Raw genomic sequence first — 274,058 nt, forward strand, 5'->3', positions numbered from 1 at the left:
CGCGTGCAGAGCGCCCTGGCCGCTCAACTTCGGCTCGGGCCGACCCCCCCCTTTCTCCTCCTCCTCCCCCTCCCCTCCCCCGACCCCCCCCCGTCCAGTCGGCGGAGGGGCGGAGGCGGCATCAGTATGCGCAGCGCCGCGCCCGCTCATCACCATGTGAAAGGCAGCCGCGCCGGCGGCGCCTGCTGCTTCTGCACCCGCTCCAGCGAGAGCGCAGCGCAGCCGGGGCTCGCCGGGGCGGACGCGCCTTCGCCGGCCGGCCGGCCCGCCTCCCTTCCCCTTCCTCGTGCGCGCCTGGCCGGCTCGCCCCCCTCGATCGCCCGCTCTATGGCGGAGCCTCCCCGCCGGGCCGCCCCGAGGCCGCGCTGGACGGGCAGATCCCGGCGGGGGCGTCCCGGGCGCGGGGAGGAGAAGGAGGAGGCGGGCGCCGCCGCCGCCGCCGCTTCTTCTGCTTGTGCTGCCATCATGCGCGCCCGGTGAGTGAGACGCGGGGAGCCCGGCGCGCCCCGACGAGCCCCCGGCGGCCCCGGAGCGGAGCACGTGCGCGCCGGGCGCGTTGGGGTGGGGTCGTCGGGGAAAGTTTGGGGGCGGATGGGGAGGGGGGATCCGAGGGCGCTTGAGCGGGAGGCGAGGTGTTTGGGGGACCCCCCATCCCCCCGAAGGTGAGGGTTCAGGGACGAAGAGGGGAAAAGTTTTGGGGGCCCCGTAGAGCAACGTGGGTTTTTTGGGGGGGAGGGTGAGAAGATTGGGGGAGAAAGGGGGCGAGGTGGCGCAGGAAAGCTTTTCTGAAGGCTCCTTTTGGGGGAGCCCCTAGACGGGGTTTGGGGTGGGGAGCAGAAAGACAGTTGTGAAAAAAGTGGGACGGAGGCGCGAAGTTGGGACTGGGTGGAGGATCTAGAAGGGGACGGGACCCCACAGGGTCATCCAGCTCAACCCCCTGCAATGCAGGAAGCCAGGGGGTTTCGATGGAGGCTGCCTGAAAGTGGGTGCACCCACTTTTTTACATGGGGGGTGGTGATGGAGGGAGTGGTGAGGCTACCCTGAAGCTGTGACCTGGCTCGTCTGAATTGCCTGGAGCAGCGGTGATGTCTCAGATAATGGCTGGGAGAGAGAAGCACATATAGGGAGGGAGCACAAAGTTCCTAGTGGGGGTGGATGTCTCCCTGAAGGGGGGGGGCACGCTTGATGAGAGGTTCCTGGGGTCATGTGACTTGCATTAGGCACTGGGTGGGTACCCATAGATGGGTCAAGCTGTTGTGAAGGAATGTCTGATGTCTCCTTCCCTTGGTTTGTCTGGGGATGCGGAGTCAAAGCCTTTGGGAGTCTGGCCTCCTTGCACTGCCCCGGAGCTGGATGGTGGCGCTTGGCTGCTTCCTGGCTGCTTTGCCGGGACCCTCTGTCCCTTGGCAGAGATGCTCCCTGCCCTGGATTATGTGGGGTCCTCCTTCCATTTCCCCCAGTGTGGGGTGTCCCCCCCATCTAACCCTCCTCTTCCATCTGGTGCTTTCCCTGTGCCCAACTTCCGATAAGATTTAGGCTTGGAGGGGTGGGGTGAGTTCCCCACTTCAGAAGAAGCAAGGCCACCCCCATAATTCTTGCTTGAACCCCATAATCCAGTGTGGTGGGTGACTTAACAGGAGCTTTTTACAGGATCCAGCCAAAGCGAGAAAGGTAAGTGAGAAGTTTGCTTCCTGTAAATTCTGGCCTGGGATGTTCCTCTCCCCTTATCTTTCTGGGGTGCCAAAGAGCAAACTGCGGGCGTCTTGTCTGGTGACTTCTGTCTTTGCCCAGAGTGCGCTCCATGGTCCCAGCCTTGCTTTGTGCCAAACTTGAGGGCTTTTTTTTTCTGTGGGGAGGAGGGGGGGGAACAATTGTTGCTTGTTTTTGCTCCACCAGACGCAAAAGATGGGCATGAGCAAATAAATAAATCGACTCACCGCTGAACTAGGCAGTCACCCTGGTGAAATCTGAATCAGCCAAGAAGTGCATCGCCTGCCCCCAATTTGGCCCTTGACGTTCTGAATCATGGCCACTGTTTTCTATGATACCTTTTCTGCACTGAGCCAAGAACTGGTCAATTTTGTGAAAGAGGATCTGGGGCTGAAACTCCACATTCCCAGCATTGCTGGCTGCCTTCCTCCCCTCTCAGCTGCAGGTGTCTTGAGTGTAGTGAGCAGGGAGGGAAAAGGCACTCCGCGCATGTTCAGAGGTTGCAGCCTCCGTTTACCGCAACTTTGCCCGTCCAACAGCTGATGGCATAAAGCAGGTTTGCAGGTCTTGAGTGCTGGGGTCAAGAATTGCAAAGCTCAAGGCTGGACAGGGGTCTTGGCTGATTTGGTTGGATCCTCACGAAAGAAGATGTTGTCCTGACAGGGTTTCCTGCTGTGGAAAGGGATGCTTTCGGGTTTTTTGCTTAGGGCAGAAGCAAAACGAGGGAACTCAGACTTTGCAGTGTGTGCATTTGTTCCTGAGATCCAAAGGCGACTTTCTGGAAAACTGTGCTCCAGGTTTAGCTGGGCTTTTGTGGAAGGAACGCAGGCGTCAAAAGGTCTTTGGGTTGCAGAGCTTCAGAATCCGGTTGCATGCATGCATGGGCGTCTTGTGTGGAGCTTCTGCCAAAACCTGCATGTTGAGGGCTTTGGATAGCTCAGGGATAACTAAAACCAGAGCAGAAAGCTCTTGAGAGTCGCCTTCAGCCTCCTGGCTATCATTTTCAGGGACAGGTGTGTGTCCCTTCCTCGCTTCCACACCTTTAACTGGGCTTGTGAAACAGCCACGTATTGGACTGCTTTTTGGCCAGCTAATATTACTTCTGGCCAAGAATGTAGGAAGCTGCCTGTTGGTCCACTTAACTCAGTGGTTCAGCCAGGAGTCTTTTCCAGCCATGAATTGAACCCAGGACCTTTTGCATGCTCCCGGGTGGGGTGGGGAGGAGGGGAAAGCCTCCCCATGTTTCTACCAGGCCTTCAGATGTGCTAGAAGTGATGGCCGGTGTGTTTGATGGCGGATGGTCCAGCCTTGTGTGCTACACTTCCCTTTGAGTCTGGGCTGCCAGCAGGAAACTCTCTTGTAAATAAAATGCTCTTTTATTTTAGTAGCTAGCAGAACTTTTCTTCCACCCTGCCCCCCCCCAATTTTTGATTAAAACCGCAAAAAGTAAATGGTTTGTATTCTTTAAAAAAATAAATCAATCTCCCCCTTTCTTACTTGCCAGGTTTAAAAGGAAAGGGTTTGCCGTTTCTGGCAAAGTGTGCTCTGTGCCGCTGAGCCCCCTGCCAGTTTTTGTTGGGGTGGGGGAATCGGCGCAGGTTGTCTCAGGGTCAGAATGAAGGCAGGCTCAGAGGTAGAGCATCTTGCTTGCATGGAGAAGGTCTCTGGTTCAGTCCCCAGCAGGTGAGACCAGGAAAGGTCTCTTTTCTAGTTGCAACCCTGGAGAGCAGCTGCCAGTCCGTGTAGGCAGCACTGAGCTAGGTGGACCCAAGTCTGTGGGGCAGTTTCTAAGAGCCAGATATGGTTGAAGAGATGCTTTGCTTGCACATGTCTTCCTGCCAATGAAACAGGTTGGGCAGGCTTCCTGAAATCACACCAAAACCTTCCTAGCCTGCTTTCAAATCCCCTCCGGTTTCAGGGCACAGGAAGGGAGACCCTCACATCCCTGAGTTCTCTGAGATGAAAGCTGCATCTGAGTTGTGGGGCACAGTGGCCCCAGGAAGAAGCCAAATGCATCCGAATACTTTGAGGGGCTCTGTGTGGAACAAATGGTTCCTTTGGAATGAATGGGAGATCCTTGTCCTTCAGGGGCTTTGCTTCCTTGCCGCTGCTGTCAGAGATGGTGGCGTGAATGATTTTGGTAGAGTGCAACCCAGCGTTTCCTAATCCCCGTTTCTCAGCTGGGTGTCTTCTCTGCCACTTGGGGCGTGTTTCTGGGCAAAAGGGCATTTATTTCCCTTTCATTTTCTGCTGAATTTCTCTCTCTGAGTGAAAGTCTTTCTGCAATTAAAGCACCACCAGATCCCTGCATAAGAGGGAGTTGGCAGGCAGCAGGTACGACATGACTTGACCCCTGATTTGGAGGGGGAGAGTAGATTGAAGAGAAACAGGGAGAAGAGATGCAATGGAGTGTCCTGGAAGAAGGCATGGCTGGCTGGGCAGCAACACACTGCGCTGCAGGGCCCGCTTGTTTATTTCTTTCCATCAAATCCTGGTTTTATACCACAACTCTTTTTCAAGCCTTGCATGTGCTTTCAAAACCGCTTGGGCTTTCTTTAATTTCCTGTGTTGTTTGAACAGCCCCCCCCCAAGTTTCTCTGCCGCGTTTGGGACAGTCTCTCTGGAGGTCTGGCCCCAAACATTTCATTGCTCCATCAGCTGTGAGCGTTTGCAGGGGTGCTTTTCAGATCCCTCTCAGTGTTACAGAGGATGCGACCGACTGAGCACGTTCCACTAATTGCACTCTCCGTTCTCTGTGGCTTTGCAAGGGACGATGGGGTGTGTGCACCCCAGGAATTGTGCTTTGCTTCTCTGCACCCCCAACAAATCTTGTCTCGCTTTAGCGATAGCCCTGGCGTTGCTCATAAACCTGGTCTTGTGGCTGCTTAAAATGTTTGCCGCTAGGAATGCGATATCGGCGTTTCAAAGAAAGCTTTCCTTCTAGCTCTTTTTGCTACTTTATCTCTTCTCAGGGTTTTTTTTTGGTGCAGTGAAGCGCTGCCGTGCCAATAATCTTTAAGCTGCCTACCCACCTGAATTCCCCTTTGGAAACTAATTTGTGTGCCCTTCTCCTCTTCCTCTGCGCCCTCTGCGGGGGGATCTCTCCCCAGTTGCAGGCTGCCTTTTCTCCTCCTCGTCCTAGTTAGTCACTTTCACCCCTTTTGTTGTCATGGCTGTCGCTGGCGCACCAAACAGATACACCTTTCCAAAAAACAACACCCCGCCTTCCTGGCCTGAAAGTTTCAGGCGTGCACAAGTCCTTGATGTAGTGGGTCTCCCTCCTCTCTCCCCCACCCAAAAAACCACCCCGCCTTCTGCTCCAAAGTCTCCTGGCGCCCCAGCCCTTTCCATGCCATCCTCAACATGCAAAGGTGTTTAACCAGCAGGCCTGCGAGGGCATTGGTATGCGCGGTGCGCAGCGTCTATTGATGATCTCGATTTTATATGCGCGAGAGGTGTGGGTTTTGTATTGGTATGTGTGAGAGGGTGCTGGTGCAGTTGTGCGTGCTTCTGGATCGGTATGCGTGGGCACTCACGCATCGAATGCGGGGAGGGGGAGGAGAAAGGAGAGGATTGGGGGGGGTGCCCCCCCTCCGGAGGCTGCCTGGCAGAGCCGACTCTATGCTGATGCTTGAAAAAGAGCCACTTTTTGCTCCTGCTTTCTTGAATTCCCAGCCACTGCAGATAATACTTATTTTCAGCTTTCCCAATGGACTGTTCTGCACAGCCAGGCTGAACTGGGCAGCCTTCCTCCTCCTCTGGCAAATTGCACCCCAGGGCGAGAAGTTTATTTGGCTCAGTCCAAAGGGGCTTGGATGTCGCGAGTCTCTTCTTGGTTAGGTTGTCGCTTTCAAACCGAGGTTGTTGTTGTTGTTTAGTCGTGTCCGACTCTTCGTGACCCCGTGGACCAGAGCACGCCAGGCACTCCTGTCTTCCACTGCCTCCCGCAGTTTGGTCAAACTCATGCTGGTAGCTTCAAGAACACTGTCCCACCATCTCGTCCTCTGGCGTCCCCTTCTCCTTGTGCCCTCCATCTTTCCCAACAACAGGGTCTTTTCCAGGGAGTCTTCTCTTCTCATGAGGTGGCCAAAGTCTTGGAGCCTCAGCTTCAGGATCTGTCCTTCCAGTGAGCACTCAGGGCTGATTTCCTTAAGAATGGATCGGTTTGATCTTCTTGCAGTCCATGGGACTCTCAAGAGTCTCCTCCAGCACCAGAATTCAAAAGCATCAGTTCTTCGGCGATCAGCCTTCTTGATGGTCCAGCTCTCACTTCCATACATCACTACTGGGAAAAACATAGCTTTGACTATACGGACCTTTGTTTGGAAACCGAGGTTAGCTGAGGTTAAGCAGAATGAGGATGCGCAATCTGTTTAAACCAGGCCTTGGCAACCAGGCGCCCTGCAGACAGTTTGGACTACAACTCTCACAGCTGGGTCCCCGGCCAATCATTACGGTACACTGCCTCTGGTGTACTGTCCTGGAACAAACTGTCTGCGAACAAACACCGGCTCCCTCGGCCAATAAAGTGAGATGAGCGCTGCAACCCCAGAGTTGGGCATGACTGGACCTGATGGCCAGGGGTCCCTTTACCTTTATGTTCCCAAAACGGAATGTCAGGGCACTTTTTAAAAAAACTATAGAATTTATTATTATTATTATTATTATTATTATTATTATTATTATTATTATTATTTTCATTTCTATACCGCTTTGTATTTTAAAGAAAACACCTCAAACCGGGTTACAGCACATTGAAACATCAAACAAACCAATCCAGAATAAAACTAATTAAAGCTTTCAGGAAAATATTTCAGATCCTTCTCTCAGTGACACTTCGCTTCCCCCGCATTTAATGACTTACTTGGTTTCTAGAGCTGCCCTTTAGCAGAAGGACTCTAGGAAGGCAGTGTAGTGGTCAGGGTTGAAATCCCCACCCAGCCATGAAGTTCGCTGGGTGACCTTGGACCAGTCACAGCCTCTTAACCTTCCTTATAGGGTACTACTTTGTAGAAACAGATGGAATATAAATGCAGCAAATAAGCTCTTTCTGCTTAACTGCTTCAGAAAGCTGGAGGGGCCAGCCGGATGGAGATGTCAGTCGCCAAATTAGCATCCAGAGATCGCAATTTGATCCGCGCCGGTCTCAAAATGTGCCTGGCTCATTTCTAACAGTGCATCTGGTTGGCAAAAGCAAAATTTCATTTCTGAAATAAATACACGTTGGGCGGAGGTCTCTGTGATCCTTTCGTAGTCCTGCTGGGACAGAGGTCTCTGCCTGATATGTAAGGGGGAGCAGGGCAGGTGGCAGTTTTCAAGCGGTGAGGGTAAGGCCCTCTGTGCATGCCCAGAGGTACAGTTCCGAAAGTACGAGGCCTGGGATCCTGTGGCCCTCCAGATCTTTGGCCAAACTCCAGTTCCTGTAATTCCTGATGGTTGGCCAATGGTGGCTGGAGCCATTGGGAGTCCAACAGCATTTGGAGAGTGCAGGATCCCGACCCCTGCAATATATTATTACTTTGGACTGCCTGGACGTTTTGTTCACTCTTGCCCAGCCATACAGGTAGACGCTTGCAAGGGAAACTGGGAAAAAGAGGTGACTTCTCGTGTTGGTAGTACCACTTTTTTGTTATTCAAAGTACTTGGCAATCCTTCGCTTTTTCACCCCTGATATCCTGGAGGACCATCCATGCCCTGGTTAACTCTAGGCCTGGCTACTGCCCAATGCTCCACATGGGGCTGCCCTTGAAGATAGTTCAGAAACTACAATGGAGAAGAGGAAACCCACTAATATATTTAGATGTATTTTTACAGTGGGGAAACTGAGCTTGAGAGCTAGTGACTTAGCCAAGGCTGACTCCACAGGATAGATTTGAACTCGGGTCTCATAGAATCATAGAATCATAGAGTTGGAAGAGACCACAAGGGCCGTCGAGTCCAACCCCCTGCCAAGCAGGAAACACCATCAGAGCACTCCTGACATATGGTTGTCAAGCCTCTGCTTAAAGACCTCCAAAGGAGGAGACTCCACCACACTCCTTGGCAGCAAATTCCACTGTCGAACAGCTCTTACTGTCAGGAAGTTCTTCCTAATGTTTAGGTGGAATCTTCTTTCTTGTAGTTTGGATCCATTGCTCCGTGTCCGCTTCTCTGGAGCAGCAGAAAACAACCTTTCTCCCTCCTCTATGTGACATCCTTTTATATATTTGAACATGGCTATCATATCACCCCTTAGCCTCCTCTTCTCCAGGCTAAACATGCCCAGCTCCCTTAGCCGTTCCTCATAAGGCATCGTTTCCAGGCCTTTGACCATTTTGGTTGCCCTCCTCTGGACACGTTCCAGTTTGTCAGTGTCCTTCTTGAACTGTGGTGCCCAGAACTGGACACAGTACTCCAGGTGAGGTCTGACCAGAGCAGAATACAGTGGCACTATTACTTCCCTTGATCTAGATGCTATACTCCTATTGATGCAGCCCAGAATTGCATTGGCTTTTTTATGTGCGATGTGCTTGATTTATTTATATTTTATTTTTAGGAAGGTCTCCTTCTCTCTGAGTTTTTACTGCCAGCTCTGTGGATTTTTAATTATAACTCCAGCAAAGGGAGTCAGCGATAATTGAGCTAAATTTGTGTCATAGTTTATGCTAATAATTTTTTTTTGCAATTAGTGGCTTTTTAGCAAGATTCTTCTCTCAAGCTCAGCTTCTTGCTGCTCGGAGAGTTTGTCAGCCCTGCAGTTTTCCATTCTTCCCTCTGTGCCGCTTTCTCCCACCCTAGTAATGCAAACTTGTTTTCTTGCAGAGAGCTCTCCGTACAAGTGGAGAGCTATTTCAGGGCCCCTTTCCTGCATCCCAAAAGGCAGATTTCTCTCTCTCCCCCCCCCCCGCCCCCCCCCCAGTGTCATACGATCTTTCTATATGTCTCTTTCCCTAAATTAATGTGAGTGTAAATATGTATACTTTCAAAAAATTGACTGTATAGGCAGCTCAGCAGTATAACTCTCTCTGAGCTGTTTCACAGCAAGGAGCAGAATAGCGAATCCAAAATTCAAGGCACGACTGGGGCAGGATTAAATTCGCTGCTTCTCCAGCTTCAGCTGAGGGCTAGCGCATCTCATGCCCGGCTTGTACACTTATGGGGTGGCCAGGCGAGAAGAGGGTGCTACACTAGGGGGGGTCTCCTTTGGCCTGATCCAAGGTAAAGGGACCCCTGACCGTTAGGTCCTGTCGTGTACAGGGTCAGGTTTAAGATGCTGGTTTTAACCTTGAAAGCCTTTTACGGCCTAGGACCCTATACTTACGGGACTGCCTCTCCTGGTATGCCCCATGGAGGACCTTATAGTCTGCAAATAATATCATCTTGGAGGTCCTGGGCCTCGGGGAGGTTAAACTGGCCTCAACCAGGGCCAATGCCTTTTTGGCTTTGGCCCCAGCCTGGTGGAATGCACTATTGCAGGAGACAAGGGCCCTGCGGGACTTGACATCCTTCCGCAGGGCCTGCAAGATGGAGCTGTTTTGTCTGGCCTTTGGTTCCGGCCCAGTTTGACCCCTCTCTATGGGACCCTGTAAGTTACCTCTTTGGCCCTTTCTCGGCTCATGTGGCACCAACATGGATAGCTGGCCCTAAGGTTCCCGACCCCTATGGTTGTAAATCATGGGCGGTCATTTAATTTTATCCTGATTCTAATTTTAAAGCTGTATTTTAATCAATTGTTTGATTGTGTTTTAATGTATTTGATGTTAGCCGCCCTGAGACCGGTCTTGCCCAGGGAGGGCGGGGTATAAATAAAAATTTACTTACCTATATGGAGTCCATTGTGTTGTCCTCCCGCAGTTCCACAGGTGTCAGCCAGGTGCCCCAGACATCTCTACCATCGCACTGCTTGCTTCCCAGCCACTCGCATTCTGAGGTAGACTGCTTCTGAATCGGCAGGTTCCATCTGGAGCATTATAGCTTATCGCCATCCACAGACCCCCTGCTCCATGAATTTGCTGAATCCGTCATCCACCATCAGATTCTGTGAAACATGATTAGGGAACCTTGAGCAGCGTGGCCCTCCAGGCTTCTCTATGTGGCCCTTGGAACCTTCCCTAGGACCCACCCTTTCACTGGTCCTGTTTCGCACCCCAACTGCTTTTGCCTGGCTGTACTGTGTCTTTGAACTCTGCTCTAGTCTCGATGGAAGCCAGAGAGGCGAGTGCGAGTGTCTGTAAAAACTAGCCTACCTTCTAAGTGCAAAAACCAAATTCATGGCCCCACCCACTTTTGCTTCCATGTGGCCCCTAGGGAGAGGAATGGGGCCCTTGGGTGAAAAACGGTTCCCCAATCTGGCATTAAAATTTGTGCCCCAAGTTTGGTTGATTTGCAGCCTGGAGTAGCTCACAGCTATTTCCTGCTGCGATATAAGCGCATTGCATGGGGGTTGGGCTAGATGACCTTTGGTGTCCCTTCCAAGAATGTGGCCCGGGAGTTTGGACAAAGGCAGCAGTGGGTGTTCACCCGTAGCCACCCCGAGGAGCTGGGGGAAAAAGCCCATCATGGAAGCCAGAGGCTGTTGCCATGCAGAGCCAAGTCAGATGAGGCGGCAGAGTTTTTCCTCTGCAAAGCGTTTTTGCAAACAAATCACAGCAGTTTCCGCCGCAATCCACGCTGTTCAGAGAAGGGCTGGGATGTACGAAGCCCCGTACGGCAGGTGCAATGTTGGGGGGTGCCAGAAAAGTAAGTGTCACAGGGCAGGTTCTGAAACAGGTAGAAAAATTCCCGGCATTTCAGTTGACTAGCCGGTGCATGTGTTGCTGGAAAAATAATAATAATAATAATAATAATAATAATAACAATAACAACAACAACAACAACAACAACAATAATAATTTTTATTTATACCCCGCCCTCCCCAGCCAAGGCTGGGCTCAGAGCGGCTTACAAGCAATAATAAAAACAAGTTGAATGATTACAACTTAAAAACAAAATTAAAATACAACATTAAAATATTGAAACATTAAAATATTAAAATGTAGCCTCATCACAGGAGGAGAAATATTGAAACCAATCCCCCCATTTTTGAAATCATGGCACAGGGCACTTTTTTATGACAATTGGAGTAAACGTGCTGCCAGTCACTTTCGGGAGATATTTTCCTTTCCAGTTCTGGATGACTGTTAATGCACCAGGACAAAAACATTTTCGTGTTTGCCCTTCGCTCTCAGACTTTGCCATTTGATTGGCTCAGGGGGGGGGCGAGGGCCCTGCAAGGCGGTTGAACTCCAACTCCCATCAGTCAGTGTGGCCAATGCTCAGGGACTATGGGATCGTAGAATTGTAGAGTCGGAAGGGGCCCCCTGGGGGTCATCTAGTCCAGCCCCCAGCAATGCCAGGGGAGTTGTTGTCCAGCAGCATCTAAATGGTTCCTTACCTCTGGACAGAAGCGTTTGTTGATTGGTCTGCTGATTGAGACTTGCAGATCGAATTTAACGTTTATGGGCATGTGGACTAGAAACTTGAGTGCTCTTTTTTGGCACTGATTTTTTAAAAAAATATTTTTTATTGAATGGTTTTATGTTTCAGAAAACAATACAGCCATACTACCACAAAATATAATTAAGAAATAAAAATTACATACATCGATATTTAGTTTGTTATTTGTTATTTACCGTCTTATTTCCTCCCAAACATTGCATACAACAACAACACATATGTGCAGACACCCACACACCCACACCCACACAGAAAATGATAATAATGAAAGTAAATATTTTTCCCCCTTTTATCTTCCAAAATCTTTTCTTCAACTTCGACTTCCTGTCAAGTCCCTTTGCATATGTTTTATCTTACATTTGAATGTACAGAAAACAATAAACCTTTCTATATATTTTTTCAAATACATTCTGAAAACATAATAATTCCTTAATTGTAGTCCACCTCCTTTTATTTCCTTTATCACTCGAATGCTAGCACGGAGTCAAAACTATTATTGTATTTTTGAACATATTTTTTATAAACATCCCATTTTCCCGCTAATTTTTGCTTTGAGTTTCCTCTGAGTTTACTAGTCAGTTGCGCCGTCTCCACCAATTCCTGTAATTTGATTTGCCAATCTGTTGTTTTTGGAGTTTTGGCACTGATTTTGAAAAGATTCTGGATCTTGCACTGGGCATTCCATTCTTCTCTTTTGGGCTGGTGTGTGTGAGTGTGTGAGAGAGAATATACATAGCACTGGATACAGTTTTGGCTCCAAGTGATTGCAGTGTGAAAACAGCATTCACAGGAGGAAGTAAAAAGATCTGCATATTCCAGAGATGCTGAATTTGGTGTTGGCTTTTCCTCGTGCTTAGATTTAGTTGCTCAAAATGTGCTTTGAGGGAGGCTTCGATAACTAAAAAACCCCCCAACAAAACTTTGCTGAGCAGCAGATCAAGTGTACAGCCTACCAGCGGTATGACTTATAATTCTCTAACAAGGAGAATTTTAATATTTCATATACAGGCTGGGGCCTGAGACCTGCGGGTACAGGGCAGTATACAAATTTAACAGACAGGTGCAGATTTCAGTCGTCAGCCTGGTATCTAGAGATCTTGCCATTGAACCCGCACCAGTTGCAAAACTCTCCTGGCGCCTGGGGAATTTTGAACACTGGGGAGAAGAAAGGCAAGACCCCCCCCCCATTGTAATCCCAATTTCCCTCTTTTTCCAGAAGGTTGTGGCCTTCCCTAACGGAAACCAGCCATCGGAGGACGCGTTGAGGCTGCCCCGAAATCGGATGGTTCCGGGGTTGAGATGGCAGCCCTGTACGGCAGCGAGGTGAAATGCGTCAGCGTGGAATGGGATTTCCTGCAAGGCTTATTAGTGAAGAACCAGCCGGTGCCTTGGTAAGAGGCCTCCATTTATTGCCTCCCTTCTTGGGCGTAATATTTCGTAGCCGCTGTGCCATGGATTACAGAGATCTTGAGTTCAAGTCTTTGCTCGGTCATGAAGCTGCTCACTCTCGCAGCCCTAGCCAACCTGGACTAATTTAGCCAGCTAGCCCTGGTGATCACCTAATGTTTATTGGATGGATTTCCCCCCCTAAATTGATTTTTGAATTCTGAATTTATTGTTACGCACGTTTTATACGGTGTTTTGTGCTGTTTTTTGTTGCATCAATTCATAGCTGTCAACGTTTTCCTTTTTTAAAGGGAAATTCCCTTATTCCAAATAGGATTCCTCGCAAGAAAAGGGAAAAGTTAACAGCTATGCATCAATTAAGTGTTTTAAATTTGATGTTAGCCACCCTGAGCCCGGTTTTCTGAACCGGGAAGGTCGGGGTATAAATAAAAAAATATTATTATTATTATTATTATTATTATTATTATTATTATTATTATTATTATTATTATCTTGCAGGGTTGCTTGGAGGCAGGGCCGTCTTATCCATAGGTGCTAGGGGTGTGGGGCACCTGGGCTCTCAGGCGCACCAGGCCGAGAGTCCGGGGCCTGAGAGTTGAGTCCGGCCGGGGAAGAGCCCGTCTGCCCGTCAGAGCGCTGTGGCGGGCTCTTCTGCTGTGGGCAGCTCTGTGCCGCGAGTTCGGGGCCAACCGAGCCAGCGAGACGCTGAGGTGGCCGGCCGGCTCTGCCCTCCTGCGACTGGGCAACCTGGGGGGGGGGGGCGCTGGGCGGATTTTGTACCCGGCCTCACATATGCTTAATGCAGCCCCGCTTGGAGGGTTAGCTGGGGCAAACACCCAACATGAGCCACCCTGAACTCCTTAGAGAGCAGTCTTTGCCGTCCAGGCGTCCTGGACTACAACTCCCATCAGACCCTGCAAGCCCTCAGTTCCTTCTGTCCATTTTGTGGTGCTCCCTTGTGCTAAAAAAATGAGCCAAACGCGGCAGTCTCATGTCGAGCAATGAGGATTATGGACGCATGGCTTGACTGTGTGTGACAGGCCAAACCTACACCATGCATTTAAAGCTCAGACTTGGCTCCTCCCCAAGGAATCCTGGGAGCTGTAGTTTGCTGAGGGTTGTCTGGGGAGCCCCTATTCCCCTCACAGAACTAACATTCCCAGAGTGGTTTTACAATCCATCCCTCCTCCCAAGGAACTCTGGGAATTGTCGCTCTCTGAGGAGAATACAGGCGTCCCCTAACAACTCTCAATGCTCTTGTCAAGCTACACTTCCCAGAATCCTTTGCGGGAAGCCATGTTTGTTTAAAGAGGCACCAAAGTGCTTTAAATGTGTGGTGCAGGTCAGGGTGGATTTGATTGAAATCAAATCGATTTAAATCATGATTTAAATCACTAGTCAGTAAGACTTAAATGTCTTTTTTTACAGAAAGACTCATTCTTGCTGGTATAATCTTAATACAGTGGACCCTCTGGATCTGAATGTAATTCGTTCCAGGGGTTCGTACGTACCCCGAAAAATCCACAAGTAGAGGCGCCACTTCTGTGCATGCGCATGGCGCAATAGAGCTCTTCTGCACATGCGTGAGGCGTGCAGAGTGCTTTTGTGCATGCGCGCGCAGCAAAACTCGGAAGAATACACTTCTGGATTTGCCACGTTCGCAACATGAAAGTTACGTTACCCTGAGGGTCCACTGTATTTACAACCAGATGAAGGTTTCATTTTTGGAATAATAAATTTTCAGAGTAGTTTTTACAGTTATATAAAAAAATGACTGATTTGGTTATACCATTAGAAATACATTGACAGATAATTATGAAATTATTGTGAGGTTTAATAAGTTAACTGTTTATATTTGGACAACCTTTCTGGTGTACTTTATTGGAAGGAGAAAAATAATCTTTTCCTTAATAACAATTTAAACAATTTGTTTAACTAAAACCATAACGTTATAGCATATGTATCCATGTTTGTTAACTGATGTGGTTAAACATTTTTTTAAAAAACAACAACAACCTTAGGCTGAGTTTTAGCACACATGAAAAACTTAAAACAAATCCTTATTTCCTGATGGATAGCCTTTGGACTATAATGTAACTTAAATAGAAAACTATCTTTAGAAAGATTTCCCCACTTTATTTTAAAAATCCAATTTAAATAAAAATGTTTTTCCTTTTTTAAAAAAAAACAACAACAACCATTGATTTTTATCCACCCTGGTACAGGTATCTCCTCTGAGACATTTCATACAATATAACCACCATCTTTCTCTTAGTATTTTGAACAGGAACCTCTGAGGAAAAGTGGGGGCTGGGAGAAACAAATGGAAACCCTTTTGCGCTTTTTGCAGAAGCGAGATTCCTGCATTGCAGTGGGGTGGACTGGATGACCACCGGGGTCCCTTCCAACTCTACCCTATGAGTTTTAAGTGTACCTTGTCGGCCTTTTCTGCCGATCACGGCTGGTCCTGCCGCTCCGTGAGCGGTTAAATGGCCGGCAAAGGCTTTCTATCCTGTCGGTTGGCATTTGGTCAGGGCAGGCCCGTATCTCTCTCCTGTTCAGGAGGCTGGTGGTTATAATAACAATTTAATAATAATTTATTATTTATACCCTGCCCATCTGGCTGAGTTTCCCCAGCTACTCTGGGCGGCTCCCAATTGAGTGTTAAAAACAATACAGCATTAAATATTAAAAACTTCCCTAAACAGGGCTGCCTTCAGATGTCTTAATAATATTTTTGTGGCTGTTATGATCCGTATTTTGTGTTTTTATACCGGAAGCCGCCCTGTGATCTTCGGGTGAAGGGGGTGGTAGATAAATTTAATAAATAAAAATACAGTCATACCGCAGGTTACAGATGCTTCAGGTTGCGTTTTTTTGGGTTATGGACCTGCCGAAACCCGGATGTACTGGAATGGGTTACTTCCAGGTTTCGCACATGTGCAGAAGCGCTAAATTGCGCTTTGCGCATGCGCAGAAGTGCCGAATCGCAACCCGCTCGTGTGCAGAGGTGCCGCTGCAGGTTGTGAACGTGCCTCCCACACGGATCACGTTCACAACCTGAACATCCACTGTAATAACAATGGTGGTTTTTCCGCAGCCTCCAAGCCCTGCGCAAGGAGAAGTCCCGAAACGCTGCACGCTCTCGCCGGGGCAAGGAGAACTTTGAGTTCTACGAACTGGCCAAGATGCTGCCGCTGCCCGGAGCCATCACCAGCCAGCTGGACAAGGCCTCCATCGTCCGGCTCACCATCAGTTACCTCAAGATGCGTGACTTTGCCAACCACGGAGACCCGCCCTGGAGCCTGCGGGCAGAAGGGCCTTCCCCGCCTGGCAAAGGTGGGTGGCAGATGCGTGTGGAATTGTCCATGGGCCATGAGGGACGGCGACTTGGTTTGCTTTTTTAGCTGTAAGAGTGGCAATGACCATCGCTGCCTCTGGAAGGAAGCTGGAGCGAAAGGTTAAGGACTCCCCCTTGTTTAGATCCTAAGACGTTGCCCCCTACTAGGGCAAAAGGCATTGAGGGCTGCCGTACGTCCAGAATTTCCCAGACATAGCTGGGTTTTGGCCCTCATAAACAGCATCCCGGGTGGAATTCACTGAAATGTAAAGGGAAATCTGGGTTTATGGCAACCCATGCCGTAAGTGTAGATTTTGGCGAATCTTCTTAAAAATTGTTTAAAGCTTCAGCAACAACTTTGGCAAAACAACAACAAAGCTCAACAACTTGTGTGTGTGTGTAAATATATAAATACACACACACACACTGTAAATATATAAATACATACATACATGCACACACACACATACACACTGCTTTTTTCCTAAAAAAATGTTTAAGGGTACTCTCATTTTCCTACCCATATTGAAATACTGCCCCTCAATAAGGCCCAACTTATATTCACAAAATGTTTAGGGGTGTGCATCCCTCTATAAAAAAAGCAGTGTGTGTGTGTGTATTTTTTTTATTAAGTTTTGTTTTACAATTTAAAATACTTATTTTACATCAGTGACTCCCCTTCTTCTCTTTCCACGGTTCATTTTACAAATCATAAATCCCTGCATATTTTACAAAAAAACCCTATACCGTTCAGTATTCCATTATTCATAGAATCATAGAATCATAGAGTTGGAAGAGACCACAAGGGCCATCGAGTCCAACCCCCTGCCAAGCAGGAAACACCATCAGAGCACTCCTGACATATGGTTGTCAAGCCTCTGCTTAAAGACCTCCAAAGGAGGAGACTCCACCACACTCCTTGGCAGCAAATTCCACTGTCAAACAGCTCTTACTGTCAGGAAGTTCTTCCTAATGTTTAGGTGGAATCTTCTTTCTTGTAGTTTGGATCCATTGCTCCGTGTCCGCTTCTCTGGAGCAGCAGAAAACAACCTTTCTCCCTCCTCTATGTGACATCCTTTTATATATTTGAACATGGCTATCATATCACCCCTTAGCCTCCTCTTCTCCAGGCTAAACATGCCCAGCTCCCTTAGCCGTTCCTCATAAGGCATCGTTTCCAGGCCTTTGACCATTTTGGTTGCCCTCCTCTGGACACGTTCCAGTTTGTCAGTGTCCTTCTTGAACTGTGGTGCCCAGAACTGGACACAGTACTCCAGGTGAGGTCTGACCAGAGCAGAATACAGTGGCACTATTACTTCCCTTGATCTAGATGCTATACTCCTATTGATGCAGCCCAGAATTGCATTGGCTTTTTTAGCTGCCGCGTCACACTGTTGGCTCATGTCAAGTTTGTGGTCAACCAAGACTCCTAGATCCTTTTCACATGTACTGCTCTCAAGCCAGGTGTCACCCATCTTGTATTTGTGCCTCTCATTTTTTTTGCCCAAGTGCAATACTTTACATTTCTCCCTGTTAAAATTCATCTTGTTTGTTTTGGCCCAGTTCTCTAATCTGTCAAGGTCGTTTTGAAGTGTGATCCTGTCCTCTGGGGTGTTAGCCACCCCTCCCAGTTTGGTGTCATCTGCAAATTTTATCAGGATGCCCTTGAGTCCATCATCCAAGTCGTTGATAAAGATGTTGAATAAGACCGGGCCCAAGACAGAACCCTGTGGCACCCCACTAGTCACTCTTATTGCATCCATCAAAACTTGTTTACACTGTTGAATTTATCTCAATGCTTCCAGCGCTCAACAACTTTTGGGTCCAGATTTTCACTGTTTGGAATATGGCAACCCTATAGTACAGTCTACTTTGACTGGCAGTGACTCTCTGGGACTGCTGGTTAGAGGAAGGTCTTTTCCATCACATGCTACCTGAGATCCCTTTACCTGGAATTTGAAGCTGGGGACTTCTGCATGCTCTGCGGCTGAGTTGCAGGTCGTCCCCTCCTCTCGGTCTCTCGCAAGACCGACGTCCTTCTTGGCGACCCCTTCCCATGACACAATTAAATCTCGTCTCCCCCAGAGCCTGTCCATTTCCTCCTCCTCGTCCTCCTCCTATCCCCTTATCCCTAATTCCTCGCAGAAAAGGCCAGGGCGCCGTTTCATTCCAACACACCCATGCGCTCACGCACGCACCGCACAAAGGCGCTTGCCCAGATAAAATAGCATTGATTAGCCATGCAATAAATCACCATTTAAATAATGCAGCTTCAAAGTGTGTAATTAAATAAATTAACTGCCTTGGAAGAATACAGGCTTGCAGCAATTTCTGATTACTATCATTACCCGCGGGGTAATTATCAGCCAAATAACGAGTGTTCCATGAAATAGGGATAAACATCTGCCTATTGTTTGGAGAGGCTTGGGCGAGGTGCTGTCCGTTTCTCCCCCTCTTCCTGCACCCCCTTTGCCTCTTCCCCCCCCCTCAAAAAGCAAATTCCAGCACTGAGAAAGGGGCACTTTGCTGTTGAGCCGAACTCTGCACCCCACTCCTAAGCACCCTGTTTGCAAGAGGAGCCAAAATCTCTGCAGAGTGAATTCTGTTAATGATCAGCTAGGAAAAATGAGTGCCGAGAACTTTATAAAACTATGGAAGGGCTTTCCCCCATTGTTCTGCTGCAGCTGTGTCCTGGAAGAGGGTTTAAAAATAGAGTGGTGTTGGAGGGCGAAAGCGGGGTCAGAACAGAGAATTAGGATGCCTGAGTGCTTAATTTATGGGCAGAGTGTGCTGCGTGAGTTAGCTTTTTACAATGAGGACTAGTGGCGTAGTATGTGGAAAGCAGAGTGGAAATTGATGTTTGGGCCCTGAACTGTGGGGAGGGTAATACTAGTAGCTGGGAGTGGCAGCTTTCATCCAATGAAATTGGATTCAGGGTGGGCAGAAGGAAATATTGGTCATACAACAATGCACAATTATCTTGTGGAACTCACTGCTTCAAGATGTGGGTGATGACCTCTACCTTACATGCCATTTTTATTTTCAAAGGTTTCGGCTAATTCTTTTAAGAGGGAAAGGACTGCTACCTTAGATGTCCTTTTTAAAGGTTTAGGCCATTTCTTTTAAGAGGGAAAGTCTATTGGCCACTCTGAGATAGCTCCGTGAAGCCTCCAGCTTTGGGAATAGCATATCTCTGAATATCAGGTTTGGATCCACAGGGGAGAGCTGTTGCCTTCACGCCTTGCCTGGGGAACCTGTATCCCCCCCAGAGATGTTGCTGGACTAGAACTCCACCAGCACCAGCCAGCATGGCTGGGAGTTAGAGCCCAACATTGCATTGCAGGGGGTTGGACTAGATGACCCTCAGGTCCCTTCCAACAGTAAAGGTACCCCTGCCCGTACGGGCCAGTCGTGTCTGACTCTAGGGTTGCGTGCTCATCTCGCTCTAGAGGCCGTGAGCCGGCGCCGTCCGAAGACACTTCTGGGTTATGTGGCCAGCGTGACAAAGCTGCAGCAGGCGAGCCAGCACCAGCGCAGCACACGGAAACGCCGTTTACCTTCCCGCTATTAAGCGGTCCCTATTTATCTACTTGCACTTAGGGGTGCTTTCGAACTGCTAGGTGGGCAGGAGCTGGGACCGAACGGCGGGAGCTCACCCCGCCGCGGGGATTCGAACCGCCGACCATACGATCGGCAAGTCCTAGGCACTGAGGTTTTACCCACGGCGCCACCCGCGTCCCTCCCAACAGTACGGTTCTGTAATTCTAACATAACTGTTACAGGTTCCTTTTTTCTGGAACTTTGGGTGCAACTCAGCTTGCAAAAGAGGGGTTAAGACAGGTAGAGTTTGGGACCTCCAGATCCCCAGATTATCTCTGTTTCTTTAACCTCTTGCACTGACCTGTCTGGCTGATGTTAGACTGATAGCTCTTAGGTTGCATCCTGTTTTACAACTTCCTCCTCCTCCAACTTCTCTTGGAGTTGACCAAGCAAAAGCTAATTAATCTGATTTAATTAATTAATCAGATCTGGCGAGAGGGGTGGGGAGGTGGAGTGGGAAATCTGTTTTTAAAGAAGGCACTTAACAAAAACTGCAGCTTCCTTTTTCCAAGGTACTGCCGGCTGCTACAATATCATAGGAATATAACAAGCTGCCGTATACAGAGTCAGACCTCTAGCTCAGTATTCTCTGCAGCAACTCTCCAGGGTTTCAGGAAAGTGCAAATGTCCTGTTTGCCCCTGTCCCTGGGAGGATTGTGTCTCTCTGAGCCTCAGTGTTCCCCGGCTGTAAAATGGGACTTCATGCTTACCAGTGTTTGCAGAACTTTCCCATTTCATAAAACTGAATCTCACGGCCCCTTTCTTTCTCACCTGCAAAACATAAATATTAATTGGGTTCTTTGATGCAAATCTGTTGGCAGGTTTTCTAATTTTCTGCAAGGATCTCTGATCTTAGTCAATTGGGTGAAGATCCACCCTGGCTACAGGACAGCCAAGTGTTTAGACTTAAGAGGGGCCAGGGAGGAAGGGTAATGGGTTCGATTCCTGATCCCTGAGTCAGCCATTTTGTGCTTGGTCCTTCACCTTCCGCCCCCCATTATTTTGTACTTCACTTGGCTCTGATTGGCGGGTGCTAACCCAATACATTTTGCTGCCTAAGGTGGAGCAGAAAACATGCCCCGCAAGTGTCCCAGGAAAAAACAGGACATCCCGTTTTCTCATGCCAGAGTATGGCTGCCCTTTAGGGTGCTGTGATTTTGCACTGAGATCTCACAGGAAGACATGTGGGTGTGCAGAAAATGGTCCGTCCCATTTTCTGCTTCTCCTACTCAAATTGCAAATTGATGTACAGTGGTACCTCGGGTTAAGTACTTAATTCGTTCCGGAGGTCCATACTTAACCTGAAACTGTTCTTAACCTGAAGCACCACTTTAGCTAATGGGGCCTCCTGCTGCTGCCGCGCCGCCGGAGCATGATTTCTGTTCTCATCCTGAAGCAAAGTTCTTAACCTGAAGTACTGTTTCTAGGTTAGCGGAGTCTGTAACCTGAAGCGTATGTAACCTGAAGTGTATGTAACCTGAGGTACCACTGTATTTTTCGCTCCATAAGACACACCTGACCATAAGACGCACCTAGCTTTTAGGGGAGGAAAGGGGGAAAGGCCTGTTTTAGGGGGAATCAGCTCAAAGTTGTGTAGCTTCTTTTGCAAAGGGGGGAAACCCCGTTTTTTGAGGATCAGCTCAAAGTTGTTGAGCTTACCTTGCAAAGGGAAACAAATCCTGTTTTTATGGGGTTCAACTCACAGTTCTGCAGCTTCTTTAGGAAAGGAAAGGGAGCCATTTCTGCAGTTTCCAGACAGATAATCTAATCAGCCAGTCACATGTCGCTGGGGAAACAAACAGGCTCCGTCTGCAGAACATTCAACAATGGAAGCTGGGGCAAGGGGGCAGGGCCAGAAAGGGAGCCAGCGATTGACCACACATTCGCTCCATAAGACGCACACATTTCCCCTTACTTTTTAGGAGGAGAAAAGTGCGTCTTATGGAGCGAAAAATACAGAGGTGCGTCTTATGGAGTGAAAAATACAGTTTAAGGCTGGCTGAGTTACTTTGACACTTGAGGTAGAAAATCTGCCCAAGTAACTTATCCTGGGAGTGAAAATGCCAGAACCGTTAGATACATAACGATTTGCAGCTACGCCATACATTTAACACACTATGATTCCACATTAAACAGTCGTAGCTTCCCCCCAGAGAGGCCTGGGAGCTGTAGTTTGCAACGGGTGCTGAGAGTTGCTAGCAGACCCCGCTGTCCTCTCACAGAGCTGCAATTCCCAGAATGATTGATCCTTCTTCCCAGGGAATTCTGGGAATTTTAGCTCTGGGAGGGGAATGGTGGTGGCGGGGTCTCCTTACAGCACTGTTAAGAAACCACATTTCCCAGAATTCTTTGCAGGCAGCCTTGGTAGAACACTACAGTGGTACCTCAGGTTAAGTACTTAATTCGCTCTGGAGGTCTGTTCTTAACCTGAAACTGTTCTTAACCTGAAGCACAACTTTAGCTAATGGGGCCTCCTGCTGCTGCTGTGCCGCCAGAGCACGATTTCTGTTCTCATCCTGAAGCAAAGTTCTTAACCTGAAGCACTATTTCTGGGTTAGCGGAGTCTGTGTCCTGAAGCGTATGTAACCTGAAGCGTATGTAATTGTGCTGGTTCTGAGTGGACCTTGGAGTTTTAGAGGAACAAAAAGAACGCAATTCCCGGAAGCCTGAATTTCACCCGTCCTCAAATAACAACCCGTAAAACTCTTAACCACTTGCAAATGTCGCCTCTGGGCAGAACCCAGGAATCCTGACTTGCAGCACCTTGCCTGACGGGCAAATTATTCTCTCTCTCTCTTCTCCCCCCCCCCCAAAACAACCCCCATCCGCAAAAGAGGCTGTTGGCCAGCGATTTCCCCTGTACTAATTACCATCTTTGACCCGGGGCCAATTTCCTAATCAATCGCATTAGCGCAATTAGCAGCAGTTTTTAATGCCGCCAGCAAAGATCTTCCCGGGGCTTAGCCAGGGAAAAATATTAAGGTCATGTTGATTAATCAATCAGCGGTTTATTAAAACATCTGGAGGGAGACCAATTGTTTAAATTGGCCCTAATTTGACAAGTAAAATGGAGCCTGATTTTTCAGTTCTCTCCCCCCCCCCCGCCCCCCAGTCACCCAGTGTGGAAGAAATGGGATGAAGGAAGGGGTGTGGGGGAAAATGAGAGAGGGGAACCAGGAGGGTTTGGAAGTTCTGCTTGAATATTTCTTGTAAATCCCTGGATGTCTTGCTACGATCCGGAGGTATGTGGGTTTTGCAAAATAAATAAAAAGAGTGTTTGGAAGCTCCTTCATAGCTGTCAACTTTCAGATTTGAAAATGAGGGATCAGTAGCCTCACCTGTCCCGGGGACAGTCTACGGGGTATCTAACAATCCGGGATAGCAGTGGGAAGCAGCGGGAAATGGCACTGGAGTAAGGGAATTTCCTGCAAAAAAAGGGAAGGTTGACAGCTATGAGCTCCTTCCTTGTCCCTCGCGTGAGATCAGGCTCCGAATTAAAGTTTGCTCCATCTAGGTGACAGAGTTGTGGAGCATCACCAAACATGAAGGAACAGCCAGGAATTTCATTCTGATTTATCCAGAATGCAGCCTGCAGGATATTTTGTTTGGAGCAAGCAGGTCACATCACATTAGGCCAGTCCTTGCCCAGCTGCCCTGCCTCCAATTCAGTTTCTGGGTTTAGTTCAAGGAGCTCCCTTTTAACCGTTAACGCCCTGCCTAAAAGGAGCTGTAGTTTGCAGAGGGTGCCGAGAGTCGTTAGGAGCTGCAGTTCCCAGAGGGAAGAAGGATTCAACCGCTCTGGGAATTGTAGCTCTGGGAGAGGGGAATGGGGTGTGTGTGTTTCCCAAGACCTCTCAGCACCCTTAATTAACTACAGTGGTACCTTGGTTCTCAAACGCCTTGGTACTCAAACAACTTGGAACCGAAACATTGCAAACCCGGAAGTGAGTGTTCCGGTTTGCGAACCTTTTTCGGAAGCCGAACGTGCTCCGTTTTGAGTGTTATGCTTCCGATTTGAGTGCCGCACATCCGTTTTAAGTGTTACGCTGAGGTCTGTCTGTTTTTGCTATTTATTTTGCGTTTTTGTTTTTGCGGCTCTTTTTTGTTTTGTTTCTGCGACTGTGTGGAACCCGGTTCAACTACTGATTGATTGATTGATTGTGTGACTGCAGCGCGTTGTTTATTGCTTCCATTTTATGGATCAGTGGTCTCGTTAGATAGTAAAATCCATGTTAAATTGCTGTTTTGGGGGTTGTTTTTTAAAGTCTGGAACAGATTAATCCATTTTGCATTACTTTCTATGGGAAAGCGCACCTTGGTTTTGGAACGCTTTGGTTTTAGAACGGACTTCTGGAATGGATTAAGTTTGAGAACCAAGGTACCGCTGCAGAGGTCCTATAATTCTTTGGGGGGGGGGGAAGCTGTGGCTGTTTAGAGTGGAATCACAGTGCTTTAACATTTGTGGTGCTTTATGTAGCCAGAGAGACTGTCCTGAGCAGCAACCCCTGACAGATGACGCCCAAGGGAATGTAGCCCCTGATGGAAGCAAAAATCCCCGTCTCCAATCGGTATACAGAAAGGGTGTCTCCTGCACAGAATCAAAAAAGAGAGACACGATCTAAGAGCTACCCAGGGGCATCATTTATTATTATTTTTTAAAAGATATTTATTAAAGTTTTCACAAATAAAACAAGGAATAATCATAACCAAAAAAAATGCATACAAAAACAGAAAAACCACAGAACATACATCAAAAAAAGAAAAAACACTCAATCACATAACAAAAGAAGAAAAAAAATTAAGAACCAACTCAATTTTCTCATTTTTTCAAAATTCTCATTCGCTTATTTCTTTGACCTCCTCGCGCCTCCCTCTCCTGTATTCCCAGTCATAACATTGGTTCAGCATATCCTTACCCCTTTTTCATTATAACATTTAGGTTGGTTTTCATCGAATTTACAACTTTATACCTTAACTAATTGTCCTACCATTTTTTCTTACTCTTACTGATCTTATTACCAAGTCCACTTAGGTCCATTCCAACATCATTTTAACATTCGTTAATTTTACAGTGTTTCTGTAAATAGTCTTTAAATTTCTTCCATTCTTCTTCCACCGACTCTTCTCCCTGGTCTCGGATTCTGCCAGTTATTTCCGCCAACTCCATGTAGTCCATCACTTTCATCTGCCATTCTTCCAGAGTGCACCCAGGGGCATCATTTAGTTGCCTATCCTTATGTTCAAAGGTTTTCTGATTTTTCAGTCACAATAGTTTCATAGAATTATAGATTTTGAAGGGGACCTAAAGGGTCATCCAATCCAACCCCCTGAAATGCATGTACATAAATTTGTTTTTTGAATGGTCTTGCAGATTTCAGCTCCTCTTTTGTCTACAGCTCCTTTTGCACACCATTAGCGATCTCTTTCATTAAGCCCTTCGCAAATCTTCCAAATGAACGACCACGTAAGGGGGAGACGGGTTTGACAGCTTGAAAATGTTTATTTCTTCCTTGCAACGGGGAAACTTTCGCCTGTACTTTGCCTGAATGTGGGTCAGACGATCGGGAACTGGAGAAAACTGCCCTTGGCTGGCCCAGTTTTAACTGCTGGTGGCCGACTCCCTGTTCTTAAATCGTTGCATTTTGCAGTTGCATTCTTATTTTCGTCATGCATTCTCATTTTAATAGCACCATCGCTGCATGCATGACAATGTGCCCGGCAGTGCGAATGGAGGGAGAGTCCTTTCCCAGAAGAGCTTGAAACAGAAAGAGTTGGGGAAGGAGGGGAGAGGCGAAAGAACACAACAGCTGGATATGGGCAAATCCAGTGGGGCTGCTGTTTGACAGCCCATGCAGCTGGCCTCTCTTCCCAGCCTCTTCGGGACCCCGGATAAAAGTCCTTCTCCTGACCCAGGGGCATTTTCTCCACCTTCTCCCTCTGCCTGTACTGGAGAAGGGTTTGTCTCAGTGACAGGACACCTGCTTTGCATGCAGAAGGTCCTTGGCAGCGTCTCCAGGCAGGGCTGGGAAACGCCCCCTGCCTGAAACCATGGAGAGCGGCTGCTGCCAGTCATTGCGGGCAACATTGAGGTCTGTGGAAGCAGCTCCCTGCGTTTCCATTTCCCATTACCATATTTTTTGCTCTATAAGACGCACCAGACCACAAGACGCACCTAGTTTTTGGAGGAGGAAACGAGAAAAAAAATATTATGAATCTCAGAAGCCAGAACAGCCGGAGGGATCACTGCTCAGCGAAAGCAGCAATCCCTCTGGCTATTCTGGCTTCTGGGATAGCTGCGCAGCCTGCATTCGCTCCATAAGACGCACACACATTTCCCCTTACTTTTTAGGAGGGAAAAGATGAGTCTTATAGAGCAAAAAATACGGTACCTCCCATGCGTGCGACTTTTCCTTCTCAAGCGTTGCTGCCCTCGGTCACGTTCTGGATGGGGCGGTGGGAGTGTCTGTGCTCCCACCAAAGAGGGACAAATTAACAAGGGGGTAATAATAATAGTAATAATAAAATAAAATAAAAAAATATTTATATCCCACCGAAACCGGGCTCAGAGCAGCCAACAACAATAAAAGCAACACAGTTCACATAAAATCACAATCAGTCAATTGAAATGCATTCTAAAATCAATTCATTCTAAAATCAATTCAGAATCAAATTAATGGCAACCATTGGGCTAGAGTTCTGCGAGGATTACCAAAGGAGGGTGTCAGACTGTGCCTTGGCCAAAGGCCTGGTGGAACAGCTCCGTCTTGCAGGCCCTGCGGAAAGATGTCATGTCCCGCAGGGCCCTAGTCTCTTGTGACAGAGCGTTCCACCAGATCGGGGCCACGGCCGAAAAAGCCCTGGCTCTGGTTGAGGCCAGCCTAACCTCCCTGTGGCCTGGGACCTCCGAGATGTTTTTGTTTGAAGACCGTAAGGTCCTCCGTGGGACATACCAGGAGAGGCAGTCCCGTGGGCACGAGGGTCCTAGGCCGTATAGGGCTTTAAAGGTTAAAACCAGCACCTTAAACCTGACCCTGTACTCCACCGGGAGCCAGTGCAGCTGGTATAGCAGCGGGTGAATGTGATCCCGTGGCGAGGACCCTGTAAGGAGTCTCGCCGCGGCATTCTGTAAGGCTATTGGTGAGGCTCTGGTACCACGGTTGGAGGCGGCAAAGGGGAGAGTTGATCTTGTGATCAGGTCTTGCTTGTGTTCTTCCCATGGGAAGCATCTCTTTGGCCACTGTGAGAACAGGATGCTGGCCTGGAAGGTCCATTTGTCATATCCAGCAGACTCTCCTTATTATCTCAGACAGATTTCCTCCAGCAAGGTGCTTCGTACGTCCTTGCTCTCTTCCCCAGTAAGCAGACCATGGCCGTGGGTGTGAGAGACAGACAGAGAGAGATGGATGGACCTGGGTGCGTGACGATTTAGGCACCCGGCGTTTGCCATCAAGTCCCTTGGCTGAACGCCCTGTCCTCTCGCTTCTCAATGGGTACCGAATCGCCCTCAGCCTGGCGGAGAGCCAGGGGCCAGCCCCAAACTCAGTTGCTGAAGCCCAGCCTTAGCACGACTCCTGTCTCTTCCACCCCCAACCAGCCCGGTGGAGGGAGGGAGGTGGAAGAATGTCTGGTGCCTCAGTTTCCCCCCTTGCAAAAGTGACTCGCCCACGCTTGGCCGCCATCCATGGTTTCACCACCCCCGGGCCACTCAATCTAATTGACCCAGATTGCCTCGTGTTGGCTGGATGTGTGGAGACCCCCTTGTCCCCGGCTGGTGTTTGAGTCAGCGGAAGACGGGGTACATTTGGCTTGCAATGTAGAAGCAAGAGAACAGGCAAGGGCTGGCTGGAGTGCAGATGATGGGAACAAAGTGAGCATAAGTTTAGCGCCACCTGTCTTGCCCTAATGCCCCCTTCTTCTTCTTTTATACATTTTAATTGGTTTTTTTAACATATCATTTCCAACAGTCATATAACATAACTTCTTATCTTATACAATGTTTTAGACTTCCATCAACACCTCTGATGATTTTTCGTTCTTATCACTTACTCTGCATTTCTTAATTTCTCTATTACTCTTAATTCTTATTAACTAATAATTCCCTCACAGTCTTTCTTGCAATATTTCAAATAATCCTCCTTACAAAACTTCTTGCAGTCCTACTAGCGTAATCTGTTCATTACAATTACTTTTCAAATAGTTCATATATTTACTCCAGTCTTCTAAGAATCTCTGATCCCGCAGGTTTCGAATCCTCCCTGTTAATTTATCTAATTCTGCATAGTCCATCAATTTCATCCTCCATTCTGCTTTCGTCGGTAATTCTTCTTGCTTCCATTTTTGTGCCTAATGCCTCCTTCTTGGGCTGCTGGTGTTGGTGGCTGGCGACCGTGATGCCTTATTTTAATCCTGGTCATCCTCTAAGGAGCTTGGAGAACTTTGTTCTTATATTCTCACACCAACCCTGCCATGTTGGCTAAGGTGAGAGACAAGTGACTGGTGCAAGGGCATGCATTGAGCTTCACGACTGAGGACAGATTTGAACCCAAGTCTCTCCAGTACTAGTTGGGCACTCTGCCCACAACACGGTGCTGCCCTTGCTTGGCCTGTTTCTCTGCCGCAGCTTCGCACTGCAGCTTCTCTCCTTCTCAGTATTAGCTCCCCACCTGTCAAATGGGGGATACGGACCTACCTGGCCAGGCTGTTGTAAGGTTTGCTGAGGGTGCATGGAAAAGGTTTCACAGCTGTGTATAAAGACTAAGCAAGCGCTTACGACTTTGCATCTGGTCTTGCCTGGAGATGATGTTTAGTCGTTCAGTTGTGTCCGACTCTTCGTGACCCCATGGACCAGAGCATCCCAGACACTCCTGTCTTCCACTTCCTCCCGCAGTTTGGTCAATCTCATGTTCATAGCTTCGAGAACACTGTCCAACCATCTCGTCCTCTGTTGTCCCCTTCTCCTTGCGCCCTCCATCTTTCCCAACATCAGGGTCTTTTCCAGGGAGTCTTCTCTTCTCATGAGGTGGCCAAAGTAGTGGAGCCTCAGCTTCAGGATCTGTCCTTCCAGTGAGCACTCAGGGCTGATTTCCCTAAGAATGGAGAGGTTTGATCTTCTTGCAGTCCATGGGACTCTCAAGAGTCTCCTCCAGCACCAGAATTCAAAATATCCCTGGAGATATTTTCCAGTCATTCCCTGGAGGCATTTTCCACAGCGAGCCCCAGAGTTCCAGGAACTGATCTTGGGATCTTTTGGCCAGGCAGCGCAGAATATTATTTCCTCCTTTCTTCCCCCTACTGTCACCCTCCCACCTCTAAATTATGAGGCATCGGTTAGACCCCTTCCCAGCTAACTTTGCCAGCAAGGAGCCAAGAGACGGGTTTGCTCTTTGCCTTTCAGCTGCAGCTAATTCTCCCGCTGCTCCGACTGCGCAAAAGGGGGTTTGCAGCTGCTCGGCCGTAATCCGCTGCGATTCCACTGGCTTTATTCTCCCACATAATTACACACTTGGGGGAAGAATTCAGTGATTGCTCCAGCTCTGGACGACTCTCTTTTTTTGTGACTCCAATAATCCCGCCAGATTTTGACATTAACCCCCTCGCGGCTTCTGCTTCTTCTTCTTTTTTGAAAGGGAGAGGGACCGCTTCTCCCCCCCTTGCACTTTTGCCGGAAGAAGGGAGACTCTGCTGGATTAGGAAAGGATAATATTCCGTGCCCTCCAAAATGTTTGGCGGTTATAGAAGTGTGTGCAGGATTCGGCCTGCAGGCAGCCTCCGTTTTTCTGGGTCTGTTGTTTGCAATGAAAGATGCTCTCAGCCCTCATGGGTACAGTGGTACCTCGGGTTACAGACGCTTCAGGTTACAGACTTTGCTAACCCAGAAATAGTACCTCGGGTTAAGAACTTTACCTCAGGATGAGAACAGAAATGGCGCGGTGGCAGCAGGAGGTCCCATTAGTTAAAGTGGTACCTCAGGTTTGGAACAGTTTCAGACTAAGAACAGAGCTCCAGAACGAATTAAGTTCTTAACCCGAGGTACCACTTTTCCAGGTAGAAAAGTACCACTTTTACAAGGAGAAACCTGCAAGTGTGCAGGCAGCTGACCTCTGAAAACTGAGGGGTAGGAGCTGAGCAGGTTTTAAAGTAATCAAGGATGGATTTGGGGCCTTGCTTCTCTAGAGAGCCAGAGTAGTGTAGTGGTTAAGAACGGTAGACTCGTAATCTGGGGAACCGGGTTTGCTTCCCCGCTCCTCCACATGCAGCTGCTGGGTGACCTTGGGCCAGTCACACTTCTCTGAAGTCTCTCAGCCCCACTCACCTCACAGAGTGTTTGTTGTGGGGGAGGAAAGGAAAGGAGAATGTTAGCCGCTTTGAGACTCCTTAAAGGGAGTGAAAGGCGGGATATCAAATCCAAACTCTTCTTCCCCACCCGCAAGTAGAATAAATCATGCCAGATGAATAGTAATGGGAGCAAATGTGATATATAAATGTGATATACATGGATATTGGTCTTATACTGAATCAGACCATCTGGCTCAATATTGTCTGCACTGACCGCCAGCCGTTCTCCAGTGGTTAAGGCAGGGATGTCTCCCAGTCCTATCTAGAGGTGCTGCCGCATTTGAACCCGAGGCATTCCGCATGCAAGCTTCTACCACCGAAATCCAACCCTTCCCCACAGGAGTTCCAGCTTGGCCCCTCGACTGTGGGTGCCCGGGGGCCGTGGGTGCCATGCAACATGCATGGCCCTGGCGCCAAAAATTGTGGGTGCCCGGCCCCTTCATGGGGAATTTTGTGGGTGCTCAGAGCCCCAGGGAGCCGGCACCTATGCTTCCCCATTTGAAATTGAAAAGCTACTTGATTATAGCTGGGACCTCCAGAGCAGGCACAGGCAAACTCTGCCCTCCAGATGTTTTGGGACTACAACTCCCGTGATCCCTAGCTAACAGGACCAGTGGTCAGGGAGGATGGGAATTGTAGTCCCAAAAAACATCTGGAGGGCTGAGTTTGCCTGTGCCTGCTCCAGAGTGTGGCCTGCCATAGAATGAGGTCCATTTCTGAACCAAGAAAGCTTAACTTTTGGAAAAGGCGGGGGGGGGGGAGGGTAAGTGACTTCTTTTTCTCAAGAAGGGCATTTTTTTTAAAAAAAAAATTATGGTCCTCAAAACAGGTGTTCCCTTAATTTTTCAGATTTCATTTTTTTTCATCCATGAGAGCTTTTATGAGGATTGCCAAGCAGAGTTTGCCCATCAGTACAAATGAGAAAAGATATGCAGATGTGCCTAATTTTTACAGAGTGCAAAAATTAGTTTTGGCTTTACACAGATTCCGCCCCCCCTCCAAAAAAAACCCCCTTGCATTTTAGATAGCAGTGTAACCCAGAATGGTAGTAAGGAACTGGCAAAAATCTACCATGGATTAAAAGCAGTGTCAATCAGGATATGATGGGTCAAAGCAACAACTGCTTAACAATATTTTGGCAGCTTGAGTGGAGATTGAAAGGCAGGGGCTCTTAATTTTGTTGGGTTTTCTTCAGGTTTCCACCTTGAATCTGGTGATCTTTAGCTTCTTCAGAATCTGTGGCTTCTTAAACATACCGCTCTTTTGAAGCAAGCTCCTTGTCCTCGTGGGGGTATGAAAGCCTCCACTAAGTCAGGGGGTTAAGAGCTCCCAGTACGTTTCCGAGCACAATTCAAAGTGTTGGTGCTGACCTTTAAAAGGCCTTGTCTCGGTTACTCTCATTGTTCAGTGGACACTGAGCTCCAGCTCCAAGGGCTTTCTGGCGGTTCCACACTGCAAGAAGTGAAGTTACAGGGAACCAGGCAGAGGGCCTTCTTGGTGGTGGCGCCCTCCCTGTGGAACACCCTCCCACCAGATGACAAGGAGATAAACAACTACCTGACTTGTATAAGACATCTGAAGGCCGCCCTGTCTAGGGAAGTTGTTAATGTTCAATGTTTTATTGTCTTTTTATATCTGTTGGAAGCTGCCCAAAGCATCTGGAACAACCCAATCGGGTACTGTTGTTGTTGTTGTTGTTGGCCTCCAATCAGGTTCCACTATCCCTACACCAACTGCTACTCCTGGGTTACCTTTCCTCTTGATGCCAGAGGAACGATCTTGCAAAATATTTGCTTTGATTTAGTTAGCACAGCCGTCCTGCTACTTCCATCTGCAGTAGCTTCCTCAAGAAAACTCTGGGTTTTGTAACAGGAGGGGAGTCCATTGTTAAAATTGTGTGTGTCTTTTCTAATCAGAGTTGGAGAACTGGATTCACTGTATACTTTTCTCTCTGATTGGGCCTGCCCTTTGCCATAAGGTCCCAGGGTGGGTTGCAACAAGGTGAAAACACAATATTTAAATCGGTGGAAACAATTTACAATCAGAAGGTGGGGGGAAATTATATCTTGGGTGTCAAAGGCCAGTACGGTGAGATGGAAATAACAAATTCAAATAAGCAGCTGCAGAAGGTAACAAATGGAACAGGAGTTTCCAGCTACCTCTTGTTTAAGAACTCAAATGAAACAGTTTTAACGCATATGGGATGGGAGATGCCTCTTGTGAGGTGACTCAACAGCTTGGGTGCCACCACTAAAGAGGCCCCATCCCTGGTACCTGTCTGTCTGACCTGCCAAAGCAAGAGCAGGGCCTTTGGTGATGATCTCAGAAAGCAGGTAGGCTCATATGAGAAAGGAGGTGTTTGTTTGCTTATTTATTTTTTATTAAATTTGTTAGTTGCTTTGTCTTGCCCAGGGCAAACCAAAGCAGCAAACAAACAAGCATTTTTTTTAAAAACCCACTTTGATGCTTTGAAGGCAAGAGGAAAGAGAAATAGTGTAAAAACATCCACTTCTGAAAGGCCACAGATAGTCGAAGGCCAAAGGCTTGGTTATAGAGGAAGGTTTTTGCCTGGCCCTTAAAAAATATATGTAATGAAGGTACCAGGCAAACCTCCCTAAGGAGAGCATTCCACAAATAGGGAGCCACTGCAGAAAAGTCCCTGTTCTCGTGTTGCTGCCTTCCTGACCTCTCGTGAAGGGGGCACACAAGGAAGGGCATCTGGGTCAGTTGATAGGGAGGGGGTGGTCCTTGAGGTGTTGGGGTCCTGAGCTGTTTTATACGTCAAAACCAGCACTTTGAATTTGGCCCGGAAACTAATTGGTGGAGCTCAGCAAATAGAGACTCAGCTTCTAAATGGCTGTGGGGCAGGAATCTGGCTGCCTTAGAACAACCCTTTACTCTGGTTCCCTTAGAACAACCCTTTACTCCTGATAAGGAAAATTCCGGGTTAAGAGACTACTCAACAGCCCGGCTCGCCAGGGTACAGGTCCCCCACGGGTCCATGTGGTCAGTAAAAGAAGGAAATTCCAGCCAAGTACCGTATTTTTTGCTCCATAAGATGCAATTAGTTTTTAGAGGAGGAAAACAAGGAAAGAAATATTCGGAATGAAACAGTGGATGTATGATTTTTGTGGTTCATGCTGTGGCCACAGACATGTGATTTGACAGTTGAGTTTGGGGTAGCCGAATCCAAAAATCCTGAGAATCCATGTGGATCCGTGCTTTGTAACCAGGTTTTTGCGCCATTGCATGATCTGCTTTTCGCCCCTGGGCAATTTGGCTTCAGGGACCATGCATTCGCTCCATAAGACGCATAGACATATCCCCTCACATTTTAGGAAGAAAAAAGTGTGTCTTATGGAGCGAAAAATACGGTAATTTGGAGCAAAACAGCAGTCAGTAGACTTAGATCCTTTATTGTTGCGCAACAGGTTCAAACTTCCCACAATATCCCAGAATACAGTTCGTACAGCATCATTGATACATCATCTTTCGTGTTCTCACGCTTGAGGGATTGTGGCAGGAGGTGGCAGGGCCTTTTTCCAAGGGCAAAACGGCATTGGAATGGAGGAACTTGGCAAAGGGGTTGATATGATATGATTTATAAAGCTAGGTATCTTCCCTGAGCTGTCGAGTCAAAAGGATACATTCAGGCATAATATTTGTAACATTTAACAGCTTTAAGGATGTGCCCCCTGCCCTATAATTTCTGTAACACTCCCCTCCATAGAAGTGAATGGTGACCGTTCTCTCCTGCGTGCCATTTGCTCCCCTGAAAGTCAGCAAAAAGTCCAGGATGTGAACAGGCAGGCCTTGCGCTGTTAGGTCTTAGGCATAGCAAAATAAATTCATTTAAATAGAGCTTCCTCCTGCCGTTGAATGGAGGGAGGGGAAAAATAACATGTTTTAAGAGATTAAGAACCATTGTTCAGTGGAGGGTGAAATATTATGATTATTGCACGTTGACAGGACAAAATTACTGTGTGGATGGCGGTTGTGATGGTGCTTGCATGTGCTGTCCACCCCCCCCCCATCTTCCTCCCCCGCTGTGGGCCTTGTTTTTGCACAATGCACACCGCGGAATCAGTTCTTCGGTTGCTGTTTTCGTTCAGGTGCGGCTGTGGGCTGCCTTTGGGCTGCTGCTGCGCTAACACTGGAGCACATGGGCGCTGCATCGAATTCCTTAATTTATTTGGAAAAAAGTAAGATCCTAGACCTCAGTGTGGCCACATGGAGATTCAGGAAAGTCATTTCTGCACTGGGCTCCATCATTAACCCGCTTCCCCCCACCAAACTCGGAAGCTGCGAAAGTAAAGGGGGAAATAAAACCCCCAAAGGCAGTGCAAGAATTTAGGATAGAGATAAAGCTCAGGTATGAGGAACCTCTGGCTATCCACAGATGCGGCTGGATTCTGTCACTTCGACCATTTCTCAAGAACTCCCAAAACTTCATATTGAAGCCCAACTAGTCTTGTTTGCACCTTTTCCTACATGACCACCATCCCCTTCCTTTGCAGAGGGCTTTATCAAGAGCATAGGCTCTGATGAAATTAACAAATTCACTTTTTTTAAAAGGACAAAATGCATGGAAGCCAATGTTTCGCTGTGGAGAGAGGGATGAATCCAAGTTACGTTTGGAGTGACACCGAGAACAAGTTGAGATCTGCCCACCCTCTCCTGCTACCTTAGAGGGAGCAAAGTTTCCTTTCTTTTCAAAAACTGGTTGTCCATTCTTTATGGCTTGCTGATGAGCTTTGTTTCTGAGTGCCTCGGCAGCGTCGATGGTTTCAAACTTCCACTTGCCAGCATCTCTCCACATTTCACACACTGAGGAACTGGCATGCAGTTTCTTCCTCAGTCCCAGTGAACCCCTCTTTCCATGCATTGCTGGTCAAATTTTTCATGTCCTTTTAGCCGTGGTGTCCTCTTTGCTTTCTGGTTTTTTTTAAATTACTTTTTTATTCAAAATTAAAACAAAACATATTATCCAGAAACATATCGTCCTTATTTCCCCCTCCCCCATTTTTCCTCCCTCCCCCCACAGAACTCACCCACCCCCCGACTTCCCTCAATTCCAGTCTTTCATTTCTCTAAAAATGCTGTTTCCTGCATGTTACACAGTTGTATAGCTCCTCAAACTATTTAGCTGATAAAAAGTTTGTGAATGTTTATTCAAACCCAGCCAGTTCGCTTTGTTGCATCTTCAAATACTTTGTAAAGGGTTCCCATTCATCTTTAAAGTCACAGTTATCCTTATCCCGTAGCTTGTATGTCAGTTTTGCCAGTTCTGCATAGTCCATCAATTTTTCTTGCCATGATTCTTTAGTTGGGGTTTCTTCAGTCTTCCATCCTCTTTGCTTTCTGGATTTCCCCTGCTCTTTAGTGAACCCTGTTTTTGACAGTGAGCAAGGGGAAACAAAGTAAGAATCACCATTATATTTTGTGTTAGGTAAAGGTAAAGGTACCCCTGCCCGTATGGGCCAGTCGTGTCCGACTCTAGGGTTGTGCGCCCATCTCACTTAAGAGGCCGGGAGCCAGCGCTGTCCGAAGACACTTCCGGGTCACATGGCCAGCGTGACATCGCTGCTCTGGCAAGCCAGAGCCGCACACGGAAACGCCGTTTACCTTCCCGCTATAAAGCGGTACCTATTTATCTACTTGCACTTTAAGGGTGCTTTCGAACTGCTAGGTTGGCAGGAGCTGGGACCGAAAGACGGGAGCTCACCCCGCCGCGGGGATTCGAACCGCCGACCATGTGATCAGCAAGTCCTAGGCGCTGAGGTTTTACCCACAGCGCCACCCGCGTCCCTCTCTATTTTGTGTTGTCTTACACTAAAAAGCACCGATGGCATCCAAAACGATTCAACTCTCCCTCGTTTTCTCCGCCTCCTTCCTTCCTCTGTCATCTTTTTTTTTTTAAAGATATTTATTAAAATTTTCAATTTTTTATGCAAACAAAAAACAAACAAAAAAATTAAAAAGACATATAGTTCATAATACTTAATTTTCAATAACATATTTCTCTGACCTCCTCATACCTCCCCTTCTTGTATTCCAATTCAAATTATTTGTTCAGCAAATCCTTAACTCAAAGCATTACAGCTTATAAAAACACCTTATCCTTCCTCTGTCATCTGCTGGTACCTTTCTCTCACCCTCCCTTCCTGCCCTTTTTGTCCTCTGTCCTCTAGTCTTTGCTTTTCTCTCTCCTAAATTTCTGCCTTCTCTTTCTCTCCCCTTTCTCTTTTGCCCCTCTCTTCCTTTCCTCAACTTCTTTCTCAGCGCTCCATCAGCCTTCTTCTTCTCCACCAGCCCTTCTTCTTCCACCTTCTCACATATTTCCATCCTTCCTTCCATGCACCTACCTTATTCCAGCTGTTGCTGCTGCTGCCTTTTCTAGAGGCCTTTGCAGCCGTTCCACCCCGCTCACGACAGAAACAGCTGCGATGCCCTCTCTGCCCTCCTTCCTGCGCTGAAAACCTGCCCCGAGTTCAGCATTCTCCCCTCATAGCTCTCCAGAACAGGAGCTTCAAAAAAGCAAAGTGGGTCTGGAGTGATATTCTGAAAAAGGAGTGTGTCAAACAGGGACTGCTTGTGGCATCAGGAGTTGGCAACCCGTGCAGAGAGACCTGGAAATGGCTCCTGCTCTTTGCCTCCAGACCCTCCATCAGGCACCCCCAAACTCGGCCCTCCAGCTGTTTTGGGACTACAGCTCCCATCATCCCTAGCTAACAGGACCAGTGGTCAGGGGTGATGGGAATTGTAGTCCCAAAACAGCTGAGTTTGGGGGTGCCTGCCCTAGATTCAGGGAGAAGTTGATGTGGCATCCCTGCTCCCTCCAAGTCTCACATCTTGCAGACTCTTACGGCAACTTCCTGAGCCCCTTCCCTACCGCCGCCTTCAGCCATGAGGGTATCCAAGCTATCCCACCGCAATGGACATTTCAGCATTCTAGTCCTCAGTGTACTTCCATTCATTCATTTTGTTCAGCATACTTTCACTTCATTCATAGAGAGCCGGTGTTGGTGCAGCAGTTAGAGGACCAGACCTGGAGCCGGGAGACCAGGGTTCAAATCCCCACCCCCTGCCCCCAAACTTGGGCATGAAGCTCACTGGCTGAGACCTTGTGCCAGTCACTGCCTCTCAGCCCAGCCTACCTCACAGGGCTGTTTTGGGGAATAAACATGGAGAAGGGGGAGGAGAAATAGGTACCACCACCTTGAGCTCCTTGGAGAGAAAATTGGGAGATAAATGCAATGAAGAGAAGTCTCAAAAGCCATAGAAATAGATTGTAAAATGGACAGAGTGCCCCTGCTCCATAGAAAGCTCTCTCAGCAGAGGCATAGCCATAGGATAAAAAGGTAAAGGTAAAGGGACCCCTGACCATTAGGTCCAGTCGTGACCGACTCTGGGGTTGCGACGCTCATCTCACTTTACTGGCTGAGGGAGCCAGTGTACAGCTTCTGGGTCATGTGGCCAGCATGACTAAGCCGCTTCTGGAGAACCAGAGCAGCGCACGGAAACGCCGTTTACCTTCCCGCCGGAGCGGTACCTATTTATCTCCTTGCACTTTGACGTGCTTTGGAACTGCTAGGTTGGCAGGAGCAGGGACTGACAATGGGAGCTCACCCCGTTGCGGGGATTCGAACCGCCAACCTTCTGATCTGTAAGTCCTAGGCTCTGTGGTTTAACCCACAGCACCACCCACATCCCTTAGCTGCAGGATAGAATAATAATAATAATAATAATAATAATAATAATAATAATTGTTATTGTTATTGATAATAATATCCCGCCCATCTTGCTGGGTTGCCCTAGTCACACTGGGTGGCTTCCAACAAGCATAAAAATAAATAATAAAACATTAAACGTAACAATCTGATCCAATATAAAAAGTCACAATAACTTTAAAACAAACAGCTTACATCAAATAAAGCAATACTTAATAATCCACTGGAATCCAAAAATAAACAGTAAAATTAAACACCAGCTAATAATAATTAAACAGTTTACACCTATCAATTACAATAAAGAATTACTCATCTATAATCAATAAAAATAACAGCAAATCGCAATGCACAAAACGTACAGAACCATGAAAAAGGATAAAATTGAGAAATGAGGACACACAACTTATAAAATTATTTTTTTAGAAACTATCCCTGAGCTCCTCTCTTCACAGCTGCTGCTGCTGCTGCTGTTCTCAAAGTCATGGTCTGGGAAAGGCTCCCGGGACTGGGGGCTGGAGTAAAGGAAGTGGGAAACGCCACTGCCTCCATGAAGTCTCTCCCCCCCCCCCCCCAGTTCTAGTATTCAGAAATGTGTTATTGGAAAAAGGCCTATGCCTTTCTCCTGCCGTAGTAGTGACTTACTACATTCATATTCCGCCTTCCAAGGAGCTCAAGGCTGTGTACAGTGGTACCTCAGGTTACATACGCTTTGGGTTACAGACGCTTCAGGTTACAGACTCCGCTAACCCAGAATTAGTACCTCGGGATTAAGAATTTAGCTTCAGGATGAGAACAGAAATCATGCGGCAGCAGGAGGCCCCATTAGCTAAAGTGGTGCTTCAGGTTAAGAACAGTTTCAGGTTAAGTACGGACCTCCGGAACGAATTAAGTATGGGACGGACCATTTTCTGCACACCCACATGTCTTCCTGTGAGATCTCAGTGCAAAATCACAGCACCCTAAAGGGCAGCCATGCGGTGGCGGCAGGAGGCCCCATTAGCTAAAGTGGTACCTCAGGTTAAGAACAGTTTCAGGTTAAGAACGGACCTCCGGAACAAATGAAGTACTTAACCCGAGGTACAACTGTACGTGGTTCTCCACCCTCCCCATTTCATCCTGTGAGGGAGGTTAGGCTGAGAGACACTGACTGGCCCAAGGTCACCCAGTGAGCTACATGGCCGAGTGGGGATTTGAACCCTGCTCTCCCTGGTCCTAGTCCAGGGGTCAGCAAACTTTTTCAACAGGGGGCCAGTCCACTGTCCCTCAGACCTTGTGGGGGGCCGGACTATATTTTGAAAGGAAAAAATGAACAAATCCCTATGCCCCACAAATAACCCAGAGATGCATTTTAAATAAAAGCACACATTCTATTCATGTAAAAACACACTGATTCCTGGACCGTCCGCAGGCCGGATTTAGAAGACGGTTGGGCCGGATCCGGCCCCCGGGCCTTATTTTGCCTACCCCTGTCCTAGTCTGACACCCTAACCATTACACCACCTTGGCTCTGACCACATGGCAGCCCTCGTGGAAGCTGATCAAATTAGGGTGCCTGGTCAACAGCTTTTTGCGGTCTGTTTGTGGGTCCCAGCCCGCTAGTTGGAGACCTTTGACCTGATGTGCTGGCTTTTTCCTTCCACCTGTAGAGTCGGCTGTCTTGCTCCCTTGCCGATTCACACCGTGTATTGATCACATTTCAAACCCGGGTCGTCCCAGTCCAAGTTCACCACGCCAGCAGCTTCCACTGTCTCTCTGCCTTTGCCTTTCAGAGGTTTCCGCCAATAATAATCAAATAATATAAGCTGCTTGTGTTTTCTGGGCAGCCTGTGGTTGCCATTTCCCCCTGCTTTATGGCTTTAAAAGCTGGCGATGTTGCAATCGTGTGTGTTGGGGGGGTGTATTTCTGTCCCCCTCCCCATATATTCCTCTTTCACTCTCCCCCCACCACACTGTACCCTTCTTTTCCCCGTAATCCTAGCAGCTTTCTAATTCTTACATTAAATGCTTTTAATTATAGGAGCATTCTGTCTGACCCGCGGGGTTATTTCAAGAGAGAAAAATGAAGGAATTAAAGAAAATGACAGAGCAAATTGCGGCAATTAGCGGTGCTGGTATTGTTCCGAGTGTCTGTCAAGGGAGTTCTCTGTTTGTTAGTTACAAGTAAATTCGTACAGATAACGGAGAAAGCCATTATAAATGCCATCTCCGAGGCTGCCTGGCGCTGCAGCTATTTTTCCTTTTTTTAAAAAAAAAAAAGAGGGAGAGAGAGAGAGAGAGAGATTTTCTTTGTAAAAATAATATTTCTCCTTGTAAAAATACTATTTCTCCTTGAAAGTGAGCTCTGAAAGAGAATTGGTTTCTTTTCCTGCCCTCCTTTTGCCCCAGTAAGTCCAGGATCATGGTTTTGTGGGTCTGCGTCTGCCTAGTCAAGCATCACACTGAAAGAGCCTTAGAGATGCAATGGGTGACCATTTGAGTTTGGGGGGCAAGATTTCACCCAGGGCTTAACCCCACAGCCTGCTTGCCATGGTTGAGGGCAAGCTGGGCGCTAGAGCCCTTTCCTTACACACAGAAACCCTCCCATGTCCATTTTCCCGGCACCTGCAGTTAAAAGGATGAGGTAGGCAGCAAGCATAGGGACGCAGGTAGTGCTGTGGGTTAACCACTGAGCCTAGGACTTGCCGATCAGAAGGCTGGCGGTTCGAATCCCTGCGACGGGGTGAGCTCCTGTTGCTCAGTCCCTGCTCCTGCCAACCTAGCAGTTCGAAAGCACGTCAAGTGCAAGTAGATAAATAGGTACCACTCTGGCGGGAAGGTAAACGGCATTTCCGTGCGCTGCTCTGGTTCACCAGAAGCAGCTTAGTCATGCTGGCCACATGACCCGGAAGCTGTACGCTGGCTCCCTCGGCCAGTAAAGCGAGATGAGCGCCGCAACCCCAGAGTCGGCCACGACTGGACCTAATGGTCAGGGGTCCCTTTACCTTTACCTTTAGGCAGCAATAGGGATGTCTATTTCCTGCCAGAGACCACGGGGGGGGGGGCTGCTGCCAGCCAGAGCAGAGCCCACTAAGCTCAGCAGAATAACGGCGTGACTCCCTGCAAGGCAGCTTCACGTGTATGTATGAAAACCAGGCGTATAATTAGAATTTTACTGAAGCCAAGTGGTGTCTCTGAGCATTTGAAGAATCGTAGAATTGGAAGGGCCCACGGGGGCCAATCTAGTCCAACCCCCTGCAATGCAGGAATATTTTGCCCAACGCAGGATTCGAACCCACGACCTTGAGAGTAAGCTCTCATTCTGTACCAACTGTGCAACTGAGGAATTGCGGGGGTGGGTGTGTGTGTGCTGAGCTCCAAACCCTCATTTCCAAAAGCTTATATAGAATGCCAATTTATACAGTGTCAAACTGTTGGTTTATTTTGCTCAGTATTGTCAACACTGGCTGGCAGCAGCTCAGGCAGGGGTTTATTCCTAGCTCCACCTGGAATTTGAACCTGGCACCTTCTGTGTGCAAAACACATGTTCTGCTACAGACTCACAGCCTTTCCGTTTCGTCTGTGCCCCTTTCAAGCAAAGCCACCTGCCCACAGGCGGGTGTTGTTTTTCCGTAGTGTTTGCTGAGCTGGGGCAAGACTGTGGCACCGGGTGCAAATGATCCCCTTGCCACAGAAGTCTGGAAGCTCAAATCTGTTTCCCACAGCCAATTATGCAGTGGCATCCCATTGACGGATGGGATAGAAGATTAGGGCAGAATTGCAAAATGGAACTTTCTCCGATTTTTAAGTTGTCGTAACCAGCGCTGCGGGACGCAGGTGGCGCTGTGGGTTAAACCACAGAGCCTAGGACTTGCCGATCAGGTCGGCGGTTCGAATCCCTGTGACGGGGTGAGCTCCCGTTGCTCGGTCCCTGCTCCTGCCAACCTAGCAGTTCGGAAGCACGTCAAAGTGCAAGTAGATAAATAGGTACCACTCCGGCGGAAAGGTAAACGGCGTTTCCATGCGCTGCTCTGGTTCGCCAGAAGCGGCTTAGTCATGCTGGCCACATGACCCAGAAGCTGTACGCTGGCTCCCTCAGCCAATATAGCGAGATGAGCTTCGCAACCCCAGAGTCGGTCACGACTGGACCTAATGGTCAGGGGTCCCTTTACCTTTACCTTTAACCAGCGCTGGGACTTTGCTGGCGAAGGGCAGGTAATAAATTTAATGATCATTAATTAATATGACAGACAAGAGTTGGGCAGACCCATTGACACTAACAGGAGAGGGGGCTCAGCATTTTGCCCTGTTCTGTCCCCCCCCCATTGACTTCAACAGGGCTGGCACAGGAAGATTCCCTGGTGGGCCCTGGGTGGGCCCAGGGTTAATTGGCAGGTTGGCTCTACAGTTCTGTGATCCGAGGTGCCATTTTGCTACTCCACCTCAAAGCACCAAACGATCCGGTTTCTGCCCAGGCAAACTCCCGGCGGATTTTTTTGAACCCCTCCCCACCTGCGTCAAAACACTCCAGGATGGGGGCAGAAATTCAGAAAGGTGGCGATTGGAGGATGAAATTGATGGACTATGCAGAACTAGACAAACTAACAGGAAGAATTCAAAACCGGTGGGACCAGAGATTCGCAGAAGATTGGTGTAAATTTACGGACTATTTGAAAAGTAATTGTGATGACCAAATTACACTTGTAGGTTTGCAAGAAGTTTTGTGAGGTGAATAATTTGAATTATTGCGGAATTGGATAAAAAGGAAGATGTTAGTTAAGATAATTAAAGGCAATATGAATTTAAGAAATGCAGAAGAAATGATAAAAATGGGGGATCATCAGAGGGGCTGATGGAAGTCCAAAAAGATTGTATAAGGTGTGAAATTTTGTGGTATGTATGACAATTAATATGTTCAAAAATTAATAAAAATTATTTTTAAAAAAAGGAATTCAGAAAGGTGGCGGAACGGAAGCCATCTTTTTTGGGTACAGATTTTTCTAAGGGCCTCTCCTCTTGGCATCTCACAGTTGGGTGTCCTCGTCCGCAAGTCACCCTCCCCAACCCCCCTCTCTTTCGGCCCCTGAGCCAGGGAACTTCGCTGCAAGGGAGTGAAGGGGCTGAAAGGAAGGTTAAGCTGGGGTCTTGTGAGCTTTTCAGCTTTGCTGGGGAGCAGTGAATGCGGAGCTGATAAGTATTCTAATCCCATCTCCCAGGAATGTGCGGAGCACAATGGCAGGTCCTCGCTCTCCCCTCCAGACTTCCCCCTCCACACCCCCAGGGCTCTGTCCTTGTCTTCCCCCAGAGTGAGTGCCTGATCCTTGCTTGTGTGCGCTCACAACCCCACATTGGGGTTTGTGCAAACATCAATGTGCACAGATTTGCACATGCATGTAAAGAGAGGCGATGTGGTTGACAGGCTCGGTTTGTTGTTGTTTTGTATGTCCCTGGATAAAATTGTCCCGGAATTGAGATGCAAATGCCACTCTTAAATAACAGCTTTTGTTTTGCCAAATTACTTGGTAAATCTCTTTTTGTAAAAGTTCTCTGTCTGAGGCTTCTCTCCTCTTCTTCAAATTTCGCTTCTACCTTTAAATTACTTCTGGAAAAGAATCCCAACATTTCTGCCCCCCCCCTTTCTTCTTCTTTTTTTTGGTAATGTTCGGGGCTTAAGAATTTGCTCTTTGGTGACCAGAAGAAGCTGTGGGGAGCAGGGTCTCTGCAGCTGACCTCTAACCCCCTGGTTCAGTCGCTTGAGATGCTTTCTTGCCTTTGAGCAAGATGGATGAGGTTTAGGATTGACATGCTTATATACAGACCTTAAAACACTTGACGGCTGATGGTCTACAAGCCTTCCTCAAGCACTGGCTGGGCTGCTGTGATGTCACAGCATGCACACGCTTGTCACTGCTGAACAAAGGGTATGCCTTAGAAAAATGAGGAGGTCGATGTGTGGGAAAGATTATCTTTGCACTGCATTTATTTATTGTGGGGACAGGTGGGGAGACTGAAACTTTGGTTGTCAGTCCCTGATCATTATCCCCTGAACTTAAGAAATATAAGATGAAAGAGAGCTTCTTCTTCTTCTTCTTCTTCTTCTTCTCCTCCTCCTCCTCCTCCTCCTCCTCCACCTCCTCCTCCTCCTCTTCCTTTTTTTGGAAGTGGCTTCCTGACCTCAGAGATGTGGGAGTGGGATCAAGACGCAGCAAGGGAATCTGTTTATGTTCAGAAGTACATTTTCCTTTGCAAACTTAAGCAGGAAGTAGCTGGTTTCCTGTGGATTAAACCAGGGGTCGGCAACCTAAGGCCTGTGGGCCGGATGCGGCCCAATCACCTTCTCAATCCGGCCCGCGGACGGTCTGGGAATCAGCGTGTTTTTACATGAGTAGAATGTGTGCTTTTATTTAAAACACATCTCTGGGTTATTTGTGGGGCATAGGGATTCGTTCATATTTTTTCTCAAAATATAGTCTGGCCCACAACATGGTCTGAGGGATGGTGGACCGGCCCACGGCTGAAAAAGGTTGCTGACCCCTGGATTGAACTCTCTCAGGGCAAATCTCTCGCTGATAAGAGAGATCTTCAGTTCTGCAATTCCAGCTTTAGGGGGGTGGGTAAGCTCTGTGCTGGAGCCAAACCTGCAATACGTGTTGCAATTATTGTTGGGGTCCAAGAAGGATCTCCCAGGGCTGGCAAATTCCACGCTCCCCCCAAGCTGTAACTTTGCAAGTTCTCAGCCTCTTGAATCCCTGCCCTCCTGGTCACTCCACGAGTCTCAATGCCATGGCACCAGCAGCGTCTCCCTAGGAAGTGTGGAGATCAGGGGGCCAAATACTGGGTGGTGGGGTGTCCAAAGTGTGACCTCTCTGATAGCGGGTTCCTTCTCTCTCTCTTTTTGACAGCTGCTGGCCGGAGGAATATGAACACCCTGCTAACAGAGCTCTTTGAACAGCACTTAGGGGGCCACATTCTACAGGTGAGTATGGCTCACAGGACCTGCCCGTCTCTTATTGGTCTGAATCTATTTGGCAATTATCTGCAGGATCTGATTTCTTTCCGCAGGGCCTGTAAGACAGAGTTGTTCCGCCTGGCCTTTGGCTTAGAATCAACTTGATCCCCTTCCCCACTTTCCCTTTTCCTTTCTCCTTCTGTGATGGAACTCCTATTTGGGGACTTCCCTGGCTTTTTTCTGGCCCACGTAGGACCAGTTTGGATAGCTGGCCTTGGTGAAGATTTGACGTTTTCATCCCCCGAAAAAGTTTTGGATTTGAGTGTCTACTGAAATGAGGCTGCATTTTAATGTTGTATTTTAATCTTGTTTTTAAGTTGTATTTTAATCAATTGTTTTTATGCCTGGTGTTAGCCGCCCTGAGCACAGTCTTGGCTGGGGAGGTCGGGGTATAAATAAAATTTATTATTATTATTATTATTAATTATTGTGAAGAGCCAATGAAGTCCAGATTCTGTCTGATCTCCCTCGCTTCACCTGAAAGATTCTTCTCCTTCAATCTCTGGGCAGGCTCCGCCCCATTCCTGAGCCACCATATTGCACTGAAATTCCACTAGTGCATTTATTTGTGTGTTTTTTTCACTTTTTATGCATTGGTATGCTGGCGTTCAATAATTTTTATTTTTTTTGGTCAAACGTATTTTGCAGAAAATCCTTGAGGCATCCAATTTTGAAAATACTGTATTTTTTTGCTCTATAAGACTCACTTTTCCCCTCCTAAAAAGTAAGGGGAAATGTGTGTGCGTCTTAGGGAGCGAATGCAGGCTGCGCAGCTATCCCAGAAGCCAGAACAGCGAGGGATTGCTGATTTCACTGCGCAGCGATCCCTCTTGCTGTTCTGGCTTCTGAGATTCAGAATATATTTTTTCTTGTTTTCCTCCTCCAAAAACTAGGTGCGTCTTGTGGTCTGGTGCGTCTTATAGAGAGAAAAATACGGTAGTTTGCTCGTGCTACTTTTGGGAGAAGGGAGGGAAGTGAGCTTGCTTGCACAGTTCTTCCCTCTTTGTGGAGTTTTGTGGCCAGGCAGAAGCAAGCCAGTTTCCCCCTCCATTCGATACGATACGATAATCTTTACTGTCATTGTCCCATACAGAACAACGAAATTTAAAAAATCTACATCAGACATTCAAAACCAACAAGCCTGCTATCCCAGCCTGGTTGACCCCTTAAAAACTCTGATATCCCATAATTAAATACAGTATACTCCCACAGAGACTACATTACACTGCGTTTAAAACCAAAATCGCATTTGGATAGAAACTGTTTCTCAGGCGGCTAGTCCTGGTCTTTATAACCCTGTACCTTCTTCCAGAAGGCAGAAGCTGAAAGAGATCATTTCCGGGGTGCGCACTATCCTGCGCTATCTCTGCAGCTTTCTTATAGCACCTGGAAGCATAGATTTGATCCGAGGTGGGAAGAGTGCACCCAATTATTCTCTCCGCAGTCTTTACAACCCTGGACAGCATTGTTTTTTCTCTGACCGTGCAGCTCCCAAACCACACACAGAGACCATAAATTAATACACTCTCCACAGTACAATGGTAAAATGCCATCAACAGGTCCTTTGAGACATTATTTTTCTGGAGGATTTTCGGAAAATATAACCACTTCTGTGCTCTCTTCATCAGGTCTTTACTGTGTTCTCCCCAGGTTAGGTCATCTCTCATCTCCATTCCCAGAAATCGAAACACCGAGACCCGTTCCACACACTTCCTCTCAATAATGAGTGGCTGAATATTCATGCCACCTATTGTTACAGCAGAATATTTCTGGTGCAGGGAGCTGTGCCGTTTTGGTTTCCTTGTTAGGAGTTTATGGGTCTAAAACTCAACTTCTTACACCATGTCGCACAAGGCTTGGAGCCAGGGATGGGATGCCTGGGACCCTACAGATTCCATCTCCCATCAGCCTCAGCCAGCATGACCAATGGTCAGGGGTGAGGCAAGCTGAGGTCTAGCAACCTCTGGAAGCTCACAGTTTCTGGCTCAGAGAAGGAGTCTACCGCAAAGCTAAGCAGGAATGTTCATTATCTCTTCCTGGGAAGAATAGAAAGCTCCTGATTTCCACAGTGACCCAGGCAAGTCTAGCGCCACCCAGTGGCTGAGCAGTGCCACGACGCTATCCATGCATCTTGCGAGTCTTGACATTTTGAGGGCAGGCACCGGTGAAGCCGACGGATCGGGCTAATTATTTCTTGAGAGCGCTCATTACTGCTGTCTCCTGGGGCTGTGGGCTAATTATCAGAAGTGGCATATGGTAATATTTTAAACAGCAATTTATCAATCCCCAGCCGATGGCTGCCCTTGTTGCACAGCCTGGCTCGTGACAGCTGAGGCGAAGTGTGTGAGCAGGGGAACAGACCCTGCAGTACATCTGTGCCCCACAAGCCCACGGACATGAAGGATCTGGGAGACTTGCCCCGTCACGTTTCCAACAGGTCCCCCCAAATCTGGATGTGGTTTAATCTGTAGCTTTTAAAATCAGAGTCCAGTCCTGTGCTACGTAAATGGTGTTTGCTCATTTCATCTTCCTAACATCCCTGCAAAGTAGGCTAGACAGAGAGAGAGAGAGAGAGAAACTTGCTCAGAGAAGTCCCATTCAAATTAATGCACCGTAGTCACGTTCATTCATTTGACTTGGTCTCCTCACAGTACGGCTAGTGTTAGATACAGCCTCACCTGGTAGCCACAGATCCACACTGGAAGAAATATTTATTTGTTTTTTCACACTACCGGAAAACTTTGCTAGGGAAACTATTGAAGGACTAAGACACTCTGGGAGAAAATCAAGTTGGGCACTCCCTGCTGATGCACGTAATCAATTAAATGCAATTCGTTTACTTTAATTACTGGCTATTTGCAAGCCTTTACCTTATAGGGCAGATCGGGTACTCTGCTAGCCTCTTTGGTGTGGCTGGCAGCGGTCAGGATTTGGCCTTCCTTCTACCTTCTGCTACCTCAGCTAGTCACGCAGTTTCACTTCATTTTAAAGCCCTTTCAATAGAGGCATGTTCTTGCCCATTCTCCTCAAGGAGCTGTCAGAAAGAGAGAGAGAGAGAGAGAAAGAAAGAAAGAGAAAGAATCTGGTTTCCCCCTCAATGTTTCCAAACGCTGCCCATCAAAACTTGGCAGTGAAGATGATGATGATGATGATGATGATGATTTATATACCACCCATCTGGCTGGGTCTCCCCAGCCACTCTGGGTGGCTCCCAACAGAATGTTAAAAACACAATAAAAGATTAAAAACTTCCCTAAACAGGGCTGCCTTCAGATGTCTTCTAAAAGCCAGATAGTTGTTTATTTCCTTGACATCTGATGGGAGGGTGGGTGCCACCACCGAGAAGGCCTGATCCTTTTTCTTCCCAGGGGTCCCTCTCTTTCCAGAGATCCCCAGCCTAGGCCACCTCCCCATTAGATTCCAGCTTGCCTGTCCAGCCCCCTTCTCTTTACCTGCCCCACCCTGCTTAAAACGACCACCCAGCTTTTAAAACCCTGCCATTTATCTTGGGAGGGGAAAGGCTGGAGGCAGTTCGGCAGGCAGCTGTTGACCCAGGGCTTGTCTGCACCATAGCCTGAGAGCAGCCTGCCATCATTGCTCTGCATTTGACTCACTGATTGGGATAAACTTGGGACTGGCAGGGGGTGTGGTGTGTGTGTGTGTGTGTGTGTGTGTGTGTGTGTGTGTATTAGGAGAGGACTTTGCTTTGCTCTTTTTGCAAAAGAGGCTATGGGATTCAACCCAAGGTTTAAATTAAGCCAGGATGACACTTCCCTCTTAATTTACATTTTCATCTTTCCAAAATTCTAACATTGCAACGTGTTCATTGGTTGTTGTTTTTTGAGCCTCGTCAGAACGGGTATTCCCCACCCCCCACTCCAGGTGAGAGGTAAAAAGGCAAACGGCCTCTGAGGATATACAGAGTACTTTTTCCAGAGTTGGAAGGAGAGGCTCCTTTTCCCTCGGCCTCTGTTTCAAATCAACCATAGCTAGGGGTGTAAGGAAAGCACTGATTTATGATCCACTCTGCATTTGTTGCTGCCCTGCTTCCGGGGCGGGGGAATGTTGTTTGCCTTGCTGTCCTCTGTGGTGGAACTTCGCATAATTAACTACATGCTTAATGATGTTTTCATTACGTTATCTCCCCCCCCCGCCCCAATTCATGTCCGTGCAAAGGAAGCAGAATGCAAATGAGGTGGAAGGGAGAGTGATCAGTTGCGTATCTTTTGAGGACTGAAAACAACAGTGACTACAGATCTTATTTGCCAGGTGCATTTTTGTTCTGGACACGGGACTAATAAGTGGATCTTGGCCATTTCCACATCCCTAGCTGTTACCTCCCAGGCTGAGAGTTTCATCTCCTGCTCCAGCCACAAATCGGTGAAGTGTGGCCTGCAATTAACTCATTTCTGAAGGCAACAAATTGTCTTGCGCAGGAGTAGGCAACCTAAGGCCCGGGGGGCCAGATACGGCCCAATCGCCTTCTCAATCCAGCCCGCGGACGGCTTGGGAATCAGCGTGTTTTTACATGAGTAGAAGGTGTCCTTTTATTTAAAATGCATCTCTGGGTTATTTGTGGGGCATAGGAATTCGTTCATTCCCCCCCCCCCAAATATAGTCTGGCCCACCACATGGTCTGAGGGACAGTGGACCAGCCCTCGGCTGAAAAAGGTTGCAGACCCCTAGTCTTGCTGGATCAGCTCTAAGACCTGTGCGGTGCAAGCTCTTTTTTCCAACAGGGGGAGCCCAATTGCTGCAGGAGATCACCAGCAGGGCATGAAGGCAACAGCCTACTGCTGCTGGCTGCCTTCCTGTAATTAACACAAGAACCTGTATCATAACGAGGTTGCTCTGCTTCTGCCTGGGAAGCTGCTTTACACTGAGTCAGGTCCTTGGTATGTCTAGTTCAGCCTTGCCCACACTGACTTTCGGCATCTCTCCAGGGCTTCAGAGAGGGCTTTCTCCCAAGCCCTACCTGGTAGGGAACCTGGGGGGGGGGGGAACCTTGCTGCATGGAAAGCTGATGCTGTACTTCCCTTCTCCTGGCTTGAAACAGAGCTCAGAACAACACACACATCTTCCTCTCACTTTTGTACACCACTTCTCGCTGGCATCCGTCTGTCTCGAGAGACAATGGAGTGTGCCTCCGGGGGTGGGTTTGCAGACCAGAGTGACCTCCCTGGGGGGACAAGCCTGGGCAGTGTGTATGGGGGTCCTGGGCTGCCCAGATGACATGACCCCCCCTTGGCCCCCCCCAATGTGGTCCATAGGAAATCAGAGCAAGACGTTTGGCATCATCTTGGCTGCAGCTGTTGCCGGAAGGAGGCATTCAAGGTGCCACCAAAAACCCCTTTTGGACTCCATTCCGGATTTGTGTAGGGTTCACTCCCGAGCCTTTTCTTCTCTCAAAGATATCTCTCAAGGCAGTGGAAGTTTATGATCAGAGTTTTCTGTCCCCTGGATGGACTCCCTTCCCAGGTGGATGAGCCCCATCTGCCCCATACTCCCCTCTTCTACAGAATGTGCAGAAACCACCTTCTTGACTGCTAGACCCCATACACCACACTTTGTTGTTGTCGTTTAGTCGTGTCTGACTCTTCGTGACCCCATGGGGCACGCCAGGCACTCCTGTCTTCCACTGCCTCCCGCAGTTTGGTCAAACTCTTGTTGGTAGCTTCAAGAACACTGTCCAACCATCTCGTCCTTTGTCGTCCCCTTCTCCTTGTGCCCTCCATCTTTCCCAACATCAGGGTCTTTTCCAGGGAGTCTTCTCTTCTCATGAGGTGGCCAAAGTATTGGAGCCTCAGCTTCAGGATCTGTCCTTCCAGTGAGCACTCTGGGCTGTTTACCTTCAGAATGGATAGGTTTGATCTTCTTGCAGTCCATCGGACTCTCAAGAGTCTCCTCCAGCACCAGAATTCAAAAGCATCAGTTCTTTGGCGATCAGCCTTCATTATGGTCCAGCTCTCACTTGCATACATCACTACTGGGAAAACCATGGCTTTAACTATACAGACCTTTTTCGCCAAGTGATGTCTCTGCTTTTTATTTTTTCCTGCTTTTTCTCCTTTTTCTTTATCAATGACTTGGATGATGGACTCAAGGGCATCCTGATCAAATTTGCAGATGACACCAAACTGGGAGGGGTGGCTAACACCCCAGAGGACAGGATCACACTTCAAAACGACCTTGACAGATTAGAGAACTGGGCCAAAACAAACAAGATGAATTTTAACAGGGAGAAATGTAAAGTATTGCACTTGGGCAAAAAAAATGAGAGGCACAAATACAAGATGGGTGACACCTGGCTTGAGAGCAGTACATGTGAAAAGGATCTAGGAGTCTTGGTTGACCACAAACTTGACATGAGCCAACAGTGTGACGCGGCAGCTAAAAAAGCCAATGCAATTCTGGGCTGCATCAATAGGAGTATAGCATCTAGATCAAGGGAAGTAATAGTGCCACTGTATTCTGCTCTGGTCAGACCTCACCTGGAGTACTGTGTCCAGTTCTGGGCACCACAGTTCAAGAAGGACACTGACAAACTGGAACGTGTCCAGAGGAGGGCAACCAAAATGGTCAAAGGCCTGGAAACGATGCCTTATGAGGAACGGCTAAGGGAGCTGGGCATGTTTAGCCTGGAGAAGAGGAGGTTAAGGGGTGATATGATAGCCATGTTCAAATATATAAAAGGATGTCACATAGAGGAGGGAGAAAGGTTGTTTTCTGCTGCTCCAGAGAAGCGGACACGGAGCAATGGATCCAAACTACAAGAAAGAAGATTCCACCTAAACATTAGGAAGAACTTCCTGACAGTAAGAGCTGTTAGACAGTGGAATTTGCTGCCAAGGAGTGTGGTGGAGTCTCCTTCTTTGGAGGTCTTTAAGCAGAGGCTTGACAACCATATGTCAGGAGTGCTCTGATGGTGTTTCCTGCTTGGCAGGGGGTTGGAATCGATGGCCCTTGTGGTCTCTTCCAAGTCTATGATTCTATGATTCTATGATTCCTTCATGGATCACTGCCTTGCCGTGGAGAAGGGGCTTGAATAACTAAGAGAAGCTATGAACTATGCCGTGCAGGGCCACCCAAGTTGGACAGGTCATAGTGGAGAGTTTTGACCAAATGTGATCCACCTGGAGCAGGAACCGGCAAGCCACTACAGTATCCCTGCCAAGAAAACTCCATGGACAAAGACAACAGGCATACACCACACTAGACGTCTCTATTTCTGGGCGTAGTGCATTGGCCTGACAACACACTTTTCCTGGGTTGCTGATTCAAAGGGAACCTAATTTTGCCCGCGGCCAGAGCAGGTGCGAAGAGGCAGGAGCGAAAAGGCGAGCAAGCTGGATCAATTGAGTTAGAGGATTCTGTGCAGAGGGGGAACGGAGGTGTTAACCTCGTTTGGCTCCTTGGCCAGGTGTGGCGGCTTCCTTTCTACAGCCCACTGTCTCCAGCTTGAGGGCTTGGTTTTTTTTGTGTGTGTGAGAGACTAATTCGGGTTTATTTGGAGGCAATCTGATTTGGTCGCTGGTGTGCGTGAGGAGGGGGCTACGTATAGGGAGGGTGAGGGGGATGCAGATGTTGTGCCAACAGCTGGCTGACAGAAAGCACTGCTGTGGGGGGCAGTCCTCCATGTGCAACCTCGGAGGGAGCGCCATAGCTCCTCTCAGGGTAGTGGAAGCCGGTTGCTGGACTCTGCTTTTATACGAACAAGGCTAATCCTCCCCCTTTTGGACTCTTTCCTTCCTCTGCCAGCACTGTTGTTGCCAGAACGATTTGTTTGTTGCTCTGACCATGGGATACAGGCCCATGAATCCCTCTCCTGGCTTCCTGACCGCTCTCGGATCCGGCAACAAGCCCCTTTGTCCTTCCCTCCCATGTGACGCTGTAGAAATCCCGTGGAACGATGCACAGAATGGAGAAAAGCGAATGTGGAAAAGTTTATCTCACTCTCTCGCAACTCCCACAACTTGTGGACATGTGAATGTTGGGAAGATTCAGGAGAGATAAAAGAAAGCCTTCACACCAGCGCAGAGTCAGAGCATGGAACTTGCTCTCGAGAGAAGTAGTAGTAATAATAATAATAATAATAATAATAATAATAATAATAATAATACCTTCACCTTCCCCAGCTAAGACCGGGCTCAGGGCGGCTAACACCAGGCATAAAAACAATTGATTAAAATACAACTGAAAAACAAGATTAAAACACAACATTAAAATGCAGCCTCATTTCAGTAGAAACTCAAATCAAAAACTTTTGGGGGATGAAAACGTCAAATCTTCACCAAGGCCAGCTATCCAGACTGGTCCTACGTGGGCCAGAAAAAAGCCAAGGAAGTCCCCAAAGAGGAGTTCCATCACAGAAGGAGAAAGGAAAAGGGAAAGTGGGGAAGGGGATCAAGTTGATTCTAAGCCAAAGGCCGGGCGGAACAACTCTGTCTTACAGGCCCTGCAGAAAGAAATCAGATCCTGTAGCAATCAGAAATCAGAAGTAGCAACGGCCACCAGCTTGGATGGCTTCAGAAGAGGATTGGAGAAATTCACAGAGGAGAATAAGACTGTCGATGGCTGGGAGCCACAAACAGTGAGCCTCTGCTTCCATGTTCGGAGGCAGCAATAATTCTGAATCCTAGTTTCTGGAAACCACAGAAGAGGGTTCTTGCGCTCAGATCCCACAGGCATCTAGTTGGCCGCTGTGAGAACAGGATGGACTCGATGGTCCATGGGCCTGATCCAGCAGGTTTCTTCTTATCTTCCTACATTCCAGGACCACCATGGGCTTGACCCACCGATCTTTCTGCTCCTGTATCCTTTCCCCCTTGCTGCTTCCTTGTTGCCTCCTCAAAACACCTGCCTAGAATCCATCAAGACTTCCTCCCAGAGCTAGCAAGCTGCATTGCTCAGCTGGTGAGCTGGCCTGCAGGTCCTTGCCTGCTCGGCCTCTTAGAGCACCCCATCCGCTGCTTCTCCCTGTGCCTCGGAGCCCTTTGTGTTCATGGAGACAGGGACCGCTCTGGCTCTGGGTCCTGTGCACTGGTCCCCATCCCCTCGTCATTCTCCATCACCCCGTGAGTAGCTTCCTACACCAACCTTCCCCGTCTCCCAGCTTGCCCCCTTGTGCCCCAAGTCCCAGCTACACCCCTCTCCCAGATCCTCTTTCTCCTTCCTGTTGTCCTGCCAGTTCATGACACAAATGAAGCTTCTCAGTGGTTTGTCCTTTAAGGATTTGCCAGGGCCCAGAGCCTGGGAGAGAGAGAGAGAGAGATTTCTGTGCTCTCAGACTCTGCTGAGCAAGTTGCCTGTTTGGAGCTGTCCGTGGTCCTGCAGCTCCTCACCTGCTGGATGGGGAAATGGTGCTTCAGGAGACCTCTCCTCTCAGCTCCTCCAAACCCTTCCTTGAAGCCCCTCTTTCCTGTGAAGTCTTTGGCACAATCCCTCCATCCTCAGGCCTGGGGGCTCTTGGGTGCTTTGGCCTGCAGCTTCCATCTGCCCCAGCCGGCATGAGCCGTGGCTCAGGGACCTTGCACGCCGTTTGATCCCTGGTAGGTAAAAGTAAAAAGATAAAGGTAAAAAGTAAAGTCCAGGCAAAGGCGACTCTGGGGTTGCGGCGCTCATCTCGCTTTCAGGCCGAGGGAGCCGGCGTTTGTCCACAGACAGCTTTCCAGGTCATGTGGCCAGCAGGACTAAACCGTTTCTGGTGCAACGGAAACCAGAGTGCACGGAAATGCTGTTTACCTTCCCGCCGGAGTGGTACCTATTTATCTACTTGCACTGGTGTGCTTTCGAACTGCTAGGTTGGCAGGAGCCGGGACAGAGCAATGGGAGCGCACCATGGTTACACGGATTCTCCAGGTGACGCTGCCAGCCAGGTTCATGCCCCAAACCCCAGAGAGACACTGCTATCAGCCAGTGCAGGCAGTAGAGAGCAAGACAGAACCCAGTGGTCTTTACCCATTATGCCAATAAAGTCTGAATTAATGAATATATGTACCTGTAGTGCAGCCTGTTTGCTCAGAAGTGCTGCGGGGAGGTTGGTTCACTGATGTGTGGGGCAGGGGACCCACAGAGGGCTCCTTCGCCCAGTGAGGGGCCCCCAGAACCTGCAGCTTACACTGCTGCTCTCTCTCTCTCTCTCTCTCAAACTGCTCTTCCCCTGCTTCTGCTACTTTTACTACCTGCGCCAAGCATGTTTTTCTTGATGTGCATGTGCTGAAAATCTGGCAAAATGAAATCTAGGGATTGATCCAGGCATACCTCTCTTCCTCACTGTTTGCAGCCCACCCCCACCCCCCGCAGAGACGTTCCCGTCATGTGGTGTCAACCATTTAATTGCCACAGCAATGACCTCCGGCCGGCACATCGAAACCACTTGATGATGATAAAAAAAGCAATTTTATCTGTCAGCAGTAATTAACGTGCTGGAACGTTAACGTGGCTGTCGGTTCCATTCATCTCCTGCTATTTCTTTCTCTCTCTCCCCTCTCTCCCTTCCTCTACCCCTCCCCACCACCCGGGCTCCTTCGTGGGGGAAACGTCGTAATTGTGCAAATATATCCCGTTGGTATAAAGAGGCATTGTTGCTGCAGGGCAGACAGAGGGTGAGAGATTGGGGGGGGGGGCTAAGAAGAGCCCCCATGCCCCAGGACAGGGATTCTGGTAGTGCAAGCTCCAGAATTTTTATTTTTGGGGAGGAGGCTCATAGAATCGTTGAATTGTAGAGCTGGGAGGGACGGCAATGGTCATCTAGTCCAACCCCTGCAGCAGTAATAATAATAATAATAATAATAATAATAATAATAATAATAATAATAATATATTATTTGTACCCCGCCCATCTGGCTGGGTCTCCCCAGCCACTCTGGGCAGCTTCCAACAAAGATTAAAAATACATTAAAATGTCACACATTAAAAGCTTCCCTACACAGGGCTGCCTTCAGGTGTCTTCTAAAAGTCTGGTGGTTGTTTTTCTCTTTGACATCTGGTGGGAGAGCTTTCCACAGGGCGGGAGCCACCACCGAGAAGGCCCTCTGCCTGGTTCCCTGTAACTTGGCTTCTCGCAGGGAGGGAACCGCAAGAAGGCCCTCGGCGCTGGACCTCAGTGTTCGTGCTGAATGATGGGGTTGGAGACGCTCCTTCAGGTATACTAAGCAGAAATCTCAGCTAAAGCAAGACACTCAGCTAAAGCATCCATGACAGATGTCCATCCAACCCCTGCTTAGAAAACCTCTGAGGAAGGAGAGTCCACAACCTCCAGTGGGGGACTGTTCCACTGTCTCCTTCAGCTCTCACTGTCAAAAAGCTCCTCCTGACGTTTAGTTGGAATCTCCTTCCTTGTAACTCAAAGCCATGAGTTCGAGTTCTACCCTCCAGAACAGCAGAAAACAAGCTTGCTCCATCTTCCACGTGAGATATTTGAAGATGGCTATCACAACGCGGGTGGCGCTGTGGGTTGAACCACAGAGCCTAGGGCTTGCCGATCGAAAGGTCGGCGGTTCGAATCCCCGCGGCGGGGTGAGCTCCCGTTGCTCGGTCCCAGCGCCTGCCAACCTAGCAGTTCGAAAGCACCTCAAAGTGCAAGTAGATAAATAGGTACCGCTTTCTAGCGGGAAGGTAAACGGCATTTCCGTGTGCGGCGCTGGCTCTCCAGAGCAGCTTCGTCATGCTGGCCACGTGACCCGGAAGTGTCTCCGGACAGCGCTGGCTCCCGGCCTCTTGAGTGAGATGGGCGCACAACCCTAGAGTCTGGGAAGACTGGCCCTTTACCTTTACCTTTATCACATCTCCTCTCCTTTCCAGGCTAAACATACCCAGCTCCCTCAACCGCTCCTCCTAAGGCTTGGTTTCCAGACCTTTGATCATCTTTGTCACCTTCCATTGCACACACCCCATATTGCCAATGTCCTCCTCATATTGTGGTGCCCAGAACTGGACACAGGAGTCCTGGTGGGGTCTGAGCAAGGCAGAATAGAGGAAGACAAAGCTACTTGATTACGGGACAAGACACTGTCTGTGGCTCACTTCATCTGAGAGATGCCGACTGTGAAAGCACATCTGACTTATTTTGGGTGTGAAGCAATATTGGGAGTCTGAATTTTGCACCAGGGTAACCCACCCCAGTTGGAAAACCCCCTTTCTCCACGGCTCCAAAGATTTCATTAGGCACTGCTGATTCATCCTCTAGCTTATCCTGGCAATAGTATGGACTAGAAATTTTGCCGAACTTCTGCTTGTTTAAAATTCCTTTCAGAGTGAAACTACATTTCAAAGGCAAATGTGTTGTGCCCTAAAAGACCCCCCCCCGGTCTATTTTGAATGAGAAGTTTCTTCAGGAACAGGCAATCTAGGGTGGAGAAGCAAAGTGGGGTGCTTAACTTCTTCCTGTGCAAATGGCGATGACTCCCCATTTCCAGCTTTTTAAATGCGTGCTTGTGAGGGTAAATCATCATCAATCTTTATTATGGTCCAGAGACCCAACAAATCATTACAAAGCAATACACAATTCCTACAGCCTACCTCCAGGTTAAACAAGCATTTTGTTCAGAATATAGGGATTATTTGTTCTTGCAACCACCGATAAAAACTTTGCCACTGCTAATGTTCTAGCATTTGTCCGGTATCAATAGGAACCTGACATAGTGAGCCTCTGATTTTCCTGGGAAAGTACCAGCAAGGGTAGTATCAGTTCAGCCCTGGCTTGCTCATATTTTGCACAATGCAACAAAATATGTTTTATGGAATCGATGTCTTGAGGGCAAATAATGTCTTTTGAACCGGGGGGGGGGGGGCGGGAGAAGCAGCTGATTTTGAGTTTAGGGCAAAGAAGGTGAGGAAAGGGTTACATGAGCCACTTCCATGCTTCAAATCCGTTTCCCCACCATACTCCACATCCCCCTGGGACCAGTACACAAGTTGTCATATAACATGTCCTTTGGCCCTGGGAGTGGCGACGGCTTTGGCCCCCATCCCTCTTTCCAGCCCTGGGCATTGTTGCAGCCACAGAGGGGGCAGGTTAACATTCATCCCTCCTTACAGGGATTTATCACCCGGACTTTGCAAAACGAAAGGAGGGCAAACTCACCGTTGCGCCCCCAAAGTCCTCCCCTTGGAGCTCGCAGAGTCGTTTCTGCCCAACTGCCCTGGGACCGGTTTCGTAAACTGCTTCAAACGTTGCCTTAGGAGAGGACATCATCATCCAGCTTTAAAGGGATTTGGCCGGGGACCCGAAAACTGGGCATTTTTTGGCGTTTGCTGAGATTTGCCATGGCGAGATTCAAAGGGGACGTCTGAGGCTTCCGTCCTGTGTCTCCTTGGGGAGCAGCTTCCTGTTTTCTGGAACAGTTTGGAGTGGGGGGTGAAAAAGCAAAGGGGGAAAAAACTTTTGGCTGTGGCTCTTCTCCCCTCCCCCTCTCGGCCTTATTCGGCTTTCTTCCCTGGATGAACCTTGAAGAGGTTGCGCTCTCTCTGTGTGTCTGGTCTTTGCTCATCACAAATATTCAGGGCTTTCTTGCTCCTTATTTTGCAGAGAGGGTTTGCTGCCTTGTCTCCTCTTTGCCCAGGGAATTTCCAGATGTTCCTGCACTTTTAAACAGCTGCTTCTAGGTGCCTCTTTAGGCGCTGTGCAGATCTTAAATCCACACGGAGGTGCATAAAATTTATGCTCAATTTGGAGAAAGCGGAAAGGAACTTGTCCTCCGGAGAGCCAGTGTGGTGTAGTGGTTAAGAGCAGTAGTCTCACAATCTGGCGAACCGGGTTCACGTCTCCGCTCCTCCACATGCAGCTGCTGGGTGACCTTGGGCCAGTCACACTTCTCTGAAGTCTCTCAGCCCCACTCACCTCACAGAGTGTTTGTTGTGGGGGAGGAAGGGAAAGGAGAATGTTAGCCGCTTTGAGACTCCTGAAGGGGAGTGAAAGGTGGGATATCAAATCCAAACTCCTCTTCTTCTTCTTCTTCTTCTTCTTCTTCTTCTTCTTCCTCTTCCTCTTCCTCTTCCTCTTCCTCTTCCTCTTCCTCTTCCTCTTCCTCTTCTTCTTCCTTGTCACAGTAAAACACTGCAACGCACAACAAAGCTGAATGCTGTAAGCTTCAGGGCAGGCAAAATAAGTTACTGTATTTTTTGCTCTAGAAGACTCACTTTTTCCCTCCTAAAAAGTAAGGGGAAATGTGTGTGCGTCTTATGGAGCGAATGCAGGCTGCGCAGCTATCCCAGAAGCCAGAACAGCAAGAGGGATCGCTGCTTTCACTGCGCAGCGATCCCTCTTGCTGTTCTGGCTTCTGGGATTCAGAATATTTTTTTTCTTGTTTTCCTCCAAAAATTAGGTGCATCTTGTGGTCTGGTGCATCTTATAGAGCGAAAAAGACGGTATTTCTTTGCACGGCGCAGGGTTAATTCGCTCCCCCAGGAGGTAAAGATCGCCACCAACTCTAGGTAGCTTTAATAGCAAAGTAGACAAATCTAGTTAGGGAGGAATAACATCAACGTTTACATGCACTTTCAAATCTGTTTCTGAGGCCAGAGGACCCTGTTGGGATGCAAGGTGTACTCTGAGCTTTAAAAGAAAAATACGCCCACAAAAGCTCTCTGTCAAAACTCTGTGTCAAGGTAACCCAAACCCTGACCAGAGAGAGACTAGGTTCTGTGACCCTGTGGGAACAAAGCAAATTTGCAAGGCTTTCTCATTATTTATTTTCATTTATCAAATAGGTCCTCTGTTCTTGGCTCTGTAGATCTCAAGGCTGCTCACAGTATGAAAATGCAAAATAAAAAACACAGACAAAATGCATAATAAAAACAAGAACAAACAAACAAAAGGACCCTCCCAACAAACACATTTAACAGGATATAGGATGTTAGCCAAAGACCTGGCTGAAGAGGAACATTTTCACCTGGGGCCTAAAGGCGTATAATGAAGGCGCCAGGCAAAGTTTATCTAATTCTGCATAGTCCATCAATTTCATCCTCCATTCTTCTTTCGTCGGTAATTCTTCTTGCTTCCATGAACGCACAACAGTATTTTAACTGTTAGATGCAGATACTGCTGCGTTTTTATTGTACTGAACCTTTTGGAACCTCGACTATATGCCAGTAAAGGTTTGAGATGGGTTGGTTGACATAGAGTTGGAAGGAACCACAAGAGTCATCTAGTCTAACCTCCTTGGGCAATGCAAGAATCTTTTTGCCCAACGTGGGGCTTGAACCCACGACCCGGAGGGTAAGGGTCTTATGCTATACTGACAACTGCTGTTCTTACTCTTCCGAGCCTGCCTTCGCTACGATGAGGTTTAGGAATGCCTTTTTGCTCAAAACGAACCCTAATATTCTTAGGAAGTCTTAATTCCAGGACCGCTTTGGGTGACTTTTTGTCCATTGGTATTGACTTGGCTCTAGTCTTGATGTTGCCCAGCTCTTGCAAGCAGCTATTTTGTGGGGTACTTCTTCTGTAGCAAATAGCGTTCCCGGGGTGTTGCCATGCCGCCCGTTTTGGCAGAAGCGACAAAGAGCCTTGAGGCACCTTAACAACGGGCGCATTTATTGTAGTTTAACAAGCTTCCGTGAACGAGAGTCCACTTCATCACATGCAGATTGGTGTCTGACTTCATCTTTGGGGGGTGAAGCCTGGGAGTCAGGAGTGGGAGAGGGAAATCCACTCAGAAACAGCCCATGACGTCCCTACTAACCTGGTGCTAGAGGAGTCACTAACTCAATGGTGGAGCGCATATCTTTGCAGGAGGTTGCAGGTTCAGTCCTCATGAAAAGCAATCTGTGGTGCATGGGAAAGTTGTGGAAGAGGCCTGCGCCTGGAGAGTCGCTGCTGGCCAGAGCAGGCCAAGCCTAGCTATATATGGGCCAATGGTTTGTCTCTGTGCAAGGCAACAGCTTAACTTCATAGCCTGCCATTGCCAGGTTTTCTGCACATACCTTATTTTTCCGTGTATAACACGCCCCCCTACTTGTTGATCTTTTTTGGGGGAGGATTGCCCGGACCTTTTCCGGGGGGGGAGGGGGGATGCAGTAAATCACTAACCCAATGGATAAAGGTAAAGGGACCCCTGACCATTAGGTCCAGTCGTGACCGACTCTGGGGTTGAGGCGCTCATCTTGCTTTATTGGCCAAGGGAGCCGGCGTACAGCTTCCAGGTCATCTGGCGAACCAGAGCAGTGTACGGAAACGCCGTTTACCTTCCCGCCAGAGTGGTACCTATTTATCTACTTGCACTTGACGGCTTTCGAACTGCTAGGTTGGCAGGAGCAGGGACCGAGCAACGGGAGCTCACCCTGTCGCGGGTATTCGAACCACCGACCTTCTGATCGGCAAGTCCTAGGCTCTGTGGTTTAACCCACAGCGCCACCCGCGTCCAGTGGATAGGTGCTGACAATCACTCGCATCGCAGAAGCCAAAAAGCATCTGCCCAATCGCCAGCAGTGGCCGACAATTGCACGCACAATTGCCGCGGCACCACCCAATACAAATCAGTCTTTGCTGCAGCCACCAATCGCCAGCCAAATCGCCTATGACAATCTGAAGCTTGTGGCAGTCACATGTCCTCACTACCCACGCTCTGTGTATAAGACAACCCCCATTTTTAAACACTATTTTGGAGTAAAAAAAAAACCCTCGTCTTATACACAGAAAAGTACGGTACGTCTTTAATATGGGCTGCCAGCCAATCTGAAGGTGCTTCCTGTTTTAAATTAATTTATCCCCGCCTGCCACCCCCATTTTGCTTACTTGAGCTGAACTTAAATATGTTTGCATATTTGCAGTGTTCAAAATCCCCCAGGGCGTCAGGTGCGTTTTGCTACTGGTGCGGGTCCAATTGGGGATGCGTGGAGATTTCTGGGTGCCAGGCTGATCACCGCAGTTTAAAAACCTCTTCCTTAGTCCATGTTGTTGTTGTTTAGTTGTTTAGTCATGTCCCACTCTTCGTGACCCCCTGGACCAGAGCACACCAGGCACTCCTGTCTTCCACTGCCTCCCGCAGTTTGGTCAGACTCACGTTTGTAGCTTCGAGAACACTGTCCCACCATCTCGTCCTCTGTCATCCCTTCTCCTTGTGCCCTCCATCTTTCCCAACATCAGGGTCTTTTCCAGGGAGTCTTCTCTTCTCATGAGGTGGCCAAAGTCTTGGAGCCTCAGCTTCAGGATCTGTCCTTCCAGTGAGCACTCAGGGCGGATTTCCTTCACATGTCATGGAAATGGAACTGGTATTAAAGTTAATACCAGTTCCTTTTCCATGGCGTGTGTCTCTGCTCCTTGCATACAGGGACAAGTGAATTGTTGTCAGAGCAAGCAGCGGTCAAGCTATATGTAGCAGAGATCATAGAATTGTAAAATGGTAGCTTTGGAAGGGACCCTGAGAACTATCTAGTCCAAACCCCTTGCAAGTAGACATTCCTTTGTGGCGACCGCAACCTAGGTTTAAGGTGCTGTTTGGAGGCTGGCTTCTATTGCTGAGTTTCTAACACTGTTTGCATGCTGCAAAATCATCCCTGGAGGAGGAGAGAGACCCGTCCCCATCTTTAAATGCGAGGCAGATAACAGTTTATATATTTTTTTTAAAAAAAAGAAGGAAGGAAGGAAGGAAGGAAGGAAGAGGCCTTCTGCAATTTTTTGTTCTCCATCCAGCTTGGAAGCTGGCGAGATCCAGTCTCACCCATTAATTAATCAGTGGGCTCATTTTAAGCTACAGTTAATATCTGCGCTGATCAATCGTTTTAAAGCTACCCTATTTTTAGTGCATTGGGTTGCTTCCCTGGATCTGTTTGGACACTAAACCAAATTTGTTGTTGTTGTTGTTTAGTCGTTTAGTCGTGTCCGACTCTTCGTGACCCCATGCACCAGAGCATGCCAGGCACTCCTGTCTTCCACTGCCTCCCGCAGTTTGGTCAAACTCATGCTGGTAGCTTCGAGAACACTATCCAACCATCTCGTCCTCTGTCGCCCCCTTCTCCTTGTGCCCTCCATCTTTCCCAGCATCAGGGTCTTTTCCAGGGAGTCTTCTCTTCTCATGAGGTGGCCAAAGTACTGGAGCCTCAGCTTCAGGATCTGTCCTTCCAGTGAGCACTCAGGGCTGATTTCCTTCAGAATGGAGAGGTTTGATATTCTTGCAGTCCATGGGACTCTCAAGAGTCTCCTCCAGCACCATAATTCAAAAGCATCAATTCTTTGGCGATCAGCCTTCTTTATGGTCCAGCTCTCACTTCCATACATCACTACTGGGAAAACCATGGCTTAAACTATACAGACCTTTGTTGTCAAGGTGACATCTCTACTTCTCAAGATGCCTGTCATTGCCCTTCTCCCAAGAAGCAGGCGTCTTTTAATTTCGTGGCTGCTGTCACCATCTGCAGTGATCTAAACCAAATTAGGAACTGGATTTACCAAGGTTTGATTTGGGGTAGAGTTTCTAGTCCCTATGACGTAATGCCCTGGGAGTTTTGCAGCAAGGTTTTATGCTGTGAACCACCCTGTGATCTTTGGATGAAGGGCGGAATACAAATCTAATAAATAAAATAATAATACTAATTTGGGAATCTTCCCTACACCTGGACCAGCTGTGTTGGTGTGACACATAACTTTCTTTCCACCTTCCCCCCCCCTGCTTGGCAAAAGCAGCAGCCTGTATTCTTTGGAGTGGGGGGTGGGGAAACACATCTATATAATATAAATGTTGTTTCTGTGTTCTCTCTCTCTCCACAGTCTCTGGATGGGTTTGTGTTTGCACTGAACCAGGAGGGAAAATTCCTTTACATCTCCGAGACGGTGTCTATTTACCTTGGGCTCTCGCAGGTAGGAGCTGTGTGAGCTGTGTGCTAAAACGTGAATAATACATGCACAGACTGGAAATAAAAGAGGGGGGGGAACCCCACTCATGCGGCCAGATGTATAGCTCATGAGTATTATGCAGCCGGGTGGGGGTTGCGCTGGGAACAGGCAAGATTATTCTCTGCGGCGTTTGCAAGGTGGAGAATCTACAGGCTCCCAAATACTTTGCGGGCTGCAGCCAGATACCGTTGGGCAGCTGGAACGGGCAGGAATGGTTGCAGCCAACCCATAATTTGCTTACTATGGTATTCTCTAAGCATGCATAGCTGGAAGCTTCTGCAGACTTCTGCTGCCATTTTAACAGGGAGAGCGCGAGAGCGCGCATGTGTCTAGTCCTCATGAGGGCAGTCCTTTTTGCCCATGCATAAAGGAAGTTGACTTGTTTAGCTTAGGAGGTTGAGACCAGACGTGCTAAAGCAGCCTTTGTCAACCTGGTGCCCTCCAGCTGTTTTGGACGGCAATTCTCATCCGCCCCAGCCAGCACAGTTGCGCTCAGAAACATCTGGCGGCCAGAGATCTAGGACTCCACAAGTGATTCTGGGAGAGGGAACAGGATTGGGCAAGAGCCCCCCAAAATGGACATAAAACGCTGCTGAAACATGTGCAATGAATAAGAATGCAACTTTAATCTGACAAAAAAAAAAGTATACATACAAATAAAATTTCTAAAATGCAGTGAGATATGATCTCAGCTACCCAGAATGACGCCTAAAGGCAGGTGCATGGGAAAGTGTGGGATAACGCTTGCTCTGATGCAGCAGCAGTTTAACTCTCCGCTTGCAAAGAAATCAGAATGATGGCTCATTAAATAGCCAGTGTAGCGGATCTCCCTGCAAACCAATCTGGATGAATGCTCAACAAATTGGGCGGTTTGGAAACACCCTTAGTTTCGCAAGGATAATAATAATAATAATAATAATAATAATAATAATAATAATAATTTATTTCTACCCCGCCCATCTGGCTGGGTTTCCCCAGCCACTCTGGGCGGCTTCCAACAAAGATTAAAAATGCAATAAAACACCAGCCATTAAAAACTTCCCTAAACAGGGCTGCCTTCAGATGTATGTCTGTGATCCCTGTAAGGGACAGCCGCATATTCCTTGCATTGCAGGGGGTTGGACTAGATGGCATTCAGGGTTCCCTTCCAACACTATAGTTCTATGATCCATGAGAATGTGGTGCATTGGGGACACTCTCTTTCTCCCTTAAATTGGGCTGCCTTCGTGTGCTCAAGCTCCAGAGTGCGAGCTTCCAGGTTCCGCAGGATGTTTCCTTGGGCTTGGCTGCACGAGAGACTTCTGAGCCGAAGGCTTCGCCCGGCCCCAACGTCACCCTTTGCTTCCTGGCGTGGTGTGCTCTCCACATGCTTTTCAGCGTTCCGGGTCCCACCTCCCAACAGAGAACATCGCTCCCCTTCCTGGCCTGCCGATTTCCAGGCCCCCCCCAATAAACACTTCACAGTCCTTGCCGCATGAATAATTAATCGTGGTAATTATCTCTGCTACAAACGATGCAATTTAAACATGCTTTGTCTGATAATTGATGATCGGCCTTCCTTCTGAGCTGCGATTGATGGGTTGCAGCTAGCAGAGAGGGAGAAGAGAAGAGCGTCGTCGTCGTCCCCCCGCCATATCCCACCACGCGCATGTTTTCCAGGAGACCTTGGGAGGAGGAAGTCGGGAGCAAATTGCAAACCCCAGATTCCACACACCCCTTTTGCATCTTCCCTGCAAAGCACCCTGGAAAAGGTGCTTTGCCCTAAGGGAAGGGAGCTCTTAACCCTATTTGTACCCTCAAAAACATCTGCCTGCCATTGCCCGAACTCCCACTGTTGTCCCAGGTGCCACCCTGCTTGCTGAGCGACCTCGCAGCAGTAAGCAATTTTTGATTTTTGCATTATCCTAAATTGCAGGTTTTTTTGGGGGGGTGGCAAGCTGATGCCAACAAAGGTCCGTATAGTTAAAGCCATGGTTTTCCCAGTAGTGATGTATGGAAGGGAGAGCTGGACCATAAAGAAGGCTGATTGCCAAAGAATTGATGCTTTTGAATTATGGTGCTGGAGGAGACTCTTGAGAGTCCCATGGTCTGCAAGAAGATCAAACGCATGCATTCTGAAGGAAAACAGCCCTGAGTGCTCACTGGAAGGACAGATCCTGAAGCTGAGGGTCCAATACTTTGGCCACCTCATGAGAAGAGAAGACTCCCTGGGAAAGACCCTGATGTTGGGAAAGATGGAGGGCGCAAGGAGAAGGGGATGACAGAGGACGAGATGGTTGGACAGTGTTCTCGAAGCTACCAGCATGAGTTTGACCAAACTGCGGGAGGCAGTGGAAGACAGGAGTGGCTGGCGTGCTCTGGTCCATGGGGTCACGAAGAGTCGGACACGACTAAACAACTAAACAACAACAACAACAACAACAACAACAACAACAAGATGATTCCACTCAGTGTCATTTACGCGTTTGTTTATTTTGTTTGACCCTTCGGCCGAAAAGGACCCCGCACCTCCCACAGCTTGCAGTCTGAAAATACGTGGCACGAAAGGAAAAGGCGATGAGGAGGGAGGAGGGGAGAAAGCAAAGCTTGGCTCTTCGAGTTTCAAATCTCTTGTAGCAAGCAGCTGAGAAGGGAACTGTGCGCCCGGGGAGCTGACAGCGAAAGGAGCCGGTTTGTGAGCACTGTCGATGGCACGACCCTGCTTCCCTGCTCTACTTCTGCTCCGCAGCTTGATGGGGCGGTGGCTGCGAGTGAGAGTTGGGACAGAGACGAAAGGTTGCAACCAAGTCTTCACTCCCCCCCTCTAGCCTCTTGTGAAGGAATCATCCATAAAAGCAACCGAAGAGCTGCAGATTGGTAAAGCGAATCGTAAAACCACCATGGCCATTTCTCCTGAGAGACAAGCCCCGTTTCCTGCGCACGAAAGTCGCTCAGCGCTCAACATAACACCCCGCAAGCTTTCCCTCTTCTTTTTAAGCTTTCTTATTTTTCATTTTCACCTTGACAACAAGGCAAGAATGTGAAAGCAGGGGGCTGACGGCGGGATTTGAATATCAGCAGAGGGGAACGTGCTCCGGCCCCGACCAATCAATAGCGCCAATTCCGCTCCGCGCAGTGCCGAACGAGACCTCTTTTGCCTTTCAACTTTCCATTTCCCCTTAAGCAATTAGAGCTCCCCCCCCAGCAGAGAGCCCTGTTGTTAGGAGGTGTCATTCGGCTGGCGCCGGGCCCAGGAACGGCAGTTTGTGCAGCGTGAGTGACAGCTGCCTCGTTCCATCAGCACATCTCCCTTTCAGAGGAGGAGAAAGAGGATGCTGGCAAACGATTCCTCTTATTCCCGAGGATTCCAGCTATGCAGGAAGGGAAACTGAGGCAGAGAAGGGGGAGGGCGCCTCGAGCAAAGAAGACCCTAGGGGAAAACTGGCTTGAGTGACACCCACCTCCCAGAATTGACTTCTGAACCCCGCTGGTTTGCCACAAACACAACTCAGGTGCTGGAATTTAGGCGGCCGCGTTCCAGCCCCCAGAATCCTTTGCTCTTACCCGCCAGGAACCAAACTCTTCAAATAAGAGTTTTGAATGGAGGCCAAGAGCTTGCAGCGCCGTTCGGACTCCATGCTGGCTGCAAAACGGTGTGGGCATCTTTTCTCCGGAAAATGGAGGCAACTGGGTCAGAATCAGGCCTTATCTGCCCCCGTGCAGAGAAGGGTGGCAGAACGAAAGCCCATGTGCACAGGGCGTATTCCTGTTTTGGTCCTGGGAATACTCTACTGGGAAGATCTTGAGAGACCCTGCAAGCCAAAACACACCTCCTGATTGTCTGGAATTCAGGATTTTTTCAGTGTACACGGAATAATTATGGGGAAGCCGTTGTAAATAACGAATCTTGAGTCTGGTTCATCCCCACCCACTCCTTCTTTCTTCGGGTGGCTTCCTTCCTGTGCTTTCCTTCTCCCCCCCCCCCCTGCAATCTGGTTGGGGTGTGCCTGAGAACAGCTGTGGGGCGGGGGGGGGCGGGGAGAGACAAGGCGACTGCTCCGCTTTTCAAGCTGATTTTTGCTCCCCGAGGCCCCCACTTACAAACTGGGCACTTTCAACCTATTCTCTTGCAAAGATTCCAGACTGGAGCGAACCCCGGGCAAGGAGAAGGCAGCCTTTGATATAGCATTAAATTGTGATGGAGAAGACCTTGCCGGAGGCCGTAGGAGAAAGGCAGAGGGGACTGGGGGGGGGAGGGGAGGGTGAGAGGAAAAGAAGACAGGTACTGTGTGTGTGTGTGTGTGTGTGTGTGTGTGTGTGTGTGTGTGTGTGTAGAAGGAAGGTGACTCTTGCATCCCACACTAAATTTCATCAGGACTCTACTGGGCAGCTTCTTCTCATACTGGATCTGGAATGGAGTCGGTTCGCCTGGGTCTCGTGCATCCCTGAATTCTTCTCCCCTCTTCAAACAGGAGCTTGAAATGCACTGGAAACGCCTCTCCATCATCTCTGTGCCCCCCTTGAACCCCACCCACTCTTCCCCCCAAATTCCTGCCTTTCTCAGCCTTTATATTTAAAAGCAAACAAGCCAACACCACAGCTTTAAGGCTGAGCCTGGCCAACGTGGTCCTTCAGCTCCTTGGGGCCGGCCCAACCGTTAGGCAGTGGGAGGCGGCCGCTTCAGGCAGCAGTTGCCTGGTTGAAGGCGTTGGAGGGAACAGAGTTGTGTGCGGCGCAAGGTTCTTTCTGCATCTCTTAAGCTACCCTGCTGCCCTCGGGTGCAGAAGAGGACGCTTGGCAGAGTTGAAGTAAGAGGCATCTCCCAGCCCGGTCGGATTCTGCACACAGAAGAGGGAGTGTGTGTGTGTGATCTGGGCATTTGCCTCTGGCAGCAAAACGTCTTGGCCCAGCCATTTGCTCTCTGGCCCTCAACCCATCAGCTCATTCAAGACAACGCAAGCAGGATGTGATGGTTGGATGCATTGCCTGTTTTTCCCTCCATTGACAATCTAAACTTTGGCGGTCTTCCTGCTGTGGAGAGGCATCCTTAAGAACATAAGAAGCGCCTCCAGGATCAGGCCAACGAGTCCAGCACCCTGTTCTCGCACCGGCCAACCAGATGCCTCTGGGAAACCCTTCAAGCAGGATTCGAACACAAGATCCCTCTTCCCTCCTGCGACGGGCTTTCAGAACCATTGCCGCCTTCAACCATGGCGGTTCCCTCCCTGCGAGAAGTGAGGTTACGGGGAACCAGACAGAGGGCCTTCTCGGTAGTGGCACCCGCCCTGTGGAACGCCCTCCCATCAGATGCGAAGGAAATTAGCAGCTATCTTCTCTTTAAAAGACATCCAAAGGCAGCCCTGTTTAGGGAAGTTTTTAAATTTTAATGCTGTATTGTTTTTAAGACTTGATTGGGAGCCGCCCAGAGTGGCTGGGGAAACTCAGCCAGATGGGCGGGATATAAATAATAAATACCGTATTTTTCACTCTATAGGGTGCACTTGCCCATAGGGCGCACCTAGTTTTGGGGGGGGGATAAAAAAAAATATTTCCTCCCCCCAGGCGCAGGGCTGGGGCAGGGGAAGCCCGAGCTTCCCCCGACCCCAGGCCCCAGAACAGGCTGCTCTCCGCAAGCCTTGGGAGCCCGGAGGGAACTCCCACTGCGCTCCGAAGGCTTGCGGATAGCTTCCTGAAGCCTGGAGAGCGAGAGGGGTTGGTGCGCACTGACCCCTCTCGCTTTCCAGGCTTCAGCGAAAGCCTGCATTCACTCCATAGGACGCAAACACATTTCCCCTTCATTTTTGGAGGGGGAAAAGTGCATCCTATAGAGCGAAAAATATGGTAATAATTATTATTATTATTATTATTATTATTATTATTATTATTATTATTATTAGCAGAGCACCCCTGTTGTGGCTAGTAGCCCTTGGGGAAGACGGTGCCAGGTGCTGTACAGAATTGAGCAGCCAGGCCAGAGGTGTGTTGCTAACAAGCCCCGGCTCTTAAGAGGTCTTTGACCCTGCAGGAGGGGGCAGCAAATATATTTCCTTTCCTCCCGTCTGCTTTCCGTGTCCCCCCCATTACCCGCCGCCCCCTCCTCCTCCTTCCTCTCCTCTTTCAATCAAATTGCCCTTTGCTGGTGCATCTTTAATGAGGAGCAGCTCTTTTCGAATGCACCTGACCCTGCCGATACCTCGGCATTATTATTTATTGATCCCTTTCTCCTGTCCGCCCCCCCCCCCCCAATTCATTACGATGTGGGGAACGTTAACCTGAAGTGCTGACCTTTAGTATTCAAATCAGGCAGTGCGGTTCCCTGGCTGCCTGCATGCTGATGAGGTGCTGTTGGGTCGGCAGGCAGGGTGGCTCGGAGGTCACGGAGGTGGGGGCCTACCTTTTTATTTTATTTTATTCCTGGGGAGAGGGTGGCGGCTAACAGAGAGGGCTGGGTTGTGTGCTCCTAGCTGCCTTTGCGGGGGGGGGGGGGCTTTCGGGCAGCAGCCGAACACAGCTGCCGCTTCTCGATGTTTGCGCAGCGTAGGCCCCTTCTGCATGCAGATGTGCCGGCACACCCAGATTCCCCCAAAATCTAGGGTGGAGCCAGAAAACAAGGGACGTCACACCGGGCAGGAAGGCTGCAGCTTGATTGCCGAGTGTGTTGAGGAATAATAATAATAATAATAATTTTTATTTACCGTATTTTTTGCTCTATAAGTCTCACTTTTTCCCTCCTAAAAAGTAAGGGGAAATGTGTGTGCGTCTTATGGAGCGAATGCAGGCTGCACAGCTATCCCAGAAGCCAGAACAGCAAGAGGGATTTCTGCTTTCACTGCGCAGCGATCCCTCTTGCTGTTCTGGCTTCTGAGATTCAGAATATTTTTTTTCTTGGTTTCCTCCTCCAAAACCTAGGTGCGTCTTATGGTCTGGTGCGTCTTACAGAGCGAAAAATACGGTATATCCTGCCCTCCCCAGCCAAAGCCGGGCTCAGAGCGGCTAGCAACAATAAAAGTAACACAGTTCACATAAAATCACAATCAATTAATTAAAATACATTCTAAAATCAATTCAGAATCAAATTAATGGCAACCATTGGGCTAGAGTTCTGTGAGGATTACCAAAGGAGGGGGTCAGGCTGTGCCTTGGCCAAAGGCCAGGCGGAACAGCTCTGTCTTGCAGGCCCTGCAGAAAGATGTCAAGTCCCGCAGGGCCCTGGTCTCTTGTGACAGACCGTCTGACCAGATTGGGGCCACAGCCGAAAATGCCCTGGCTCTGGTTGAGGCCAGCCTAACCTCCCTGTGGCCTGGGACCTCCGAGATGTTTTTGTTTGAAGACCGTAAGGTTCTCCGTGGGACATACCAGGAGAGGCGGTCCTGTAGGTACGAGGGTCCTAGGCCGTATAGGGCTGGTCAAAACCAGCACCTTAAATCTGATCCTGTACTCCACCGGGAACCAGTGCAGCTGGTATAGCACCAGGTGAATGTGATCCTGTGGCAAGGAGTCTCGCTGCGGCATTCTGTACCCGCTGGAGTTTCTGGGTCAGTCTCAAGGGCAGCCCCACGTAGAGTGAGTTACAATGCCTGGAGACTGAACCCCACCCCCAACGCTGGATCCTTTTTTAAAGGTAGAAAAGTATCTCGTTAGTGTGCAGACGGTCTAATCGCCAGTGGCACCACTGGCAGGCTAAACGATCAGGTAGCGGCAGGTGATGGGAGGAACCTCTTTTCTCTGAGAGCCTGGAAAAGCAGCTGCCAGTCAGGCTGGACAGCTCTGGTCTAGACGGGCCATTGGTCTAATATTGGAGGCAGCAACTTCACATTGCAACCCAGAGCAGTTACAGGTAGACAGCCGTGTTGTTCTGCCAAACAAAAACAAAACAAAACAAAATAAAATAATTCCCACAACCACTTCAAATTGGGTGATGATCTGTTCCCCTGCAGCAATGGGCACCTGCATGGCTCCACAGTATGCCAACATCTTCATGGCAGATTTAGAACGTTTCCTAAACTCCTACCCACTCAAACCTCTCTTGTACCTGCGATACATTGATGGTGTTTTTATCATCTGGACCCATGGTCAACAGACCCTGGACACTTTCCACCAGACATTCAATGACTTTCACCCTACCATCAACCTAACAATGAACCAATCTATGCAAGAAATACATTTTTTGGACACTACTATAAAAATACAGGACGGGCGTAGAGACACCACCTTATACCGTAAACCAACTGGCCGACAAACGTATCTACATGCTTCTAGCTACCATCCCAAACATACCGAACAATCCATTGTATATAGCCAGGCTCTACGTTACAGCCGCATCTGTTCACTCTAAGGTGCTACTGGAAGGATTTTATTTTATTTTATTTGTTTTGTTTCAACCCAGAGCAGTGAGTCTGCTCTTCTCTTTAAAAAGATAAAATAAAGGCAAATGAGATTCTGCAGGAAGAAAATTCTGGGCATGCATGAATGTGCATGCTCCTCCTTCTCATTATTGTTAATGAGTTTTTGCCCCTCCTGTTCTGCATAATTTATTTTTAGTGCATTGTATCGCCCTGTTTCTTCTGCTCCCGGGAAGAAGGCAAAGGACTACCAGGAATGTATACCCCTTTAAATATAATACAAATAACTAAGCAGGGCGTTGGAGTCCCCACCTTGGCCCCTGAAAACCTCCTTCATCCGCACCTCTGGTTTTTGCTGAGCGTTGCCCTCGTACTTTCAAGCCATGAGGACTAGAAACTTGCCTTCTTTACAAAACAAAAAGCGAAAGCTGGGGTTCTCTGGAGGCTGAATCCTAAAGCCAGTGCTGCTTTCAGTGCTGAATTCCCACGCTCCCCGGAACTGCAGTGCTTCTACGAAAATCCAAGAGGATCTATTGCACTAGGTGAGAGGGATTTGTGTAAACTTGCTATGTTAACCTTCAGTGTTTAAATCAGGGTGGTCCAGCTTTTCATATCAAGTGGGCCGCGAGAATACTTCGGCACAGAACACTGCTTTGTTGCACAGGAGTGGGGAGCGAGGCCAAAATTGAGGGCACCTTCCCCCTGCCCCAGCCCTCCTGCTGCCTTCCCAAAGCCAGATAAGTAAGCAAGTGCCCCCCCTTTTGAGAAGGAGGCACAAATAATAATAATAATTTATTATTTATACCCCATCCATCCGGCTGGGTTTCCCCAGCCACTCTGGGCGGCTTCCAACAAAGTATTGAAATACAGTAGTCTGTTAAACATTAAAAGCTTCCCTACACAGGTCTGCCTTCGGATGTCTTCTAAAAGTCCGGTAGTTGTTCATCTCCTTGACATCTGGTGGGAGGGCATTCCACAAGGCGGGTGCCACCACCGAGAAGGCCCTCTGCCTGGTTCCCTGTAACTTGGCTTCTCGCAGTGAGGGAACCGCCAGAAGGCCCTCTGCGCTGGACCTCAGTGTCCGGGCAGAACGATGGAGGTGGAGACGCTCCTTCAGGTGTACTGGACTGAGGCTTTAAAGATCTGACAGGTTCCTAAAGCCTCCCTTTTCCCTCCCAGACCTGGCAAAGCAATAACTATGTTTTGGGAAGGAGGAAGACGGACCCCAGGACCCTGCCAGAGTCCTCACGCCTCCTTCCCAAAGCCCAGCGCCACGTTTACCTGGCTGTGCAATGGCAGCACGGAGGGCTGGGGTGGTGGGCTGCCCAATGTTGCCCAGGGCCGCTGAAAAAGGCCTCAAGGGCCACATGTTGGACCACCCTGATGTTGATCAATCTGTGTAAGGAATAAGAAGGGGGTCAGAATGCTTGGAATCCCGAAAGATCCTGCTCCTGTTCCTGACACAGCCAGGTGTTCCTTGTCTTCCAGGTGGAGCTGACGGGGAGCAGCATCTTTGATTACGTCCACCCTGGAGACCACCCTGAGGTCGCTGAGCAGCTGGGCCTGAAGCCTCCCTCGGAGACGTCTCACTCGACGCGCCCAAAAGCGCCCACCCTGGCCACTGCCACCTCCTCTTCTGGGCTGACGGAGACCTCTGAATCTGGTATGCCTTCTGGGTAACAGCAAGAGGGGAGAGGGCTCTTGTGCTTGGATCCTGCTCGTGGGTTCCCCATAAGGGGTGTCTGCTTGGCCACTGCAAAAACAGGATACTGGACTCGACAGGCCACCAGCCTGACCCAGCAGGTTATTCTTACTTTCTCACATACCCACGCTTCAAGCACGCCGGGAAATGGGCGTATTGCAAGCATGGAAGCTGTGTGTGGTTGCTCAGGTCATGGGGAACAGGCACTTGGCGCATGCTCAGAGGCGCCCTCTCGCCTCCAGGGCTAGAGCAAAGCCATCTGTTTCAAGGGGGAGACCACTCATGGCTCCGAGGAACAGCGACAGGGAATTTCGTTTGATGTTTCTGGCTCTCATCAGAGGTTTCTTGGCTGAGAGCCATGATGACTGAAGCCAGTTTAATGTCCAGTGTAGACTAGCATCTATAAATGAATTAAAACTTGGTCCCGAACCAGCCTACCCCCACCAGATTCTCTCTTTTTGTCAGCTTTCTCAGCCCATCACCCAGTCTCCTCCTCTTCCATTGTTGTTTGTTGTTGTTTAGTCGTGTCCAACTCTTCGTGACCCCATGGACCAGAGCACGCCAGGCACTCCTGTCTTCCACTGCCTCCCGCAGTTTGGTCAAACTCATGTTCGTAGCTTCGAGAACACTGTCCAACCATCTCATCCTCTGTCGCCCCCTTCTCCTTGTGCCCTCAATCTTTCCCAACATCAGGGTCTTTTCCAGGGAGTGTTCTCTTCTCATGAGGTGGCCAAAGTCTTGGAGCCTCAGCTTCAGGATCTGTCCTTCCAGTGAGCACTCAGGGCTGATTTCCTTCAGAATGGATAGGTTTGATCTTCTTGCAGTCCATGACCTCTCAAGAGTCTCTTCTATAATACTGGCTATATAGTATTTCACCTTCATTAGCTCAGCAATCTTTACAGCACCCCGGCGAGGTAGACCACCCCTGCAGTCTCGACATTGCAGATTGGGCCGCTGAGGCTAAAAACATGCCTATGACCAGGGCTGTCTTAAGCATATGCGGCGCCCGGGTGCAAAGATCCGCCCGGTGCCCCCCCCCCAGGTTGCACAGGTTGCTGATGCCTCAGCAGCAACAGGGAAGCGGCGGCGGCAGCAGAGCAAGGCCGGGCGCCTGGGTGGTGGATTGGCAAGCAGAGCCCAGCGCAACAACAGTCGAGCCCAAGGTGGTGGTGTTGGCGACTGAGCAAAACCGGGTGTGTGCTGGGCGGGCCTTTCGATGGCCCGCCAATCCCAGGTGTGCAGGAGGGTATAGCTGGCCGGCTGCCTCAGCGCCTCACTCGCCGACAGCAGAAGAGCTGCCGCGCTCCGACGGGCTCGGCTCGGCAGCGGCTGTCGGCTTTTCCCAACCCCTGGACTCCAAATCTCTGCCCCGGACTGAGAGCCCGGCGTCCGTGTGCCCCGCACCCCTAGCAGCTATGGGTAAGATTGCCCTGCCTATGACCGAGTGAATTTGTGGCCATGGCAATGGTTGTGTGCTGGTCCCAGGGGGTTATCGTGCGGCGTGGTCTGAGTCCAGTCCGTGGTCGATGGTGTGGTATGGAGGCTGTCCGTCAAGGCTGATGCGGGGTCCAAGGCAAGGAGCCGGATGTAGTCAGGAACTCTGGCAGAAGAGCAGGACAGGATGCCGGCAGCAACAGGTTACCAACAATGTTGCTCCCGCAACCTGGGACTGGGCTGGCTGGCTTTCATCTGCCCCGACGCATAGGGTGGTCCCAGTCCACAGGTGACTCGCCTCTCCTGGCCTGGAGGTGCGCACTCCTCCTGCAGGAACTTAGTTCCCTCTGCCTCTCTGACCTGAGCCTCTGCAGCTCAGGAGAGGCTTGAGGGTTACTGAACCCAGAGGCAACCCCAGCTTCCTCTGACGGGGCTGAGAGTGGAGCACCTGCAGGCAATGGGTCCTCGATCACCTCCGGAGCCAGAACAGATTCAGCTGGTGTCTGCTCCTGAGGATCCGGCACAGGTGAGGACCCTTCAGGGTCAAGCCCCAGCCCCGGCTCAGCTGGTTCTGGAGGCGGGGAATCCTGTGCAGGCTGGGATTCCTCAGGTTCAGCCTCTGAGTCCGATTCCCAGGCCATCACAGGTTGAACCCGGAGTATTCCAGCTCAGGCTCAAACGTCATCGCATGCAGTTGTGTGGGTTTGCGGCCCCCGTGGGGTTTCTCCCGAGGAAAACGCTCGTGGGAAGCTGGAATCGTGAATCAATCTGGCCTGCAAAGGCAGCCAGGAAGCCTCTTTCAGAACACTATTTTCTCTTGCAGACAGAGGGGAAGAGACCTGGGTTCATAATTGGAGCACAATGACCCCCCTCTACTCCCTTCACCGTGGACGCCTCCAGCTCTAACCACTGGCCAGCATTTCCCTCCCCAGGGAGTTGGTGGGAAATAAATCTTTTGAAGAAAGGGGGAGGGGAATCCCAGGTAGCCGACACAATTAATTTTTAAAGCTACGTGTCTATTTATCTAGTACCAATTTATTTTTGACGGCAGACAGAAACGCAGGCACAGAATTTTCTCACAGGCCTCTGCTCTTCCAAACAGTGGAGCTCACTCCTTTTCCCCGAATCTGGAAGAGAAACCATGCAATGGTCATAGCTCAGTGCTAGAGCGTCTGTGATGTGGGCAGAAGGCCATAGGTTCAAACCCCGGTGTCTCTAGGTAGGGCCGGGAAAGATTCCTGCCTGAAACCCTGGAGAGGTTCTGCCGGTCAATGTTAGACCAAGGGCTGCCAATTCCAAGCCCTCCAGATGTGTTGGACTACAATTCCTAGCATCCCCAGCCATGGGTCATGCTGGCAGCGTCTGATGTGAGTTGTAGTTCAAAACTCCTGGAGATTGCCAGGTTGGGGGCAAGCCAGAGCAGACAACACCGACCTGGGTGAACAAATGACTCTGGCGCCATTCATGCTGTAAATTTAAAACGCTATGATTCAGCTCTAAGCAGACGTGGCTTTCGCCAAAGAATCTTCGGAACTGTTGCCTGTTAAGGCTTAACCCTGTTTCCCCTCCTACAGTTCCCAGATTGGCTTACAATCAATCCCTCCTCCCAGGGAACTCTGGGAATTGTAGTTCTGGGAGAGGAGCAGGGGGGTCTCCTAACAGTTCTCAGTGCCCTGAACAAACTACAACTCCCAGGATTCTCCGGGGGAAGCCGTGACTGCTCAAAGGGGAATCGTAGAGTCACAAAATTGTAGAGGGACCACTAGGATCATCTTTTGCCCAACATGGGGCTCGAACCCACAAGATGAAGAGTCTCACGCTCATGCTTGGACTACTGAAATGCGCTCTATGTGGGGCTACCTTTGAAGGTGACCCGGAAACTACAACTAATCCAGAATGTGGCAGCTAGACTGGTGACTGGGAGCGGCCGCCGGGATCGTATAACACCGGTCTTGAAAGACCTACATTGGCTCCCAGTACGTTTCCGAGCACAATTCAAAGTGTTGGTGTTGACCTTTAAAGCCCTAAACGGCCTCGGCCCAGTATATCTGAAGGAGCATCTCCACCTCCATCGTTCTGCCCAGAACGGTCCAGCTCCGAGGGCCTTCTGGCGGTTCCCTCACTGCAAGAAGCCAAGTTACAGGGAACTAGGCAGAGGGCCTTCTTGGTAGTGGCGCCCGCCCTGTGGAACGCCCTCCCACCAGATGTCAAAGAGAAAAACAATTACCAAACTTTTAGAAGACATCTAAATGCCGTTTAGGGAAGCTTTTAATGTTTAATACGTTATTGTATTTTAGTGTTTTATTGGAAGCCGCCCAGAGTGGCTGGGGAAACCCAGCCAGATGGGCGGGGTATAAATAATAAATTATTATTATTATTATTATTATTATTATTATTATTATTATTATTATTCCAACTGAGCTATCGCAGTGCTTTAAAGGTATGGTATGGATGCAGCCTTGGTACAAGGCATCTTTCTCTGTTTTTCCTGTGCTGCTTTGATCCTGTTTCACCCTTGCTTGGCTGCAAGCGCCATTGGGCCGATGGGACGTTGCTGCCCAGGATCAGGCGCCGAGTCTCCAGTAGCTCTTCCTGCTGCTTCTTTGCAAGCTGACCTGGCAGGTCAGAGGCTGCCACCGGGTGCCCAGTTTGCCCTCTGCCCCCACCCACTTGCAGATCCGCGAAGGACACCGAGGGAGAGAGAAAGATGAGTGAAGCGGAATCTCAAGTGTCCTCCTTTCTCGTTTGGCATCCGCCCGCTCAGCTTTTATCCAGGGAACTTGTGAAAGATTTATACCGAGCTGGAAAGTAAAAGAGAATACGAGATCAGCGTTCTGCCCCAGAGTGTGTTCTCATAAGAATGTGGGGGGAGGAAAGGGGGGGATCAGATATGGGGTCTGTCTCATCCAGCAGTCTTGTTCTCAACATGGCCTGGCTAGCTAGATTCCTCTAGGACAGCTTTCACCCCAGCACACCCCACCTCCAGCTGTTTTGGACTACAGATCCCATGTGGCTGTGTAACTCTGGGAGCTGCTGGGAATTGTCCAAAACAGCCAAAAGGGCTGACCATTTTATAAACGCGAGAAGCAGGGATCCCCACAACTGGGAGAAGGAAAACGAAAGGGAGTGCTGGTTGCTCAGGTAAAACATTTCTTCTAGACCTGATGTCCTATGTAGGGTGTTGGAGCTGCAGGATGCTAAAATTAAATATATACTTGGTCAGGGTCCCCCCCCCATTAAAAAGCTAAGCCAGGAACCAGCTCCTCATGTGGCAGGCAGTTCCATAGGTTAAATTGTGCTTGGATGGGAGTTGTGGTCCAAAACAGGTTGATGAAGGCTGATCTGTGAGTCCTGATTGCAGCCTCCTGTGGTTTCTTGTTTTGTTACAGTTGGGTTAGGTTAGGGTTCCTTTGTTTACTTCACTACATTTGTATCCCACCTTCTTCCTCCAAGGAGCTGAAGGTGGTATATATAATTCTCCCCCTCCTCATTTAATTCCCACAACAACCTGCTGAGGTAGGCTGGGTGGAGAGGTAGTGACTAGCTGAGCTTCGTGGCTGTGCAATCCACATTTTGGTTTTTATGACCTTCAATAGTTCGATGTAGACAGCATCTTAAAAAGCAGAGACATCACCTTGCCAACAAAGGTCTGTATAGTTAAAGCCATGGTTTTCCCAGTAGTGATGTATTGAAGTGAGAGCTGGATCATAAAGAAGGCTGATTGCCGAAGAATTGATGCTTTTGAATGATGGTGCTGGAGGAGACTCTTGAGAGTCCCATGGACTGCAAGAAGATCAAACTGATCCATTCTGAGGGAAATCAGCCCTGAGTGCTCACTGGAAGGACAGATCCTGAAGCTGAGGCTCCAATACTTTGGCCACCTCATGAGAAGAGAAGACTCCCTGGAAAAGACCCTGATGTTGGGGAAGATGGAGGGCACAAGGAGAAGGGGACGACAGAGGACGAGGTGGTTGGACAGTGTTCTCGAAGCTACCAGCATGAGTTTGACCAAACTGCGAGAGGCAGTGGAAGACAGGGGGGCCTAGTGTGCTCTGGTCCATGGGGTCACGAAGAGTCGGACACGACTAAATGACTAAACAACAACAACAATCTGATGTAGCTCTTGGCCACGTCACTGTTCCTCACACAAATTCCAGAGCATCTATGAAGGAGTTAAGTCGAGCTGGTCCCAACACGGATTCTGCTTTCATCCCTTCATTGCATCCCTACTCTCTGCTTTTGGCCTTCAACCAGTTTCTGAGTCATATAAGGATCTCTTTCTTACCCAATAACTGCCAAGTTCGCTCAAGAGCCTTTGATGAGCTTTTGGGACGTTCAGATATAGAAGATTGTTTCCAGCTAAGTTCTGCTCAAAGTAGACCCGTGAAATTAATCTACGTTAGTCATGCCCATTAATTTCAGTGGGTCTGAGTATGACTAGCATCTGATTCAACCTCTCATGTCTACCAGATCACCCCAGCCATGTGTTTTTTGAGACACACAAACAATTACAAAAGGCTAGAGTGAGGCAGGAGCGCCCATTGCTGAAACCGTGCTGATTCTTCCTCAACATGGCTTGTTCTTCCATGTACTTAAAAATACTAGCTTTAATAATGGTCCCTGCAAATTTACCTAGCAGAAAAAAATAAGGTGGTGTGTCTGTAATAGCAAATGCCCACCACATTCCTTAATGCTTAGGTTACCTTCCACTCCTCTGGGAAGAAGAAATCTGATTTTTAACGTTGAATATTTATGTTAAAAGATCAGCAGTTTTGCATTTGAGTTCTTTAAGGGCTCTTGGGTGAATGCCATCTGGCTCTGACTTCTTGTTAGTTTGTAATCTGTCAATTAGCTCTTAAAGTTCACCCTTTGTCACCTCTATTTGACATAGCTCTGCAAACGCTTCTCTTCACACCCACACCCCGCATGAAAACAGTAGCCCAGATATGGACATCTTCCACGGGGAAGGCCAGCGTACAAATACAATGCGCCGTTCTTCTTCAAAACTCTCCATTCTATGGAAAGTCATCTAAAGATCTTCTGGCTCCCTGGTTTCCTTTTCCTAATGTGTCCAAACTTAGCAAAACTTTTGCTTCTTAAAAGGAAGTCAGCTCACCATTTATGGTGTCCTTGACACGGCTGTTTAACCACGCTGGCATCCTCCTGGACATTTCCGCAGGGTTATTGTATAGGTAAAAGGTAAAGGGACCCCTGACCATTAGGTCCAGTCGTGGACGACTCTGGGGTTGTGGCGCTCATCTCGCTTTACTGGCTGAGGGAGCCGGCATACAGCTTCTGGGTCATGTGGCCAGCGTGACGAAGCCGCTTCTGGTGAACCAGAGCAGCGCACGGAAACGCCGTTTACCTTCCCGCCGGAGTGGTACCTATTTATCTACTTGCGCTTCGTGCTTTTGAACTGCTAGGTTGGCAGGAGGAGGGACTGAGCAACGGGAGCTCACCCCGTCGCGGGGATTCGAACCGCCGACCTTCTGATCGGCAAGCCCTAGGCTGTGTGGTTTAGCCCGCAGCACCACCTGCATCCCTCTACTGTATAGGTACGAATCCTGCTTGCTGGTTGGCCATTGTGAGGACAAGATGCTGGACTATGTGAGCCATTGGCTTGGTCCAACAGGCTCTGCTTATGTTCTTGGAACATCTCCTAATATAGAAGGTGTGACCCTTGCCTGTCTCTGTATCTTAGATCCAGCCAGCTCCCATCCTGCTGAGGGCGACGTTTTGGACCGCTCCTTTTTCATCCGTCTGAAATCCACCCTGACCAAGAGAGGGCTTCACGTGAAAACTTCCGGTTACAAGGTAAAATGAGGCCCTATCCGGCTGTGGGTCTTCTTCCTCTTGAAGGTGTGGGGAGGCACTGTCGAAAGCCTGCCTTGTGGTGGTGGGGGGAGTGGAAGTGCAGAATTCCCAATGTGCATCTGAAAACAGCAGCAAAGAATCAAGTCGCTAGTCCTTAAGGTATGACCTTGTATAGGCAATCTCAAAAGCAGTGTTCCTAGAAATCAGGCCTGGGGCTTTCATGTTTGCCTCCTGCCGCACAGCTAACAGGCGCTGAGGAATGCACGCAGAATAAAATCCTGCAGGGTGCAAGGAGAGGTGCAGATGTGTGCGTGTTCTTTGTAGGTTGCAGAATTCTGCTTTTCTCGATGCAGAATGTGGTTCGCCTTTGCACAAAAACGTATAACGTTTTTCCCATTTGCAAAAAAAAAAGCAGTTGCGCAGAATACATAAGCCGCCACGTAGAACCAAAGTGGCGGTTGTGGCTGGACCAGGATTTAAATGAAACAAAATGAGGTAGGATTCCTGCTGCTGGCATGTGACAATAGAATCAGAGAATTGTAGAGTTGGGAGGGACCATGAAGATCATCCAGTGCAACCCCCTGCAATGCAGGGATCACCCAAAGTGGGACTTGAACCCACAACCCTGAGATGAAGAGTCATGTTGGATCAGACCAAAGGCCCGTTTACTCCAGTGTCCCACGTTTTCCCACAGGGACCACCCAGAAGCTCTCAAGCAGGGCATGAAGGCAGCAGCCCTTCCTCCCTTTCATCCCCAAGCACCAGCATAGTGCCTTGTGGCACTGAGTTCCACAAGCAAAACTTTCACGCTTTTGTGAAGAAGTGTTCTTTCGCATTCACTGAATCTAATGCTGAGATTCACTCAGCAATTCCAGGCTCTTAATATTACGGAAGGGAGGGAAAACAAGCCTTTCTCCATGCCCGTTGTACGGTTACAGCCAACAAAGTTCTGCTCAGAGAGTAGACACACTAAAATGGGTCTACTCATAACCCAAGCTAGTTATGTTCAATGGGTCTACTCTCCCTAATGTTGGATACAACCCATAATTTTCATGACTTCCCATATCCAAGTTGCCCCCCAGCTCCTAAACGGAAATACTTGATCCTTTCCTTGCAAAATTCCCCCAATAGCTCCATGGATTGAGTCCCTCCTTTTCTGAAATCTATTTTGTCGTTCCAAGTACAGGCCACCACCAAAGGGGGGAGCACCAAAGGAAATCATAGAATCATAGAGCTGGAATAGACCACAAGGGCCATCGAGTCCAACCCCCTGCCAAGCAGGAAACACCATCAGAGCACTCCTGACATATGGTTGTCAAGCCTCTGCTTAAAGACCTCCAAAGAAGGAGACTCCACCACACTCCTTGGCAGCAAATTCCACTGTCAAACAGCTCTTACTGTCAGGAAGTTCTTCCTAATGTTTAGGTGGAATCTTCTTTCCTGCATCATCCCTTTGGGGGGGTTGGCGTTTTGGGGGTGGAATGCTGGCACAGGCCAGCAGCCTTCTGGTAAGATTGATGTTTTTAAGGGAAATGGGGATGCTTTAAATTGTTGTTTAATTAAACGTACATTGGTGCCTTGGTTTAAGAATAGCTTAGTTTATGAACAACGTGGATTAAGAACGCTGCAAAAAGTGTTTTGGTTTGTGAACTTTGCCTTGGAATAAGAACATGTTTTGCTTCCTGTTGAGTGTGTTCCATTTGTAAATTGAGTCCCCACCGCTATGGAAAAGCACGCCTTGGTTTAAGAACACTTTGGTTTAAGAACGGACTTCCGGAACGGATTAAGTTTGTAAACCAAGGTACCACTGTATTTTAATTAGTTTGTACAGTCATACCTCGGGTTACAGCCGCTTCAGGTTGCGTTTTTTCGGGTTGCGGACTGCCGAAACCCGGAAGCACCGGAATGGGTTACTTCCGGGTTTCAGAAGCGCTAAATCGTGCTTTGCGCATGTGCAGAAGTGCTGAATCGCAACCCGCTAATGCACAGACACGGGTTGTGAACGCTGCGGGTTGCGAACGTGCATCCCGCACGGATCATGTTCGCAACCTGAGTGTCCACTATATTCATTAGTATTAATGGATTTAAGTATTTTTATTAAGTGTTTTTTATATTGTAATTTTATGTTGATTTTCCAAATTTTATTCCAATTATCCCAATTATTTCCAGATTAATACTTTGTTTAAATTACTTCCTATGTGTCATTCTTGATAATGATGATGATGATGGTGATGATGATGTTAATAATAATAATAATAATAATAATAATAATAATAATAATATGATGATGATGATGATGAGGGGTAGGCAAACTAAGGCCTGGGGGCCAGATCCGGCCCAGTCGCCTTCTAAATCCAGCCTGCAGACGGTCCAGGAATCAGCGTGTTTTTACATGAGTAGAATGTGTCCTTTTATTTAAAATGCATCTCTGGGTTATTTGTGGGGCATAGGAATTTGTTCATCCCCCCCCCAAAAAAAATAGTCTGGCCCCCCACAAGGTCTGAGGGACAGTGGACTGGCCCCCTGCTGAAAACGTTTGCTGACCCTTGATGATGATGATGATAAGGTTCTCCTGTCTGTGCCCCCTCCCTCAAACCCTCTTCTCCTGCTCTCCCTCGCCCCCTGCAGGTGATCCACGTCACGGGCCGCCTCCGCCCCCGGCTGCCGTCCTTCTCCCACGCCCACTCCCTGCTGGGCCGCGTGATGGGGCTGGTGGCGCTGGCCCACACCCTGCCCCCTTCCACGCTCAGCGAGGTGCGCATCGAGTGCCACATGTTTGTCTTCCGGGTCAACATGGACTTGCAGATCGTGTACTGTGAGAGCAGGTGGGTTGCCAGAGCCCTCTGGGCTGCTTTGTGCCATACCCGGGGAACGTGGGCATCTGTTGGCAGAGATGGCTAAAAAAGTCACAGCGCCCGAGTGAGTTGGAAATTGAAGTTATGCGCACAGCACTTCAAAGGATAGTGGCTTTCTGTTGTCTTTATTTCTCCTGTCCCCCTTGGTTTCTGCTATTGACTTTGGATTTGCTGCTCCTGTCCCCCAGCCACCCCCATATTGTATCTGAGCCAAAGTCCACATAATTGATCCTATATCCTCCCCCTGCCTCCTGCCCACGCTCCTTCTGTTGCTTCCCTCTGCCTGGTTTGGATTGTAAGCTCCTTGGGGCAGGGCTCTGTCACACCTCTTTCTTGTAAGGTGCTGTACGCACAGATGGCCCCGTATGAATAAATGGATCTCCTGCTCAAGCCCTTCCATAATCTGCCTTCCTTTTTCCTCTCTCTTCCCCTGACACCCCCCCACCCCAGGATCAGCGATTATATGGACTTGACCCCCTCGGAGCTCGTGGGCAAAAGCTGCTACCAGTTCATTCACGGCGAGGATGTGGAGGGAATCCGGCAAAGTCACCTGGACTGTATGTTGGCTTCGTAATGGTGTTAACAGTGATAGTCTTTTTGTTTTAGAGCATCCTGTGCACGTTCCTGGGATGTGCCAGAGCTCCCATCTAGTCCAGGGCATTCCCTCCGAGAGCTAGGATTCCTGGCACCCTTAGCAAACTACAGATCCCAGGATTCGGGGCAGGGGAGTCCATGTATTTTAAATACAGGCAGCCTTTGGCAAGTCCACAAGCAGAAGCCAATAATAACAACAACAACAACAACAACAACAAAAATAAAATAAAAATAAAATAAAATTATTTATACCCCGCCCTCCCCGGGCTCAGGGCGGCTAACACCAGTAAAAATTACAGTAAAAACATAATGGGGGGGGGAACCAATTTAAAATACAGGTTAAAATGCAATTTACAATGCAGCCTCATTTTAAAAGTAGCCCATAGATCAAACCCATAAGGGGAGGGAAACATAAGGGTCAGACTGAGTCCAAACCAAAGGCCAGGTGGAACAGCTCTGTCTTGCAGGCCCTGCAGAAAGATGTCAAGTCCCACAGGGCCCTGGTCTCTTGTGACAGAGCGTTCCACCAAGTCGGGGCCAGTACTGAAAAGGCCCTGGCCCTAGCTGAGACCAATCTAACCACCTTGTGACTTGGGACCTCCAAAATGTTGTCATTTGTGGACCTTTTTCCCCTTGGATTCCCCAGGGACTGGTATTCGGAGGCTTTGGCTGCTTTGGGAAACAGAGTCCTGGGCTAGACTGGCCTTTGGTCTGGTCCGCCAGGGCTCCGCTTAGAATCATAGAGTTGGAAGGGACTGCATCTAACCCTCTGTAATGCAGGGATCTTTTGTGCAATGTGGGGCTCAAACCCTTCAAGCCTCAGATTAAGAGTCTCGTGCTCTTTCGGCTGACTTTTTATGTTGTTCTAGAACATGGCTGACTTCCGGAGGCGGCGCCATCGGTAATGGCGGAATCCCTCTGATTGTGAGGGACTAGCTCTTCAGAAATCGGGTCCTGCTGCTGCGGTGAAGCGGGGACCCTGTCGAAACCACAGGCAGGAGAAGCCTGTGGTCGTGGGATTCGGCGGGCACCTTTTGCGCCCCCCCGATCAGCAAAGGAGCCCGGTAACGGGCTCCAGAAACGTAGCGGGGTGTCTGGCGCGGTGCTGTGAGTCAACTGCTACTTCTGTTGAGCGAAGCCGCGCAGCTGTTACCGGAGAGCGCCGACCTTTTTCCTGCAAAAATTTGGCTACAGAACAACAACCCGTGAATAGGTCAAATATAAAGACCGGACTATAAAAGAAATAATAAGAGGAATTTGGACCGAAGCGGTAAGGCGCAATCAGGAAGTCCGCCTTCCGTTTTTGTAGATAGATCAAAGGCAAAGACTGTATCTGCTAAGTTCGTGGAAACAGTGCTTTAAAGGATTTTAAATCTGACATCTGTACCAAAGACTCCCTCCCAGAGGTACAGAAGAGGGAGGGAAGATTGGAAGAGACTTTTCTCGTTGTTTTAAAAAGTTTTAAAAGGAACAAGACCACCACTTAATGCCCGGAAACGGATTGCCAGGTTAATGGGACTGCTATAGTGTTAAGCGCACCTTTTTAGGACTTTGTTACAGATTGACAGTTAACTTTGCAAGAAAGATAACTTTGTAAGAAAGATACTTGGAATTTGAAGGTTTTCCCTATTGATACTGTTGCTATTTATTAAAGGGGGAATTGCAGAAGTTAGAAAAGTGAACTTTTGGTTACAAACTTTAATTGTTACTGTGTCCCCCGAGAGGACTTATGAGACTGTTACAATTGGCTACTGGGGACTTTCCACTTTTTTTTTTTTTTTTTAATTTAATATTTATTAGGATTTTCAAAAAACACACAACAAACAAGAACAAGAAATAAACAAAACAAAAGAGAAAAAAACAAACACAAAAATACAAAATATTCAAAACTAAACAACAATAAAAACACATAAAAGTTTCTGATACTTATTGTTCTTAACCTTATTTCTCAGACCTCCTCACACCTCCCCTTCTTGTATTCCCATTTAAATTGTCAGTTCAGCAAGTCCTTAACTTATTTCTTTACCTTAACTTATACATTTATTCTAACTTACTATTGTTTTACTTTCCTTCTTTTTTCCATTTCCTCCATTTATTTTTAACAATCTTATTTTCAATTAATTTAAAAAGAAAAAACCAATTTTACCTTATTAAAAACACACATCCATACTTATACCCCATTAATTATTCTTAAACCTTTTTCCTGAAGTCGACCGACATTTCCCTTCCACGATTTGCCCAATTTCCTTACCATTAACTAAATTATAAAAAACAAATTATCCTTATACACCCTTTGGATTCCCAACCTCCGCCCACCCTTTTCCCGGTTCCAGACCCCAACCAATGTCCATCAGTCTTTATGTTATTTATTTAGCCTGGAGATCTCACGTCCGAGGCCCTTATATCTCTCTCAGTTCCTTTCCGCCGGTCTCTTTGATGGTCCTTAATGTTAAGCCCCAAGTCTCGGAGGGGCTCCGGCCCAACAGAATCCATGTTGCTTCCAGCCAGTCCTCCATACTTAAAAGCAAAGCCTATGGGGTGCTCCAACTCTTGTTTCAAATTTCTTACAGATCCAAATGTCCCCAAAGCTCCAGCTTTCACCTTCAACCAATTTGTAATCCTCAGGTCTTCAGGTCTCCTCCCGAGGAGATCTTTCCATTTTCCAGATTCCCATTCAGACCAGGCTTTCCACATCCAATTTTTATTATCCTTTTTTGTCATCATGTCAGGCCTCATGTTGTAACTCTCCTTTAACTCCTGCAAATCTCCTGCTCCTCCTTCATTTTCTTCAAAAACAACACATTGCTCCATCGTTTCTACGCTTTCAGTTTCATTTATTTGTTCAGTTAAATAGGCTTCCTGTTTCAAGTCCTTATCAGGCTCCAAGCTGTTGTTTACTGTCCAGTGTAGTAATGATACGTTTGTAGACAAAGCATTGTATTCATCTTTCAAGTTTCCCAAGAGAACGAAAACTCTGTCTAGTTCTGCTTGGAATTTACATACTCCAGTCATTTTTGTAGTGTAATGTCCTTATTCCCCCTCTAGGGGGATTTTAGTTCCTTAATGTTCCTTTCAGCTCAAAACCAAAAGTCCAGTTATTTTGTATCAGCCCTCCTTGTTTTTAACAAAGTTGTACCAAATAAACCAGCAGAAACAGCAGAAACAATGTTTTCTTTTTCCAGCTGACAGCTAGCTGACTAACAGCTCACTTGACAGCTGTCAAAATCTTCCATACACCAGGCTTTCTCATAGGGCGTTCCCGGGTCTGGGGGGGGGGTAAAATTTCAGTCCCCAAGTTCTTTTTATCCTCCAGTAAATCTTCTTATAGTGTCAAAACCGTGAAATCAAAATCTTTTCATTAAAAAAAACAAGAAGCAAATTCTTTCGACCTTAGCTGCTCAGTCCTTTGCTTTAAATTGTTTACAAAGAGGGGGGGGTGACTTCCTTTTTAGCCCCTTCCCGCTCGTTCCAAATCCAGAATTAAAATTTTTTATAAAGTCCCAATCTCCGTATTACTCACGGGTTTATATTTTAGAGTCCAGTCGATCTTGGAAGAAGTTGGCGCTCTCTGTCTATGGCTTGCGGCTTCACTCCGTAGGCGAGGGAGTACTCTCAGCACCACGCCTCACCCTGCCTCCGTTCCGAAGCCTTTAAAAAGGCTCCGTCGCAGATTGGGGGGGCGCAAATGGTGCCCGCCGAGTCTCTGTGTTCACAGGCATCCGCGCCTGTGATTTTAAGGGTCCCCGCTTCGCCGCAGCGGCCAGACCCAGACACTACGGAGCCGATTCCCTCCGGAGCTCGGAGGGAATCCGCCATTAAACAATGGCGCCAACCCGGAAGTCCCTGGGGACTTTCCACTTTTAACTGGCTGGGGAAATTTCCATTGCTAAACAAATTCAGACCGTGGGACTGACCTTGGACCTTAGATAAAGTGTTATGGCAAGTCAGCCGCAAGAAAGAGCAACAAGATCGGCTAAAACCAGACTGCAGCAGCAGCGAAGAGCATCGGCATCTGGCCCTTCTGCCCCATCAGAGGAAGATCTAGGTCAACAAGGATTTAAAGGAGTGACTTCGGAAGAAGGCTCAATTGCTTCGACATTAGAGAAGATTCTTGGATCTTTGGAAAAAGTAAGTAAGCAACTTGACCAAAACACTTTAAGTATTAACAATTTGGGGCAGAAGGTAAACTTAAATACAGATTCTATTGAGAAAAACACAGATTCTATTGAAAAACTGCTGCAGGAAGCTGCTTCAAATCGTAAGACAGCTGAAGAGGCGAAGGAAATAGCAGTGGCTGTAAAGGAAGAGATACCACCAATACACAGAAGATTGGACGATCACAAATCTTTGCTGTCTATGATTGAATTAAGAGATAAACAGGCAAATCTGAGGATCAGGGCAGTACCGGAACTTGAGAAAGGAAGCTTGAGTGATTTCCTTAGGCAGGAATTTACAAAATTTGGGGGGCTAGATACAGATAAGCCAGACTTCAAGATAGTAAGTGCCTTCAGACTTGGAAGAGGAGGGAGGAAGAACAGGGTGAGAGACTGTTTGATCTCCCTCCAATCGAAAGAGGAGAGAGATAAAATACTGAATTTGCACTTTCAGAAGACTCTTGAAATAGGGGACGCAAGTGTCGAGATTTTTAAAGACATCCCAAAATATCTTTTGGAATTGAGGTCTAACTACGGAGACCTGGTGGCCCTGCTGAGAGGAAACGGAATTATATTTAGGTGGGAATTCCCCCAAGGCCTATCCTTTACCTTCAAAGGGAAAAAGGTCAAAATAAGAACAGTGGAAGATAAAGAGAAATTTTTGAGAGACCACGAAGAGGATCTGCAAAAAGGGACAGAAAAAGAGCCAGGAGCATTAAGACTGAGAGCTCAAGATATCGTACTACCATCTTTGGGATTGGGCAAGTTAGAGAAAGTGATTCCACCGTCAGACGAAGAACAACTGTTGGGAGCAGTTGGAGGAAAGTAAAACAAATACATCATGTCTCTGCAACTATTAAGTTGGAATATTCATGGTTTTAACTCCCCGGAAAAAAGGAGGAAGGTATTTCATATTCTGAAAAAGGAACAATTGGACTTGATTTGTTTACAGGAAACACACGTGATACGGCTACACAGGAAAGTCTTGATAAATAAAAGATTGGGCCAAGAATTTATTTCATCGGACAAAGTCAAAAAGAGAGGAGTTCTAATTTATGCAAAAGAGAGCCTATCACCGAAATTTATTTTTAAGGATGAACAAGGAAGACTTTTGGCAATTGAAATTCAAACACAAGGAGAAAAAAATTTGATAGTAGGAGTTTACGCACCAAATGAGGGGAAATTGGAATTTTTTAAGAAGCTGCCTGAGACATTGCTGGACTATATGGACTATAACATTATCATGATGGGAGATATGAACGGGGTGGTATCCACAAACATGGACAAGTCACACAGACAGGTAGTCACAAATGATGGCAGACTACCAAAAACTTTTTTTGAAATGACTGACAATATGGAGTTGATTGATATTTGGAGAGTGAAGAACCCCTTGGGTAGAGAGGGAACCTTCTTCTCTGAGGCCAAAATGACATGGACAAGAATTGACCAAATTTGGATAACTAGAGGACTGGCACCTAAGACTCGAAAAGTGGAAATTTGCCCTAAAATTTGCTCCGACCATAACGCTGTGAAAATGGAGATGAAATTAACACCAACCGGTTCCTTCAGATGGAGGATGAATGACACCTTGTTTAGAGATCAAGAGGTTATAAAAAAGGCCCAAAAAACCTTGAGAGACTATTTTGAGATAAACATGAACATCACTACTGAAAAAAAGAGTAATATGGGACGCAAGTAAAGCAGTTATGAGGGGGTTTCTAATTCAACAGAATGCAATTAAGAAGAGAACCCAAAATGAAAAAAAGACAAAATTTTAGAAAAAATAAAAGAGGGCGAGAAGAAACTGAGAGCGAAACCCAAGTCACAAGAGATTCTGAGAGAAATAAAGTTATATCAAGTGCAATATATGAAAATGATGAATCAGGAAATAGAATGGAAAATTAAACAGATGAGACAAAGGACATTTGAGTCGGCTAATAAATGTGGAAAGTTGTTAGCTTGGCAAATGAAGAAAAGACAAAAGCTTAACACTATTACTAATTTGGAGATAGAAGGGAAAAGTATCCAGAATCCAGTGGAAATTAGGAAATGCTTCCACAGATATTTTAAACAGTTATACACACAAGGGCCACAGAAAGAGTTTGATATAGACCAATTCTTGAAAACAAATGGACTGCAGAAAATCTCTCAAGAAAACAAGTTAATGCTGAATTACAAGATCACAGCACAAGAGGTGGAAGGTGCCATACAGAATATGCAATTGGGCAAGTCTCCAGGGCCGGACGGAATAACTGCAAAATACTACAGAACTTTGAAGGACTGGGTAATTCAACCATTGAAGGAGGTTTGCAATGAAATTATGGAGGGGGGGAAAGCGCCTGAGTCGTGGAAGGAAGCTTACATTACACTTATACCGAAAAGTGAATCTGAAAAGACACAACTTAAGAACTACCGACCCATATCCCTGTTGAATGTGGATTACAAAATTTTTGCTGACATATTGGCCAAAAGGTTAAAAAAAGTATTAGTGGAAGAGATACATAAAGACCAAGCTGGCTTTCTCCCGGGTAGACACTTGTCTGACAATACAAGGAATATTATTAATATTTTGGAGAAGTTGCAAGTGAACATTAACACTAAAGCAGTTCTAATCTTTGTTGATGCGGAGAAAGCCTTCAACAACATTTCTTGGAGCTTCATGAAGAAAAATCTTCAGGGGATGGGGGTCGGTCAAGGGTTTGAAAACGGTATAGGTGCAATTTATTCAGAACAAAAAGCTAAGTTAATAGTTAACAATGTGGTGACAGAAGAATTTAAGATAGAGAAAGGGACACGACAAGGCTGCCCAATTTCCCCACTGCTTTTTATTTCAGTCCTGGAGGTTTTGCTAAACATGATCAGAAGGGACCGTTTGATTAAAGGTATACAGGTCGGAGCTAAACAATATAAATTGAAAGCTTTTGCAGATGACCTGGTATTGACGCTACAGGAGCCAGAATCTAGTGTTAAAAGAGCTTTAGAATTGATCCAAGAATTTGGTCAAGTGGCAGGATTTAAGCTGAACAAGTCAAAAACCAAAGTCCTTGAGAAAAACTTAACATCGATAGAGAAAGAAAGGTTTCAGAAGGAGACAGGGTTAACACTGGCAAAGAAAGTAAAATATTTGGGGGTTAACATGACTGCTAAAAATTTAAATTTAATTAAAGACAATTATGAGAAATGTTGGTCAGAAGTGAAAAAAGATCTAGAAATATGGTCAAATTTGAAGCTTTCCTTGTTAGGCCGAATTGCTGCTATAAAGATGGATGTATTGCCAAGAATGTTGTTTTTGTTCCAATCATTACAAATTTTGGACAAAATGGACTTTTTCAAGAAGTGGCAGAAAGATATTTCCAGATTTGTCTGGCAGGGCAAGAAGCCCAGAATAAAATTTAAAATATTAACTGATGCAAAGGAAAGAGGTGGATTTGCCCTGCCAGACCTTAAACTTTACTATGAATCAGCAGCATTTTGCTGGCTGAAAGAATGGCTGCTTCTTGAGAACACGGACATTTTGGATTTGGAAGGTTTTAATAATGTGTTTGGGTGGCATGCATATTTGTGGTATGACAAGGTTAAAGCTCATAAAGCATTTAAAAATCATATTGTCAGAAAAGCATTGTTTAATGTCTGGATAAGATATAAAGACTTACTTGAAAACAAAACCCCAAGATGGTTGTCACCAATGGAAGCAAAGGCTCAGAAAAAGCTCAATATGGAGGCCAAATGGCCAAAATATTGGGAAATTTTGGAACAGGAAGGAGATAAATTGAAATTGCAGAGTTTTGAGAAATTAAAAGATAAAGTGCGAGACTGGCTACATTATTATCAAATAAGGGAAGCTTATAATTTGGACAAAAAAATCGGCTTCCAGGTGGAGAAATCGAAATTGGAAACAAAATTGTTAGATCCAAAAACAAAGATGCTTTCAAGAATGTATAACTTGCTGTTGAAATGGAATACTCAGGATGAAACGGTTAAATCTGCTATGATTAAATGGGCACAGGATGTTGGACATAACATTATGTTTGCTGACTGGGAATGGTTGTGGACCACTGGTATGAAATTTACGGCTTGTAATGCCCTAAGAGAGAATATTATGAAAATGATATACAGGTGGTACATGACACCAGTCAAGCTAGCAAAAATCTACCATCTGCCCGACAATAAATGTTGGAAATGTAAAGAAAATGAAGGTACATTTTTTCATCTTTGGTGGACGTGCCCAAGGATAAAGGCTTTCTGGGAAATGATATATAATGAATTGAAAAAGGTATTTAAATATACCTTCTTGAAGAAACCAGAGGCCTTTCTTCTGGGCATAGTCGGCCAACAAGTGTTAAAGAAGGATAGAACTTTTTTTATGTATGCCACAACAGCAGCAAGAATACTCATCGCAAAGTACTGGAAGACACAAGATTTACCCACTCTGGAAGAATGGCAGATGAAAGTAATGGACTATATGGAGCTGGCGGAAATGACTGGCAGAATCCGTGACCAGGAGAAGAGTCGGTGGAAGAAGATTGGAAGAAGTTTAAAGACTACTTGCAGAAACATTGTAAAATTAATGAATGTTAAAATGATGCTGGACTGGACCTAAGTGGGCTTGGTAATAAGATTAGTAAGAATATGCAAAGATAGTTTGATAATGAGTGAAAGTATAAAGATGCAATTTGTTGAAATAGGACTTCTGGGTTAGCGCCATCGACTAATGGCGGATTCCCTCCGAGCTCCGGAGGGAATCGGCTCCGCAGGATTTGGGTCTTGCCGCTGCGGCGACGCGGGGACCCTCAGAAATCACAGGCGCTGAAGCCTGTGAACCTGGTGACTCGGCGGGCACCATTTTCACCCCCCCAACCCGCGAAGGAGCCTTTTTAAAGGCTTCGGAACGGGGGACGGGGTGAGCGGCGCGGTGCTGAGAGTCGACTGCTTCTCCTGCGGAGTGAAGCCGCATGCCATGGTCGGAGAGCGCTGACTTCTTCTTGTGAACAATTGGACTTTAAAAGCAACAACCCATGAGTAGTACGGAAATTGGATTTGCAAAGAAAAAATTTTTTTGAATTAGGCACGATCGGGGAAGGCGCAAACAGGAAGTCCGTCTCCCCGTCTTGTAAATAATTTAAAGCAAGGACTAGTTAACTAAGGTCGAGAGAACTTCTTCTTTATTGGGTAAAAGACATTAATTTCACGATTTGGCAGTATAAGTAACTTTACTGGAGGATAAGAGCTAATTTTAAGAGCTGAAGTGCCACCCCCCCGGACCCGGGAGTGATCCGCGAGAGAGCCTGTTGAGGAGATATAGAAGAGTTTGACAGCTGTCAAATTAGCTGTCAAGAAGGAAAAAGAGAACTTTGTTTCTGCTGTCTCTGCTAGATATATTTGTTACAATTTGGTTATATTTTGTTGAAAACAAGGAAGAACTGATACAAACTAACTTGATTTTTGGATTTGAACTGGAAGGAAGATTAACCAAAATCCCTCTAGAGGAGGTTTTGGGACATTACAAGAATGGCTGAAGGAGGAAAAATTCAAGCTAAATTGGACAGAGTTTTTCTTCTCTTGGGAATGTTACAAGGCCAAATTGATGTTTTGGCTACAAATGTTGCAACTCTGGACTTAACAGTAAACAAATTCATTGAATTTGATAAGGATTTGACTCAGGAAGTTCATGCAGCTGGACAAGAAGAGAAACTTGAGAGATTTGAGAGTGTGGAGAAAGAGATATATGTTGTTTCTGAGGAAAAGGAAGGAGGAGATGTAATGTTGCAGATGACAAAGGAGAGCCAGAGGCCTGACATGATGGTTACAAAGGAAAATAAGTACTGGATGATGAAAATCTGGTCTGAATTGGAGATTAAAGAATGGAGAGATCTCCTTATGTGGAGATCTGAAGACCTATGGATTACAAATTTGATTAAGGTGGAAGTTGGAGCTTTCGGGACATTTGGACTTAAAAGGAGTAAGAAACAAGATTCGGGCTCCACTTTTAAGTATGGAGGTCTGGCTGGAAGAAACATGGACCCTACTGGGACAGAGCTTCTCCGAGATCTGGTGTTTAATATTAAGGACTACCAAAAAAACCGGCAGAGAGGAATTGAGAGAGAATTAAGAGCCTCGGACGTGAGGTCTCCAGGCTGATAGTAGACTAAGACTGATGGACATTTGTTGGGGATCGAAACCGGGAAAGGGGTGGGGTGGAGGAAGGCTCAGAGCCAGGGTGGGGTGGGATGACAATGAGAGGGAGAAGAGGGAGCAGACTGGAATGAATAGGTGTTGAATCCTGGATAGGCAATAGCATTTAGTGAGCAGGAAGAGTCTGTGACAGAGAGCAGTTCAGAAGCAGAGGCTGGAGAGGAGAAGGGGCCAAGAGGCAGAGATGAGTCAGACTGGTGAAGGAGCCAGGGGGTCTCCCCCATTTCTGCAACCAGCTGCCCTCCTCCCTGGTCTCCCAAAACCAGGAGAGGTATGAAGAGGGAGGATAGTGTCAGACAAGGTGTCAGAGTCTCAGTTTGCTTGGGAAGGACCTGAGAGAGCAGGAGACTTAGAGAGCTGTGGGAAGGCGGGGCTCGTCAGTCCTCACAACTGTCTCATTGGGGCAAGATCATAGAATCATAGAGTTGGAAGAGACCACAAGGGCCATCGAGTCCAACCCCCTGCCAAGCAGGAAACACCATCAGAGCACTCCTGACATATGGTTGTCAAGCCTCTGCTGAAAGACCTCCAAAGAAGAAGACTCCACCACACTCCTTGGCAGCAAATTCCACTGTCAAACAGCTCTTACTGTCAGGAAGTTCTTCCTAATGTTTAGGTGGAATCTTCTTTCTTGTAGTTTGGATCCATTGCTCCGTGTCCGCTCCTCTGGAGCAGCAGAAAACAACCTTTCTCCCTCCTCTATATCACATCCTTTTATATATTTGAACATGGCTATCATATCACCCCTTAACCTCCTCTTCTCCAGGCTAAACATGCCCAGCTCCCTTAGCCGTTCCTCATAAGGCATCGTTTCCAGGCCTTTGACCATTTTGGTTGCCCTCCTCTGGACATGTTCCAGTTTGTCAGTGTCCTTCTTGAACTGTGGTGCCCAGAACTGGACACAGTACTCCAGGTGAGGTCTGACCAGAGCAGAATACAGTGGCACTATTACTTCCCTTGACCTAGATGCTATACTCCTATTGATGCAGCCCAGAATTGCATTGGCTTTTTTAGCTGCCGCGTCACACTGTTGGCTCATGTCAAGTTTGTGGTCAACCAAGACTCCTAGATCCTTTTCACATGTACTGCTCTCAAGCCAGGTGTCACCCATCTCGCATTAGCCAATGGCCATAGCAACAATAAAACATTACAGTATACGCAGAAAGGGAAATTTGATATAAGAGCACAATTTAAAGTCCTGAATCAGCAGTCGATTAGTGGCCCTTATTCTGATTGCCCCTGCTATGGACCTAGCAACCTTTGCTGTTATCTGCTCATATTGATCTGATAGAAGAAAGGGCATTGTGGCAGTGGTTGAGCGCCCTGGGATGGTTAGTACGAGTGGGGTGATGATCTCGTTCCTCAGGTCTTTGTAGAGAGCGCAAGACAGGAGGACGTGTGCCGCTGTTTCGGTGCTACCATCTCCACAGGGGCAAAGACGTTTCTCAGGCGGGATCTTTTGGAATCGACCCTCAAGTACCGCAGATGGCAAAACATCCAGTCTTGCAAGTGTAAAAGCACGTCTGTATTTTGGGATAATAAGTTTGTGCAGACATGGGGCCAGAGAATCAAAATGGAGAGGTGGAAAATGAACACACCAAGGGCAGAATTTCCTTATAGTGGCCAGGTTGTTCTGATGCTCGATATCTTTCAGACGTTGACCAATTAGACTGTTTGCTTTAGTAGGGCCCATAGTGAATAGGTGTTGTGGGGACAGGCCACAAGGGTGAAGTTTTTGATAGATGGTTTGAAGCCAGGCACTTTTACAGGAGTCTTGAAGTACTAAGGTTAGTAAACCGGGTGTGTGTGTGTGTGAGAGAGAGAGAGAGAGAGTTTAAGCGGAGCCAGAAGTTAAGAGTTCTTTGCCAAGTCCGTACTTCTACTGAAGGGAGACTTGTTTGCTGGACTACAGCTTCCATCGTCCCTTGCTGTTGGCCATGCTGGCTGGGACTGATGGGTGTCGGAGTCTAGCATCAACTGGAGGGCAATGGGTGCCCCCCATTACAGACCAAAGGGGTCACTGTTTCGGCCAAAGCAATCTCTATCAGCCACCCCTGCCTTCTCCTGATCTGTTTTCAGTCAAGATTCCTGCCTCATAGCGGGTTGAACTAGATGACCCTCGGGGTCCCTTCCAACTCCACAGTTCTAAGATTCTTCTCCTACCCTGGCACCTCTTCAGCTCTGCTGCCTATGAAAAGCAGATTGTCCCAAGGACCAGTTTTATGCAGTCAGCAGAATCAAGCAGTAAAGCTCTTCCCGGACTGTACTACCTTCCGACAAAGTGGGGGGGGCTGTTGAATTTTTGATTGGTCCCCTCCATTTAAAAACAACAACCCTCCTTGCATTTAACAAATGTGTTGTGAAAGAGTAAAGAATTTCAGCCAAACTCAAGGCTTGCTCTCTACCCAGCTTGCAACCTTCCCTGGTGACCTGAAGTGGTACAGTCCGGGCAAGTCTTCGCCACTGTTCCTCAGCACTTTGGGGTATACACAGTTAATGTTTTTCTTCTTAAAACTGTTGTTAACGGCTGTTGCCTCCCCTTCCTCCTCTCCTCCTCCTCTAGTGTTAAACAAGGGGCAGGTGGTGACCCAGTATTACCGCTGGCTGCAGAAGAACGGGGGCTTCGTGTGGGTCCAGTCGTGCGCCACCATCTCGGTCAATGTCAAGAACCCCACCGAGAAGAACATGGTCTGGGTGAACTACATCCTCAGGTGAGGCGTCCCGTCTTGATTTGTGCAAAGTTCAGAGCAAACGGGGGCATATTTTTTAATAGCTTGCCACCGCCGCAGAATTCCCAACACCAGGGGTTGCCATCAGTGCATCCCAGTCAAGGTTGAGGTTGAATCCTGACAAGACAGAAGTACTGTTTTTAGGGGACAGGAGGCGGGCGGGTGTGGAGGACTCCCTGTTCCTGAATGGGGTAACTGTGCCCCTGAAGGACCAGGTGCGCAGCCTGGGAGTCATTTTGGACTCACAGCTGTCCATGGAGGCGCAGGTCAGTTCTGTGTCCAGGGCAGCTGTTTACCAGCTCCATCTGGTATGCAGGCTGAGACCCTCCCTGCCTGCAGACTGTCTCGCCAGAGTGGTGCATGCTCTGGTTATCTCCCGCTTGGACTGCTGCAATGCGCTCTACATGGGGCTACCTGGACATTATTTTTATTTTTTAAATATTTTGCTGGAAGCTGCTCAGAGTGGCTGGGGCGACCCAGTCAGTGCCAGGAGCTCGTCCTACTCTCGAGTAGGACCCTGGCAGAGACACATGTCTGACTGGCATGTTCTCTCCCTCCCGGTCGATCGTTTGGGAGCTTCAAAAGCTTTCTTCAGCCTGAACATCACAGCAACCGATGTTCAGACACCGGCACACTTAGGGATCCGCAGAATCTTCGCAGCTTGCGTAACAGACCTCAGCAGCTCAGCATTTTGGCTAATCTACTTTATTTACATATAAACACACATGGAGCACTGCAACATGGCTCCCTCTCTCTCTAGCATCAGACAGCAAAGAGAAAAAACAAAGGACAATAGTCCCACTTCACGGAACACAGTAACACAAACAGCCTGTTTCCGTCACTTCCCACTTTGTGGAGTCAAAACATACACCGTCATGTGAAAGACAACAATCCCATGACTGCAATCATGGAGCAGGAATTCTAACAGTCAGATGGGCGGCATATATATAATAAAAATATTTATTACTATTTATTTATCTTGCTCAAGCCCCCACCATCTCCCTCCCAAAAAACAACAGTCCCAAAGCTGACAGTGAGCATGTGTGCAAGTGGTTATTCTGCAAGAACGCAGGCTATTCTTGAAGCAGCCCTCCTCTCACCGGTGTGGCAAAAGTTAGGTACTCAGAGGGACCCTTAGGATCTCAGGAAGCAGCCTTACGCAGAGTAATGCCATTGGTCCATCAAGCTCAGTACAGAAACTGAGCGCACAAGGGAGTTTTTCAAATGGGCATTGGATGTTCAGGGTGCCTGGCTGCCTTTTTAAATCTAGATTTTTCAAAGGTTCAGTCCCTGAGGTCTCAAGTGGCAAAAGTTCATCAAGAGCTTCTACCACACTCAGCCCTTTGGATCCCGAGTCCTTTACTGCTCCTCAAATCAAGACCACCCCCATCTCTGTTGCCCCAGGTGCAACATTTAAAATCTACTTAAGAACTACCAAATATTCTCTGCTGAAGTCTTTTTTCTCCCTCTTCCCAGCCTGCCACGCTTGCCCACCCTTCCAAACAGATAAAAGAGATCTGTGAATGGCTACTGCAGATGGTTATTAATGACTACTTTCCCCCTTTCCCTCCCGATAAAGCAAAGGGAAGCATTATTATGCTAATCCCGCAAGCAATTGCCGATGGTAATGTATGATTTGTAAGGGTGATTAGTATTTTAGTTAATTAGTGCTGTAATTAGAGGCTAATTAACTTTCTTGCAGCCTCCCTGCAAACTTGCTTGCTTCCCTCTCCGCTGACACCGCCCCGCCAAAACCAACACCACTTTGCAAAGCAGGACAGGGCGGGATTGTTCCTTGGACAGGACAGGGGAGGAAAAAATGCCCGGGCTGGAAGGCTCTGTGTTCGAGGAACAGCAAAGTGGTGTGTTGAGCTGGAACACACCATTTGTAAGTTACGGGGAGGACAGTTTGGCAGTTTCGGGGAGGGAAAGCAGCTGAACTTAGCGGGTGGCGCTGACCCCCAGATTTTGTCTCCTCAATTATATGGCGATGCAGCATCATTCAGAAAGACCCCTGGGAGCAGGGAATGGTGCCTGAGAGTAGCACAAGCATTGCAGCACCAAGGTTGGCCATGGAAAAAAGTGAGCACTGGTGTCAGACATAAACTCTCTCTCACTCCCTAGAGCCAAAAGCCCCAGATACGTTTGGACTGTCATATTCACTGGCCACGTCCCTCTTTATTTCACATGCCCCTGACATCCCAAATGGGTCCTGGGGCTCCGGGGAAGAACGATGCCTGGGTTCTGAATGCATCGGCTGCCCTGTGACGATAACTTGCTTTTGGGGGGAGGGACTCTTAACTTGAACTGGTTCCAGCTTTGCTCGCTTGACAATAAAACCCCCAACCCTGCTGTTTTTGGTATGTGTGCATGTAGGGTGTTTTTTTTTTAAACAAACACACACACCCCCAATCCACAAGGGAGAGTTTGTGATTTCAATCTGTCCTTGTTTGTTCTTGGACAATGAAGCGCCAATGGTCCCTCTGCTGTGGCGGCGGCTGTTCCGCTGATTCTAGCCTGCAGGTGGCTGGATGTGTCAGCTCTTATTCAAGTTGGCTTTCTTCAGTCCCCTTCTGGTTTGCAAGAGGATGGGAGGAGGGAGTTGCAGCGCTTATTTTAATCCCTGGCCTCTCAGCATTGCCACATGGCTGCTAAGCAGGGAGACTGGATCTCTCTCTCTGTCTTGGCTTCCTTGCTGCCACCAAGCGGCCGCGCTTACGAGATCCAGCTACGATCCTTCACCATGCAAATTCCCCAGCGCCATTTCAAAGGCCTCCTCTTGAGGGAGGGGTGGTGCAGAGCAGGGCCCCAGAGGTGGAAATGGTAGGGAATGTGTACGGGAGAGAGAATTACATAGGTACTTCCTTTGCATCCTGGCACAAATTCTGCTGCCTTCTGTATCCCGGCCACCACTGGAGGTGTCCCACTCTGAAGTTCTTTATACTGCTTTCTGGTGATCCCCCAAGCTGTTGTGGGCGGAATGGAAAAACAGACCCTCCTTCAAGGCATCTCCTGGGCCCGGCCTTTGGCTTAACCCCGGCGAAACATCCGAAACCCCAGCATCGCCTCTGAACCTCGCAAAGTGCCTTCCAGGGGAACGGGCCTCCCTTGGCAAGACAAAGATATATCTTGAAGCTTTGGAACGACCCTCACATGTGCATTTCTTTAATCTTCTCCTTCCCTTTTTTTCCTTGTTTCACTTTTAACCCTTTCCAGCAAGCCGGAGTGTAAGAACACCGTGCTGGACATATTCCAGCTGCCTGGGATCCCTGCAAGACAGACGGAGGCCGTTGAGGTGGGGCCAGAATTCAAAGGTGAATAAAATGAAGCCTTGGACAGGGAGGGGAGGTTAGTTTGCCAAGCAGACGAGCTCTGTGCATTGCTAGCAGAAGAGATTTTGGCAAACAGGTGTGGGCTGTCTCTTTCGGCAGAGCTCTTAGGTTCTTGCCTGCTGATAAACATAGCAAACCTACTATTTCCCCTTTAAAAATCAAAGGGCCCCCTTTGCTATTTACCAGTGTGCTTTTTTTAAAGAGAGTCCTGGTGCAGGCGCTGCCTTCGCTCTTCTCAGCCCCTTTGTGAACTGCTGCAGGCAGGTTGCTGGCAGGCAGGAGGCGTTTTGTTTCTCTGGCCCCAATTCAAGGTGCTGTTTTAAGCTTTCAGGGGCTTGGGACCCTGGGGGAACTGAAGGGTTGCCTCCTTCTGCGTGTTCCTGCCCTGCATGCTCCAGTCATCTTCTCACACCAGAGAGCCCTCAGCCCCATGAAGCACAGTGGACACTACCTTTAAAGCCCTAAACGGCCTCAGTCCTGAAGGAGCGTCTCCACCCCCATCGTTCAGCCCGGAGACTAAGGTCCAGCGCCGAGGGCCTTCTGGTTGTTCCCTCACTGTGAGATGTGAGGTTGCAGGGAACCAGGCAGAGGGCCTTCTCGGTGGTGGCACCCGCCCTGTGGAACGCCCTCCCACCAGATGTCAAAGAGAAAAACAACTACCAGACTTTTAGAAGACATCTGAAGGCAGCCTTGTTTAGGGAAGCTTTTTATGTTTAATAGATTATTATATTTTAATATTCTGGTGGAAGCCGCCCAGAGTGGCTGGGGAAACCCAGCCAGATGGGCAGGGTATAAATAATAAATATTATTATTATTATTATTATTATTATTATTATTATTATGCCACACTTCATCTGTCCCAAGGCGGTTCACAGCTTAAAAACAAAATGCATAATAAAAACAAGAACAAAATAAACCAATAACCACCCTCCCCCCCCAAACAAATTTAAAAGGAGCTGTCAGAGGCTCAGGAGCAGAAGAGCAGGGGAGAGAGCAAATAGAGAGCGGAGGAGAGGAATCAGAGGGGAGCGTAGGGGAATATGACAGTGACCCGAGAGATTCCATGAGCTTCTCCAGCGAATCAGAAGATTCCCAGAAGGGGGCGCCTATGGTAAGGGCAAGGGGGGTCCCAGGGGGGACGCTCCATAAACAAGGGACCAGAGGGGACTCCCAAGGGAGCAGCGGAGGATCAGGACCAGTTCCCCCACCAGAGCACAGTGGGGGGGAAGAGTCACATGAGTCAGGACCAGCTTCTCCTCCAGCGGGGAGAGAAGATGAGTCAGGGGTAACCACGCCCCCATCGGGAAGTGGGGAAACGGAGGGAAAGCCAGGTCCAGCTAGCCTCCCCGAAAGAGGGAGCAGTGACACAAGTGTAACGGTCAGAAGGAAAGTGGGAGGCTGCGCGCGCGCGCCAAGTTCAAATGTGGAGGAGCGCGGGACAGCAGAAAACCCGGATTGGGAGCCAGGTCCTAAAGCCCGAAGGAGGGAGGGGGAAGAGTCAGGGGACTCAGCGTCAGAGGAGTCTAGGAAGGGTGAGACTCCGACTAGCAGGAGGGCCCAGAGAAGGAAGGAACAGAGGAAGAGGTGGAGTAAGGCTAGAATCTTAAACTGGTGTCAGGGGGGAGGAGATTCAGATGGGACTTCGACGGTCTAAGGTATAGACGTAGCGTTGCGCGCTGCGCGTCTGGAAATGAAACTGAACTTCAATAAAGACTTTTTTACTTGAGGAAGAAGCAGCGTTGGTCTTGTGTGAGCTGGGACCTTGGGCAGCGCTGACAGGAGCTGAAAAAGATTCTCCACCCTGCTGCTTGGTGGCTCACCACGTCACCCAGTTGTGGGCACTGCACTGTTATAATTGGCTAGTGAAAATGTGGCTGTTCAGAAAGACTCTCTGCTGATTCACCTTTAACGTCCCAGTTTCAGGGGATGTTTTGTATATTGTTATGGGGGCTTGGCCTTAAGATTTTTGATGGGGGTTGCTGCATTTATTGTTATTATTATTAGCCACCTTTAAAAATACATAAAGGGATAAATGAAATTACATGGAGGATGTGCAACCTTATTGAGTAGGTTTCCCCCCTCTCCAAGGCGGAAATTCTGCCATGCCGGCTTTTGAGTTCCCGCTGTGCCCAAATCCACTTCAAGGCTTTCCGGCGTGGCTTTGCCCTGTGGTGGCGATTATTAGCTGTGCTGCTGGCAGGAAGCTGCTCTGAAGCGAGGTCTAAACTCTCCCCCAGGTCTTCTGCGGAGAGAAATTTTGCTGGGCAAAATAAATCTGTCCAACTCCCGGCCGTGGGAAGATGCTTAGCTCCCTGCTGCCTCGCTCAGTTGATTTCCCCCCCTCCTGTCTCCCCACCTGATTTCCCTTTCAGAGAGCAGCCTTGCCAAAGAGAGCAGCCATGGAAGGAAGCTTTACTCCCCCAGCAAACCCGGCTCCCTAGCCGAGGGCTACCCCCGGAGCGCGGCAGAGGCCGGTGCCCGATGCCGCCTGGCAGAGACCGATTCCAGCGGCCCGGAAACGAGCTACCGGGAGGAGGAGCTGTCAGACGGAGGCGGCGGGAGCGACACCGAGGGACCGCCCAGCAAGCACATCAAGCTGGAGTTCCAGCCAGAGAGCCCCTCGCGGGAGGCAAAGGAAGCCAGCTCCGAGGAGTCAGACAGCGGCAGCGAATCTGAGCTGGGCCTCCTCCCACAGCAGAGGGCGTCCCTGGCGAGGAAAGCCAACGGCTGCAAGGCCGGGGGGCGGAGGAGCGCAGGGCCCGGCCGCCCAGAGTTTGCCTCCGTCATCCAGACTCAGAAGAGCTCCGTTCTGAAAGCCACCCCAGCCCCTAACATTAAATCTGAGCAGCCCCCCGGTGCCAAGGGAGCCCCCTGGACCTGTCCTGCCGCCCACAAGGGCAGCCCTTACACTGTGAACAAAGCACTTAGCTTAGAGAAGCCCTCTCTGCGGCCCGCCTCTTCTCACCTGTACGTCTCCATCCCGGACTCTGTGCTCACCCCGCCCGAGATGGAGAGCGGCGCCCCCAAAGGGCCTTTCGGCACCTCTCCCCGGACCGTCCCGGCGGCCTCCTCTTCGGCGGACACTCTCTCGCCCCCGCTCTCGGGCTCCCCGTGCGAGGAGAGGGCCACGTCCACGCCCTTCACGCCGCTCCTCTACCCCGCCGACATGGAGGTGCTGCAGCGGTTCCACGCAGGCAACGTGGTTGTGCCGCTGGTGCACCAGCTGGGCGGCCCGCATGCCGGCACATCCGGCTCGCAGGGCCTTTACGCCACCAGCACCATCCGGTACGCCCCTGCCGACATGACGCTCGGCATGCAAAGCAACGTGCTGCCGCCTTCCCACCCCATCAACCTCATGGACATCGGTGGCGCCGAGGCCAAGACGCCCCGGGAACTTATGTACCACCACCTGCAGCGGTTGAACATGGTTGCGCCCTTCGGGAACTCGGCCAGCTTGGCCCAGATTTCAGGGGGAGCCTTTGCCGCGACGGACTCCTTGTTTTCCACGCTGCCCTTCTCGATGGCCGGCAGCGGGGTCCACGGTGCCTCGGCTTTGGAACGCAAGGAGGACTGAGTCTGTGGCCAAACTCTGTGCCGGGCAGAGCCATCGATAAAAGGTCCTGTGTGCCCCTTTTAGAGGAAAGCTCAGTGCCAACTTCCCTGCCGCCGGGGGAAGAAATCTTTGTTCTCTAACCAATCCCTGCGTGTCTCATCTTTTCATAGCACCCCTTTCTAAACCTCTGGCAAATTAGTAGCGTGACCATCTCCTCGGCAGTCTTGTGTTCCACTCTTGCTCCTTGCCTGGCCACCCAGTTAGAAACTGCTGTTCTGGTTGCGGAACGAATTCAGGAGTTAGCCCAGTGCAAATGCGGAGTTCGGGAGTTTAACCCAGGGCAAAGTCGGTGCAACTTTCCTGGGAAAGATGAAAGAGGTATTCTACATTCGTTCTCGTCTGTCTTCCTGCTGCTACAAGTTGACTTCCTTCCTCCACCATACTTGCTGGGGACTTTGGGGTGGGCTTTTTTTGTATGTATGGGGGTTATGTTTAGGCCCTGCAGGTTTTTCTGTTGAGAGGACCACCTGCCTGCTAGCCAAGGCGAGTGTAACTCGGAAGAAACCTGCAATGAAGAGCAGGGTGTCACCACCCCCGACTCAATCCCCCAATGTGATTACATCAGTGTCATCACTTTTGCTTCTGTTCTGTCCACACTGCACTATCCCTTACAGCAAGCAATTGCTCAAAAGTCCGGCTCCGAATTATAAACAAGAAATCCAGGTGTGGCAGGTATATCTGAGTGAATCAACCCTTTGGGCACTCCTCTTACCTCGTACAGCCTCACCTTCGTCACGCTTCCCCCTTCTGCAGATAATGGATTAATAGCTTACAGTGGTGCCTCGCAAGACGAAATTAATTCGTTCCGCAAGTTTTTTCTTCTTGCGAGTTTTTTGTCTTGCGAAGCACGGTTTCCCATAGGAATGCATTGAAAATCAATCAATGCGTTCCTATGGAAACCGCCTTCAGACCAGGTCCGGGGACAGTCTGTCCCCCGACCTCTTCTGAAGGCTGGGGGGGGGACAAGGGCTTTTCTTCCCACCGCCAGCCTTCAGAAGGCTGTTCTGAAGGCTGGTGTGGGAAGAAAGCCCTTCTCCCCACCTCCCGCCCCGCAAGCTCCGGGGACAGGAGGGCTTTGCTGCCGCTGTCCCGGCTGTCCCTGCCGCTGTCCCGCTGTCCCTGCCGCTGTCCTTTTGACTTCTCTGCTGCCCCGGGGCGATCTTAAAATGCTGGCGGGCGGCAGCGAAGCCTTCGCTGCTGACCCCCAGCATTTTAAAAGCCCCCGGGACAGCGGAGGTCTTCTGAAGGCAGGCGGTGGGCGAAACTCTTTGCTCCCCCCCGCCTGCCTTCAAAAGCCGTCCGGGATAGCGGAGAAACGCGCTGCGCTTCTCTGCTATCTCGGGAAGGCAGGCGGGGGGAGCAAAGACTTTTGCCCCCCGCCGGCCTTCAGAAGAGGTCCAGGACCTCTTCTGAAGGCCGGCGGTGGGCGAAAGTCTTTGCTCCTGACGGCCAGCATTTTAAAAGCGGTCCGGGATAGCGGGAAAGCGCAGCGCGCTTCCCTGCTATCCCGGACCGCTTTTAAAATGCTGGCGGTGGGCAGCAAAGCCTTTCGGCCCCCGCTGGCCTTCCTGGACCTCTTCTGAAGGCCGCAGGGGGGCGAAAGGCTTTGCTCCCCACCGCCAGCATTTAAAAGAGGTCCCCGGAGATTTCCCTATGGGCTTTCTTCTTGCGAAGCAAGCCCATAGGGAAATTCGTCTTGCGGAACGACTCAAAAACGGAAAGCACCACTGTATATGTTTTCTGTGTGCTCAGATCAAAGGGGAAAGAGATTACTAAAGCTGTCTTAACTGCCCTGCTGCCAAGGGTTCTGCCACCAGCTTAACAGTCTTAAGTGAAATGTGGGTGCCAACAGGTGACGGCTAATTTCCCAGTGGTTAAAACTTCTGAAAGTGAAGGAAGATGCAGTGTGGGTGAACCAGTAATTCAGCATGGACAGTCCTAAACAGTTGACAGGGTGCCGATTCTGCTCTTCTAATTACCCGGTGTTAAGACTTCTCATCCGCCCATTTGTCTACCAGTGGCTGTTGTAGCAAAATGGAAATTCTGTGTGCAGAGGCAGTCTACCAGAGTGACAGATTTGGGGTGGGGTAGATTGGGAGAACCATCACCACCAGGCCGTTCCTAGAAGGTTCTGCCTGGCCACTATTGGGAGGTGGGGGAAATGGTGGACAAGATGCACCTCTTTGATGGTCCAATCCTGCAAGGTTGCTTGTTCCTCTCATCACTGTGCAAACACAGCTGTTGCTTTGATCCTGTACTCAGTAGAAAAAAGCTTCCACCATTGAGACCCCTTGGGACATGAAAAGGACCTTTTCCATCAAGAGCCCAAAATGCAGGCCAGAAAAGGGATGGAAACAGGTAGGTCGTCATCGTATGTGATGACAGCACTTAAAAAGGTTTAAAAAATGTTACGCCATAACTTTTAGCACTTATTCAGAATAAAGACTACTTGTACAGTTCGGTGGGAAAGGGTGGGTGGGGGGAAAACCCACAGCGAGACAGTAGCACTTGGATGATGTGGTATTTTTCTGTGTAACTCATCGCTAAAGATCTGTGTATGTGTGCGCGTTTTTTTCTTTTATTAACCTACGGTTCTCGTTGGATAGATGAATGTAGTTTCCACTGTTCACTTGTTCTTGACATTTTGCTGCTTCTTTTGGCGATCTGGGGTTTCAGAGAAAATGAAAATAAATGGGACTCTGTTCCTGCCTAAAAAGATTTCAGAAGGCGCAACCATTTTTCCTGGCAGGCTTAAGAGCAGTAAGATCTTGTCGTAATAATGCCTGTGTGTATCCTCATTCTGAGTTAATTAACAAAAGGATCCCCCACACACACACACCAAAGAGAAATACAAACATATTTGCAAGTACTTGGAATAACAATGTGATGATTTTTTAGGGCGCACACACCAGCCTGAACACGCATGATTCCTCTGCAGTCTAGTCTCCCCTGAAATGTTTGTTATTTGGATCAAAAATTCCAAAGTGTGTTTTCTCAAATTTGCTAGTGACAGGATAGCTCAGTCGGTAGAGCACGAGACTCTTAATCTCAGGGTTGTGGGTTCGAGCCCCACCTTGGGCAAAAAGATTCCTGCATTGCAGGGGGCTGTTGGACTAGATGACTATTGTGATCCCTTCCAATTTTACAGTTCTGTGATTCTGTGATAGAAGCAGAAGTAGTTGCCAAGTGCCATCAAGGACAGGTGTGAAATTCAAAGCAGCCTTGGCAAATTGTGAGCAACTACCTAAAACGAAAAGGAAATTTGGCGCTGCTAAAGCACAAGGAAAGGTCTCAATACTGTTGAGAAAAGTGACTGCCTTCCTCATTGCCAGCTCAAACATTCAAATAGGACAAGAGCTACTGTGCACAGGGTCACGAAAGTGTATAAGGTGAAACATGACAGAGCTGGATAGGTAGACTTTTCCCTCCCACCAGAATACTAGGAGTTGGGGCCATCCGGTGAAGCTGAATGTTGGAAGATTCAAGAAAGGACTTCTTCACACAGCACATAAACTGTGAAAGCAGTTCCCCCCAGAGGTAGTGACAGCCACGTACTTGGATGGCTTTAAAAGAGACTTTTTAGCAATTCATGGAGGATAAGGCTGCCAGTGCCTGTTAGCCACAAGGGCTCTGTTGTTGGAGGCAGGGTGCTTCTGAGTTGCTGGGACACACAAATGGGAGAAGTGCTGCTGTGCTCGGGTCCTGCTTCATTTTCCACAGGCATCTGGTTGCCCCCAGGGAGAGCAGGCTGTAGACTAGATGGGCCTTTGGCTTGATACAACATGGTTTTTCTTATGTACCCAGAGGGGGGATGAAGTCCAATCACAGCCCTTCCCATCTACGTCAGCTGCATGCTGTGCATCCACGTCTGGAGGGAAGAGCTCTCATCTTCCCTATTATAAGTGCATGACAAAGCCCCTGCCTATAGGAGCAGCACAGCTCAAATGAGGCTCAACAGGGGAAGGCCTGCAAACACACAGCTCTATCTAGAGCTGCCACTTGGGTTTGTGGGTGCCCTATTGGCACTTCTGGTAGAAACATTGCTGGGAGCAGTGTTCCAAGCGAGGCTTGGCGGTAGTTCTAGCTTCTCTCAGTGCTCCAGAATGCTCAATGTAGTGCCTCTCCAGGACATGCTGGGAAATGCCAACTGGTGGCTTGTAGACGCAGCTGCTTGGCATTGTGGGGAGGGGGGGTGGCTAGGGCAGGCATTCGTGGTGGTGGTGGTGGGCCCTGGCAGCTTCAATGAGCTACAATGTGAAGAGTAGGATTGTGCCAACCTATATAGCAGGGATGCCACGGGACTTCTGGGTTCCATGCCTCGAGGGTCCCACCTTATCTCAAGAACCACCCTCACACCTTGATGTGAAAAGTGTGGGAAGCTATGAAGGGAGAAGATGGCCTTAGGTGCCAGCTGGCAGAATCGATGAAATCGCTTTTGTACGTACCCTGTTTTCCCGAAAATAAGACAGTGTCTTATATTAATTTTTGCTCCCAAAGATGCACGAGGTCTTATTTTCAGGGGATGTCTTATTTTTCCATGAAGAAGAATATGGTACACATTTATTGTCTAATTGTGAGTCAGCCAGACTCCATCAGGGCAGAGCAAGCAGCAGCAGGCGGCAGCTTGTCCTGGCGGTGGCACGGGCTCTCTGATTTAAAGAGACCTCGCACTGCCTGAACAGCTCCGGCTGCGCTGCAGCCCATCAGTGAGCTGCACGGCGGCACCTGCCGCTACGGTCCAGAGGCGTCAGACACCTTACTGTAGCTTCTGGGGCCTTATATTCTGGGAGGCCTTATGTTCGGGGGAGCTCTTATTTTGGGGGGTGCCTTATATTACAGCGAGAGGCAAAACTGCAAGTAGGTCTTATTTTGGGGGGATGTCTTACTTTCGGGAAACAGGGTAGAAGTTAGTCTCCCCAGCTAAAACCAAGAGCTGCGTGCCCGGCTGCTATCGGAGGAAAGAGCGTGAGCAGTTTTTTGTCACCAGGTTAAAAAAAAAAAGTAGGAGATTTGGTTTTGGTGTCTTTAATACAAATGTCAACTGATTTGGACAGGTGGCGCAAAGAAGGCATGGGCCAGTGGCAGAAGAGATACACCTGATATGTGAGGAGCAGGAGGACTGGGGAGCTTAAGCAACACTGGGAAAGCAGGGCCAGGCTTTACAGGAGATGCCAAGAGAGCAGGACATTTCTTACAATATCTTTAGCTGATAAATATCAGCTAGCATATCAATTAACTGGTTGAAGCGGGGGGGGGGGGGGCGCAGAGCAGAGCAAGACCAACTTCAACAGAATGCTTACGTGCCAGAGACCCCAGTTCAGCAAGAGTGCGTGCTGCTGGCTCAGCAGAGCGTCCTCTGAACAATCCCTTTCTTTGTCGTTGCCGGTGACCTGATTTTTGCTACTGTCACTTTCCCAGAGCCCATCTGGAAAACCTGAAATAAATACAAAGCAGCCAACACATCCGCTTGTCTCTTGTTTGCAAGGAAGCCGCCTCTCCTTGCCCTTCGGCCCAAAAGGCAGAAGGATTCAAACATGCCGGGTGGGGTGGCCTTAAAAGCTGCAGTCCACAGAATACCGTCGCGTGTCTGCACAAGCCAACTGGGCCTTCACTTATCCGACTTCCCGTCCTCCTTTTTCTTGTCCTGGCACTTGTCATTGGGGTCGTCCTGGATGATCTCCACCTCCAAGCGCCCAATGTAGAGGGAGATGGCGCACAGCCAGAACAGTGCCACAGTGGTGACTGCGGCACAGTTCAGGAGAGCCGTGGAAAAGGACAGCATCATGGTGCGACGGAGGAGGAAGAGGCTGACGAGGTAGGAGGCGCTGCCGTACGAGACGCAGATTCCACCCAGGATGAAGAAACCTGCAAGGAGATACAAAAGTCAGCATAGGGGCAGTACAAAGCAGTGAATATGCCTGCCTATACAACTCAACAGCCTTCTACTGAAACAAAAAAAACCTATGCGTGTCTAGATGGGCTTATACTGGAGGGGAGAAATCCCTTATTAATTCTTATGTACAGTGGTACCTCGGGTTAAGAACTTAATTCGTTCTGGAGGTCCATTTTTAACCTGAAACTGTTCTTAACCTGAGGTACCACTTTAGCTAATGGGGCCTCCTGCCGCCGCCGCGCAATTTCTGTTCTCATCCTGAAGCAAAGTTCTTAACCCAAGGTACTATTTCTGGGTTAGCGTAGTCTGTAACCTGAGGTTACCACTGTATTCTTTATAAATTCACACCTTCAAGCTGACATTAAAAAGGTAACATGAAATTTTATTAGACCGACTAAGTTTGAGCTAGGAGCACACATGCCTTCAAGACGAGCCAAGCTATTCATGGGCTGAAAAAACAAACCATTGGTGAAAAGTTCTACATGACTCTAAAGCCTGCATAGGTCTCTTTTAATCTTGCCTACCTCCTGTCTCTGAATTAATATGGTTACCCATCCCTACTGAGTTTCTCTATTCACCAGAAGTGGCACAGGCTCAGAAAAGAAAGTATTTAATTTGTTCCTCTAAATCTGGAGGTTATTTGATACACAAAGAGACCCACTCCAAGTCTCCTGCTGTAGTGGTGGAGGGCAAGATCCCATTGGGACAGGGAATCTGGTGTGAAAAGCCTGGGGAGGTGAAAGGGATTCAGTTGGAATGTTTGACATGCACACTGTCTTGCAGAGGTAATATCCTATTTCCAGCATGATGAACCCAAAAAAGAAACCATGCCTACTCCACTGGCTCCTCAAAGATAAAAACTTGATCATAATTATTCCTCACCACCACCCCTTCATACCTGTACAACTATGTCATTTCTCAAAACCACAAATGCTGTTTATAAACCAGGAACACCAACACAACTAATTGTAGCTCAGTTTCAAGTATGAGGATCCACTGCCCCACTGTGGCATAAATGAGAAACACTGTTTTGGAACCAGTTGACAGATTTAAGACTCAGCAGTGACTAAATCCTTTTCAGGCAGCCCTCAATATCCCAACAATACAGTGGTACCTCAGGTTAAGTACCGTATTTTTTGCTCTATAAGACTCACTTTTTCCCTCCTAAAAAGTAAGGGGAAATGTGTGTGCGTCTTATGGAGCGAATGCAGGCTGTGCAGCTATCCCAGAAGCCAGAACAGCAAGAGGGATTGCTTCTTTCACTGCGCAGCGATCCCTCTTGCTGTTCTGGCTTCTGAGATTCAGAATATTTTTTTTCTTGTTTTCCTCCTCCAAAAACTAGGTGCGTCTTGTGGTCTGGTGTGTCTTATAGAGCAAAAAATACGGTACTTAATCCGGAGATCCATTCTTAACCTGAAGCACCACTTTAGCTAATGGGGCCTCCTGCTGCTGCCACACCGCTGGAGCAAGATTTCTGTTCTCATCCTGAAGCAAAGTTCTTAACCTGAAGCACTATTTCTGGGTTAGCAGAGTCTGTATCCTGAAGCGTATGTAACCTGAAGCGTATGTAACACGAGGTACCACTGTATTGACTTTGCTGTGTAACTGCTACTCTCTCCCCCACCCACCCCACACATATATAGTGTCTGAGAGAGTGGGATCTTTACCAAAGCTGGTGCAATTCAAGAGGATGCTGTACCTAAAACTGGTTTTCTACTTGTGCGCCTAATTTCTGCATTGCATATAGAAGAGGATACGTTAAAACAAACTTGTCCATAGTTGCAGATTGCCCCCTTCACTGTGCAGCCACAGGGAATGCTGGACACATGACAAGTCTTTACTCTTTTTGCCTTCTCAGAGCCCATCCAGCGACCTCTCTCTCCTGACTGCATTGAGGTGAAAGAGGTGACAATACTGTAAAGAAACCCGGTATCTGGAGAAAAGCCAATTAACAAAATGCAGCTTATCCGCAGGACTATGGCTTGTTTTTAGGAAAAGCTATTTGCATTTGGAAGATGGCGGAATTATGCAAGCTCACAGGTCACTGCAATCTGCATAATTATCAGTGTGCTGAATTTCCTTTAAAATGGGGAAGGAGGGGCGAGGGAGGGAGAACCACTTTAAGGGGCCAAGTGTATGTTCTGGTGCCCTAGCCTCTGGGGAAAGGAACAAGTGCTACTCTTTGCAGCATCAGTCTTGACTGCTAGCCTGGCTGCAAGTCTGGTGTGCTGGGGGGGGCAAGTAAATGGGGAAAGAATTGAGATATTGTTATCCAGTTGGGTAGGTGGACATACAAAAATGGAGCGAAGAGGACAGAGAAGCACCTGCTGGCACAGCCTGGTGCTTAGGGAGCAGAAGGCCAGAATCTCACAAAGGACTTCTGCTGGGCCCCTGTAATGTAGATTTCTTATAAGCAAGCAAGAATGCCGTTCAGAGTAGGGAAACTTGTGACCTCCAGGTGTCATTGGGCTCCAGCCCCCATCAGCTAGTGTGGTGACTGGGAGTGGCCGCCGGGACCACATAACACCAGTCCAGAGAGAACTGCATTGGCTCCCAGTACGTTTCCGAGCCCAATTCAAAGTGTTGGTGCTGACCTTGAAAGCCCTAAACAGCCTCAGTCCTGTATACCTGAAGGAGCATCTCCACCCCCATCGTTCAGCCCGGACACTGAGATCCAGCGCTGAAGGCCTTCTGGCAGTTCCTTCATTGCGAGAAGTGAGGTTACAGGGAACCAGACAGAGGGCCTTCTCGGTAGTGGCGCCCGCCCTGTGGAACACCCTCCCATCAGATGTCAAGGAAATAAGCAGCTATCTTATCTTTAAAAGACACCTGAGGGCAGCCCTGTTTAGGGAAGTTTTTAATATTTAGTGTTGTATTGTTTTTAACACTCAATTGGGAGCCGCCCAGAGTGGCTGGGGAAACTCAGCCAGATGGACGGGGTATTAATAATAATAATAATAATAATAATAATAATAGTAATAATATCATCATCAATGGTCAACTGTTATAGTCGCAGTCCAGCAATGCTGGAAGGGCGACAGGTTCCCCAGTCCTGATGCAGTCAAACCCTGCCTCCTCTTGTCTCCTTCCCTGCTTTATTTCACAGACTTCAGGGCACATCAATTTCAACTTTCCGTTTTATTCAGGCATAAAGAGTTCAAGTCGCCCATTTCATAGAACAAACCCTCTGCTTCTCCTTCCTCTCTGCACACCTGCTACCCCTTCCTGGGCATTCCATGTGGGCAAAGGGAATACACCTGCAACTCGGTGGATCCTCAGCCTCTAACTGCCACTGCTGGCCTTGAGCTTTTAAAGTCGGCTACTTCTCCCCACCCAGCTTTTTCCTAGGGACAAGCAAACTGTCCAAGGTCGCTGAAACAGTCCCTGTCTGACTTTCAAGGCTGTAGAATCGTTTGCTCTTCTGGGTGCCGTTTACAGAAGATGACATCACAAGAGCTATTAGTGTCTGAAATGTCAATTGAGACTTATTAAGGTTCCTCTTGTCTTTTGACTCACTTATTCAGAGAAGCTCTTTCTGGCTCTAACCATCAATTAGCTCTTCCAAATGTTGGAAGAATGACTGCCCCAGTCGTAGACAGTACAGTGTCTACAGACAAATGTTGCACAAGGTGCATCTCAAGTAGGTTCCCCCTCGGACAACCCAGCTCTCCGTAAGTCATTTGCTACACAGCAACAGCCTAGAAGAACAACCCGCTCTTTTCCGGTTTGCAAAGTCTTCTCAATCCAGTCACTTTAAAGCCATTTTGACTCCCCACCTGCAGCCGGGCAAATAAACAGGTCTGTTTTGCAAATGGGCAAAACAGGCTGTGATGCCAGTGTCCACTTCCTGAGCTCCAGGGTTACAGCTGCGGTGTGTCACCAGCGATATACCGGGACGTTGAAAAAAGCTGTGTTGGCCCCAGCCGGTGGGATGCCAGGTGAAACTGCTGCAGCTCTCGTTGTGGGAGCTGAGGCACTTTCACCCCAGTGCCTCGTGGGCTGCGGCGGGTGGGGGGCTCCGTAAAATTGCTTGACAGCAGCACGCTCCTCAGCCATGCAGTTTAAAGAAGCGGAGGAAGGAACAAGCTGAAAGGGCACCCCACCGATTCAGCTTGATTCTCCCTATGTCGGGGCTGAGTGCGATGGTGGTTTCACCAGCGGTATATTGTTGGTGAAGCTGCCACAGCTTGAGTCCCTCTGCCTCTAGCTCCCAGCTAGTTTGTTTCTCCCTCAGCATGCTGGGGGCAAAGGGACTCGAGTGATACAGTGGGATGCGGTGATACAGTGGTACCTCAGGTTAAGTACTTAATTCGTTCCAGAGGTCCGTACTTAACCTGAAACTGTTCTTAACCTGAAGCACCACTTTAGCTAATGGGGCCTGCTGCTGCTGCCGTGCCGCTGGAGCACGATTTCTGTTCTCAACCTGAAGCAAAGTACTTAACTCGAGGTAATATTTCTGGGTTAGCGGAGTCTGTAACCTGAAGCGTATGTAACCTGAGGTACCACTGTAGTTTCACCAGCAATATACTGCTGAGTGAAGCTATCATTGCGGCATGCCCCCATATACTGGTCCTGGGCAATATATCGATATATCACCCAGGCCTACTCTCCTGCTACATATGCAAACTATACAGCTTGTGGTTGCGTCCTTTGTCTGAAGAGAAGAGGGGCAGAAGACCAGAGGCTAGGTACCTTCTATTTCATCAGTTGTATTGGAAGACCTTGACCAAGTCTCAGAAAATGACCCATGGGGATCCACCCTTAGTGTTAGAGCCAGTGTGGTGTAGTGGTTAAGAGCGGTGGTCTCGTAATCTGGTGAACCGGGTTCGCGTCTCCGCTCCTCCACATGCAGCTGCTGGGTGACCTTGGGCTAGTCACACTTCTCTGAAGTCTCTCAGCCCCACTCACCTCACAGAGTGTTTGTTGTGGGGGAGGAAGGGAAAGGAGAATGTTAGCCGCTTTGAGACTCCTTCAGGTAGTGATAAAGTGGGATGTCAAATCCAAACTCTTCTTCTTAATTATCCTTACCACGGCCCTGAAAGGCAGGCCTCTAATTTATTCTCATATTACCAGTGATCAGTGTTAGAAACTCAGACATATAATCTAATCGCCAAATGGCACTTTAAACCTGGGCTGCAGTCACCATAATGGAATATCGAGGTTATGTTCCCTCCCCTCCACTCCATGGTATAATGATATTAGTCTTATTCTGATTCTTATACCACTTTATATCATAGAATCATAGAATCATAGAGTTGGAAGAGACCACAAGGGCCATCGAGTCCAACCCCCTGCCAAGCAGGAAACACCATCAGAGCACTCGTGACATATGGTTGTCAAGCCTCTGCTGAAAGACCTCCAAAGAAGGAGACTCCACCACACTCCTTGGCAGCAAATTCCACTGTCTAACAGCTCTTACTGTCAGGAAGTTCTTCCTAATGTTTAGGTGGAATCTTCTTTCTTCTAGTTTGGATCCATTGCTCTGTGTCCGCTTCTCTGGAGCAGCAGAAAACAACCTTTCTCCCTCCTCTATATGACATCCTTTTGTATATTTGAACATGGCTATCATATCACCCCTTAACCTCCTCTTCTCCAGGCTAAACATGCCCAGCTCCCTTAGCCGTTCCTCATAAGGCATCGTTTCCAGGCCTTTGACCATTTTGGTTGCCCTCCTGGACACGTTCCAGTTTGTCAGTGTCCTTCTTGAACTGTGGCGCCCAGAACTGGACACAGTACTCCAGGTGAGGTCTGACCAGAGCAGAATACAGTGGCACTATTACTTCCCTTGATCTAGATGCTATACTCCTATTGATGCAGCCCAGAATTGCATTGGTTTTTTTAGCTGCCGCGTCACACTGTTGGCTCATGTCAAGTTTGTGGTCAACCAAGACTCCTAGATCCTTTTCACATGTAGTGCTTTCAAGCCAGGTGTCACCCATCTTGTATTTGTGCCTCTCATTTTTTTTGCCCAAGTGCAATACTTTACATTTCTCCCTGTTAAAGTTCATCTTGTTTGTTTTGGCCCAGTTCTCTATTTTAAAGAACAAATCTCCAAGTGGTTTACAACACATTAAAACATCAAATAAAACAACACAGAATAAAATGAATTCAAGCTACAAGGGAAATATTTCAGATCTTTCTCTCCGTGACATTTTGCTTTCCTCAGTGGCCAACCTGGCATCCACAAATCTCCATGTGGTCCCAAATGGATCTACGCTAATCATAAAATGTGCCTGGCTAATTTCGCACACTGCCAGTGATGTTTGAAAAATGAATTGAATTAGAAAAGTGTCCTGTGCAAATTGGGGAAATTTTCCGATACCCTTGACTGGAGAGTGATGTAATTCAGCATATATCACCTGTATTTAGTAAACAAGGCTAAAAGCGTTCAAACCGTCAAGCTTGCCTAATACTGTGGTTACAGTGGGCATCCGTTTGTTGTTACTAACCATCCTATGAATCAACATTTTTTCCGCTCCACATCACTGCACACTGCAGATGAGGCAATTGTATGGCCTGTATGAACCCACGATGCAAGTTTCTGATCCAAAGGATAAATGAATCAGAGCCATGTAAGCTGACTTTGTGGCTTCTCACTTCTCCCTAAGGAAAGGGTGTTGGCCTGTTGACACAGGTAACCCCTTCTATGATTGTTATCCTCTTAGAAGAATGATGCCAACAACATTTTGATGGAATGATTCCTTTATCTATGGCAGCAAACTAAGATCTGCCAATATCCTGTCACCCCACCCTGAGTATCGACTTGCTTGTTACCTACCATAAGCTGCTTCGCGCCCCATGTCGCTCTGAACGTAAGAAATCACTCCAACGCCAGTAGCCAGCAAGCCATTCCGAAACCAGGAGAGGAACCCTGGAGGGAAAGGAGGAAGGGAATAAGAACCATTTCCTCTGTGTTGAAGCAGACATGGTTTCATCAGATTAAATCAACACATATTAATAATGCTAATAGTACACCCTACACATATCTACTTAGAAGTAAGCCCCACTGAGACATATTCCCAGGTAAGCCTGTAAAATATGATAGTCCAGTGCTACTGTTAATAAACATAACTGTCACCTTACTTTACAGAATTGGTTGTTACAAGGATTAACTAGGACAATACAGTGGTACCTTGGTTCCCGAACTCAATCTGTTCTGGAAGTCCGTTCGATTTCCAAAACGTTCACAAACCAATGTGTGGCTTCTGATTGGCCCGGAAACAATGCCGACAGCCAAAACGGACGTTCGGCTTCCAAAAAACGTTTCGCAAACCGGAACACATACTTCCGGGTTTGCGGCATTTGGGAGCTGACTTGTTTGGGAGCCAAGCCGTTCAGGAACCAAGGTACCACTGTATTCATGAAGCGTTCTGAACACTCAAAAACAGATAGAAAAGTGCTGCTGTTGTTTCAGTTCTGAGTATCTTTAAATGTTCTTAGCTGTTAACGCTTTAGTTGGTTTTTATGTTATTCTTCGTGATATTGTTTGTAAGGATGACTTGAGACCATTGTGCCACAGCTTGCCTGGCTCCTCCCTCTCTGCCCACTGAGAGGGAAGAGGGAGGGAGGAGCAGGCACTTCGGTGGGCAGCTCCCCACTGCAAGCAACTGCGGGAGCAAGGTGGGTTGAAAGGCAGTGGAAACAGCCATGGTGATTTAATGAGCATTCACGTTTCAAAGGAAGGCTTTGTTTGTTCCTACTCCATGTGTGCCACCCCTCGATGCCAACAATGCCAGGGTGGTTTACAGCAGAAGAAAAGTGGGTTAAGAAAGAAGAGCCCGATGAGCTGCCAAACACCGAGCAGTAGTCCAGTTTGGGTGTTTCCTCTACAACAGCAACCATCACCACTCAAGAATCATATTGAACATTATTCTCTTGGAGCGAATTGGTTTTATTGAAGAATTTTTAATGGTATGTTAGAATATTACTTAAACCACTCTGAAAGGTCTGGCTGAAAAGTGGCATATAAACATCTTAAATACTTGAAAGAATGCAAGATTAAAGGTAAAAGGTACCCCTGACCATTAGGTCCAGTCGTGACCAACTCTGGGGTTGCGGCGCTCATCTCGCTTTACTGGCCGAGGGAGCAGGAGTACAGCTTCCGGGTCATGTGGCCAGCATGACTAAGCCGCTTCTGGAGGCGAACCAGAGCAGCGCACGGAAACGCCCTTTACCTTCCCGCCGGAGTGGTACCTATTTATTTACCTGCACTTGACGTGCTTTCTAACTGCTAGGTTGGCAGGAGCAGGGACCAAGCAATGGGAGCTCACCCCATTGCGGGGATTCGAACCGCCAACCTTCTGATTGGCAAGTCCTAGGCTCTGTGGTTTAACCCACAGCACCACCCAGGTCCCAATGCAAGATTACAGCATCAACAAAATCTGAAGCTGTAGCTAGAAACAGCATAATGATAAAAGTACTTAAATACCCTGAACAATACTGTAATGAAGTCTTAGCTATGGGGCAGGCAAAGAAACAAACCACCAAACAGGTGCCAGTGGAAGGCCCCAGGTTCAGTCCTGAGACCTACAATTAAAAGGGTGAAGAAGCAGGTGGTGCAGAGAGATCCCTTGGCGAGAAGGTGCCATTCAAGAAAACTGACCATTCAGAGCTACAACAGCCAATGGTCTAAGCCAGGAAAAGGCACGTCCTATGTACTGAAAGGGTAAGGGTTGGTGGGAGTTAGTCCTACAATGTCTGAAAGACCACAGGTTCTGCATCCCTGTTCTAAATCATGTTCCACATAAGAGGATCTTTGATATTTAGTTAAAATCACTAGGCAATGCTTCAATTGACTGTTTTGCCTAGTACTGTACATAAAATCAGTCACGAACTTTGCTGATATAAAGCTAGCTATGCTTCTCTTCACAAATGATGTCTGACTAAAGAAGATAATGCAGACCTCCAGATGTTGTTCCAACTACAACTCCCATCAGCGCTGACCACTGTCCATGCTGGCTGTGGACCAACATTTGAAGGGCCACAGGTACCCCACACCTGGCATGAAACAGACTGAGGTAACACCAAAGTTTAATGTTTTCAAAAGTGGGGATTAGCCATTGCTGCTGCTTCCTAGAATCCTACTTATAGGTTGACACCTGATCTAGCCTGCAGTCTTGCATCTTCTGACTAAGTCTATACGCAGACCTCAACGTACAGTGTACAGTGGTACCTCGGGTTAAGTACTTAATTCGTTCCGGAGTTCCGTTCTTAACCTGAAACTGTTCTTAACCTGAAGCACCACTTTAGCTAATGGGCCCCCCCGCTGCCACCGCACCGCCGGAGCACGATTTCTGTTCTCATCCTGAAGCAAACTTCTTAACCCGAGGTACTATTTCTGGCTTAGCGGAGTCTGTAACCTGAAGCATATGTAACACAAGATACCACTGTAATGTGCTGTTTGTGGGGCTACCTTTTGAAGACTACCTTCCAACCAGCAGTTTGGAAACTGCTGTTAGGACAGAATTGTTTCTACAGGGAGGCGGGCGTTTCTGATCCCTTTCAACTCTGCATTGTGCACCACCTACCCCAGGCATAGACAAAGTCTGGCCCTCCAGATGTTTGGGACTACAATTCCCATCATCCCTAGCTAACAGGACCAGTAGTCAGGGATGATGGGAACTGTAGTCCCAAACATCTGGAGGGCCGGAGTTTGCCTATACCTGACGAAGAGCTCTGCCGAACTCTTAACCTTGCACATTGATAAAGGTACTGCCTAATAGCATATATATACATATAATATTGTTGGGGGATATTAAAGTTAAACATGCAATGTAAAATATCTAACATAAGGAGTTATTTTTAAAAGCAGGCTCCTAAGAGGTGACCCTTGGCCCACATTAAGCCTCCCTGTTCCCGCCCTGGAACGTCTTTATCGGTCTACTTCCTGCAACAGACCTTGAGCCCCGCCCCTTCAGAAGCCCCGCCCACGTCGGCCCTCCGCAGGCCCCGCCCCTCCCCGCGCGCGCCTCAGCCCCCCCACCCGCCGCCCCTCCCTCACCGGTCTCGTGAGCTTTCCTGAGGAGCCAGGCGTCTGCCTTGTCCAGCTCCGAGACGACGGGAGGTCCCGGGCCCCGCCCAGAGCTGGGCCTCGCCGCCCTCCCTTTCCACGGCCAGGCCTCTCCCCTCAACAGGCCGCCGGCCCCTCTCGCCCGCGCCATGGCCCGGCTCCACCAGCCCCCGCTCAGCGCCATGGCGGCGGCCTCGGGAAAGGCTCAAGACTAAGGAGCCGGTGTGCGGAGAGACCGCCCCTGTCAGGCGCGGAAGGCGGGGCTGGTGCTGATAGGCCGCGTGGGCTGCCGCTCCTCGGCAGCACCGCCCCTCCGCCGGGAGATTTCGAGAGGGATTGGCCGAGGCGCATGTCGTTGTGAAGTGAGGCGGATACGTTGCTTATCAGGATAGGTCCTTCGTGATTCTACGGGGTACCTTCATCCTTCTGATTGGTCTCCCGAGAGCATTCTGGGAGATGCAATCGCTTTCCTCAGCTCTGGGCTGCCCCGTTGCATGCTGGGGATTGTAGTCTCTACCTCAGGAGAGCCAAGTACAGTACGTTACACTGTACAGAGAGAGAAAAGCGGTTGAGTGACAGAAAACGTCTCCATGGTTCCAGTTTTAGGACCGAGGAAAGCTTCGCTTGTGTGACTGACGAGCGGAAGGAAGGAAAAAGACGTTTTAAGTTCAAAGCTCCGCTCAATCTGCCATATGAAAATTTGAACAGTGAGCTAAGAGTTCAGGCCTGTCATAAACTGCTCGCTTCCAGCTCCGAGACCCATGTTCAGTGTGGACCATCTTACAGTGATATGACAGGGCTGCCATAAACCACAAAGATAATATCTGTAGTATTGGACCGCACTGCAGGGTTGTCATAAACCCTACTAGGCTCCCAGTGCCCCATTTCTCCTGAGCCATGGACACCAACGCCCTCAACTCTCTGCAATTTATTTATGACAGGAAGTGTTAGCAGGTGAGCATTCGCTTGAGGTCACCAGTCTGTGTGGCAAATATTGCCCTGCTTGGAGTAAAACCTCAAGTGTACCATATACAGTGGTACCTCAGATTACAGATGCTTCAGGTTACAGACTCCGCTAACCCAGAAATAGTACCTCGGGTTAAGAACTTTGCTTCAGGATGAGAACAGAAATCGCGCGGTGGCAGTGGGAGGCCCCATTAGCTAAAGTGGTGCTTCAGGTTAAGAACAGATTCAGGTTAAGAACCGACCTCCAGAACGAATTAAATTCTTAACCCGAGGTACCACTGTAGATGTATTTGGGCTCCATTCAAAGGCCCCACTTCCTCCTTAACACCAAATACCTTTTTTGCTCCCCGTTTCCTGTCCCTCCAGAGAGCCAGGGTCCCTTTCTCTTCTACATTGGGGAAGAAAACCTAAATTGTGTCTCCATTAAAAAATAATAAATCATAGAGTTTCAAATATAAAAGGTAAAGGTACCCAGGCCCGTACGGGCCAGTCTTGACAGACTCTAGGGTTGTGCGCCCATCTCACTCAAGAGGCCGGGGGCCACCGCTGTCCGGAGACACTTCCGGGTCATGTGGCCAGCGTGACATCGCTGCTCTGGCGAGCCAGAGCCGCACACGGAAACGCCGTTTACCTTCCCGCTAGTAAGCGGTCCCTATTTATCTACTTGCACCCGGGGGTGCTTTCGAACTGCTAGGTTGGCAGGCGCTGGGACCGAACAACGGGAGCGCACCCCACCGCGGGGATTCGAACCGCCGACCTTTCGATCGGCAAGCCCTAGGCGCTGAGGCTTTTACCCACAGCGCCACCCGCGTCAGGGCAGTTTCAAATATAAATGGTACCAATTTGCAGAGTTTCACACATTATTTTTACAGGTGCCCCACTTCCCGAAATGGCAAGAGGTTTCAGGGGTGCTGCTTTCCTGGAAGGAGAGATCACTGGATGCTTATGTGAGTTTGCAATGTTTGTATTTATGCACAATTATACAAGATGAGCACAGGAAGAGGCAAACAGCACAGTGTTCTTTCCCACAGTAAATTTACTACCTCACAATCAAATTCCTTGGATCCAGCACTCCCCAAGATATAATCACCCAACTTGCGAGAAGTGAGGTTACAGGGAACCAGGCAGAGGGCCTTCTCGGTAGTGGTGCCCACCCTGTGGAACACCCTCCCTTCAAGGCAATAAGCAACTATCTTACTTTTAAAAGACATCTGAAGGCAGCCCTGTTTAGGGAAGTTTTTAATGTTTAATGCTGTATTGTGTTTTTAATATTCAGTTGGGAGCCGCCCAGAGTGGCTGGGGAAAACCCAGCCAGATGGGAGGAGTATAAATAATAAATTATTAATATTATTTCTTTTCCTTCTTTTTCTCTCTGTGTCTCTCTGCCTCTCCCAAAATGCTTCTGTTGTCCTCTGCACACACAGATCTTGAGCCTCACCCATAGGTGCTGGATAGGGGTGAAGCAGTCAGAAAAGGCATGTGTAATCTCTTTTGAAATGATTTTCATATTCCCACGATTTCTATTAAACTAGAGCCTGCCCTATCATTTGGCCGAGTGAGGCAACTGCTTCAGGTGGCAGGTGCTGCGGGTGGGAGTAAAGCAGGGGCAGCCCCTCCAGCTCTTCCTGTCAGTTGGAGGGCAGCTTTGTGTGCCATATGCCTTCCTCTGCACTCACTAAGTTAGCCTGCTGCCCTTGGATGCAGTGAAGAATGCTGACCCATTGCCAGAGCTGAAGTCAGATTTAACTGCCAGAATATATACATGGGAATGGGGTGAGGGGTGGGGATCTTATAGGCAGTGCTTTGTTTCTGCAAAAAACAGGTGCCAGTACTCTCTGGGCACAAATTTTCCCTGAGGCCAGGAGAAACAATTACATGTTAAACAAATGCATGTTCTACTGAAACTTCATTATGATCTTGGTATATAGTTATTACATGGTGCATGATAATGACATGCGGCAATACCACAACTTTTTCTGCACTCTCAGTACCTGACTCTGCATGCTTATTTTCACCACAGGGTCATACCATCTGACATTCTGCTGGGACACAGGCTTGCACCTCCTACCTCAATTCTGGGAAGTATTTGCGCAGCTTAGAGAAGGAGGCATGATGCTTTGAGGGGGTCCAAGAGCCATCCTGCCACCTTCCTAAAGCCCTCCCAGCTTTGGAAACGAGGCAGCAGGGCTCCAGGATCCTGTCAGAGCCTTACGCCTCCTTCCCTAAGCTCAGAAAAACGTTTGCCCAGCTTAGGGAAGGAGGCGCAATGTTCTGACAGGTCCGAGAGCCTCCCTGTCTCCTCCCCCCCAAAAAAGGTGGTGGAACTGTGTTCTGGCATGTTCAGCACTGCTAATAACCTGCTTCAAACATCAAAATGTATTGGGCTGGGTCCAGATATCAATTCTAGCCCATAACGCTCTTTTACTAATCCTGGAAATCAGAGAGCAAATTCACCAACATTATGTTCCATGACATTTATAGTTAAATATAAATACTTCAATACACACACACACACACCAGCACTTGTTGGTTTATTTAATAAAATTTATATACCACTTTATTGTATTGACGCTTTGAAGGTGCTTACAAGAAATATTAAAATTATCGTAAACAACAGTTAAAAACAATAATTAAAATGAACTAAAAGATTAACAGTAAAATAAATTAAAATACATCAACATCTACATATCTAGGTAGGCTTGCCTATACAAAAACACAGGTGCTGAAATGTTGCCTTTACTATAACTACATAAATCTCAACAGAAAGTGATCTGACCATGACAAGGTGCTGTTGTCAATATCTCCCACTTTCAGAACACCCTCCTCCTGCCCAGTTGAGAAGAGCCCAGGACGGCAAACAAATAAAAATTAAAATATCCAAAAATACCCAATACAAATACCCCAATACAAATGCAGACTGGAAAATAGCTTATTGACAAGAGGGTCTTCAGGTAGGTCCCGAAAAGACAACAGACCCCCTAATTTTCACAGTGTTTCATTTTCCAGTGATACACATGCAGCAGTGCCATTTCAGGGTTTGGTGGGGGAGATTCCCATCTGAGTTTCAAGCTCTGCCATTTCGATATATTAACTACTGATTTAAAACAATGCATGTTGAAAGTATTTGTCTTGTTGCTTTTTAATGCCTTCTTTGACAGCCTCCTGTGTAAGAAACACAGAGATAGGAGCATTTGAGATATAATGATGTGAGAGTTGACTTAACACCCTAATTGGAAAACCAGTATTGATCCAGGGTTGTTAAAATTGTCTACCAAATGTCTAACTAGTATTGGTTGAGGTTTAATTTCTGGGTCATGGATATTGGTGGTTCTGGGGTATTTTTGTGTTTGGTTCTTTTAACTAGGGCTTTTTTCAGCCCTGGAACTCACTAGAACTCAGTTCTGATACCTCTCAGGTAGGCGCCATTGCCATTCTAAGAGAACAAGGGAGGTGTTCATGATGAGTTCCAGCACCTCTTTTTCTAGAAAAATAGCACTGCTTTTAACCCTTTTGAGAAATGATAAGTGGTAGAGTCCTTCGAATCTCTAAGCTCAGCCTTCCTCAGCCTGGTGCCCTCCAGATGTCTTGGACTACAAGTCCCATCAGCCTTGACCAGCACAACTGCAGAAGGCTGTCTCACACCTGTAGCCATATGCATTTTCAAACTGTTTGGGTTGTGGCTTGCTGTTGTGACACTGTTCTTGATTTCATTTCATTTTTTTCATTTTACTTTTAATTTGTATACCGCCTTTCTATATTAGTATACACAAGGCTGTTTACAAGCTGAAGGAACAACAAAATATACAACAAAGATCACACACACCTTATATCAATTTGATCCAATACAAAAAAGTAATCATAAAAATATATCTTTAAAATAAACAATTTATATCAAATAAAGTAACATTCAGTAGTCCATTACATATACAATAACATTATGTATCAGCAAATAATAATTAAACAGAAATTCACTCTCAACAATTACAATAAATAATTACTAAACTATAATCAGTAAAAGTAACAGCAATTCACAATGAATAAAATACCACAATACATACAAAACCTTGTAAAAGGATCAAGTTGAGAAACAAAGGCACACAACTTACAAAGTTATTTAAAAAAAATATTTCTGAACTCATCTTCTGTCATCTCAGATGTTTCTGCTTTTCTTAAAGTCACGGTCTGGGAAAGACTGGAGGGTGGGGCAAGGCAGGTGGGAAAAGCCATTGTCTGATGGTCAGCACAAAGTCTCTCACCCCTCATAATTCTTCCTTCAGAAACAGCTCCTTTATGAAGGAGACTCCTAGGGCTGGGGCGTCGGGCAAGGCGGGTGGGAAAAGCCTTTGACTGATGCCCAGCACAAAGTCTCTCCCCCCTCATAATTCTTCCTCTGAAAACACCTCCCATATGAAGGAGACTTCTAGGGCTGGGGCGTCGGGCAAGGCGGGTGGGAAAAGCCATTGCCTCATGGCCAGCACAGAGTCTTTCCCCCCTCACATTTCTTCCTCTCAGAACAGCTTCCTTATGAAGAATACTCCTAGAGGTGGGGCGTCGGGCAAGGCGGGTGGGAACAGCCATTGCCTGATTGCCAGCACAAAGTCTTTCTCCCCTCAATGGATGGTGACTTGCTGCCTTTTCGTCTACTGTTTCTTTCTCTGCTTTTTCTTCCTCTGCTGTTATGCTGTTCAGGCCCCGTAGCAACTCAAACGGCCTTTTCAAAGAGAGATCCAAACTGATCAGGTAATTTGCCAAATATCTGGCCCACTTTGCTGTGATATGGGACCTGGTGACCAGGAAGCTTCTGAACAGATCTGGATCTCCATCAAGTTCCAGAAGTTTTTGGATATCATTCTTAATCTTAGCCAATGCTGGCTCATGGTCATCATAAATCTCCAGTAATGTTTTGCCATCTTCCTCTGTTTCCCTCCATAGCAGATTTCTTCCTTGTCTATCTGCTTCCCTCCTCTGGCTTTCCTCAAGCTTTCTTCGGTATCGGGCATCATCCAAACATTGCAAAATCCAGCTCAGGCGGCAAGGCCAGCCGTTGGAAAGAACAACCCAGTCTATCACCTCTCTGATGTCAATTTTTTCCTCATATTTCCAAGGAGCCTTCGATTCCATCTTGGTGATGGACAAGATGGTCAGGACTGTGTTCACCACCCTCTTCAGTTGCGCAGAATTCCCTGGAATGTATTCATTATTCATCAGGTGCTTACAAATACTTAACTTTTCGCTACAGCTGGGGTCTTCTAAACCTACCACCGTGATCTTGATGTTGTTTTCTTCACAAGAGCATGCAGCTGGATTCTCATAATCCACCTTCAGGATCTCATTAAACAGCCTTAATTTGTCCTTGGGAGTCATATGCGGCAGGGAAAAGGGCAAGGACACAATTCGGTTTAAGTACAAGTAGCCATTTGTGTTTTTCTTTTCTTTCTGAATACAGTTCACAAGGATGCTTGGATCGGCAGCCAAGATGGAGATAAATGGGGCATCTTTGTTGGAAAGAAGTATGTTTATGGCATCCAGAACACTCACCACTTTGTCCTGAGTGCATCTGTCCAAATTGATGATCTTCAGGACCACCAGGATCTTTCGATTCTCTATCCATCCCAGGAACTGGAGGAAATTCGCTATGGTTTCCACTTCTTCTTTCACAAAGTTCATGAAGCCCATCTTGGCACTGAGGGTGTTTCTGTCAATTTCTATCTGAAGCTTCTTTTTCAGTGTGTAGTAGAACTTTGTCATTACGTGTATGAAAGGAGCGATAAACAGAATAGCCCCTACTAAAGCAGTGGATCCAAAGAGCGACTTTAAGTTATCATCCTTTATCAACATGCTAACTGCTAGTAAAATAAGAATCAAACCTATTATAATAGGAATGAAGAACTTCCCCCATCCTTTAAAAACCCATTTCCTTCTCTTAGTTTTTTTCAGAGATTGCCCATCAAGGATCATAAATGTTGTAAAAAGTGCTTTGTTTTTTCCTTCGATTCCATCAAGCAGCGCTGTAAGAATGCCAGCCCAGATGTGGTCACATCCCACATACTCCCAGGCATCGAAATGGATGAAGATGTACTGGGTACCTTTGTATTCTTCTGAACCAGAAGCAGGGTAACATAGAATCATATGCCAAATGAGTGAAAACAGGGAATACTTTCTTCCACCTTCCTCTCCCTCCGTGGGCATGTGGCCTGTAAAAGAAAGCAGAAGCACACCATTTATATTAATCTGTACCCGTTATTACTTAATATTGATTTCTCCTGGCCCCAGTTTATTCCACACTCCTTACATTTTGTCTCCTTATCTGGGCTTTCTTTTCCCATGGGAATTGGCGGTACTTACTTTCAATTTCATCTAAGAGTCTTCTTTTGTTTCTTCCCCATGGTGCATAGAATCCCACTGTCACTGGCGGGTCAATCTCTTGTAGAGTCTTTGCCAGGGCTTTGCAGTAAAGGGCTTCGTGGGTTTCAACTGTGCAATCACAATCCATTTTACAGGAAAGAAAGCAAAAAGATATTATTTTTTAAAAAACCAGGTGGATAGTAGCTGCAGTCAGCACCTCCTATTGCAACCACAGGCGTGAAATAAAGAGGCACGCCACAGGAGAAGTTAAAGGCAGGCTTGGGTGATAAGGGTTTTGCCTTTTAGCAAGCCCAAATTGTTGCACCCACATGCATGACAAGGATCTGAGAAGTGTGCTGCAGCAGCACAGGGTCAAACCATGTTGGCAAGAGGCAATCCCACCTCATACAACGCCTACCCATCCAATGCTCAGAGAAGAAGAGAAGAAGAAGAGTTTGGATTTGATATCCCGCCTTTCACTCCCCTTCAGGAGTCTCAAAGCAGCTAACATTCTCCTTTCCCTTCCTCCCCCACAACAAACACTCGGTGAGGTGAGTGGGGCTGAGAGACTTCAGAGAAGTTTGACTGGCCCAAGGTCACCCAGCAGCTGCATGTGGAGGAGCGGAGACGCGAACCCGGTTCCCCAGATTACGAGACTACCGCTCTTAACCACTACACCACACTGGCTCTCAGAGACTGAACCCAAACTGAGCAGTTTTCTACACCCTCTGACTGACCCAAAACACCATGCTGTGCACACCAGTAAGCACTGTGAGATGCACGTGAGGTGGAACTATAACCAATGTGGGCCCTTAGATGGCCTAACATAAGGCTGGAAAGCTCCAAATGTCAAGTCCACCATGGCCTGTATATCCTTGCTGCCAAAACCCAAAGTGCCAGCAGTAGTATATGCAGCAGCAGTGCAAAAGGATTGTGCACCAGAACAGGTCACATCCATCCCCAGCCATGTCAAGGCACGATTTGTAACAGCCCCAAACTGCTATTTAATGAGGAACTTCCCATCATGGTGATGAAACAGTGGATTGGCAGAAGGCAGAAGGCTGACTTCATGTCGCACTTACCTATGAAAACACCTTGGGCGACAACAGTGAACCATGATGATTCCGCTATCAAAGCAAAAGTAGCAATCTGAACAAAGGTGATCAGGGAGGGGCATCATTAACCGCCTGCCCCTTGTGCTGAGACCACTGCTGAATGAGATGGGGTTGAACCTCCTGCTTCAGGGGCCACAGGGAAGATGTAGCACTGACTGCCTTAAGCATGAAACTAAAGCAGCCTGGCTACAGGCTCATACCACCACTGTTGCCACACGTGATTTCTCTTTCCTCCACAAGACTTCCTCAGAGGCGCACATACCATAAAGATCTGAAGAAACCAAGAGGGAGGTGGGATGGGCCTAAATAGCCCCCTGCTCTGCTTAGCTCACTCTGTGCCAACATGCAATAGCACAGTAATTTGTGGGTAAAGGCACATCGTCAATAAATAAATAAATAATTTTTTATTTATATCCCGCCCTCCCCAGCTGAAGCCGGGCTCAGAGCAGCTAACAACAGTAAAATAATACAGCATGGCCCATTCCTGAAGTGGCCACAAAGGCCCACTGCTACCAGAACCCTGTGGACCGAGCAGCTGAGAGGGGAAAGTGCAGAAAACTGATTTAGTAATAATGATGCACCTTCATGGTCTCTCATCAGTGCTTGGTGCTCTGGGTCATTCATCTCTGTTGCAAAGCGTCTCAACTTCAGCAGCTGCCCAACTCTGTCAAAAAAGAAATACATAGAATAAATACATTTTTGGGCAGGACACTAGCTTAAAGGAAGAGTAAGTGGTGGTGGGCCGCCATACTGCTTAAATCACACTGGGATGCTGGCAATTCCCACCATACATAGATGTCTCCCCATTAATCTCCAGGCTCAGTTAAAAGATGCTGGTTAAAGCCAGGATACTTAAGCATTATCTGTATAGCTCAGTGGGTAAGAGCATGGTGCCAAGCTTGCAGGCTTGATCCCTGTACGGGACAGCTACATATTCCTGCTATTGCAGGGGGTTGGACTAGATGATCCTCAAGGTCCCTTCCAACTCTAAAGTTCTATGATTCTATTATCTCATCGGCATTTATGATCCTGACTGTCCCCTGTGGTCATTGGGTGAGGTGCAACTGAGAACTAGTAGCACCCTGGTAATGCAGCACCCAGATCAGCCTTTCCTAATCTGTGTCCTTCCAGATGTTTTGTAGTACAACTCCCATTAGCCACAGACATGATGGTCATGCTGGATAGAAATCCTTGGATATGGTCTGAAGATCCATGAGGCTAAAGCCAAGCTAGACAACGTAGGAATTCTCTTGGCTTGGGACTGTGCTGCATTCCCTGATCCATAACATTTATGCAGGTGCATAAATCATCTCTAGATAAGCAAGTTAATCCCACCCTCTTCTTTTTTGCCTTAGAAAAGAATGCACCTTACCTGGAAAAAAAACCAACACGAGCATGGACTTGTTTGGATCCTTCACCTGAAGGCTTGCCACAGATTTAGTGGAGCTTGAATAACCCCAGACACTGACTCTTGGCTCTGAATCTCACAGACTATATATTAAATGGGATGTGGCTAACCATGACACAATATGAGCAGTGGCTTTCAACATAATGAAAGGAAACTCGGATTACACCAGCTTGCTTGGTGAGAAGTTTGCTTGGCTGTAGATTCACAGAAAGTAAACAATTATCAGTTCATAAAAGCCAGTAATTTATTGTTGTCACCATAGGTCTTAATAAAAGTAACCATCATACAGAAATGAAATAGATTTCTTAGGATAGTTATGTAACATTAGTAATATCTTGGTAAGGTGTAGCTTTTCTTCACAAAAGCAAAATAAGCTACTTTTTCAGTAATCACCCTATGATTTGTGGTAGAATCAAAGTATTTGTTTCTTTATTTGCCCAGTGGCAGACCAATGAGAAAGTGACTTGGATTTTGGTTGCTTGAAAACAGAATAGAAAATGAGGGTTATGTTCAACCTCTTCAAACCTACAAATACAGCATCTCTGAGCAGAGAGAACCTTCCTCAACAGACTACTGTACTGTGGTACCTCAGGTTAAGAACTTAATTTGTTCTGGAGGTTTGTTCTTAACCTGAAACTGTTCTTAACCTGAGGTACCACTTTAGCTAATGGGGCCTCCATCTGCCGCCACGCCACCACCGCGCGATTTCTGTTCCTGAAGCAAAGTTCTTAACCTGAGGTAATATTTCTGGGTTAGCGGAGCCTGTAACCTGAAGCATCTGTAACCTGAAGGGTCTGTAACCCGAGGTACCACTGTAATGTGCTGTTTATGGGGCTACCTTTTGAAGATTACCTCCCAAACAGTTTGTTTGGAAACTGCTGTTGGTGCAGAATACAGCAGCTAGATTGCTGCTAACTAGCACCTTGCACTGAGAAACTGTTGCCCCCTTGTTCAAGAACTGCACTGGTTTCCCCGAGTGCAGTTCAGAGCTGATGTTTCCCTTCAAAGCTCTACATGGCTTGGGATCTGTCTTGTAGGAACGTCTTCCCCTCATATTAAACTGCCCTTGTCTTGTGATCCTCTTTGCAGGTCTTCCTCCAGGTGTCCTCACCAACTGAGGGAAGGGTCTGACTCTGATCACAACCGAGAAGAACTAATATGTGGGTGCCACCCCATTTATTGAACACTTTCTCACCTTTGGAGTGTGGCATGAAGGACTTTTGACTTTTAATACAGTACTCATTTTGGTCTCTGGTTTATAAAGCTGCTATTGATTATCCTATTAGCATTTCGTTAATGTGTTATTAGTGAATAGGAATTTCACCCTGCATTAGGAGAGTCACTCATCACTTGAATTGACAGGAAGCAGGTGCATGAGTTTCTTGCTCATACTAAAATTAAGGAACAAGCTATTGCACAGCTAACCGCACTAGAGGTAGTGATCTTGGCAACCAGGGAAAGGAACAAATGCATTGTTTTTGTCCTTTATAACTGGTAATCCTTCCTTCTTCGCATTTTCCTCGAGGTAGGGATATGAGTCTTTTCCGAGGAACTCTTAAGTCTGAAAAGATGACGCTTACCTCATGAGTTCTACTCTCTAAGGAAAGGGTCTGTTTCTTGGCTAAGTGTTAATGACATAATGAGTCAAATATCACTCATGAAGACTTGGCACAAGAATGAAATTCCAATGCTGAGAATGTGTGTGTATGAATTCCCAGCAGAGCTGTTTAGAGTGGTAAACCGGCTGGTCCAGATCGGGGTGGTATCATTGACAGTCAATAGCTTGCTGGGAGAGACCTGTGAATCACTTTTAGGGTAAAATCATCTGAACCCATGCTGAACTTGATGCCACAATGGTTTCAGGTTTATTGAAAGTCTCTGGAGCATCAGGGAATTACAGGTGTGAACAGGATCCTTGCACAGTGAGGCCATAGCTACCACTTTGAAGAGGGTCTTCCCAGCCTCCAGAGGTTTTTGAGAACTACTGTCCGCTCTCTAATATTCCTTTCCTCAGCAAGATGATCAAGAGGGTGGTGGCCGCCCAGCCGCAGGTATGCCTGTAGGAAGTTGATTATCTAGCTCCATCCCAGTCTGGTTTCAGACCTAGTTCTGGTAGCAAATCAGTCTTGGTCACTCTGACTGATGACCTCTCTTGGGAGAGAGACAAAGGGAATGCAACCCTGAAGGTACTGTACTGCAATGGTTTCATTCCTACCTGCAGGGTTAGTACCAGGAAGTAGTACTAGGCGATTGTTGCTTGGCTCCATGGCTTTTGGACTGTGGAGTCCCGGAGGGTCCATTATGTCTCCTTTCAATTTAACATCTATATGAAACCATTGGGAGCAGTTGTTTGGGGATTTGGAGTGTGGTGTCAACTGTATGCTGAAGACACGCAGCTCTTATCTCTCCATTCCATCAGAAGGAGGCAGTGATGAACTGGATGGGAGCCAGTAAAATGAGGCTGAATCCTGATGAGACGGAAGTGATTTGGGTGAATGATTCTCCTATCCAGAAACTAGGTACACATCCTGTTCTGCAAGGGATTAAACTTCCTTGAAGGACCAGGTTTGCAAATTGTCTCAGGAGCCCTTAAAGCTAGGAGTGGTTTATAGGTAAAGTAAAGGTAAAGGTACCCCTGCCCGTACGGGCCAGTCTTGACAGACTCTGGGGTTGTGAGCCCATCTCACTCAAGAGGCCGGGGGCCAGCGCTGTCCGGAGACACTTCCGGGTCACGTGGCCAGCGTGACAAAGCTGCATCTGGTGAGCCAGCGCAGCACACGGAAACGCCGTTTACCTTCCCGCCAGTAAGCGGTCCCTATTTATCTACATGCACCCGGGGGTGCTTTCGAACTGCTAGGTTGGCAGGCGCTGGGACCGAGCAGCGGGAGCGCACCCCGCCGCGGGGATTCAAACCGCCGACCTTTCGATCGGCAAGCCCTAGGCGCTGAGGCTTTTACCCACAGCGCCATACAAAAGTCTTAAAGATTGTTATGGACTGGCTGGATGCAGATGAGTGGTGAGAGGCAGCAGCTGGGGAACCCCCAAAGGAGGAAGGCTCAGAGCCAGGGTGGGGTGGGATGACAATGAGAGGGAGAAGAGGGAGCAGACTGGAAGGAATAGGTGTTGGATCCTGGAGAGGCAATAGCATTTAGTGAGCAGGAAGAGTCTGTGACAGAGAGCAGTTCAGAAGCAGAGGCTGGAGAGGAGAAGGGGCCAAGAGGCAGAGATGAGTCAGACTGGTGAAGGAGCCAGGGGGTCTCCCCCATTTCTGCAACCAGCTGCCCTCCTCCCTGGTCTCCCAAAACCAGGAGAGGTATGAAGAGGGAGGATAGTGTCAGACAAGGTGTCAAAGTCTCAGTTTGCTTGGGAAGGACCTGAGAGAGCAGGAGACTTAGAGAGCTGTGGGAAGGCGGGGCTCGTCAGTCCTCACAACTGTCTCATTGGGGCAAGATCGACTGGGAAGAGTTGCTGTGCTCACTGGGCCTGGCCTCCTGAGCTGTTTTGTTTTTTGAATAAAGAGAGTTAACTTCACTGACACTGTGCGAGTTATTGCTGACTTGCTCCCGACAACCACTCTGACAAGTATCAATAAAAATTATGTAATAAAGCGATTGAACCAAGCTCCAAGAGAATAAAAAAAAATTGTGTACAGCTGCATCTCCCCACCACTGGCCTACTTAGTGCAAGATGGTTCTTGAGTAGTCCTGTGGGCAGTGCAAGAGGGGTAACACCCCAGCTGGACCACTGGGAGATGATGGCCAGCTCTTCCCCCCTTTTTTGCTGTAATCTTTTTGCTGTAATCTGTAATCTTTTTTGCTGTAATCCACCCTGGAAATACTTGCACTGAAGGGGTGGCATATAAAGTATAGGAACAAACAACTCCTTCCTATAAAATTCTAATTCTAGTTAGGTCACTGTGGCTGTTCCCTCTGCCTTTCATCCCACCTCACTCCCGCATTTGCTGGCACTTGGGTGGTCAGCTGCGTACTACTCACTCCCTTCGTCATAGGTCTCATTGGTCTCCAGGAGCAGAGAGGAAGGAGCTAGATGAAGCAGCTGTGGCTCAGGCAAGCTATTACACATTTTTCTTGACTCATCCTGGCAAATAACCCCGTAAGGCAGGCTGATAATCATCTCTTTATTTCATAACAACAGTAGCGTTTCAGTGTTCAAAGCACTTCATTTATTGCCTTGGTTCTTCCTTAGAAACACCCCTGTGAGACTGACCAATATCTGTGTTTCTATTATTATTTATTGAATACCGAAATAGTATGGGGTGATGGAAGTTGTGGTACAACATCTGGAGGGCCACAGGTTCTGCATCCTCCACCAGGACCAGGGCCTTTTCAGTGATGGCTCCGACCTGGTGGAATGCTCTGTCCCATGAGACTAGGGCCCTACAGGATTTAATCTCCTTTCTCTGGGCCTGTAAGACAGAGCTATCCTGCCTGGCCTTTAATTTGAATTCAGCCTGATCTTTTATTTCCCTTCTCTTCTCTTCCTTCCCCCTCCCCTTTTATGAAGATGACCCACTCTGGGACCCCACAACTAATTCTCTCCGGGCTTCCTCGCTGGCCCAAGTAGGACTAATTCAGCCAGCTAGTCCAATCTAATGTTTATTGGATGGATTTCCCCCAAATTGATTTTTGAACTTTGAATTTTATTGTTATTCATGCTTTCTACTGTATTTTATGTTGCTTCTATGTTGTATTACAATTAAGTGTTTTAAATTTGTTGTTAGCCACCCTGAGCCTGGTTTTCTGAACCGGGAAGGGCGGGGTATAAATAAAAAATTATTATCATCATCATCATCATCATCATCATCTCTATTCTAAACTGGATTCCACGGTAAGATGGACTGTGTTCTTTAGCTAACAATCACTAAGTAACACTATACAATTTGGCTGCAATTGACTGTTTCACCCTCCATACACCACCTAAATCTAATTACTAGCTTTGGTGATGTAGACATCTGTTCTCCTCTTTACAACTGCTTTCTGCCTAAAGGAGATGTGTTTCATTTAAGGCAGGGAAGAGGCGCCTGTGACCCTGTTGCTGGATGACAGCTCCCATCATCCTTGACCATTCATTGTGCTGCCTGTGGACTCTTGGGGGTTGAGAGTCTAACAGCATCTGGGGGGGCACAGTTTCCCCAAACCTGGCTTAATACGTGAGACAGATCTGGGTAACAGCAAGGCTTAACGTTTTGAAATATGGGAGTCAGCCATTGCTGCTTTTATGCCAGGTATAAGCTGCTGCCTGATCTAATCTGCAATCTCCATCTTCAAATTGAGTCTGTATCCAGACCTCAAGAGTTCAGCATCCAGCCTAGTTGTTTCTGGGGGCAGGGGGGGCTGGGTCTGATCCCTTCCAACCCTGCTTGTGTACTATCAACCCTGATGAAGAGATTTGCAGAACTCAAAACCTTGCACATCATTTTGCAACATTTTTGACGGTCCCAATTAAGTTATTGCCCAATGGCCTAATTTTGGGGGGGAGGGGGGTATTAAAGTTTAAAATTGTATTCTTTGTTTTTGTTTTGATTCAGAAAGCACAGTTCTGGGATATATACAGTCTCTTTGCTAAGGTTGCTACCATTTGATACGAGGTAAATATGGTGGGGGTGGGTACTGATTTGAAACAGTTAACTCTACGTTTATACGGTTGGGGCACTATTTTGAATGATGTAAAGTTTTAAAGGAAATTTCTTTTCCTTTAATTTCTTAAGGAAATTTCCTTTAATTTCTTAAGGAAATCATCCCTGAATGCTCACTGGAAGGACAGATCGTGAAGCTGAGGCTCCAATACTTTGGCCACCTCATGAGAAGAGAAGACTTCCTGGAAAAGACCCTGATGTTGGGAAAGATGGAGGGCACAAGGAGAAGGGGACGACAGAGGACGGGATGGTTGGACAGTGTTCTCGAAGCTACCAGCATGAGTTTGACCAAACTGCGGGAGGCAGTGGAAGACAGGAGTGCCTGGCCTGCTCTCGTCCATGGAGTCACGAAGAGTCGAACAGGACTAAACAACAACAAAAGTTTTAAATGCTATAAAAAGGGAGAAAACGGGTGTGCTTGTACTTACAAGAAACCCACCATAAAGAGGCCCGCCAATTGTTTGCTTAAACATCAAGGGCACAGTGTGCAATTCACCTCTCCAGGTTCATCCAAATCACTAGGAGGCATGGGGCTCCAGCAGATGACGGCAGTTGTCTCATCTTTTTTAAAGAATTATTGCAGGGTCACCTGTGCTTCAATTTACAACCCTAATTCAGGTCAACAGCCATTTGACAGCCTTTAAGCTTTTATAAGCCAGGATGGGCAAGGATCAAGGAGATAGATGGTTGGTTTCACTCGTCCAAGCAGCCTGTCCACATCCTCGGACGTAACAGATTGGAATTGACCCCACGCAACTTGACTAGACAGGACTCTAGCACTCTCCTGCCCCGGCCCTGCTCCCACAGTGGAGTCTACCTCTTCCCAATTCTGAGCGACTTTATCTGCAAAAAAACTTTGCAAAATCATTGCAGGAGATCATGTGGTTCCACTAAATTGCGAACCACCTGAAAGAGTCTCCTGGTGCTGTTTTCTGCAGATGCAATAGAGGCGATGAAGAAAGTCTTTGCCATCACTACCACTACTTGGTAGGCTCAACATTGAGCTTTAACCCATGTCCGGTCAGCTTCAGAATGAGTTATCCGCCACTGGCGCTCTAGCCTTCTCAGCAATTGTTTCATTGCCCTTAGATCTGTGGAAAACCACGGGGCTATCCGGGCTCCATGCAATCAGAGAGAGCGCTTCAGAGCCAAACAGTCAATGTTGTTGTTTAGTCATTTAGTCGTGTCCGACTCTTCGTGACCCCATGGACCAGAGCATGCCAGGCACTCCTGTCTTCCACTGCCTCCTGCAGTTTGGTCAAACTCATGCTGGTAGCTTCGAGAACACTCCACATTCCAGCGGGCCACCAGGAATCAGCTGAAAGGCCATCAACATGGGATAAAACATCCCCTACCACTCTCTGGAAACCATTTGGATCCATTAAGTGGCAGGGGCGGACCATCCGAATCGGTCTCACCTCCCTGCAGAGGGGAAGGGTCGTGGAGAAGTCCAGTTGCACCAGAAAGTGATCTGACCATGGCACTTCTTTAGTTTCGCTTTTACTTAGTGTCAGATCACCAACATCCATAGAGGTAAACACCAGGTCCAAGGCATGTCTGCAGCTATGAGTTGGGCCAGACTTATTCAGGGGCAGCCCCATGGAGGCCATGCTTTCCACGAAGTCCCGAGCGGCCGCTTGTAAGGTCGTGTCGGCATGGATGTTAAAATCTCCTAGGACAACCAAAACTACGTGTCTCCAGGAGAATATCCGCCACAACCTGAAGCAGCTCGGGCAGGGAATCCTTGGTGCAGCGGGGAGGTCGGTACACCAAAAGGAATCCTATACTGCCCCTATTGCCCAACTTCCAGAACATGCAATCAGAGAACTTGGTCTTCCCAACAGGACGCCTGGTGCAAACTAATGACTTCCTAAAAATCACTGCAACCCCCCCCTCCCCGCCCACATGACCTGGGTTGCTGTGCATAAGAGAAACTTGGTGGACAAGCAGCAGCTTTACCTTTTACTGGGCTTAAACGTTTTGAGGAACATGCTTTAGTGGACACCTGGCGCCACCTACAGCATGGAGAGCATAATCACACATTTTCCTCTCCTAGGCATGCTGTTCACACAAGAATCTATTTTATACTGATTTCCTCCAGTCTGGTGTCGAGGGTGGAAATAGCAGAGAGAGGTCCAAGGAGGCATCTGACCACGCCATGCTTAAAGTGCTGCTGTGAAGAGATGATTCACACCCCACATAGACTCTATTAACTAAATGAGTTCATTGTGAAAGAAAATATATATGGAGGCTTTATTTAAACTTTACATAGGGGACAATATGCACCTGCAATTTAAGCATCTTATTGGCCAGCTTTTATTAGCATCATGGCTTGTAATAGCTGCATACTGAAATTTATTTGAAATTTACCGTATTTTTCTGTGTATAAGACGCCCCCATGTATAAGAAGCCCCCTGCTTTTGGGGACCCCAAATTTAGAAAATGAGCATATGCACTATCCGTGTATAAGATGCCCCCAGATTTTTGACCTTCTTTTAAAGTAAAACAAAACAAAACACTAGTCTTATACACGGAAAAGTACGGTATATAGGTTGTGACATTGACCACATGGTATTAAAAAGACTGGCAATTGGTGCTGATAGAAAAATTAACTACTAAACTAAAAATATCAAGGAGAATGAAACAAAAAAACCCATGTTGGTTGGATTGGCATATATTTATTAAGTATAGCGCAAAATAGAATGTAGGACATCCTCCACATTCTTTCTTTTTTCTTTTTTCACTTCCTGTAGTTTTTTGGTTTCACACATTGGTGTTATAGGTTCCACACTCCAAATAGCAATAAATGTCAGGGGCGGTGTTTTTCTGGGTTCAGCTCCAACAGGAAGGATAAATCACTGGAGACTGATGGCAGTTGGTAATATTTGGATATATTTACAAAAATACAAGTTGGGCATAGGTGAAAGCAAACAGCATAATATTCCAGCCCACAGCAAATCAACTGCCTGACATCAAATCAAGTATTCCCAATATATATTTCTCCCGCTTTCGTTCACTCTGGTTTCCATCCTTAAACATATAGCCCTGAATATATTTGAATGGATTATAGAATTATAGGTTTACTTGAGAAGAAGTTTGGTTCATACCTCACCATTTCCCACCAGCCCGATATAAAGTAGCATCTTGAGCCAGGATTCTGTTTTACCCAATTCTTAGTATATTTAACATGTTTTTAGCTGTTATTGATGTTTTAAATATTTTTATTTTTATAGTTTTGCAGCTTTGTTGTTTGTCACCCTAGGGCCTTTGGGAGGAATGGTAGGATAGAAATTTAATGAATAATTGGAATAAATAGAAACACAAATATCAGCCAACCTCTGCAAGGAGGAACCAAGACAATAAAGAAATGCTTTGAACTCTGAAATACTATTGTTATTATTAAAGAATGATACATAAAGATACATTTTTATTGACACAAGAGTTTTTTTTATGTAAGCTACACTGAGGATTGCCTGAAAAGTGTTAATAAAAACCTTAAATAAATCAATGAAAGATAAAAATGCAGAATAATAGCAACAATACAATCTCAAGAAACAGATAGCAGCATAACAATAAAAGATAAAATAAGTTAAATATTAAAGTTGACCAGATCTTTCCAAACTGTGTCGTGACACATCAGTGCGTCGGCCACAGTATGTAGGTGTGTCGTGTGAACGCTCCCCACGTTCCTCCCGGGGCTGGAAAGGGGTTAGTTTAACCTCTGGTTTGCTAGTAAAACTGAATTACTGTGTTGCGAAATGATGCATGTCTAAAAAGCATGTCACCAACCTGAAAAGTTTGGAAATCTCTGAAGTAGACTCTTGGAGGCCAGGAGTCCAAAAGCATCTAGAAGGCCACAGGTTCAAAGCCTAATGCTTTCAGAAATAGGTATCTACCTCTGCTGCTTCCCCCAAAATCCTAGTTATAACCTAATACCTGACCTAGTCAGCAGTCTCCCTCTTCACACTGAGTCCATATGCAGACCTCCAGGCTTCAACATCCAGCCTGTTTTGGGGTGGGTTTCTCCTCCCTTCCAATCCTGCTTTGAGTCTGTTCTGTAAGATACAGAGCAAAAGGTGCTTTTGGGAAGAAATGCTAAGAGAGCAGACATCGCGTCCTAACTGGCAAACCAGGATTGTTCCAAAGTTGTTAAATGTTTCTACCAAATGGCAAACTAGTATTAGTTGAGGTTATGTTTGTGGTTCATGGATATTGGTGGTTTTGAGGTCATTTAGTGTTTTGTTCCTGTACTCTTTTAAGTACAGGAAACCCACAACTTACGCACATTTAATTTGTGTATATTCAGCTTTACAGTCTGGCAAAAATAAATTTAAAAAGCGGGTCAAAAGAGGGCAGGATTCTGGGGGGGAAATGGCTTTGGTCATCCCACAATATGCAATTTTGGCTTTATTTGTGAACTGTGGTAACCCCCTAGTAATTGTGGATTTACAGTAATTATAAGAGGCAAAGATCAAATCACTTAGCTCAGCCTAGTACCATCTAGATACAACTTCCATCGGTCTGTCTAGCACAGCTTAGGAGGACTGTCTTGGCTGCTAAGCATATGTGTTTTCAAACTGTTGGGATTTTGATTTCTTGTGACACTCAATGGATGGTGACTTGTTTCTTTCTCTGCTGTTATGCTGTTCAGGCCCCGTAGCAACTCAAATGGCCTTTTCAAAGAGAAATCCAAACTGACCAGGTAATTTGCCAAATATCTCGCCCACTTTGCTGTGATCTGGGACCTGGTGGCCAAGAAGTTTCTGAAAAGATCAGGATCACCATCCAGTTCCAGAAGTTTTTGGATATCATTCTTAATCTTAGCCAGTGCTGGCTCATTGTCATTGTAAATCTCCAGTAATGTTTTGCCATCTCCCTCTTCTTCCCTCCATAGTCGGCTTCCGTCTTTTCTATCTGCTTCCTCCTTCTGGTTTTCCTCAAGCTTTCTTTGCTGTCTGGCATCTTCCTCACATTGCAAAATCCAGCTCAGGCGGCAAGGCCAGCAGTTGGAAAGAACAACCCAGTCTATCAGTTCTTCAATGCTGATTCTTTCCTCATATTTCCAGGGAGCCTCTGATTCCAGCTTGGTGATGGACAAGATGGTCAGGACTGTGTTCACCACCCTCTTCAGTTGCGCAGAATTCCCTGGGATGTATTCGTTATTCATCAAGTGCTTACAGATAATTAACTTTTCGCTACAGCTGGGGTCTTCTAAGCCTACCACCGTGATCTTGATGTTGCTTTCCTCGTAAGAGCACGCATGATAATCCACCTTCAGAATCTCATTGACCAGCCTTAATTTGTCCTTGGGAGTCATCTGCGGCAGGGAGAAGGGCAAGGACACAATTCGGTCTAAGTACAAGTAGCCATTCGTGTGTTTCTTTTCTCTTTGAATACATTCCACAAGGATGCTTGGATCGGCAGCCAAGATGGAGATAAATGGGGCATCTTTGTTGGAAAGAAGTATGTTTATGGCATCAAGAACATCCACCACTTTGTCCTGAGTGCATCTGTCCAAATTGATGATCTTCAGGACCACCCGGATCTCTCGCTTCTCTATCCATCCCAGGAACTGGAGGAAATTAGCTATGGTTTCCACTAATTCTTTCACAAAATGCATGAAGCCCAGCTTGGCACTGAGGGTGTTTCTGTCAATTTCTGTCTGAAGCTTCTTTTTCAGTGTGAAGTAGAACTTGGTCATTACATGTATGAAAGGAGTGATAAACAGAATAGCCCCTACTAAAGCAGTGGATCCATAGCGCGAATCGAATTTACCTTCCTTTATCAACATGCTAGCTGCTGTTAAAAGAAGACTCAAACCTGTTATAACAGGAATGAAGAGTTTCCCCCATCCTTTAAAAACCCATTTCTTTCTCTTTGTTTTTTTCAGAGATTGCCCATCAAGGATCATAAAAGTTGTAAAAAGTGCTTTGTTCTTCCCTTCGATTCCGTCAAGCAGCGCTGTAAGAAGGCCAGCCCAGATGTGGTCACATCCCACATACTCCCAGGCATCGAAATGGATGAAGATGTACCGGGTACCTTTGAGTTCTTCAGAACCGGAAGCAGGGTAACAAAAAATCATACGCCAAATGAGTGAAAGCAGGGAATACTTTCCCCCACTTTTCTCCCCCTCTGTGGGCATGTGGCCTGTAAAAGAAAGTGGGAAGCACAACATTTGTACCAATCTGTACTCATCATCACAGTTGGGATGAGTCTGCTGCAGTCCACAGCTGGTGGGGGGTAGGTCGGTCATTTTCTGGTCATTACTTAGGAACATAGGAAACTGCCTTATACTGAATCAGACCATTGGTCTATATAGTAGTAGTAGTAGTAGTAGTAGTAGTAGTAATAATAATAATAATAATAATAATAATAATAATAATAATAATAATAATAATAATTTATTTGTACCCCGCCCATCTGGCTGGGTTTCCCCAGCCACTCTGGGCGGCTTCCAACAAAGATTAAAAATACATTAAAATGTCACACACTAAAAGCTTCCCTGAACAGGGCTGCCTTCAGATGTCTTCTAAATGTCAGGTAGTTGTTTGTCTCTTTGACATCTGATGGGAGGGCGTTCCACAGGGCGGGCACCACTACCGAGAAAGCCCTCTGCCTGGTTCCCTGTAGCTTTGCTTCTCACAATGAAGGAACTGCCCAAAGGCCCTCGGTGCTGGACCTCAGCATCTGGGAAGAACAATGGAGGTGGAGACGGTCCTTCAGGTATACTGGACCAAGGCCGTTTAGGTCAACACCAACACTTTGAATTGTGCTTGGAAACGTACTGGGAGCCAATGTAGGTCTTTCAAGACCAGTGTTATGTGGTCTCGCCAGCCACTCCCAGTCACCAGTCTAGCTGCCGCATTCTGGATATATAGCTCCATATCTACCTGCACTGATAGTCATTAGCTCCCCAGTGGTTTTCTGGCAGGGGATATTCCCAGCCCTAACTGGAGATGCTGGAGATTGATCCTTAATAATAGAAATCTACTGGCTCACAAGCTGGTTTGGAACAGGAGACCACTTCCTCTTTAATCTGTCCTTTTATTTGGTCTGTATCTAGACTATGTGCTTTAGCGGGGCATCACAAAACTCCGGATACCAGTTTGGTGTGGGTATGGAGACACAGCAGTGTAAAAGAATGTGGAGTTAGTAGTTAGTTTGTTCGACTGGGACCTGTGAGAAGAAAGTGCAAATCATAGGTCAGCCATGAAGCTCACTGGGCCAATCACTGCTTCTCAGCCCAAGCCATCTCACAGGTTTGTTTTGATACAAGGCGAGCTCCGTGGAGGAAAAATAGGGTATACACATTATTATAAACAAATTACTAGAAGTATGCCTTAAAAATAATTGTGCGTTGAGTACTTAATCTGGCGTTCTCCTGGCCCTGAGTCACTGAGCTTCCCTGATGCAGGATTTCTTTGCAAGAAAGATCCCATGCCTTGCCAGTTAACTTCACACCCCTTACCTTCTGCATCCCTCTCTGGGAGATTTAAATGCAGCTTTGATTATTCTTTTTCGAGTCAATGGTACTTACTTTCAATTTCATCTAGGAGCCTTCTTTTGCTTCTCCCCCATGGTGCGTAGAATCCCATTGTCACTGGTGGGTCGATATTTTGCAGAGACTTTGCCAGGGCTTTGCAGTAAACGGCTTCATGGGTTTCAACTGTACAATTATAACCCATTTTACAGGAAAAAAGAAAGCAGAAAAAATTATTATCTTAAAAACCAGGTGGTTAGTAGTTGCAGCAACAAAGGGAATTTAAGTAGGCACATCCTATGGCAACCATAGGCATGAAATAAAGAGGAGTTCAAGGCAGGCTTGGGCGACAAGGGCTTTGCCCTTTAGCAACCTCAAATTGTGGTACCCACATGAACGACCAGGATCTGAAAAGGATGCTGCAGAAGCACAGGGTCAAATTATGTGGGCAGGAGGCAATCCCACCTCATACAACGCCTGCCCATCTAATGCACTGAAGCGCAGTGACTGAGACTGAACTACATTCAGTGAGCGGTTTTGTACACCCTCTGACTGACCAAAGGACCATGCTGTAGACCAGTGGTGTCCAAACTTTTTTCAAAGAGGGCCAGATTTGATGAAGTGAAGGGCCGTGGGGGCTGACCAAAGGGCCAACCCAAGTTGTTGAGTATTTTGGGGATTGAAAAATTGGGTTGGAGTTGTTGAGGTTTTTAAATAAGGAAATAAACTGATCGGCGGGCCAGATTAGGCCCCCGAAACGGACTTTGGACATGTCTGCTGTAGACACCAATAAACACTGTGAGATGCATGTCAGGTGGAACTATAACCAATGTGGGCCCTTAAATGGCCTAACATAGGGCTGGAAAACTCCAAAAGTCAAGTCCGCCATATATCCTCGCTAACAAAACCCAAATTGCTAGCAGTAGATTCAGTGCAAAAAAGAAACTTTACCAAACCAGGACACATCCATCCCCAGCCATGTGAAGCCATGATTTGTAATAGCCCCTAACTGCTATTTAATGAGGAATTGTCCATCATGGTGACCAAACAGTGGACTGGCAGAAGGCTGACTTAATGACACATTTACCCCTGAAAGCACCTGGGCTGCGACAGTAAACCATGACATTTCTGCTATCAGTGGAAGAGAAGCAAAATCAACAAAGGTGATCAAAGAGTGCACCATTGACCACTTTTGCACAGACAGCATAAAGATTTGAAGATGCCAAGAGGGGAGCGGAATGGGCAGATGTGGCCCCCTGCTCAGTTCCACCCATTCTGCACCAAAATGCAGTAGGACGATTTGTAGGCAACGGCATTCCGGGACCCATTCCTGGAGTGATCAGAAAGGGCCATCGCTGCCAGAGCCCTCTGGGTCTGGCAGCTGAGAGGGAAAACTGATGTAATAATAATGGCGCACCTGGATGGTCCCTCATCAGTGCTTGGTGCTCTGGATCACTCATCTTTGTGGCTGGCGAACTTCAGCAGCTGTCAAAAAAATACATAGCGTGAGTGTCTTTGGGCACTGATTTGCTTGGAAGGCTACTTTGAAGATAGTGTGGAAAGTGGTGGGCTGTGCACAGTCAATTCCTGACAGTAAGAGCAGAACTTCTGACAGTAAGAGCTGTTCGACAGTGGAACTTGCTGCCAAGGAGTGTGGTGGAGTCTCCTTCTTTGGAGGTCTTTAAGCAGAGGCTTGACAACCATATGTCAGGAGTGCTCTGATGGTGTTTCCTGCTTGGCAGGGGGTTGGACTCGGTGGCCCTTGTGGTCTCTTCCAACTCTATGATTCTATGATTCTAATTCACGCTGGGCTGCTGACAAGTCCCACCATCCCAACACATCTCCCCGGTCCTGCAGGCTCAGTTAAAGGGTGCTGGTTAAAGCCTGGATACTTGAATAACTATCTCTCCAGCATTTATGTGCATGAGTGTCTGAGGGTGGTTGGAGGATAGGTAAAGGGACCCCTGACCATTAGGTCCAGTCATGGCCGACTCTGGGGTTGCGGCACTCATCTCGCTTTATTGGCTGAGGGAGCCAGCGTACAGCTTCCAGGTCATGTGGCCAGCATGACTAAGCTGCTTCTGGCGAACCAGAGCAGTGCAGGGAAACGCCGTTTACCTTCCCGCCAGAGCGGTACCTACTATTTATCTACTTGCACTTTGACGTGCTTTCGAACTGCTAGGTTGGCAGGAGAGCTCACCCCGTCGCGGGGATTCAAACTGCCGACCTTCAGATCGGCAAGTCCTAGGCTCCACAGCACCACCCGCATCCAAGGTTGGAGGATAGATGGCAGTTAATGGATTGAGGTTGAATCCTGACAAGTACTGTTTTGGGGGGATATGGGGCGGGTGGGTGTGGGGGACTCCTTGGTCCTGAATGAGGTAACTATGCCCCTGGGAGTCATTTTGGGCTCGCAGCTGTAAATGGAGGCACAGGTCAACTCTGGGTCCAGGGCAGCTCCATCTGGTACACCGGCTGAGAGCCTACCTGCCTGCAGACTGTCTCACTAGAGAGGTGAGTTATCTCCCGCTTGGACTACTGCAATGGGCTCTTTGTGGGGCTACCTTTGAAGATGACTCGGAAATTACAACTAATTCAGAATGCAGCAGCTAGACTGGTGACTGGGAATGGTCATGCTGGATAGAAGTCCTAGGGTATACTCTGAAGATACAGGAGACCACCACCTTGCTAAAGCTGAGCTGGACAATATAGGACTTCTCAGTGCACATGCTTAGGATGTGCTGCATTTCCTAAAGATGTGGAAGGTGAACCTAAAATTTACAGATGGTATCTTATTGAAAGAGAATTATATGAAAATGATGTATAGATGGTATATAACACCAGAGAAAGTGATCAAAATGTATAAAAAGGGATCAAAAACCTGTTGGAAATGTAAAGAAAAAGATGGGACATTCTATCATATGTGGTGGGAATGCAAAAAGATTAGAAATTATTGGGAAATGATATATAATGAATTGAAAAAAAATGTTTAAAAAGACTTTTGTTAAGAAACCAGAAGCATTCCTTCTAGGAATTTTAGACCAAGATGTAAAAAAAGAAAACTGGAAATTATTTATGTATGCAACAACAGCGGCAAGAATTTTATTAGCACAAACTTGGAAGACAGAAGAAATACCAAGGAAAGAACAATGCCAAGGGAAACTTATGGAATATGCAGAACTGGCAAAACTAACAGAAAAATTACATGAAAAGGACAACAAAGACTTTAAAAGAGAATGAGAACCATTTATAACATATATGAAGAGGCAACATAAAGAAATGGACTCATTGGCAGGGTTTGAGTAAACAATCACAACTGTATACAACAAAAAATAAGTATATGTATTGAGAAAATTTTGGGGAAACAATACGCAGGGTGAACAATATGGAAATAAAACAAAACGGGAGTATGAGGGAAGTCCAGGGGAGGAGGGTTGTAATATGAAAAATTGTGAAAGATATATTGTTAGAAGAAGTATACATGGAAAAATCAAATAAAATTATTTATCTCAGGATGTGCTCCATTTTCTGATCCTGAACATCTATCTGGGTGCATAAATCATACCCAGATAAGAAAGTCAATCCCTGCCTCCCTTCTTTTTACTCATTAAAAACACTTGCCTGGTAAAAATCCAATGTGAGCGTGGACTGAACTTGCCTGGATTCTTCAGCTGAAATACATGCCACAGAATTAGTAGAGCAGCAGTAACCCCAGACACTGACTCTTGGCTCAGAATCTTGCCGAATATATATTGAATGGGATGTGGCTAATCATGACACCATATGAGCCATATCTTTGCATCACAATGATGGGAAGTAAGTTTACGTGAACCCAATTTGCTTGGTAATAAGTTAACAGAAAGTAAACCACTATCACGTCATAAGTCAATAATTTAATTATCATCACCATAGGTCTTAACAAAAGTCAGCATCGTGCATGGATGAAAAAAATTACTTAGAATAGCTCAAGAACATTAGTTACATCCTGGTAAGATGTATCTTTCCTTAAACCAAGTGAATTAAGCTACTTTTTCTTTTTAAAATCAAATTAAGGTACTTTTTCAATAATTACCCTGTTAGTTGCTGCAAGCAAAAGTTTGTTGTTTTCTTTATTTCTCCTATGGTAGACCAATGAGAAATTGACTCAGGTACTTAGATTTTGGTTACTTGAAAACAGAACAGAAAATGAGGGGTATGTTCAACCTCTTCAGCCCTACAAATACAGCATATCTGAGCAGTTGAAACTTTCCACAACTGATGGCTGTAATGTGCTGTTTATGGGGCTACCTTTTGAAGAAGACTGTTTGGAAACTGCCGTCAGTACAGAATACAGCAGCTAGATTGCTGCTAACTGGCACCGTGCATTGAGAAACTGTTGATGATATTCCAAAAGACAAAACTAAATTTTTCTTATATGTGACGTCTGCAGCAAGAATCCTGGTGGTAAGTATTGGAAAGGGAATCAGTTACCCACTAGGGGAGAATGGTTATGTAAGCTTTCAGAGTATTTAGAATTAGCCAAATTGACAGATATAATAAGACAAAAACCAAAAAGTGAAGTGAAAAAGGAATGGGAGTGTTTAAATGAATACCTTAAAAGTCAAGGTTCGAGGACAGAAATCTGGCTGAGTCTGGAATAACCTTGTGAAGTGAAACGATAAGAAAGGGATTTATATCTACCATAGATGCTAGGATAGAGATGATCAGAAAGACAGGAAGACAGGAAGACACAATGAGAGGTAAAGGAGGTGTTGTGGGATTGGTGGAAGTCAATGTTTGTTTTTCCCTTTAGTGTTTATATTATTAACTTGTAAGATATGGATTTGATTTTTTTGTATGTTGGTTTTTGTGTTTTGTGTATTGTTATTTTTCGATATTTTTTTGTGTTGTTGTTGTGTGGAAAATACTAATAAAATTTAAATTATAAAAAAGAGAGAGAAAAACTGTTGCCCCCATGTTTAAGAACTTCATTGCCTTCTGTCCTGTTCCCAAGTACAATTCAGAGCTGCTGTTTACCTTTAAGGCTTTAAGGCTTGGGAAGTGAGAACCTGTAGAAATGTCTTCGCCCAAACCAAACTGTCCATGACTTTTGTGAAGGCCTTCCTCCAGGTGTCCTCGCCAACTGAGAGAAGGGGTTGACCACAACAAAGAAGGACTTATGTGTTGTTGGTGCCACCACCCCAGTTACTGAACCCTTTTTCCTGGAAAGCTCACCCATAGTGGCACCAAGAAGAGCTTTTAATATACAATATACCTAAATGTTTGGACTCCTTTTGGTATCTGGTTTACGCTGCTGCTATTATTATTACATTAACTTTTTTTGTTAATGATGGACCTGTAACTGAACAAGAATTTCACTCTGCATTAGGAGATTCTCCATTCACTTGGATTCACTGGAAACAGGTGCACGATTTTCTTGCTCCTACCAAAAGGAACAAGGATTTCTCATGAAATCTTACAGCTAAAAAGCTGGCACTTACCTAAACAATTCTGCATTGCTTCTAAGGAAAAGACATATTTTGTTGACTTCATTGTATGAATGATGTGAGTGAGTCAAATATCCCTCGAAAGACTTGGTGCAAGAATGAAACTCCAAAACAGAGAGAGAGAGAGAGAGAGAGAGAGAGAGAGAGAGAGAGAGAAGGAATATGAATCACCCAGCAGAATTGCTTAGAGTGGTAAACCATCTGCGGCAGACCCGTGTGGTATCATTGACAATGGACCAGTCAATATCCTGCTGTGACTCACTTTTAAGGACAGAATCACCCGAACCCATGCTGAACCTGATGCTGCAATTGTTTCAGGTTTATTGAAAGTCTCTGGAGCATCTACTGGGCATTGTTGGGCGTGATATAAATAGAAAGGAATGTAAGCTTTTTTTATATGCAATAACAGCAGCAAGAATATTACTGGCCCAAAAATGGAAGCAAGAAGAATTACCGACGATTGAAGAATGGAGGATGAAGTTAATGGACTATGCAGAACTAGATAAATTAACAGGAAGGATTCGAAACCGGTGGGACCAGAAATTCACAGAAGACTGGAGTAAATTTACTGACTATTTGAAAAGTATTTGTGAAGACCAGAGGACGTTTGTAGGTTTGCAAGAAGTTTTGTGAGGAGTATTATTGGAATTATTGCAAAAATGTATAAGAGGAAGGATGATTTGTTAAAAGATTTAAAGGCAATATAAAGTTAAGAAATGCATATGAAGTGGTTAAAACGGTGGATCATCAGAGGTGCTGATGGAAATCTAAAAAGATTGTAAATGTGATAAGTTTTGTGGTTTACTTTATAATTTATATGTTAAAATTAATAAAAATTATTTATATATATATATGTGTGTGTGTGTGTGTGTGTGTGTGTATTCACTGATGCTCCAGAGACTTTCATATATATATATATACATATATATATATATATGAAAGTCTCTGGAGCATCAGTGAATTATACCTTGTGGAATCCATTTCAGGTACTGCAACCCAAAGATATGGATAGGATGCCTATGGTGGTGAAGGTCAGCAATGTGCCCTCTAGATCCCTGTCCATCATAGCTATAAAAACTAGGAGGAGGGGATTGATTGGATGGGTCCAGGCAGTGCTCAGTTCCTCACTACAGGAGAGAGTTCTGTCCAATGCTTTGAAACAAGCAGTGGTGTCCGTCTGTCCCCTCCTAAAGGGATCCAGAGGTTTGGGAAAACGTCAGCCCATTCTCTCTTATTTCTTTCCTTGGCAAGGTGGTGGCCAACCAGCTGCATCTCTTTCTGGAGGAAGGTGATTATCCGGATCCATTCCAGTTTGGTTTCAAACCCATTTCTGGCTTCAAAACAGCCTTGGTCAGTCAAGATTAAGGGGAATGCAACCCTGTTGGTTCTTCTTGTTGACCATAGTGTTCTTCCGGAGCAACTCAGAGGTGGGGGCACTCTACCACAGTGCTTCTACTCCTACCTGCAGGGTCACTACTAGAAAATACTGCTAGGATATTGCTGCTTGGCTCCATGATTTTGGGGCTGTGGGGTCCTGCAAGAGTCCATTCTGTCTCCTATGTTATTTAACTTCTATTTGAAGTCTTGGGAGCTCTCATCTGGGGATTTGGAGGGTGATGTACCGTAATCAGTATGCTGATGACACTCAGCACTATCCATTCCATCAGACCCAGGAGAGACCATGAAGGTGTTGGACAGGGGTCTGGATGCACTGAATGGGGGCCAGTAAATTTGATAAGGTGCAAGTGCTGTGGGTGGGTGGTTCACATGTCTGTGAATTCAGTATACATCCAGTTCTGAGAGGGATTGCACTTCCTTGAAGGACCAAGTTTGTAGTTGGGCAGTTTTCCTGGATTCCAACTTCTCACTGGAGTCCCAAGTAGTTTCTGTGGCTAGGAATGCTTGTGCCCAGCTAAGCCTGGTTCACCGGCTATAGCCATTCCTGGCCTTGGAGAGTTTGGCCTCAGTTGTCCACACTGTAGTGGCCTCCTGCTTGGACTGCTTGGATGGGGGTCTCCACCCCCATCATTCAGCCCAGGCACTGAGGTCCAGCACTGAGGGCCTTCTGGCGGTTCCCTCGCTGCGAGAAGTGAGGTTACAGGGAACCAGGCAGAGGGCCTTCTCGGTAGTGGCGCCCGCCCTGTGGAACGCCCTCCCAGCAGATGTCAAGGCAATAAACAACTATTTTACTTTTAAAAGACAACTGAAGGCCCTGTTTAGGGAAGTTTTTAATGTCTGGTGCTGGATTGTTTTTAATAATCAGTTGGAAGCCGCCCAGGGTGGTTGGGGAAACCCAGCCAGATGGGCGGGGTATAAATAATAAATTATTATTATTATTATTATTATTATTATTATTATTATTATTATTATTATCATCATCATCATCATCATCATCATCATCATTACTGTTGTGCACTCTATGTGGGTTTGCCCTTCTTGTTGTCACTGCCATGGGCCACCTGGCTGTTGCCGATCCATGACAGGGCCTTTTCAGTGGAATGCCTTCCCTAGCCTGACTCAATCATTATTACCTTTCAGGAAGAATTTGAAAACATTCCTGTTTACCCAGGCATTTGGTGACTGAAGAATACTGTTCCTGGCAACCTTGAGATTATTGGAAGGAAGCAGGTCTTTATCATTCAGCACCAACTCTGCTACCTCCTAAGTGCCGCAACAGCACATCCAGTTGGCCCAGCCTTTTTTGCCTTGGGAAGTCATGCTCAGGCGACAATTCCTGTTGTTTGTTTGGCCAATAGCACTGTCTGATTAGGGCCAATGAGGTGAGAATAGTCACCAGGTGTTATCTCATTGCTGTGCCACAGACAATAACCCTCGAATCACGGTTCCTTCCTTATTTCAGGTGACAGCTGAGGAAGAAGCAACAAAGCAGCTGCCACACTCCAGGATCTTCAACTCTGGCTGCTAAGGAGACAAGAGCTGCTTGGAGGGCAAGGGTGAGTTTTCTTAAGCAGCTGGGGCAGCAACAGCAGGCAGAATCTGCAGCAGGTCAGAGCTATGGCTGGGACGGTGGACACAGCAGTTTAAAGTGGGTTTGGCCCATCCTGTATGTATGTGTTGTCTTCATTCAAATGACAGCCTACACAATCTCTCTGTTTACCGTATTTTTCGCTCGATAACACGCACCTGACCATAACACGCACATAGTTTTTAGAGGAGGAAAACAAGAAAAAAAAATTCTGAATGAAACAGTGGATGTATCATTTTTGTGCTTCATGCTGCGGCCACAGACATGTGATGTGACGGTGAGTTTGGGGTAGCCCAATGCAAAGATCCTGAGGATCCATGTGGATCCATGCTTTGTAACCACGTTTTTGTACCATTGCAGCCCCAGGCAACAGTGGGTGCGTGATTTTTTTGGTGCAGGCTGTAGCCATGGACATGCTATGTGATCTGATGGTGAATTTGGGGTGACCCAATGCAAAGATCCTGAGGATCCATGTGGATCCGTGCTTTGTAACCATGTTTTTGCACCATTGCAGCCCTGTTTTTGCATCAGATCATTGCTATGTGATCTGATGGTGAATTTGGGGTGACTCAATGCAAAGATCCTGAGGATCCATGTGGATCCGTGATTGGAACCACGTTTTAAGTAGGGAGGGAAGGAAAAACATAGAAGCGACAAGGAGCACCGAGAGGGGTGTGCAGAGAAGCAGCTGGCTAAGAATGCAGGAGAGGGGTTTTACCAGAGGGAGGAAAGGAAGGCAAAAGTCCCCCCCCCACAAGCCAGCCAGCTCTCTCTCTCTCCCCCCCCCCCAACCTGCATGTTGCCTTCGAGTCCCAGACGCACGGAGAGGAATTAGAAGGAAGGAAGCTCTGCTTTCCACTCTGCTTGCCTGGAGGGGAGGGGTTTTCTCTGCTCTTTGTTCCGTTTGAGCAAACACAGTAAGGAAACAGAAGCGGGTGGGCAGTAAGACCCTGAGGCAGAATGCAGGAAAGCAGCAGCTTCCTCCTTTCCTCCCTTCTCCGGACGATTTGATATTTGCCTGATTTTTGCCTTCACTCGCGCTTGTCAGCTCCAGGGACTACACATTCGCTCAATAACACGCACAGACATTTCCCCTTACTTTTTAGGAGAAAAAATCTGCGTGTAATAGAGGGAAAAATACAGTAATTCAGCTCTTCCTGATCTGGGGATAATGCAGGGGGGGGGGGAGGAATCCAGCATATGGGTGGGCCCTGGTGATATCATTAAGCATGATGCTTTATTCATTAACCACATTTGCTGAGAGCATGAAAACTGTTCCTTTTGGAAGGAAGCACTGTCCAGACTGTTACGGAAGGGGGGGGGGCATGTCTTCTTCACCTTCTTCTTCGCTACAATATATCCATTTATTCCCAATTGTCAATGTCAAAAGGGACTAAAATCTATAAAATCCATAGAAAATCAACGTGCCAATTTGCTCAATTTCTCTAGGACTCCATGACACCTCCCCTGTCCTCCATAATCCCTCAAGTAAGGTGTCAAGACCCTAATCCTGTCAAATCACTCTGCCAAGCCTTTCCTCCGGGCAATGCCAGGTGGCAGACTATGCATACATGGACCATTGTCTTCCCATCACCGGCACTCAGGAAGCGCTTATCTGCGCATATCTCCAGCTCTGCATATTCCCCCCTCCCTCCTCCATATGTTAATCCGGTGTAACCCAACCTCTCCTTAATGTATTCTTGATGTAACTGGGATGTATTTTGCACTGTATTCTGGGACATGGAGGGAGTTTCAAAAGTTCATGTCACCCCTTTCTCGCTGTTCAATCTCGTCTTGAACCTGTTGCGCAATAAACTTGGATCTTCTGCAGTTTGCTCCTGTGCCCGGCTGAGCTCATTTTCTTCCGCAGGGACCCGCGGACTTAGTCCGACGAGCTGGGTGGCAGAGTAGCCCCGCACCCAGATTTTAGCCGTAACAAGACCCATAAGTGATCATTCAAAATTTTATTTGCAGAACTTTCTTCAAAACCATAACAAAAGCATCAAAGATACATCCCAAATATCCAAGCAATGTCTTGTGCAATTCAGCACAGGCTCAGCGTCATATAAATAACTTTAACTTATAATCAGAGCTGACAAACGTATCTCTCTCTTCCACTCAGGCTCTATTGAAGGGGTCAGCAAACTTTTTCAGCAGGGGGCCAGTCCAATGTCTCTCAGACCTTGTGGGGGGCGGGACTATATTTTTTTTGGGGGGGGGGGAATGGTCTTCGAAGTACAGAAGTTCTTCGAAGGAAAGTGGTGTTGGCATGTCCCACTGGGCACTGAGAGAGTCCAACTCTCCAAGCACTTTCTCTTCCCCTCTGTTGTGTTCTGTCTCCTGCACCTTTTCACAAATACATGCTGAGTAAAACCCAAACATTGCTTGAGAACTGGAACTTGGAACCAACTGGTGCAAAGTAAATATATACCACCTTATTTTATTTCCATCACACAAAGCGAAGCATGTGTTTCTTCAAAGTGTAGAATCTGTGTTGCTTTGAGGTGGGAGGAGTTCCTAAATGATTTGGGTTGCAACCCTAAGAAGAAAATCCTAGTGAACTCTGCAGGACTTCTCAGTAAACATGCTTAAGTTTGTGCTCTAATCCCTGAGCTGGAGCATCTGTCTAGGTACATAAATCATCTCCAGATAAGAACGTTGACCTCCTATCTTCTTTTAATCCCTTAAAAAATCACTACTTACCTGGTAAAAAGTCAGTGTGAGGATGGACTAAACCTGTCTGGAGCCTTCCAATGAAAGCTATATCTAAGCAGAGCAGCTATAACACCAGATACCAAATTTTGACTCAGGTGGTTGCAGAATATATACCATATGGGGTGTGGCTAATCATGATACAATCTGAGCAATGGTTTTGCTAGGAAGTTCGGATTACTTTCACCAAGGAGAGAACAGATCTTGGAGTAAGCTGTGGGGCAAGTTTCCCTATAAAAGCATCTCAGACCGCATTAAGGAATCAATGCTGAAGAGAATGCAGAAATGGTAACCCCAGTTAAACTTTCACATATGCATAAACATACTTCATCTAGGTGCTGGCAGGGGTGTGGCAGCTATAGGCACTTGTGGTGGAAAATTTGGGGGAGCAAGTGTTTAATGAGATAAGAAAAATTACTCAACAGCATATCACGAAGTCTCCAGAGGTTGCATTATCAAATCTCTATTTAAATGAGAATCAGGACTTGATGGATAAATCACAAATGGCATTTCTCTCAGTGGCAACACGTGTGGTTATAATCACGTTCTGGAAGGACTTAGATGGTGTGAACTTGAATACCTGGCAAGAGGAGCAAAGCACAAAGATACCTTTGCAGGAGAATGGCGGACCTTTATTTCATTTACAAATTCTCCAGAAAACCAAAGACCAGTTCCGAAAGTTTATGAAGAGCTCGTCGCCCACTCAATAAAAACACATTTTACAAATGCTTACTGTTACAAGTTGTGGTGTATGGGAATGCAAGTTTCCATAATGTATTTTTGGAACTACATTATATTTTTGGAAATACATGAAAATGAAGGTGAAAGGAAGATTGCTGCTAACTGGCACTGTGCACAGAGAAATAATTGCCCTGGCATTTAAGAATTGCACTGCTTGCAGCCTGTTCAGGTCAGAGCTGTTGTTTACCTTTAAATCTTTACCTCACCTGAGTACTTGTAGGAATGTCTTCTCCCAACTAACTGTCCACATCCCGTGATGGTCTTGGGAGGCCTTCCTCCAGGTCTCTTCTCCAACGAAGGGAAGGTGGCTACAGTGGCGTAGGAAGGGGGGGTGCGGGTCGCCCTGGGTGTCATCGCTGATGGGGGCGGGGTGAGAAAATGGCGATGGGCTATGTGAGTCTGTGGCATTTTTAACTGTCAGGTTAATTCAGAGAAGCAATCAGCCCAAAATGAATGCCTAACAGCAACAAACTGTATTGCTGGAATCAATCAAGAGCAAAGGCATAGCTGGCAGGGGGACACTGGGTGCCACACCAGGGGGGGGGGCATCACAGCGGGCACTGGCGGAGGAAGCGGACTGCCCCCGGCACCACTATTCCAGTAGGGTGCCATTGCGGCAGCCCCCCCTGGACACGCGCTGTGCCCCCCCCCACGCGCCAGGCACCCCCGCTGGCGGCGTGCCACACACCCAGAACACACGCCATGTCCCTGCGGATGGTGTAGAATGTGTGCTTTTCTTTAAAATGCATCTCTGGGTAATTTGTGGGGCCTGCCTGGTGTTTTTACATGAGCAGAATGTGTGCTTTTCTTTAAAATGCATCTCCGGCAACCCATCTGGTGCAAAACACCTTGCTCTGCTTTCCTTTGGACCCCATCAGTGAGACTGAGAGGGGAGTCTTGTTGTCTGGGCAGCCCAGGACCAGGGCCGTCTTACCCATAGAGGCTAGTGCCAAGTTCTGGAGGGCGCCAGGGAAGAGGCGGAGGCTGGACGCAGCACCTCCCAGAATCAGCTCACCAACCTTGCCCACCTCCACCATGCAGCGCCGAAGCAGCGCCGCGCCTGGAGCCTCCATCTGCCATGGCCACCGCGGCAGGGGGGCGCCGCTTCCACCCTCCATCCTTTCCCTGCTGGAGGAGCCGCCCTCCAGCCACTGCCCGCCCCGCCGGCAGCACCGTCCTCTTTTTAAAACTCTGGAAAATGGGGTGGGGGCACGCCGGAGGGAGCTTTGCACTATGGCGCTGGGTATGCTTAAGACGGCCCTGCCCAGGACCTCCATCCACACTGCCCAGACTTGTGCCCCAGGGAGGTTACTTCAGTGCTGCTAGCACAGCAGTTTGACTTCACCCAGTGGTGGACCTTGTGGTCTCAAATTTCGGGGGCACCCTATGTGATGCCAAAATTATGTAGGCTTAAGAAGGCTGATCGCCGAAGAATTGATGCTTTTGAATTATGGTGCTGGAGGAGACTCTTGAGTCCCATGGACTGCAAGAAAATCAAACCTATCCATTCTGAAGGAAATCAGCCCTGAGTGCTCACTGGAAGGACAGATCCTGAAGCTGAGGCTCCAATACTTTGGCCACCTCATGAGAAGAGAAGACTCCCTGGAAAAGACCCTGATGTTGGGAAAGATGGAGGGCACAAGGAGAAGGGGATGACAGAGGACGAGATGGTTGGACAGTGTTCTCGAAGCTACCAGCATGAGTTTGACCAAACTGCAGGGGGCAGTGGAAGACAGGAGTGCCTGACATGCTCTGGTCCATGAGGTCACGAAGAGTCGGACACGACTAAATGACTAAATAACAACAACCCCCACCTTTCTCCTTTCATTCTACATCATAGTTGCAGTGCCCCTTGCAGAGACTCCAAGGCTCCACGCCCGGTGTGACAAAACTGGTTACGCTGCCCTAAACCTGCCTCTGCTTCACCCACAGAGGCACACTCCATTGTCTCTCAAGACTGACGGATGCCAACAACACAAATTCAGGAACATGCTATTGCGCAGCATTTGAGCATGCGATCTTGGCAGCCAGGGATTGTATATGCCCTGGATAGTTGGTACGCCTGCTCTGGCATAATCCTTCGGGGACAGGAGTAGGCTTTTATCAGGAAATCTTACATCTGAAAAGTTGGCACATACCTAATCAATTCCGCCTTGCTTCTAAGGAAAAGCCCTGCCTTCTTTGCAAGGTGTAAATGCTGTTAGTGAGCCAAATAGCTGGTGCTTCACTGGGGCTATTTCAAGAAGCTCAGTGGGTGTGTAATAGGCAGGAAGATGCAAAGTAGGCAGTTATTGTCTTGAAGTGTCCTGCCCACCGACTGTCTCGCCAGAGTGGTGCATGCTCTAGTTATCTCCTGCTTGGATTACTGCAATTAAAAGTTCAAATTTTTCTAATAATCCCAGAAGTCAGAAGGAAATGGAAGCATTTGTGGCTGCTATATTTGGCTTACGCAACCAGTGCTTTCATATAGACCTGTGGTTCCCAGCGTGGGGCATACACTCCACAGGGGGGCAATTTGCTTTTGGGGTGCGTGATTTGAGAATGAGTTATTAACAGTTAACGGCCTTTTAGGCTTCCTAAATTATATACAGGGGTGGGGTGGGAATCAGGATTTTAGGGATGCTTAGGTGGGGCACGGCCAAAAAAAGGTTGGGAACCACTGATGATGATGATGATGATAATAATAATAATAATAATAATAATAATAATAATAATAATAATAATAATATATTTATACCCCGCTCATCCAGCTGGGTTTCCCCAGCCACTCTGGGCGGCTTCCAACAGAATATTAAAATACAATAGTCTATTAAACATTAAAAGCTTCCCTAAACAGGGCTGCCTTCAGATGTCTTCTAAAAGTCTGGTAGTTGTTTTTCTCTTTGACATCTGGTGGGAGGGCGTTCCACAGGGAGGGCGCCACTACCGAGAAGGCCCTCTGCCTGGTTTCCTGTAACTTGGCTTCTCGCAGCGAGGGAACCGCCAGAAGGCCCTCGGCACTGGACTTCAGTGTCCGGGCAGAACGATGGGGGTGGAGACGCACCTTCAGATATACTGGACTGAGGCCATTTCGGGCTTTAAAGGTCAGCACCAACACTTTGAATTGTGCTCGGAAATGTACTGGGAGCCAAAGTAGGTCTTTTAGGAACGGTGTTATGTGATATCGGCGGCCGCTCCCAGTCACTAATCTAGCTGCTGCATTCTGGATTAGTTGCGGTTTCTGGGTCATCTTCAAAGGTAGCCCCACATAGAGCGCCGTTTAGGGCTTTAAAGGTCAGCACCAACACTTAGAATTGTGCTCAGAAATGAATCATGCCAGGCAGCAAAACATTAGGTAGTCTTCGTATCCTTTCTGGCTATGCTGTTTTACGATTTTATTCGGCTGATCGATGTGTAACATTCCTGCAGCCCTTCCCAGAAGGAAGTTCTGATATGTATATTTATTGGATGAAAGCAGCTGATAAAACAGCAGGAATACAAAGGAACAGGCAATTGACTCCAAGTAGATGGGAGTTTTTCCTATGGCAATTTTCCTCCAGGCGTATGAGTGGGCGTTTCTCGTGAAATCTTACATATGAAAAGCTGCAACTACATAAACAATCCTTACCAGTTTGGAAGGACATTATTTTGGGTGGCAACACATACATGCTGTCAGTGAGCCTAATATTCCTAACAAAGACACCAGTCTTAACCTCTCTGCACCACGTAAACAGTAAACAACACATTCTGCATTCTCATGTGCTGTGTTCACTTTCAGTTTCACCCACGTCCTCCTTCAGGTGCCATCCTCTTCTTCAGCCTGGGAACACACTGAAGCTGGGATCGACGGTATGTACAGAAAGATTTCAATAAGATCACAAGATGTAGGTCACAACATTATGATGGAAGATTGGGAAAAATTATGAAAAACTGATTTAAAATTTACAGATTGTTTCCTATTGAAGGAGAATTACATGAAGATGATGTACAGATGGTACACAACACCAGTGCAGTTAGGGAAAATGTACAAAACTAGTTCAAATATATGCTGGAAGTGTAAGGAAAAGGAAGGGACATTTTATCATATGTGGTGGGATTGTAATGTTATTTTAAAAAATTTGGGAAATGATATGCAATGAATTGAAGAAAATGTTCCATTTAACATTTGTTAAAAACCCCGAGGCATTTTTGTTGGGGATTGTAGGGAAAGACCTGCCAAAAAAGCTGAAAAACATCTTCATGTATGCGACAACGGCCGCGAGAGTTCTGGTAGCACTAGGATGGAAGACGGAAGAAATCCCAACTAAAGAATCATGCCAAGAAAAATTGACGGACTATGCAGAACTGGCAAAACTGACATATAAGCTACGGGACAAGGATAACTGTGACTTTAAGGATGAATGGGAACCCTTTACAAAGTATCTGAAGACGCAACAAAGCAAACTGGACTCCTTGGCAGGTTTTGAATAAACATTCACAAACTGATAATAATCAGCTAAATAGTTTGAGGATCTGTACAACTTTGTAACATGCAGAAAACAGCATTCTCAGAGAAACCAAAGACTGGAACGGAGGGAAGTTGGGGTGTGTGGGGGGGATGGGGGTTAAACAAGGTTGATATGTTTTTGGATAATACGTCTTGTTTTAATTTTGAATAAAAAAATGTTTAAAAAAGAAAAAGATTTCAATATGATATGCAGCAAGATCACCTCTCAGGCAGGAGTTCAGTTACAAGGGCTCTGTATACACACAAAAAGGCGCACTCTCAAACTCTTGAAACCACACACAGAGGTGGATCTACTGTAAAACTAATGAAGCTTCAGGGCCTTCAGTCCTGGAGGGGCCCCAGTAGCAAATTTAGTCCACATTAGTTAAAACGTTGGGGTCTAGTATGACTCAAATTGATTAATTTTTTGTTGTATATATTTCAAAAATCCCAAAGTTTGAGAGTTAGTAGCACAGATGTTGTAAAGGTGGAATGTTGCAGTGAGTTGGCTATGTACCGGTAATTCTTTCCCCTTTTTAACAAATTTCCTATATTTTATATCCCTCCCCTCAATGTATGGATTTCCCGTGTGGCTTAAAGTGGAAGAAACATGGAGGAGAAGTACACCATTATTATTATTATTACTATTATTTATTAAATGTGTATACCGTTGTATATATCAAGATCACAGGGCAGTACACAACATAAAAATACAAAATGAAACACAAAATACCGTATATAACCAAACAAAAACAAACCAATAACACCCACACCCACAAACAAACATGTTAGTCAGCCAAAGACCTGGTAATAGAGAAATATTTTTACTGGCGCTTAAAGATATGTAAGGAAGGCGCCAAGCGAGCCTCACTGGGGAGACCATTGTACAAACGGGGAGCCACCGCAGTAAAGACCCTGTTCTGGCGTTGCTGCCCTCTGGAGGCCTTGCAGAGGAAGAAGGGCTTCAGATGATTGCAGGTGGTCCTTGAGATATTTCGGTTGAGTGATAGAAAACATCACCAAAATTCCAGTTTTAATTTTAGGACCCGCCCTCCCTCTCTTGGGAGGAAAGCTCTGTCTGCCACCTGGCCTGGCCTGCGCTCTCCAAGCCAGCCTGCTGCTCTCAGATGAAGTGAGAGTTAGTGGCAGTGAGTTTTTCTACGTCAAAATTTGCTGGGATGCACCTCCCTCAGAAGACCCACCACGAAAGAGGCTATCTTTCGGCTTTTTTGAGGGAGGGGGTCTCCTCGCGAGCCAGAGTCAGCCTCTGTCAGGCTCCATTTACAGGGCTTCCACCTCCATCACACGGGTGGGGGGCTGCCTCTTCCTCCTGGGAGAAATATGTGACCCACGTGTGTGAAGGCAAAGGTGGAGGCAGCCCTGCAACGGAGCATGTCAGAGCCCATTGATTCTCAGAATAGCATCCACAGACCTATTCCAATACACATAAATTTTTATTTATACTCCACCCTTCCTGTTTCAGAAAACCGGGCTCAGGGCGGCTAACGACAAATTTAAAACACTTAATTGATGAAAAAAAAGAAGAAGCACAAAATACAGTATAAAACGTGAATAACAAAAAATTCAGAATTCAAAAATGAATTTAAGGGGGAAATCCATCCAATAAACATTAGATGGCCACCAGGTCTAGCTGGCTAAATTTGTCCTATTTGGGCCAGCGAGGAGACCAGGGGAGAATTAGCTGTGGGATCCCAGAGCGGGTAATCTTCATAAAAAGGGGAGGGGGAGAGAAGGAAGGGAAATAAAAGATCAGGCTGAATTCAAATTAAAGGCCAGGCGGAATAGCTCTGTCTTACAGGCCCTGCGGAAGAAGGTTAAATCCTGCAGGGCCCTGGTCTCATGGGACAGAGCATTCCACCAGGTCGGAGCCATCACTGAGAAGGCCCTGGCCCTGGTGGAGGATAATCTGACTTCCTTAGGGCCCAAGACCTCTAAACTATGATTATTCATAGACCTTAAGGTCCTCTGCGGGGCAGACCAGGAGAGGCGGTCCATTGGTCTTGATTCCATTCTCAGGGTCTGATACACAGTCTTTACACATCAGTATTAATTAAACACCTCAAACCCATTACAGTACCTCCTATCTAATACACACAGACTGTCTCAGAACACATCCCAGTTATAGCGTACAAGTTCTAATAAATCAGGCTTCCTCAACCTCGGCCTCCAGTTGTTTTGGGATTACAATTCCCATCATCCCTGACCACTGGTCCTGCTAGCTAGGGATCATGGGAGTTGTAGGCCAAAAACATTGGGAGGGCCAAGGTTGAGGAAGCCTGTAATAAATGCTAATATCTACTAAACCCAAACATTTAGTGCCATACATCCTTTACCTTACGCTATGTGACATTTCTATTTAAATGTAGGTTGTTTAATTTCTCAGTTTAATTTGTTTCACAGAATTTATATACCCCTTGATTGTAGTAAAACCTCGAAGCTGTTTACAAGTAATGTTAAAATGATCAATAAGCAACGTTCAAAAGCCATTCAAATTAACAGGAAAAGAACAGAAAAGACATCAGAATCTATGTGCCTGGATGGGCTTACCTCAACAAAAATGTTTTAAGCAAGTGCCAAAAACCTGCCATAAGTAGCAATAGTTTGTAGCCAAAAGAAAGCATGTCAAACTATGGTTTGCCCAGATGCAAACTGCTGCTGTTACTACACCTTAATGAAGACGGTGGTGGTGGCGATTTAATTTATATCCCACCTTCCTCTCAAAGGAGCCCAGACCAACAAATACATAAGGGATAAAACCTCTGAACACAACCAGTGTGGTGTGGTGGTTAGAGGGTTGGACTATGCTTCCATTTTGAGTGTTGCACTTCCGATTTGAGTGTTATGTTATGCTTCCATTTTGAGTGTTACGCTTCCGATTTGAGTGCCACACTCCCATTTTGAGTGCCACACTTCTGTTTTGAGTGTTACACTAAGGTTTGTCTGTTTTTGCTATTTATTTTGCATTTTTGTTTTGTGGCTTTTTTGTTTTGTTTTTGTGACTGTGTTCAGCTACTGATTGATTGATTGTGTGACTGCAGTACATTGTTTATTGCTTTCATTTTATGGATCAGTGGTCTCATCAGATAGTAACATTCATGTTAAATTGCTGTTTTAGGAATTGTTTTTAAAAGTCTGGAACGGATTAATCCATTTTGCATTCCTTTCTATGGGAAAGTGCGCCTTGGTTTTGGAATGCTTTGGTTTTGGAACGGACTTCTGGAATGGATTAAGTTTGAGAACCAAGGTATTGATAATGTATTGATAATGAATCCTAAGAATCACTGTCTGGTTAATGCAAATAAAATCTTTTGGGTGGTCATTCATTTCTCCACAAACCTCCACTGGTACTTTTTTCAAAGACTGGTGACTATTTATGCCAGCTCTTGTTGTCGTTCCTCACTTTTCCGTATGTTCCTCCGACCTCGGAGCAACTCAAATGGCCTTTTCAAAGAGTAATCCAAATTGAGCAGAAGGTTTGCAAAAAAACTGACCTTCTCTGCTGTGAAACGCCTCTCCTTGTTGACCAAGAAGCTCGTGAAAAGATCAGGATCTCCATCAAGTTCCAGGAGGCTTTGTATATTATCTTTCGCAGTATACTCAGCCAATTCTGACTCGTGGTCTTTGTAAATTTGCAGTAACGTTTTCTCAGCTTGCATCCCTTGTTGGTGTCTCCTGCCATTGCCCTGCCTCACATTTGGGTTTGCTGCCTGGCTTTCCTCAAGTTTTCTTTGCTGTCGATTATCTTCCTCACACTGCAAAATCCAGCTCAGGCGGCAAGGCCAACAGTTGGCAAGAACAACCCAGTCTATCGCCTCTTTTATTTTTTCTCTATGTTCGGCTTCAGTCTCCGATGTCGCCTTGGTCATGGAACAGATGGTCAGGACTGTGTTCTGCACCCTTTTCAGTTGGGCAGAATTCCCTGGGATGTACCTGTGATTCTTCAATTGATCACGGATAAATATAATTTCCTTATTGTTGACTTCTTCATCCTTAGGGGTCATTCTTGGTAGGGAGAAGGGCAAGGACACAATTCGGTTTAAGTACAAGTAGCCATTCATGTTTTTATTTTTTTGGATACATTCCACAAGGATGCTTGTATCGGCAGCCAAGATGGAGATAAATGGGGCATCCTTGTCGGAAAGAAGTATATTGATGGCGTCCAGAACACCCACCACTTTGTCCTGAGTGCACTTGTCCAAATTGGTGATCTTCAGGACCACCCGGATCTCTCGCTTCTCTATCCATCCCAGGAACTGGAGGAACTTTGTGATTGTTTTCACCTCTTCCTTCACAACGTGCATGAAGCCCAGCTGGGCACTGAGAGCCTTTTTGTCCATTTCTGTCAGAAGTTCCTTTTTCAATGTGAAGTAGAAGTTTTTACAAGCAAGTATTAAAGGAGAAATCAACGTAAGACTCCCTGCTATAGCCACGAATCCGAAGATCTCCTGGAACGCATCTTTCATTAGGTTGCTGCATGCCGCTAAAAGAATAAGCAAACCTGATACAATGGGAATGACGAGCCCCCTCCTTCCTTTAAAAAACCATTTCCTTTTCTCACCTTTCTCCATAGCTTTGCAACCAGAGGCCCTAAAAAGGCTAAAATGAAACTTATTCTTTCCTTCAATTTCATCAAGCAGCGTAGTAACAAGGCCAGCCCAGATATGGTCACAGCCTACAAACTCCCAGGCATCAAAATCGATGAAGGTGTACCGGATAGAATCGACTTCTTGCGTGCTGTGACTTTTGATATCTTTGGAACCGGGAACCGGGTAACAAAAAATCATGCGCAAAGCCAGCCAAAGTTGAGAACACATTCCTCCATTTCTCCATCCGCACTTCCTGTTACTTTCCCCCTCTGTAACATAAAGGAAGAAGCACAACATTTGTACCAGCGCAACATTTGCTGCAGGTCAGAGGACCAGGAGGGCCTTTTTGTGGTCATCCCTTAGGAACATATCAAGCTGCCTTATATTGAATCAGATCATTGGCCTATGTAGCTCAGTATTGTCTACACTGACTGGCAGCAGCTCTCCAGCATTTCAGGCAGGGGACATTCCTAGCCCTACCTGGAGATACCAGGGATTAAACCAATATTGACAATATTCAAATTTAGGAACCGAATGGACTTTATCTCCTGACCATCCATTGGACTTTAATTTCTCTTGATATGTTCTGTTTGCATGGTGTGTTGGTCTATGGAATTACACTTTGTGAGATATTACAGGTTGAATTGTGTTTGAAATAGGAGTTACATAGTCAAAAACAGCCTGTTACATTGTGTGTGTTGTTACCAGGATTGTATTTAGGTCACCTAAGGTTTAGTAGTGTCTTGCATGTGCTTAATAATAATACAGTGATACCTCAGGTTACATACGCTTCAGGTTACATACGCTTCAGGTTACACACTCCGCTAACCCAGAAATAGTGTTTCAGGTTAAGAACTTTGCTTCAGGATGTGAACAGAAATCATGCTCCGGCGGCGCGGCGGCAGCAGGAGGCCCCATTAGCTAAAGTGGTGCTTCAGGTTAAGAACAGTTTCAGGTTAAGTACAGACCTCCGGAACGAATTAAGTACTTAACGTGAGGTACCACTGTAGTGTGCTGGTCAGGGGCAGCAAAATGGGAGGGTGCCCCTGCTGAAGCCTCACTTACTAGGATCACCTGATTGCAGTTTCTGGGTTCCAGTGGGATCTTGTGAGAGGTCTCGCGGGAACCCAGAGACCACTGCTATTTCTTGCTTCTCCGACAGGAGCACCACGCCTTGGAATTCTTCCACCCAAGGTGGCTGCCTCCTTCTGCTGGCTAACAAGCTGGTTTGGGACGGGAGCACATTATATTTAATCTACACTGTTTTATTTTGTCTATATTTAGATTGCGTACGTGTGTGGCCCATAAGCGTAATGCTGGTGGTCAACAAAAGAGGTTTAAAGACTGTCTCAAGGCAAATCTACAAAAATGTAGTATAAACACTGACAACAGGGAAACACTGGCCTGCAAGAGCTTCAGTTGGAGAACAGCCTTTAGCAAAGGTGTCATGGGCTTTGAAGACACTTGAACTCAGGACGCAAGGGAGAAACGTGCTAAGAGGAAGGAACAGCTTGGCAAATCCACACCATGATCAACTCCCGCCCGGAAACCAATGTCCCCACTGTGGAAGGACGTGTGGATCCAGAATTGGCCTCCACAGTCACTTACGGACTCCTTGTTAAAACCATGTTTATGGAAGTCAATCTTCCTCGGCTACAAGGGATCGAAGAAGAAGAAGAAGAAGAAGAAGAAGAAGAAGAAGAAGAAGAAGAAGAAGACAGGTGACTATGCTACTTTTAGAAATTATTTTTGCTTCTGCGTACTAAATATTGCATTTACCTGGCACCAAACATTTGGCTTCCTGGGTGCCAAATCGTCAAAAAGAGGAAAGGGCCTGTGTTTTGCCAATTCACAGGAGATTCTTAATGTCCGGGTCATTGGGTCAAAAGAGTCTTGTACTGCCGAGGTTTGGACTAGATGACTCCTGTGGTATTTCCAACTCTACAGTTCTATGAGTCTATGATTTTATGGTTCCACGCTCCTTACATCCTGCCTCCTCCCTCTCTGGGCTTTTTTCATGTGGCTTTGATGGTTGTCATGGGAACTGGTGGTACTTACTTTTCATTTCAATTTCAATTTTATCTAAGAGTTGTCTTTTTCTTCGCCCCCACGGCGCGTAGAATCCCACCGTCACTGGTACCGTGACATATCTTAGAGTGTTTGCCAGGGCTTTACAGTAAATGTCTTCATTGATTTCACCTGTAGAATTGTCTTTTCCTAGAAGAAATAAAGCAAAGAAGTTACTAATTTTTAACCTATGTCCCCACCCTATGTGGAAGGACTTGTGGATCCAGAATTGGCCTCCACAGGCATTTACAGACTCACTTTTAAAACTGTGTTTATGAAAGACAATCTTACGCAGCTACAAGTGATCGCCAAAGGATAAGAGTGATTTGGTATGTTTTTCATTCAGAAAACATCTCATTGTCAAAGGCAAGAGGCTAAATCAGGGGTCAGCAAACTTTTTCAGCAGGGGGCCGGTCCACTGTCCCTCAGACCTTCTGGGGGGGGGCGGACTATATTTTGGGGGGAAAATGAATGAATTCCTATACCCCACAAATAACCCAGAGGTACATTTTAAATAAAAGCACACATTCTACTCATGTAAAAACACATTGATTCCTGGACCGCCTGTGGGCCGGATTTAGAAAGTGATTGGGCTGGATCCGGCCCACGGGCCTTAGTTTGCCTACCCATGGGCTAAGTAGTCCTCTAACACTAGGGACACCTCACCTCAGGTAGATGAATAGAATCACTCTGAAGAGCTGCAAGGGCAGGTTGGATTTCCCTTTTTGTCCATTAAGGCGCTGGGCCAACACTGACAACACCAACATCAAGGCATGCCTGGATGACAGGGCCAGGGGCCTGGCCTTTTAGCAACCTCAAACAGCCCCCGCTCAACTCTGCCCCCTCTGCACCCATGAGACATGCAATGCCGTGGATTGTGGGTAAACTCACGCCAGGAACTATTCCTGAAATCTGGGCAACAGATGTTGGTCATATTATAGGCATGGAAGCATGGGAATGATTGTGGAATATAGATATGAAATTTACAGCATCTTACGGTTTAAGAGAAAATTATATGAAAATGATATATTGTTGGTATCTAACACCGAGTAAACTGGCAAAAATGTATCAATCTAAATCAAACAAGTGTTGGAAATGTAAAGAGAAAGAAGGTGGTGGTCTTGTAGTAAGGTTAAAGCTTAATGGGAAATGATATATAATGAATTGAAAAGGATGTTCAAAATAAGTTTTGTAAAAAAGAAGAAGAAGAAGCTTTTCTTTTGGGAATTTAGGGATAGAACTACCTAAATTGTATAGAAATTTATTTATGCGTGCTACTACAGCAGCAAGAATGCTACTGAAAGAAGCAGAAGTCCCGGCAAAGGAAGAATGGATACAAAAAATTATGGAATATGCAGCAATGGCGAAACTTACTGGAAGAATAAGAAATCAAAATAACAAACTTTTTATAAAAGAATGGAAACGGTTGATTGAATATTTACAGATAAATTGCAAACAGATAAAAACATTGCCAGGATTATTGTAATAACCTGCAGTTTCATAAGAGTATTTATTTAAAGTAGATAATTAAATGAGCAAATTGAATGAATCTGGATATGCAGAAGATATTAAAAAATAAATTTAAGGAACCGCAGAAAGAGAGGGAAGGAAGTCAAACTTTGAAATGTTCAATTGATTGTAAAACTAATAATAATAATAATAATAATAATAATAATAAATTTATGTATTTCTACCCTGCCCATCTGGCTGGGTTTCCCCAGCCACTCTGGGCAGCTTCCAGCAAAATATTACAATACAATAATTCATCATATATTAAAAGCTTCCCTAAACAGGGCTGCCAAAAGTCAGATAGTTGAATAATAATAATTTATTATTAATTAAATGTATAAACATGAAAAAATATAAATAAAAACTTTATTTTAAAAAAGGAACTATTCCTGAAATGGCCACAAAGGCCCACTTCTTCCAGAGCCCCATGACCCCAGCACCCGAGCAGAAAAAGCACAGAAAATTGATTTAGTAATAACGGCACACCTGGATGGTCTTCCAGCAGTGATTGACGCTCCTTGTCACTCATTTTTGCGCCCAAAAACCTCACCTTCAGCAGCTGCTCAACTCCCCTTTTTACCCGCTCTGGGATCCCACAGCTAATTCTCTCCTGGTCTCCTCGCTGGCCCAAATAGGACTAATTTAGCCAGCTAGCCCTGGTGATCATCTAATGCTTATTGAATGGATTTCCCCCCTAAATGGATTTTTGATTTTTGAATTTATTGTTATTCACGTTTTATACTGTACTTTATGCTGTTTTTTGTTGCATCAATTAAGTGAATTAAATTTGTTGTTAGCCGCCCTGAGCCCGGTTTTCTGAACCGGGAAGGGCGAGGTATAAATAAAATTATTATTATTATTATTATTATTATTATTATTATTATTATTATTATTATTACAAAGGCCCACTTCCACCAGAATTTCCACCAGCAGCTGAACAGAAAAGGCACAGGAAACTGATTCAGTAATAATGGCACACCTGAATGGTCTTCCAGCAGTTCTTGGCTCTCCACATCACTCATGTCTGTGGCCAGAAGTCTCAATTTCAGCTGCTGCTCAACTCTGTCAAGTAAATACATTGAATGAATAGACCTCCCTCGTGGGTTGGCCTCCAATTTGTCCGGAAGGTTGCTTTGAAGAAAGGGTAGACAGTGGTGGTCTTCACATACCCCCTTCCTCAAACTGGGCTGCCTACAGGTACCAGCACTCCCCACTCCCCTCACATTCTCCTTTCTGAGTCTGCAGTGGCAGAGTGCGGTGAGCAAATGGTTGCAAATCCCTAGACAGGAGGGAACAATCGGAAGAAGAGAAAATGGAGACGATTCATAGCCTCCCTGCTCCAAGCAGGGCTGCCTTCAAGGGTGCTTTCAGGACGTAGACATACTATCACAGGGCCATTCAGCTTCCACAAAGGAGTGGTTGGCAACGGGTTTTTAAAAAATTATAAAACAAGGAGGATCTGCAGGTTGGCATTCAGAAAAGGCAGAAAATCAGCAGCGTTATTCACTGAGAGAAGAGGAGATAATATTTAACTTAAAATCATAGAATTGTGGACTTGGAAGGGAAACCCCTCCCCTTGTCCAAACCCTCTGCAATGCAGGAATCTCACCTAAAGCTTATGTGACAGACATCCAAGCTTTGCTTAAAAGCCTGCAATGAAGGAACTTGCCAAACTTCTTATAGCCAGACATTCTTATAGTCAGACAGCTGTTAAGGCACAGGAAGGAAAGTAGTCTTGGTATATCCCACTGGGCACTGAGAGGATCCAACTCTCCAAGCACTTTCTCTTCCCCTCTCTGTTGTGCTCTGTCTCCTGCACATTTTCACAATATATGCTGAGTAAAACCCAAACATCACTTGAGAACTGGAACTTTGAACCAGCTGGTGCAAAGTAAATACAGTGGTACCTCGGGTTAAGTACCGGTACTTAATTCGTTCTGGAGGTTTGTTCTTAACCTGAAACTGATCTTAAATTGAGGTTCCACTTTAGCTAATGGAGCCTCCCGCTGCCGCCGCCACGCGATTTCTGTTCTCATCCTGAAGCAAAGTTCTTAACCCAAGGTACTGTTTCTGGGTTAGCAGAGTCTGTAACCTGAAGCGTCTGTAACCTGAACAATCTCCCATCCAACCTACAGAATCAAAAACATGTTGCTTCGAAGTGTGGTTTGAGATGGGAGATGTTCCTAAACAATTTGGGTTGCAACCCTAAGAAAAAAATCCTAGTGAACTCTGCAGGACTTCTCAATAAACATGCTTAAGTTTGTGCTCTAGTCCCTGAGCTGGAGCATCTATCTAGGTACATAAATCATCTTCAGATAAGGACGTTGACCTCCCCTCTTCTTTTAATCCCTTAAAAAATCACTACTTACCTGGTAAAAAGTCAGCGTGAGCATGGACTGAACCTGTCTGGAGCCTTCCAATGAAAGATATATCTAAGCAGAGCAGCTATAACACCAGATACCAAATTTTGGCTCCGGTGGTTGCAGAATATATACCATATGGGGTGTGGCTAATCGTGATACAATCTGAGCAATGGCTTTGCATCATAATGTTAGGAAGTTCGGATTACTTTCACCAAGGAGAGAACAGGTCTTGGAGTAAGCAGTTTCCCTATAAAAGCATCTCAGACTGCATTAAGGGACCCATGTTGAAGATAATGCAGAAACTGTACTTACGGTAACCCCAGTTCAACTTTCACAGATGCATAAACATACTAGGTGCTGGGGTGGGGTGGGGGACAAAGGCAGCTATAGGCACAAAAATTACTCATCAGCATATCACAAAGTCTCTGGAGCTTGTGTTATCTAATCTGCATTTAAATGAGAATCAGGACTTGATGGATAAACCACAAATGGAATTTCTCTTAGTGGCAACACGTGTGGTTATAATCACGTTCTGGAAGGGCTTAGAAGGTGTGAACTTGAATACCTGGCAAGAGGAACAAAGCACAAAGATACCTTTGCAGGAGAATGGCAGAGCTTTATTTCATTTACAAATTCTCCAGAAAACCAAAGACCAGCTTGCTGCTCACCCCATGTTTTACAGACACATATGGTTATAAGTAGGACGTGGGTAGTGCTGTGGGGTAAACCACAGAGCCCAGGGCTTGCCGATCAGAAGGTCGGTTCAAATCCCCGCTGACAGGGTGAGCTCCCGTTGCTCGGTCCCTGCTCCTGCCAACCTAGCAGTTCAAAAGCACCTCAAAGTGCAAGTAGATAAATAGGTACCACTTCAGCGGGAAGGTAAACGGCATTTCTGTGTGCTGCTCTGGTTCGCCAGAAGTGGCTTAGTCATGCTGGCCACATGACCCAGAAGCTCTCTGCCGGCTCCCTCGGCCAATAAAGCGAGATGAGCGCCGCAACCCCAGAGTCGGTCACGACTGGACCTAATGGTCAGGGGTCCCTTTTTTTTAATAAGATATTTATTAAAGTTTTAAAGATTTATATAGAATAGAAAAAACAAAAGAAAAAACAAAACCAGCAAAAAAAACATACAAAACACATACAACAACAAGTATAATTTCAATCCCCTATATTCATAAAACTTACTTTCCCGACCTCCTCATACCCCCCCTTTCTGTATTCCAATCTCTAATTAGTTCAATTCAGCAAATCCTTCCCCTAATTTCTATATAATTTTTGACCTTTCTTTTCTTAATTACATAATCATTACAGCTAAAAACCACTTAATTTCAAAATCAACATCGTTCTAACATTCAATAATTTTACAATGTTTCTTAAGATAGTCCTTAAATTTCTTCCAATCTTCTTCCACCGTCTCTTTTCCCTGGTCTCGGATTCTGCCGGTCATTTCTGCCAGTCCCATATAATCTATTACCTTCATCTGCCATTCTTCCACAGTGGGTAGATCTTCTGTCTTCCAATACTTTGCGATGAGTATTCTTGCTGCTGTTGTAGCATACATAAAAAATGTTCTGTCCTTCTTTGACACCAACTGGCCGACCATACCCAGGAGAAAGGCCTCTGGTTTCTTCAAAAAGGTATATTTAAATACCTTTTTCATTTCATTATAAATCACTTCCCAGAAAGCCTTAATCCTTGGGCATGTCCACCAAAGGTGAAAGAATGTACCTTCAGTCTCTTTACATTTCCAACAGTATGTAATGCCTTTTAAAGCATGTAATGCCTTAAAAGAAAATATTATGAAAATGATTTATAGGTGGTACATGACCCCAGTCAAGCTCGCAAAAATTTACCACTTGCCTGATAATAAGTGTTGGAAATGTAAAGAGACCAAAGAGACAGGGGTCCCTTTACCTTTACCTTATGGTTATAAGTTGTGGTGTATGTATGGCAATGCATGTTTTCATAATGCATTTTTGGAAATGCATTAATTTTTTTAAAAAATACCTGAAAATTAAAAGATTGCTGCTAACTGGCACAATGCACAGAGAAGCAATTGTCCCAGTGTTTAAGAACTGCGCAGTACCTCTTGTGGGGGACACATTGTGCTCCTGGGGTAGTTTGTCCACTCTTGGTCTCCACTCTGCCCTCAGTTCTGATGTTTGACTCCTAAAAGCTGTCAGCATTCGACAGTGGCCACACCCGGGGAACCCTCTTGTGTGGGAAGCCATTGGTAGGAACTTCTCCTGCTGGTGAAGACAGGTTCTGGCAGATGGAGTGGATGTGAGCAACAGTGGGTCCAACCGTCAAGGAGAAGAAATGGAGTAAACTCTTCACAAATCCGGCCTGGAGTCCCTGAGATGGTAGGATGGCTCCTTGTAAACCTCCTTACGGCAACTCCTGCAGCTAAGCTGGTGCCAAACATCTTGCTCTGCTTTCCTTTGGACCCCATCAGTGAGACTGAGAGGGGAGTCTTGTTGTCTGGGCAGCCCATGACCTCCAACCACACTGCCCGGAGTCCCTGAGATGGTAGGATGGCTCCTTGTAAACCTCCTTACGGCAACTCCTGCAGCTAAGCTGGTGCCAAACATCTTGCTCTGCTTTCCTTTGGACCCCATCAGTGAGACTGAGAGGGGAGTCTTGTTGTCTGGGCAGCCCATGACCTCCAACCACACTGCCCAGACTTGTGCCCAGCGGTTTGACTTCACCCAGTGGCGGACCTTGTGGTCTCAAATTTCAGGGGCACCCTATGTGATGTCAAAATTAGCCACCACCACCACCTATCTCCTTCCATTCTACATCATAGTTGCAACGCCTCTTGCAGCGCTTCCAAGGCTCTTGGTATGTGTCCTGTATATGCCCTCTCTGGCTTATTGCCCGGGGAGAGGAGTAGGCTTTTCTCAGGAAATCATACATCTGAACAGTTGGCACTTACCTAAACTATTCCCCTCTGCTTCTAAGGAAGAGCCCTGCCTTCTTTGTAAATACTATTACTAGGCCAAATAACTAGTGCTTCACTGGAACTTCTTCAACAGGTGTATGAAATATAATAGGCAGGAAGGTGAAAAGTTCTACAATTCTATGATTCTATGTAAGAAGAGCAGAACAATTCCAGACAAGGTCATACCCCGAGTGCTACATCAGCAGGGGCATAGGAAAGGGGAGCCATGTTGGGATACTGCCAAGGAGACAAAGTCCATCATAGCCCTCAAGCCAGCTGCCAGACGATCCATCGATCTCCCGTAGACACGCAGTATCAGCAATCAGCAACACGAAGCCTCAAGAATAGATTGCCACATTCTTAGGCTGGTGCACACTCTATCAGCAGAATTCACACAGCAAAAGATGCACAGCAGGAGAGCATATTTACAGTTTATTTAGCGTTGGTCAGAACAAAGAAAAACATGACCGCCTGCATCGGTATGCTTAGGCACTCAGGCAAGAAAGGAGAAACGAAAGCAACTGAAAACATAAACATCCTGTGAACAGGAAATACGCAGACTCTGTGACTCACAAAGCCTGTGTTACGAAAAAGGAGCAATGCAGCTGCGAGCTCCAGATGGCTGGAAAGCCAAACAGGATGTTGACGTTATGGGACTGTACTGTGGGAACAGGGGACGGTCTATTCAGTGCACTGAGCACCGGATGTTAGCTCAGAGTGTCACATGACCCTGTACTGGAAGTACATGGGTGGAGTTATTCTCTCTCTGCAGTTGGTGATGAGAGAGTGCAGTCACGTTTTCTCTGTACTGCTGGAACGACAGAAATAAAGGCATGTAAATACATTTCTGTCTGTCTCTCTCCCCTCCCTGGGAATGGGAGGGGTGAAGTGGTGTGTTCTTCTTCACGTTGAGAAGAATCGCCGATTGAGACCTCGCCTTTGTCTTGCCGGGAGTCGCTGACAGGGAGGTCAACAAGGTTTCAAGCCGGGCACCTGGAGGGTGGCCAATTCCTCTGACTTTTGGCTTGAAAAACCAACAGCCTGCTCCCTTTTAAGGTGGAACGGAAATATCCCAACAAGGCAGGGGGTGGTTCGCCCCGGGTGCCATCATGGAGGGGGGGTGACAAATGATCAAGGAACAATTACTGCCCTACTAGGGTGGTTCATAAAAAAACTTTTTTTAAAAAATGCCTGCTCCAAAGGTCTTAACTTACAACACTAGGAATTATATCGCCATATATGAAATTTCATGCATATCAATTAGTATCTTGACCTTCCTCCACGAAAATAGCTGTTTACTTGGCCATTTTCCTATGTTGTGAAGGCTGGTTACCCAGTTCCTATTTCTATTTTACAGGCAAGCCAAAGTAGCTCCAGAGCAGGAATGGTATCTGGAACTGCAGCCACCCACGGCCTAGGACAGCAACTTCTGTTCCCCGTGGAGACGGAGCACGTGGAGTGATGCTTCCCTTCCACAGCCACAGGATGGAGGCACCAGTGCGCCTCTTGGAAAAGCGATCGAGTGCTGGAGAAAACTCAGCTGTCTGCCAGCAGAAGCACCACACAACACGTTCAGACCGATAGTTACGTACATTCAAGTAACAAATATACCCACAACTTAACTGGCTGTGTTTAACTATATAAATTCTTTATACATCATATAAACATAACTCTTTTCACATTATCTAATTGAGTAGAAGCAATTAAGGACCAACATTTAGAACAGGAAATACAAATAGATAAGTTCTTATATACGTAATGTCCATAAAGAAGCTTTTGTGTTTCACGTATGTACAAACGAATCAATTTTTTTAAAAAGAATGTCCAAATAAAATCTTTTTGTGTTCCACGTATGTCTTAGCAAATACAAGTGTCAAACGTAACAACTTTAAGGAACAGTACTTGCAAAAGATGAACTTTTCTTTGTAATGTTCCACATCTGCCTTGGCAAAGTATGGTTGTTGTATGCAGCTGCTGTATGCAGGTATCAGACGAAGGATACGAAAGATCTTAACATGTGCCTTTGCAAAATATAGTTGTTGTCTGATGTATAAAGAATTTATATAATTAAACACAGCCAGCAGAAGCACCACTGCAGCTGAAGACAAATCAGATGGAACAGTCAGCAGCTGAAACCAGGAGAAAATGAAGCTGCAGCTGAAGAAAGAATGGCAAAGCACAGTGCCCAAGTCAGCTGTTGCTGTTCTTTCCGTGTCCATAATAATCAACATCTTTATCAACGACTTGGATGATGGACTCAAGGGCATCCTGATCAAATTTGCAGATGACACCAAACTGGGAGGGGTGGCTAACACCCCAGAGGACAGGATCACACTTCAAAATGACCTTGACAGATTAGAGAACTGGGCCAAAACAAACAAGATGAATTTTAACAGGGAGAAATGTAAAGTATTGCACTTGGGCAAAAAAAATGAGAGGCACAAATACACCTGGCTTGAGAGCACTACATGTGAAAAGGATCTAGGAGTCTTGGTTGACCACAAACTTGACATGAGCCAACAGTGTGACGCGGCAGCTAAAAAAGCCAATGCAATTCTGGGCTGCATCAATAGGAGTATAGCATCTAGATCAAGGGAAGTAATAGTGCCACTGTATTCTGCTCTGGTCAGACCTCACCTGGAGTACTGTGTCCAGTTCTGGGCACCACAGTTCAAGAAGGACACTGACAAACTGGAACGTGTCCAGAGGAGGGCAACCAAAATGGTCAAAGGCCTGGAAACGATGCCTTATGAGGAACGGCTAAGGGAGCTGGGCATGTTTAGCCTGGAGAAGAGGAGGTTAAGGGGTGATATGATAGCCATGTTCAAATATAGAAAAGGATGTCACATAGAGGAGGGAGAAAGGTTGTTTTCTGCTGCTCCAGAGAAGCGGACACGGAGCAATGGATCCAAACTACAAGAAAGAAGATTCCACCTAAACATTAGGAAGAACTTCCTGACAGTAAGAGCTGCTCGACAGTGGAATTTGCTGCCAAGGAGTGTGGTGGAGTCTCCTTCTTTGGAGGTCTTTAAGCAGAGGCTTGACAACCATATGTCAGGAGTGCTCTGATGGTGTTTCCTGCTTGGCAGGGGGTTGGACTCGATGGCCCTTGTGGTCTCTTCCAACTCTATGATTCTATGATTCATAATGAAGAACCAGGACTGGCCGGCCCAGGAAGCAGGGTGAAGGAGCCTGCCTTGGCAGTGGGTCTGGACCTCATAGGTCAAGGAGAGTCAACCTACAATTCCTACTTTAAAAGATTCAATGTTCTAGAAACAAAGTCTGGAGCTCCAGCAATCATGTTGAGAAGTCCAATAATATTAACAATAACCATATAAGTGGTGTAGGGGAAACGCAGAAGACCATTGTAATTTTGAGGAGTTAGATGACATGTCTCTTTCCCTTTACATCCCTGGTTTAAAGTTTGCCGATTCACGTTGGTATAACTTGTTCTCCACACACCTGTGTCAGGGGTTTCCTGGGTCTCCTGTCTTCTAAGTGCTGATTGGCTAGTGGGGAGGATACCCAGTTGCAGTGAATTGGGTTGGAGACTCTCAGCTGCTCCGCATTCCTGTTGAGTCACACCCGGTGTCCCGGGCTGATCATGAGTGATGCCTGTTAACCAGGTACAGTCAATCAAAGTTGACTATAAAAGCTGTAGGTTGAAGGGGCTCATATCTTCTTCAGAGGTCAAGGTAGCAGATGATGTGAGACTGTTGGCTGGGGTCTTTCTCGCTGCTCTACCTGGAGCTCCGGGCAGCTGAAGGGGAGATTGTGTGTGACTTCTGTCAGGTATGCTATAAGTTGTGTTTCGTATGCCTGCTGCTATCTGTTAACCTTATGCGAATACAGTGGTACCTCGGGTTAAGTACTTAATTCGTTCTGGAGGTCCGTACTTAACCTTGAAACTGTTCTTAACCTGAAGCACCACTTTAGCTAATGGGGCCTCCTGCTGCTGCTGCCGCGCCGCCAGAGCATGATTTCTGTTCTCATCCTGAAGCAAAGTTCTTAATCTGAAGCAATATTTCTGGGTTAGCTGAGTCTCTAACCTCAAGCGTATGTAACCTGAAGCATATGTAACCCGAGGTACCACTGTAAAGCATGACTTATTCTTCATCCCCTGGTGTGCTTTTTGGCTCCAGGTCTGGAAAGAACCCTGCCCTTGGCAGAACGGGAGGAGTGGACAGGAAGGTATTAAAATCTCCACCAAGTGATAGAGCGCTCGTTGCTAAAGAATATAATTTGGTGTCTATAACAGTTAAAAATATCTTTTTAGAGCTCAGAAGCATCCCAGATAAGGTAAAGCAGCAATTTTTTGAACAACAGCTATGCATAGTGATATTCTGATATATCACAATATCTGAAATTGCTGAAAAATGTGCTGTGCAGCCCACACTGACTCTCCTAGAACCTAGGCGTTGAGTGCCTAAGGGCCCCATTCCTGCCACTCACCACCTGGCCCAAGGTGGGGCCTGACAGGCCTCATAAGGACAGTTGCTGCTGCTGCTGCTGCTGCTGTCGTCCAGGAGGACTTGAAGCAGCGCAGAGTTCTTTTTAAAATGTTTTAAAATTTTCTTTTTTCCCTTTTGAATTTTTTTGTGTGGGGTGGGGGTGAGATGAATGTTTGGTTAGGTTCGGGAATTTGTTTGATTTGGATGTGTTTTTCATTTTTACAGTTTTTTGTTTGTATTGTTTTATTGTGGTTTTTTAAAAAAAGGTTTTATTTTGTTCTTAAGGGGAGGGGTCAGGGCTGCCGGGGAGTGGGTCCCAGCCAACAAAATGGCTGGGGCATGTTCCACAGGGGGGAATGCACTGGGACAACCAATCTCAGTGATCACGGGTAGGAGGAGGAGTTACGCTAAGACCAGACCATGTCATTACCGAGGAGGCAGGTTTAGTCGTTTGAGGACTATCCCTGCCTCCGGGTCTAGTCCTGACCTGATGGATACTAGAATCAGCAAGGGATACCCACACGACCTGAAGGTGCTGCTGTGCAATGCCAGGTCAATGATTCATAAGACCACTGCCATTCATGACTTGATCATGGATGGAGGATGAAATATACTCAGAGTCGCTAAGTGATTTCATGCTCTTTATTCAGCTCATAGTGGTGAGGAGGAATGAATAACGTCCCCTCAAAGTATCTGCTTTATATACATTATTTACACAATAGGCTGCACATGATTGGCTAATTCCGGAATTCTACTGTAAGCCAATCAGGTTGTGGATTCACTTCTATCTGGAGCATGATTGGGTACTTCCTGCCAACCAATCATACTGCTGCATTGTTCTAGGACCAATCAGACTGCTGCATTCTGAATCCTATTGTTCTAGGACCAATCAGACTGCTGCCTTTTGGATCCTGTTGTTCTAGGAGCAATCAGACTGCTGCAGTTTGGATCCTATTCAACTCAGTACATAACAGAGGACTTGACCTGGCATGTGTGACAGATATTTGATTGGATGAAGCAGATGGGCCTGTCCTTGCCGCTGCTTGTCCACCAGGTTTCTCTTATGCACAGCAACCCAGGCCTTGTGGGCGGGGAGGGGGGGTTTGCAATGATTTTTAGGAAGTCATTAGTTTGCACCAGGCGTCCTATTGGGAAGACCGAGTTCTCCGAGTGCATGTTCTGGAAGTTGGGCAATAGGGGCAGTACAGGATTCCTTTTGGTGTACTGACCTCCCCACTGCACCAAGGATTCCCTGCCCGAGCTGCTTCAGGTCGTGGTAGATGTTCTCATGGAGACACCTAGTTTGGTTGTCCTGGGGGATTTTAACATCCATGCCGACATGACTTTACAAGGGGCCACTCGGGACTTCATGGAAAGCATGGCCTCCATGGGGCTGTCCCTGAATATGTCTGGCCCAACCCATAGCCACGGACATGCCTTGGACCTGGTGTTCACCTCTATGGATGTTGGTGATCTGACACTAAGTAAAGGCGAAACGAAAGAAGTGCTATGGTCAGATCACTTCCTGGTGCAACTGGACTTCTCCACGACCCTTCCCCTCTGCAGGGAGGTGGGACCAATTCGGATGGTCCGCCCCCGCCACTTAATGGATCCAAATGGTTTCCAGAGAGTGGTAGGGGATGCTTTATCCCATGTTGATGGCCTTTCAGCTGATTCCCTGGTGGCCCGCTGGAATGTGGAGTTAACCAGGGCTATTGACTGTTTAGCTCCGAAGTGGCCCCTCCGATTGCATGGAGCCTGGACAGCCCCGTGGTTTTCCACAGATCTGAGGGCAATGAAACAACCGCTGAGACGGCTAGAGCGCCGGTGGTGGATAACTCATTCTGAAGCTGACCGGACATGGGTTAGAACTCAGATACATCACACCTACTTCACAGAAAAGGCGGTCTTAAAACAGAAATTTGAATGTTGTTTTTCTCCAGACAGGTTCTGGCAGATTGAGTGGATGTGAGCAACAGTGGGTCCAACCATGAAGGAGAAGAAATGGAGTAAACTCTTCACATATCTGGCCTGGAGTCCCTGAGACGGTAGGATGGCGCCTTGTAAACCTCCTTACGGCAACTCCTGCAGCCAAGCTGGTGCCAAACATCAGACCTTCAGAAAGAATTAGAGAAAACAATATTGAAGTGCTGGTATAAGAAATAGAAGGTATTGTGCAGCAAAGGGGAAGAAATTCAAACACCATAGAAAATGGGATGGGAAGTCAGGAAAAGACAATTTTATGTATTGAACTATATATTCTAAACTTTTGAAAATTTAAAAAAATGGAACAGCTTGGTGCGTAAAAATTTTTTACACAAATTTCGGCTCTTGTCGTGCAAATGGATTCCTGGGCTGAGCACATCCTCAAACGCACCTTCTTCTCTCATTCTTTTCTAAGGCCCCACCTCACACCCCTCTCCATCCTCTATGCAGGAAGCATCACCGCTCAAGGGCACACCCAGGCAAAATCTCTGCAGGGCCGGGCCAGTGAAGGGGTTCCCTGGTGGAATGGGAAGGGAGGTGGCCTTAGGACCATCCCAAGTGTTATGTACTGAAGTTCTCACCCTGGGCCAGCAGGGGGATACTGTAGATAGTTTTCACTCAGGTCCACATATGCAAATAAGGGATTGAAAGTGACATTCAGTGATTGGATAGTTACAGAAAGTTGTTACAGTTGCGTTGTAGTGGAGCAGGCTGGCTGAACCCTTTAGTTCAGTTCTCTTCTGGCCTGTGAATAAACAAGAGCTGTTTGAAGAATCGCTGTGTCGTCTGATATGTTCACCCACAACTTAACACCAAGGACCAGCTAGATATCTCTGGAGGGCTGCATTCAGCCTCTGGGTGTGAGATCCCTCTGCTCTGTGCCATGGTAAAGGCCACACACCTCTGTCTTCCAATGCCTGTGCCACTCCAGCACACCTAGAATAGACCCCGGGAGCTAAGTCTACTGGAAATGTTCACTTACTGCCAGGAATTCATCAGAAGCCATATTCTCCACTAAATTAGAAAAGGGCAAATACACCAAAGCTCTGTATGCAGTGAGGATCAGAGAACCTCAGTTCAAACAGTTGCACATTCCATGGCTGTGCAACCACCTTTGCCAGCCTAGAATGCACGACCACCATGCCCAGGTTCTAGGAGATTCAGTGTGGCAGAGTGGTTAGAGTGCTAGACTCAGACCCTGGAGACAAGGGTTCAAATCCCCACGAGGCTCACTGGGTCTGACTCACTCTCAGCCTAACCTGCCCCTCAGGGTGGTTGTGAGGATAAAGTGGGGAGAAGGACCTTGAGCTTCTTGGAGAAAAGGTGGCATAGGAATGTCATAAACAGATCAATGAACTACCAGTTGTAGAAAGTTTTTTTTTTAAAATGATATTTATTAAGGTTTCAAAAAAGGTTACAAAAATAAGAGAAAAAAAGAAAAAAGAAAATATAAAATACAGAAAAATAAAAACAATTTAAAACAAATCCATCTTTCCATGTCTTATCTTTCGTTTACTTGTTTCCCTGACCTCCTCACACCTCCCTTTTTTGTATTCTGGTTCAGTTAGTTATTTCAGCAAATCCTTTCCCTCTTTGTTTTTATCTTAATCCTTTATCTTAATATATTATAACTTTAAATTCTCACCTGTTAACAATCCATTTTTACATACTCCTTTATAACATTGCTGCTAAAACCACTTAACTTCATTCCGACATCATTCTAACATTAATTTTGCAGTATTTCTGTAAATAGTCTTTAAATTTCTTCCAATCTTCTTCCACCGACTCTTCTCCCTGGTCTCAGATTCTGCCAGTCATTTCCGCCAGTTCCATATAGTCCATCACCTTCATCTGCCACTCTTCCAAGGTGGGTAGATCTTGTGTCTTCCAATACTTTGCAATAAGTATTCTTGCTGCTGTTGTAGCATACATAAAGTTCTATCCTTCTTTGGCACAAATTGGCCAACCATGCCCAGAAGAAAGGCCTCTGGTTTCTTCAGAAAGGTATATTTAAATACCTTTTTCATTTCATTATAGATCATCTCCCAGAAAGCCTTAATCCTTGGGCACGTCCACCAAAGGTGAAAGAATGTACCTTCAGTTTCTTTACATTTCCAACATTTATTACCGGGCAAATGATAGATTTTTGCAAGCTTGACTGGTGTCATGTACCACCTGTATATCATTGTATACAGTTGTAGAAAGTTTACCCAAACAGCCACACCATATTTCTTCTACAGGATTTTGTAATTGGTGTTCACCTCTGCTTGCTTGTACAGCTAAACTGAGCTGTGAGTGTGATGAAGGCCACTCACCAGCCCCACTGAAGAGGCTCCTCATGAGGCCAGAGGAACATTGCCCGGCTGTGGGGCGTGAAGGCTGCTCCCTGCAAGGCCCTTTCCACCAGGCCTAGGGGGCAGGGCCCACACTCACCAGCCCCACTGAAGAGGCTCCTCATGAGGCCAGAGGAACATTGCCCGGCTGTGGGGCGTGAAGGCCGCTCCCTGCAAGGCCCTTTCCACCTGGCCTAGGGGGCAGGGCCCACACTCACCAGCCCCACTGAAGAGGCTCCTCATGAGGCCAGAGGAACATTGCCCGGCTGTGGGGCGTGAAGGCCGCTCCCTGCAAGGCCCTTTCCACCTGGCCTAGGGGGCAGGGCCCACACTCACCAGCCCCACAAATGTCTCCTCATGAGGCTGGAGGAACATGGCCCAGCTGTGAGTGTGGGCGTCAGGCATCCAGACTGGACCTTCTATTATGATGAACGATCTCACTGCTTTCCTGTGAGTAACCCAGTGAATAGGATTGGATTCGTTCAGTTTTAGAGATACAGTGCTTGCGTTTATTTTGAATTTTGTTCTGACCTTCTGCCAGTTTTCAACTACCTTTTATTGTTAGTAAAGTTTCCCAATTTGACCATTGAAGGGTGTTGTTTTTGTTGTTTAGTCGTGTCCGACTCTTCGTGACCCCCTGGACCAGAGCACGCCAGGCACTCCTGTCTTCCACTGCCTCCCACAGTTTGGTCAAACTCATGCTGGTAGCTTCGAGAACACTGTCCCACCACCTCGTCCTCTGTCGCCCCCTTCTCCTTGTGCCCTCCATCTTTCCCAGCATCAGGGTCTTTTCCAGGGAGTCTTCTCTTCTCATGAGGAGGCCAAAGTATTGGAGCCTCAGCTTCAGGATCTGTCCTTCCAGTGAGCACTCAGGGCTGATTTCCTTTAGAATGGAGAGGTTTGATCTTCTTGCAGTCCATGGGACTCTCAAGAGTCTCCTCCAGCACCATAATTCAAAAGTATCAGTTCTTTGGCGATCAGCCTTCTTTATGGTCCAGCTCTTACTTCCATACATCACTACTGGGAAAACCATGGCTTTTACTATACGGACCTTTTTCAGCAAGGTGATGTCTCTGCTTTTTAAGATGCTGTCTAGGTTTGTGATTGCTTTTCTCCCAAGATGCAGGCGTCTTTTAATTTTGTAACTGCTGTCACCATCTGCAGTGATCATGGAGCCACAGAAAGTAAAATCTCTCACTGCCTCCACTTCTTCCCCTTCTATTTGCCAGGTGGGGATTCATCCAGCTCCCGCCTTTCGCATGATGAATTCTGCATATAAGTTAAATAAGCAGGGAGACAATATACAGCCTTGTCGTACTCTTCCCAATTTTGAACCAATCAGTTATTCATTGAAGGGTGTGTGATGGCAAACATCAGGGTTTTAGAATCCCCGTTGCCTAGAAGATGCTTGAAATTCTTGCTACTGGAAGTGAGGATCAGAGCTATTCTAAGACCATTGTGCTCTTCTGAGGTCTGAGAGACAGATTCATATAGGGTGTGGGCTTTACACTCTGAGTAACTTACAAAGGGATCTGCCAGGAAAACAAGCCCGCTGCTTTAATAAGGCAGTTGCAATGAGAAAGATTGGGCACTGTCTAACCTCCACATCAGCCTTGTGCAAGCAAATCAGGATGAATGCTCCGTAAGCATGTGGTCTCCCCCCAGGAGCTCACAGTCAGGATCCTACCCTGGAACATCCCTCAATGGACCTGAGGGACAGCTCAGTCTGTAGAGCATGAGGCTCTTAATCTCAGGGTTGTGGGTTCGAGCCCCACATTGGGTGAAAGATTCCTGCATTGTAGGGGGTTGGATTAGATGACCCTCATGGTCCCTTTAAACTCTGCCAGCCTGTGATGTATCCCATGGGTAGGCAAACTAAGGCCCGGGGGCCGGATCTGGCTCAATTGCCTTCTAAGTCCGGCCCGCAGACAGTCCGGGAATCGGTATGTTTTTACATAAGTAGAATGTGTCCTTTTATTTAAAATGCATCTCTGGGTAATTTGTGGGGCATAGGAATTTGTTTTGTTTTTTTTTCAAAATACAGTCTGCTGCCCCCCGCTGAAAAAGTTTGCTGACCCCTGATATACAGTGGTACCTCGGGTTACAGACGCTTCAGGTTACATATGCTTCAGGTTACAGACTCCGCTAACCCAGAAATAGTACCTCGGGTTAAGAACTTTGGTTCAGGATGAGAACAGAAATCGTGCTCTGGTGGCGTGCAGCAGGAGGCCCCATTAGCTAAAGTGGTGCTTCAGATTAAAAACCATTTCAGGTTAAGAACGGACCTCCGGAACGAATTAAGTACTTAACCCGAGGTACCACTGTATCCCATCTTGTTCCTCCACTTTTCTTTTGGGCTTGCCCTTCCTTCCTTCCTTCCTATACCACACGGTGGCATCAGAGGCCGTCATTTGCCAAGCCTGCATTCTTGCAACTTTGGAGAGGAGCTGGGAATGTGTGTATCTTTTTTTTTTTTTTTTGCGCAAGTTCTTGGACATCCCAGGCGTCACCCTCCCTTCCGGAATAATTTATGCTAATGTATTCTGCACCCTGTTTCTTGGCAGCTGCTCGTCCCGACAGCCAGCGCCTTCCTCCAAGCGGGAGTCCCCTTCAGAAGCTTCTCAGGACCCCAGAAGTGGGGAAGGAAAACCAACATTTATTTTAAAAAAACCAAACCCTCCCAAACAACCAAAAGGGATTTTCCATCTGAAACTGGCATTCGTGTCTCCCTTACTCCACCCTTGCCTGCACCGCTGTGTGCTGGCTTACAGCCTCTCTCCACCGCATTTAGGAGAAGAAAGTGACGTCTTCTCTTCGAAAGGCAGAAGAAACACAGCGATTCACACATAGGAGTATTTATTTCTGATCTGGAGGCCTTATATCCAGCGGCAAAGTGCATGCGGTGCTTTTACACCTAAAGCTCGGGTGATCGGCAAGTTTACAGCTGGAAGAATATCCCCCAGAAGATCTCTTGACTGAGGTGCTTTTGCTTGGGATTTCCTCAAAGTTCTGGACCAGCCCACCAAAGTCTGATATAGAAGAACTACAGACGCCACCCATAGAATCTCGGTTTCATCTCAGCTCCCTGGAAGATTAGAGACCCATTAGCTCACTGGATTCTCTTTGGGTGCTGGATTCCAACAGCCTTTTGGTCAGGTTTGGGGCCCTTGCCTACTTCTGTCAATCCTGATCTCGTTCTTGAAAAGTCTGCAGGCTGTCTGTCAAGACTTCAACCTCCAACGAAAGTCCCCTCCTCTTCCACCGCACCTCCAGCTTCTTCGATTTACAGTCTACTTCCGAGGGACCGGGCTCTGCGCCATTCTCACCGGGCTGCCAAGATGTTCAGCTGGATGAAGAAGAACGAGAAGAAGAACCCCGAAGTGATCCGTACGGTCACCGAGGGCCTGAAGGACCTCTACAAGAGGAAGCTGCTGCCGGTGGAAGAGTACTACCGCTTCCACGACTTCCATTCCCCGTCCCTGGAAGATGCCGACTTTGACAATAAGCCCATGGTCCTGGTGGTGGGACAGTACTCTACCGGCAAGACCACCTTCATCAAATACCTGCTGGAGCAGGACATCCCCGGGAGCCGCATTGGGCCAGAGCCCACCACCGACTCTTTCATTGCCGTCATGCACGGCGAAACGGAGGGCATCATTCCGGGCAACGCTCTCATCGTGGACCCCAAAAAGCCCTTCCGGAAACTCAACCCTTTTGGGAACACCTTTCTCAACCGGTGAGTGCCCCAGAACTACCCCTTCCCCACATTTTCTGGCCTTTGAGTGCATTCTTTGTCGAGGCTAAGCTCAGAGAGGTGTGTTTGTGTTGTACGGCTGTGCTCTTCACCCCTTTCAGTCTCAGGACCCAACTTTATTAACTTGAACATGCAACATGACACTGGATTACATTATTATTATTTACCATATATGACCATTTTCCCTCTCGGTGTGGATCTGATGCAACACCTCTCTCTTATTTACATTTATACGCCCCACTTTTTCGCCAGCGAGCTCAAGATGGCATACGTGGTTCAACCAGGGGGAAAATAAGAAACTGAGAGAAGCTGAATTTGACCGTCTTAAATTCAGTTCTCCACATTCTCCCAGCAATTTGCGGGTTTTAATTCTAAAAATAACTTCTAGAAGGTTTGCCAGCGTTTTAGTGCTAATGTCTCCTAATATACGCAATTTCCCCCTTAAAATGATGCATTTTTGTAAAGTTCGTTCCTGTGCATTTTTATGCACCCTTTCATGTGCACTGTTTGGCTGGAGAAGCAAATCACAGATTTCAAGGGATAACTGTGCTTCAGCTAGCTTATCGGTTCAAAAAATGCTTTGCTTGTTGAAATGCAGACAAAAGTTTGATTTCTCCCCAGCCCTAGAAGAGGCTGCCTTCCTTTGCATCAGCTTATTCCTGCCTTTCTCCTTCTCTTTAAAAAATGCAGGATGACAAAAATAAAATGTTGGGTGTACCACTTAGTCTGCAACTCAACCTCAGATTAGCACATGGCCCACTTGCAATTCCCTCATGGGCAACCAGTGGCCTAGTACAGTGTTTCCCAGATTTGGGTCTCCATGTGTTTTTGGACTACAACTCCCATCATCCCTAGCAAGCAGGACCAGTGGTCAAGGATGATGGGAAAATTGTAGTCCAGAAACAGCTAGGGAACCAAGTTTGGGGAAGCTGGTCTAGAGGGATGAGGAAAAAGGTTTGCCAGGGTTTAATGCAAACACGGGGAGCCTATGGCCCTCCAGGCATTGCTGGACTCCAACTCCCATCATTCCCAGCCAGAATGGCCAGTGGTCCTGGATGATGGGAGTTCTAGTCAAGGCAATCTCTGGAGGGCGATAAGTTCCCCATCACTGGACTAGGTGGAGCCCAAACTACATTCACTGCTATGTGTCCTTCTTGTTACTGGGTGGGGTGTGTGTGTGTCTGTGGCTCTTCAGATGTCATTGGATTTCATGGAATCATAGAATTGTAGAGCTGGGACCCTGAGGATTATCTAGTTCAATCCCTGCAATGAAGGAACACACAGCTGTCCCTTGGGGAGGGGGGAATCGAACCTGCAACCTTGGCGTTACCAGCAGCACGCTCTAACCAACCGAGCTATCCAAGCTGGCAATTCCAGTTCCATCAGCCCAGCATTTCTGTATAGGAGACCTGATGGGTGTTTTCAGTTCATGCTGCATTCGGTATGGGAGTAAAAGAAGACAATATTTGGCAGCTTCCTATGCTTCTAAACTGGGGGAGGGAGAGGTGATATCCCTCATGCTTTTTTGATCCAGATCCATTCCTAGGTGTGTATTGAATTCGCCCCCTTTCCATTGAGCAGAGGCCCTCAAGCAAATTCCCTCCAAAATAAAATACCAGCCTTAATTATATCCAGGACTTTCAGCTTCAGAACCCCACTCTAACCACTAGGAATTTTGGCATTTCTCGGTTTCTAGTTTTCCAATATTAAGCTCAGCTCTCCGCTTTTCAACAACAGGTTGTGTTTTATTCTAAATAGTGCTCCAACAATTCACCATTTGTGCAACTATCTCCTAATTCACACATGTGCAATTTGGCCCGTTATTCGCATTTTTTGCAAAGCAGTTTTGCCGAACACAAGGCATGTTATTTTCACTAAGGTATTCTCTTTACCTTAGCATAACCGTCAGTGTACAGGTTTGCAACTGGTTTGCAAAACTTGGGGAGTGCCGCGATTTCAAAAGATGGCTGTTTCGGTTTGCATATTGTTTGGGAAAGCAAAAATTAAGTTGTTGTTGTTTAGTCGTTTAGTCGTGTCCGACTCTTCATGACCCCCTGGACCAGAGCACGCCAGGCACTCCTGTCTTCCACTGCCTCCCACCGTTTGGTCAAACTCATGCTGGTAGCTTCGAGAACACTCTCCAACCATCTCGTCCTCTGTCGTCCCCTTCTCCTTGTGCCCTCCATCTTTCCCAACATCAGGGTCTTTTCCAGGCTGTCTTCTCTTCTCATGAGGTGGCCAAAGTCTTGGAGCCTCAGCTTCACGATCTGTCCTTCCAGTGAGCACTCAGGGCTGATTTCCTTCAGAATGGATAGGTTTGATCTTCTTGCAGTCCATGGGACTCTCAAGAGTCTCCTCCAGCACCAGAATTCAAAAGCATCCATTCTTCGGCAAGCAGCCTTCTTTATGGTCCAGCTCTCACTTCCAAACATCACTACTGGGAAAACCATAGCTTTAATTATACGGACCTTTGTTGGCAAGCTGATGTCTCCTTTTTTAAGATGCCTTTGAATGTGAACTGAACCCAATGTGTCCCCCATTTTATAGGTCCTCCACTAGCCTCTACTTCCCCTTCTCAAGCTCGGCCTGGGACTCGTGATGTTCCTCTCCGCCCTCTTGGGTAGCATTCCAGATGCTGCCCAGCTGTTTCACAGAATCAGGGTGTAGGGAATGCAAAAGGCACCTGTTTCCTCCTAGCCCACTCTTTGTGGGGCGAAGAGAAGGAGAGAAAGAGAGGCTGAAGGTCTTTCAGGAGTGAGGAGTGGGGATGCAAGCCCAGCTCTCTGGAACAAAGTGCGATTCTCTGTGCCAGGTTGTCCCCGCAACACCCCATGTCCCAACAGCCTGGAAATAAATCAGCCCTCCAGATGTGCTGGCTTTTGGGACAGATGGGAGCTGTTCCCAGCAGATGAGTGCCAGGGCGAAATGGAGAAACACTGGGCCTTATTAGGGTATGCACGTTGAAGAGAAAGACCAAAGAACGCCTTGACTTTTAGCTACACACAGCAGCCCATGGGCTTGCACTAGGATGACGCAACCTTTTGTCCTTTTCGGCTACAAAGGCGGGGTTGGACTAGATGATCCTCAGGGTCACTTCCAATTCTAAAATTCTATGACTAGGGCATACTCGTCAACTGTCCTGTTTTGAGTGAGAGACCTCAGAATTACAAAAGCCATCACAGCTTCTAACTGGATCCCAGAATGTCCCATTTTTTTGTTCTTGTGTTCTGGCGCAGGTCACCGGACTCCCGCAAGAGCTCGGGACCAAAAACAAACACCCCAATTTTAATTAGCAGGATCAGGCATCCCCAACCTGCGGCCATCCAGATGTTTTGGCCTACAACTCCCATGATCCCTAGCTAACAGCACCAGTGGTCAGGGATGATGGGAATTGTAGTCCAAAACATCTGGAGGGCCGAAGATTGGGGGTGCCTGAGCAGGATTTTGGAGGGGATGCTGAGAAATGCTAGAGTTGAGTGCATTGTTAACAACCAAGGCACTGGGTAGTACAGGCAGAAATCCACTGGTTTTCCACTGCTGCAGCTCCACCTGTTGATTTTCTGCCTGTTACGTAGGTTTAAAAGATTCAGACTGTTTCCTCATTTTGTGTGTGTACGTGTGTGGGGGGGTATTCTTAACAAACAGCACAGACTTCTTTAAAATTACTGTTGGCTGTACTTTGGCCCAGGACAGTGGGAAACTGTGGAATTGGATGTCCCTGGGTATTTTCCGGCAGGTTCTACTTTTAGCATCCTTGTTTATACTGGTTGAGCTGTGCACCTTCCTCCATCCAGGGGTTTGTAAACATGAACTCCTCCCCAGGCGCTGAAGGCAGTCAGATTGTCTCAGTTCTTCATTGGCCCACCCCTGTTCTCTCAGAGGTAGGGATGGGGGAGGAAAAATTCCTTTTCCAAATCTCATTTTAGTGGGAACTCAGCTAAACCTCACTTCCCGAACCAATAGACAAACCGAAACACAAGTGCTCTTCAAAATTTGCACAATTTTTTAGTGTTTTGGGTCACCTACTGATTTGGGAAGGTGCGAAATGAGAACTAACCCATGTCCTGCCCCCCCCCTTTACCTGCCTAGGAGCAAGTTCCAAGGGCATCAGGCTTGGGTATTTCTAGAAACACCTTTCTTTGGGCCACAAATGGGTGGATCTATTCCACCCTTTAAAACAGGGTGCAATTCCCCCCCCCCAACATTCCATTTAGGTTATTTATTGCATGAATTTACAAGTTGCTTATAAAAACACTGAAGTGGCGTAGAATGTAGAAAAACGCCATGAAAATGCCCAACAAATTCAGTATAGAAGTTAATTCATATCGATCAGTGATACAGCTGAGTCACATTGCAGGAAAACCCTCTGTGTTTGGGCTTCAGGTGAGAATGTTAGATTAATCAACCAAAATTTTAGTTGATTGATCTGCGAGTTTTGTAATACTGTGAGGTTTGTTAATCCTTCCCCGAAAGATTCCATCAATGGTGTCTCTGAAAAATTTTACACATCACTTGGGAAGACAGGCGAACTAATATCAGTGTAGAAGCAAAGATCACCAGTGTTGAAGTAATGATTCTTCAACATCAGCTTCATTGGACTGGTCATGTTGTGCAGATGCTTGATGATCATCTTCCAAAGCAACTACTCTATTCCGGACTTAAAAATGGAAAGTGTAATGCTGGTGGTCAACAAAAGAGGTTTAAAGACTGTCTCAAGGCAAATCTAAAAAAAATGTAGTATAAACACCGACAACTGGGAAACACTGGCCTGCGAGCGCTCCAGTTGGAGAACAGCCTTTACCAAAGGTGTCATGGGTTTTGAAGACACTCGAACTCAAGGAGAAAGGGAGAAATGCGCTAAGAGGAAGGCATGTTTGGCAAATCCACACCGTGATCAACTCCCACCCGGAAACCAATGTCCCCACTGTGGAAGGACGTGTGGATCCAGAACTGGCCTCCACAGTCACTTACGGACTCATTGTTAAAACCATGTTTATGGAAGACAATCTTACTCGGCTACGAGGGATCGCCAAAGAAGACGACCACTGAGTCAGGCCACGCTGAGTCGTCTACAATCCCCACAGTTTCATAGCATCATAAAATTGTAGAGTTGGGGTCCTGAGGGTCATCCAGTCCAACCCCCTGCAATGCAGGAATCTCAACTGAAGCACCCATGACAGATGGCTACCCAACCTCTATTTCAGGCAGGAGCTTCTCCTAGCACCCTACCAGGAGACAACAGGAATCATGGGCATAGCCAGGATTTATATTTCAGGGTGTGTGTGTGTGTGTGTGTGTGTGGTAGTCAGGATTTATGTTGGGGGCAGGCAGGACACGCACCACTCACGATCCTCTTCCTTGTCTCTGTCTAGCAGATTCAGAATAAAATATCTCAACAAGAGTTGTTTCTTTTTAAAAAATATATATACAAATCTTAATTAATTAATATAAATATAAATCTTAATTAATTAATTAATTAATATAAATATAAATCTTAATTAATTAATTTAAAATACAATCATACAGTAAAGGTAAGTATAACAAAATTAAGCACAAAAAAGAAAAAAAGAAGAAAAGGGGTTTGTCACCTAAAAAGGTCAAAAAAAGGTTTAAAAGTAACAAAAAAAAGACAATTAAAAGAACCACATATTTATACAACATCATGTCTTAGCCTATAAAGTTTTCTGTGAAAAACTTCCAATCGTTCTCATTATACTTTTTCTATCGTCTTGATTTTGTCGCTCTGTTTGTTTTATATCTTTTCCCATATATACCTCTAAGCTGTTTATTCCATTTATTTATTGTACACAAGTATCATTCAATTCTGCTAGGATGGTATCATTTTGACAATATAGTCATATATTCCTTAAATAACAAGAGTTGTTTCAAATCACTTTCTTTTGACCCCAAGTGCTCAGAAAAAAACCCTGTCAAAATCCTTCTACAATTTCTACTTTTAGTTAAGTACTTTTGTTTATTTACTTGATTTGAGGAGGTCACTGCCACACCCACCCACCCACACCCCCCGCCGCGACACCCATGACAGGGATTGAACCTGCGACTTTCTGGGTGCAAGGCAGAGGTGCTCTGCCACTGAGCTACCGTCCTCCCACTGTTATAACACATCTGGTCTTGGTGCTTTCATCAGAGCTTCCTGATATCCACCAACAGCTTTTTCCCCACGGCCCTTTGTTGCTTATGCTAGCGTGGGTTAACCAGGGAGGGCAAGTTTGAATAGATGGAACCAGTGGGGCGAGCCAAAACCGCAGGAGCAAAGCAGGCAACCTCCCGGGGTGCCAAAATTCCTGGTGTACACAGATATGGAAAGAGGAGGAGGAGGCACAGAGAGAGTTAGTAGCGGCAGTTCGGCAGGCTTTTGGCCAGGGCAGCCCTGACGCTCCAGGGAAGTGTTCACAGCACAACTGAGATCCTTGTGATCTCCATCAGCTGCTGGGTCATGAGCACAACTGGAAACCGGGGGAGTTTTTAAAAGTGACAAGCGCCGAACACGAGAAAACAAGCGCTGCTCCCTTGGTTCTTGGCTGCTCAGAGCGCTGCTCTTATTGCTTCTTGGCGTACGAGGAGCGAGGGGAGGGGTGGCAACGCTTTTAGGAGCCCGGAGCAGAAGAAAAAAGAACAAACAGGCCGGGAAAAGCCGAGAGGGAAGGGCGCACTCGCTTGTTCATTCAAATTGGTATATACTGTATTTTTTGCTCTATAAGACACACCAGACCACAAGACGCACCTAGTTTTTGGAGGAAAAAAACAAGAAAAAAAATATTATGAATCTCAGAAGCCAGAACAGCAAGAGGGATCGCTGTGCAGTGAAAGCAGCGATCCCTCTTGCTGTTTTGGCTTCTGGGATAGCTGCGCAGCCTGCATTCGCTCCATAAGACGTGCACACATTTCCCCTTACTTTTTAGGAGGGAAAAAGTGAGTCTTATAGAGCAAAAAAATACGGTATTTAACATCCATAACTCGACTTCTTCGTTCTTGTTAATCTCCAAGGCAGGCTTACTGGAAAAGCAGAACGAATAGAGGATGCTGGCTTTTCCAAGTCAAGCCACTGGTTCATTTAGCTCTTTATTGCCTGTGCCAGGGTTTTCCAAACTTGGGCCTTTAGCTGTTTTTTGACTACAACTCCCATCATCCCTAGTTAGCAGGACCAGTGGTCAAGGGTGATGGGAGTTGTAGTCCAAAAAACAGCTGGAGGCCCAAGTTTGGGAAACCCTGGTCTACAGCAAATGTCTAGTCCAGACATTTCTCTGATGAAAATAGAGATGTCCTATTCCATAATAATAATAATAATAATTTCATTATTTATAGCCTGACCACCTGACTGGGTTGCCCCAGCCATTCTGGGCAGCTTCCAAAATATAAAAAAATAAAAATAAAACATTAACCAACTTCCCTATACAGGGCTGCTTCAGGTGTCTTCTAAGTATAGCGACTTATCTCCTTGGCTCAGGGGTCACATAACTCCATACCCTCCAACGTTTCTCCGGTGAAAATAGGGATGCCCTAAGGAAAAGCGGAACATTCTGGAATTAAACTAAACTAAACGGCCTCAGTCCAGTATACCTGAAGGAGTGTCTCCACCTCCATCATTCTGCCCGGACACTGAGGTCCAGCGCCGAGGGCCTTCTGGTGGTTCCCTCCCTGCGAGAAGCCAAGTTACAGGGAACCAGGCAGAGGGCCTTCTCAGTAGTGGCACCCGCCCTGTGGAACGCCCTCCCACCAGATGTCAAAGAGAAAAACAACCACCAGACTTTTAGAAGACATCTGAAGGCAGCCCTGTTTAGGGAAGCTTTTAATGTTTAATAGGTTATTGTATTTTAGTGTTCTGTTGGGAGCCGCCCAGAGTGGTTGGGGAAACCCAGCCAGATGGGTGGGGTATAAATAATAAATTATTATTATTATATTATTATTAAATCAGAAACCAGGACTGCTTCTGTAACTCCGGGGCTGTCCCTGGAAAATAGGGGCACTTAAGAGGGTCTGTTTAAAGCATTTGGGTTTTTGTTTTTGCCGCAGAACTTTCCCCGTGAAAACCCGCTCCTTACTGCTGAATTGGAGTAAACTGCAATCCGCAGAAAACTCAAATTGCTGTTTGATTCATTGTTAAAAGAGCGGGTTTTGTGTGGAAAGCACTGGGGCAAGAGGGGGGGAGCCCTTGGACATGGAAGTTCAAAGCACAGACTTGTGCCTAGACAGTGCAGGGCAAAAGATAAGGGTGGATAAGCCCCAATTGGCATGGCTCTCTGGGATTTCAGGCTGAGCTTTCCCTTGTGTTTTCCTGGCTTAGAGTTTTTTCTCCCTCTAAAAGCATAAATCACTTAAACCAAAAAATATAGCTAAATGTGCCTAAACGCTCAGCAGGCACATGAGACACACAGGCATTTATGAGGGTCACATGTGCCAACTGAGCAAGCATTTAGTTATCTTTTTGTTCATTTAGATCAGCGGTTCCCAGTTTGCACTGCGGACCCCTTGTTTTTCAAAAGCCAAGCCAAGGACCCCTGCCGAGACCATATAAGACCGGTCCTGAAGGACCTACATTGGCACCCAGTACGCTTCTGAGAACAATTCAAAGTGTTGGTGCTGACTTTTAAAGCCCTAAACAGCCTTGGCCCAGTATACCTGAAAGAGCATCTCCACCCCCATTATCCAGTCCAGACACTGAGGTCCAATTCTGAGGGTCTTCTGGCAGTTCCCTCACTGCGAGATGTGAGGTTACAGGGAACCAGGCGGAAGGCCTTCTCGGTAGTGGCGCCCGCCCTGTGGAACACCCTCCCACCAGATGTCAAGGAAATAAACAACTACCTGACTTTTAGAAGACATATGAAGGCAGCCCTGTTTAGGGAGGTTTTTAATGTTTGATGTTTTATCATGTTTTTAATACCCTTTTGGAAGCAGCCCAGATGGGCGGGATATAAGTTAATAATAATAATAATAATAATAATAATAATAATAATAATAATTAATTACTACTTTTGAAAATGTTTATTATCTCTGTGGTAGTTTTTGTTATGTGAATGGTGCCACCATACCCTCCAATGTGTCCCAGTGCAAAACTGGGGCACATGTTTTCTGGTCCGCACATGTGTGCCAGTCATGTGACCCCAAAATGGGATGTTCTGGACAGTTGACGGTTAAATGGCCTTGGTCCAGTATATCTGAACGTGCGTCTGCACCCCGATCGTTCTGCCCAGACACTGAGGTCCAGCTCCAAGGACCTTCTGGCGGTTCCCTCACTGCGAGAAGGGAGGTTACAGGGAACCAGGCAGAGGGCCTTCTCGGTAGTGGCGCCTCTCCTGTGGAACACCCTCCCACCAGATGTCAAAGAGAACAACAACTACCAGACTTTTAGAAGACATCTGAAGGCAGCCCTGTTTAGGGAAGCTTTTAATGTTTGATCCATTACTGTATTTTAATATTGTGTTTAATATTGTGTTGGAAGCCACCCAGAGTGGGCGGGGTCTAAATAATAAATTTATTATTATTATTATTATTATTATTATTATTATTATTATTATTAATTAATGTGCCACAGGGCCTCTGGGTGGGTTACGTGGACCCCCCAGGGGTCCGCAAACCACCAATTGAGAGGCACTGATTTAGAGAATTGATATGATTTAGATCATTAACATTTTGGGGGGGGAACCTCTGTAAGTCAGGAAATCTCTCTTAAGCCTCCTTTCTCACTGCTTTTGTCTACACCAGCTCCTCACCTTGGCCTCTGGCCTTCTCTCTTTCTGCCCCCATAGGTTCATGTGTGCCCACTTGCCAAACCAGGTTCTGGAGAGCATCAGCCTTATCGACACGCCAGGGATCCTTTCTGGTGCCAAGCAGCGCGTGAGCCGAGGTAAGACCATCCCGCGGTTGGCAGGATTGAGGGTGTTATGTACTGAAGTTCTCACCCTGGGCCAGCAGGGGGATACTGTAGATAGTTATGCAAATGAAGGATTGAAAGTGACGTTCAGTGATTGGCTAGTTACAGAAAATGGTTACTGTTGCATTCTAGTGGAGCTCTATAGAAGCAGGCTGACTGAGCTCCTCAGTTCAGTTCTGTTCCAGCTTACAAATAAAGGGCTGCTTTGGAAGAATCGCTGTGTCGTCTGATATGTTCGCCCACAACTTATCAGAGGGCAAGGATGCTCAGCTGCTCAGGCTAATCCTGCCCCACAGTGTGGATTTCCCCCACTCTCTTTTGGTGCAACATTTATTTTGTTCCGACAAGCTGGAAGGTGTGCAGAGGAGGGCAGCCGAGATGATCAAGGGTCTGGAAACCAAGCCTGATGAGGAACGGTTGAGGGAGGTGGCTGTGTTTAGCCTGGGAAAGAGGAGATGTGACAGCCATCTTCAAATATCTCAAGGGCTGCCACATGGAGGAGGGAGCAAGCTTTTTTCCTCGAACCCATGGCTTCCAAGTTACAAAAAAGGAGATTCCAGCTAAACATCAGGAAGAAGTTTCGGACAGTAAGAGCTGTTCAGAAGTGGAACGGTCTCCCTCGGGAAGTTGTGGACTCTCCTTCCTTGGAGAGTTTTTAAGCAGAGGTTGTATGGCCGTCTGTCATGGATGCTTTAGCCGAGATTCCTGCATTGCAGGGGGTTGGTCTGGATGACCCCAGGGGTCCCTTCCTGCTCTACAATTCTAATAATCAAGTCAAGGATCTATCCTCTGCCTTTCATAGCGCACTGCCCTCACAGAGTTGTTTACATAAAGTAAAAAGGTAAAGGGACCCCTGATCATTAGGTCCAGTTGTGGCCGATTCTGGGGTTGCGTTCCTCATCTCGCTTTATTGGCCGAGGGAGCCGGTGTACAGCTTCCGGGTCATGTGGCCAGCAGGACTAAGCCGCTTCTGGCAAACCAGAGCAGCGCACGGAAACGCCGTTTACCTTCCCGCCGGAGCGGTACCTATTTATCTACTTGCACTTTGACATGCTTTCGAACTGCTAGGTTGGCAGGAGCAGGGATCGAGCAACAGGAGCTCACCCCGTTGTGGGGATTCAAACCGCCAACCTTCTGATAGGCAAGTCCTAGGCTCTGTGGTTTAACCCACAGCGCCACCCGCGTCCCTTTACATAAGGTAGGAAAAACATAAATATGTAGAAAAATTTCGAGAAATCCATCCATTTTTAAGCAGGAGTGGGGACCTCAGGCCTGGGAGATGAGTGTGGCCCTCCAAGTCTCTCTGTGTGGCCCCTGCTGCTCTCTCCAGGCCTCATGCCTCACCAGCCCCATTCTGTGCCTTCCTCCTGCTTGCTGGGGCTGATGGGATTTGTAGTCCAAGACTTCTGGAGGACACTAGCTGAAGGAAGGCTGTTCTAGGTTGCATGACTCTGGCCACATCCCTTGCCACGGCGTGCCTCAGTTTCTCCTCCTGAGCCCGCGCCCTTATACTGCAGAGCCCCGTGCCGGCACCTGTAGGTTCCTTGGCTGTGTCCCCAGTTGCCACTGGCTGTGACAGATCCCTGGGTGTTTCCCTGGCCCCCGGCCAGACCTGTTCTGCCATGTTCCTGCCTGCAAGGTCTGGGGCTGGTAAACATTGATTCCCGTCTCAGAGGCCGATTTCAAAGGTAACAAAAGCACGCAGCGTATTCATTTCAAAACAAAAGGAAGCAGCTGGACAGAGAGGGGAGAAGTGGAGTTAGGAGGTGGCAGGGGGGATACTGAAGGCTGCCAGTTGCCCCCCACCCTCCCCATGGGGGGATTTGGAGACCAACAGCATTTGGGAGAGCAGAGGATCGCCATCCCTGATCTAGCTAGTTAAAAGAGTTCTGGGGAATTCAAAATACCGCACACTACGGCCTTATTCACACTCCTGCTCCTGTTGCGATTGCTGGGAACAGGTCTCTGATTTATAGGCACAGATCCAAGCGATTTTTCTTGGTCCCATTGCTTTTCCCAGGAAATCCCTCTGTTTACTGCTGAATCGGAACAAGCGTCAATCAGGTTGTGGAACGATACTCGTTCTGATTCAGCAGTGAACAGTAGGTTTCCCCAGGGACACAAAAACCCAGCAACATCCCTACAAATCGCAGACCTGTGCCGAGAAACTGTGGCAAAAAGGAAATGTGAATGAGCCCTTTTTGGTTAGAGTTGCCCTAATAAAGATATTTACCTAATACAGTGGTACCTCGGGTTGCATATGCTTCAGGTTACATATGCTTCGGGACGCGGGTGGTGCTGTGGGTTAAACCACAGAGTCTAGGACTTGCTGATCAGAAGGTTGGCGGTTCGAATCCCCGCAACGGGGTGAGCTCCCATTGCTCGGTCCCTGCTCCTGCCAACCTAGCAGTTCGAAAGCATGTCAAAGTGCGAGTAGATAAATAGGTACCGCTCCAGCGGGAAGGTAAACGGCGTTTCCATGCGCTGCTCTGGTTCGCCAGAAGCGGCTTAGTCATGCTGGCCACATGACCCGGAAGCTGTCCGCAGACAAACGCCGGCTCCCTCGGCCAATAAAGCGAGATGAGCGCCACAGCCCCAGAGTCGGTCACGACTGGACCTAATGGTCAGGGGTCCCTTTACCTTTACATATGCTTCAGTTTACAGACTTCACTAACCCAGAAATATTACCTCGGCTTAAGAACTTTGCTTCAGGATGAGAACAGAAATCATGCTCCGGCTGCACGGCGGCAGCAGGAGGCCCCATTAGCTAAAGTGGTGCTTCAGGTTAAGAACAGTTTCAGGTTAAGAACGGACCTCCGGAATAAATTAAGTACTTAACCCGAGGTACCACTGTACAGATTTTGTATTTTTATGGGCCAACTCAGTGACCTTAACTGTTTTTCCTCCCAGTGACTTTAAAGCACGTTCCCCTCCCCACAAAGAATCCAGGCAACTGTAGTTTGTTAAGGGTGCTGGGAACTATAGCACCACTAGGGGTAAACTACAGTTCCCATGATATTTTTTGGGGGGGTGTTTTAAATGTATGGTGTGTACACAGCCTCTGACACCAGCAGTATGTGCAGGAACAGAACAGGTGAAAAAGAGAAGCCTTTTAAGATTGCCAATGGAGGGTTGTTGTTTTTTAATGGTGTTTTATTCTGTTTTTAGATTTGGGAGGTTTTTTAAAAGTTGTCTCGTTGCCCTTCCGTTATTGTGCAGATTTCATTCGCACTTCTTCATGCGCCGCCCTGGAATCTTTTGAGGAAGGGCAGTTAAATAAGTATTGTAAGCAAATAAAGTTTCCACTAGGCTTTATCACCACTAGAGAGGACAAGGTTTTTCCTGCTACATTTCTGCATGTCAGGCTTCTGTCAACATGAGCAGGGCCAAGGGAAGGGGACAGAGTTTACAACACAACCATAACACACACACACACACACACACACACACACACACACACACCCTGATTGCGTGAACAGAAGATGAGAGTCAAGAGGTAATGTGAAGTCAGGTCCACAGAGAATTTACTGCTTGTGTCAAAGGACAAGATGGCATCCTCTCATGTTAGACCTGTTGAAATCAATGAATATGACTAACTTAGGTGCCTTAATTTCAATGGATCTACTCTTGAGTAAAAGCTAGTTGGATACCAGACCATTGTTCAGCATTCACAGGCCCCTTCAAGTGTCGCTATTTTCCAAGGACACTCCCAGATTTACAGAAGCCATCCCAGTTTCTGATTTGATCCTAGAACATCCCACTTTTCTTTAGGGCATCCCTACTTTCATCAGAGAAACATTGGAGGATATGGAGTTATGCAACCCCCGAGCCAAATGTATATACAGTATATAATCCGTTCCGCGAGTCTCTTCGTCTAGCGGTTTTTTCGTCTTGCGAAGCAACCCTATTAGCGGCTTAGCGGATTAGCGCTATTAGCGGTTTAGCAGCTTAGCAGCTATTAAAGACTTAGCGGCTTAGCGGCTAAAAGGCTATTAGTGGCTTAGCGGCTTAGAAAAAGGGGGGGGGGCGAAAAAATTGCAAGACGTTTTCGTCTTGCAAAGCAAGCCCATAGGGAAATTCGTCTTGCGAAGCGCATCAAAAAACGGAAAACCCTTTCGTCTAGCGGGTTTTTTGTCTTGCGAGGCATTCGTCTTGCGGGGCACCACTGTACAGTGGTACCTCAGGTTACATACGCTTCAGGTTACAGACTCCGCTAACCCAGAAATAGTGCTTCAGGTTAAGAACTTTGCATCAGGATGAGAACAGAAATTGTGCTCCGGCGGCACAGCAGCAGCAGGAGGCCCCATTAGCTAAAGTGGTGCTTCACGTTAAGAACAGTTTCAGGTTAAGAACGGACCTCCGGAACGAATTAAGTACTTAACCAGAGGTACCACTGTACAACCTTTAGAAGACATCTGAAGACAGCCCTGTATAGGGAAGGTTTTGTTTTGTTTTAAGTTCGAAGTTTTCTTATGTTTGTATATATGTTAGAAGCCACTCAGAGTGGCTGGGGCATCTCAGTGAGATGGGTGGGGTATACCGGTAAATAATAAAATTATTATGATTGAAGAGGACATCCCTATTTATACTGGAGAAATGTTGGAGGGTATACTTTAGCTTCTATGCTTTGCTTGATATGCAGCCTCCTGGGTTTTTTTGCATTCCCAGGCAGGTGGCAAAACAAGGCTGTTTAGAGAGTCCACGACTGGCCCCCGTATTTGGTTGATAAGCTGTATTTGGCTTTGTCTGCAAGGCTGCTGTCAAGAGGTCCAGAGAGTGGGGGCTTTGCAGAAGGGGCAGTAGGGTGCATCTCACAACCCGCTAGGCAAATTGTGTTGGCCGCACAAGCTAAACACACACACACACGCACACACAAGACTACAAAATGCAAGGAAACATTTAGCAGATGTAGGAAGGAATTGGTTACAAAGGCAGCTATTGAGCGGGAACAGAATGTGCCAGAGAGCGAGAGAGAAGATAAAGCTGTTCTAAGATGTGCTATCCTCATTCCAAGGTGTGTCGAGGGCGCTCTTGAGTTCAGATGTGAGCATGCACCAGGGGAGATGGGGAAAGGGGATGCCAAAAATGTCTGAAGGGTGTATGAAGGATGCACGTCATGGGAGACGTCCTAAGGAAAACGCAGGACGTTCCGGGACTGAATCAGAAACCAGGACGGCTTCTGTAAATCCGGAACTGTCCCTGGAAAATTTGGACACTTGGAGGGGCCTGTGAATGCGGGATAAACAGTGACCCTATTTCACAGGGGCTTTTTGTTGTTGTTGGGGATGAACAGAAGAGAAAGCTGCAAGGAGCCTTTGCTTGCAGGGAGAATTTAGTGGGCCTTGCTCCCAGGGATGGGCATAGCTGTCAAGCGTCCCTTATTTGGTGGGACAGTCCCTTATTCTGGCGCCATGTCCCGCTGCTGTCCCTTATTGATGATGTCTCTTAAATAAGCTACTGAAGGTAATGGGGCCCTTTCTATGTCCAACTTGCCTTGTCAACAACAAATTGTTGCTGTTTTTTTGTGTTGAATATATGCTATATGGTAAATATATATGGGATTCAGGCCTCATCATGGGACTGAAACTGCCTTGGTCGCACTGGTTGATGATCTCCGGCGGGCTAGGGACAAAGGTGAGAGCTGTTTCCTAGTTCTGCTGGATCTCTCAGCGGCGTTTGATACCATCAACCATAACATCCTTCTGGACCGTCTTGAGGGGCTGGGAGCTGGGGGCACTGTCATACAGTGGTTCCGCTCCTTCCTCCTGGGCCGTGTTCAGAAAGCGGTGGTGGGGGATGAGTGTTCAGACCCCTGGGCTCTCACTTGTGGGGTGCCTCAGGGTTCTGTCCTCTCCCCCATGCTTTTCAACATTTACATGCAGCCGCTGGGAGAGATCATCAGGAGGTTTGGGCTGCGTGTTCATCAGTATGCGGATGATACCCAGCTCTACCTCTCCTTTAAATCAGAACCAGTGAAGGCGGTGAAGGTCCTGTGTGAGTGTCTGGAGGCGGTTGGAGGATGGATGGCGGCTAACAGATTGAGGTTGAATCCTGACAAGACAGAAGTACTGTTTTGGGGGGACAGGAGGCGGGCAGGTGTGGAGGATTCCCTGGTCCTGATTGGGTTAACTGTGCCCCTGAAGGACCAGGTGCGCAGCCTGGGAGTCATTTTGGACTCACAGCTGTCCATGGAGGCACAGGTCAAATCTGTGTCCAGGGCAGCTGTTTACCAGCTCCATCTGGTACGTAGGCTGAGACCCTATCTGCCTGTGGACTGTCTCGCCAGAGTGGTGCATGCTCTGGTTATCTCCCGCTTGGACTACTGCAATGCACTCTACGCGGGGCTACCTTTGAAGGTGACTCAGAAACTACAACTAATCCAGAATGCGGCAGCTAGACTGGTGACTGGGGGTGGCTGCCGAGACCATATAACACCGGTCTTGAAAGACCTACATTGGCTCCCAGTACGTTTCCGAGCACAATTCAAAGTGTTGGTGCTGACCTTTAAAGCCCTAAACGGCCTCGGTCCAGTATACCTGAAGGAGCGTCTCCACCCCCATCATTCTGCCCGGACGCTGAGGTCCAGCGCCGAGGGCCTTCTGGCGGTTCCCTCATTGCGAGAAGCAAAGCTACAGGGAAGCAGGCAGAGGGCCTTCTCGGTAGTGGCGCCCGCCCTGTGGAACGCTTTTCCAGCAGATGTCAAAGCGATAAACAACTACCTGACATTCAGAAGACATCTTAAGGCAGCCCTGTTCAGGGAAGTTTTTAACGTGTGATATTTTACTGTATTTTTGGTTTCTATGGAAGCCGCCCAGAGTGGCTGGGGAGGCCCAGCCAGATGGGCGGGGTATAAATAATAAATTATTATTATTATTATTATTATTATTATTATTATTATTATTTATGGACCTAATAGGTATCTAAAGCTATTTGCATGCAACAAAATATGTATTTTATAAAAGTAATTGTTGATCCCTTATTTTGGCTGCTGGTCCCTTATTTTCGAGGCTGCTGGTCCCTTATTTTCAAATCTGTAAGTTGACAGCTATGGGGATGGGGCATCTAGCTCTTTTCCTATACAACAGGGACAGACATGTTCCCCACAAAGTCCCCCCCCCCCGAGAGGACAGGGTGGGGAGAGCCCTTTCATGCTTTTCCTGTGATGCTCACATTCCTGTACTCATCTCCCCTTGGGAGTTTTGCCTTCCACTGCGTGGGATGGGTCAGTTCAGGGTGGCTTTTAATTCCCGCTGAGAGACAGGCCTCTCTCAAGCTCTCTCCCTCTCCCAATATTTCTTTGGTTGCCGGGGCACCCCCGAGAGAACCCTGTTCAGAGATAGCACAGGTCTGCTGCATTCTTTCCACATTTTATACATGAAAGTATGTGGGGAATCTGGATAGACCCCGCCTCGGTGAACAGGGTGAAGTGGAAACTGGGAAAGGCTGTACGCCCTGGACAAATGGCCTTGTTTATTTGGGAGCGTTAGCCAAGAATCTGCTTTCCTGTGGACGAGACACTCCTCTGACCCCTGTAGCATGGTGTGCGGTTGTGAGCTTTCTCCTGCAACAGGGTGTTAGTCCAGCATCCCGGGGCAAGGCTTCTCCAACCTGGTGCCCTCCAGATGGTTTGAACTACAACTCCCATCAGTCCCTGCACTAGGTGTTCTAGACTAGGGGTTCCCCAACTCCTTAGCTGTCAACATTTCCCTTTTCTTGCGAGGAATCCTATTCGGAATAAGGGAATTTCCCTTAGAAAAAGGTGACAGCTATGCTCAACTCCCCCCAACTCAAGACTACAGTGGTACCTCAGGTAAGTACTTAATTCGTTCCGGAGGTCCGTTCTTAACCTGAAATTGTTCTTAACCTGAAGCACCACTTTAGCTAATGGGGCCTCCTGCTGCTGCCGCGCCGCCAGAGCACAATTTCTGTTCTCATCCTGAAGCAAAGTTCTTAACCTGAAGCACTATTTCTGGGTTAGCGGAGTCTGTAACCTGAAGCGTATGTAACCTGAGGTACCACTGTACTTGAAAACGGCAGAGCACTTACTGGTTTTTCTATTGCATTTCTATTGCTTCTTTCATTTATTATCCTGTATTCCATTTTCTAGTCTTAGAATCTGCATTCTGTCAGATTTGAATGGTAGAGTGCAATGAAATGCAATATGGGGAACAAAAGAAGCAATTTTTAAAATTGCAGTTAACAACCAATGTGGAGTGGCTGTGGACCACCTGGATGAAGCCCCACCGACCACAGTCTTTGATCCTTTGCTCTAGGCTAGGTGTCGTGTTCTAGAGGGCTTCGCAACCACTGGATTTTGACGGCAAAGCTTGATCGTAGGTGGCAGCCCCTCCAACAAACCTAGGCCTCCGAGTCCATCCATCTGACCCCCTCATTCATTCATTCATTTTTATAGTCATTTATTTGACCCCACTCATGAACCAGAAAGGCTTATTATGATCGGGAGTAAGACTGCCCCTGCCGCTCAGTCTTGCTGTCTGAAAAGACATGACACGAAAGGAAAGGGGATTGGGAGGGAAAGGGGGGGAAACCTCCAGCATTACTTAAGAGTGCTAATGTGTCTTCTTTCTAGCAGCGAAGGGTGAAGTAAGTTTTCTACAGCAGCTGCTTCTCAGGCCAATGGTTATTCTCCCCCACCCCTTGCCATGAAGCCCCCTCAATGGTGGGCAGCCCCTTGGTCAATGAATGGTGCCAGAATGTGAAGCCCTGAGTTCCAGAGAGTGCTAAACTTAGAGGCACCACTGGCCTGTGGCCCTCAAAGTTGTCCCAGGAGGGCATACAGCCCTCCGCCCCTGCCATGGGCCATTATGACTTTGCAGGCCGAAGCCTGGGTGAGGCCTAGCTGGCACAGAAGCCTGCCTCCCTGACCGGGGGCCCTGGGAGGGACTTTTAAGAGAGTTTGTGATACAAATGGGGAGCGGGAGAGAATCCTCCGCCAGTCGTGTGTCTGTGGGAAAGAGCAGCCCTTGCTCCATGGCAACGGAGAGCACAGATGATTCACTTGCGAAACGCTGAGGAATGTCTCCTGCATGCCAGGGACGGAGGAGGAAGGGCACATTTCCAGGGCAGCACAAAGCGTGCACATGTGTAGATACAAAGGTAGTTGTAACTAGGAAACTGGGTGGGCCGAGCAAGTGCTGGGATTAGCCTGGCATGCAAAACAAAATGCACGGGCAGCCCTCTGTTGCAAGGCCTTCTTCCCCAGCTCCCCTTGTCCTCCGGCTGGTGTGCTGCCTCTTGGGTTTTGTTGTGTTTTTGTATTTGCAGCAGAACGAGGTGGTGCAAGGGACGTTGCCATGCAAATTACACAGAAATCGAAGAAGTCATAAAAATTACAAGCCATGCAATGGCAACGGCGGGCAGAAAAATCATTATAAGTGCTTCCGAATGGCCCTTTGCAGCAGTCGTTCGCCAACTTGGTGCTCTGGAGGTGCCTTGCATTACAATTCCCAGCAGCCTCATCAGCTGGGGCTGATGGGAATTGTAGTCCAAAACATCTGCAGGGCACCAGAAAGCTCCCTGCAAACAGAAAACCAGCATAGCAGACAAGAGCTCTGAGCTTCTACTTTCGTCTTCTTGCCTTCCTTTTTATTTATTTATTGCATTTCTATCCTACCTTTTTCTCTCCAAGGAGCTCAAGGTGGTTTCTGTGGTTCCTCAGTTAAGCAACAAAACAACCCTGTGAGGTAGGTTAGGCAGAGAGGGAGGGAGGCCCAAGGTCAGCCTGTGAGCTTCATGGTCGAGTGAGGATTCGAACCCTGGTCTCTCCCAGGTCCGAGTCGAACACTCTAACCACTGCACCACACTGGCTCTTTTTCTGATGCTTGCTAACTTTCTGCTTGCAGGGAGATAATATTACCAGTACAGTGGTACCTTGGGTTAAGTACTTAATTCGTTCCGGAGGTTCGGTACTTAACCTGAAACTGTTCTTAACCTGAAGCACCACTTTAGCTAATGGGGCCTCCTGCTGCTGCCGCGCCACCGGAGCACGATTTCTGTTCTCATCCTGAAGCAAAGTTCTTAACCTGAAGCACTATTTCTGGGTTAGCAGAGTCTGTAACCTGAAGCATATGTAACCTGAAGCGTATGTAACCCGAGGTACCACTGTATTACTGTTATTATTTTCCTACTACTATATGATAGCCCTCCACAATAATCTGATTCTGAATCGGTGGCACATTCCGTTTGGCGACCTCTGTCCCAACTCATCCTCCTGAACCTGCCCAGCACAAACATGTTATAGACAGGCTGGAACAACGCCACAAGATCCATTTAATAATTAAATGCTTGCATTCTAAGGCTGTTCCACTTCAAATTTGGTTGGCGCGATGACTTAGCTTGAAACGGAGCTGCTTTCAGAGCAAACCTTTGGTTCCCAAATGGTACATGAGGTGGTGCTGATAATAAAGAGTGCTTCTGAGCATGTGTGGAGTACACCTCCCTTGCTAGTGAATTTGTGTATGTTTAGGATTGCCAAGCAGGGCTTCTGAGCTAGAAAGCCCCACCTTCCTCGAGCCCCAACACCCCCTCTTTTATGTTTGCTCTTGGGGGGGGGGAATCCCATCTGCCAGTAGCTGTTCCGACATCATCTAGCGGCCTAACTCAAGGCTGCAAAACTTTGCAGCCTACCACTGAACTGGATGCACATTCCCCAAACCATGTATGGTATGACATTCTGCAAAGCTCAGCAAACCTCCAGCTGGGGGGACCTCAGAAACTGCAACTCCCTAAAGCACCAAAATGCACGAGGTTCCTGGGCTGCTTGCAGCTTACAACTTTGTTGTTGTTTAGTCGTTTAGTGGTGTCCGACTCTTCGTGACCCCCTGGACCAGAGGACACCAGGCACTCCTGTCTTCCACTGCCTCCCGCAGTTTGGTCAAACTCATGCTGGTAGCTTCAAGAACACTATCCAACCATCTCGTCCTCTGTCGTCCCCTTCTCCTTGTGCCCTCCATCTTTCCCAGCATCAGGGTCTTTTCCAGGGAGTCTTCTCTTCTCATGAGGTGGCCAAAGTCTTGGAGCCTCAGCTTCACGATCTGTCCTTCTAAGTGAGCACTCAGGGCTGTTTTCCTTCAGAATGGATGTGTTTGATCTTCTTGCAGTCCACGGGACTCTCAAGAGTCTCCTCCAGCACCATAATTCAAAAGCATAAATTCTTTGGCGATCAGCCTTCTTTATGGTCCAGCTCTCACTTCCATACATCACTACTGGGAAAACCATAGCTTGAACTATACAGACCTTTGTTGGCAAGGTGATGCCTCTGCTTTTTAAGATGCTGTCTAGGTTTGTCATTGCTTACAACTTACACATGCCTAGATTTCACCGCCATAAAAGCATGGGCCTCTTGTTTTCTGCCTTCAGGCATGAGGAGCTGTTAGTATTTTTAAATCTTCCCCCCTTAAAAAAAAACAAAAACCAATTGCGGATCAGGACAGATTTCTCCCCCACGGATGGTAAAAGCTTCTCCTTCCGTGCTATGGTTTTGCCAGCCTGGGCCTGTCCAGATCCCGCCCTGCTCCTTGGCTCCCTCTCCTGCGCACAGCCAGGGATCCATGAGATTCCTGAGCAGAGAGGAAATCCTCGCAGCGAGTCGGCACAAGCCGGAGTCAGCCGCCTGCCCTTCAAAGTGAATTACGGCTCTTTCTCGGGGATACGCGGCTGCCGCTGCCAGCCTTCGCTCAAAAGCTCCAAAAGGCAACCATCTGGCTTTGGAAACGCACCTGTGGGCTTCATAATCTTTCTAATATTCAAAGATTCCTTTTCACCAGGCACCAAGGCGCAGGCTGCGTACACCCTGTACACTTAAAGCACATTTAATGTGCATGGCTTTCCTCAAATAACCCTGGGAGCTGTAGTTTACCCCTTGCAGAGCCACTATTCCCAGCACCCTTATCAAACTACAGTTCCCAGGATCCTTTGGGGGAGGTCACGTGCTTGAAATGCATGGTGTGTGCGCACAGCCAAACTATGGTAAGGCAGTCTTTGCTGCAGGTTGCGGTGCCTTCCTATTCATTCTGCTTACTGGGGGCCCTGGACATCTTCCTCTACTGCCTCATATCTGGTTCTCCCTGCACCACCACCATCACTAACAACAACAACAATTTATTTATATGCCTCCCATCTGACTGGGTTACCCCAGCCACTCTGGGCAGCTTCCAACAAATTAAAACACATGAAATATACTCGGAGTCAAGTGTGGATTTCATGCTCTTTATTCAGCTCATAGTAGTGAGGAATGGAAGTTCCCCCGAAATGTCTGCTTTATATACATTATTTACACAATGGGCCCCACGTGATTGGCTAATTCCGGGATTCTCCTGTAGGCCAATCAGGTTGCGGATTCATTTCCACCTGGAGCTGGATTGGGTGGCTCCTACGGACCAATCAGACTGCTGCATTCTGGATCCTGTTGTTCTAGGGCCAATCAGACTGCTGCATTCTGAATCCTATTGTTCTAGGACCAATCAGACTGCTGCATTCTGAATCCTATTGTTCTCGGACCAATCAGACTGCTGCATTCTGGATCCTGTTGTTCTAGGACCAATCAGACTGCTGCAATTTGGATCCTATTCAACTCAGTACATAACAACACGGTATCAGTGTTTGCATAAACCAAAGAAAAATGCCTTGGAAGAGCAGGGCTGCCGTGTTCTTCCTTATCTTTGTATAAAAATGCACAGGGTTCCCCTCCTTCTCTTTTGCACGGCAAAACAACTCTAGATGCAGCAACAGCAATAAAAGCTGGGGCGAAGGGGGGGGGCAGTTCACCACCATCCCTCTCTCCAGCCAACCCAGCACATTCCACACTCCCTCATTTGCTGGAAACCCTTCCCTGTTCAGTTCAGAATTTGCTTGGTATTTCTTAAGCATCTTGGTGGAGGGAAACTCCCCTTTCCCCTGCTCATTCGGCAATCTAATCCGCATGAGTTTTAGCAAGCCGTTTGCTGGCCCATGCGCCAAAGTTAACTGGGTTTCCCAATCGAGGTTTGGATTTGTTCATTAGCAAAACCCAGCGAGACACGATGCAAAACCACGAGCTTCCAATTATAACCGACGCAAATCGATTGGTTTAACCGCACAACAGTGCTTTGTTTCATACACAAAGTTGCACATAGGAAGCTGGCTTCTACTGAGTTAGTATTTCCTAGCATGGCTCTCCGGGATTTTAGGAAAGGGCCATCGCCAGCCCTTACCTAGAGAGGCAGTAGGTTGAACCAGAGGCCTTCTGCATGGAAAACGGATGTTCCACCTCTGAGCTATGACTGGTGCACTTTGGCCCATCGTGGCTGCTCTGCTGGTTGCTGAAATTTGATGCTGTTGGCGATTCCACAGGCCTGGCAGGTCCAGATTATTAGCATTATCAAGAGTTCATCCCAGCAGATAATGTTAGCGCCTAAAAGGAGCCTGCTCTCACAGTAGCCAACCAGAGGTCTGTCGAAAGCCCCAAACCAGGATCTGACCACAACAGTACAGTGGTACCTCGGGTTAAGAACTTAATTCGTTCTGGAGGTCCATTCTTAACCTGAAACTGTTCTTAACCTGAGGTACCACTTTAGCTAATGGGGCCTCCCACTGCGCGATTTCTGTTCTCATCCTGAAGCAAAGTTCTTAATCTGAGGTACTATTTCTGGGTTAGCAGAGTCTGTAACCTGAAGCGTCTGTAACCCGAGGTACCACTGTACTCTTCCTCACCTGCGATTCACAGCAAATGATATTGAATGGTGCCGCACAAATGCACCTTACGGTATTGACTCTTAGGAACTATAGGTCGCCCCTATCCTTCTCCCAAAACAACGAGCCTGGAAACAAAGATCTGGATGGAGGGCAGTGAGAAATAATGGAAAGAGCTGGCCCATATTGAGAAGATACAGTGGTACCTCGGGTTACAGACGCTTCAGGTTACAGACTCTGCTAAGCCAGAAATAGTGCCTCAGGTTAAGAACTTTGCTTCAGTATGAGAACAGAAATCGCGCGGCCGTGCGGCAGCAGTGGGAGGCCCCATTAGCTAAAGTGGTACCTCAGGTTAAGAACAGTTTCAGGTTAAGAACGGACCTCTGGAACGGATTAAGTTCTTAACCCGAGGTACCACTGTATTTGCCCAGTCAAAAGCTGGTCGGTTACATGGTCTGGTCACATAATCTTACAGTGAACAACAAGAATATCATCCAGAGCAGCAATGCTCAGTCTGGCCGCACACACGGAGAATCTTCTTGTACTGTCTCAGTAAGAGAAGACCTCAGGGATGTGGTGCTCAGTTTCTTAAAGCACATGAGTTGTTGCGAATCGGACAACTTATTCGTTGCATTTATATCCTGCTTATTTCTCCAAGAAGCTAAAGGTGGCATAGATGGTCCTCTCTCTCTCCTCATTTAACCCCCACAGGCCTGTGAAGTAAAGGAGGCCGTGAGGAAGCGACTGGCCCAAGGTCACCCTGTGAGCTTCGTGGCCGAGTGGGAATTCGAACCCGAGTTTTCCCAGGTCCTAGTCCAGCCCTCTAACTACTGCACCACACCGGCATTTTGAACCAGGCCATTCTGAACTTTGGCAGCACCTCTGCTTGAAACTAGCTATGCCGTAAGCTTCGGGGGCACTGCCCACCAGTCAATGGTGCATTGAGTGGCCCTGAAATCTCCAACTTCCATGTGTTGTTGTTGTTTAGTCATTAAGTCGTGTCCGACTCTTCGTGACCCCCTGGACCAGAGCATGCCAGGCACTCCCGTCTTCCACTGCCTCCCGCAGTTTGGTCAGACTCATGCTGGTAGCTTCAAGAACACTATCCAACCATCTTGTCCTCTGTCGTCCCCTTCTCCTTGTGCCCTCCATCTTTCCCAACATCAGGGTCTTTTCCAGGGAGTCTTCTCTTCTCATGAGGTGGCCAAAGTCTTGGAGCCTCAGCTTCATGATCTGTCCTTCCAGTGCGCACTCAGGGCTGATTTCCTTCAGAATAGAGAGGTTTGATCTTCTTGCAGTCCATGGGGCTCTCAAGAGTCTCCTCCAGCACCATAATTCAAAAGCATAAATTCTTCGGCGATCAGCCTTCTTTATGGTCCAGCTCTCACTTCCATACATCACTACTGGGAAAACCATAGCCATAGCTATGGAGGAGGAGGAACCGGCAAGCCACTCCAGTATCCCTGCAAAAAAACTCCATGGACAAAGACAACTTCCATGTACAGGAATGCACATAACCTCACATCTCGCACCAGGAGTCATGCATGAGAATTCTTGTGCCTCTGGCAGCACTGGGTGTGTCTGTCTGCTCAGATTCCATTGAGTCAGTTACATTTTGCAGGAAAGACTTAGAAACATTTGTTTTCACACCACCTCCTCTGCTTTACTAAATAAACTAGGGAAGGGTGGAAATTCCTTCTCCAAGGAGATACATTCGCTCCTTAAACACCCACTCTTCTCCTGGGCCATCTCTTTCTCTGCCAGCCACAGGCTGCTCATCAATTGGGTCTGGATCTGGCCAGAACCCTGGAGCCTGCTATCACCCAGAGGGCAGGCACTGGCATGGGCTGGCTGCCTAGAAAGTTGGCCCCTTATCACTGGTGTGCTAATAAACCAGAAGGGGAAAGGAAAGAAACCTGCAAAAGGCAGCACTTTGTAAACTCATAATTTGCAGGAATCTCGATATATATATTTATTTTAATCCTGCTCTTGTGTCCAAGAAGGGAGAGGTTATGTGGTTTGTAAAATTCACCGGAAATGCAGTAGTTGACAAGGGTAACATTAGCCATGACTGTCAATTTCCTGCCTCGACTCCCATACTGCAGTAGTTAATTCCTTAAATACTTGGGCAGCCCCTCCAGCCCAGTACAGCCTGGCTCTAGCTGCTCAGTGGTGAGGCAAAATGCACTCTGCATACACTCAGGGGCACTTTCACCTTTTGTTACTGTAGCGCATATTCCAGGGGCTGAGCTGCGATGTTCAAAAAGGGACCCTGCCCCTCTGCCAGAGCTCACACGGGCTTAAACCCTGTCCCACCATCCTTTCCAGGCCTGCCCCGGGGGCAAACCAGGGAGCAGAGAATGGTTCCTTTGTCTTGACCTTCTGTATCTCCGTCTTGTGACACCAATCCGGAGCAGCATATTCCACTTGGGCAATGCATGCGCCATCGTTCGGGTGACCTCTGGCAACCTCTTTTCCCGCCGGTGCTTCTCTAAGATAAGGCTGCGCGGCCGGCCAACCCTGCCTCTTTTATTTAAGATCTCCCATCTTTATTATTTTTCTTTAATCGGTCCGAACAATGAGGGCTCATTGCTCAGACTTTCCTATGGAACGGCTCGGTTTCCTTTTTTGGTGCTGTGGAACAAGCCCTTCTGAACTTCGGCTGCCAAGAGGCGGGTAAGAGAGGCTGAGGGGGTGGCTCTGATCCAACAGCTACGAAAGCTGCAGAGCTTGTTTAGATTTGGCAGGGATGGAGAAGAGGGAGGGGCTGGGAAGGAGAGTCTGGGACAGAGGCTGGGGGGGGGCGGACTGCTTTTGCTGGACAGGAAGAGGGGCACCCAGGTTGCTGGGAGCAGGGGACATGACCGAGGGGTATATAATTGTGCACAGATAGAGTTTAAACAAAACATATTATCTTAAAACATATCATCCTTTATTCCCCCCATCCCCAACATATAATAACCCACCCACCTCTTCCTCCCTGACTTCACTCAGCTCCAATCTCTGCTTTCTCTACAACTGCTATTCTCTGCATGTTACAAAACTGTAATGATCCTTAATATATCTGACTGGTTATTGTCAATAAAAAGTTTGCGAGTGTTGATTCAAAAGCTGCCAAGGAGTCCAGTTCACTTTGTTGTTTCTTTCAGTACTTTGTAAAGGGTTCCCATTCATCTTTAAAGTCACAGTTACCCTTGTCCCGTAGTTTATGTGTCAATTTTGCCAGTTCTACATGGTTCATCAGTTTCTCTTGCCATAGTTCTTCAGTCAGGATTTCCTCGTTCTTCCATCCTTGTGCTATTAAGACTCTTGCCGCCGTTGTCTCGTACATGAAGATATTTTTCAGCTTCCTTTGCTGGTCTTTTCCTACAATCCCTAACAAAAATGCTTCAGGTTTCTTAACAAATGTTAGATGGAACATTTTCTTCAGTTCATTGTATATCATTTCTCAAAACTTTTTTAACTTCATTACAATCCCACCGTTTGTAAATTGAGTCCCTCGCTGCTATGGGAAAGCACGCCTTGGTTTAAGAACGCCTTGGTTTAAGAATGGACTTCCGGAACAGATTCAGTTCGTAAACCAAGGTACCACTGTACTTAATTGCTGACATTACCCCTCAGTTCACTTTAGATCAGGGGTAGCCAACATGGCGGTGGTGTTAGACTCCAAATCCCATCAGCCCCAGCCAGCATGATGAATAGTCAGGGATCATGGGAGCTGTAGTCCAAAGCATATGGAAGGGACTACATTGGCTATCCTTGCCTTTTGGGGTCTTGACCAAGGGGAACAAGACTGGCAGCTTTCTGTCTGTGGTGGTAGAAAACACCAGCTAACTCCCCAGGACTTGCCACTGAGCGAGTTCAACCCATTTCATACTGTATTATGAAAGAGCAGTTTGGCATGCAACACAAAAATCCTTGAGATGTCTTAATGTTTACAGTCAAACACTAGATTCTAAATTAAGAAGCTTTATTAAGAGTGGAGACAAAGAGCGAAGGAAAAAAACAGAGGGGCCTTAGATTTGATCCCTGGCAGCTCTGGGTAGGGTGCGAAAAGGCGCCTACCAAATCCACAGCCAGCTATTTTGCAGACAGTAGTAGGACAACAGGCCATTGGTCTGGCAAGTTGCAGATCCACACCACAGATCTAAAGCACATTCCATGCACATGTAGAGGACATGGCTTTCCCCAAAGAATTCTGGGAACTGTAGTTTATTAAGGGTCCTGGGAATTGTTCTGTTGAGGGGCAAACTACCATTCCCATAATTCTTTGGGATAGTCATGTGCCTTAAAGGCACAGTCTGTACGCAGCTGAAGCTTCAAAAATGGCAGCAGCCCTTTGGGGAATTATAGGGACAGAGCTACCTAAATTGTATAGAAATTTATTTATGTATGCTACTATGGCAAGAACGTTACTCGCCCAAAAATGGAAAGAAGCAGAAGTCCCAGCAAAGGAAGAATGAATACAAAAACTTATGGAATATGCAGAAATGGCAACTGGAAGAATAAGAAATCAAGATAACAGACTTTTTATTAAAGAATGGAAACGGTTGATTGAATATTTACAGATAAATTGTAAACGGATAAGAACATTGGCAGGATTATTGTATTAACCTGCAGTTTGATAAGAGTATATATTTAAAGCAGATGAATGAGCAAATTAAGTTAATTTGGTTATGCAGAAAATGCTAAAAATAAATTTAAAGAACCTCAGAAAGAGGGGGAAGAAAGTTGAGTTTTGAAATGTTAAAATGATTGTAAAATCAGTGAAATGTATAAACCTGAAAAGCATAAATAAAAATTTAAAAATAAAAATGGCAGCAACCGCCATTAAGTTGCTTCTTTCCCTGAAAGTGAGCTAAGATGCTACTTTGCAGGGGGCGTGTGTGTGCAAAATAACCTCTTATTTGTGGGAATGTTCAGGGATGCAGGAGAGGATATATTGTTTGATTATATCCTTTCCAACTTGTGTTAACGAGTTCTACAATTTAGCGGAGTAACATTCCCCCTTTTAAACTTGCACAGAGGATGCGTTTGCTCAGGCACGCTAAAGCCTCTAAAATGAGTTACCTGGTAATTTCCCCTTTAGTCCCTCATAAAAGAAATAGACACGACACAGTCTTCTATAAAAGTATAAAAAGAGTTTACACAGTCTTCTATAAAAGTATAAAAAGTATAAAAAGAATTTACAGTCATACCTCTTGTTACATTTGCTTCAAGTTAAATCTTTTCAGGTTGCGTCCCACGGCGACCCGGAAATACCACAAAGGGTTGCTTCCGGGTTTCGCCGCTCACGCAGACGCTCAAAATGACGTCACACGCATTTGTGTTGTGTTCTGCTCATGTTGCAAATGGGGCTCCAGAACGGATCCCGTTTGCAACCAGAGGTACCACTTGTACTCCCTCACTCATTCTGTTCACAGATGGATGTAGATGGATCCCAGAAGGCAGACTTAAGTTACAAATGTAATATACCTGGAATCTATCCGATAAAGAGATAGTCCCTTTGACCTCTCTTGGCTGGAAGGCAAGAGAGCATCTTAGGCTAAGCTGATGTTGCTTCTTCGACGAATGTAGTCAGAGAGAGACAGAGAGAGACAGAGATGGCGGCCAGTCCTATGCTTTAGTTACCTGCACAGGTGAGGCCACGCCCACCTCTGGTCACATGTAGAGGAGGTCTGTCCCAGCCTAGAAGGAAACAGGACTGGCTGGTCCAGACATTCCCTTTTTATGTCCACTCTAGGGATGTTGTACTTGACTGCTCTGTGTTTCACATCCCACATTATTCCACAAGGCTCTCTCTTCTCCTCCGCAGGCTACGACTTCCCGGCGGTGTTGCAGTGGTTTGCCGAGCGCGTGGACCTCATCATCCTCCTCTTTGACGCCCACAAGCTGGAGATCTCAGACGAGTTCTCGGAGGCCATCCGGGCCCTCAAGGGCAACGAGGACAAGATCCGGGTGGTCCTGAACAAGGCCGACATGGTGGAGACGCAGCAGCTGATGCGGGTCTACGGCGCCCTCATGTGGTCGCTGGGCAAAGTGTTCAACACGCCCGAGGTGCTGCGTGTCTACATTGGGTCCTTCTGGTCGGAGCCCCTGATGATCTCCGATAACAGACGGTTATTTGAGCTCGAGGAGCAGGACTTGTTCACGGACATCCAGAACCTGCCCCGGAATTCTGCCCTGAGGAAGCTTAACGATTTGGTCAAGAGAGCCCGTCTGGTCAGGGTGAGTACTTGGGCAGCTACAAGGTAGACAGGGAAGGTCTCAGGGGTGCCTAAGGAGAATAATATCCTAGGACAACAAGGAGATGTTCGGTAGATCGGGGTTGGGAAAACCTGTGGCCCTCCAGATGTTCTTGGACTCCAGCTCCCATCAGCCAGCAGTCATCAAAGGTGATGGGAGTTGTAATATGACAACATCTGAAGGTACACACGTTCCCCATCCCCTGGGGCAGGTAATGCATTGCGATGGGTATCAAGTTATGAGAAAGGAGGTTCTGGCTAAACATCAGGAAGAGCTGTCATAGCCCCGTCCATGTCCCGTTGCTGATCTAGAAGGGGATAAGAGTTTCCAAGGAACACTTGCCAGAGAGCAGAATCCACATATGAAGTCAGGGGACCCAGAGGTCAGGGAATCCAGATGATCACAGAGACAAGGGTCTAGATGGAGAGCAGGAAACAGCAAGGCAGGGCCGGCAACCACAGGCATTGTTTCCAGCATCTGACTGCTGCTGAGAGCTCTGCTTAAGAAGGCTGAAGCCAGCTGTTTCTCATCAGTGCCTTCTCCTGTTCTTGAAGGCTGATCAGCTGCAGGTGGCATCATTCCGCCTTCTTCTCCTTCAGGCTGCTGTTCAGCAGGTGAAGCTGACTCCCGACCCATGACAAGATCAGCCAGTAAGAAGTGTTAGGACAGTGGAGCGGACTCCCTCAGAAGGTGGTGGGCTCTCCTTCCTTGAAGGTTTTTAAGCAGAGGTTGGATGGTCATCTGTCAGGGATGCTTTAGTTGAGATTCTTTCATTGTAGGGGTTTAGAACAGATGACTCTATGATTCTATGACCCAGTAGTTGGTCAGTGACAAGAAGCTGTTGGTCAATGACAGTAAGATAATGTTTTGTTCTGATGGTTCCCAAACTGCCCTTGTCCTCCAGAGTGCTTGAAAATCGCTGAGGGTCTTGGCCATGGGTAGGCAAACTATTTTTTAAAAAAATATTTTATATTAATTTTAACATATAAATTATAATACGTACCACAAATCTTCATCATTTATACAATCTTTTTTGGACTTCCCTCAGCACCTCTGCTGATCCACTGTTCTTGTGCATTTCTTAAATTCTTATTACCTTTAATTGTCATAACTAATCCTCAACTTTATCCATTTTTGCAATAATTCCAATAATACTCCTCACAAAACTTCTTTCAAACCTACAAACGTAGTCTGGTCATCACAAATACTTTTCAAATAATCAGTAAATTTACTACAGTCTTCTGTGAATTTCTGGTCCCGCCGATTTTGAATCCTTCCTGTTAGTTTGTCCAATTCTGCATAGTCCATTAATTTCATCCTCCATTCTTCTTTTGTCGGTAATTCTTCTTGCTCCCATTTTTGGGCCAATAACATTTATGCTGCCGTTGTTGCATATAAAAACAACTTACATTCCTTTCTGTTTATATCACTTCCTACAATGCCCAATAAGAATGCTTCTGGTTTCTTTATAAATGTATATTTCAACATTTTTTTCATCTCATTATATATCATCTCCCAGAAGCTTTTCACCTTTTTACATGGGTAGGCAAAGTAAGGCCCAGGGGCCAGATCTGGCCCAATCGCCTTCTAAATCCAGCCCGTGGAGAGTCCGGGAACCAGCATGCTTTTACATGAGTAGAATGTGTCCTTTTATTTAAAATGCATCTCTGGGTTATTTGTGGGGCACAGGAATTTGTTCATTTCCCCCCCCCCCAGAATATAGTCCGGCCCCCAACAAGGTCTGAGGGACCGTGGATCAGCCCCCTGCTGAAAAAGTTTGCTGACCCCTGATCTTGGCGGACACTTATGAATTTGCCTGCCTTTTGTAGCACGTATCACGCACTGCGCTAGATGTTGTATGATTTTTAATTGTATTTTTGCAGGCCCACTCCAGACCACCTGAATGATGCTCACAGGCCACTGGTGGTCCACGGACCCCAGTTTGAGATGCCCTGTGGACCAGTTCCATTAGGAGGAAGGGAAGTGCGGCCTCTGCCCATTTCAGGGATGCTCCATTGCAGCCGTGAATGCTCTGTTGCAAAACATCCTTGGCTGGCGGTGGAACATTCCTTTGCAATGGAATTGGAGGGCAAATAGGCATTGTGTCTTGAGATGGTTTTGCTGGGTTGTGAAAGGCGAATGATCCCAAAGGGAGATCTGTTGCAGGCAGGGATCTTCTCCAACAGGAGAATGCGGCATGCACTCCCGCCAGGAGAAATGTCCCATTGCAATGGGGGTAGGTGCAGCAACGGAGCTGGGGTGGGAATTCTGTTGTAGTCACCTGTAGGATACAGTCGCATTGAAATGGGACTGGAAAGGAGAACATGAATTGCCCACTGAGGGAACTTCAGGTTGCAAGAGACCGTGATACGGGTGTGTTGTGTGAATGAATGGCACAAGGGAGGTTATTCTTAAAGTGTTCCACTGAGGTGAGGATTGAAGGAAGAGCAGGCATTATCCCATTTGAACAGCCCAGTGTGTGTGTGTGTGTGTGTGTGTGTGTGTGTGAGAGAGAGAGAGAGAGAGAGAGAGAGAGAGAGAGAGAGAGAGGGGGAATACAGCGGTACCTCGTGTTACAAACGCTTCAGGTTACATACGCTTCAGGTTACAGACTCCGCTAACCCAGAAATATTACCTCGGGTTAAGAACTTTGCTTCAGGATGAGAACAGAAATCGTGCTCCGGCGGCGCAACAGCACCAGGAGGCCCCATTAGCTAAAGTGGTGCTTCAGGTTAAGAACAGTTTCAGGTTAAGAACGGACCTCCAGAACGAATTAAGTACTTAACCCGGGGTAAAAGGTAAAGGTAAAGGGACCCCTGACCATTAGGTCCAGTCATGACCGACTCTGGGGTTGCGCCGCTCATCTCGCTTTATTGGCCGAGGGAGCTTCTGGGTCATGTGGCCAACATGACTAAGCCGCTTCTGGCGAACCAGAGCAGCGCACAGACACGCCGTTTACCTTCCCGCCGGAGTGGTACCTATTTATCTACTTGCACTTTGACGTGCTTTCGAACTGCTAGGTTGGCAGGAGCAGGGACCGAGCAACGGGAGCTCACCCCGTCGCGGGGATTCGAACTGCCGACCTTCTGATCAACAAGCCCTAGGCTCTGTGGTTTAACCCACAGCGCCACCCGCGTCCTTAACCCAAGGTGTATTAATGACCTCAGAACTGTTGGCCAGTGGGGTAATTTCCCATTGCAACCAGGGATAGGTGGAGACGGCAAGCATTATTGAATGGAAGGATATTCCAGCGTTGCAGACATGTTTGTGAATGAAGGAAGGGCTTGGCTGATGCTCCACACAGTGAGAAAATACGGGGTTTGAATGGGGTTGTTGGGAGAAGACATGCAATGGCAGGCTTTACCCATCTGGCTAACGCACCAGATGCATTACTGAACTTCTCTTCACCCATACTGAGGATGGGCTCCCATGCTGTGCTTCATCCTACAATTGCCCTCCTTCCGCTGTCTCCAGCTACACCGCTTTTCCTTTTTAAAAGGATTGACCTTAAGTAATACAATCACACTTGCAGAGGGGCCCTTCGACTCTACCACCCCCATTCCCCTTTTTCTCCGTCGCAGGAGACCGCGGCTTGTCCCGACGCCCAGTTTTTAATTGCTGCTTTTCCTGTTCTCCGGAGCAATTGGGAAGGGACTTTATTGCGCCTCCCCCTTCGAACAATGGCCCCGTCCCCGCAGAGGAAGCCCGCATTGTGCTTCAGGGTACAATGTGTTTATGGGCTCGGCCACCCCTTTCCTATTTCCCAACGCTGCCCTCTGTGTTTTGCTCTGGTTTCCTCGTTAAGCACGTTCCTGATGAGGTGGCATCTTCCGCCGTCTTAATTAGATGAATGATGCTGCCTCGTTTCTCTCCTCTCAGGCCTGCTGCTCTGGGTACGCAGAGTAGCGGAGATGGGTAGAGCAGCCTGGCCTCACCCAAAGATCCGTCCTAGCCATAGATCGAATCCTGGCTCCCACTTCTCACAAACAGCAGTAGCTATTTTCTGACCCATCAGAAAGACAGTCTTTTAGCAAGCCAGGCATGGGTCTGAGTCCCTGGAAGCTGCTCTTTGAGGGTGTGAGGGACACTGCCCTACCAACCTCAGCCTGCCTGCGGCCAGCCCCACACCTCTCTGCCCTCTTGCTTTTGACCAATCCAGAGAGTAGCGCAGCCTGTCATCGTCTCCCTCCTCAGTTTCTGCAGAAATTGGCAGAGAAGATGGGTACCAATCTAGAATCGGCTGCTTCTGCCTGTCGCTGGCACTGACTCCAACTGCTGTTGGCATCCCTGCCTTCCGCCCTACCATTGCCAAGATAGAGAGGGAAGGGGCAACCCACTTTTCTGGTTTGGGTGCTGTCCACACCCAGTTTTAGACACAGCCTAGTCCACTTACGTTCTGTCACTATCCACCGCCGGCGTGCTGTCGCCAACAGATTAATTCCAAGGGAACACGGCCTTTGAAAGGAAACAGCAACAGCAACAAACCACTATTGTAAGGATGGGGAGGTGATGGGTGTTGGATTCCAACTCCTATCAGCCCCAGCCAACATGGTAAGTCCAAAATGCAGGGCGCCTGGTTGGGGAAGGCTGATTCCTGCATTGCAGGGGGTTGGACTAGATGACCTTTGGGGTGCCTTCCAACTCTACAATTCTATGAGTCTATGTTTCTGTGATACACGGGAAGCACTTTGAATGCCTGAAGGTTATGTATAGACCTGGTAAGTGCCCCTACCTGCGGGACCAGAGATTCTCAGAGGACTGGAGTAAATATATGAATTATTTGAAAAGCCATTGTAATCAACAGATTACGCTAGTAGGATTGCAAGAAGTTTTGTAAGGAGGATTATGGGAAATATTGCAGAGAAAACCATGATAAGAATTATTAGTGAAGGAGTTGATGGAAGTCCAAAACATTGTATAAGATAAGAATGTACGTTATATGATTTTTGGAAATTATCTGTAAAAACTAGTGTGTGTGTGTGTGTGTGTGTAATTGCCCTTACTAAATTACTTAATTCTTAACTAGTTAACATCCCTAATTTTCATATTATAATACAGTGGTACCTCGGCTTCAGGTTACATACGCTTCAGGTTACAGACTCCGCTAACCCAGAAACAGTGCTTCAGGTTAAAAACTTTGCTTCAGGATGAGAACAGAAATCGTGCTCCGGTGGCGCGGCAGCAGCAGGAAGCCCCGTTAGCTAAAGTGGTGCTTCAGGTTAAGAACAGTTTCAGGTTAAGTACGGACCTCCAGAACGAATTAAGTACATAACCTGAGGTACCACTGTAATAACTTACACAGTACTGTGTGGGATCCTCATCTGACAGCATCACCACATCTTAGAATAATGTTTTGGATGGGCACCTCTGGCCAGCGGATGATTTGGAGGGATGAGAGGGCACATAATCACATCTCCTTTGGCCCTGGATAATTGGCTGCTTGCTGAAATAGCCTCCCCAAATCTGCCACCTAGAGTGGTTTGCCTCACCTTGTCCAACGACAGGGCCGGCCCAGGTTTCAGCTCCTTAATGTCCCCCTCTGCCGGCATACATAGCTGACTTAGGTCACGTCCGCACTGTGCTTTTAAAGCGCTCTTATAGCACTTCAACAGTCATGGCTTCCTCCAGCGAATCCCAGGAACCATACTTTGTTAAGGGGACTGGGAATTATAGTTCTGAGCAGCTAAACTACAGTTCCCAGGATTCTTTGAGGGAAGCCACATGTTTTCGGTGTATAGTGTGATTGATGTGACTTGGAAATATGGGAAGCCACTGCCATGATTTGCCCTTAGAAAACACTGCACAGATTAATTCTAGCCAATCTATTCCAGCAACAAGGAGGTATCACTCCTTCTGCCGGCTCCTCCATCTCTCTCTCTCTCTCACAAACAGATTTGCAGATTATTTACAAGGTTCTTCAGTTGCCCAGAAAACGAGCTAGCAGTTACCCAAAAGTTCAGGAAGCTTCTGTTTTCGCCCCCAGATTTCTCAGCCTTATCTTTTCCTGTCACCTGCAAGGATGGGTTTGTATTACAAGGGCCCTCCAGTGGCAATTTCCTCCTGGCTTTGGAAAAAGAAAATAACACAAACCCACAAAAAACAGCTGGGTGGCTGTACAAGGAAGGACGTCAAGGCCTCTGCAGCGAATTTTTCTCCAGTGTCAGGCACACCAACCCTGGAGTTGAATGAGGACTGAGGACACGTCCAGGCAGCCCTTATTTCAGGGTGGGGGTTCAGTCACGTGCTGGCAAATTCAGGCTGCACGATTGAAGCTGATTTGGGGCTCCTGAGCAGCAAACCTTCCCACTGAAAATCGGACTTTTGGCAAGGAGGGAAGCGTGGAACGATAGCGCTTGCTTTGACCCAATGTACTCACTGTGTCTTTAAAGCATGACTCCCCCCCAAAAAAAGAATTCTGGGAAGTGTAGTTCATTAATAATAATAATAATAATAATAATAATAATAATAATAATAATTGTTATTATTATTATTATTATTATTATTATTATTGTTATTATTATTATTATTTATACCCCACCCTCCCCGGCCAGGGCTGGGCTCAGGGCGGCTAACACCGAACATAAATTACAATACAACATAATAGAAAAAAGAAAAAAAACAGTTAATTAAAATACGGCTTAAAATGCAACTTCATTTTAGTAGTAGCCCATAAATCAAGACCATAAAGGGAGGAAACATCAGATATTCACCCAAGCCAGCTATCCATGCTGGTCCTACATGGGCCAGCAAAAAAGCCAAGGGAAAATGTATATACCAAATCCCATATAAGGGGTCAGAGTGAGTCCAAACCGAAGGCCAGGCAGAACAGCTCCATCTTGCAGGCCCTGCGGAAAGATGTCAAGTCCCGCAGGGCCCTGGTCTCTTGTGACAGAGCGTTCCACCAAGTCGGGGCCAGTGCTGAAAAGGCCCTGGCCCTAGTTGAGACTCATCTAACCTCCTTGAGGCTTAGGACCTCTGAAGTATTGTTATTTATGGACCTTAAGGTCCTCTTTGGGGCATACCAGGCTGCTGAGAATTGTAGGGCCCGATATCCTTTGCAGGAGAGCCCATGTGCTTTAACTTTGTGGTGCGTCTGCAGCTATTAAAATCCCTTCCCCGCAAACTAAATCAGGATGAAAGCTCAGTCAACAGATTTCATAGAAAGGACCATGAGGGTCATTTAATCCAACCCCCTGCAATGCAGAACTCTTCCCGCTAAAGATCGAAGGCTGAAATAGCATTGAAATGTGATAACGTTATAACTGCACCTAGCGACTTCCCTCCAGCATAGTTTAGCTGTGCACACACACACACTGGCATCTGCCTCCTTACTCTGACGAACGGTAGGACCGGCCCTGAGTGGCTGAGCTGTCGTGATGTCATGGAATGTTCGCAGGCCCTCCAAGTGGGGAGCATGTTGTTGTTGTTTAGTCGTGTCCGACTCTTCGTGACCCCCTGGACCAGAGCACGCCAGGCACTCCTGTCTTCCCCTGCCTCCCTCAGTTTGGTCAAACTCATGCTGGTAGCTTCGAGAACACTGTCCAGCCATCTCGTCCTCTGTCGTCCCCTTCTCCTTGTGCCCTCCATCTTTCCCAACATCAGGGTCTTTTCCAGGGAGTCTTCTCTTCTCATGAGGTGGCCAAAGTATTGGAGCCTCAGCTTCAGGATCTTTCCTTCCAGTGAGCACTCAGGGCTGATTTCTTTCAGAATGGAGAGGTTTGATCTTCTTGCAGTCCATGGGACTCTCAAGAGTCTCCTCCAGCACGATAATTCAAAAGCATCGATTCTTCGGCGATCAGCCTTCTTTATGGTCCAGCTCTCACTTCACTTCCATACATCACTAGCACAAATCATCAAGGAAGCACAATTAGAAAGGACCCTCACTTTATCCATTTCTGATCAGAGGCCCAGGACAGGATTTATAACCTGGCTCCTGGCTCCCTCTTTGCGGACATTTCCTCTGCTCATCTCTCTCCCGCAACCCCTGCATCCTGTCTTGCCTGGGCTTCTGAGCCTTCTCACGCCCCAGACGTCAGCCGCTCCAGCTTGGCTGCCACCTCAAGGGTTGATGAGCCGAGCCAACGACGCGGAGATTTCCTTATTCTCCAGACAATGAGCTGCGCTGCTTTGCACAGGAAAGTCCTGAGCCATAAATCCAGCCGGTGGTTGGGGAAGCGACCCCAGGGAATCCATCTTCTAGCCAGAAGTCCAGAACTGCAAAGCCTACTTTAGGCTGCTCTCAAATGCTATAATCTTCTTCAGTGCTGCATCGCTCAAGTCCTGGAAGGAACACGGTCAGTTTTCATGTGCACCAAGTTGGGGAAAGCTGGTAACGCTTTTGCTGGAAGCCTGAAGGTAGCATTCAAAAGTGGTCAGTGACTTCTACCATCTCAAGCTTCCTAGCCCTGTAAAAACACCTTTTCCTGGAAAGAACAACCTGCCTAGCACAAGTCCAGGATATCTGCTTTGGCACGTCTTTCTTTCCCCACCTAACTGCCTTGACTTCTTTCTGCATCCTCCTCCTCTTTCTTCAGCACTGAAATGCCCTACCTGACATCACTTAACGTTTTGCTTGTCTCCATGCTCCTGGACCATAAAGAAGGCTGATCGCCGAAGAATGGAATCTTTTGAATTATGGTGCTGGAGGAGACTCTTGAGAGTCCCATGGGCTGCAAGAAGATCAAACACATCCATTCTTAAGGAAATTAGCCCTGAGTGCTCACTGGAAGGACAGATCCTGAAGCTAAGGCTCCAGTACTTTGGCCACCTCATGAGAAGAGAAGACTCCCTGGAAAAGACCCTGATGTTGGGAAAGATGGAGGGCACAAGGAGAAGGGGACGACAGAGGAAGAGATGGTTGGACAGTGTTCTCGAAGCTACAAACATGAGTCTGACCAAACTGCGGGAGGCAGTGGAAGACAGGAGTGCCTGGCGTGCTCTGGTCCATGGGGTCACGAAGAGTCGGACACGACTAAACAACAACAACATGCTCCCCACTTGGAGGGCCTGCGAACATTCCATGACATCATGACAGCTCAGCCACTGAGGGCCGGTCCTACCGTTCGTCAGAGTAAGGCGGCAGATGCCAGTGTGTGTGTGTGCACAGCTAAACTATGCTGGAGGGAAGTCGCTAGGTGTGTGCTGCAAAGCCTGCCCTGCTTGCCCTATGCCAGCCTGCAACCCTCAGGTGTGGTGGAGGACAGGTTCCTGTCATCAGTGCTGAAGGAACCTCCCCCTGCCAGCTTGGAATAGGAGGCAGCGCTATCTTGTCCTTAGCCTCAGGTGGCCAAAAAGCTTGGACCAGCCTTGCAACCAGTGGTGAGCAAAGAGCAGGGGGTGAGGGTCTGTATCTTTTTTTGTGGGGGGGAAATATATTGAAGTTTCACATTATAATAGGGGAGGAAAACCCAAACTAATCTACAGGAAATAAAGAAAAGAAAGATATCGAAGAAAGAAGGAACAGAAAAAAGCTACAAGATACTCCCTCAGCACTAAATAATAATAATAATAATAATAATAATAATAATAATAATAATAATAATAATTTTATTTATACCCCACCCTCCCCGGCCAGAGCCGGGCTCAGGGCAGCTAACACCAATAAAATCACAGTAAAAACATAATGGGGGGGACGATGACACACAATTTAAAATACAGGTTAAAGTGCAATTTAAAATGCAGCCTCATTTTAAAAGTAGCTGATATCTTAACTTTCATCCTGAACAGGGGGGTTGTATCCAAGATTAGTCAGATCAGACCCTTCAAAATAGGCACAGCTTCCATTAATTTCGATGGGCAGTATCCAATGCATTCATATTATTATTATTATTATTATTATTATTATTATTATTATTATTTATTACTTATAGCCTGCCCATCTGACTGGGTTGCCCCAGCCACTCTGGGCAGCTTCCAACACAACGTAAAAACACAGGCAAACATTAGATACAGTGGGAGCTTGGGTTACATACGCTTCAGGTTACATACGCTTCAGGTTACACACTGCGCTAACCCAGAAATAGTGCTTCAGGTTAAGAACTTTGCTTCAGGATAAGAACAGAAATTGTGCTCTGGTGGCACGGTGGCAGCAGGAGGCCCCATTAGCTAAAGTGGTGCTTCAGGTTAAGAACTGTTTCAGGTTAAGAACAGACCTCCGGAATGAATTAAGTACTTAACCCAAGGTACCACTGTATTAAAAATTTCCCGATACAGGCTGCCTTCAGATGTCTCCAGAAAGTTGTGTAGCTGTTTATCTGCTCGACATCTGACGGGTGGGCGTTCCATGGGGTGGGCGCCATTACCGAGAAGGCCCTCGGAGCTGGACCTCAGTGTCCAGGCTGAGCAATGGGGTTGGAGACACTCCTTCAGGTAAACAGGGCTTGAGGCCTTTGAAGGCATGGTGTGAATGTGGCCTGACAGACACACGTGCTGCTCTTAAGAGCTGATCTTCATAACCTGCTGCTTCGGTCCACCCAGGTGCATGCTCACATCATCAGCCACCTGAAGAGAGAGATGCCGTCCGTTTTTGGCAAGGACAACAAGAAGAAAGCGCTGATTGCCAAGCTGCCCGTCATCTTCGCCAAGATCCAACTTGAGCATCACATCTCGCCGGGCGATTTCCCCGACTGCAACAAGATGCAGGTGAGGGCAGTTTCTTTGTCTCCTATCACACTCATCTGAAGCAGCCATGATAGGCAAAACAACAAAAGTTTCCCTGTACTGTACCAGATCCCATCTCCTTTACTTTTTTGCCATGGTTCTCACCTCAGGATCAGCGGTAGGGAATCAGTCTCCCTTCCAATGTTGGTGGTGGTGTGCAGGCACACCTATTGTCATGGGCTGCTTGGATGCAGAGAAGTGGAGGGAGGCACCAGCTGGGGAACCCCCAGGGGAAGAAGGCTCAGAGCCAGGGGGTGACAATGAGTGGCCAGAGGGAGAAGACAGGGAAGAGGAGGTGTGGGGAGCTGAAGAGGTAACAGGGTTTAGTGAGCGGGAAGAGGCTGTGGCAGAGAGCAGTCCAGAATCAGAGGCAGAAGCAGAGGCTGGAGAGGCAGAGATGTGTCAGGCTGTTGAAGAAGCCAGGGGGTCTCCCCCTCCTTCTGAAACAAGCTCCCCTCCTGGTCTCCCAGAACCAGAAGAGGCATGAAGAGGGCAGAGAAGTAGTTAGCTTCATGCAGGCACACTCTCAGATTGCTTGGGGAAAGCCCTGGAGAGGAGGGGACGTAGGCAGCTGTGAGAAGGCCTTCACTCTCAGCAACTGCTTCATGTGGGCAAGACCTACTGGAGACCTACTGGCACTCCTGTGCAGATCCTGTTTTTGCTAATAGTTAACTCCGATTTAAGGGATGCGGGTGGCGCTGTGGTTTAAACCACAGAGCCTAGGACTTGCTGATCAGAAGCTCAGCAGTTTGAATCCCCGCGACAGGGTGAGCTCCCGTTGCTCGGTCCCTGCTCCTGCCAACCTAGCAGTTCGAAAGCACGTCAAAGTGCAAGTAGATAAATAGGTACCGCTCCGGCGGGAAGGTAAACGGCGTTTCCGTGCGCTGCTCTGGTTTGCCAGAAGCGGCTTAGTCATGCTGGCCACATGACCCGGAAGCTGTATGCCGGCTCCCTTGGCCAATAAAGCGAGTTGAGCGCCGCAACCCCAGAGTTGGTCACGGCTGGACCTGATGGTCAGGGGTCCCTTTACCTTTAACTCCGACTTGCTCAGTGTGATTTACTGCTGGCTCGCTCCTGTCACCCAGCTTCGGGGGGGTTCAGCATCACTTAATGTATATAGAATATAGCATTGTATTCAAGCAGGCAGGAGTGCCAGAGGGCTAGTCCCATAAGCTATGCCACTTCCTCCTCTCCCAATTCTTTCTAGGAGATGCTCATGGTGCACGACTTCACCAAATTCCACGGGCTGAAGCCGCGCATGGTGGATGCTTTGGACGAACTGCTGACGCTGGACATTGCCAAGCTGATGCCCCTCCTGCGCCAGGAGGAGGTGGAGGTCCCCGAGCAGATTGTGCACGGCGGTGCCTTCGAAGGCACCCGCAACGGCCCCTTCATCGAAGGAGCGACCGAGGGGGCCTACGAGGGCATGGACGACGACGAGTGGGTGGTGACCAAGGACAAGCCCAAATACGACGAGATCTTCTACAACCTGTCCCCTATGGATGGCAAGCTGAGCGGCACCAAAGCCAAGAACTGGATGGTCACCACCAAGCTGCCCAACTCCGTCCTCGGCAAGATCTGGAAGCTCAGCGACGTCGACCGCGACGGCATGCTGGACGACGAGGAGTTTGCTCTTGCCAGCCACCTCATTGAGGTCAAGCTGGAGGGCCACGGCCTGCCCTCCGACCTGCCCCGCCACCTGGTGCCGCCCTCCAAGCGTCGGCAGAAGGGGTCGGCGGAGTAAGGAATCTCCCCAAGCTAGCCTCCATTCCTACGCCAAGGCTTGAACTGCTCCAGTAGGCCCTGGTTTGGCTCCAACTTTTCATTTTCCACCCCTATCTGGCTCCAAGCCCTCGTGAAGGCCTCATTCCCGCACAGCATGGCAGATCCTGCTTCCTGCTCCCTCCTTCAAGCCAGTCACCACTTCTGCCTTCTTCTTCGTCCCTACTGGACTCAAAAGAAAACTAGAAAAGTTCCAGTCTGCTCCAGCAGGCTTCAGTTCCTCACATAGGCCTTAGTCCTCCAAGCATCGTTTCAACTACTTCAGTTGGTCTCATGGTCCAGGTTTCCACTTCCTTCTCCCAGGCCTTGTTAGGCCAGTGGCCGTTGACCTTCACTCACGCCAGACTTTCCCAGGATGTCTTCCTTTCTCAAAAAAAGGGCTTCCTGCAGCAATGCGGCAATAGTTATCTCACACTTGAGCTACCTGCTTTCTCGGCACCAGCCTCGGACTGTTCTCTTGCCGCTCGCAAATGAAGAGAACCTTGACCTTTTTTCACTGGCCTTGTTGCCAGCTCAGACTCCAATGTGTGCCCTTCTCATTCCTCTGGCTCCATTAGAAACCTTCTCTACGTTGAACTTCCCTAGCTGGACACCTCAAGGCTGCTCGGGGACATTATTCCGGCAGGGCCTTATGGACAGCGACGGTCGAAGGTTTCCTTGGTGGCGTTGCTGCCGCCATTACTCCTTGCCGGACTCCATCAGTCAGGCTGGGGGGGTGACGTGAGGCAGGGGTGAAGGAAGACCGGCAAGGAAAAGGACAGAAACATCAGTCCACACTCAGGTCCACCTGCAAACCTGACCAGGAAGCCTTTAAAGACATCAGGGAGAGAGTATTCATTGACCCTGCCATCAGTAAGCTTGGTTCAACTACAGTGTCCACTTTTTTGAGCAAGGTTCACAGAATGAATGCTCACCTAGCAAGCTTTACATGCCCAGAGTACAGGACCCTCTAGGGAAGGGCTATAGCTCAGTGGTAAGGAACCTGCTTTGCATGCAGAAGGTCCTCGGCATTTCCAGGTGAGGCTAAAGAAATGGATGGGGCTTGTCATTTCACAGATAGTGTTGGTGGTAGAAGAGAGCTTTGCCTGGGTTTCTTTTCCATCCTCGCAAGTGAAAATTATGCCTTGGGTGTTTTGTTGGCTTGGGAAGGCAAAGTAGAAACCATGGGCTAGATAGATAAACCAAGTTAAAAGAACTCCCTTATTTCCCATTGGAGGGGTGCCCTTCACAGCGAGAACCTGCCCGGAATGTGCAAAATCCTCAGGGAAAACAAGGAGAGTTGGGCCAGCAGGAGACCAGCAGATGTTGGAAGTGCCTCCTGGCACCATGCCCCCCGGGCGGCAGAGAATGCTTGAGGTGGCGGCCTTTCAAATCCAGCCTTTGAGATGGCCCTCTTTGCAGACCAGGGAGGCAAAAGCGTCTTCCACCTGGAGACGGGATTAAGAGCGCTCGCCTCAATGCAACAGGCATTTTCCCCAACCACGCCACCTTCTGGGAAGACGTTGGCAGAAGCAAGAGCTTCTTAGGAGCCCCTTCCCAAGTGTTATGGGGTATTATGGGGTGGAAGCTCCTACACAGGAACAAAAGAGGCAGCGAAGGCCACCAACCTGGGTGGCTTTAAAAGAAGAGTAGACAAATTCATGGATGATAACACCGTCCATCCCCACCAGCCATTATGGCTGTTGCCACCTCCCAAATCAGCATCCGGTTGGCCACTGTGAACCCAAGATGGCCCACTGACCTGATCCAGCAGGAGTCTTCTGATCCTCTTAGCAAGCTCTGCTTTAGCCCACATTTGCTGGGTTCAAGCCAGAGCCGGCCCTACCAGTAGGCAAGAGGCGGAAACCTGGCCTTCACGTTCACAGGCCAGATTTCGGGTGGGTACCACTGAAAGGCGTTGTCATTTGCTCTGTTTGTCGTTAAACATTTTGTCATCCCTGAGGGAGGCTGCCGCTCTGTTTTCTCTGTCTCAGAAAACCAAATCCCTTGGAGCCTTCTCTGGGCTCAAGTAGGGTCGCTCCCTACAGAGGCCTGCGACACGGTGAGGAAGCTGCTGCCATCCCATCCCAGCCCTCTGCTGGCTTTTGAGAAACCACCCCCCAATTGCTCTGGCTGCCTGTTTGTGCTGACTACTGAAATAGCCTCCATTCCTAGGCCTGAATACTGCTGGAGGCCACACCCCAAGCCTCCTGGGATTTAGCTTCCTCCAAACATCATGCTTTTTCTACTGGCCAAAGGCCAGGTAGGGGCCTGGGTTGACCTCACAGCCAAGAAGATCTCCATCCATTTGCAAGGGTGAGGTGGTTGAGAAAGTTGAACGAGGGCTGATGTCCAGATGGGCAGTGTATGGCTTGAGGCTTACATTGGACTAAGGCAGCCGAAATTAGGAATCGGGGAGCAATCTGCTTCAGCTTGCACTTAAAGATGAATTTACCTACCTAATCCACATGCCCCAAAACAATATGCAAACCGAAAACGCAGCCACCCTTTGAAATTTGCACTTTTCTGTTCTATAGCCAAATAAAAAGATGAATGTGTTAGCAGAGAGGCTGCATAGAAATGCATATATTGCTGAAATTAACACACAAGACTTATTTATATCAGGGGAAGTTGCTTGCAAAACAACTGCGCTGGCTTGGCCTGGTGGGAGTTGTCGTCCAAAACATCCAGAGGGCACCAGGTTGGCGATGGCTGCAGTTATGCAATTAACATAGCACGGGGTTTTTGTGTTGCGATTTTGAGAGGGCTGTCTGAGTTACCCATCTGTCGCACCAAAAGCAAAGGCAGAATATTGCATCACACTTTAAGACCAACTAATGTTGTTATGGCATAAGCCTTTCTGGAATCATGAATTTGTGAGTCTCTAAGGGACGCGGGTGGCGCTGTGGGTTAAACCACAGAGCCTAGGACTTGCTGATCAGAAGGTCAGCGGTTCGAATGACGGGGTGAGCTCCTGTTGCTCGGTCCCTGCTCCTGCCAACCTAGCAGTTTGAAAGCACATCAAAGTGCAAGTAGATAAATAGGTACTGCTCCAGCGGGAAGGTAAACAGCATTTCTGTGCGCTGCTCTGGTTCACCAGAAGCGGCTTAGTCATGTTGGCCACATGACCCGGAAGCTGTACACCAGCTCCCTCAGCCAGTAAACCGAGATGAGCGCCGCAACCCCAGAGTCGGTCACGACTGGACCTGATGGTCAGGGGTCCCTTTACCTTTAAGGTGCCACAAGGCTCTTGTGTAAATTCCATCCATTGGGAAGCCTGAGCAGCCCCACCCACCCCAGCCGCAGCCTTTTATCGTGCTCCGCTCCAGCCCCCTTCCCCACCGCCACCAGCAGCTTTTTATGTAACGAAAACCATGCGCATTAATTGCTTTCATGCAATAAAATTTTCTGTCTTGCTTGGTCCTCAATCTGTGCATTAGCAGTGCCAAAGTTTTGCATTTATATTATCCTAACACTGTGCCTTAGGCTCACCCTCTTACAAGGCATCATAGCTGCATTTCTACCCAAGCAGCACCCTGGATCTCTTCTGCAACTGATAGGAAGCCTGCCCTTTGGTGCTAGCTCTGATCCGAGGGCCCTCTTTGGTAATTCTGTCCAGAAGAAGAAGAAGAAGAAGAGTTTGGATTTGATCTCCCGCCTTTCACTCCCTTTAAGGAGTCTCAAAGCGGCTAACATTCTCCTTTCCCTTCCTCCCCCACAACAAACACTCTGTGGGGTGAGTGGGGCTGAGAGAAGTGTGACTGGCCCAAGGTCACCCAGCAGCTGCATGTGGAGGAGCGGAGACACGAACCCGGTTCCCCAGATTACTAGACTACCTCTCTTAACCACTACACCATACTGGCTCTCACTCCCATGCCGTGCACCTCTGCAAGCCTTTTCCCTTGCTGAGAAGACCAAAGTAGTGTTCTGCCCACACTTGATGCTTCCAAGATGCTCCTTTTGACCTGGGAGCATGTCATAATGAACATATACCTGCTTTGGGTTGTTGGGGTTTATACTATCCTGGCTTCCCTGCAAAGGACACTGCGGGTTGTCACTTGCTTAGTGACAGTGCTGAGAATTATCTCCTTAAAGATCCTGTTGCAAACCTGCAGTTCCCAGGGGGAGAGGAAGTGACTGGTAAACCAGTTCAAGCCTGTCGTGTAGACGTGGCCTCTGCGTCTCAGTCAGTAGGACTAAAACCGGAGAACCAGCCATAGAGACAAGTAAGGGGTGCATGGTTCGCCATCCTCTTTCTTAGGTGCTGCAGAGCAGCTTGGCAGCTAACTCTACAATGGTTCTCTGGAGGACTGTGAAGCACTCCCTGGCAGGGCTGTGATTGTTCCATGTTGAAAATTAAAGAATTGCACATTCAGTCTTTGGAATATATTGCGCCACACACTGAAGAGCTTACGTCATGGGTGAGCACCCTTTCAACGCTATAATATCTTTACAACTATTACAGGAATTGTAAAAGATGCTTGTCCCTGCAGTGTTATCCAAATCTTTAGACCTTTGAGCCGGAGCTCCTGGGTTGTTTTTCCTGTGCTGCAATTAAACATGTAGATGTTCTGATATTGAAAGGTTGTCCCCCCTTGACCTAAATATTGGCTGTCAGCTGTCTGCGAGCCCCCTCAAGTACCTTGGCTAAGCTGCTGTGATGTCACAGAATGTGCATGATCATTAGTGGTTAGAGGGCGCTATTTACAATTTACGTGGTTCTTATGAGAAAGATGTCTGGTTCTGTGGGAAGTGTTGTGGGAATGAGGTTCAGAGGAGATGTCGATTCCACCTATCGCTTCAACATAACAAGTCTTCTCTGCAGGTTTCTAATGATGTAGATTTGTATATGCTTCCATACTTTCTCCTCCTGCTAATTGATTTTTCCCCCTCCCTCCCAAATCATTGGAGTTCAAAAGAAGTACAGTGGTACCTCGGGTTAAGAACTTAATTCGTTCCAGAGGCCCGTTCTTAACCTGAAACGGTTCTTAACCTGAGGCATGCTTTTGCTAATGGGGCCTCCCGCTGCCACTGTGCCGCTGGTGCAGGATTTCCGTTCTTATCCTGGGGCAAAGTTCTTAACCTGGAGCAACCACTTCCTGGTTAGTGGAGTTTGTAACCCGAAGCATATGTAACCCAAGGTACCACTGTATGTTAGAGGGATGAGAAAGAACATCAGGAGGCAAAGAAACTTGGAGAAGTTTCCAACCATTTATCCAAATCCATGCGGTCTAGCAACTTGCTTTAAAACAAGTACACCAAAGAATCGCGAGGTTCTCAGATGCGTAGCTCTTTGTTGGGCAGAAAATCCTTTGCTGGCATGTCATCCTTTGGACACAAACAACATTCCGTTCATTCATTACATTACTTTGTCAACAAACTTTTGCCAGTAGTCGTGGAGTTCAAATCTGCTTCCCGGCCTCTCCAGCTGTGTTTTCTCAGTAGCACTGTTTCAGGTCAAGTTTGTTCTCGTGTGAGCACTGTGTGTAGGGAATAGCTGTCACTTTTATTCCATCTGCATTGCTTCATGTATACCTGCTGGGTTCAGATCCCTCCCTCTTTCACTGTATTCCAGCTGCACACTCCAGCTTGTTCGTTCGCTCCATTCAGCCTTATTGTTACTATTGCAGAAGCCATGGGCGTATTATTTCACATTGAAACAGCAGCATTTACCTGTATCTGCCAAGTTAGCTTGCCGTTTGCTTTAGGAGTGACTTGATGCTGACTTTGGAGATTTCTGGATTGGGTGAAACAGACAGGGAGCAGAGAGCGTGTAGCTGACATTCAGATGGCCTGGTTCTAGCGGAAGCTGTGTGGCACTTAGAGTGCTCTTAGCCCACTGGTGCAGCTGTGCGTTCCCCATCCTGTAGGCAGGGCTGTCACCCCTTTATTCTTAAAATGCCAACATCTGCAACCAAAGACTCCAAACTCTGCACCCAGAATAGATGATGCAAGCCACCTATACAAAATATGACTATCCTTATGTGTGTGTATATACACCGTTTCACCCAGTTCGTTCTGCTTCCAGACTTTTCCCAGCACCCCTGAATTTGCAAGGTCATTCCCAATCACTTTACTGCAGAGGCAAAAGCTGATCTGCATCCCAGGATTTTGCACCAGCAGAGCTGCCCCGTCCCCTGGGATGTAAAGGGAAGACAGACAGCTCCACGTCAAACCTCAGGATCGAGGCGAGAAGTTTGATTCCAGGCGGTGGTGGTGAAATCTAAGGAACCAACTGTCTTCACTGAGACCCCTCTGCTGGTCTTGATGCACTTCCTTGGGAGACCCAGGTGTGCAGAGGACCCCCTGCTGCTTCCGCAAGGTGCCTTTGTCACTGTAACAGCATTTCAGCCTAAATAAAACATGTTGTATTTACCAGCCGGAGTTTGGCCTGCTTTTCCTGGGATCTTGGTGCTGTGTGTGTGTATATGTGTGTCTAGCATAGGGCTTATGGCTATTCCCTCACATTGGTGTGACAGTTTAGCAGTGTGGTATTCAGTTTCTTACGTTTGTATGTTGCAGTGCAGCAGCTGTGGCCTGGGGAGAGTCCCAGGAGCTATTATTATTATTAATAATAATAATAATAATAATAATAATAATAATAATAATACCCCGCCCATCTGGCTGGGTTTCCCCAGCCACTCTGGGCGGCTCCCAACAGAATATTAAAAACACGATAAAACATCAGACATTAAAAAGCTTCCCTAATCAGGGCTGCCTTCAGATGCCTTCTAAAAGTCAGATAGTTGTTTATTTCCTTGACATCTGATGGGAGGGCGTTCCACAGGGTGGGCACCACTACTGAGAAGGCCCTCTGCCTGGTTCCCTGTAACCTCACTTCTCGCAGGGAGGGAACCTCCAGAAGGTCCTCTGAACTGGACCTCAGTGTCCGGGCAGAACGATGGGGGTGGAGACGCTCCTTCAGGTGTACTGGGCCAAGGCCATTTACGGCTTTAAAGGTCAGCACCAACACTTTGAATTGTGCTCAGAGCCAATGTAGGTCTTTTAGGAACGGTGTTATATGGTCTCGGCGGCCACTCCCAGTCACCAGTCTAGCTGCCGCATTCTGGATTAGTTGTAGTTTCCAGATCACCTTCAAAGGTAGCCCCACGCAGAGTGCATTGCAGTAGTCCAAACGGGAGATAACCAGAGCATGCAACACTCTGGCGAGACAGTCTGCGGGCAGGTAGGGTATCAGCCTGCATACCAGATGGAGCTGAGAGACAGCTGCCCTAGACACAGAATTGACCTGCACCTCCATGGACAGCTGCGAGTCCAAAATGACTCCCAGGCTGCGCACCTGGTCCTTCAGGGGCACAGTTACCCCATTCAGGACCTGGGAGTCCTCCACACCCGTCCACCTCCTGTCCCCCCAAAACAGTACTTCTGTCTTGTCAGGATTCAACCTCAATCTGTTAGCCGCCATCCATCCTCCAATCGTCTCCAGACACTCACACAGGACCTTCACTGATTCTGATTTAAAAGAGAGGTAGAGCTGGGTGTCATCTGCATACTGATGAACACCCAGCCCAAACCCCCTGATGATCTCTCCCAGCGGCTTCATATAGGTGTTAAAAAGCATGGCGGAGAGGACGGAACCCTGAGCAGAGGCAAAAGGCGCTGCTGAAATTTGAGAACCCCAAGTCCACCACTGTTTCCTAAGGAACCCTGGGAACTGTAGCGGAGCCCTCCCAGAGCTACAGTTCCCATTAACCCTTGAGGAACCATCGTGTGCTTTTTCTACAGCTGCACCATTCTCTTCCTTGAGAGAAACCAGAAATCTGCAGGACTTGTCCCGTACAAAGCCATGGGGGAGGGAGGAAATTTTGGAGACCCATGTAGCTTTTTCCCCTCCATTTGGCAGGGCATGGCAAGTGTCCCCAGCCTGTGACTCACCCACTGGGCCCCGGCCAGAACACTCCTCGCCAGGCCAAAGGAAACTTTCACATTCCTCTCTTGGGTGCCAAAAAGAACAGGCGGTACCAAACGGCTCAGTACATGGAGATTCCACAGTGGGGGTAGCGCTGGGGCAAAGCCCCTGCCCGACTAAGGGGGGCAGAGTGGGTGCGGTTTGCTAATTTAAGACTATTGAACGGGGCAGCTCTACAGACGATAGTTTGCATGACTTTATTGACTTAATAACCTCGTCACCCAGGGGACCTCCTGCACATTCTGCTGAGTGGAGCTCTGGATAGGTGCCCTAATATCCTGCCCTGGTGGCTCCACAAATCCAAGAGGGCCCCTCCGGATTGCAGCACTACCAGGGCAGCATTTGCAAGCTCAGTGACCAGCCAGTTCTTCGCTATGTCCAATGGGAGGACTGGGAACAAGGGCCTGCACACACATTGGCTGTGCACATACCATAAATTTAAAGCGCACACAGGAAAAGAACATCAGGAACGGCAGCTTGTTAAGGGTGCTGGGAATTGTAGTTCTGTGGTGGGCAAACTATGGTTCCCATGATTCTTTGTGGGCATGCTTTAAATGCCTTATGTATGGTGTGCATGCAACCATTACAGGAGCGCTGCAAGTGGCATGATTTAATCACCGGCGCTCTTTTGGATTGGGATGTGGACATGGTTCACAGCAAGATTTAATGGCTCTAGCAGATATTAAAGATTTTAAATGCACGAAAAACAAGCCTAGTGTTATGTTTAAGAGCTATTACGCACGCACGCACGCACGCACGCACACACACACACACCAGCCCTGCAAATCAGTCTGCAAAAATAAGGAGCCTTCACAAATTTTTGCAACCCATCTGCTCTCACATTATTAATCATTTGTGGCCCACCCACACCCAGAACCACCATTTTCTCTGCCTGATTGCTTGGAAGTGATCAGTATTCGCCATAGGCTACCAGGTCAGAGGCTATTTATACTAACATGGATTTGAATCTCCATATGACCAATAAGCACGCAGGAAAATAGGGGATGGGGCGTAATCCACTATTCAGGTTTCTAATAAATATATTTCTACTATTTATGTACCAGACAGCTAACAAACTCAAGCTCCTAAGACGGTTTACATACAGTGGAACAGTTTTAACTGTGTTCCTTCCCCAGAACAACAGTGTGATCAAAACCACTGAGCCTCATGGGCTTGCCGATCAGAAGGTCGGTGGTTCGAATCCCCGCGACGGGGTGAGCTCCCATTGCTCTGTCCCAGCTCCTGTCTACCTAGCAGTTCGAAAGCACGCCAGTGCAAGTAGATAAATAGATACCGCTGCAGCAGGAAGGTAAACGGCATTTCCATGTGGTCTGGCTTCTGTCACAGTTTTCCTTTGTGCCAGAAGCGGTTTAGTCCTGCTGGCCACACGACCTGGAAAGCTGTCTGTGGACAAATGCCAGCTTCCTCGGCCTGAAAAGCGAGATGAGCGCCGCAACCCCAGAGTTGCCTTTGATTAGACTTAACTGTCTGGGGGTCCTTTACCTTTTTACCTACAATCAACATAAAACAATTTATGCTTCCACCACATTCAGAACAGTAAAAATGAAAGTGAACCCTAAAACCCAAAATAACTATCAGCTGATTCCAGCTAATTTCCAAAGATCTACAAAAATGCAAAGGCAACACACTGGCTAATAACTGTTAGTGAATATATAATCGGTTATGATGTCATTCAAAATATACGAATAAGCCGCTTCAAAATGATGTTATATATCATGCAGCACATCTCACAAAATATGCAAGTAACTACAAGTTGCTATATGTATGAGTCAAAGAAAGAATCAAGCAAATCAATCAATAGCAAGGAACGCAATGGTTGGCATGAAAAGGGGGAGGATATGGATATTTCACCCCTCCCATTGCAAGAATCTACTGACAATGTTTCAGAAAGGAGGGGGCGGAATCTGCTCATCCTTCTGCCTGAAGGAGTCTGAGTGTTATCTGTGTAGAGATAAGATGACTGCTTAAGCAACTGTAACACTCATGCAGTCCAGCATCTCCCATAGTCTTTAGTAGTTTATTTTAGTTTCGCAGTAGCTGTAAAAGAATAAAAGAAATTATGCTTCAGAGCTGTCGTTCGTGTAGTTTATACTCTGCTGTGCTCCGCTGACTTTGGAACTGAGTTTGGTGCTCACAGCTCCAAGTTGTGAGTCCATTGCACTTAGACCTGCTTCCCGCAGTGGAAGATCTCTGGAAGTGCTTTCCCAGCTCGCTTGGCCCAGTCGGGGCTGAAGACGTTGAGCCCAGTTGTTGTCACCGGCTCAAAGGCGAAGCTGACATGCCAAGCTGTCTCACAAAAGTCTCAAAGGAAGACGTCTCTCTGAAGTCTCAAAAGGACAGTATATCTGGAATAAAGGTGTATTACAGCTTCTGTGTGGGACGCGGGTGGCGCTGTGGGTTAAACCACAGAGCCTAGGACTTGCTGATCAGAAGGTCGGCGGTTCGAATCCCCGCGACGGGGTGAGCTCCCGTTGCTCGGTCCCTGCTCCTGCCAACCTAGCAGTTCGAAAGCACGTCAAAGTGCAAGTAGATAAATAGGTACCGCTCCGGCGGGAAGGTAAATGGCGTTTCTGTGCGCTGCTCTGGTTTCAACAGAAGCGGCTCAGTCATGCTGGCCACATGACCCGGAAGCTGTACGCCAGCTCCTTCGGCCAATAAAGTGAGATGAGCGCCGCAACCCCAGAGTCGACCATGACTGGACCTAATGGTCAGAGGTCCCTTTACTTTTACCTTTAACCCCAAGTGGTTGTCATCCAAGCTGCTTAAGAAAATCTGCTTTTTGCAGCACACCATTCGTTCCCCCTTAATAAAGGATTTCCCTTCTTTCCTGCGTTCCCTGCTGTCTCCTGCTTCCCTGACTGCCGTTTCCAAGTCACTGCTTTTGATTTTGCAACAGAAGTTGAGACTGAGAGCGAGTGGCTCCTAACCCTTGCTCTGGGTTCTACCCACACATAGAAAAGGGGCGCGAACGAGGTCGGAGCCGAGACCCAGAGCATTTCAGGGGTCAGTGGAAAACAGATGGTGGGGCAGGAATGGGGGAAAGGAGTGAGTCAGAATTAAAAAGGTGAGTCAGAAAATTGTGGAGGGAGCCAAGTACATTCTATGGAAAGTCTGCGGCAGAGCAAGAGAAGGGGACGCAGGGAATGCACTTCTAGCAGAAATAATACGGCAGAACCTGGAAATGAGGAACATATTCCAGCCCGGGGGCCGCCTTCTCTTCAGAGTGACCTTCCAGGAGCCACATTGCAATGGTGGGTGGGGCCAGAGGCAAAGTGGCAGAGCAATAATAATAATAATAATAATAATAATAATAATAATAATAATTTATTTATACCCCGCCCTTCCCGGTTCAAAAACCGGGCTCAGAGTGGCTAACAACAAATTTAAAACACTTACCATATTTTTCGCCCCATAGGACGCACCGCCCCATAGGACGCACCTAGTTTTTTTGGGGGGGGGGATAAAGAAAAAGAAATTATTTCCCCCCCAGGCACGGGGCTGGCGCGGGGGAAGCCCGAGCTTCCCCCGACCCCAGCCCCCAGAACAGCCTGCTATCCGCAAGCCTAGCGAGCCGTGCCGGTCTCCCCAGGCTTGCAGAGAGCTGCGCGAAGCCCGGGCGCGCTCTTCAGCGCGCCCGAGCCTTCGCAATGCAGGCAGGTCTGCGCAACCTTTGGGAGCCCGGCGCGGCTTTGCGCCAGGCTCCCGAGGGTTGCGCAGAGCTGCGTGGAGCCTGGGAGCGCTGGCAGCTCTGCGTAACCCTCCGGAGCCCAGCGCGGCTTGGCGCCGGGCTCCCGAAGCTTGCGCAGAGCTTCCTAAAGCCTGGAGAGCGAGAGGGGTCGGTGCGCACCGACCCCTCTCACTCTCCAGGCTTCAGCAAAAGCCTGTATTCGCCCCATAGGACACACACACATTTCCCCTTCATTTTTGGAGGGGGAAAAGTGCGTCCTATAGGGCGAAAAATACGGTAATTATAATAGCAGCATAAAATACAGTATAAAAACATGAATAACAATAAAATTCAAAGTTCAGAAATTAATTTAGGGGAAATGCATCTAATAAGCATTAGATAATCACCAGGGCTAGCTGGCTGAATTGGCCTACTTGGGCCAGCAAGGAGGCCTGGGGAGAATTAGGTGTGAGGTCTCAAGGGTGGGTAATCTTCATAAAAGGGGAGGAGGAGGGAAGAGAAGGGAAATAATAGTTAAGGCTGAATTCAAATTAAAGGCCAGGCGGAATAGCTCTGTCTTACAGACCCGACAGAAGGAGGTTAAATCCTGCAGGGCCCTGGTCTCATGGGACAGAGCATTCCACCAGGTCGGAGCCATCACTGAAAAGGCCCTGGCCCTGGTGGAGGATAGTCTGACTTCCTACAAGAGCGACGGCAACCTTTGCAAAGTGAGCTAGTTTCTGCACACACTCGGCAAGAAGCACTGTCAGCATTCAAGGACTCATTCCAGCCAGATTTTGAAAAGGCACTTGAAGGGGGGGGGATGTGGGGCCGGGGAGAGTGAGGCCTGTGGAGTCTCCTTCCCTCTCTGGACCAGTAAGGGATAATGAGTCAGATTGCAATAATCCATACATTATGGTATCGCAAGTCCAAGCAATCTCTTCCATTTCTACAAAATGCACACATCTGGTTGTCCCCTGTAACTATTTGCAGCTTTCACATGTTTCTCCTTCTGTGCAAAACAGAAAACACACATTTAAAGGGGTGTGTGGGTTTTGTAGGGGTGGCTGGCATTATATTTAATGCCCCCTTTCCCCCCTGACGCCACGGGGATTACTTTTGACTTAAGCAACAGTGGGGAGCCTGTATCTTCTAGCTGGCGGATGGTGCGGCATGAATACCGAGGGGAAACATCCGCCAGCCCTCAAACTCCTGTGAAAACAGTTAGCAGTGTTGGAAAAACACACTCACCACCCTGGCCTTTGCCAGCCACACCCAGCACCCGGCCCCTCCAGAGCCCAGATGGACTGGGGTAAGCCTGTCCCCTAGTGGCTGCATGCAAAACTGACAGTGGACATGCATATGTGTGCATACTTTGATTTATCATATACTTCAGGAGTAGGGAATCCTAGAATCATAGACTTGAAGAGTCAGAAGGGGTCACAAGGGTCATCTAGTCCAGCCCCAGCCCCACATTTTCTCCTCAGCCCTAAAGAAAGAACAACCCTATATTTCTCCCAAAACCTAAAATACCAACCCTCCTTCCCCTTCCCCATTGTCAGTAGCCCTCTCCTCCGCCGTGAATTTGTTCAATCCTCTTTGAAAGCCAACCAAGTTGGTGGCCATCAGTCTCCTATGGGAGCATAGCTGTCAACCGTCCCTTATTTGGTGGGAAACTCCCTTATCCCAGCGCCGTCTCCCGCTGCTGTCCCGGATTGATGATGTCCCTTAAATTTCCCGGGTTTCATGCTCGCCCGGCTCAGGAGGGAAGCAGCGGCTCGGGGTCCTCCGCCGCGAGAGAGAGAGCGCGCACGAGCTGCCGCATCTCCGTCTCTCCCTTTTCCCCCTCAGGGGCGCATTGTGAGGAGATGGGTGGCGGCGGGCGGGCAGACAGCCCCTCTCTTGTGAGACTTCCGCCGCGCTGCCAGGGGAAGCCGGAGGCGGCAGTGGCTGAGGAGGCGGCCTGAGGGAGGAAGAAGAGGAAGGGATGGGGAGGGGTGCAGAAGGGCGGTGTTTCAGTGGCCACGGCGCTGCCGCAACCACCTCATGCTGGGCTGGCGGGCGGCGTGAGCGAGAGTCTCTCTCCCTCCCTCTCGGGCAGGGAAGGGCCGATGGAACTCATAAGCCAAGCAAAATCCCTTATTCTGGCTGCTGATCCCTTATTTTCGAGGCTGCTGGTCCCTTATTTTCAAATCTGTAAGTTGACAGCTATGTGTGGGAGGGAGTTCCACTGGACCAACATTCAGATTCAATGGGCATCCAGGTCGGAGCTTCAGTGTTATGAAAGAGGGAGGAAAACTCTCCTCCATCCACTTTCTCCACCCTGTGCATAACTCCATGCATTTCTAATCAAGACATTTCTTACCCGCCTTCTCTCTCTAAACTCACAAACCCCAAATAGGACTCAATTTCTCGACTTTAAGAAAGCCGACTTCATAAAACTTAGGGAAGTGCTGGGTGAGATCCCATGGACAGTAATACTAAAAGGAAAGGGAGTTCATGATGGCTGGGAGTTTGTTAAGAGGGAGATAGTAAAAGCACAACTTCAGGCAATACCAATGAGACGGAAACATGGAAGGTGCCTAAAGAAGCCAGGGTGGCTATCTAAAGAACTTTTAACTGAGTTAAGATTAAAAAAGGATGTGTACAAAAAATGGAAAAGGGGGGAAACCACCAAAGAGGAATTCAAACAAATAGCCAGCACGTGTAGACACAAAGTCAGAAAAGCTAAAGCACAGAATGAACTCAGGCTTGCTAGAGAGGTTAAAAGCAACAAAAAAGGCTTTTATGGGTATGTTCGTAGCAAAAGGAAGAACAAAGAAACAGTGGGGTCACTCAGAGGAGAAGATGGTGAAATGCAAACAGGGGACACAGAAAGGGCTGAACTCCTCAATGCCTTCTTTGCCTCAGTCTTCTCCGATAAAGAAAACAATGCCCGACCTGAAGAATTTGGAGCAAATGATTCAGCAGAGGAAACACAGCCCAGAATAACTAAGGAGATAGTACAAGAATACTTGGCTAGTCTAGATGTATTCAAGCCTCCAGGGCCAGATGAACTGCATCCAAGAGTATTAAAAGAACTGGCAGATGTGATTTCAGAACCACTGGCAGTCATCTTTGAGAATTCCTGGAGAACAGGCGAAGTCCCGGCAGACTGGAGGAGGGCAAATGTTGTCCCTATTTTCAAAAAGGGGAAAAGAGAGGACCCAAATAATTACCGCCCAGTCAGTCTGACATCAATACCAGGGAAGATTCTGGAGCAGATCATTAAGCAAACAGTCTGTGAGCACCTGGAAAGGAATGCTGTGATCACCAATAGTCAGCATGGATTTCTGAAAAATAAGTCATGTCAGACTAACCTGATCTCGTTTTTTGACAGAATTACAAGCCTGGTAGATGAAGGGAACGCAGTGGATGTAGCCTACCTTGATTTCAGCAAGGCATTTGACAAGGTGCCCCATGATATTCTTGTAAAGAAGCTGGTAAAATGCGGTCTTGACTATGCTACCACTCAGTGGATTTGTAACTGGCTGACTGACCGAACCCAAAGGGTGCTCATCAATGGTTCCTCTTCATCCTGGAGAAGAGTGACTAGTGGGGTGCCACAGGGTTCTGTCTTGGGCCCGGTCTTATTCAACATCTTTATCAACGACTTGGATGATGGACTCAAGGGCATCCTGATCAAATTTGCAGATGACACCAAACTGGGAGGGGTGGCTAACACCCCAGAGGACAGGAACACACTTCAAAACGACCTTGACAGATTAGAGAACTGGGCCAAAACAAACAAGATGAATTTTAACAGGGAGAAATGTAAAGTATTGCACTTGGGCAAAAAAAATGAGAGGCACAAATACAAGATGGGTGACACCTGGCTTGAGAGCACTACATGTGAAAAGGACCTAGGAGTCTTGGTTGACCACAAACTTGACATGAGCCAACAGTGTGACGCGGCAGCTAAAAAAGCCAATGCAATTCTGGGCTGCATCAATAGGAGTATCGCATCTAGATCAAGGGAAGTAATAGTGCCACTGTATTCTGCTCTGGTCAGACCTCACCTGGAGTACTGTGTCCAGTTCTGGGCACCACAGTTCAAGAAGGACATTGACAAACTGGAACGTGTCCAGAGGAGGGCAACCAAAATGGTCAAAGGCCTGGAAACGATGCCTTATGAGGAACGGCTAAGGGAGCTGGGCATGTTTAGCCTGGAGAAGAGGAGGTTAAGGGGTGATATGATAGCCATGTTCAAATATATAAAAGGATGTCACATAGAGGAGGGAGAAAGGTTGTTTTCTGCTGCTCCAGAGAAGCGGACACGGAGCAATGGATCCAAACTACAAGAAAGAAGATTCCACCTAAACATTAGGAAGAACTTCCTGACAGTAAGAGCTGTTCGACAGTGGAATTTGCTGCCAAGGAGTGTGGTGGAGTCTCCTTCTTTGGAGGTCTTTAAGCAGAGGCTTGACAACCATATGTCAGGAGTGCTCTGATGGTGTTTCCTGCTTGGCAGGGGGTTGGACTCGATGGCCCTTGTGGTCTCTTCCAACTGTATGATTCTATGAAATGCCACATCGCTCAGGAGGAAAGGGCAAGCCAAGTATCTCATGCATACATTCCCTGAGCCCAGTGGGGGTAATAAATAAATAGATGATACTGCAACTCCTATTGCTTAATGGCGGCTCCTGGGATAGCTCATTCAGCAGAACACAAGAGTCTTCTATGTCAGGGTTGTGGGTTCGAGTTCTGCTTCGGGCAAAAGATTCCTGCATTAGAATCATAGAAGAGTGGGAAGGGACCCGAGGGTCATCTAGTTCACCCCTCCCTGCCATGCAAGGGGTTGGGATGGATGACCCCCGTGGCTCCGTACAATTCTACAATTCAATGATGATGATGAGGGGAGGACGGCGCCTTTAAATTTAACACCGGAAGTTGACCTCACCTGTCCCTCTCCACTCCCCGCCCTCTCTCTTCCTATGGCGGGTGCCTCTCCCAAAATGGCCGCCGGAAGTTGACCGTTCTCACTTCCTGTTCCGCGCAGAAGGAAAGCGACGCCGGCGCCCTGCCCACTCGACTCGCTCTTTCTCGTGGCCCAAGATGGCGGCGGCGGCTCCTCTTGGTGCTGCTTCTCCTCCTGCCGAGGGGGCCTTCCTGGGCTTCGGCCCCAACTCGCGCGACCCGGGCCGGCTCCCTTCGCGGCGGGCGGGGGGCCTGGGCGCTAGGAACCGCAAGAAGGGCTGGAAGCGGTGGCGGGGGCCGGAGGCCAAGCTCGGCCGGGACCTGGGAGACTGGCTGGAGGAGAAGGCGGCCGAGCTGAGGCAGCTGGGGTGAGCCTGGGACAGAATCTCCTCGGCGGGGCGCGGGGGGCGGTCGAAGCCTGGAGCCTCCAGGTTTGGGGGCAGCCTATATCATCCCCCAGGAGGGCTGGGGGGGGGCGACCCCTCACCATACTCGGCGGGGGCGCGCATGGTTTGCCTCAGAAGGGGCCTCTGGCCATGACCCAGCAGGGCTCCTGTTGGAATAGGCTGACAAACAGCCCCCTGCTGGGTCAAGACCCAAAGGCCCAGGACCCAAATAGGCCCCTGCTGGGTCAGGACCCAAAGGCCCAGGACCCAAACAGCCCCCTGCTGGATCAGGACCCAGAGGCCCAGGACCCAAACAGCCCCCTGCTGGGTCAGGACCCACAGGCCCAGGACCCAAACAGCCCCCTGCTGGGTCAGGACCCAGGACCCAAACAGCCCCCTGCTGGGTCAGGACCCACAGGCCCAGGACCCAAACAGCCCCCTGCTGGGTCAGGACCCAGGACCCAAACAGCCCCCTGCTGGGTCAAGACCCAGGACCCAAACAGCCCCCTGCTGGGTCAGGACCCAGGACCCAAACAGCCCCCTGCTGGGTCAAGACCCAGGACCCAAACAGCCCCCTGCTGGGTCAGGACCCAAAGGCCCAGGACCCAAACAGCCCCTTGCTGGGTCAGGACCCTCGCCCAGCAGCAGCCTGTTCTCACAGGGGACAGCCAGATAGATAAATGCCCACAAGCTCTTCTTCTCTGGCGATCCCTCGTAGCTGAGTAAGATTGTGTTCCATGAACATGGTCTTAACAGTGAGTCTGTAATTGACTGTGGAGGCCAATTCTGGATCCACACGTCATTCCATAGTGGGAATATAGGTTTCCGGATGGGAGTCGATCACGGTGTGGATTTGCCAGGCGTGCCTTCTCCCTTGCATCCTGAGTTCGAGTGTCTTCAAAGAAGTGTGCATGCACACGAAAGCTCATACCAATAACTAACTTAGTTGGTCTCTAAGGTGCTACTGGAAGGATTTTTGTTTGTTTGTTTCAAAGCCCACGACACCTTTGGTAAAGGCTGTTCTCCAACTGGAGCGCTTGCAGGCCAGTGTTTCCCAGTTGTCGGTCTTTATACAATATTTTTAAAGACTTGCCTTGAGACAGTCTCTAAACCTCTTATGTTGACCACCAAGAAAATTCTGAACTTAAAAATGGAAAGCACATGCTGGTGGAACCCTCGCCACTGGTGATTCCCAGTCTTTGGTATTCAGGGGCTCAATGGAGGGAGGACTTGGTTGTCATGGCTACTGATAGCCTTGTGCTCCTTAGTTTCCAGCCAAGTTGGCTTTTGGATTGCTCTTCTATACTATTTTAGACATGTGGTTTATATAGTTATGAATGTGTGTTTATCTTGTGCAATTATCAACATTTATTCTATATTTGAGACCTTAGAATTCCTATAACTGCCCATCCCTCTGTCTTGTGGCAGTGAATTCAATTTTTATACCGCCTTTTTTCATGAGGTCTCAGCAATGTGTTGTGTGATGTAGTTCTTCACTTGTCCCAAATCTCCCACCTATCAGGCTTCATTGGATCGACTCCATAGGGTTCTAGTATTACAAGAGATAGCGGAAACAACCTCTCTATCCACGTTTCCCATGTGTGGTTTCATGCACCTTTCATGTGCCCGCTTGCCTTTCTTCGTAGAGAAGTGGAGAGGTTGAAGATGAAATAAGCAGAGGGGTGCTGAAGGACCGATAGTTCTGGGAGGAGTCAATTGCAGAAGTGCAGGGAGATAATTACTAGGGAGTACACGATGATGCACCCACAGTTATGGGACACTGGTGTGCAGCAGATATTATGGGCTGGAGTAGAGCCCACCCGCCTCCAGGAAGCCAAACCTCTGAGAGGAAATGTTTTGTTGGCGCAAATAGCCATTGTGGGTGCAGATCTTGAGGGCATTGTGGAGTGGCCTGAGATTTGGATTGGCGGTCTTTATTACTGCATTATTTATATATATATGCCACCTGAGAAGCTCAATGTAATGTACTGTATGTGGTTCTCCCCCCCCCCCCCATATTTTATACTCACAGCAACAACCCTGTGAGGTAGGTTAGGATGAGAGATGGTGACTGACCCAAGGTTACCCATTGATCTTCATGACTTGAGTGGAGATTCAAACCCTGACCTCCCAGGTTCTAGTACATCACTAAACACTATACCACACTGTCTCTCAGTGTTGTTACAATGCAGGAGCAGAATGGTAGCTGTTGGCTATATATCTGGGGCCTGGAGAATAGTCTTGCTGTAGTGGTCCAAGTTTATTTTTTCCCTTCTCTCCAGAGGACCTGTGTCAGAGAAACCCAACGAAACCCTCTTCTTCGTAGACACTGGCGTTCAAGAAAAAGGTAAGAGGTGAGAAGAGTCTGTTTGGGTCATGAATACTGTACCAGAGAAATTGGAACCTGGATCAAAAGTGTTCCCCTTGCGTGCAGTATAAGCCGCCTCCCGGAATGGGACTCGCAACTCCTGCTCTCAACTTGCTTCATCGTGCTGTTTGTTGGTTGTGCCTCTGATGAATCCTTGGCTTGCATTTTCCTTCCAGGCCGAAAACAGAAGTGTGGCAAAGAGAAGCCGTTGAAGATCGACTTGATCCTGCAGCCGGATTCCAAAGTGCCTCCACCCAAAGAGTAAGTCGTCTTCTGGGTTGTGCAGAACAGACTGTAGGAAACCTGTTGCCTGTCTGGTGCTCTTGATATCCCCCATCTGAGCCTTTGAGCTTTAGGGAGACAATTAGAGGCAAGAGAGGGAGGGTGCGGCCAGGCAGGATAAGTTGTAAGTTTGGGAGCGCCAGCACTAACTTGCGTAACACCCAGCAGGCTGCCCTTCGCACAGTCTCTTTACACAACTTGGTTCACTGAACTACATTGGAGCCTTTTTCTTACTATACATGTGACCATATTGTAGGTACTCCTCCAGGAGACTCTGGGAATAGAAATTCACAGTAATAATTTCCTTCCATTTTGTTGCCTGTCAGATTCTCAGGGAAGTGTGAGTGTTTCTCTCCTACTTTTTGAATTTTTCAGTATTTCTCCTCCCCACAAAGTTTAGTTCAGCCACTCTTTCATCATATGACTTAGACTCTTTAGGATGCACTCTTTACAGCTCTGCGGCTTCCTTTCCAGCTGGTCAATGTCCTCCTTCGAACTACCATTCTCTTTCGGTAGCTTGCCTCCCCAACATCCCATGGGCTTCAGAGGAGGAGGCCCTGTTCTGGTTGCCCTGAGATTAAAGGTGCTGCTGCTACAGTACCAGGAAGTAAAGTGAGGGAGTAACCAGAGGGTTTTTCGAGTTGCTAGCTATGATTCAGGAAGAGGGGGAAAGAGCTGGTTCAGGTCCTGAAGAAGCTGCCTTATGCAGTATCAGACAGTATTTATCCATTTACCTCATAATTGTCAGCATCAGCTGACGGTGGCTCGGCTGACGGCAGTCCTGCTTGACTAGGGGTAGGCAACCTAAGGCCCAGGGGCCGGATCCAGCCCAATCGCCTTCTCAATCCTGCCTGCGGACGGTCCGGGAATCAGCGTGTTTTTAAATGAGTAGAATGTGTCCTTTTATTTAAAATGCATCTCTGGATTATTTGCGGGGCCTGCCTGGAGTTTTTACATGAGTAGAATGTGTCCTTTTATTTAAAATGCATCTCTGGATTATTTGTGGGGCATAGGAATTCGTTCATTATTTTTTTCCAAAATATAGTCCGGCCCACCACATGGTCTGAGGGATGGTGGACCGGCCCACGGCTGGAAAAGGTTGCTGACCCCTGTGCTTGACCAAGAACTTGTCTTTGTTCTCCTTAGCATCCTCGCCCACCAGGTTCCCAATGGCAAGAAGCTAAAGAGGAAGCAGCGGCTTTGGGAGAAGTTGACGGAGAAAGGGGTGGTGCCACGGAAAGAGCGTCTCCTTCAGGAGAGGTTGCAGAAGCCCCCGGCGGTGAAAGCTGCAGAAGCAGGCAGCGGCATCGATCCTTCCAGGACGTTCTATGACATGTGGTCAGACTCAAGTAAGTCGAGACGGCAGTCAGGTGCAATAATTGTATCCCTAGCCCTAGAAAGAGAGAGGAGTCTTGTGAGTTACAGGTAGGTGCGTGGGACTTGAGAGTTTCACTGCTGCTACCCCACCCCCCTTTATAAACAGGTGTGGTGGATTAGAGGTTACATCCTTTTGGAAGGTCCAGCAGGTGAGCATAGCTTCATGCTTTGGTTATAAGTCAGCAAGCCAGTTTTCATGGGATATTGAGCTTGAGTGGGGTTCTAGGTCTCCTGAAGGGTAAAAAGGTAAATAACCCCTGGACGGTTAAGTTCAGTCAAAGGCGACTATGGGGTTGCAACGCTCATCTCACTTCAAGCCGAGGGAGCTGGCGTTTGTCCACAGGCAGCTTTCCGGGTCATGTGGCCAGCATGACTAAACCACTTCTGGCACAAAGGAACACCGTGAGTGCACGGAAACCCTGTTTACCTTCCTGCCACAGTGGTACCTATTTATCTACTTGCACTGGTGTGCTTTTGAACTGCTATGTTGGCAGAAACCGGGACAGAACACTGGGAGCTCGCCCCATCACACAAATTTGAACTGCCAACCTTCCAATTGGCAAGCTCAAGAAGCTCAGTGGTTTAGACTACAGTACCACCCATATCTTGAAGGTCATTCTATGTGGCCCAGCTTCTCACGTAAAGCATCACATAAGCTACAGGCCAGTTCCTTTGCATGCAGCATTTGCGTGTATCTGGAGGGAAGCTCCAGTGGCATGTGAGGGCTTTGGTGTCCAGCTAATTCAGTAGGATGTGTGAAACCCTATATGGATGCAGGCTACTTTCGCCCTCCAGCATCTCTCATACATTTGCCCTAGAGATGAAGGACAAAGTTGTGTCACCCTTCCACATATCTAGTTGTCCCTGGTTGCATTGCCATAGCTGACGGGGGCTGAGAACACCCCAAAGTAGTTGCTTTTCCTGGAAACATCTGAGAGTCGTGCAAGGAACGGCTGGTGCATTTTGCAGCAGGTTGTCCTCTCACCTGTAGCTCCTTGCCCTTCTGGTCATGTTTTCTGCGGCTCATCTTCGCTTCTCCACGTCTTCGCTTCATGCCTTGCGGTGCCATGAATGGCATGGGTGAAACCTTGCCATTAGGAGGAACCCAACTACCTAATCTGACACTTCTTGAACCCAACTCCACTTTTCAACGATGCCGTTTTTCAAAAACAAAACAAAACCCACCCTGGCTGCCCTCTTGAGACTTTTGCAACCTGGTTGCTTGTTCAAAGTTATGTTTTGCGGGTAGAATGTGCCTGGTTTGCAAGGGCTGAACAGAAGCTTAAAGGCAGCGATTTGAAATGTCATTTCATGCTTGGTGTGATGCAGACGTGATACCACTTGCTGCGCCATTTATTCACTTCTTACTTTCGCAGGTTGATGTAGGTGTGCCTGTTACCTAGATGGCCATCCTTTGTGGTCTTGGGGCATGTTTGTGTGTGATTGTGTGTGTGTGTCTCTTCTAGGGACATGCACTGTACATTCCCCACTCCCCAACACGTGGTTGAATCTCTTTATCTCTAGTAGACGTACCTGTAATCACATGCGTGTATCAGCTTCCTGGTTTTGTCTTCATCCCCTCCGCCTTTTCTACGGTACAAGATGTGTACCTGTTCCAGCTTTTAATCTCTTCAGCTGGGAGGGGAAGGAAGTCAGCGTGGCCTCCGGATTCTATCTAGGTCATGGCCCAGTGTCATGCTAGCGTTCTCCAGGAGAGGTCAGCACTCACACAGCGACATGCTGAAAAGGATCTTTTTTAGGAACCCAGGGGTGGACTCTCTGCTGCGTCTCTTTTTTCCTCTGCCCACCCCCCAAATTAAAATAAATCCTGGCTTTATTAAGAATTTGTGTTATCTTAAAAGTTACAAGGGCTTCCGGTAGTTAGACGAGAGATGCTGAGAGCTATTCGTCTTGAGTTCTCTTTCCAGCTTTGGCTGGGAAGAGGCGGGGAGACGAAGAGAGCACAGGCTGGCCTCTGGGACTCTCTTCTGTGACCCGGAGACTGCAAAGGGCAGCCCGATGGCAGAGAGAGTCATCTGCTGGGTTGGCTCCCTAAGCAGACATACCCAGTTGGCCAGGCTGGCCCTGTGGGATTTCCCCTTGCGGGGAATCCCTCCCACATGCTCTGCATGTTGCTTCCAGCGGGAGTTGCCTGGCGCTTCTGGCTCGGCGAACAAGGTGGTGGGCGGTGATTGGCATTTCTCTCCATCCCGGCTGACACTCATTCAAGCAGGTTGGAGCAGCTACAGTCCTCCCTCCTTCGCTCCCCCTCCCCTTTTCTCCCCTACCTTCAGGTGCCTGTTGTGTTTATCCTTCTCAGCTGCTGCCGCTGCCGCCGCCTCCTCTCTTCCTCCCCCCCCCTCCACTCCCCCATCTGCTTGGGGTCAAAGGTTCAGGGCTAATCTAAGTGCTTCAGAGGACAAAATGACCTCCCTCCAGGCCACTGTCCGGTTCCCGTGGGTGGCTGGAACGTGACTGCCCGCCCATACTCTCTGGCCAGGTTGGCAACTGTTGCCAAAGCAGAGCAGGCCGGTATGAATGGGACAGCTGCGTATCCCTTCATTGCAGGGGGTTGGACTAGATGATCCTCAGGGTCCCTTCCAACTCTATGATTCTATGTGTGCTGATGGGGGGAGAATTGAGTGGCTGCAGCCCCAGAGGCTGCATCTCACACCTTGTTCAGAAGAAGCAGAAGCTCTGGCTCTCGCTGGCCTTGTGACATGCTTTCTTTCTCCTCCCCTCCCTTTTTTGTCTTCCCAGACCCGCTGGACAAAGCCCTGGCTGGGAAGGATACCTGGTTCCTGGAGCAGACCAAAAAACAGCCCGTGAAGGTACGTGGGGGTCTTCGCTTTTGAGCAGGGGTGGTTGCGTGGGGAGCCGGGGGCCGCTTCAGCCTCTCTTTTCCTTTATCTCTCCTTAGCGCCCGGAGCGTCTGCAGAAGCCTCGATCTCAGCTGCCGGCCGTGGAGGTCATTCCCCCAGGAGGGTCCTACAACCCCAGTTTCGAAGCCCACCAGGTATCTGCGAGCCTTTCCACCTGTGGGGATGTGGCTGCGGCACTGCTAGGGATTGGGGAAGGAGCCACGGGTAATGGGAGGGGACATAGGCAACGGAGGCGCCAGGGGAACACATCACACTTTTTTGAAGTGGGGGTGGGGTACCGTTTTCAATTCAAGGGCCACATTTCCTCATCAGCAAGCCTCCAGGGGCCACATGCCAGTGGCAGGCAGGACTAGAGTCAGATTTGGACAGCGCAGAAGTTGTGACTCTCAGCTATGTACAGCGGGCTAGATTCAGTTAGAGGTGTCTATGCACGTACACACATTATTTTTTATCTGTTGTATTACTTTGATAAACCACCTTCACCTTCCATGGAGCTCGAGGTGGGTTAGGCTAAAGCAGGGGTCAGTAAACTTTTTCAGCAGGGGGCCGGTCCACTGTCCCTCAGACCTTGTGGGGGGCCAGACTATATTCTGGAAAAAAAATTGAATTAATTCCTATGCCCTACAATTAACCCAGAGATGCATTTTAAATAAAAGCACACACTCTACTTATGTAAAAACACCAGGCAGGCCCCACAAATAACCCAGAGATGCATTTTAAATAAAAGCACACACTCTACTTATGTAAAAACACCAGGCAGGCCCCACAAATAACCCAGAGATGCATTTTAAATAAAAGCACACACTCTACTTATGTAAAAACACCAGGCAGGCCCCACAAATAACCCAGAGATGCATTTTAAATAAAAGCACACATTCTACTTATGTAAAAACACCAGGCAGGCCCCACAAATAACCCAGAGATGCATTTTAAATAAAAGGACCCATTATACTCATGTAAAAACACTCTGAATCCTGGACTGTCCGTGGGCCGGATTTAGAAGGCGATTGGGCCAGATCTGGCCCCAGGCCTTAGTTTGACTACCCATGGGCTAAGAGATGGTGACCGACAGCATGGTCACCCAGCCTTAGCTTCATGGCTGAGTGGAGGGTTTGAACCCTGGCCTCTCCCAGGTCATAGTCCCAGCACTCTAACCTTTATGCCACACTGGCTCAGCCAGCCAGCCAGGCAAATGAGTGATATCACAGTTTAATAAAGCATTGCAGCCAGGAAACAGCATCCAGGGAGGGTGTGAAGCAGGGCTGGCGCGGGACGTAGCTTGAGAAGGATCCTGAGGGCCAGACGGAGAGGGCTGAAGGGCCACATTTGGGCCTGACTTGGAAGAGAGCGTTCCAGGATGAGTGAAGCAGTCCCTTACACATCACAGCGGAGGTCCCACGAGGGATGGCTAGGCCTGTTCCTCCGCTGTTCACGCTGCTCCCTTCCCCTTGCAGGCCCTCCTCCTCCAAGCCCACGAAGTCGAGCTGAAGAAGCAGAAGGCAGCAGAGCGATTGGAGCGTCAGCTGAAGTTCCCCACAGTGGATGAAGCCCCCACTGAGGTGAGCGTTTGACCCTGCAGAAGGGAGTTCCACCACTGAGGCTGTTGGGGAATTGACCTGCACCCTTGCTGGCATTCTGACCTTGTTCTTGGGAGGAGAAAAACAATAGCAGAAGGAGCAGAGGTGCCACCATTGGACCAGAGGATTGTATCAAGTGAAGACTTGGTCAGGATATCCTGGGGCAAGCTTCCCCAACCTGGTGCCCTCCAGATGTTGGACATGGACTCCAGACCGTTGGTTAGGGATTATGGGAATTGGAGTCCGAACAATGACGTTTGGAAGTTGCCAGGTTGTGGGGAGGCTGTCTTAGTTTTGTCCTCTGCTCTCAAGGAAGCAGCAGTGTGTCCTGTTTGTGCAAAGAGTGCAGGGGGCCTTGTCTTGGATAGAGTCAGTCAAGCTCTCCTGTCCGTTACCTTCTCCTAAGAGCACATCATTATGCCATCCTTTCCATGTTTGCCAGGGGTGACGGTCACTAAAGCTGCAAAGGTCCATAAAATGACAGTGGCTCATCTAGGCCGGGGCTTTTCAAGCTTTCAGTCCCAATGAAAACTCTTCCCACATTTTCATCCCTGCTCAGTTGCATCTGTGCATTACAGGAGGAGATTTTTGGGGTTGGTAGGGGAGGAGTTTTCAGCATCTGCAGCTGCCCAGTGTGAAAGGGGAGTTTGCAAAAGCTCGCAGAAGCTGTCTTTTCACGGACGCTTAACCTGCTGCTGCTATCAATCTTCCAGAGAAGCCCCGGCTAAACTTCCTAGGGAAGCAGCGTGAGAATTACAGGTTTAGGTAAACACGTTGACAGTTCAGGTGCTGCATGACAAGATCACAATTTGTCACTTCCTGGCTTTTTAGTGCTTTTCAGTAGGTGTGATCCTGGAGGGGTGAGCTGTGGTGTCGCAGCCTGGCAGCAATAAGTCATTGTGTTATGTAGATGAAAAGTTGCCACTCGGTGGCTCTCAGCCCCTCCTCGCTGAATCCTCTTTTGCGGAGGACCAGGAAAGGGTAATGTGGCCGCTTCGCCCATGGTTAGCACCCCTCTCCCGCTAGAAGCAAGCCAGTTTCCTCACTTGGCCTGAGGAGAGCGTATATTTAGCCTCCTAATAGGCCTTAACCCTACAGCACTGTATCAGTTTAAAGGGATGTGCCGGCCTCTGAGAAGATGTAAATAATCCTGCCCAGAGGTGCCAGGGCCTGGCACTGAGCAACAGCAGCAGCCTCCCACCAAACAGCAAAAGCCCCCAAGCCTAGGGAAGGAGCCAGGAACCACCCTAAGGCTTGAAAGAGCCATGCAAGATCCTGTGTCCTGGGTCTTTCTGTACGTCGAATTTAAATGCAGCTGAGGGCTTTTAAGTGTTACTTTTTGGAGTCAGAGACTCAATATGAATGTGTTGGTATGAGGTACGTGCGTTTCCCATTTTGGGCACCATGACTTGGCAGTAATTAGCCTTCAACTTACCGTATTTTTCGCTCAGCAAGACGCACCAGACCATAAGACACACCTTGTTTTTGGAGGTGGAAAACAAGAAAAAAAATATTCTGAATCCCAGAAGCCAGGACAGCAAGTGGGATCGCAGCTCAGCAGCGGGATCAAGGCTTTCGCTCCATAAGACGCACACACATTTCCCCTTACTTTTTAGGAGGGAAAATGTGTCTTATAGAGTGAAAAATACGGTAATCATTGCCAGTGTGGATTGGGCAAGACTTGCTGGAGAAACCAAGCCGGATCCAAGGTTCTTGTGTTGAAATACAAAGCCCTGGTCAGCGTGGGTCCAGGATAAGGGCCCCAGAGCCCTTGTATCCCTGCTCAGTCACTGAAATCCAGAGGAGTATTGTGACTGTATTGCTAATTATTAACTGCTTAGGTAATGGCGATGCTTCTGCGGGGAGTTCAGAGGGACCTTCAGCATCCCAATTGCCTGTCCAGTGTTAGTCATACTCAAATAAACCCATTGAACGTGAGGGGGTTACTGGATTGTTTTGGTTTTACCATGTATTTCGTATTCTCCTTTTGTGTTTTTCTGTTGTGAACTGCCCTGGGATCTTCAGATGAAGAGCGGTATTTAATAAATAACAGAGCAATAATAACTGTTAGCTGTCCTTCCATGTATAGAGGCCCGATTAGCCTCCACTAGAAGTCAGCCATATAGCATCGCCAGGCCCTTGTAAAGGAACACTCTTGCAGCAAAGATTTTGCTCTCTTTTTGACCTTTAGGTATCTGTTACGAGACATGTCCGTGCCAACAGGCCTTTTGTAGCTGCTCAATTTTCATTTTTTAAAATGTTTACCTGCCTCATTCTTTATTTTGTGTTTCAGTGTCGGGCACTGATATTTTAAAATAATTTTTATTAAATTTTCCATTTTAACAATCCAATCAAATCACATTAAATATTCCAAATTATACAAATACATATTATATAGTCCAAATATTCCGCCAAATTATAAATTTTTATTGGGACTTCCCATGCTTCAAGTGGGGCTCTGATCATCTTATATCTCTACTGCCTTGAGTTTCCAATAGTTCCTTTAAATCTTCCTGTTGTTACCCTCCCTTCCTTCTTTCATGGCCTCTGAGTTGTTTCCACAGGCGAGTTGAAGTAAACAATGATATGCTTCTGTGTGAATTTAGATATGGCTTATGCTTCTATAGGTAAATGAAATAAAACCACATGGGGTGCGCTGATCCCCTGTCTGGCTCTGCTGGCCCCTTTCAGATATATTGATGTGCAGGCAGAAGGTATCACGCAGAGTGAAATGAGAAAGAGTTTTTTTGCCTTTGCAATGGCCTGCTTCTCCCTAAAAGAGTTGGTGCATCCTTTGAGGACAATTGATCGAACGCTACCGGCCATTGAGAGGAGACGCAGCCCAGGCAGGGTGTGCGCTGTTTCTCTCCATCCCCAACCCATTCCTCATAATGCAGCTTCCCTCCGCGCTTGCAGGAGACGGTGTTCCAGGAGCAGTGCGAGGGCCTCTTGGAGGAGGAGTCGGACGGCGAAGGGAGGCAGGAGAGCCCGTCGGAACCTCAGGAGGGAGAGTCGCAGGCGGACGCCGCTCCCGTCCCTCGTCTGCCCCGAATGGCGGCAGGAGAAAAGAAAACAGAGCGCCAGCGGAAAAAGGAGAAGGAGGCCAAGCGGAAGGTGGGTTTGCCTTCGGTCTAGTGCAAAACTTATACACAGCCCCAGATTTGTGGTTGTGCCTGAGCCCCTCCTTTATATACAGTGGTGCCTCGCAAGACGAAATTAATTCGTTCTGCAAGTTTTTTCTTCTTGCGAGTTTTTAGTCTTGCGAAGCACGGTTTCCCATAGGAATGCATTGAAAATCAATCAATGCGTTCCTATAGAGACCGTCCAGGGACAGAGGGGAAGCGCCGCGCGCCTTCCCCTCTGTCCCCAGACCTGTTTAAAGCAAGGGGCGGCGGGGAGAAGATTGCTTCTCCCTGTTGCCTGCCCCGCAATCTCTGGGGACAGAGGGGAAGGCGTGCGCGCCTTCCCCTCTGTCCCCGGATCTGTTTTAAAGCAAGGGAAGGGGCGGAGGGGAGAAGATCGCTTCTCCCCGTTGCCGCCCCTTGGTTCAAAAGGGGTCCAGGGACAGAGGGGAAGGCGCGCGCGCCTCCCCCTCTGTCCCCGGAGATTGCGGGGCTGGCAGCGGGGAAGATGCGCTGCGCTTCCCCGCTATCCCTGGAGCTTGCGGGGCAAGCTTCGTTTTGCGAAGCAAGCCCATAGGGAAATGCGTCTTGCGAAGCGGCTAAGAAAACGAAAAACTCCTTCGTCTAGCGAGTTTTTCGTCTTCCGAGGCGTTCGTCTTGTGGGGTACCACTGTACTAGAACCATAGAGTTGTAGACTTGGAAGGCTCCCTAGAGTCATCTGGTCCAACCGACCTCCTGAAATACAGGAATTGCAGCTAAAGAATCCCATACAGATAGTCATCCAACCTCTGTTTAAATACTGAGGTTCCCCCTTACGTTCTGAGGTAGTCCGTTCTGCTGTGGAACAGCTCTTACCCTCAAAGTTCTTCCTGATGTTTAGTCAGGATCTCCCTTCGCATTGTTTGAATCCATTGCTTTGGGTCCGACCCACTGGGGCAGCAGGAAACAAGCTTGCTCCGCCTTCCATGTGGCAGCCCGTCAGGTACAGTCGTACCTTGGAAGTCGAACAGAATCCGTTCCGGAAGTGTGTTCGACTTCCAGAACGTTCGGAAGCCAAGGCACGGCTTCTGATTGGCTGCAGGAAGCTCTGCAACCAATCGGAAGCCCCGTCGAACATTTGGCTTCCAAAAGAGCATTCGCAAACCAGAACAGTCACTTCGGGGTTTGCAGCGTTCAGGACTCAAAATGTTCGAGAACTAGGCTGTTCAAAAACCTAGGTGCGGCTGTATTTGAAGATGGCCTGTCATGTCAGCCCTCAGTCCTCTGTTAGGCTAAACACAACCAGTCAATGCCTGGTTCCTTGCACCTTCCACCTTGAAGCAAGTTCAGCCAAGTATTCAGGCGTGTTGTTTTTTTAGAGCAGGGGCCCTCCAGGGGGTGATTGGACTCCCAGCTCCCCATTAGCCCAAGGCAGTGTGGACAATGGTAAGAGGGGATGTGGCCCCAACAGAAGGCCAAGGGTCCCCTGTCCCTGTTGTGGAACATGTCTTGGGGAAAATGGTTCGCTGGTTGAAAAACTTAAAAATTGCATATGTAGAATATCAAGCGGGCGGGGGGATTCCAGTTGTGGTCCCCCCTCCCACCCCACCCCCAAATTATGCACCTGGGTCTTTGTGTGACGTTTTCTTGGTCATATCTGGGTCATTGCCTTTGGGGCCATGGGTTGATTTGCACCAGGACTTTGGCCTGGGACTCCCTTTCAGTACTGTGGTGGATTAAAGGAGGGTACACCTCTTCCCTTCATATTCAGAAGAATAAATGCTTTATTCTCAATGTTGATTGTTAAAGAAATTAACTCTTCTTTGTAAGACCTTGTCTGAAAGACTTCCCCAGCTCCTATGTGGGACTGAAAAGATGAAGTTGCCTTTGGTCACCCTCTAGTCTCAGACTGTGCATGCCATACACTTGAAACACACATGTGACTTTTTGCAAAGGATCTTAGGAACTGGGCCACATGCGGGGGCAGCATTTGAACTGGGGGCACCTTCCCTCCCAGCTCAGACTCTCCTCAGCACTATGCAACAATAACTATCGTTGTGGTTGAGGTTGTTGTTACTATTACAGTGGTACCTCGGGTTAAGAACTTAATTCGTTCTGGAGCTCTGTTCTTAACCTGAAAAGAGTGGCTGGGGAAACTCAGCCAGATGGGCAGGGTATAAATAATAATTATATAATTATTATTCTTAACCTGAGGTACCACTTTAGCTAATGGGGCCTCCCGCTGCTGCCGCGTGATTTCTGTTCTCATCCTGAAGCAAAGTTCTTAACCCGAGGTAATATTTCTGCGTTAGCGGAGTCTGTAACTTGAAGCATCTCTAACCTGAAGCATCTGTAACCCGAGGTACCACTGTATTTCTATACCATCCTTCATCTGAGGATCACAGGGTGGTTTACAATATAAAAACACAAAAATACACAGCACAGCAACAAACAGTAACAATAACACACACTCCCCAGTTTAAAAGGTCACAGATTAAACTAATTAGCCAAAGGCTAATTACAGCTGAGTTACTATAGCCTTCCCTGCCTCTGAGGTGTGGGTTGTTTCTCTACTCTCTTGTCTCTGGAAGTGAAGCTCACTATAAGCAAAGCCACAAAAGGGGCTCGTGGTTGCATGGGGCATGGCAGGTTCCCACAATGCCTCTGGTGAACAGGGCTGTCCATGCACACCTTGATCCTGCTGGAGCACAGAAAACCTACAAAACGGAATAGCTAGAGAATTTGGCTTCCTCAGCACCTCCCTTTCCTGTAAAATCAAACACGACATTTCTGGCCCCGGTGGTTATGTGCTTGAAAGAATCTTGACATTTCTTTACTGAAGTCTCAGAAACCAGTGGGAAGTAGCTTGGTAAAAAGCAGGGGCATTTTCTGGTATTCTTAGCTGCTTCCTCCTGTTAAGCTGCAAAAAAAAAAAAAAATCAAAATAAGAGGAGCCAAACCTCCATAGCACATATAGACTGTACAATCTAGCTTTTCCTCGAGGCAAAGTTTGGTGCAAAACGATAGTAGTTCTGGTGCAGGGATGCACAGACCAGTCGCCCTGTGATTGCGTAAAATGCCCTTTTGTTTTGTTTCTCTCTGTGTGTGTTTCTACACACGCCCGTCCTCCTTCCTGTGCAGGCACCTAAGCCTCTGCCAGGGCTTGCTCCCTGAGCTGCCCTTGAGAAGCCGTGGCAATCGGGGCTGCCTTCTGGGCCGGCTGCCAGAGCGAGCCTGATTATCCTCTCCACCGATGCTGCTGCTGCGGCTCGCGAACACGCGGCCATCTGGCCGAGCCTGGCGCCTGCCATCTGCTCCCTGCAGGAGCTACGCGGGAGCAGGGAGGACGCCAGCTCTCGGGGACGACCAGAGATCCAAAGAGAGAGAGATCCAGCGATCCTGCGCTGGCAAGAGGGAAGGGGTTTGCCCTGGGCTACAGAGCGCACCGTGGACAGCAAGGCGCAAAAGCGAGGAGGGAAGCCATTCTCTCCAGAGATGCTGGCCTCATCCTCTCTCTCTCTTTTTCCCCTCTGCACACAGAAAGCCCGGGAAGCGCTTGAGAAGGCGGCCCGGCTCCGGCGGCAGGAAGTGTTCCAGCTGCGCGCCATCCGGCTGCAGGTGAAGCGGAGGGAGGCGGAGCTGATTCGCCGGAAACGAGAGCGGGAGGCCAAGCGCAAGGCGGAAGAAAACAAGCCCAAGAGGCTGGGCAAGCTCAAGTAAGAGCCTGTTGAGGGGGACGCAAGGCTGGGGGGAGGAGCTTGGCTAAGAGACGCCACGGGTAACGTTCCCATTCTCTCTACCCCTGCCAGGAAGGGAGCTCCGAAGCAGAAGGCCCGGTCCTTGTCTCACACTTCTCAGCAGGGCTAGAAACTCAAGCTACATTAGCTAGGTGCCAAATGGCTCCTTAAAGCAAGGTTTGAGGAATGTCTCGTTGCCGTTTTGGGGCAGGGCTGCAAGTCTTGTTTTTCAAAGGATGGAATGACTGTGATTGATTCTCAGTTAAACATCTGGCTAGCTTAGAGGATCATAGAATCATAGAGTTGGAATAGACCACAAGGGGCATCGAGTCCAACCCCCTGCCAAGCAGGAAACACCATCAGAGCACTCCTGACATATGGTTGTCAAGCCTCTGCTTAAAGACCTCCAAAGAAGGAGACTCCACCACACTCCTTGGCAGCAAATTCCACTGTCGAACAGCTCTTACTGTCAGGAAGTTCTTCCTAATGTTTAGGTGGAATCTTCTTTCTTGTAGTTTGGATCCATTGCTCCGTGTCCGCTTCTCTGGAGCAGCAGAAAACAACCTTTCTCCCTCCTCTATGTGACATCCTTTTATATATTTGAACATGACTATCATATCACCCCTTAACCTCCTCTTCTCCAGGCTAAACATGCCCAGCTCCCTTAGCCGTTCCTCATAAGGCATCGTTTCCAGGCCTTTGACCATTTTGGTTGCCCTCCTCTGGACACGTTCCAGTTTGTCAGTGTCCTTCTTGAACTGTGGTGCCCAGAACTGGACACAGTACTCCAGAGCAGAAACCACCTTGAGCCCGGTGGAGAGCTTTGAGAACTTTAAAGGAGAAAAGTCACTTGACCCAGGGACAGTCCACATATACAGTGGTAACTCTGGTTAAGAACTTAATTCATTCTGGAGGTCCGTTCTTAACCTGAAACTGTTCTTAACCTGAGGTACCACTTTGGCTAATGGGGCCTCCCGCTGCCACCGTGCGGTTTCTGTTCTCATCCTGAAGCAAAGTTCTTAACCCAAGGTACTATTTCTGGGTTAGCCGACACTAACCTGAGGCATCTGTAACCTGAGGTACCACTGTATATTGGCCCATTCCGACCTCTCTTTCTGTACGGTGACTGCCCCTGCTCACAAAAAGCGTTTTCGTACCCTGAAATTCATCCTGAGTGTGCAGATAAATTATAACGGATAGAATTCGACATGGTGGGGTATTAGTGTGTGAAAACGGGCATCTTCGCTCAGTCGCAAGCAGCCAGTAGCCAGGTGCAGAATGCGCCTGGCGAATTTCGGACACTGCTTCTCAGCATCCCCCTTTTGTTTTCCCCCTCTTGTGTGGCAGGTATGAAGATCCTGACCTGGATGTGCAGCTGAGCACTGAGCTGGCAGAGTCCTTGAGGACGTTGAAGGTGAGCATTTGCAGGGCAGGCAAGAGGCTGTATTCAGCTTCCCCATCAAGCGTTCCCTTGGTCCCGTTGCTGGGCCCCCCCTCCACTTCTCTGCCGCCTCTTTGTTCTCTCTGTGCTGCCTTCTTGGGGTTGGCACAACCCTTGCTGCCCGCTTTCAAGCCAGCCCTTTTCAGAACGCAGCTTTCTAATTAGGCCGCCCACTCCGAAGATGGGCAGCCCAGCCTTGCTGGCGTTCGGAGGGGCTGCTGAGCGGAGTTAAGAGAGCCCCTTTGGAGTTGAGGGGTGGTCCGTTCCTCTCCAGGGGCCTCTGCGCTGTGCCCCCCCCCCCCGCCCGCCCATGGCTGCATTCTTCCTTCCCTTGGTGCCCGATGATGAGACCCATCCTTGCGCTCGGAGAATTTGCAGCAATTGCTTGCTGGGAATGTGAAGTTCCCCAGGGGCTCCCTGGCCCTGCCGAGCAGGTGAGGACTGGGGAGCTGAGGCGCCCAAGGAAGACTCTCCTTTCTTCTCTCTCTTCCCCCCCCTCCAATTCCCAATTTAGAAGAGTCCTCCCATGTCTGGGTACTGCACGATCACAGCCTCTCTAAAGGTGTCCTCTCAGAGCTGCTTCCTGCCAGCGTTTGTGTCCCTTCTCTGGACCAGCTTGGGAGACCCACAAATTCATCCCAGGGTCTTGAGCTCTCAAACTCATCTCCCCTCCACACAGTTTGGACCACTGGCTCCCAAACATTTTTTGAACCACTGCCTCCTTGCTTCCATAAACGCACCCCCAGTGTCTCCTCCAAAAAAGGCGTTTGTGCAGCCAAGCAGTTTGTGCAGCCTACTAAGGAGTTGCAGGCATGGAATTGTCGAGTTGGAAGGGACCCCGAGGGTCATCCAGTCCAACCCCCTGCAATGAAGGGGTCTCAACTTAAGTCATACACAACAGGTGGCCATCTAACCTCTGCTGGAACAAAAGAATAAAATTCAAAACAGTATCAATTAATTGCACATTTAGTTTAGAACAATTTAGGTTAATTATTTCTGCAAAAATTGTGAACTTGATCCTGTGGTGCCATTTCTTTCAAAGTCACTTACACCTCCTGCCGCCCCCCCTTGCCCCTTAGTGCCCCCCCAGGGGCCAGCAGAGCCCACTAAGGGGACACCTTAGTGGGCTCTGCTGGTGCTGACTTCCTCTTCCTGTTGGGTGTGACCTTCACCTTCCTTCGGAGCAGCCTTCTGAAGCCTGGCGGCGGGAGGAGGTCTCTCCGCCCCACCGCCAGCCTTCGGAGGAGGTCCGAGGACAGTGGGGAAGACGCGCTGCGCTTCCCCGCTGTCCCGGAGATTTCCCTATGGGCTTTCGTCTTGCGAAGGAAGCCCATAGGGAAATTCGTTTTGCGAAGCGCCTCCAAAACGGAAAACCCTTTCGTCTAGCGGGTTTCCCGTCTTGCGGGGCACCACTGTAGATGGGTCTTTCTGCATATGACTATCTGAGATGCCACAGAGGGATTTCATGTCAGTAGAGAGGCTGAGCTTCTGGCTTCTGTGGCCAGTAGCCCGAGAGAGAGGCCTGTTCTGTCTGTGTGTTGACTCCCCTTTCTTTTGCAAAAACCTGATCGGCTGAAGTAGCCACCTATTGCCATGCACGGTAGCAGGGTGTTCCAGAGGTCTGTGGTGTGAAGAATTAACTTCCTTTGGCATTTGCCTTGCCTTTGTTGCCTCTTAGTCGTGGGAAGCAACCCCATCAGAGGGCTTGTCTGCATGCCCCTATTTCACAGTGTCCTTTCAGCATCCCTGCGATTGGCGAGCTAGTTTGGGATTGCGGCTTCTCCAGTGCCAGCCAATGAGCTTCAAGGCTGAGAAAGCTTTGGAGGTGGGCCTCCCCCCTCCCCGAATGCTCCGTTCCCTCCCTCCCTCCCAGCTCCTCCCCCCTCCCCCCTCACAGGCAAGACTCCCAGAGCTCATGCAAAACACCTCCATCCCAGGGAGCAGGAAGGCACCTAATGAGTGTACGTGAGGAGTTGATGTTGTGCGAAGAGTTGCGCTCCCGACACCTGCAGTGTCTCTGCTGGAGGTGTTGGTGCAAAGAGGGGAGGGCTTCGTACAGCTGTTTCTCTCTCCCCCCCCTTTTTTTCTTCACTGTAAAGAACACTGCTGAGACTCCAACTTTCTGGTGCAAAAGGGAAACTCTCCAGCCGACTGTGCTGTGGGAAACGGTTATGATTTCCAGGAGACCTGGCGTGGGGAATCTCTGGCTCTCTGGATAATTCACCAGGGCCAACTCTCAGCCCCAGCGATCAGGGCTGGGGAAGATGGGAGTTTGAGCCCAAGAACATCTGTAGAGCCGCAGATACCTCCTCAGAACCAGTCTCTGTGTTTGACTGTTACGGGCAAACTTGAATGTTTGTGGATTCGGGGTTTTTTTAATCCCCAACTGTGTGTTTAATTTTGGGTTGCATGTAAGAGAAGGTGGGGTATTTTGATCAGGGCAAACAAACCTTCACGGTTTCGACATTGGCAGTGGGTTTTAGGGGAAAGAGGTGTTCTGAACCGCAGGCCCAAAGCGGGGCTTGTGTGAATGGTTGGGCACAGGGATACCAAGGACGTCAAAAACACGAGTGATCTGTTCTAGTGCTTTATTAAAGAAAGGTGCAGACTTAGAGGAAATCGGCTTGCCAGTTCTCCTAGCCTTTGCAAAAGCAGGACGGATACCATAGCAGAGAGACGGTTTGTCCGTGCCTGAAGCAAACAGTCACACATTCTTTATACACAAAGCAGCAAACATCACTCTGGCCCGGACCTCCCATCGCTTCACCTGCCCAGATGACTGCATAGGTGGCAAATACCCAAGCGTTACCTCTTTCTGGTCTCAGAGCCCAGCACCCCAAGCCCATAGATAAGGATAGCAAGTGAATATAAACATATATGAGCTCGTTGCTGCAACAACTACCAATTCATTGTGGGGTTATCTTGACTACCAAGATGGTGCTTGCAGAGCTTCCGGAATAATTCGCCTTTGGTTCAGCATGTGAAGGGCATGCAGGCACAGTTACCTCTCTTCGCCTTCTCCCCCTTCTCTGACAACCTGGATGTTGTGCCGTGAGAACCAGTGAATCCAGATGTTGGCTGAATTTCCCCGAAGAGTAGCCTGATCAAGACTGCATGGCACATTAATGGGTACTTGGCTAGGAAGGCTCTCCCGCCACAAGCCCCGGACTATCGGGATCCCACGGGTCTCTTTGTGCTTAACATGAACCCAGATCTGTCACGAGTTCTCTTTCTGCTTCTTCCTCCAGCCCGAAGGCAGTATCCTGAAGGACCGGTTCAAGAGCCTACAGAAACGCAACCTCCTGGAGCCCAGAGAACGTGCAAAGTGAGTGGGGTGGCAGCGTTGGCAGGGGTGACTCTTCACCCTTAACGCAAGGAGCCCACTTGATTAATGCTTCTTAACTGGAAGAAGGCAAGCCAGAGTCAGCAACTCCTGCAGAGAGAAGGGGGTCAGCCTCCTCTTCTTTAGGCCGCAGGGAGTCTTTCACTGGAAATACCGTATTTTTCGCTCTATAACACGCACCCGACCATAACACGCACGTAGTTTTTAGAGGAGGAAAATCCGTAGGCATGCCACCCGTAGGCATTCCCTCCATAACACGCACAGACATTTCCCCTTACTTTTTAGGAAGAAAAAAGTGAGTGTTATGGTGCAAAAAATACGGTACTTGCTGGGCAGCCATCAGTCCAGGGATGCTGTGGTCGCATCCTGCATTGCACATCCAGCATGGAGCTGGAGGGGAGGGAACGAGATGACCTTCCAGCTCTGTAATCCTGAGTCTCTTGTTACTTCCTCCAAGCGGTTTAGCAGGTCTCTGATGCCACAGTGGCGTGTCCAGATTCAGGTATTAATGCAGTAAATTACCCCCAGGGGGTGGGTAACTCCCTACACCTGTTGCCGGCTGTGGCCTGTTTAAACTATGGGATATCGTGGGATTATCCACACTTGCTTAAACCTCTGATAAGATTTGCACGTTCCAGAGAGGAAGCTGAGATTTCAGTAAGTTGAGAGAATCGGCAAGGTCAGAGGGTCTCCTCTTGCTCCTCTCACTCATACAATATAAGCAGCAGCAGCAGGATAATGCTGGTGTCTGTCTCTCTTCCTCCATAGACTGTGCCCCTCACCACCAGCAAAGATTCTTTCTTATTCATTCATTCATTCAATTTATACACCGCCCTATACCCAGAGGTATGAGGGACGAGGGTGGCGCTGTGGGTTAAACCACAGAGCCTAGGGCTTGCCGATCAGAAGGTCGGCGGTTCGAATCCCCGCGACGGGGTGAGCTCCCGTTGCTCGGTCCCTGCTCCTACCAACCTAGCAGTTTGAAAGCACGTCAAAGTGCAAGTAGATAAATAGGCACCACTCTGGCGGGAAGGTAAACGGCGTTTTCGTGCACTGCTCTGGTTCGCCAGAAGCGGCTTCGTCATGCTGGCCACATGACCCTGAAGCTGCACACCAGCTCCCTCGGCCAATAAAACGAGATGAGCACCGCAACCCCAGAGTCGGTCACGACTGGACCTAACGGTCAGGGGTCCCTTTAATTTTTTATACCCGGAGGTCTCCGGGCCGTTAAGTCGCTGTAAAAACTCTGGGAGTTCTGTGTGGATGTGGAATGGCCTTTTCCAACTCCATGTCCACCAGCTTGGCTTGCGGCCGATGTGGGGGCTTGTAATCCAAAACATTGGAAGGCAACCACTTGCAGAGAGGGCGGGTGAGGCTGATGTGTAGACCCTTTCGGCCGGTTCGCAAATGTGTGTCCAGCACTTGGATTTCTGTGCGTGAAGTGGCAAATCAGAGAGCCTTTGATTCCGCTTCACAGCAGCTCAAAACACTGTGCTGTTGTTTGAAGGTGTTGCTTCACATCTTTAAGCGGTGAGTCACAAAGTGCAATAGTCGCAGCTCTCCTGAGGACTTTGGGGGGAAACGTAATCTCTAAGCCTTGGTGCGGGAGGGAGGGAAAGAAATCTTTCAAGGGAGGTGGTGTGTGGCCTTTGGAGAGCAGGTGTCTCTGCAGCCATGGCGGCTTGCCTCCCAGGTTGCTGTGCTTGGCTCTGGGCTGATGTATTTAATAGTTCCTCTCATTGAGGACTGTAAAGTCCCTAAACCTCTTGTGTCTTCCTTGCCAGGTTCAAGAGGAAATACCGGGTGAAGTACGTCGAAAAGCGCGCCTTCCGGGAGATCACGTAAGTGGTGGCAGCGCTTTGCCCGATAGTGGCAGGCTAACCAGTCGCTCTTGCCCCCTGCCCCTCTAATCTTGCTCCACCGTCCTTGTATTTATTACTTACTTATACAGAAATGCACAGCCTGCCCAGCTCAGAGGCATCGTTACTCAGGTTGACAACAGCTAAAATCGCAGCAGCAGCATTGCACAGCCCAGACAGGCGTAGCTAATAGAAACGCCATCTTCAGATAAAAACATCTACTGGCCAAGGTGAAAGCCTGCCAGAATAATAACAGCAAGAAGAACTGGGGCAAGACAGCCAAAGCAGGGGCCACATAAATATATTTTAAAGATGGGAGCGGGGACTCCTTGCAGTATTAAGCAAAGCAGTTGGCACATAAGAGGGAGATGTGCCCTTGTGTGCTAGCTTTCTCTCTGCGTGGAGTCATTTCCATATGGGGATGTCTGTGAGTGGCACCCCCACCTCTACTTGTGGGGTGGTTCGGTCCATTCTGCCGCCGCCACCTCTTCCTGCCTCATACTGTGGCCCGCCTCAGGTTTGCAGTCTGGTAGCCATGGGACATGGGTGGCACTATGGGTTAAACCACAGAGCCTAGGACTTGCCAATCAGAAGGTTGGCTGTTCGAATCCCCGCGACGGGGTGAGCTCCCGTTGCTCGGTCCCTGCTCCTGCCAACCTAGCAGTTCGAAAGCACCTCAAAGTGCAAGTAGATAAATAGGTACCGCTCTGGCGGGGAGGTAAACGGTGTTTTCGTGCGCTGCTCTGGTTCGCCAGAAGCGGCTTAGTCATGCTGACCACATGACCCGGAAGCTGTACGCCGGCTCCCTCAGCCAGTAAAGCGAGATGAGCGCCACAACCCCAGAGTCGGCCATGACTGGACCTAATGGTCAGCGGTCCCCTTACCTTTACCTTTTAGCCATGGGAGTGGAGGCCTGAGGGTGCCAGGGTGAAGATGCGAGGAATCCTAACAGGCATTTGAGTCTATTTGGGGGATGAGGCTGTTCTTCTGGGAGTGGGGCAGGGGCTCCATCTCCTAGATGCCCTTAGATCTCTGGCTAGCATATGAACACCCTTTCCTTAGCCTCTGAAGCCACAGGGCAATTGACAGTGGAGTCCTTTCCAGGAGGCAGGGTGCACAATGCTTCCGGTGGTCTGTGGTTAGGGCCAAGCTGATCTTCCCCTCACTGCTGTGTTCTTCCTGCTTTTGCCCAACTAAACCATCTTGATAACTCCATGCACAACATATGCCCCCCTGGAATCCTGGGAACTGCGGTTTGCTACAGGTGCTGGGAACTGTAGCTCTGTGCGGCCATAATTTTGGGACGGGGAAGGGATGTGCTTCAAGTGCATGGTGTGTACACAGCCCAAAGCAAGTCTCATCTTAATAATAATATAATAATAAAAAATTATTTATATCCCGCCCTCCCCAGCCGAAGCCGGGCTCAGAGCGGCTAACAACAATAAAATAATACAGCATTCTAAAATCAGTTCATTATCTTTGCTTGGTTCTTGTCCTATGCCCTTTCTCTCGGACCCAGTTCAGCTGGTTTTAGCATCTCCCAGCTAGGCCCCTCTCTGGCTCCCAAGCTTACACTGTTGCCTCTTCTTTTGAGAGAGATCCAGTCATCCACTCCTGGTGTTGCTTCTGACTCCCCTTAATTCATTACTGTTCTCTCTTCTCTCCCTCCCCATTCTGCAGGTTATAGAACACGGATTACACCAGAGCCTCCCAGCAACTCACTGTTTCCCCCAATATTTCATTAAAATTCCATAAACCGCACTCAGATTGTACCTATTCTCTCTCTCTCTCCTCTCCCCGCTCACCCCATTTGTCTTGAGTGTGCAGACATAGGATGTGCCCCTTCTTGACTCATTGTGGGAAGGGGCCCAATCAGTCACCTTAAGTCCATTACTGGTTCACAAACAGGCAAGCCTTCCTACGTCTGTACGCTTTCTGCTCTTAAAAAAAATGGAAAAGGGAAACTTTGCCCTGCAAAAAGTTCCCCTGCATCCCATTTTCATCAGGCCCTTTCAACTCTGCACAACTTGGGCCTGCTTTTTGCCCATTTTTGCAAGAGGAGGTGAATGGACACTTGCCACTCGCACCGCAAGTCCTACCCGGCTGTTGCCCCCTTTTCCCTGGTATCTGAAGTTTTCACAAAGCACTGCGCACAGCAGGGACCCCTCAATGGCTGCCAAGCTTCAGAAACTCAGGTGATTGAAGCAGTCTATAAATACAAACTTCAGCAGCTGCACAAAGTCCTTTGTGGGCTTATTTGAGTCGTGTTTGCTGAGCAGACCCATTGACATCAATTAAGTTAATTAAGCCTGGTGATACTGAGTGTGCCCGCTCCAAGTATCCCTATTTTGGGGTATCACCCTTTGTCTTTAGAACTGGGAAGCGGCAATGGGCACGTCCATCTCTACCTCTGTCCGTCAGATCTCTGTCCCTCCTTGAGCCTGCTTGAGGTGGCCAACTAAGCTTTGAAATCTATGCAGCTACACTCGGCCAATAGGAAACGGAGGAGCTGGCTCCACCCTCCTCTGCAACCAGTGATGGGTACCAGTCCGGGAGGGGGGCAAGCCAGGGCTCATCTCAACCAGCTGCCTTTTGAGCCTCTTCCCTGCCACCAACCTTGTTTCGGGAGTTTTACCTTGACGCTGAAACCCCTAAATATCTCCTGCTGTGCGGTGTCCTGTCGCCGGTTCCTCCTTAACTTCATTCCGGCGGCATCCTTTTCAAACTGTCGGCTTGTGCATCCCCTCCGGCCTGGAGGAAAGAAGATTAAAAACACCCCCACTTCCTATGAGAAGACGCTCTCGGGGATTTGTCTGGCTGGGCTTTCATTACCTCCGGAGCTCTCATCCACCCTCTGCATCCTTTGTTGATCTCTCTTCCCCACCTACTGCCAGGATGCCGGCAGCTTGCAGGTGGGAGAGAGTCCTCCGAGGCCACTTCCTCTCTCCTGAGCGACGCCAATCGATGTTGCAGAAATATGGGTCACCTGTGTGCCTTTGGGGAAGGTAGCAGCCTGTCCGGTTCCTTGCCAGCTGCCGGCAGTGGTGGCTTGGAGTACACCTTGGTTGTCTAAACCGGCTGTCGCCGTGGGGTCTGGCTTTTTTGTATGTGTGTGCGTGTGAGAGAGCACCACTGGCATTTCATGCGCCCGGCTGAACAACATCTGGCTCCTTTTTGTCTCCGCTCGGCCCAATCGCCTCTTTCTCTCTCTTCCCACGGCCCTTTCTTCCAGGCCTCGCATCTCCTCTCCCTTTTAACTAAAGGCAGTGTTGCTTTCCCCCCTCTCGCTCCCTTTTCCGAGTGCACCTGTGACCTAGTTTGGCACTAATGCCACTGTGCACCACCTGTGACCTACTGCCCTGCAGTGATCACCTGTGCCTGCACACCTGCTATTCCTGTTAGCTGCCGGTTCCAGCTCCTCAGCGCTTTGTGCCGTGTCTTGCACAGGTTACCAAGATGGCAAAGTGGAAAAGGCCAAAATGGGGGAAGGGATGATGAGTAGCGCCGCTCACTGCTGTACTATTCTCTTCCACTGCGCATGTGAGATTCTCGTTTGTTGTGAAGGGCCAGTCTTCCTGTGAGGTGAAGCGCACATTTCCCCCTCCCCCCGAAGTGAAACAAACTGCACTTCACTCAGCTAACATGAAAAACAAACTGATCTTAAGCATATAAAGTTCAGACCGATTTACAGGAAAACAGATCAGACCAGTGACCCACCATAGAGCACAAATCCAACCCCCTGCAATGCCAGAATCTGCCCAGCGTGCGACTCAGACCCATGACATTTAGATTATGAGTCTCATGCTCTGCTCTTGTCCAACATTCTTTTCTCACAGTGGCCAGCTTGAAGCCTATGGGGTGGGGAGCCTGAAAGTGTGACCTGAGTTTAACGGCTCCTCCGTGGTTTTCAGTATCTGATACAGTGGTACCTCTGGTTGCAAAAATAGAAGGGGAAGAAATGGAGGCAGTGAGAGATTTTACTTTCTTGGGCTCCATGATCACTGCAGATGGTGACAGCAGTCACGAAATTAAAAGACGCCTGCTCCTTGGGAGAAAGGCGATGGCAAACCTAGACAGCATCTTAAAAAGTAGAGATATCACCTTGCCGACAAAGGTCCGTATAGTGAAAGCTCTGGTTTTCCCAGTAGTGATGTATGGAAGTGAGAGCTGGACCATAAAGAAGGCTGATCGGCAAAGAATGGATGCTTTTGAATTATGGTGCTGGAAGAGACTCTTGAGACTCCCATGGACTGCAAGAAGAACAAACCTATCCGGGATCCGTTCCGGAAGCCCGTTCCCAACATGAAAGGAATACAACCTGCAGTGGCGCATCTGTGCACGCACAGGTTGTGATTCATTGCTTCTGCGCATGCGCGTGATGTCATTTTGCACGCATGCGCAAGTGGCGAAATTCAGAAGTAACCCTTTCCGGTACTTCCGGGTTGCCGCAGGATGCAACCTGAAAAAACGTAACATGAAGCAAACCTAACATGAGGTGTGACTATTCAAGTAGGACATAACCACCAGAGTTGGTAGCCATTGATAGCTTCATTCTCCATTGCCACTGCAATGTTCACGTGCTGTGCAAAAGTACTGTGTCTCTGCCTGAGTGCTTATTCTGGAGGACAAGAGAATTATGAATAGACTGATCCCGTCACACCAGGTACAGGCATACAGCAGAAGGTGCTTCCTAGTGGAGGGTGTTGGGAAGGAGGCATCAGAACAGGGCATCATTCTTTTTTTAAAAAAAATAATATTTATTAAATTTTCCAATTTTTTAAACAAACAAACAAAAACAGAACAAACAAAAACATTAAAAAAGACATATAGTTCATAAATCATATTTTTCAATAACAAGTTTCTCAGACCTCCTCATACTTCTCCTCATATCCCAATTAAAGTTATTTGTTCAGCAAATCCTTCACTTAAAGCATTACAGCTTATAATATTACCTTATTTTTCAAACCCTTTTTTCCCATCTATGTTCCTTTGTATCATTACAGCTAGAAACCACTCAATTTCAATCCAACACCATTTAACTTTCCTTAATTTTGCAATATTTCTGTAAATAATCCTTAAATTTTTTCCAGTCTTCTTCTGCCGACTCTTCTCCCTGGTCACGGATTCTGCTCAATTCTGCCAGTCCCATACAGTCAATCAGTTTCATCTGCCATTCTTCCAGAGTGGGTAGATCTTGCGTCTTCCAATACTTTGCGATGAGTATTCTTGCTGCTGTTGTAGCATACATGAAAAAAGTTCTGTCCTTCTTTGGCACCACTTGGCCGGACATACCCAAGAGAAAGGCCTCTGGTTTCTTCAAGAAAGTATATTTAAATACCTTTTTCAATTCATTATATATCATTTCCCAGAAAGCCTTAATCCTGGGACACGTCCACCAAAGGTGAAAGAATGTACCTTCATTTACCTTACATTTCCAACACTTATTATTGGGCAAATGGTAGATTTTTGCAAGCTTGACTGGGGTCATGTACCACCTGTATATCATTTTCATAATATTCTCTCTTAAGGCATTACATGCCGTAAATTTAATCCCGGTGGTCCACAACTGCAGAACAGGGCATCATTCAGAGCTGCAGCAGAAAGAGCTTTTATATGTATTTTTGGTTCACAGTAGTCTCAGGTCATACAGTTTAGCAATCACAGTCTTGGATGAGACTTCCCTGCTGAGAGCTGGCACCAAAATTATTGGCTTTGAGGCAGTGGCAAAGGTGCAGTGAAAAGTAGGATCTTTCCCTCTGCAGAAAGTGGGAGTGTTTGCTGTTTCCTGACGACAGGCGCCAAGAGGCTACTTGGATAGTTTCATAGCACGGAAAGGTGTTCCTTGCTTAAAACTTTACAATAACGCTGTAAAGTCAGCCATTGTTTTCCCTGCATATTCCACAGAGGTGAGAGTGAGTGTAAATAAAGCAGGTTTGAGCCACCGCTGGCATGCCTGGTTCAGAGCTGCCTCCTTGCACAGGTGAGTTTGCCTTTGGCACAGCACCTGCCCACCGACAGCTTTGCAAGGTAACCTTGCCGACAGCCAGGTCTTGGCCTAGAGGAACAAGCAGCTGAAAGTTGAGGGAGGGAGAAGAGCCATACAGGACAGCAGGGAGGAAACTGGTTCTCCAAAGGTTGGGCTTCACCTCTCACCATCCCCAACCCTTGTCCCTGCTTATCTCTCGTTACTTGGACGGATGTTGGGTTTTCGGTTGTTTTGAACAACTGATTTCCTGCTGAGCAGCCCCAAGAGACTCTCAAAGCGGCTTACAAAATACTTGCACTGTAGCAAATGCATTCGAGTATAGGAGCATGAACAGAAATAACACGGTGTCCACGTGGTGTCAGGATTATCCAGGCAGCATTTGCTCTCTCCAACCCATTCAGCCCACGATGGAGGCATATTTGATTCAGGGAAGGTCTGGAGCTTGGAAGAGTTGGGTATGTTCCTCGTCTGAAACCCTGGAGAGATTCTACCAGACAAAGTAAACTGTACTAAGCTAGATGCTCTGACTGTTCAAGGCAGCTTCCAGATTTGGTGCAGGACTTCTCCCAGGAGCCTCCGAGGAGCCTTGGCTGGATCCAGCCAGTATTCCATTTAGCTCAGCACACTGACTTGCCCTGAGTGGTACATGCTCTGTAGTTATCTCCCGCTTAGACTACTGCAATGTGCTCTACATGGGGCTACCTTTGAAGGTGACTCAGAAACTACAACTAATCCAGAATGCAGCAGCTAGACTGGTGACTGGGAGTGGCCGCTGGGACCATATAACACCAGTCCTGAAAGACTTACATTGGCTCCCAGTATGTTTCCGAGCACAATTCAAAGTCTTGGTGCTGACCTTTCAAGCCTTAAACAACCTCGGCCCAGTATACCTGAAGGAGCGTCTCCACCCCCATCGTTCTACCCGGACACTGAGGTCCAGTGAGGGCCTTCTGGCAGTTCCCTCACTGCAAGAAATGAAGATACAGGGAACCGGGCAGAGGGCCTTCTCGGTGGTGGTGCCCTCTCTGTGGAACTTTAGATGTCAAGGAAATAAACAACTAACAGGGAAGTTTTTTATGTGTGACATTTTAATGTATTTTTAATCTTTAATGGAAGCTGCCCAGAGTGGCTGGGGAAACCCAGCCAGATGGGCAGGGTACAAATAATAAATTATTATTATTATTGTTTTTGTTATTATTATAGCTGACATTTAGAAGACATCTGAAGGCAGCCCTGTTTAGGGAAGTTTTTAATGTCAGGTGTACCCTGTGTTCTTTTATCCTCTGTTGGAAGCCGCCCAGAAAGGCTGGGGCAACCCAGTGAGATCGGCTAGGTACAAGTAACAAATTAGCAGCATCATCATCTGAGCGTAACAGCCCTTTCCCCCAATTTCAGCTCCCCACAACTGATAATTCTGATGCATATTGTCAGCAGCAGTAGAGGCATAATTCATCATGGCTAGTAGCTATTA

At 47.8% G+C, this 274,058-nt stretch overlaps 7 protein-coding genes across 12 annotated transcripts; 3 read left to right on the forward strand and 4 right to left on the reverse strand.

The window, feature by feature from the left end:
• Nucleotides 1–332: 332 nt before the first annotated feature.
• NPAS1 (neuronal PAS domain protein 1) lies at nucleotides 333–104,650 on the forward strand. 3 transcript variants are annotated; one of them, XM_053401877.1, is made up of 12 exons: nucleotides 333–476; nucleotides 12,404–12,575; nucleotides 15,692–15,930; nucleotides 44,475–44,548; nucleotides 63,288–63,377; nucleotides 73,223–73,397; nucleotides 80,572–80,684; nucleotides 83,313–83,509; nucleotides 83,990–84,096; nucleotides 97,043–97,190; nucleotides 100,425–100,522; nucleotides 102,913–104,650. In XM_053401877.1, the coding sequence occupies exons 2-12, from the start codon at nucleotides 12,484–12,486 to the stop codon at nucleotides 104,112–104,114; spliced, it is 2,535 nt and encodes an 844-aa protein (XP_053257852.1). In that variant the 5' UTR covers nucleotides 333–476; nucleotides 12,404–12,483; the 3' UTR covers nucleotides 104,115–104,650. The 3 variants fall into 3 exon arrangements, with proteins under 3 accessions (XP_053257852.1, XP_053257853.1, XP_053257851.1); XM_053401876.1 differs by having other exon boundaries at nucleotides 361–476; nucleotides 12,401–12,575; XM_053401878.1 differs by lacking the exon at nucleotides 63,288–63,377 and having other exon boundaries at nucleotides 360–476; nucleotides 12,401–12,575.
• Nucleotides 104,651–109,162: 4,512 nt separating this feature from the next.
• TMEM160 (transmembrane protein 160) lies at nucleotides 109,163–120,291 on the reverse strand. Its single transcript, XM_053401902.1, has 3 exons — nucleotides 120,047–120,291; nucleotides 116,825–116,917; nucleotides 109,163–110,018 (listed from the first exon to the last, which is right to left on the reverse strand). Exons 1-3 carry the CDS (start codon nucleotides 120,237–120,239, stop codon nucleotides 109,762–109,764), a joined length of 543 nt encoding a protein of 180 aa, XP_053257877.1. The 5' UTR covers nucleotides 120,240–120,291; the 3' UTR covers nucleotides 109,163–109,761.
• Nucleotides 120,292–120,463: 172 nt separating this feature from the next.
• EHD2 (EH domain containing 2) lies at nucleotides 120,464–231,101 on the forward strand. Of its 4 annotated transcripts, XM_053401889.1 has the most exons (11): nucleotides 120,464–121,009; nucleotides 121,894–121,968; nucleotides 130,979–131,049; nucleotides 141,438–141,612; nucleotides 151,050–151,291; nucleotides 151,372–151,465; nucleotides 184,237–185,408; nucleotides 195,194–195,291; nucleotides 214,823–215,235; nucleotides 225,730–225,894; nucleotides 227,120–231,101. In XM_053401889.1, exons 7-11 carry the CDS (start codon nucleotides 185,011–185,013, stop codon nucleotides 227,654–227,656), a joined length of 1,611 nt encoding a protein of 536 aa, XP_053257864.1. In that variant the 5' UTR covers nucleotides 120,464–121,009; nucleotides 121,894–121,968; nucleotides 130,979–131,049; nucleotides 141,438–141,612; nucleotides 151,050–151,291; nucleotides 151,372–151,465; nucleotides 184,237–185,010; the 3' UTR covers nucleotides 227,657–231,101. The 4 variants fall into 4 exon arrangements, with proteins under 4 accessions (XP_053257864.1, XP_053257866.1, XP_053257865.1 ...); XM_053401891.1 differs by lacking the exon at nucleotides 151,050–151,291; XM_053401890.1 differs by lacking the exon at nucleotides 130,979–131,049.
• Nucleotides 125,132–127,514, reverse strand: LOC128418973 (NTPase KAP family P-loop domain-containing protein 1-like). The gene is made up of 2 exons (XM_053399190.1): nucleotides 127,367–127,514; nucleotides 125,132–127,215 (listed from the first exon to the last, which is right to left on the reverse strand). The coding sequence occupies exons 1-2, from the start codon at nucleotides 127,512–127,514 to the stop codon at nucleotides 125,132–125,134; spliced, it is 2,232 nt and encodes a 743-aa protein (XP_053255165.1).
• On the reverse strand, nucleotides 140,071–141,687 carry LOC128418984 (NTPase KAP family P-loop domain-containing protein 1-like). The gene has a single exon (XM_053399202.1). The coding sequence runs from the start codon at nucleotides 141,685–141,687 to the stop codon at nucleotides 140,071–140,073; it is 1,617 nt and encodes a 538-aa protein (XP_053255177.1).
• On the reverse strand, nucleotides 162,789–168,127 carry LOC128418988 (NTPase KAP family P-loop domain-containing protein 1-like). Its single transcript, XM_053399207.1, has 3 exons — nucleotides 168,085–168,127; nucleotides 166,081–166,239; nucleotides 162,789–164,291 (listed from the first exon to the last, which is right to left on the reverse strand). The coding sequence occupies exons 1-3, from the start codon at nucleotides 168,125–168,127 to the stop codon at nucleotides 162,808–162,810; spliced, it is 1,686 nt and encodes a 561-aa protein (XP_053255182.1). The 3' UTR covers nucleotides 162,789–162,807.
• Nucleotides 231,102–244,354: 13,253 nt separating the features above from the next.
• Nucleotides 244,355–268,362, forward strand: NOP53 (NOP53 ribosome biogenesis factor). Its single transcript, XM_053401897.1, has 13 exons — nucleotides 244,355–244,615; nucleotides 246,916–246,980; nucleotides 247,178–247,262; nucleotides 248,430–248,632; nucleotides 251,421–251,491; nucleotides 251,581–251,676; nucleotides 252,997–253,101; nucleotides 256,036–256,233; nucleotides 259,762–259,937; nucleotides 261,306–261,372; nucleotides 264,648–264,724; nucleotides 266,527–266,583; nucleotides 268,282–268,362. Exons 1-13 carry the CDS (start codon nucleotides 244,386–244,388, stop codon nucleotides 268,286–268,288), a joined length of 1,437 nt encoding a protein of 478 aa, XP_053257872.1. The 5' UTR covers nucleotides 244,355–244,385; the 3' UTR covers nucleotides 268,289–268,362.
• The last annotated feature ends 5,696 nt before the right edge of the window (nucleotides 268,363–274,058 follow it).

Source organism: Podarcis raffonei, chromosome 8 (genome assembly GCF_027172205.1).
Source record: "Podarcis raffonei isolate rPodRaf1 chromosome 8, rPodRaf1.pri, whole genome shotgun sequence".
Lineage (NCBI taxonomy): Eukaryota > Metazoa > Chordata > Lepidosauria > Squamata > Lacertidae > Podarcis > Podarcis raffonei.

Excerpts from the sequence above, each read along its gene's own strand:
- NPAS1 (XM_053401877.1), top strand. The coding sequence starts at position 12,484 with ATGGCAGCCCTGTACGGCAGCGAGGTGAAATGCGTCAGCGTGGAATGG. Across the intron at positions 15,931-44,474 it reads GCCTTCCCCGCCTGGCAAAG|CTGCTGGCCGGAGGAATATG; the intron begins GTGGGTGGCAGA and ends TCTTTTTGACAG. Across the intron at positions 63,378-73,222 it reads TTTACCTTGGGCTCTCGCAG|GTGGAGCTGACGGGGAGCAG; the intron begins GTAGGAGCTGTG and ends CTTGTCTTCCAG.
- TMEM160 (XM_053401902.1), bottom strand. The coding sequence starts at position 120,239 with ATGGCGCTGAGCGGGGGCTGGTGGAGCCGGGCCATGGCGCGGGCGAGA. Across the intron at positions 116,918-120,046 it reads CAGGAAAGCTCACGAGACCG|GGTTCCTCTCCTGGTTTCGG; the intron begins GTGAGGGAGGGG and ends CTTTCCCTCCAG. Across the intron at positions 110,019-116,824 it reads GGGGCGCGAAGCAGCTTATG|GTTTCTTCATCCTGGGTGGA; the intron begins GTAGGTAACAAG and ends ATCTCCTTGCAG.
- LOC128418973 (XM_053399190.1), bottom strand. The coding sequence starts at position 127,514 with ATGGATTGTGATTGCACAGTTGAAACCCACGAAGCCCTTTACTGCAAA. Across the intron at positions 127,216-127,366 it reads ACTCTTAGATGAAATTGAAA|GCCACATGCCCACGGAGGGA; the intron begins GTAAGTACCGCC and ends TTTCTTTTACAG.
- LOC128418984 (XM_053399202.1), bottom strand. The coding sequence starts at position 141,687 with ATGCCCACAGAGGGGGAGAAAAGTGGGGGAAAGTATTCCCTGCTTTCA.
- LOC128418988 (XM_053399207.1), bottom strand. The coding sequence starts at position 168,127 with ATGAGTGACAAGGAGCGTCAATCACTGCTGGAAGACCATCCAG. Across the intron at positions 166,240-168,084 it reads ACTGCTGGAAGACCATCCAG|GAAAAGACAATTCTACAGGT; the intron begins GTGTGCCGTTAT and ends TATTTCTTCTAG. Across the intron at positions 164,292-166,080 it reads AATTGAAATTGAAATGAAAA|AGGGGGAAAGTAACAGGAAG; the intron begins GTAAGTACCACC and ends TTTATGTTACAG.
- EHD2 (XM_053401889.1), top strand. The coding sequence starts at position 185,011 with ATGTTCAGCTGGATGAAGAAGAACGAGAAGAAGAACCCCGAAGTGATC. Across the intron at positions 195,292-214,822 it reads CAAGCAGCGCGTGAGCCGAG|GCTACGACTTCCCGGCGGTG; the intron begins GTAAGACCATCC and ends TCTCCTCCGCAG. Across the intron at positions 225,895-227,119 it reads CCGACTGCAACAAGATGCAG|GAGATGCTCATGGTGCACGA; the intron begins GTGAGGGCAGTT and ends AATTCTTTCTAG.
- NOP53 (XM_053401897.1), top strand. The coding sequence starts at position 244,386 with ATGGCGGCGGCGGCTCCTCTTGGTGCTGCTTCTCCTCCTGCCGAGGGG. Across the intron at positions 247,263-248,429 it reads AAAGTGCCTCCACCCAAAGA|CATCCTCGCCCACCAGGTTC; the intron begins GTAAGTCGTCTT and ends TGTTCTCCTTAG. Across the intron at positions 253,102-256,035 it reads TGGATGAAGCCCCCACTGAG|GAGACGGTGTTCCAGGAGCA; the intron begins GTGAGCGTTTGA and ends CCGCGCTTGCAG.